Raw genomic sequence first — 288,358 nt, 5'->3', positions numbered from 1 at the left:
CGAAAAATCGCAAGCAAAATCATTAAGATACAGTAAATCCCACTGGGACTATGCACTTGCCATCTCAGAGTTCTCCAGAAAGAGTAGGCAGAACCTGACAGTGGATCCGAATTTACACATTCGAAACACTCCTCACAGTCTTTTCTTAAAGTGGCTGAAGGTGGTGTTTCTATTTCTTCTGAAGAACTGATTTCACAAATGAAATAGAAGAACAGAAGGACTATGTTAAAACACATACATATAAATGCACCTGAACAAGAGAACTCTTTAAATATAGTTTTACATAAAACTCTTAGCAGTAGCATAACCTTAATTTTTTAATTCTGCAAGATTCTCAATGCAGCATTGCTTTTGTCTTGAAGGAGTGCAATTATACTGTGTTCAGTGGAGAGAGGATGATTTTTTCTGACCTCACAGGAACATGGTGGGTCAAAAGTCAGGCGATAATTGCACCTCAGAAAGCCAAGTGCCAGGCTGTTTCTGGACCTCAGCAGCAGGCAGCAGACTATGTTTTAGACTTGGGAGAGGAGAGTGGTGAACCAATTTCTTGCACTATGCATTGGCCTATTCACAGTTCATGTTGAAGAAACAGAGTCTCAGCTGCTGAAGTTAGGATGAGGTCACAGAGATTCTGGGGTGAGCGGAGGAAACAAGGAGGCAGAGTAAGGTGCTACTGCCTGCTGGACTTTGGTGCTGAATGGTCTTCCAAAACTGCATTCCCCCTACGTTTTGACCTCTAAGGTCTTCACTGAGGAAGAATCCATTACTTTCTTCACTAGCTGTTAGGACAGAGTAAAATATTGCTTTCTCAAAGTCAAGGTTGAAAACCAAAGAATCTAGATCATCTATTTTGCCTGTTTTTTATTGATTTTTATTTAGCTACATTTTTCTCTGCGCCCCCCGCCTCTCCCATCCCCTTTTCAACCCTCCCCCAAGATCCCCATGCTCCCAATTTACTCAGGAGATCTTGACTTTTTCAACTTCCTATGTAGATTAGATCTATATAAGTCTCTCTTAAGGTCCTCATTATTGTTTAAGTTCTCTGGGATTGTGGTTTGTAGGCTGGTTTTCTTTAGGTTTAAAAACCACCTATGAGTGAGTACATGTGATAATTGTCTTTCTGTGTCTGGGATACCTCACTCAAAATAATGTTTTCTAGCTCCATCCATTTTCCTGCAATACTCAAGATGTCATTTTTTCTGCTGTGTAGTACTCCATTGTGTAAATATACCACATTTTCCTTATCCATTCTTTGGTTGAGGGGCATTTAGGTTGTTTCCAGGTTCTCGCTAAGACCAAACAATGCTGCTATGAACATAGTTAAGTACATGTCCTTGTGGCACGATTGAGCGTCCTTTGGATATGCGGGGCCAGGCATGAGAATCTAGATCATCTTAAGAGTCTGATCCAGATGGTGAGTAGGTGTGAGTTGCTCACAGTTTTACATTTCTAAGGATAACACAAGGATTCCTTTCAGTTCAAGTGAGCATTGCATATCAGAACATCAAATTGGCCCACCATAGATTTTAGAGGAGGGTGAATTGTGAATTGCACAGACTGAGATCATGTGTCCCTCCTCCCTTAACTGCTCTTCAGGCTGCCTTGTTGATTAGGCTTTTTCCTCTTTCTTCTCTTTTATGTTGCTGGTGGAGAGGGAGCTCTTGGTGCTTTTGGAAAACAGGGTGGATGCGTGGAAGAATCCAGAAAACTAAAATATGAACTATTCGTCCCAGGTTTTCTCCCAAGTAAGAGGAAAGGGAGCAGCTGTATTGTGCAACGGGGATGCCTTGGGTTGGCTATGCAGATGATGCAGCTCTCTGTGTGCATTGTCTGCATCCAACCCTTGAGAAGCTCAGGAGCATAGCAACAACTAAAGTGGAGGCGGGGTCATGGACTGAGCTCCTAGGACAACTTGGGAGGCACAACCTTAAAAGCAGGGTATTAACCAATGCTGAATTTTAACTATTTGAATCATAGCTGGTTCAAAGTTAAAGTTTTTAAATCATAAGAAGCTAATGTACAATTTTGAAATGTCTGCCAATATTGAGAAGTCACCTTTCTCTATTTTTTTTTTTAGAAAAGGTGTCACTGCAATGCAATGGATAAAGGGATTTATGAAGGCTTTATTTCTGGAGCTATAAAGATGCTACCAGATCTTCGATAAAAGAATGACTATTTAGCAATAGCCAACCATTGATTGTTTGCTGCTAGTTCTAATTTTCATTCATTACTGGCTTAGGAGTGTGGGAAACAATTATGTTTGTAATTAAGCTGGTATCTGCAAAATGCTTGTTTTGAGAACAAAGTGTGCTTGAATATGACCAATATCTGCATATTTGAAAAATTACTGTATAGGAAGTCATTGTCAATACTAAAGATTTCCCCAAAAATATTTCATGTCAAAATTTAAATTATAAAGTCTTCATGGAACACCAGCTCTGAGCAAAATATTATAATCAAAATATATTGGTTTTATTAAAATTGGTTTTATTAACATTAAAAATATAGCAAAAACTGAGTATGTCTTGTATGTCTTATGATAACAATATAAATGTGTGCATATATAGCTATATATGTGTGTATGCATTTATACACACATACATACACACATGACTATAGCGCTATATATATATGAATCATTTCAATATTCCAAGATGATCTATAATAAAGAACAAAGGTTTTTTTTTGGGGGGGGAATACCTTTGAATGCCAAGAGGGCCCATTTCATCTTGATCTGAACATAATTACAACCACTTTATTCTAGGAGCCTAACCTACCTATATTTATAATGATGGGACAGTTTTCTTTGCTTCCCTTTACGACCATTAATTTACTTAAACACGTATTTCCTAATTAGACAATTGAGAGCCCTGTGGGAGATTTTGTTGACTACATGGGCACATGTCCTGACACCACCCGGCATCTATAAATATTTGTGAAGTAGACTGACCTAATGATCTGTTTTCCATAAGACCTTGCAGCAGAACCCATTGCTCCTCTCCAATGCTCTCACAGCATTTTACTTCCACTAAATCATTATCACATCATTATCGCTCTTTCTTCTTTAAATCATAGAACTGTGACAAACAAGGTCAAGATTCCCTTTGTATTTTTCTCCTTTCACTATCTCCATGCATAGTGTGCAACAGATCCTGGTGTCATATATTATCTTAATTAATTGACTATATGTATTAGCCTAATTAGCTATAAGTAATATTGTGGGAGGCATTTTATTTACTTTTCTTAATTCACATTTCAGTGCTTCCAAGATTTCAGACACTAAATTTGATGTAGTGGTAATGTCAAGGACTAAGGATAATTTTAGAGATAATCTAGTGATGTGGGAGTGTCAAATATCAATCTGTTGATTTCATTGGTTAAGCAATAAAGAAACTGCTTGGCCCTCATAGGTTAAAACATAGGTGGGAGGAGTAAACAGAACAGAATGCTGGGAGAAAGAAGCTGAGTCAGTGAGTCGCCATGATCCTCCCACTCCAGGCAGATGCAGGTTAAGATCATTCCTGGTAAGCCAGCTTGTAGGCTACACAGATGATAAGAAATGGGCTAGTCCAGGTGCAAGAGTTAGCCGAGAAAAGGGTAGATATAATGGGCGAAGCGGTGTTTAAAAGAATACAGTTTCCGAGTAATTATTTCGGGGCATAAGGTAAAGCTAGCCGTGTGGGCGGCAGGGTGCTGGGGACGCCTATTTCAACAATCTAGGTTAAAAAAATACATCAATAGTAATAATAAAATATTTAAAATCAAATAACAAAATAAAAATATTTAATTGATGGTCAAAGATATCATATAGCCAAATGATTTTCCCCCCTCGGATGGGATCCATTGAGACTCTTGTTTTCTAGAATTTTCTCCCATGAACATGATTCCAGGTGGTCTTCTCTTGAGCCCAGCACCCTATCACCTGCACACTAGTCCTTCCTGCTATAGGCTAGACCACAGTATTGACTTCGCAAATGTCTGGCCACTAGCAATGATGGCAGGCTCAGAGTCATCCTGTTGTGGAGATCTGTCCTCTAAGCATGAAGAGGCTGCGGCCATCTTGAAGTCAGTGAAACCCTCACAAGATGAGGCTCACTGGCATTCCTTGTGGAAGGAGGCATGGCTCAGGAAGTAAGGCCACTCATGAGAGACTCACTGTGCTGTTCCCAGTGAGAACCCAAAGAGCACAGGACCCTGTCCTTCCAGATGATATATACATTAGTAATTGCTGAGGTAGGGATACTTTTCTTGGGTGGTATAGCTGCCTATAAGTCTGTCATGCTCTTGCAAGTAGCCTTCAACTACACTTCTGCAAATAACCCTAATTAAATACATTTGTTCACCAAGTTAGACTTGAGTGGGATAATTTCTTTAGTCTGTTGCTACTATGCTATCTGGGGTAAAACACATCTACTTTGTGTTCTGTTGGTGGGAATGAATTTGTTGAACCATATGGAAATAAGCAGACAGATTCCATAAGAATATTACAAGAAACATACCATTTGGTTCATCAGGCCCTCTGTGGGATGTATGCAATGAGCAGAAGCTAGCACAGCACATACAGAATCCTATAAAGACATCTGCACTGTCAGATTAACAGCCAAAACAAATAACCTGCTGTTTGTTAGCAAAAGAAATTCTATTAATATTTGAAACACAAGCAGGCACACTTCAAAAAAAAAAAGGAGCGCTTGAATTTTGGCATTTTGTGGCACTCTGGATGAACTTGGAGGAAATTCTCAGTGAAATAAACCAGGTTCATAAAGAAACGTTTTATGTGATTTCATTTACATGTGGAAAGTCAGCAAAGAAAGATATGTCCTGAATGCACATACGGGAACAATACTAAATGGACCCAGTAGGTTATACATATATCATGGATCTTAGAGATAGTCGTGGGGAATGGGGGAGTTGGGGGCATGATAGAAGTGATTTAAATATAGTGCCTAAAATTATTTTAAATGTTAAACACATAGAAACTAAAAATAGACAGCAGTTATCAGGGGTGGAGTGTAGGGAGGAAATAGAGACTAGTAAATGAAAGGGCACAATTGCAGATTACAGGGTAAATAAGTATGGAGAGTCAATGTGCAAGACAAGGGCTATAGTTAGATTTTACTGTGTACCAGAGATTATGATAGAAGATTTTAAGCGATACACTACACACATACACTCAAACACATACACGGCTTGCAATGCATTTCTACAGACATAACTAATCATTTCACAAATATTTCAAGACATATTTATTTTTATAAAAGTTATGATATGTTAAGTGTAAAAGTCAGCAATGTAGTGGCTTTACTTTGAGACTTTTAAAGTGTGTGTGTGTGTGTGTGTGTGTGTGTGTGTGTGTGTGTGTAGTGTGTCACATTGTGTATAGGTGTTTCATGTGTATGTGCACATGTGAAGCTAAAACTCCACATTAGGCATTCCTTAATTTATTTCTATCTTTTATTTTTTGAGGCGAGGTCTCTCAGACCTGGATCTCATCATTTCAGCTAGACTGGCTGACTGGCAAATCACGTCTTCTTCTGCCTGCTCACAGTGCTGGGCTTACAAATGTTCACCACCATACCAGTCTTTCTGTGCACGCTGGGGATACAAACTCAGGTCTCTGCGTAAGCATTTCCCTCCTGAAACCACTACCCAAGCCTTCACAGTTTCACTTTTGTCTATGTATGTTCTAAACAACATTTAAAACAGCAATTCTAAACTAACAGTTGTATATCATAGCTCGTTGTTTTCCATCTACCACCCAAAGGATTGATGCATGCTCATAGAGAGATACCTGTGTCTAAATTCTAGACTCTTTTATAAAAAATAAAACACTTAAATTATAATTATGTATGTATTTATTTATTGTGTTTCTACATGCATGTGTGCCACAACTCAAGTGTGATTGTCAAGCAACAATGTGTGAGGACCGATTATTTCCTTCTTTGCTGTGTATCTTGGAGATAGAAGTTGGGTCATCAGGCTTGGCAGCAAGCAGCCTTATTCACCCAGCTACCTCGGCGGTCCCCAGCCTTGGCTCTCTAAACCAGTGATTTTCAATTATTTTCAATGATCAAACAGTTGCAAAGAATCTCCAGAATTTTCTTTTGGAATCAGAATTGATAATGAATGTGGTAAGACGGATCTGTTGCTGTTTATTTTAGTGTGTGGTTTATCCCCTTATCCAATAGTGGAGCAGAGACTTGGGCACAAGACCTACAGCTTGCTTTTACTAGCTCACAAGTTACGCAATACTGGAGCCCAAATTATGATTCTGCGACAAACAGTGATCTTCGAAGTTTGCCTTCTTCCTGTTTGGGAATATCCAGGCTCAACTAGTGGCAAGGCAATGGCTACACTGTGCTCTTTGGGATTCTAGTTGGAGCTTCTGTGCTGTGATTAAGTGAGAGGAAACATCCACTATTCATCTAGTTCTTGGTGTGGAGAGTAAATACCATTAAGCCATTTCCGAATCCTGCTTGAGCAGCAATGCAGTAGGCCAGAAAGGTTGTTACAATTTGTTAGTCATTCATCATCGTCCACATCAGAAGTGCCACATAAAGCGGATATCCTAAGTGCAGCTTGAAGTCCACACCCTGCTGGCAGTGCTCATCAAGTCATGTGCATGTGCTCTGTGTTCTGAGCAAGTCTTGCTGCAACAAAGAACATTAAACTGACCACAGGCGTGGGACTTCAAACACCCCGAAATTTATTGTGGTATTTCTCTCTCCAATTCACTTTTGTGCCCCAACTACACAAGATAAATTATACAGCTAGGGATACTTGTCTGAGAAGATTATGAGGGGTTGAAAAATGGAGGTTAGCTTTTTCCCTTGGACTCAGTTACTGGCGCGGCTCTGTTGCCCTTTTTTAAATTAGATTTTAACATATGTTGCATGTTACGGAACTGTGGAGAGCCTAGGCAGCAATCAGCTCGGCCCTGGCTTGTGCATGGTTCTGTTCTGAATCTGTCAAGTAAGGGTTTGGGCCACAAATGTAAGTAAACAACAGGTTGTGGGTGAATCCTAAGCTTAATTTCTACAACATATTCTATTTTAATTGGAAGTCAACAACATATTTCAGACAGTTACCAGGGCATTAGGAATCAGAGCAAAGAAAAACCACCTAGAAAGTTGTTACAACACAGAACCACACAAACTTTATAGTCCACCATATATCAATTCTCCATACCCTTATGTGTGTGATATGAAAGCAAAAAGAAAAAAAAAGAAAAGAAGGGAAGGAAAGGGAGGAAGGGAGGGAGGGAAGAAGGGAGGGAGGGAGGGAAAAAGGGAGGGAGAGAGGGAAGAAGGGAGGGAGGGAGGGAGGGAGGGAAGAAGGAAGGGAGGGAGAGGTTTGGCTCATGCTATGAGATCACTCTCTATCATCGTGAGTTACCTGGACAGTACAACTGTGTTTAATGCTGCAAACCTTGAGCTGAAATACTGCAAAGTTTATTTCTCTACCAAAAAATAATAAAGTTTTCAAATAAGAAAGGAAGTCTTCAGGCTATAAAAAAGAAGATCAGAAGGATGTGGGATACCACAAGTCCAGGAGTGTTTATGTCCTAGAAATGGTGTTTGATGCCCATGGCCAAACCTACACCCTAAGTCTGATCTTGAGACAGACATACCCTTGGACAGAAGAGGGAGTTTCTGTTTCCCACATCCTCCAATCAGGACTGTTATTAGAAACTCCATCAAAGAAAACTGGCACAGGAAATATTGATAACTGTAAAGCTTCCATTACTTGCTACTTAATGATGGAAGATGTTTTAAGCTATGTTGTTGGTCAGTTTCATCATTATGTAAACATCACAGAATGCAGTTACGCAAACCTGCATAGAATAGGTCAAGTGACTGGCATGGTGTTTTGAAGTCAGGAGACCTGATGAATGTGAGATGCTGAGGCTTCTGGGAGTGTACTAATGAAATGTAGCAAGTAAGTAAGAGAAATACACTTGAAAGGAATGATTAAAAGTATAGTAGAGTATTGATATAAACCTAAAACTATTTGTACTATCTTTCATAGTCATAGATGTTGACCAACAGGCTATTGAATGGTGAATGGATCATTCAATAAGAGATAAGAGGGATGTTTAAAAATTCCTAGAATTGTATGAAAGTGAAAACACAACATATATGTATCAAAGGCACAAAGCTATATTCAGTAAAATCTTAGAAGGAAAATTTCGAAATCTAGGGAAAGAGATGCCTATTCAGGTATAAGAGGCCTAGGTAACCCCACATCAATAGGTCAGAGAATACATTCCACACATGATTTAATGGTCTGAAGGAGTCGATAAAAATACATGCACACGCACACACGCACATACACACACAGAGGGGAAGAGAGGGGAGAGGAGAGGAGACGGGAGGAGAGAGGGAGAGAGAGAATATGTCTGGCCCAGTTTGAACTTCAAGTAAGTCTAGCACACTATATTTAGGATATGTATGCCCTCAATACTTAATGAACCAGAACCTCGTGTTTTACCCGGCAATTCTACTCTAGAGACTGGCGATAGTTTTGAATTTTACAAAATAAAATGAATTTATTTTTTGTATAGTCTTGGTTATGAGGAAAACAAGATCACTTGTCTATTTCCTGGTGTCTGAACCTTCTAGCATACTGATTTCTGCAGCTGAGATATTTAGCCCAAAAAGCAGAGGTATTTTTTTCTTTAACTAGAGCAGCTCCTACATTTAGAGTTTTGGACACATCTGTCTTATTGTTGAAGATGACTATGCACATTAGAAGAAAACCCAGCACTGCATTCTTTTAAAGTTAATATATGAATCTCTGATTTCATAAAGTCTCTATGTTTCAGGCACTGAATATGCAGTTTAATAAAAGTTAAATAAACAAAGAGAAAAATTAATCTGGTGAACATTTCCCATCCTCTTATCTTTATTTATTTTATAGATCCTTTAATATAACATTTTCTTTGTTTTTGTGAAATAAATTTGCTTTCTGGTTTTGTTTAGAAGAACGTGTAATTGATTCTCTCTTTGGCCTCTGCTGAACTCACTAGCTGTCTGGGTTACTGATGACAGCCCATTGTGGGACTCATTTAGCAAACAAGCTTGTCCTAATTGTTACTACCTTCCACACAAGTCATAGGGAAGTTTACAGGAATCTTGATTCTCTCTAATGCCAGAGATCACCGACTACAGCAAATAATTTTCGAAGATTTGGTCATTATAGTGTAGATGGATGACTTTAGCAGTTATAGAGCAGGTAATGAGGCAACCAGAGAAAGAATGGGCATGCTCGTAAGGAACAGGCTCATCAGCAACTTCATGATAAAAACAAAACCTAGACTCCATGGTTACAAGAGAGAAACATAACTCTACAAATAACCCAGCAATTATTTCCCAGGAAGTACAAACTCGAGGTAGCAGTGTCTGTAACAAAGATTTATTTTCCTAGTTTATGATATGTATATTATATCAGCATCATTCAGTGAATACTAAATACTATTTGGTGTCCTGGAACATCTTTAATTTCTGAAAGTACAAAAATGCCTGACAATTCCTTTTCTTGGAGGTCAAGGAATATGTGCATGATTACCCAAAAGCAGAGGTTCTCAACCTTCCTAATGCAGCTACCCCAAACCATAAAATTATTTTCTCGATACTTCATAACTGTAATTTTCCCACTGATGTGAATCATAATGCGAATACCCGATATTGTCACTGAAATGAGACCCGCAAAGGGGTCATGACCCACAGGTTGAGAACCACTTTCTAGAGGAACAAATTCACACAAATTCTTCATCTAAGTTATTTGGGGAAGGGGACAAAAGTTGAGGATGAGAAACTCAGGTGGAATTAGCTAACCCATGCCTGAGTTATGGGGAAAGAACAGTGAGTACTTTATGAGTGGACAATATGATCAGATCAGGAAACACAACACTGTTATCAGGGATACAGCACCATGAAAAGGGTTTGGCTACATAGGGGACAAATCTATACCCTGTTCGTGGCATCTCGGAATATTTGGGGAATGCAGTAATCCACCCACACCCACATCAACTTCGTAAAGAAAAGGAGCAGCAGTAAGGGCCATAGAACTATTCTCTATTGCTGCCCTCAGGACTCCACGGGCAGTATGAACCTTCATTTTCAACATTGCTTACTTGTCTCATTATCCCAAAAATGCTGGAAGGGATATCCCTGTGAGGTTTACAAATACAACACCTCCCCGCTCCCGGCTTCTTGTTCTTGTTGTTGTTGTTCTTCTTCTTCTTCCTCCTCCTCCTCCTCTTCTTCCTTTTCCTCCTTTTTTCTCCTCTTCCTCTTCTTCTTTTTGAAAAGTTACATCAAAATGTGTGTCTTCACATAGGGGAAAAAGAGAACAAACTCCCATAAGTTGTCCTCTGATCACACCACGGATTCTGAGGATTGTGTGCAAGAGTGTGCTCAATAATGCACGCATGTGTGCGCGCTCGCGCGCGCGCGCACACACACACACACACACATTAAACAGAGATTAACAGTAATGAAAACTCACATATTCTCTAATATACCTATGTCTTTGACTTTGGACCATCTGTTGAGCAAATTAAAACAGGACTACAGAATATAATCACCCTGAAACGTAAGAGCTGTCGCTACAGTGGAATCAAACAGGGGAACTAAAAACATGAGTGTTAGCATTTGTTGTGCCTTTTTGACCTAGAGTTTAGGGAAATACACTGGCCCGAGTTTTCCTGGTCTAATCCTCCATATTCGTGGGAAAGAATATTGGGCTTTCCCCAGGCTCCGGTACCACTAACTTTGCTGACAATGAGGGGTCTGCTGACAGACACTCTGTTCTGAAATGGTTCCCTTGGCGCTGTCCCGATATTCGCCATGCCTCTATCGCTCGATAATTCTAAAGCAGCTAGTGAAAGTAGTTCTAGTTTCTCAGTAAATTGAAATACAAAACACAGGTGCAGGCTGTAATTTATATGCCAGGCACCATTCTTTATGTCTAATATTCCTATCAACAAAACAAGCTAGAAATTATTAAGGGCACAGGAAAGATGGTGAAGCTTAGTCTCCAAGGAAGCTGGGTAATTTGCACAGAAGTAGCACAGTTAGAAATTACACTCAGAAACTTCTAACATTGTGATTCAAATGAGATTGGTCCATGCAATCATCTTTGCACTGTAACCAGGGCTATGTTTTGTGTCCTCATTGATAACAGTGATAATTTTGGGTTGCTTCAATTTCATGCTAGGATATTTATGTACACAATATTGTCTAGCAATGCTCTCTCTGAACTCTCTGACTGCTAACCCGGATGGGAGCAATCTAAGGGTTCTGTCAAAACCACTCTGTTCTTTGAAAAAGCAAGAGTTAGACTCTCTAATCAAAGTCCTGTGTTTCGGCCTCACAGCTGCAGACTCATGGGTGTTTCTAGAATATTTAACCTTACGTCCTCATTGGAAAGGGACATGGAGCAATTCTGATTAGGGATACAGAAGAGGAATGAAGTTGCTTCCAGCCTGGGACCAGTTTCCCACCTTGTTGAGGCTACTGAGTCCTTGAGAATGTTTCCAGCTCTTTTTCCTCTAAGTAGGAACTTTTGAGTTGAAAAGTGTAATCCACAGACTCTGCCTATTTCCTTCCTCTTTCTTTCTGTGTTAAAAGAAGAAGGCCTTCCCTTTCGCATTCATAGTGAACTGGTGTTACTCTGTGGAGAGCCTCAGATGCAGGCTGGCAGGCATTTGAATGAGCCATATTAATAATAGCCTCCAAGGAGTTCACTGACTGACTTGCTAGGAATCTCTTTGCCCTTTGCTCTTATCTGATTTGGGTAAGTCAGTCTGTGAAATCATTCCTGCTCATCCTCCCTGCATAGCTTGTGTTCAGGGGGTTTTAGTGCTTTATAGCAAACTGCCGGTGGTGTTTCTCCATATCAGAGTTACGCAGTCAGCGCTTTAACCTGGAGTGAATTGTTTTCATTCCTGGAGCAATATTCTATTCTTTCACGCTGCTGCTTTTCTTTCATTAATAAATTGTAGCTAATTATTGGCCGTGAGAACATGAGACTGCATGAAGCCTCCCTAATGGCAGCAGAGGTTAAAGCCTTGAGAGGGAGGATGCATTCTGTGTGCAGATCACTAGCGGGGGACAAAAGTCTGTTGGAAAATCACGTCCTTTCCAAGCAATGTGCCCTTATAATAGATCCCCATCCTTGGAGATTAAAAAGCTCCAGGGCTGTACAAATAACAATAATCAGATCAGAAACTGTTAAAAGCGTAAGGTAGATAAACCCAACGAGAAGTCTTTGGAGGGAGGCAGATAAGCAACGTGCCTAAGTTAAAATGTCAGGGAAGCTATTTCACTCTGTGGGCGATGGGCTTTTTATTTTTATTTTTTTCCTTTGGAAGGAAGTGAAAGCAATGACTAGAAAGAGAAAAGCTGTGTGTGCATTTTAAACAGAATGATCATCCTCATCCCAGGGCTATCTGACTGGGGAGTTCGGGCTTCCTTGGTGTGCAATCCTGCACCATCACAAAACAGTTTGTCTTCCTTAAAGTTAGACCCCCCCAAAATCTATCTGTTAGGTATAAAAGTAAATGTTAAACACACAAGTAAATGTGTGTTAAAATGAGGGTGGTATGAAGGTTTAAATGCACTCTATTTCATTCAAGTTGGACAGTCAGACAGCGGCAGATAAAACATTGATTTATTTCTTGCACGTTGCTTCCTCCAGGTCAAAGAGGGTAGGGTGCCTCCCATGAAAAGAAAGCAGTGGCAGCATTCTGCTCAGGAAGCTGCCTGTTGTAGCCCCATCGGGGCTCATGCTTTGTTTTCAGTTCACCTCCTCAGAGTCTTGGCTGCTTAGAAAAAATATGAAATGATGCCCTGATGTAGATAAATGTTGTTTTTCTACCTTGACACCAGCACTTGCTTTTAATAATTCTTAGAGTAACTAAGTCATATTTTAAACATCTTTATGGAGGTATAATTTACATATGCGATTCACCCAATTCAACTGGACAATTCAAAGGTAATAGAGTCATACAATCATCACCATATTTCCTTTCATCCTCGACTCTCAGCAGCTTAAATACACACGTGTCTTCATGTGTCTTATTTGCTATTAATCCTACTTGGTGTTCTCTAGCTGCCTGTAATTGCTGTTGCCTGTCTGCCATTAATTTGGGAAATTGCTCTTCATGACGATACTATGTATTTCCTCCTCTGACACTCTAGTTGCTTCCGTATTAACAGCACTGCTTTTGCAATTGCTCCATAGTTTTGAGCTTCCTGCTCTGGCACTTTTCTTCTTCTATTTTTTTCTTCTTCAAGTGTTAAGTTTAGAGAGTTTCCACTGGTGTGTCTTCTCTTTATTATAAAAGATACACATTCACTCTTTATGCAGAATGAAGATGTGTAACTCAAATGTCACATTTCTTCACTCTCTTCCCTTTGTGTTGTAAATGTCACACCTACATGTATCATATGTACATGGATTAATTTGTATGTATATTGAGATTTTTGAGGCAAAGGGTTATTTTCAATGTTAATTTGAAGTTTATGAACATCATTTGTTTTCAGAATGGTTCTACATTAAATTAAATTTGGCTTAGCTGATACTAGAAAACATAAAATTTTGCATATTAATGACATCGTGGAATTTTGATATATGCATACATTGTGTTTTGTTTAGGTTGAATAAACTGTCTATCTCCTTAGCGTTTAGCATTTTTTGAGTGGTAAAAGCATTCACAGTCCTTTCTTCTATCTGTTTAAAGTCTACACTACATAATTGAGGTCCATGGACATCCTGCTGTACACTAGCACTCCAGAATCTTCCAGCCCTCGCTATCATTTGGTAGTCTTAAGCATCGATTAGTGACACGTTCCCCTAGACTCTGGTTATCTACTCTTGACTTCAATGATATCATCTACATACTTTTAAAAAAGCCTACCTCTCACTACATATTTTGATTTCAACACTGAATACAATTGGAAGAGCCCGGGGGGCTAGCCTGTTGAATCTACCCAGCTACTTATTATTTTTAAAGTTCTTTGTTCCTGATGTTCCACTTTCTGCATGAAAAATTCTTTCAGACAGGCAAAATAATAATTATCTTAATTTTTCTTTGTCTAAAATGTCTTTATTTAGCACTAATTTCTAAGAGATATTTGGACTGGAAAAATTGTAAGATGAACATTCTATTTTCTTCAGAATTTACAAACTGCTTTGCTACCTTCTCTGAGAACTGCTGTAAAATGATTAGGGATCCCAGTTGTTCCCTAAATCATGGATATATTTCTCTGTTTGTAGCCTCTTGAGGCTTGATTGATTTATTATGCTGGGGTGCGGCATTTTCAATCAGAGGTTATGCCTTTTGCCAAGTTTCAGAAAAGGACGACTACCGCTTCAAAGAGCTTCTTCTGACTCCACAATTCTTTTGTTCCGTGCTTCTCCTTATTCCCTAAAATATCACATTATTTCCTCTCCTTTGCCAATTAGATAATTTCTATTCTTCTGTCTCAAGATGGCTGAGTCTTTCCCTTATCAGTTCTATTTTTAGAAAACTGGTAATTCTTTATTTTCCACTTAAGAAATTGACTGTTTTTTGTTTTGAAATTTTCTGTTGCTTATTTTTCACGTTTTTAATTTTGTCAAAGTTTTCTGTGACCTTTGTTTTAGGGATGGTCAACATTACTCCTTGCAGTGGCGTTAAGTAGCTACTTTTAAATTTTGCCACATGATGGCGATATTTGTGTTAACGCATAATTTGTAGTCCTATGATGGCCTTTTCTGATAAAAGTCACAATTTTATAATTCTTTGTATTTTAGACTGCATCTTGGACAATATCAATAGTTTAAGCCACACATAAAGTGTTGAAATTTTTTTTAGTTGGTGTTTGACCCCATTGGGTTCAGTCTACAGGTTATAACCACTCTTATGCACTGTTTTTGGTTTTCCAAGCATTGGCAGTGGTATTTAGAGCCATCCCACCAGAGTGTCATATTAGGCCATGGTTGGCGAGTTTCTTTGGACTTCTCTAAGATTTTTTTCTGAAATTCATGAAATTCCATTAGCATGAAATAGAAAGCATTTGAATGTTAAAATAAATCCAGCTTTTCATAAATAGACTTCCTGTATCTGACTTTTCAATCTCAAGCATCATGTTGATACTTAGTGACCCTTTGTAGCTTATGGCCCTTTCGCCATAAACCTGAAATTCCATCCCTTCCCTGTTGCAGTGGGAAGCCAGAGAGAAGGAAACCATAGTGTTCGGACCCTTTGAGCCAGCAGCTCCAGTAGGAGGAAGCTGCTGCTCACTAGGTGTGGGTCCTTCTGATCTCCACTCACTGGCGCTTTTCACTGCTGCCTTTGGAGGACTATGGGGTCTGAGGACTGGAGCAAAAGGGGAACAAAAATGACAGGACTGCAGCCACTTTTTGTTCCTTAGATCAGAACTAGAAAGGCTTTTGGCCCAGTGTCTCTGCAGCAGTGCTAACTTCCTAGTTCGGCTTCTGAAAGCAGAAAGAGTAAAGGCAAAGGAGAAAATTACCACTAGGATTCAATTCTAAGTAAGTAGAAATTTACAAATGCCAAGACATAAGGCATGTATGCATGCACATATACTAACAGAGTACTATACACAGAGATTCAAAAACAAAACTTTCAGAAAGAATTTAAATTTTTAAACAAAACTGAAGCATAGTGGACAGCAAACTCTAAGACCTTGCTCTAGTGATCAGCATCAAAAGTTGCAATAGTGATGGACGTCAGTGTTAAAATTAATAGAATCAAGAGTCATTGTGATGGCAGGCACATGAACTGGCTTCTTACCAAATAGATTAACCCACCTGTGGCCATGATCTCCTTTCCCTTGGCCTTCATGTCTAATTCCTTCTGCTCCTTTTTTCCTTTCTACTTGGAAGCTTCCTCTTCCATCTCCTTGGTCACTTTGGTCACCTTCTTCTTCTTCTTCTTCTTCTTCTTCTTCTTCTTCTTCTTCTTCTTCTTCTTCTTCTTCTTCTTCTTCTTCTTCTTCCTTCTCCTCCTCCTCTTGTCAAAAAGAGTTATCTATATACTTCATTGCATTGGTGTTTTACCTGTATGTATGCCTATGTGAATAGAACTGGGGTTCCACTGAACCCAGGTCCTCTGGAAAAACAGCCAGTGCTCTTAACTGCTGAGCAATCTCTCAAGTCTTCCCTCTTTGTTCTTGCTGCCTTCATAGCCCCTTCTCCAGATTCTTGTTATAGTTTTTTTTTTACTTCCTAGAAGGTGCCAGGCAGTGGTGGTGCATGCCTTTAATCCCAGCACTAAATTTCTAGGAGCAGCAAATAGGCCAAATGTTAGCAAGGGTATAGAAGTTTTGGGAAGTATAGCTTACAACTGATCATATGTTTTTATAGACAGCAATGAACCAAGCAACAGAAAAGCATGCGCCTCCTTAAGAATCATGTAAAATATTTAGAAAATTAAACATATGATAGATAATAAATCAATTATTAGTTACTTCCAAGAATGAACAAGCTGATAACTCAATAATTCATAAGAGAGGATCTATTACTTGCTTAGAGCTCTGTCCTCAATGAACAAAGTAAATACTTTTCAAACTATAGTAAATATAGTGGTCAGAAAATTCTGTCTCACTAAACATTTAGAAGCACTTAAAATAGAGCTACTAGCTACAATGGTTCCTTTGGAAAGGAATTTGGCAAAGTCTAATGAAATTTAACTTGTTTATATCAATGGTCCTACAGGGCCACTTGAACATAAATACTCTACAGTATTTGTGCAATAAAAGATGCAATCAAGAAGGTTTGGTGCAATGGGAGAAATTATTTTAAATACAAAAACAAAAAATAACAAAAACAGGAGTTGAAATATCCATCAACAGTAGAAAATGTGATAAATAATATATATGATAATACATAAGTCATCTCTGTCCATGCAAAATAAAACAAATAATCAAAGGCAGCACCATCCTAAGGTCACATAGACAATTAAATCAGCAGGGACAGCCACAATCCAGTAAGAAAAAGACTAGTGACTCATCATCTCTACTAGACACTGAAAACACATTTCCAGGGCTCTATCAATAAAGTAATACAGTCTTCTTGCATCCCAAGGTAGACAGACCAGTCAAACAAAACACAAAAACATAGAAAGCCTCAAGTATATTCAAGGTATATTGAATATTTGATTAGAACAACATTTCAAATCACTAAGATGAAGATTGGCTTCATAATAAAGAGTAGGGAAATAAGCCCTTAGTCACAGAAAAATACAAAGGTAGGGCTTGGTGAGCAGAGTGCTTGCTGAACACACATGAAAGCCCAAATTCAAATAGTGGAACTCACATAAAAGCTGCACGTTATAGCGCACATCTGTCACCCAGTGCTCCTATGATAAGGTGGGAGGCAGAGTCAGGAACCGTGGGAAGCTCTAGATCCAACTAGCCTAGAATACGCAACAAACAAGAAGAGTCCTTATCTCAGACAAGGTGTAAGGTATGCACTGATACCTCAGGCTGCTCTCGGACCTCCACATATGTGCCATGGCAAGAACATGTTCATGTTTTCATTCTTACATACGTACATACAACGATATGCTTCAAAACACAAAAACTGATCTACATTTCACACTGTGTCACCAAATAAATTGCACTGATTCAGGAAACTCCACATAAAATAAATCATGTAAATCATGGGTTAATTCATTTATAATTGATTGTAGCTATGTAATTATTCAAAATCCAGATGCAGTAAAAAAAAGCTACTAAGTGTATACACATACATTTTATAGCACAAAATAGGAGTTAAAGCAGGGAAACCCAGTTGGCAATCAGAGGTAGACAACACTCTGTGCTGTCCCTAGGTCAGTGATGGTGACAATATGCAGAGCCTCACACTCACTCAGTGGGACAGAAATTTCCTCAGCCAGGGCGGATAGAGTGACGTAGTCTCAATGCATCCTATAAACAAAAGACTAAATGCTAGTAATGGAAGAAATCCTAAAGTTGAGGGACAAGGAAGCAAAGTTCTAATATAACCCTGAAAAAGACCAAAATGATTCACACATGGAATAATATTAAAAGCTCCTGAAGCTAAAGGAAAGAAATTAAATACAATTATAATAAGATTCATGAATTAAAGCAGCTCAAGTATTTTACTTACCAAACTATCTAAAACTGTAAGTACCAAAAAGCATTCTGCTTACCAGCTGTGGGTAGGGAGCACTCTCGCTTTCATAGGATGTGAAAACACATACTGCCACAGGCCTTCTAGAGGATTTGGCAAGTTGCATATCTACCTGTTTTTGACCCAAGGAAAGATCTTGAAAGCTACACTGAAGTTTCCAGCCACACAACACATATGCACAAGTTTATGAACTGCATTGTTTGAAATGACCTAATTGTACACATTTGTGAGTATACTTGAACATACCATATCCACTTAAAAGAATGATACATCGTTAATAACAGAGAAGAGCAGTCATCAGTTGATAGGGAGTGACTTTCGGAATGTTTTTCTGAGAAAAATATTCGAGTATTAAAGAGTTCTCATATCGTGCTGTCATTAGTATTTAAGAGAGGACAATATGAGAAAGCATATGTGTTTTCTCGTTCTTGTAAAAAAAACTGCTTGCAGGAAATGAATAATAAAGTTGTTTTTTAAAAGAAGTAGTAGCCTGGACACTGAAATAAACATAGAAGGAAAAGAACATTGTTTTCTTATGAAAATCACAATTAATTTTATTTGTGTGAATGCGTGTGTGTGCTCCCATGTGTGGTGATGCACATGTGTGAGGTTATGGGACAACTGTTGACAGTTTTCTGTTCCATGAAAGTACTGGGGATTGAACTCAGGTCCTTGAGTTTGGCGGATAGTACCATTCACCATAGAGCCATCCTGCAAGCTCGAGAACGTGGTTCAGCAATCCTGCTTTGTGTAGCTTTGTATTTAAAAATCATGAATGTTTCTTGTGCTGCTATAACAAACAATGGAAATCATACAAGATGTAGGGTACTTGAATGGCATGTGAAAAACTTCAAACACACATGCTTATCCTCACACTGAAGTGGGAAAGGAAGAAGAAAACCTACTTCAAGAAAATTATAGACTATATATACTGTTTGGTTTAGTTTAACACCGAACAGGGTTGTACACAAATATTTCTCATGTGTTAATATTTTCTCATGGAGATGGAGATTAGCAATCTGGAAATTATATTCAGATAATAACTGAACAAATAACAAACATACTTTAAATATACAAGAGCCAGGGTATTCACTTATTAGAGCACTGAACTATGAATACAGATGGGGACCAACCAAAATAAATCCTATGATGTTAAGTTGAATCAGATGTATTGATATGATGTATGGGTGTGTGCATGTACACATTTTGGCATATGTTTTTCCTAGCTTTTCTGTGGAACAGCCAGAAAGAATATCAGTCAAAGCATTAAAAAAATGATATATGGATTTAAGCTTCTAAATGTCATTCTTAAATAACATGGGACCATAGCTTCTTGAAAAAAAAAAAATCTAGTTCTTTCCAGGAATTGGTAGAAACAAGTAATAAAGAATCGGTAGTAGCTTTTGATGCCAGAGTGTAAATAAATCTCTAGAATGCCCTAGGAACACATTGAAGAACACAAAAGCCATCCCCATTAAAGTTGTGAAGGCAACAGGGAGGAATAGGATGAATATTGCATTGTAATACTTACAGTGCAATAAATACACAATGCTCAGAGGTGGAAAGAACTCCTGAGTATTGTCGAAAAGTTAAACAAAGAATCCCAAGGAACCATCACAGAGTGTAGGATGGATAGGGATACAAAAATGAATGTTTATAATACATTCATATCTCTTCATTGGAACTTAGAATAGGAAAAAACCACCAAGTATTAGCAGCAAATAAACGGTAAAATCTGAAACGTGTTATACTTCAGCTACTGGAACTTTTCCAGTGTTAGCCTCCTGGCTTTGATAATTGAATTACGTACACTGCTGACTTTTTCAGAAGTTGGGTTAAGAACATTCTGTATAGATGCATTCTGAAGTCATTCTATAGCATTTTAGTAAGTCTAAAACCATTTATTAATAAAAATGTTTGACGAAAAGATATATTTCAAGTCACAGCATTTTCAGTTACACTATTAAAAAAATCCTAAAAGAATCATAAGTAGAAGGGTCTTCTAGAAGAGACATTTGATGGCGACAGCATGAGAAATGGGCCAGGGGGGACACTGGGGTTGTGTAAAGGTAACTGTAATGCTTTTGAAATGAGAGCGAAAACATGAACATTTATTGTAAAGTGATTGCTTTGCACCTCACTATAAGAAGATGCTTGAATCCTGCAGTATATTAGTCAATCTAAATGAGTGAGATTCCAGCCAAAATGGAAACAGTCTCCATGAGCAGCACATATCTTTGTAACAGTTTGGGCACCTACCAATGAATGAAATCATGCAAAGGCTTTGGAACCATGCCAAATGCTGGCTGCTGGGCTCAGTGTGGAAGTCCCCCCTACGAACAGGCTTTTCTTTGAGACAAAACAATCTGGGCAATAGCATAGCCTGGCTCTGGTTGAGGAATCTGTGGAGAGGGGGGTAGAGGAGCAATCGCCTGTGGATACAACATGAAGAAGAGCAACCCGAAGAGAGTTCTTATTGGCACATACCAGGAGGAGAAGCAAGGATGGAAAATCCTGCATTACTCTCAAGTCATACAATCAAGAGAAAATTAAATCATGTAAATATTGATTGAGTTAAATTTGTCAGAGGTAGATTTTATTACCTGTCGAAGTATTTTGGTGTCAAATAAAAAAGAATTGCAGAAAAGTCAAAAAGAAGATTGTTGAAATAGGAACGGTGGGGCTGCGTCCCCAGCACCCCCCTGCCTGCACAGCTAGCTTTAGCTTATGCCCTGAAATAATTACACGGAAACTGTATTCTTTTAAACACTGCTTGGTCCCCTTATATCTAGCCTTTTCTCGGCTAACTCTCGCACCTGGACTAGCCCATTTCTTATAATCTGTGTAGCCTACGAGCTGGTTTACCAGGAATGATCTTAACCTGCATCTGCCTGGAGTGGGAGAATCATGGCGACTCCCTGACTCAGTTTCTTTCTCCCAGCATTTTGTTCTGTTTACTCCTCCACCTATGTTTTAACCTATGAGGACCAAGCAGTTTCTTTATTGCTTAACCAATGAAATCAACAGATTGATATATGACACTCCCACATCAGAAGATTTTTCAATCAGATGAATAGTAATAAATCAGAAAGCATACTTTGCTATTGCTTACATTAGTCATTAAATTGCAGTTATTATTATTATTATTATTGATGCTAAAATATAAGACTCCTTTCCAAGTGTCTGAAACTATCATGGACAATGTTTCACCCTTAAGAAGTTAATTTTTTTTTTAAACGTGATGCACATGGTTTCAGTTTGCTCAAAACTCTGTGTGTAAATCAGACCACAGACTGCCCATGTGGGTTCTGAGATTCCCGAGAGAGGGACTATTTGTGATTTCCTGGATCTGGTGATAGTTAGCACTATTATCACTGTAGAAAGTACAGAGGGCAGTTATATCCCAACTGATGTGGAAAAATAAATTTAATCCTACAGGAGCATGCATCTGATTCTTTTTAGTAAGATTTTTTCTTTCCTTTAAGGGACATAATTTTAAGAAACGAACTTCTTTTTGGAAAAAGTTACATCAAAACAGTGATAAAAATTTCATTCACAGGAAAGAGACAAGTAGTCACCAGCTTCCTTGATTCTGTCTTTATTGCTCAGGTCACAGTTTCACGGAGTTTGTTATAAACAGCGTCCCTGTAAATCAGCTGGCCTCTGTCAAATTTCCCAACTCCTGCCTGTGGGCGGGTGCGGACCACATCAAAGCAGCCACCAGTGGAAAGTGCATTCCCACCAAAACTGACCCTTGATGGAAAAAACATCCAAGTTTCTCTTCTGGAATTGTTCTTGCAGCTAGCCACACATTCAGAAAAATAATTCCGAGAGGGAAATCTCACTGCAGTCATAACGAATTTGATTTCTGAAGACAGTTATACCAGTGCAGTCCAGGGAATGAAGTGGGTGAGGAATCTGGTTAACACAGTTCGGGGCCACAGCACTTTTGCCCCTTGCTGCCTTTGCTGTCCCGCAGGCCTTAGGGAAAGTCTTACACACTCTCTCGCTGACTACTTACTGAGTAGTCAGCTCTGCCACAGGGGGACGCTGTGCAGAGTCACCTTCCTCGCCTGACAGCAGTCACCCTTCCCCCAAGGCATGCTCCACCCTCATCCTTCCCTCTGCAGTTTAGCTTGACCTGGCTGAAATGTCTAGTCTCCTGAGGTGACTCTCTCCCCCTCCACTCCAAGAACACACACAGGGTCAGTTTATCTCCTCTAGCACAAATTCCTTCTCCGTGTCCCCTTAGCTATGACAGCAAAGTTAGGGCACAAAATTGGAATGCCAGCCTCACTCCAGAACAGGCCAATGATCAGTTTCACAGAAGTGTGACAAGTGTGGTAAGGACAGAATGAATGTGTGCGCATAAAGCATCCAGCTGGATGCTTTTCTCAAAACAGGCCCTGGGGGAACTCGACGGCCATTGTGAATGCTGCCATTTTCCTATGCTCAGAAAACAGTCTCTCTGTGATGCCCTTGCATAGCTGTTCACAGTCCATCCTTCAAGGCTTCCTACTTCCTGCCTGCTCTTAGTCTGGGGGAGGAGGAGTGAGAGTGAATGCTGCCACCTTCCACAACTTCGATTTCAATCTGGAACAGGCTTATCTCTTTCATGGTGGGGATTTTCCCCCAGGCTCTTTTGTTCCCCACTGCCTAGCCTATTTTGCCTCCCTTTTGTGTTGCATTTGCTTCTATAGGGGGGTAGAGTTGCCCTATTTACAAGAGTAGCTGTCACCATGGCAACTTGGTATTTTGATACAGGCACGAAACAATTCTCAGAGAAAAATAGGTCCTTTATTTTTCAACTTTGGCATGTAGATGTATGGGAATCCAAATACATGTCTGACATTATATAACTGGTTCAAATGTCAAAGCAAAGAAGCAAGTTTTGTTGATATTTTAAATAAGTATTGAGCAGCCACAGCACGCTATCAATTGAGCAGAACATTCTCACAATTAATTTCTGCTTCCAAGACGCTCATGCCTGAAGGCAGCGTGGCATACGCTTCAGTGAACTGGTTCTGTGAATGAAAAAGTGCGTGCTCTTGGGTGGACAAAGATGGGTTGTAACACTCACAGTGCTGAGAGCACTGAACAATGCCACTTAGAGTTTCCACAAATTCTTGAGGGTTTCTTGAGAGGGAACAAGTCGGCAAATTGGGAAATGGTCCTGCTGGTGATCAGAAGGATGTGGTTAGTGTATGCAACCTTTACACACTTTCTATGTAAGAAAAAGCCACTAGTTTTGAATACTGAATGCCTACTGTGTGCCACATCCCTTACTTGAGGTGCTAAAACAGATGAATGGGCCTTCACTCCCATCTTTGGTGCTTTCTTTTGGTAATAAAGAAAATAACCAGTAAAATATGATATAGCTCCTTAGATTCTAAGGTGGTTCTCAACCTTCCTAATGCTGCGACCCTTTAATACAGTTGCTCATGTTGTGGTGACCTCCAACCATAAAATTATTTTTAATTCTACTTTATGTCTGTAATTTTGCTTCTGTTATGAATCGTGTAGAAATCTGATATTCAGGATGTCTGATATTAGACCCCTTTGAGAGGGCTTTGTGACCGGTCCCAAAGGGGTCAGCCCCATAGATTGAGAACTGCCTTAGCGATTAGCTACAGAAAAAAACACAGGAGAGTAGTGTGCTGGGGTGAGAGGGTTGCCTCTTTGGACCCTGTAGAGAGCACTGTGCAGAATTTCCCACAACAAGAACTCTATGGCTTTGCTAATCAAGGGCAAACCTTGTGTGGGCTTTGGATAGCCCAACAGTCCACCAGGTTCTGGGACTGGAGTTCCTATGTGAGACAGCGGTTCCTCTGTTAGAGATGCCTGCTTCCTAATGTTCTCTGGTCTGATTCCTTCCTATTACTCAAAACTTCAGTTCCTATTGACCTACATGCATGCTTCCATTCAATAACTTTAGGTCCTATAGGTCTTGTTCTTGATGCTTCAGTGGGTTGACCTTTGATGACTCCCAGAAAGTAATCTAGTGCACCCATTTGCTCAGTAGTACCTTCCTCATGGCCATTCTTCCGTCCTGACTCATTCTGTCGCAGCTTTCACTAGTAAGCAATGGGTGTTATTTGATTTTGTATCCTCGAGGCTTCCCTTGATGTGAATTAGATATTTCAGTGACCAAAGGGAACATGGTGTATTATACCTGTCCAGCAATGAAGAGACTCTATAGTGTAGAGTGTTTTCTTACATGTTAGAGATGAATGAACTAGAGAGGAGGTAAAAATTCCATTTTACTCAATTTGTGGGATGTCTTTGAATTTTACATATTTTTGGGCTTGCAGAAAAGTTGTATGATTTTAGAAGACAGCATAAAGGACTGAACCAGACTTTTAATTTATCTTTTATCACAATTGCTTATAATCCTCTTTGTTTTTTTTCTTAATGAACAATGAGGATTTTCCTGCATGTATGTCTGGAACTGGAGTTAAAGACAGTTGTGAACTGCCATGTGGGTCTTGGGAATTGAACCTAGGTCCTTTGGAAGAGTGGTCAAAGTAACCAGTGCTCTTAACTGCAGAGCCTTTTCTCATCCCTGCTTATGGGTCTCTTACCATACCTCTCTGAGCGCGCGTGCGCGCGAGCACACACACACACACACACACACACACACACACACACACACACACACACACACAATTTGGCACCATTATGGATACTATGATGGTAAGCACTAATTCCCATGTTGGCAGGCCTAGGAGGTAGGCACTAGATGTTTCTGACTTGCCTTTGCCTTTAAAGTATGTCAACAACATGACAAAAGTTAGGTCTTTCTGTGTTAACAAAGATTCACTACCCACCATTGTGACATCTGTCTATTCTTCATGTATTTTAATTTTAACTCATCTTTCTCTTGTATCCCTTTCAAGTTAATCAAATAATTTTCAGTGTTTGGGTATCTTAGGGTTTTCATTGCTGTGAAGAGACACCAACTCTTATTTTTTCTCTTCTTTTGGATTTATTTTATTCTTTATTTTAGTTATCATACAAAGAAATGGATTTAATTGCAATATATTTTTTATTTATTCTGTGTATTTTACATCATGTTTCTTGATCCCATTCATTTCCCATCCCTTCACATCCGTCCACTGCCCCTGCAGATACTCACAAATTAAACAAAATTTAAGAGATAAAAGGAAAAGAATTTTAAAAAGGAAAAAAATTTAAAATCTTGTCATGGAAGCTTCAGTGTGACACACAGAGTCATGTCATAAACCCCTTTGTCCATATATCTTAACTTGCAAGTGTTCATTGCAAAGAATCACTGGTCTGGTTCAAAGTCACTGAGTTATACTATACTATCAATGCTGGACACTCATCAGAACTCTGCCTATTGCTACCCTGTGTTATGGAGATCCTGTAGTTTTGAATTTACAAGTCAGGTCCCTTCACCTGCTCCAAAAGATGAAAGATGGACTGGATGTTGGGAGTGGGCCAAGTCATAACCCTAGATCTGGTCCTGTGCAGCTGTAGGATTGGTCCGGCCAGGCAGGTCTCCCCTGTCCTTACCACCAGTGAGCACTCTTCAGGACTGAACTAGCTCTTTTACCTCTTGCGCCAATGAGCAAGGGGCAGGAAAACTCTCCTGCTTTCACACCCTCAGGGTGGACTCTAGCATCAAATGTGGTTGGCTGCTAAACCCCGCAGAAGCAAATGATCCACACATACCTTAGGAGAGTCAGACCAGCAGCTTGAGTCAGTCAGAAATGTTGAGACGTCAGCATGGCTAAAAGGCGAGTGTAGCATCCTCTGCCAATGCCACCCGAAGAGAGAGACTTCTGGAAGGGGTAGAGTTTGGAGACCTTTGTGTGTTAGAAAATGGAATAGGCGCTGAAAAGAAAAGAGAAAGCAACAATGTGTGTCCCGAAGGTTAACCTTTTCTATTCATGTATAAGAAGTTCAGCTGCAGCCAGAGCAAACAGGCAAGGTGCCCATCTTTGGACAGTATGCTCTAATTTTTTTTTGATAATTACCTAATGAGCACAAAGAAAAGTTCCAGTTGGTGACCTAAAACCCCCAGGGTATATTCCACTTTTGCTATAACCTGGAAAGAGAAGGGTCAAGTTAAGTCCAGAAGATAAAGGACTGGGGCCTGAAGGAGGGCCAGAAGCTGACAAAATGGCTTGGTAATGGGTGCAAGACAGGATTCATGTGAAGGGCAAAGAGCTGCCTCATATAGAGGCGAGTGAGAAGAGGGAAAAAAGAAATCCAAGAGCATAAGAAGCTGGCCATCCCCTTGAAGGATAGAATTTCTGCCCTGGTGGTGGGGACTATGGGTGACTGAATGGTTTTCTGTCTAGGGAGATGGTCTTGTGAGTTGGACTGCTAGCGAATCCCAGATAAGTAACCTGAGAGGTAGACAGATGGACTTTAGTGAGTGAGACCATATGTCCCTGGCTGTACAGAAAGTTTAATAAGATAGAGGGGTCAGCCTGGCTAATTGCAGTGGACTAAAAAGAAGAGCAGCTATGCATTTTGTAAGCTTGAATTTAGAATAGACACAAAGAACAAGTCAGAAGTCTGAGCCTGTCCTAACAGGTGTAGGATATGACAGAATCCCTGGGGTAAGACAGTCCAGGAGTGTTGGCTGGACAGATGAGTATCCATGGCAGTCCAAGGCAAATGTATTTTATGACTGGGGATAGAAAGGTATGGAACAGAAGGCATCCTTCAGGTCTAGAGAAGAGAAATGGGAGGTATCTGATGGGATAGTGGAAAGGGGGTAGAGGAGTTGGGTACTATGGAGAGGAGAAGTTATTAGGAGGGGAAAAGCCATGAGGGTGACAGCCTCTGCTCGGATGAGAATCAGCAGGGAACTGAGCAGAAGACAAGGTTTCTGTAGAGGTTCTTTCGGGAGGAGACTTTTCAGGGTGCAGCTTTTCAGGATGGGAATTGGTGGAATTTCAAGTCCAAAGCATAGGCTGTTTACTCTGTCTGGCAGGGGTTGGGTTCAGCTGTTAGGGCAGGTAGAGTGCTCTATGGGTGGAACCTGGCAGTTGGAGGTCCTCAGAGGAGGGGTCTCATGTACCTTGAAGGGCTTACGTTCTGTAGTTGAGATCTGGTGATGAAGGATATTGCCATTTTTATTAATCTTGTACACAAGCTTCCAATTTTAATGACATTTTAGCTAGACATTGAATTCTGGGCTGCTACCAGAGAGTTGAGGTAGGGGGCATTCCTGAGTATTATGGCCAATATGAACCAGCAAGTAATCTTCCGCCCACACTCAGAACAATGCTGAAAATCTCTGTGACCATTAATATTGTTTTCGGTTCTTCAGTTGGGGAAATCAAGATTAGGCCGAAAGTATTTTACGATCTGTGCTTACTTACACATACAGGGTTCAAGTGTAACTTCTCCCCTGGTATTTAGTTTGGGTCATTTTCTTTCACTGACTCCTTATTTAGTCAATACCCTGTGCTTTCATTTCACAGAACACTAGCTGAAGAGCTACCCAAATTCTTTGTAGTTCTCTTTGCATAAAGAAATCACGTACATACAAACAGCAAAACAGACTCAACAGACCTTATGTTTATACACTTGTGCATCACATGTGTTTGTACATGTGCAACAATAATAATTAAAGTAAAACAGCTATCAGTTTGAAAGTGCGAGGACAAGGGAAGGTTTGGGTGGAAACCCCTGGGAGTAAGCTGGGATGAAGGGAAAGAAAGGGGGAACGTTTTATAATTCTATTTTTATTTAAAATGTTTAAAAATATATTTAAAATATAAAAGCCAAGGGAATGTTTTTCGACCTTGGCCAATATCACGTTATCCATACAACTGTAGTAACCTTCCATTTAGTTCTTTGATCTGTTATGTCTACCTGTGGCTAATCCAAATTTTGATTCAAAGACATAATCTCCTGTCACTTGAAGCTCCTAAATCTTTTATGTTCACAACTCACAGTGAAATCCATGGGGACTTTCACAGGCCTCCCCCATGTTGGGATTTTTGGTGACGGTGTACTGATACAACTTGGTATCTAGGAGTACTGGTTAAACACCACCCATCTCAGGTCTTCTAGGCCTGGAGGTCTCAAGACCTTTCAGAGGAGGGTGACAGACCCTTCTTTTCTGGTTTCAGGTAACAAAATTTAGAGTTAACATTTTATGAAAGATAGTATAACACCTTCATAGCCTTCCAGGATATTCTTTACCATTGCCAAGGTCATGCAAAAGAAATAATTCCCAGTAAGTTTATCAACATATCACCCCTGGCATCCTCCTGTTCTAGTGTAATTAGTAACAGTTAATCATAAGTGGATCACTGTTTGGCCTGTATATATACATTTAGATTAGTAGCAATTCAGTTATATCGAATCCAATACTTGAATTTCCATTTGTAAGAGCTTCTTCTCACTCAGAGCTCGCCTTCTATGAGATACCTGCATGAGGACACGCTGAACCATAAGGGGAGTCACTTGTTCCCATTGAGAGGGCAGCATGCCCACAGACACTCTTGAAGGAACACATCCAACTTGCCTGTTTCTGAAGTTCTCATTTACGTGTGTGTGCCTCATTCACCTTGTAATGATATCAGTCCCTTTGCTCCTTCCATGATTATCACAGCAGTAACCATCACAGGTTGTTTACCAAAAAAAAAAAAAAATCAATGAATTAGGCACAAAAGTGTAGTTCTGTGAAGCAAAGATACTGAGATGTAAGATTAATATGTTGGCTCCATCAATCATGGTTAAAACCAAGCACAGAGGGTCAAGATTTAACAATGTTACTCTTCACCTCTGTCCTGCATCCAGCCCACCTTCTGCACCTCGTCCACCCAACCCTCTCAAGTTCCCAGCCCTTCATCTCCACTCCTCTGGCCCCAGTTTACCCAGGAGATCTCTTCTATTTCCCCTTCCCAGGGAAATCCATGCCATTTGGGGTTTAAGGGGAAACCTGGTACCAAGAATATCCCTAGGAATCCACAAGGGTTACCACAGCTATGACACATAGCAATAGTGGAGAGGGTGCCTTAACGGGCCTTCTCCTATATTCACGTAGGTGATTACCCTAATTGTCATCAGAAATACTCTATCCGGTAACTGATGGAAGAAGATGCAGAGATCCATAGCTAGCACTAGACTGAGCCCTGGGAGTCTTGCTGAAGAAAGGGAGTAGGGGTTGTATGAGGCAGGGGATTAATGACAGGGAACCCACTACAGCTGACCTGAGCTTGTGGTAGTTCATGGAATCAGGGTGAACAGTTACGGAGTTTCCATGGTACTAACCTAGGCTCTATGCATCGGTGTGACAGCTGAGTAGCTTGGTCTCTTTATAAGGCCCTAGTAGTGAGATAAGGAGCTGTGCCTGGGGCTTGGCTGGCTTTTGGGAACCTGTATTACCTTGGCTAGCCTTGTCATAACAAGAGGAGCTCAGTCCTGTCTTAACTTGATTTGCCATGCTTTGCTGAAGCTGATGGGAGGCCTGTCCCTTTCTGAATGGAGACAGAGGAGGAGTGGACAGAGCAAATGGAAAGCTTTTGGAGGGGGCACCAGGAGAAGAGGAGGGAGGGGCAAACTTTGATTGGTATGTAAAACAAATTTTAAAATGTTATTTAAATAAAATAAAAAATAGAAAAAATAAAATAATATTCTGCAGCATAACAAAAGATTAAGTCACATCTTGCTTTTTCTGCAGCTGGGTCACAACTGAAGACTAAAACTTCCCTCTTCCCAGAATTCTCGTTGCTCCACCTCTACTTCCTGCCTGGCCACCCACCTATATTTCCTGCGTGACTACTGGCCAATCAGTGTTTTATTAAAAGCAATACAAGTGACAGGATAAAAGACCATTGTCCCACAGCACTTACCCCCTTTTTAAAAAAAAAAAATATAAGAACTCTGAATCTAATATTCTTTGTTTAGCTTTTCTCCTGACCATTATCCATAACAACTTGTAACCAACACTCTAAACAGAGGAAAAGATCTACAGTCCATTTTTTTGGGAATGTGGGCATAGTTTTCCAGGCCATTTCTTTCTGACTGAAGCATTGATAATCATATGGGGACCTAAAGAAAATTTATAATTATGATCAAGCCCTGACTGGAATATTCTGTGAGGCTTGGTCTCTCAGTCAGCAGTCTTGCTGCTGTTCTGAATGTAACAAGCCACATGGCTAACACAGACAAGTATTATGGGCTAATATAAGTAATAAGAGTTAATAAGAAGCCTGAGATAATAATCCAATCAGTTTATGATTAAGAAAAAAATGTTAAGTTTGGACTAGGACATTGTATTTCTTTGCAACTTTTAGCTACGTAGCATTTGACTCAATTGTGTTCACTCACTGCATCTCATGAAGTTACTTTAATACAGACATTAATAATCAGTCTCTGGTCTTCATATCAAAAACCAAAATACTCCTTGCATAGTCATTACTCTTTCTTATAATTTCTTATATATATAATACTCTTTCAAATTTCTTATAGAAAGAAAAATGAAAAAAGAACTACCAAATCCTGTAGGTGCCAGAAAGTAATATCTCATGAAAATAGTTGGTTTTGGGGATTTTGAATATATTTTTTGCTTCAAAATTCTATGCAGAGAAGTTTTGGAAAACAAGTAGATAAGTAAGAATTTATGTAATCTTATTTAAGGAGGTAATGATAAAAATGCAAATATGAAATTGCCTCTAGCCTCTCTTAGCTAACAGAATAAATCTTAGCTAAATCATTTATCCTCACTCATACATATTCATATTCTTACTGTAGCCTGCAAACTCAGAGGTAAAGAAAAGACCTTTAGAGCTAGCAACTGGTAAGCAGATTAAAATCATATATTTGGCGACATGCCTGGTCCGAATCCCCTCTTCCTGCCTGTGTTTGTCTCCATATGGTGCCTTTGTCTCAGGCTAGACACTATTTTGTCTTCTTCAAATGAACCAGAATCAAATTCATATTTCCTTTTAATCTCTTTATGCTAAGAAATTAATGCCACCTGCCCTATAAAGAGCAGGATATGCCTTTGTTTGGGCAAATTTGTTAACATGATGTCTGGCTTTTTCTCATCAAGGGACATAGATACTACTTGGCCTTACTGTCTAAGAGAAAGCAAGTGGTGGAAAAATTTACTGCAACCTTTTTATGATAATTAATATTATGAACATAACTAAGGTATTTTGATGAAATTTATTTTCCTTTGGTAAGAAACTTTTTGTTTTGTTTCTGTTTTTAAAAGCTTTTAGGTATTTGAGATGGTTTAGTAGGTGAGAACATTTGCCACCAATCCTAATGATGTGAGTTCAATTCTGGGGCCCACATGATAGCTGGTGAAACCAGCATCCTCCCTTTGATCACAGACACACGTACCTAAATTAGAGGTAACAAATTAGAGGTACTGTAACACACACACACACACACACACACACACACATACACACACAGTTTTTATTGAAATAGAATTACACTACTCTCCCTCCATTTCATTCCTCCAGGCTTTCCAGTTCCCCTTCCTTGAAACACTCCCATGTCTCCCACTCTCAAGTTGATAGCCTCCTTCATTTCTTTGACTATATTTGCTGCAAACATATGTATGTGTACACACACGCTTGCTGAATCAATATTTTTGCCGTTTGTGTGTGAGTTCCAAGACTGGCTGATCTGTATTGGGCAGCTAAGAAGGGTTTCCGCCTCTCCTTCTAACAGTCTGTAATTGCTGTAGTTCTTTGCCTAGGAGTGAGAACCCCAGTTTTCCCCTTCCATGTTAAGAGGTCCATTGATATTGCCATTCTTCCAGTCTTGATGATGCAGCCATTTCTAGGAGCGACTTTCACAGCAGACTCTCTGGTGTTCTCCCTCTTATAGCTTTTCCACCCCTCTTCTGCCAATGTTTCCTGAGCCATAGCTGCAGGAGTTGTCGTGTTGATGTGGCTGGTGAGGTCATACATCTTGGAATAAAGAACATACTAAAGACACTCTGCCAAGCCAGCACAACACCGTACTGCATTTGAAAGCTTATCCTTATACTCACAGACATGTTAGTTAACTGCCCTAATCAAAGAAGATCACAACTGGATGCAATGTAGCGATCTGTGGATCCTGGAGAGCTCAACTTCATCACAGCTTCTGTAAGAAATCTGTAAGCTGGGATCTAGGATGATGAAGAAATTAACCTTTCTCTTTGAGACTACCTGATTCTCAACCCTAGTTTTTAGAACTGCCTTTGTATTGAGTTAAATTAAATCTTATCAAAATTACTTCATGTGTCAAATTTAGTAGACCAGCATGAAGTAACAGAGTTGGCACTAGACAATTCTGAGGAAGGGGCCTCTGCACGGCTTGCTTTTACTATCCTGCTATCTGCTCTTGTTTCTGTGTCTCTGGGTTAGAAATGAGCTGGCCTAGTATCAGAGCAGTCTCTGTGTTCAACCACACATGGCTGTTTAATAAGTCTATGTTTACATCTGTCTCACTGAGAACAGAAAAGGGGGAATCGCAGGTCTGTTTCTACAATAACTGCTTTTTAGAGACAAACTAGAATTATCCCTGCCTCTTCCTGCATTATGGGTGAATCTGAGCAAATAACATAAAGCTGCTCTTATTTTAGAAGATGTAATATGAGTCACCCCAGTGGAAAGCATGGGGACTGGGGTCTTCCACATGCTTGGCAAGAGCTCTGCCATTAAAATGTGCACACGGTGAACGAACACCCTGAAGGAGAGATCCCAGGTGGCTAAGTTTACTCTCAAACTACTCAGATGAAGCTTCAGCTTGTCAAGAGATTCACAAGGGGAAGACAGACAACATTGATTCTTTCCAGGAACCTATTGTCAGAATTGGTCAGTGACCAATCAAGAATCATTAGAAACATCTAGGGAAAATTGGAATGGGCTCTGGTATGAAAGCAGGCCTGTGAAACCCTTCTTTTTACTCTAGCAAGTTTTGCCCATTTGGAATCATACCTGGCAATGAACCTCTCAAAACATTTGCTTCTTTTCATATTTTAGAAATAAATAATACTCTACTGCAATCTTACTGAAAATGTAAGTGCATAGATTCATATGTCATTATAATCTAGAATATTAATTTGCTGACCCTGGCACTTTTCTCTGATGTACTATGGTTCACACCCATTAAGTCAAAAGGCAGGAATGACAAATGCATTGCTGAACTCAGGATACTGATGCATGGAAGGTCATGGGGAAGCTCTGTGTAGTCCAGAAGTCTGAGATAAACAGGAAGCCAGAGTTCTAAACTCCGTCTGTACTTACTAGTGCATACCAGCAAACATGGACCAAGTTTTCTGATAATCATGTTATGTTATATAAACTAAATCTTTACCTGAGAAATATATTTAAATTTATAAAATACATATTTATAAACTTTTTCTAAGATATTTTATATAAAAAATTATAAATATGTCTGGTAGTGGTGCCTTTAATCCTTGCACTTGGAAGACAGAGGCAGGTGGATCTCGGTGAATTTAAAATCAGCTTGGTGTACAGAGTGAGTTCCAGAACTGCTAGGACTATACAGAGATACCCTGTCTAGGAAAATCATAAGTGTATAAGTATAAATAGTATTTTCTAAATCAAAAGAATGTCTTGATTTACAAGAAAATTCAGATGGTATGTTGGAATATTCCTATAATTTCAGTGCTGAAGAAACGGAGACAGGAGGATTATGAGTTTGTAGGTAGGATGAATTACATAAAGAGCTCCCTAACAACTGGCTACATAGTAAGAGTCTGTCTTGAAAATAAATACGTGAGTCAAATAAAATAAGGAGGAGAGATAACTTAGAAAGCCCACTCACTCTGACTTTAATACAGGTAGATTCTTGCTACACTCACCCTTCCCGTTATAAAATGAACAGCTATGTGCCAAATTGTTTCTGAAATAAATCACAATGTACATCATTTCTGAGCCCTGGCAGCTTGTCCACATCATGATTTTTGTTGCAATAAGGTAGATGTTATGGGAGGTTGTGGGACCTTTTTGCAGGTGGGATTTTTCAAGAGGAACTTTGAGAGGTGGGTCCAGTTTCCAATCTGCCTTCAGACGCATCCGCTCCTCCAATCCCCAGCACTTGTTTATCCAGTCATAGAGATGTAAGACATCCCAGTCCTATGGTCCTGCCACCATGAACTCCGTCATACCTTCTCCACCACGGCAGACTGTACCGTTACGCCATGAGCCGAAGTTAAACCTCGCCTTCAGTTGTCTGGGTCTCACTGGCACTGCAATGAGAAGAAGTTAAGTGACACAAGGCTTAACACAGTGTTGTTTAAGCAACATCCTGTATCTCGATGACCACAGTGTTCCATGCTTGTGAAGGTAGCGACTCATAAGCTGGGCTGAGAGAGTCGCTGGAGCCCAGGAAACACGGTGAGAGCTCCAAAACAACACAATAAACAAATGAGCAGCTAATAGCAGACAGCTCCATCCATTCCGCACTGGAGGTCACAAAGTCTGTACAGTAACGGATGAGTCAATGAATACTTCGGGGGAAAACAAGCTAGACGTGCTTCAGGTTGGATGGCAAGCAGGACAGTTCAAGGTAAATTTTCTGGAAGATTGGAAACTATTGGCCATCCAACAAACTATTCTCTACTAAGGTCGGTCTGCTTCCTATTGTTGTAACAAATATCCAAGATAACTTGCAAAGAGAAAAGGTTTCAGCTGGCTCCCCGTTTTCGCGTCTTCAGTTCACCATCCATCTGCCCCTTTGATTTGGGCCTGTGATAGCATATTGTCACATGGTGTATGCAGAAGAAAACCACACACCTCATAGTCAGAAACTGAAGAAGCCTCTTTAAAAGGCGCTTGGGCACCATTATCCCCTGCAAAAACACAACTCCAGTGACCTGAAGACTTCTCACTAGGCCCCAAATCTTTTTATAAATTTTTTTAAAGATTTATTTATTTATTATGTATAGTGTTCTGTCTGTATGTATGCTTTCTGGACAGAAGAGGGCACCATATTTCATTACAGATGGCTATGAGCCACCATGTGGTTGCTGGGAATCGAACCCAAATCTTAAAGTTGCTACTACAAACTAGGGTCAAGGTTTCAGTCACACCTACCTGGTAGCATGAGGCTTTCCAAACCCAGCGAGAAGTGACTATAATTTCTGAGTTTGATATAATGGTATAATAGCAAGTGGACATAATTTGCTTGATATCCTTAATATTTTGGAGATCCACAGAACAGTCTCCCTGAGATAATGTAAACCGCTTTGGGTGGGTTACTTAGTCTAGGGGTTGTAACCCACCCTGCAGTCAGTTATTCCAGGGTCGCGGAGAGGCACTATCTGGAAGATAATGGGCTAAGAGAGAAGAAGAAGGCCATGCTAGGTTTGTCAGAGCCTCCGTTTATTAGAGACAGGTTACAGCTTATATAGGATAAGGAGTTGGGGGTGGGCACAGGGGCCTGGGCTCTTGCCCCGTGGTTCATGTTGGTCACGTGGTTCACGTTGGTCATGTAGGCCAGGAGGTTATCTTCGGTCAGGTCATGTAGGCCAGGAGGTCACAACTAGGAGTTGACACACCTAGTTCTCTAGATAGTTTGGAATGTGAGGCGGGTTCCGCTAACAGATAGCTCTCCATTAACAGCCAATTTGGGTGTGGGGTAGGCTCTGTCAATAGGATGGTTTCTTAACACAATTTGGGGTGTGGGGTTCTCTGCAGACTCCCCAGGGTGATGGTTCCTGTAATGATTTTAGGAGGAAACGGCTCCTGACAAGATAATGTGAAAGAGAAGATACAAGTGAATTAACACTATAATTAGCATACAACTGTGAAAAGCTGACCTGCCATTGAGTAAATGGATTAAACAGTGTACAACAGAGAAGAGTGGATCAACAGTGCTGGGTACGCGTACACACACACATACACACACACACACACACACAGAGAGAGAGAGAGAGAGAGAGAGAGAGAGAGAGAGAGAGAGAGAGAGAGAGAGAGAAATTCTCTTGTCACATGCAGTTCCCATCCCTTCTATCTACTTCCATTTTGGTCTGGTTTGTTCTGCTGTCTGCACAGATGTCTATCAGCCAAGCCAGTAGGTTTTCAGTTAACTCCACATTGCCTCCTGACATGATTCTGAGAGCAGGCTGAGTGCCATTTGTGCTTTGATGTGCGGGTTTCCTTTCAAGCCAGCGAAGGTCTGTTCCATTACTGCAACTAGAAAGAAGAGATTTCTTTTTCCACAGGAATCAGAGTGGCCTATTGTCCCTTTGATACTGCTGGAGTTTTCTTTCAGGGACCTTTCTGATTTTAGCACCATGCTCCTTTCCTGCCCCAAAGATCAGATATTTTTTAAGCTGGTATCTTCCTTAAAAAATAGGCTACAAATCTAACACATTAAATGAAACGCAATCACATTAAGTGCTGAACCACACTATTAAATGAGGACGCAATGGTCAGTCATGTAACCATGGTCTCCATGGAGAGTCACACCCTGCAGCTTATTTAAACCATGAGCGTTATCTGATGCAAGACTCTGTAATGGAACTGGAAGCAGGCTCTTATTTGTGGACCTCATTCTAGTCCTGGGACCTCCTCACTGTCAACTTGATTGCTATCCTCCAATATCCACACATCGGCTGATTACAATATTGATACAGTGTGCAGGATTTTATTGTTCTCTAACTAGCCATAATGATTCTAACATTCTTCTAGTTTGTGTGCTCTGTCTGTTTCTGCATCCTTCTCTCTCATCAGAAAGAGACTGTTGTGTGACAAATATTTTCCTGGGGAGGTATACTACAAATATTCACTTACCCTGATAAGAAGCCCTCTAAGACCAAAATAGGGATACCACCAAAGTCCAACTTGGTGAAGCAATGAGTTTTATGGCAGTTACTCATAGGAGTGCAGGTGAGGGGTTACTTACAGGAGCAGAAGTGACTCAGAGACAGCCTCATCTGCAAAACCTACCCCAGCATGGATAATTGCTCACAAAAGCTGGGAACCTAAAGCACTCTGCCTAGCCTATCTGCTCAATAGCTTGAAGAGTGTCCCTTTTCAGTGACAAGTTTGTGGAAATCTCTTCCAAGCAACTTGGCTGGTTTCTCCTTCTTGCAGGCAGCTGGTCTGATCTCAGAATCCTCTCTGTAGCTTGACTCCTCCACATCTTGGCTTGTTTCTTTTGGGGAAGAAGAGGACTAGAGAATCTGGTCAGTTTCGGGGACTTCCTGAAGCTGTTTTGAGTTGTTTACTTTCCTGCCTAAGGAGGGGCTCTGAAGAATGGAAAGTTTCAGTTACCTAGGAAATTGTTCCACAACAGCCACCCATTCAGTATGACTGTGCTGGGTTTTCAATCTAGTCCCTTGACCTTATGTTACCTTGAAATACATGTACATATGTTGGCTCTATTACTTAACTTCATAGCAACTATTCCTTGAATTGCCAATCTGAAAACCCAGCAAATGTGATAAATCCAGGGCTATGTGATCTCGTCAACCACGACTAGCTCTCATTTTGGAATGATTTTCTATTTATCCTAATGATAGTTCTATTAATTCTACTTGACTCATGTATTCATTTATTCAAAATATATCTGAGAAGCACCCAAATCTCTCTTTTCACCTAAGGAATAACCCCCACGGTCCAGGAGTCCTTGATAATGTCATCTCACCTTCCTCCTTCAGTGGACTCCCTTTATCAGCCAGCATCTCAACTCATTGCCACTCATTCTTTCTAGGCTACTCAGGCGTTGGCACAGTTGAAGGTAGGGCATATCTGATTGATTTGTAGGCAGCATTTCACTACAGCACAGAAATGATCAGTATGAGAAACATTGGAACATGGCTTCAGCAGCATAATTTTCTCAGTGCCTTCAGCCTCTGAAGATTTTAGGTGAGCATTAGAGAAGCCTAAGTGTTAAGTGTGAATAGTGAAGAAAATTAATCTTCTATCTTTACCTCATTCTATATTCTTTCTCACCTCTCTGCAACAAAGGGCATGATATGAACCTTTCATGAGCGGCAGAGGCCCTCATTCCTTGCTTCTCTGCCATAGGTTCCTGGCTAACAGCTTGACCGTTTCTAAAATGTGTCTGAGTCAGTGAGAAAAGGCAGATACTGCTCTTATAGAGGACTGGGGTTCAGATCCCAGTACCCACATGGCAACTTATACTTACCTATGACTCTAGCTCCAGGGGATCCAATGTCCTTTTCTGAACTTTTCAGGAGCCTGCGTTCATATGCACAGACCCACATATAGACGTGCACATAGGCAGATAAATAAGAATAATAAAAATAAATCTTAAATAAAATGAACTTGGAAATCACAACTTGGTTGTGTTTGTTTTAAATCAACCTTGGAACAGCCTTTTTCTGCTCATGGTTGGGAAAATGCACCCTTTCTCATTCATGTAGTCAGACGATGCTGTATATGAAGTATTGCTATGAGAAGGACAAATATCCAAAGAAATCCCATATTCATGTTGTAAAAGTGTCAGCAGAACTAGGAGCACTTCTGCCAGGGCACTTACTACTCTTTAGCTGGTCATGTGACTCATCTCCATATTGGGCCAGAAAGTCCTTGAAGACAGATGACAAATCTTATTTATCTTCAAGGCGTCAAGGCTGGCATGGTGCTTGGCAGGAAAGAAAGGTTCAATCAGTGTCTATTGTCAGTGACTACCTGTCTTTCCAGGCTGACATAAAAAATGAGAAGCATTTCTTCTATTCACAAAAAAAAATGTCTCTTAAGCAGTCAAAGATTCTTTTCCCCAATTCACATTTAAAATACTAAAAAATCAAAATCCTTTTAAGAAGGCTTGCTAGAACCTGAACTGAATTCATGTGAATGACTCCATTATTCTGAAGTACTATAAACATACCAATAGTATTTGGCAGACAATTAATCATTGAGAGCAACCTAGATATTTTCAATTTTATACTTTTAGTGTTACTTCTTCTTGACTGTGAAAAACTAAATGGAAGTTATAAATTTACTTTGCCAGCTTGTCCATAATGATCAACTGCTGTGATAATCACCAGTAAAGGTTAGAAAATCAAAATTAATATTTCTGTATATTTTGCAAAGGTATTTCCCATGTATTTAAGGTATCTTAGAATATTTTTAAGGTAGTTATGCAGAGGTCTTTACCAGGCTGTGGTGAAGACGGGAGTGAATGTTGATAGTGATTTCCTACTCACATATGCTCTGTTCATTACCAATCAGTATTACTGGGCTATGAACTAAGGGCTCCTGGCTCCCTCTGCTTTGCATTCCAACCCAGTGTACTCATTCTTGCTCGCTCCAGTCCTGCTTAAATATGCGGAACAATACGTTTCTCGTTCATCTGCTCTAGTTTCCTTCTGTTGCTGTGATACAACACTCTAATCAAGACCAAACTGGGGGAGAGAGTTTATTTTATTTAATACTCCAGATTGAAGAAAGATGTGTTAGTTACTATTACTAGCATGTAATATCATGACCAAAATGAACGTATGGGAGAAAGCTTATTTTGGTTTTTGGTTCCAGAGAAAGGGCCCTTAATTGTGGAGAAGCATGGCGGCAGGAGCAGAAAGCTGATAGATGACGTCTCAACAGCGCAAGGGAAGCAGATGGAGGGAACCAGATGTGACATGAGGTTAGAAACTTTCAAAATCCACCTCCAGCCCAGTGATGTATTTCCTCCAGCAAGGCTCCACCTCCCAAATATTCCATAATCTTCCCAACAAAGCTACCAAGTAGGAACCACACGCTCAAACATGTGAACCTATGGTGACATTTCTCCTTCAAACCACGGCATAAAGCAAGGTATTAACTCAAGGCAGGAAGCTGAAGGCAGGAACCTTGAGGGAACGCTGATTTCAGTCTTACAATCAGGCTGATGCTAATGTATCTTTTTATATAACCCAAGGTCACTCACCTGGGGTAGAATGTCCCACAGTAGTCTGGCCTCTCCTTCATCAAGTAGCAATCATTACTTTCTAAAAATAATATATGCAAAATAAAAGTTCCTCATCACTATTATGACATTCAGCTGATTTGATTTATCTGGTTTCTCGGTGTCTTTTCTTTCTGCATCTCTCTCTCTCTCTCTCTCTCTCTCTCTCTCTCTCTCTCTCTCTCTCTCTCTCTCTCTCTCTCTCTCTCTTTAATAGGATCTCCCTGTGAAGTCCAGACTGGCTTCAAACGTGTGGTCTTCCTGCCTCAGCCTCACAAATTCTAAGATTATAGGCATAAACTACCACACCTAATGTTGTATATATTTTTTAACCATCTTAGTCGTCACTGATCTGTACTGCCAGAAAAACGATGGCTCAGTGGTTAAGAGCCTGCTCTTCCAAAGTTCCTGAGTTCAATTCCCAGCAACCACATGGTGGCTCACAACCATTTGTAATGAGATCTGGTGCCCCCTTCTGGAAGAAACCTCATAATGAGTCAGTCATCCTCATTAACTTAGACCATGAGATCCAATATGGACAAGATCAGCAAAACCACCATATACAGGCTGCCCATGCCTGCTTCAGCATTGCCAGGGCATAAATTTCATTTTTCTTTAAAAAGTATATGCTAAGCCTTCTCAACTAACATGCTCTCAGAATTCTATTCTCTGCTTATGTGACACAACACAGTGGTAGGCTAGATAAAGAGGCAGAAGTCAAATTTTTAGTTTTTTTTTACATTAATTGAACTAGAGACCATTATTTTAGCAAATAAAGGAAATTCTTTTTATTTGTTCTAGGAAGATTTTATGTATATCCAAACAGTCAGGAATTCAAAGGCCATAAATGGTGGGTTTGCATTTAATTTTGAGGACATCAATAAATATTTAATTTTCTTTAGACACAGAGATGTTCATTTAGTATAAATAAGTTTCCCTTCTTAAATCTTGTATTTCTCACCTCTTTCACGTCTTGGAGGTCTTCGCTTCCCAATGCTTTTCCTAGTGAACCTCCATGTTTGCCTTCTTCAGCCAGCAGAGCACACACAGCTCCCCCATGTATGAACTGATTGCTGCCAGAGCTAAGAGTCCTAACAAAAACTTCCACTGCGGACACCTCCTGATATTCTTCAGAGATGTATTACTCCTGTGTCAGTCTGGACCCCTCACCATAATGTTTACAATGATTCCAACAACAACATAAGAAATGGCAAAAAAAAAAAAAAGAAAGAAAATCTGCTTCTTCCCTAGCCTTCTCCATTTTGCCTCTCTGATGGAAATGTACAGGAAATTCATTTGTAACCCTACAAAATGTTAGAGTGTTTCATGCCTCCCCATGTGGTGTTTTCTAAACTATTTAAGTGTTTATCTGTTTTTATTTGCACCTGACTCTCTTCTTCAAAATCTTAAAAGTTGCCCTGTGATGCCATGTATTTCTGTGAAGACTTATTCCAGAGGAATGATCTTCTGAAAGAAACATTTCTTCTATAAAAGAGAAATTCTTATCGATGGCTTAAATTTGTGTTACTACTCCTCATGATAAAACGGCTAAGATACTAATGCTAAAAACAAACGAATAGGTATTCATTGTGTAGTGACACTCAGAACCTTCTGGAGAACTGAAAAAACTTTTACTTGTCTATTTTTGAAACTGTTGCTGGCAGACAGCCCTCGGTGGTCAGCTTTCTTCCAGGCTTGCCTCGAAAGGTCAAAAACAATCCTAGAAACTATGTGTCCAGAGGTTGGTGAACACAAAGCTATCAGGCAGTGCCTTCTTGGCCTCCATTTGACATAAAGCTAACGGCTACGGTAGCTTTGTGTAGCTTTATAGCTACCTGATATGTCAACTTGAGAGCACTTTGTACAGTCAATGGCAAGACTTCATCTACTGAGGGCCAATCCAGCTCCTTTCTTCGATAAACTTTCTGCATGCTTGTCTACATCTCTACGTGTTTCCTTTGGAACCCACCCTCGGTAGTTTCTTAATTAAGGTCCTTCCAGACAGTAACCAGAAGACTCAGACAAGAACCTCTCAACACTTTTAGGCAAATTCCAATCACTTCTTTATAGTGGTTTTTGTTGTTGTTGTTGTTAACTCTTTTACTCTTTGGGGGTCCACCACCCAGTTCCCAATCAAACAAATATAGATACTTATTCTCGTTTACGAATGCCCAGTCTTGGCTTGACTTATTTCTAGCCAGCTTTTCTTAATTTAAGTTATCCCATCTACCTTTTGAATCTGTGCTTTTACCTTTTTCTATTTCTGTATATCTTCTCCTTTCTTCTTATTCTGTGTCTGGCTGTTTGACTGGATGGCTGGCCCCGAGCATCCTCCTCCTTTTCTCAGTCCCCTCTCTTTATCTTTTTTCTCCATCTATTTATTCTTTCTGCCGGGAAATCCTGCCTATCCTTCTCCGGCCTAGCTATTGGAGCTCTTTATTAGACCAATCAGGTAATTTAGATGGGCAAAGTATCACAGCTCAGAGAGTTAAACAAATGAAACACAAAAGAATGCAACACATCTTTAATATTCTAAAACATTTCTTCTTGTTAGGATCTGAGAATTACTGAAGACCCCAGAATGTAATAGTATGTAAACACAAGGAATGTTTATTCTTCAGAAATAACATTCAAAGGTTGATTATCAACAGAAAATGGCAGTGATGACCTGGGACAAAGAAGCTCTGTGCTTTTTAAAAGGGAACTTGGGTAATTTTAGTGAGATGAGCTAATCTGTGTTCTAACTGGGCAGACAAGGAGAAGTTATATGGGATGCATGTTGATTAGACAGGGCCAGCAACAGTCCCATTGTGGGCCTTTGTCTTACATTGCCAACAGCAGCCATAGCCTATAACTTTGGGTCTCCCAGCCTTGTAAAGCCAGGTTTTTTAAATGGTTTGACAGATTGGTAAAACTTGGCTGGGGAATTCCTGGACACAGGCTCAGGCCATTATCCACAAGGGAATTGTTCCTTCTCTAAAATGGGGTCATATTCTGGCCCCTTCATTTTCTTGAGAAATTTTGCTTTGCAGGTTTAGTTGCTCAGACAGTGGTCTTAGCATGGAAGCCAGGTGTCAGTATTTTCAAAATATCTGCAGAAGTTCTAATTCACTTATGTTTGAGGAACTAGTGATCAACTAACTTGACCTTCTTCATTGTGTCCTTCTACCCTCCTTGGTGCCTTTGTCTATGAAGGACCTTTGCTACCTCCCTGGAGTTCATTCTTATCCTCTACTGCTTATCACAGGAGCCACGCTTTCCCACTTTCAGTCGTTAACTGACTTCAGATCTCTTGAATGTGGTTACTATTTGTCATCATTGAGGCTGCTGTGCTTTGAATTTCTCACAAATGGCATGTTTCCTGAAGGTCTAGTTAAATTAGCATGTGGAACAGTGATAGAAGAATCAACCTAGCAAACAGAAAGAGCAAAACATGGCATCCTGCAAAGGGCACAAAGATCAGCTGACCACACTGTTCAATAATTCTATCCCTTGACTAAAAAGTTACAATTACAACAAATTACTCATTTATTTTATCTTATTTATTATTATTATTTGTATGGAGCATTGATGTGTGACAATTCTGTATTCTGTCAATTATGTTTTAAATAAATACTGATTGGCCAGTAGCCAGGCAGGAAGTATAGGTGGGACAACCAGACAGGAAGTAGAGGTGGGGCAATGAGAACAGGAGAATTCTGGGAAGAGGAAGCTCTTCCTGTCCAGACACCAAAGAAGGAATGTGTGACCTGCCCCACTGAAAAAGGTACTGATCTATGTAGCTAACACAGATAAGAATAATGGGCTAATATAAATTATAAAAGCTAATATGAAGCCTGAGTTAATTGGCCAATCAGTTTATAATTTATGTAGAGCTGTGTGATTTTCTTTGGGATTTACAGGCTATGGGAACCAGGCAGGACAGAAACCCCAACAAACAGGCCCACCATGTTAAAGAGCATGTGGGTAGCATGCACATGCCATGGCACGCATGTGAAGGTCAGAAAACAACCTTGGGAATGGACTCTCTTTTTCCATCATGGGTCCTAGGTATCAGAGGTGTACAGTGGATACTTTCATCCCCTGAGTCAGCTTAACAGACTTAAAATATATTATTTGAGGAATAAAGTGAACAAGCAAAGACAAATAGAAAAACAGCTCCATCCCTGTCCTCTCTTGAGGCTGTGGCAATTTTGTTCTCTGATATAGCTAAATAAGAGCATCCAGGACATGAGACACATGGCTGAGGCTTCAATTTGTAAGGCACCGTTTTAAGGAAACACATACTGAATTTTTCTGAGTCAGTAATACTTAAACCCTAACATTTACTTAGTACTTCTGGGTTTATAAAGTATATTCATATCAATTTTTTTTCATTGTGTTACTTGTGCTGAATGACTCACTAAAGTGGGAGGTACTGTTATTATAACACAATTAACAAAGATTTTTGACGTATTTGCTCTATGGTCAGTATATCAAATCATTAAACTTTAATGCTACATGATGACCCTTTTTTTTTTAAAAAAAGATTCCTACACACACAGTCAAAGGGCTTAAGAAGAATGGTGGTATTAAAAATGTGTAGTAGTAGGAGCGGCGGGCTGAGTCCCCGCACCCGGCCGCCTGAATGGCTAGCTTTTCCCGAAATAATTACACGGAAACTGTATTCTTTTAAACACTGCCTGACCCATTAGTTTCAGTTTCTTATTGGCTAGCTTTTACATATTGATCTAACCCATTTCTATTAATCTGTGTAGCCCACAAGCTGGCTTACCAGGAATGATCTTAACCTGCGTCTGTCTGGAGTGGGAGAACCATGGCGACTTCTTGACTCAGCTTCTTTCTCCCAGCATTCCATTCTGTTTACTCCGCCTACCTAAGGGTTGGCCTATCAAATGGGTCTAGGCAGTTTCTTTATTAATAAGAAATCATTCCCACATCATTTCCCCTTTTTCTGTTTAAACAAAAAAGAAAGGCTTTAACTTTAACATAGTAAAATTACATATAGCAAAAACAGTTACTAAGCAAGAATCACAGTTACAATATTTATATCTATTTTATCTTTTATCATAACAATGGAAAACTGTAACTACCTATCCATTCTTCAACTCCATCAAAGACTCCAGAAGGATATAATATTACCTAAGTAAATAAGAACTAAGAAACTTCAAACTCTAGAAATAACAAAGACATCTTGCTGCCTGGACAGTCACCCAAAGTTCTTTTGTACTGTTGGGGCATCCATCTTCAGCCTTCAGGCCCATAGTATCCAGCAGACATTTCCATGAAGCAGGCAATTTCAAAGACAGTTCAGTCACTATCTGCTGTGTCCTGCAGAATGTCTCGCAGACTCTTTCATGAGTCATGAACCCCAAAAGACCGTCTCACCTTTAGGCAAGTTCAGCAGTCCTCTCTCTGCGGGTTCTCTGTGTCCATTTTATGCAACAGTCCAGGCAAGAGCAGTTTCTTGCCCAAATGGCTATCAAACTCCATAAGGATCCTCTTCGATGCCCATCTTCCTCTCGAAGTAGATTGGTGCCGCCAGGAGCAGACATGTCTCATTGTCATGAAAAGTCCTAAGTTATTAAAATATTTTAAATGCCATATTCTGTAGCCTTTGAGAGATATGAAGAATGCCTATCTGAAATATATCTCTATATATCTAGAAAATCTAAGTAACATGACTACAAACTTGACTATTATTTATGATTATCCATCAACAACCTATATTTCCTAATTATACATTACATTTTAAAAATGAACTACACAATCACACCATATTCAAGATCAAAAATACATATACATATAACAAAATTGACCTTAAAATCCATACCAATGCAAATTATTCATACCTATATCATATCCCCCTTTAAATGTAAAAGAACATTTATAAACAATTTTTGGGAATATGGGCGCAGTTATTTCTCTCCAAACTGCTTCCTGCTGAATAGGGGCGTCGTTAATTAGGTCTTTCATGGTATAACCTGTGTGCCAGGGTCATCTCAGTTGGCAGTTGAGCAAAGCAATTTTCTGAAGATGTTCACAGCAACCCTTCAGGAGGACGTGGTCCATCATACCAAATTGTAATAGAAGAAATCCACAGGGTCTGGTCCTCTGTGAAAACAAAAGAAGACCCTCTCCAAAGCATCATATTCTTAGACCCAAATTTTGAAATCGTAATACCCTTATATCCATTCTGGTTTAGCTTGGCAGCCCATGTAATGAAATGTCTCTCTGTACTTAGCTCCTTTAGAGTCAAAAATTTTAAAGAAAGCACAATGTACATAATCCAGACTCTCTGTGAATTTTCCATTTTTACGTGGCTTAGTTTTCTTTATTTCTTTTAATCTCTTAACTATCTGTACTCTGTCTCTTTAAAGACTTTACCTTTTTTTTTTAAACCATTAACTTTATTCTCTATATTCTTTTTCTTCTCTCTCTCAAGCCTACGTACATTCATCCAACAGTATGGTCTTTTATGTCTGAATCTGTTTTATTGTGAATCTGTAACATTTTTTTACTATCCAGGAGCATTTCTTAAAATGTTAAGCAGTTTTTAAAAACTTAAGTTGCACCATGTACAAGTAATACGGTAATAAGGTACAGCCTGTTTCCTGCCCAGTCTAAACCTTAACTGCGCTGTTTTTATGGTAATTACGGTAGTTTCTACCTGAGACCAGCACAGTTCAGCATGGCGGAGCTGAGCAGCTCCTGCCTCAGAGCCATTTGGTGCCTCTGAGCCACACACAGTTCCAGGCACACAGCAGTCCACATTGCCATCAACCAAGCCGTAGAGCTTTACTCCAAATGCTCCATTCAAAAGCTCTGTCTCCCACAGGGGCCAGACAGAGATTGCAATGGCGGCACAGCCCAGAAAGCCGGCATTTTAAAACAGCCAGTTTTTTCCTGCTGCTGAGTCAGGACAATTTCTTTGCGGCGCGCAACCCACAAACAGCAAAAAGCTGTCGTAAATTCTCTCTCTCTCTGTGTCTCTCTCTCTCTCTCTCTCTCCTTTTTAAGCCCTCTCAGGTTTTATGTGGAGTTCATTAGCACGTTGGGTGCCACTCTGTAGTAGTAGGAGCGGCGGGCTGAGTCCCCGCACCCGGCCGCCTGAATGGCTAGCTTTTCCCGAAATAATTACACGGAAACTGTATTCTTTTAAACACTGCCTGACCCATTAGTTTCAGTTTCTTATTGGCTAGCTTTTACATATTGATCTAACCCATTTCTATTAATCTGTGTAGCCCACAAGCTGGCTTACCAGGAATGATCTTAACCTGCGTCTGTCTGGAGTGGGAGAACCATGGCGACTTCTTGACTCAGCTTCTTTCTCCCAGCATTCCATTCTGTTTACTCCGCCTACCTAAGGGTTGGCCTATCAAATGGGTCTAGGCAGTTTCTTTATTAATAAGAAATCATTCCCACATCAAAAATGGAAATATTAGAAAGCGGATATAGAATCAGGTGAGCCAGGCTAAAATGGATGATTTTAACAGAGTTATTAAATCTGCATTTTGAACGTGCAAGCCCATATAGAAAATCTTAAAAGTAATGAAGTTCGATTTCTTTAGGATCTATCATTTCCTGGCAATTTAATCAATCTTTAACATTTTATGCTTCCAGGTTTCCTGTATATTCTTGGACTTTCTTCCAAAGCTGGCAATTAAGGGAGTGAAGATGATAAGTGTGGAAGCTTTCTGGCCACTGGGGCCTGGAATCATGCATAGAATTTCTCTAATTAACCTCACTCTGGATGCCAAATTCTTTAGAATACATTAATGCTGTTTTTAATAATGGCATATGTTTGAAAATCTTTTCCCTTGAAATTTTTATTTTAAAGACTTATTTCTCTTTGTGTGTCTGTGTGTGAATATATATCTGTGATAGTGTGCACATCTCTGTGTGTGTGTGTGTGAATAAATATGCATGTTAGTGTGTGCTTCTGTGTATGTGTCTCTGTGTGAATGTATTTGTACATTAGTGTGCAAATCTGTCTGTGTGAATGTATATGCATGCTAGTGTGTACATGTGTCTGTGTGAATGTACATACATGTTAGTGTGTACATCTTTGTGAGTGTGAATTATATCCATGTTAGTGTGCACATCTGCGTGTGCATGTGCCCAGAGTCCTGCTCTACCCCTCTCTGCCTGTTCCTTTGAGTCATGGTCTCATCCTGAACTTGGGGTATACATTTTCTCAGCTAAGCTGCTAGCTAGAAATCTACCTATTTCTCCCTAGAGAGTTCATAACAAGTCTGGAACCCCTGGCTTTTATGCAGTTTCTAGGACTTAAACCTACAATTCTAAGGATTGTGTAGCAAGCACTTTTACCAACTGGGCCATCCTTCAGAGGGTCTTCATGTTGAGGAGTGTTTCATATAGCGTGGGCTGGCCTCAAACATGCCTCTACAGTTAAGGCTGCTTTTTTCCCGTATTCTCTTTTCTCTATTTCCCAGTGTTGGAAGCACAAGAGTGTGCCACCACACCTAGATTCAGAAATTTGTGTTACAGTATTAATGGCTGCCTATTTGAATAATGAAACCACCGCTTTGCTAACTTAAAAAAATATGATTTTAAGAAAAGGGTTAAGGAGTAGTCAGTGGTAACCATACCTCTAATTTCAAAATTTGGGAGGCTGAGAATTCCTTCAGTGGCTAAGACAAGATCTTCTGAGTCTAGGGAACTTGAGCTACATAATGAAACATTGTGTGAGCAGAGGTCATGGTGGCACATGCCTTTAACCCCAGCACTCAGGAGTCAGGGGCAGGTGGACCTCTGCGTTTGAGGCCAATCTGGTCTACAGAGGAAGTTCCGGGACAGTCAGGGCTACTCAGAGAAACCATGTTTCAGAAACCTAAATAAATAAATATTAAAATAACTTATGAAACAAGAAAATACTATGAGTTTCAGCAAGCACTAAATATAGAAAGCATTTAACATGAAAATAAGTTAGACTTGGGGATATTGCTTCCTTCTTGACCCTGAATATCAGTTAACACTATAAATACCTTGAGCATACAGAATCAAAAACCTCACAAGAAACTCTATAAACTTCAAGTTTGCTCTATACAAACTGTTTCCACAAAGTCTGAAAGAATAAAGTCTCACTGATGACTTCATCAACATACAAGACAAAAGCTAGAAATCTTAGATGAGAAAATTTGTATGCAAAATCAGTTACTTGTGGAGAAGATCAAAAGCAAGGCAACTGATTGTTAAAGCTTGTATCATTTAGTACTTCAATTTCACATGCATTTCCCAACCCAGAAATACTCTAAAGTCTTAATCCTGAGATCAACATGCTCAGATTTTCCAAAGAGAAATAAATGAATCGATTACACTAAATATATGTTGATATAGAACACAGAGTGTCTTAGACTGCATCCATCACACTTCTGATTTAATACCAGCATCTCCAGTCCAGAGAATGTGACTCATCACTGGCATCAGTTGTAACAGCAGTTAAGGGAATTATAATTATTTTTAATCTGTGCATAGTTTGTCAAAAACCTTTTCTGCATATTCCTTCATGTTGTTCTCCACTCAGTTGATTTTTCTAAAAGATTTATTTACTTTGAATTTTCTTTTTAAGAGGGAGGATTTGTTGACTTCCGTGTTTGTTGTAGACATTATAACAAAAATCTAGATTTGGTTCTCTAGATTTGCATTTTGTCAAAGCCGTCTCCTATTAGTCAAAAAGTGGCAGCTCAGGACACCATATGACTCTCTTAGGACTGCCAATGTTCCTTCTAATATTTCCTTTAAATATGAAAATGACACTGTGGCCCCAAGTGTGCAGAGCGACAGCAGCAAATTCCACACGGAGCCCTGAGAGGTAAGGCTCCGGAGAGGCGGAGAGGATGGGGCCTGGTACTGTCAGTGCCTCTGAGTTTTGCAGTATTGAGGTCAGTTCACCTGCTGATGTCCTGGAGACATTATGGGCAAAATCAGCACACATTCTAAGCACAAGATTGGGGGTGCCTGACTTCCGGATTGCCAAGCCTGGTGCTGTTGCCAATTTGCTATGGCACTGCCTGTTGGGAAATGACATTTGAGTAGCTTTGCCTTGTTTACAAAGACGTGTTGTTGACACAGGGTCTTGCCGTGTAGCCCTGGGACTCACGCAGACCACAGTGACTTTACACTTTCAGCATTCCCTCTCCTTTGCTATACCACAATGCACCAGCCGCTCTGCCCACTGAAGAGCCAGACTAAAATCAATTATGCCTTCAGTAAAAACAAAATAACAACAAATGGAACAATCAGAGAAAGAAAACAGATGTGCATATGCTGATATCAAATAAAATGAAATTCAAAGTTAAAAGCCCTAAATGTCATCCAGAAATGCACTTTCCATAGGTAAAATGATAGTGCAATGGTTTTAAGCATATTTTTTCCCTGCCTGGAAATATACAGATCTAAAGCAGTGTGGAGGTCACACACACACACAAAAAACAAACCCAAAACCCTAGGAACTAATAAAAAAAATTAAGTAAAACACTAGTTATTGTAAAACAAATTACTGGGCTGACACAGGTCATACAAAATATTCAAATGAGCGTATCTTCACACTGCATTTGTTGATGGTGATGGTTGTTTTAGAGACAGGGTCTCACTCTGTAATCCATGCTAGCTGGGATCACACTCTGTAATCAGGCTAACAACAAACTCCTGGTAGCCCTGTTGTTATGGTACCCAAATGCTGGGACCATGATCAGCCTAGTAAGAATACATCTGGACTACTAACTGAAACAAAAGCAAAGGGCTTCTGGGGAGAGGGATGAGAAAAATTCCTCAAGGAATGAAGCAGACTATTGAAGATACAGAATGCACTACCTGGCCATAAGTTTTTCTAAAGTTAGGTAAAACAGGTAAGTTCAAAAACTATATAAGCTATTAAAAGTGATCAGAAAAAATATAGCAACTGAATTCCTGAGAAATAATTCAGGTACTTACTTACCCAACAGGGGTAAAAGTATAGATTAGCAAAATTTTTAATGAACAGATAGATATGATTTATATAAAATATTGTGGGGAATGGGGGAAAAAGCCAATCTTCTGAATAGTTTATTTTAGGTTAGCATAAATCTGGGACTAAAACGTAGCAAGAACCAGAGTAGCATAGAAAAGTGTATGTTTTAAGGTTCTCAAGAAAAATAACAGCAAACACATTAGCCCATTTAGGGAAAGAGATTATGACCCACTGAGTTCATGCCAGGACACACTAGATTTAATACTAGACCATCTAAGAGAAATAACATAATCTACCAAATTAATGTATTAATGATCATCTACGTAACAAAGGTTGCTTAAAAATTCAACATGTACATTTATGTTACTGTTTATAGTAAATGTTATGTATAATGTGAAAGATAGTTTCCAACTACAGACAAGAAAAATAAAAATAATTCTTATTACCATACCAGTGCAGGAGAAATTCCAATTATTAGACTTAAGAGACAGGAAAAAAAACTGTCATTATTACTTTTTAGGAATATTGAAGAGAAATCACCAGAAAAGGATTGGAAACTAGTGGAAGGGTAAACTAAGGCAGAAATAGGAGAGATCAGTCAACTTGCAAGCAACCAGTAAGAGAATTGGTAGAGAAACAGCAGTGTGAAAAATTCTTTTTCCAAGAATAATGAAAAGAACTAAATAGAACACAAAAATGAGATGCTTAGTAAAGCTCCATGGTATGAAAGGGTATATAGAATTTGATGGGAATAAGTGACATTGTTATTTTTCTACAACTTAGTAAAATCTGAGATATAATTTGTTGTAGTCCTTGACAAAATATTTCTGAAATTCATGTACAAGAAAAATTCAGAAAAAATACAGAACAGTTTTATTAACAAGAACAGCAAGGGAATGATTTATCAAAATAACACGTTAGAATCATCCAGCACTGTGCAGACAATCTGTGAACCAATGGAACAGACTCAAAGACCAAGAAGGAGATGTATAGGATAAAGGTTCTATGTCACATGACTGGGACAAGGTTCAAATTTTTAACAAATGATGTCTGAATATCAGCCTTTACATTTAGACATGTTGTTCAGAAGCTGACTCCTATAATCATGATGCTGGGTGAATGAAGGCGCTAAATGTCACTGGGGAAAAATAATCTCAGAAATCTCACTTTGAAATATAACAAACTCTTTAAAAAATCATGAAAAATTTGTGCTATAAAAACACTGTAGTGACCTCAAAAGATTAGCAAAATACTAGGAAAGCAAGCATGTCAAGAGCTCTTGCCAGTTGGGGAGTGGGAAAGCAACAAATGGGACAGACTTGAAGGAACACAGATGACTTGCCCATGCAGAGAAAGAACAGAGAACCCCCCGCCAGGCTTCAGGGGGATCTCCTGATGACCATGGGAATGGTCATTGTGTGTGTGTGTGTGTGTGTGTGTGTGTGTGTGTGTGTGTGTACACTATACATGTAGAGGTCACAGGATGACATGTGTGTACGTGCATGTATGCGGTACATGTAGAGGTCACAGGATGACTCTATGGAGCTAGTTCTCTCCTTCCATGAAAGAGTTCTGGAGATTTGACTCTGGGTGCTCTGTCAGCAAAGGCTGCTTGCTGCTGAGCCATCTCACTGGTCCCCTCATGCCAACCTTTAAGGGGCATATCATCCAGATGGCTGTGTGAGAGAAGTCATTCATGTAATCCACTGTGATTCTATGAATTACTGTTGTCTTTAACTAGACAATCTGTTGCTCTTGGTGATATTTAGAGCACACATAATTTTATCTCAGAAAATGACCATTACCAGGAGGATCCCTCTACATAAGGGGGCTCACTGCTCACATTTCAGCCAGACCCAAGTTCCCAAGGATGGCCAAGATAAGTTTGCTTCTGGATCAGGTCTGAACATCACACTCATAAACAGAATTTTTAAGGCTTTATTATATTACATTTTAAGGCCATTTTACAGATCACTGGAAGCTATGACCAGGACTTGACTCCATGACTAATTTCCACAGAAAAGAGAGTAAGGCCTTAGTTAGATCATCTTGAATTCTGCTGCTGGCTTTTAAAAGCTGCTTCTTTTAGCTAAAAGGCTCATTGAAGTAACACTAAACATTTATAATTTTAGCCATGTTTAATTAACTTCCCTCTGGTTTCTTGAATCATGTAATTCCATCCCCAAGCTTCTAATTTGGAAAAATACTCCCACATGCAGAGGCTTGCACAGGCGTGTTTACTGTGGAATCATTTTTAATCATGAAAAAGGGAAACAAATTAAGAAACGATTCAATAAAACTATTAAGGCCATATTATGGAATTCTATGTAGCAGTTAAAAAGGATGAAGTGGAAACACATATATAGTAATATGAAAAAAGTACAAGATAAAGTGTTAGCAAAATAAGAAAATAACAGAAAAATATGTAGTATGTAACCTCATTTTCATGAATATAAATTAAAATAAAATATATATGCAAATGTGTATAGAGTCGTTTGGATAACAAGAACCATGCATCACTACTAATTGAATAGAAAAATCGATTTGTAGCAAAATGAGCCCATCTACTACTCTTCACCAGTTGTCGGGAGCTTGGTTTAGAAATGTTTGTATAAAGGACCATGTCTGTGGAGGGCATCTGGGAAAAGGGGAGTTTTGAGAACTATTAATCACACAACACACACACACAAAATGTGTGTGTGTGTTGTTTGATTTATCTATTTATGCTTTGAGTCATGGTCTTGCTACTCAGGTCTGGCTGGCTTGGGCCTCTAATTTGTGACCGTATTCTTGTCTTTGCTGGAACTGCAAGTGTGCGCCACTACAGCCAAGTTGTGAGAAAATTACCTACCTGTCAGAAACTGTACACATCTGAATTTGAAAGTCAGTTCAGTTTTCATCTGGATGTACAAAATGAGGGCACTGTCTATGAATTCATTTTAGACAAAGACTATCCAATTTAGTATGTTCTCATTATGGAAATTCTCAGAGCCTAGCATCTAAGGATCTGAGAAGCAACCAAGAGCCCATTTTACTGTGTGCATACAATAACTTTCAGGTTAAGAAATGCAGAGCAGTTATGTAGAGGAGGTGTGTTGTATGTGTTTTCTGAAGTCTACAGTGTAAGAATTACGTGGTGCTATGACCATGAAGGTAGACAGGAAAATAGCGAGAATTCTTTCAATTCTCACACAACCCACTTATGAACCATAGTTAAGAGATATGAACAGTTTTATAAAACTTAGCATGGCTGTTTCCTTCTCTGTCCCTCACTGTAGTACACACAACATACACAACTAAAGAAGAGATTGAATTAAAGTCAGGAGCCAATCCTGAGCATCCTTCCCTAAGAACAAAGAACAATGGCTCTAGGGAGGGGTGTGAGACTCAGCAGGTGTCCACTGCTGTTCCCAAGGCCACGCCCTCCACCCACTTCAGTGTAACCAACAGCTTGGGTGGCAACAAAAGGTGAGCTAGCAATTTCACATGTTCAATGAAATTCATGTAGTTGTGTGTATGCCATGGCCACTAGGTTCCTTTTCCCGTCAATCAGTGTCTTTCTTCTACGCAGACACTCCAGGCATTTCCGGAGAAAAGAACTGAGAAGGAGCACATCATTTTGCACTGCTGCTCCCACTCCAGGGACCCCCTGACTCTTGGGGTTTCTGCCACACTCAAAGCAGCTCTGGGAGAAAGAAAAGGTTCAAACCAGTCACCAGATCCAAAGTCAGCATTTTATTCAGAACGCTGGGGTCAGAGGTGTATTGTTTATAATCTGGTACACAACACAGACGCAAAGCCGTCGTCAGGGTCTTTCCAGTTTAAAAGCTTTTTTTTTCTTTTTTCTCTTTTTATTCATTTTTTGTTTGTTTTGTTTTGTTTTTTAAAAACACACACTTGCTAGTGCTGCCAGTACCAGGCCACCCCTTTTAACTTTTCCTTCCATTTTTGTGTGTAATTTTTTTGGTACAAATTATGTAAAACATTTGTGCTAAGAACTTTTATCCCTCCCCTGAACAAAACAAAACAAAAAAAAGAGAAAATAATAAAAATTAAAAAAAATTAAAAATTGAGTATTCTAACTACAGCTCAACAGTTGAATCAAATGTCACTTTGTTTTGTAAATACTTTATCCATAACGAAAGATATTAACATGCAAAAAACCTGAATCCAAAGTCCAAATAATACATACACATGTTCTGAGTTCTCTGCACTCCTCCATAGTCTATGCTGATAAAACATTATGTACACACACCATTTTTACAGCGAGGTGGAAAAAATACAGGAAATAAAAAGGTGTACATGGATTAAGACCAAAATGTGTCTAACATTCTAGTTTATGAAAAAATTCAATTTTGCTACAAATCGGTGATATGAAAACTCCCTTTATCTGCAACCAGCTGCGTAAGTTTTAAGATTTTAGTGAAAAAAAAATCTAAAGTCTAAAACTAGAAGTAATGTACATTTTTCCTATCTCATGGTCTTCCCCCCCACCCCAGGTAACAAAATCACTCCATGAGTTAATTTTTTTAATCTGTTTGTTTCATTCTGCATCTTAACAAAAGCAAACGCATTGTAACAAAAGTGTGTTGAAGCATGTCACATTTACCTTTCTGCTCCCGCCTCAAAATATTTTGTCTTTTCCTTATTGTTTCAGAAATCAGTACCATTAAAGCCTTAAACAGAAAACTAATTCCAATCTGAAAAAGGTACAAAAAGGCACATAAAATCCCAGTGCTTCTGTACTGTAAAATTCAAGTGTAGCTGAGCTCGGTGTTTTCCAGACAGTATCGGATCACTGATATTCCCTGGGAGCCCAAACTGGTTCGCAGCCTACGCCAAAGCCTCCAGCAAGCACGGTGCTAGTGGACTAGAGTTAAAGCCTAGCTTCTTTATGCTTTTTGGGAATATCAGGTGAAACTGTTTATACTTGTCCAAAAGCCAAGTCCGTCCTGCCGTTCAGTCGTCGCCGCCGCCGTACATGTCGGCCAGCTTCTTGAAGCGGGGTCCCCAGTCATTCAGGTAGTCATAGTCCTGGTCCCCACCGCTACTGGAGGAGTTGAGGGAGCTCAAGGAGCCGGCTGTGGAGCCGCTGCCCTCATAGTCGAAGACCAAGAGGGAGTCATATGGCGGAGCTGTGGGGTCGTTGTCAGCAGCTTTAAGGCCCTAGGTTAGGGGAGAGAGAGGAAGGAATTACAAGAGGATACCGGCTGACAGAGAACAAGGTCACCCAAGAGACCTTTGGGGATCACAGCTTGCTCAAAGGTTTCCATTGGCAAGATCACAGCAATTTGAGCACACAGAAGAAAAAAAAAAGGTCCTATAAGTCAGACAATTCTCTTTTTCAAGGAAAACAATCCTAAGGGTAGCCATGACAAAGAAGGAGATGGCAACTGGTTGGGGAATATATTTGACAAATGGAAAAAAGGGGTCATTTGTGTGTAGCTCTTAAGAGAGGATGATATATGGAGACCAATGGCTAGGCCAAAAGAAAGTATTTACCAAACTGCAACCTAAATTTTAACAGGGTAATTACTATGAAAACAACAAAATCATCGAATCACTGAACATGAACAATACTTTCCTTGGGATAAGATGTAATAAATGTGACTGAAAATCCACGGGATAAGAGCTTTTTGGAAAGAATAATTTAACTTACTAGTAGATCAGGGACTATGAAACAAACACAAAGGTCCTTGTGATACAAGTACTCGGAGAGGGATTTTTGCCAGTTAACTTGAATACAGCTGGGCTACAGTGGCGCACACCTTTAATCTCAGCAATCAGGAAGCAGAGGCCAGAAGATCTCAGTGAATTTAAGATCAGCTTGGTCTACACAGCTAGTTTGAAGACAGACAGTGCTACACAGAAAAACACTGTCTCCAAAAACAGAGAGAGAGAGAGAGAGAAAGAGACAGAGAGAGACAGAGAGACAGAGAAAGGATATTGAATACAAACTATATGTGCATCAAAGAAGACATATATAGGAGAACCAAATGGTCCTTGGCCCACTATCTGCTTACAATGTATTTTCTAAGGCATGAATATACCAGAAAGCTCATGACAAATATCAGAACTATGGAATCTAGGCAAATGTCAGGAAATTGAAAAAAAGAAATGAAAACTGAGATTACCACAAAGACTGAATTCACCAAGGAAGTGACATTGACCTAATTTTGGAAGGCTATTGACGGATAAGTGAAGGAAGGCCAGATGCGTTACTACACTACACAGAGAGTCATATTACAGCACTTTTTAAATAGGAACAAAAAATGTGGAGTTAATTGATATAGTGTGAAAAGATAGGGCAGATTCTAAGTATGCTGTTTCTAGCACAGTAGATCTGCCTGGCAATAATCACAGAAAATAAGGCAGTCTCAGAAAGACAAATGAGTATTTTCTGTAATTTGTGGTTTTTAGACTTCGTGCATGTATATAAAACTGTGCGGTGTGTGTGTGTGTGTGTGTGTGTTTACACACAAACACATTCATGGTATGAAGGTAGAAGTGAGTCAGTGTAGAAGGACAAAGACCAATGGGCAAGGAGAGAGTGAAAAAGGGTGTGAGTGAGGGGTATGGAAGCAGTATGGCCAATGCATAACATGTATGACTTGTATGAATTGTCTTATGTAAGGCACTCCTACATACAATGATTACATATAAAGAAAATTAGGATATTTTTTCAATAAAAAGTAGGGTGACTTCTAGATTTCATAGGCCATAGAAAGGCCATGAGCTGATACTTCTACATAATATAAATATTAGGGAGGGGAAGAAATTTTGTCAATCTAAAACTATATATATGTGTGTGTGTTAAAAATAAAGAACAAAAAAAAATAAGGAAGTAATTAGTATTCACATTCTTAACTCTTGGAATCAGGTGCTTTTAAGTATGCAGTTAAAGTATCTACAGCTAATTTTTAATTATGCATCACAAAACATTAAAAAGAGAAACCAGCCTTAGGCGATCTGGATTTCTCAGTTCCGTTTTGATGCTCACAACACGGCAAGAATGGTTGTTTTCAAGCAATTACTGTTTGCCTACAGCTTTGGCTCAGCAGAAGCTGGTAGGCACCTAAGATGTGGAGACTTGTCATAGACTTTCTTCCTAGAGAGATCAATCTTTAAATATTTCCATGTTTTCTGAGCACATATTAACTTGTGAATGTGTGATCGGGAGTTAGCAGTCAACTCACAGACCAGAAGATGATGATCCTCTGGGCATGTGGGGAAATGATCTGGTTACAGTAACTGAGGTGGAGGACATGTCTGCTGTGGGCAGCACCATTCCCTCACAGGAATCCTGGACTGTATAAATAGAGAGGGAGGGACCTGAGGAGCGCGCTTGGTCCTTTCTCTGCTGACTGACTGACTGTGGTGGAACACCCTGTGTTCCCTTTCTTTCCACGGTGACGGCCTTCAACTGTGAGCCTGAAGAGGTCCTTTCTTCCTTGAAATGCTTCTGTCAGGCTATTTTGCCACAACAACCAGAAATGAAACTTTGAAAAAAAAAAAAACACCTTTTTTTTTTTTTTTTAAATAAGCATGTTCAGTTGTTACAAATTAACCAAAAAGGAACAAAGAAGAATCAGGAAAGTTAAGATCAGAGTCAGTATGCTGTAGTGTTTCTGAGATCAGACCAGAGCCAACACCTCAGCTTTCACCAGCATTCTCCTTGAGCCCCCACTACAGACTCATGTGAGACTGTAAGAAGGTGAAGAGCAAAAGACACATTGGGTTCAAGTGTTCACCAGTGTTGGTCACAGAAAACTCAATGAGTACCAGTCAATATTTTAATGGTTAGTTTTAAAGAAAAGAGAAAATCCTGCATTGACATTTGAAGCAAAAGTTAAGAGAAGTTATTTTAAGAAATAAAACAGCAGCTGCTAGACTCCCATCAAAAAAAACCAGAGCCAGAGCCTCCCAACTCTCCCACAGCCAAGAATTTCTTACCAACAACCCTAACCATTTATAATTAGGCCCAACTTTTCCCCATATCATGTTATACTACTTCTACCCCAGAAAGGGCTGTTAAAGAAAATTTTAAAAGTCTTCAGCAAACCACTTCAATATGTAAAACAAAACTAATTCTGGACGAGACTTTACCTCTCTTATTTTTAGAAAAAGCTACAGTGCAGTTCTAAGACTGAGAACAACAACCCACACTTTCTCAGGATCCCTGTCTCCTTTCTGTAGCAGAGAGGGTTGCTGTCCTCAGTGATCCCCAGGGGAGAACACACCCAAGATGCCACAGGGGCCTCTTTAGAGGTCATCCAGCTGTCGGCCTTGGTTGTGGCCAGTGCTGTGAGGAGCAGGAAGAAGAGAGGCCACTTGAAGGGTTCTGAGGTGCTGCTGACAGTCCTTTCTCTGGTCAGTCAGGAAGGCAGTCTGTTACATGTGCAGGCTTACTTTCCCCAGAGCTTGCAATGAAAACTATGCGTGACTAAGGAAAGAAAGCCACCATTGGGCTTGGAACTTGCGCAAGAATTGCAGCCATCACTGCCACAAGCTAGTAATAGCTATTAGTTACTGCAGCCCCAGCTCTTGAAAAGCCAAAGAATTCACCTTCATTCACTTTGTGTCGTCAATGCAAGACACACGGTTTGGGTTTCTGTGACTCTAATGCTTTGGGGACCTGGATGTGAACAAGCTAGATTCAGTGACTGCCCTCTTGGGACTCACAGTCACTTACTATCGCCTCGTATCTCCCCTTTTCCTACAAAATCTACCGACTACAATCACAGTTACTAAATGAATCTTTTAGTTCAGCACCATCTAGTTTTGGTCTACACATGAAATAGACCCTGGAAGGAAAAATCAACAAGCTTCATGGAAATTCCTAGTACAAAGGACTTCCTAAAAACAAGTACTAAGATTCTTTTCTGAAGAGATGAGTTGGGGATGCCACACAGTTGGTAGCGTGTTGCCCAGCGTGGAAGAAGCACTGTGTTTGTTCCCCAAGACTGCCTTAACTAGGCGTTGGGGTGCCCACTTGTAATCACAGCACCCCACAGAAAGAGGTAGTACGATGGGATGTTTAAGGTTATTCTTGGAATGGCTGCAAAACTAGTTCAAAGAGTTCAAGGCCACTCTGTGATATATAATACCCCATCTTAAAAGAGTCAATGACAGGGTGGCAGAGCTTCAAGGACATCTGGATTGTGGGGTTCAAAAATGATGACAAAGACCTCTGTGTCCAAGTGACTCATGCTGCAACTCTCTGGTCCGCACTGGTATGTCAGAAGACTCTGAGAATCTTCAGCAAATGCCTTAACACATTTTATTCAGTACTCCTTAAGATCAGTGTAATGCTTGAAGTAATCTATCCCATATCTGGTGCTAAGAATCTTAAAAATATCCTTTTCATCTTGAGAAATACACATTTCAGCTCCTGTGTTGGTTTTCTGACCACTGAGATAGTTTGAATTTGCTTTGCTTGCTTTTACAGAGGAGTTAAGGCCATGGCATGCTTAGTGAGTCTGCTGTGCATAGTAGGACATAGTGTCATGAAGGGTGACATCACTGACCTGGAGGAATTCTTGGGGAAGCTCTTTCCAGGTAGGGGTCAGGAACTTTGAGCCTGTGTTACATGCATAGGATTGGTTTGCACTTCAGAACAGAGTGGACCACTTCAGAATGAGGTACTTCCTCAAAGGATCATAAGCAAGCTGAGAAACTGGCAATTATAGCCCTGCGGTCAAAGACTGCAGAATAAATCTGGGGGAGCAGTCTCCTGGATTCCTTATGGATTCCTTTATTCTTGGATATGGACCCTTGTCACTTGACATATGAAGGACTGTTACTAAATTTACAAACCAACCACGTGTTTCTCCAGGCCTGACTCAATGCAGAAAAGTATGCTTGGCTCCTTGGTTCTCCTCTCATGGATCAGATCTCTAGATAAATTAATCTGGGTGCTGTATCAGTTTTCTTCAGTCGCAGGTCCTTTGCAGAGTATAGGCTGTGGCTACTTCTTGCTGAGCTTGTATTTATAGACTTTGGACCCTAAGCTCTTGGGGTGGAGACTGACTTTGATGGGAACTATAAAGGCACTCTGCAGAGAGGAACACAAGAGGGATGGAAGGAGAAAGAGCCACTGATCTCCTGACATCGGCTTCTGTCGTCTTTGTGTCGTAGCTTTGCCTCGGCTCCCCATGTCCTGCCTGCAGCAGAGCGACAGGGACATCTCGCTGTTCTTCTCATCTCAGAACTCCAGCTCCTTTCCTGGGATGACTGTGGGTTTCTCACAAATGTGGTATCACTCCCTGTAGGCAAAGCCTTCAACATGCTTTTTAAGGCCTGCATACCCAAGGGACAGGTTCACCCGGGGTGTGAAAGACAGTCTTCAACAGAGGTGCAGAGGCACCTACTGGAAATAAAAGCAATTGCCTTTATTTAAGAAAATTAAACTTAAAACTGATTAACAGTTTAAGTAAATAATAGAAGAGAGAAGCTGAGATAGAAGAATAAGATGGTGCTTTGCCAAGCCTGACTGACGGCTGGGTACAAAGCTCTATATAGGAACCCTGTATGATCCCGGTTTTCCCTAACCTCAACCTGAGCACCCACAACTGAATTAAGCACCAGTTCTCCAAACCCTTGCGCACAGCTTCTATTTGCATATTCATTTCTTTCTAGCTGCAATGTGATTGTAATGTTTCTCAAAATATTTTTATGATTAATATACCAACCATCTATCCACTCATCCATCCATCTACCGCTCCATCCACCCACTCACTGAGGCATTAGCCCACTGCAAATGCTGCTTTTGCTGTTGAGCTTCCCCGCCCCCCTCCAGCTATGGGAGTCACACCTGTGGTTGCTCCAGTCACCTCTTGTCTCACCTTGTTTGAATCACCTCAGAGTGTGAGGCCCCTTCCTGCCAAGGCTATTTTGCAATCACATCCTGCTGGTCAGGACAATGTCTGAGTTCCGGATTCCCTTCTACAAGAGATTGTTTCCCTAATGCTCCAGACTTATATAGGTTGACATACTAGTATACCATTTTATATTATTTATCAAAGCTAACATTAGTATCCTATTTGGTTATAAGGAGTTTAAGATGCTATTATTTTTATAAAAAGAGAATTTAATTTTTCATTTCAATTAAAAGACCATTGAGAATCTTTTATTGATAACAATTGTCTGAAATAATCGTTATTGCATTTCCAACACTACAGAGACATATACTATGCCAAGCATTTTACACGTGCTGTCTATTTGTTGTTGCTGTTGCTTCATTTTTTGAGACAGGGTTTCTCGGTGTAGCTCTGGTTGTCCTGGAACTTGTTCTGTAGACCAGGCTGGCCTCAAACTCAGAGATCTGCCTGTGTCTGCCTCCTGAGTGCTGAGATTAAAGGTGTGCGCCATCACATCTGCCTGTGTCTGCCTCCCGAGTGCTGAGATTAAAGGCGTGCGCCATCACATCTGCCTGTGTCTGTCTCCCGAGTGCTGAGATTAAAGGTGTGCACCATCACATCTGCCTGTGTCTGCCTCCCGAGTGATGAGATTAAAGGTGTGCACCATCACATCTGCCTGTGTCTGCCTCCTGAGTGATGAGATTAAAGGTGTGCACCATCACATCTGCCTGTGTCTGCCTCCTGAGTGATGAGATTAAAGGTGTGCGCCATCACATCTGCCTGTGTCTGCCTCCTGAGTGCTGAGATTAAAGGTGTGTGCCATCACATCTGCCTGTGTCTGCCTCCTGAGTGCTGAGATTAAAGGTGTGCACCATCACATCTGCCTGTGTCTGCCTCCCGAGTGCTGAGATTAAAGGTGTGCACCATCACATCTGCCTGTGTCTGTCTCCCGAGTGCTGAGATTAAAGGTGTGCGCCATCACATCTGCCTGTGTCTGCCTCCTGAGTGCTGAGATTAAAGGTGTGCGCCATCACATCTGCCTGTGTCTGCCTCCTGAGTGCTGAGATTAAAGGTGTGCGCCATCACATCTGCCTGTGTCTGCCTCCCGAGTGCTGAGATTAAAGGTGTGCACCATCACATCTGCCTGTGTCTGCCTCCTGAGTGATGATATTAAAGGTGTGCACCATCACATCTGCCTGTGTCTGCCTCCCGAGTGCTGAGATTAAAGGTGTGCACCATCACATCTGCCTGTGTCTGCCTCCTGAGTGATGATATTAAAGGTGTGCACCATCACATCTGCCTGTGTCTGCCTCCCGAGTGCTGAGATTAAAGGTGTGCACCATCACATCTGCCTGTGTCTGTCTCCCGAGTGCTGAGATTAAAGGTGTGCACCATCACATCTGCCTGTGTCTGCCTCCCGAGTGCTGAGATTAAAGGTGTGTGCCATCACACCGCATCCACACACGCCACCTTATTAAGATTCCACTACAACCTCAAAAGAAGGTTCAATTTTATTTCCGGCTTACAAAAATGACACTTGGAAACCCAGAGATGAACGTCAAGGGCCTCAAACTTGCACAAAGTCCCAGTACTGAGAGGTGAGCTGGATTTGAACTCAGACAAGCCCCGCAGTCCTCTTGGAGTGAAAGGATGAAGCGCTTTAAAGCTGACAAAGTAAATGCAATTAACAAGAGAAAGAAGCAGTCTAAGCTTTAGTAGTTCCAACCAATTCTCCTATAAAGCCCTTCCGGATGTTGTAAGCAATGTTAAGGCAGAAGTCAGTCCTCTCACAGAAGGGCACACATGATTTTAATTCCTCTCAGATAAGGGCATGTGAGATTAATGCAGTTATTGGAGATATGCTAATATCTACTAAGGAGCTGAGATTAAATGAATTTATTTCACTATTCTCACCTTCTGAAGGTCATGCTTAAAAACGCAAACAGAATGAAATTCTAACTAAAATCCAAAAACAGGTGTCTTCCTCTACTCTACCTGCTTGACTAGAAATGAGTTCACTTGTGAGATTCACGGCGACGCTCATTCATTATTTAAATAAACAAGCTGGAGAATGTTCTCGGGAGCATCCCTATTCCTTATATCTATAAAAGCGCTCCAATTATAATCACTGCTATATTATTCTTCCCTTGGAACATTTGGTCCTCTGCTAAATCAAATAAGACCTGGAGATAAATAAATTTGTATGTATTTGCAATGTTTTCACAAAGTGTACTGGAGTTCTTTCCAGGTGCCTTCCAATGTTTCAAAATACATGTATTTATTTTTGTTTGCCAAGTTAATGAAAGATATTGAGCAAGTCTTAATGGTTCCCTGGGATGGAAGAATCTGCCTGGTGCTTCTGAGGATTGTGTAACTTCTAGAGAGTATTAATCCCTTTTCTTTTGCCCACAGAATCAACTATCATATCCTGCTACTCTCTTTTGTTGTTTTTGAGATGCCTTAATCTGCTTGGACTTTCTCCTGCCTCTAATTGTAGGACTGTTTTGTTGTCATTGTTTTGTTTTTTTAAAGACAAGGTGTCCTTTAGCTAACTAAGGCTGACGTGGAAACCATTATGTACCCAAGAATGACCTTGAACTGATGCTCCCACCTCTGCTGAGGGCTGGGACTGTAGGTGTACGCCTCCACAGACAGTTCACAAGACGCTGGGGATTGAAACCAGGGCTTTGCGCAAGCTACAGCTACACTCACTTCCCTGGCCCTCAGACACGTCAAGGCTTGTTTGTGGTCTCCTTTCTAATTCCTGTATTTTGAGATAATGCTCAGCTTCATGGATTTGCTGCTATTTTGAAGATGACTAGAAGTGTCATTGTTCTTTTTATTCATTCACTAAGCAAAGTATCTGCTCGACCCCATCCAGCCACACCCAGGAATAAGGACCCATTTCCTTGGCCACAGAAGACCTCAGAGGGAGGATGAATGGAACCACACATGGTTTTAGGTAGGGTTGGGTGACATTGGACAGCACCTGTCTCTGCTCTATGTCCTGATCTTCTCTGGCATGGCAAGCAAAAGCGAGTTTGAGTCTGGAAGAACAGAATCCAATTACAAGCCAGGGGTACAAGGCACAGATAAAGCCACCGTTCAATGCTCTGCAATATGCAGGCTGGCGAGGGACCGGGGATGAGACTGGAACAAGTATAACCCTGGCATGAGGGGCTGTCTGTGCATCATGCGCATAACTTCACTATTGAACAGAGGCTCCTCGACTAAGGATGGATGGAGTCATGTCCCCACCAACACATTGACAAGACTGTAAATGAAAACACACCTAATACACCTAAAGTACTGGATGCCGCAGAGCAGCCACACAGAACAAGAAATAGCCCTTGCTCTAGAGAACCCATATACTCAGGTGAGAGACGAAAATATTGACAGTTGCATCCTCAAATGGAAGAGAGGATATCGACATTCACACTCTCCAATGGCAGAAAGAATATTTACAGTCACAGTCCAGGCGGCTGGGGAGGATTGTGTCAGGAGAAGCATCACTTAATGTCCAGACATCTCAAGGACAGTTTCAGAGACGAGATGTTTGCACTGGATCCTTATGGCTACAGAAAACTTGCAGATCGAGAAAGCGTGAGTTTTTCCTGTTCAAAAGGGCCTTTGGGGACTGCAAGTACCTTAGGATTGCAGTTTAAGAAGAACTCGGGGAATGAAGGAAATTGCAGGAATCAGGCCATGATTAGCCTTATAACTGCACTTAGGGCTTGATTTTCATTTCTAACAGAAGAATATTAGGGATGGAACTGAGTCCCACAGTGAACTGCACCACAGGGCCCTGCAGAAGCTCCTAAGGTTTGAATTACACTCATCAAAACTCTTAATTGCAAGAAAATATAGTTCTCAGACCTGTAATTCTAAAATTCATTATATCTTAAAACTCAATAACCATAAGGATAATTCAATGTTTTTTCAGAACAATATACAACAAATACAGACACAAGTCCATTGGGCACTCTTACATAAATAGAAATCTCTAATGTTATCCATAAGCTGCTGCAACTGTCTCTAAGCAAATCTGCGTAAGAACAGGGCAAGTCGGAACACAGATTACAGAAAAAAAGGAGATAGTAGCTTTCCTCTCTTCCCTTCTATATGGTCGTAATGGACATCTGCCACAAATTAACCTGTTACTTTCTCAACAGAAGTCACATGTTTGGAAAGCAGCCTCTTTTCATTAGGAACAGACAGCAATGGAAAGTCACAGATGCTGAGAAATACTCCAACTCTGTTTTAAAACTTTGTTAAATAAATAATTATCCTTACATGTTATTTAGTTTGTGTGTGTGTGCGCGCGTGCGCATGCACATGGGTGCTCACGTGCATGCCACTGTGTCTATGTGGACGCGAGAGCACACTTGTGAATCACATGGATCACCGGGATCAAATGCAGATCATCAGATGGTGGGATGTGCCTTTACCCGCTCATCAAAATTGCCAGCCCCTATTTCTAAACTTACTATATATAAAACTTACAGTAGACTGCTAACGTTTATATATTGTACAGCAATGTCGATAAAGCCCATGAAACAAGAGGTTCATGTTGTGGAATATTACCTTAACTAGGTGAAGATGTGCTACATCTGTTTAGTCTACATTCGTTTAATTATGTAAAAATGTGTTGTTTGCCTGCCTAAGATACCAAACTGGGTGAAATAAAAAGCTGGATAGTCAGGGGCTAGGCAGAGGAGGGATAGGTAGGGATGATGAGCAGAGAGAATAAGGAGGAGAAGGAATCTAGGCCCAAAAGAGAGAGAAAGAGAAAGAACTAGGGAGACACGGGGGGCCAGCAAGTCAGTCAGGCAGCCAGCCAGACAAGAAGTAGGAGATATAGAATGAAAGAAAGGTAAAAATGCTCAAGGCAAAATATAGATGAAAAGAAACAGGTTAGTTTAAGTTATAAGAGCTAGTTGAACAAGCACATGATAAGGCCGAACATTCTTAACTAATATTGTCTCCATTTCATGATTTGGGAGCTGGTTCGCAGCCAACAGAAAGCTTGCTAGTGACTCGTCAAGTCAGCTTCATGATCAAAGACACATGCAATGGCCACCTTGCATGCTGTGATGTATAGAGACCAATGTTGACTTTGGAGTGGCCAGCATCTGAGCAGAGACCACAGCTTCTGCTATATATTCAGCCAGTATCGTTAACTATCACCATCTTATATGAACAATAAAAATCCTGGGAGAAAATCTGAGTAAAAGCATGGCTAGTATCTAAACAGAAGAAGCACAAGTCATACTCTGTCAAAACTTTAGTATCAGCCATAGCAGGACTCTTGGGAGCAATGAATAAAAGAATGAAGGAGAATTCTCACAGTGAAATTGTATCCGCTGCATCCAGCAACGAATTAGCTCCCTCACACAGAGGCTTTTAAGTCTCCTCTACAAGGCCAGTGTTCAAGTCACATGGTATTTAATTTAGCCACTCTTCCAACTGTCATTTGATGAGTTGAAGAGGAGGTAGTGAATTCTCATGAGTATAGAAAAAGGCAAAGAGAACTCCTGTTTGTTTCTTAAGGCTAATACAGGAAGTTAGAACACAGGGCAGTACTGGTCTGTTTGTTGTCTGTAGGCTGTGCCTAACGTATGACATGTCATTTTACAGTACAGGATGTTGGCCGATGCCTCCCTTTTGGGCTGACTGAAACCATTGAGGGTGCTGGGAGGACAGCTCAGTCTATAATGCGCATCCTCTGCAAGCTTTAGGACCTGTTTGATCCTCAGTATCCATGTGAACAAAAGTCCATCTGTGTGCCTAGTGTTTATTAGCCCAGCACTGGGGAGGTGGAAACAGGTGGATGTCCTTGAAGCTTGACGGTCAGCCAGTCTAGTCTACATGGTGAGTTCCAGGCTCATGAGAGATTCTGTCTCAGAAAATCAAGTTTGATAGTGCCTATGGAATGTTCCCCAGGCTGTCCTCTAGTCTCCAAAAACACATGAATGTAGGTTCCCATGTGCACCTGCACATACATGTACATCTGCACGTACATTTAAAAAGCTTGTTCTCTGTCACCGAAGTGATATTTCTTTTCATATAAACATAAAATCAAAACGATATTTTAATGAATTAATATTCAATAGCTGTGTCCCAAATGTGCATCCCACAGAGACCTAATCTTAAGAATGCAATAATAAAATGTCCTACAAGAAAGTGAATAATTTTCTTCAATAGTATAGTTACTGGGCAGTTGCTAATGCTCCTACATATAACCCCTAATTCACATCCATGCACCTAACCCTAATTAAACACTTGGGGTCAAAAGAAAGACATGAAAGTAGAAGGAGGACTAGTTGGGAAGAGGAGGGGAATCAGTGGGAGTGTGAGGGGGTCAAGAGATGTAATGGGATAAACAAGTAATACACATTATACATGTGCATAAATTACCATAAAGAACCTGAGTTCTGTATAGCTAATATATGTTAATGTGTTAATGAAATAAAATTTTACAAAGAAAGTGAGTCTCTGCACCTCATTAATGAAGTCCCCAATGTCCCCAGGGTGTGGGGCTGCAGAGCGAACTGGATACTGTGGCTCGGCATGGATGGGCCTCTCGTCTAGCCGTCTGATCCCCACGGGCTTGATGGCATCAGGCTCTACAGTGTCTGGCTGCTGGAGCTGGCTCAGGTCGTAGTCCTGCAAGGGAGGGAACCAGAAAGCATGGGAGATGAACACCAAGAAGGAAGATTACAACCTTGTTTTTAAACACATCCTCGGAACGCATGGAAATGAGTGCAATTTAACATAATGGAAAAGTTGCCACTAGGAGTTTTTCATGTTATGATTAAATATTTCTTTCACACAGCTCTTTCTTCTGTGTTTTCCATTTCTGCAGTCTGTGCTCCATCTGTTTTCGAGCGCTCCTCATCAGCTCCCAATGGGAAACAGCAGTGACGAGGTCTCACTACAACATGACTAAGAATCCGACTGCAGCCTGCCCTGGGGCAGCGAAGCGTCCATGTCTCCAACATCACACGCAAGTACTGGGCTGTATGTCTCTGCTCTCTGAGGAAGGCACTGGTGCATCGAGGTTGAAACCCAATCTTCCATCCCTCCCTTCCTTCTAGAGTCTTGAATTTCTTAGCCATAAATTATGGTCTGTGGACCAGTCTGAATTGTGCTCTAGTTTTAGTTAAAAATGGCCTTCAAATTTTCAAAGAGTTACTTAAAATATCAAACAAGAAAAATAAGCCCTGGTGACTCCCTGTAGCCCACAGAACCAAAGTATTTTCCTGTCTTCCCTTTAGATAAACAGTTTGATCTAGGCCCGCTGGGTCAGGATGAGCCTGGATTTCTCTCCATGTAGTCCTGTGGAATGTTCTGGAAAAACAGCCTGTGCTTTTGCAGAGAGGCAGAATGATGGTGTGAAAAGGGTTCTTTGGGCATAGCCTGGGCTCTCCCAACGACTTACAGTTAGCGCACCAGCCACATGGACAGGAGTGCGCAAGGAAAACACCTATACATTGAAACCAAATCCAATTCCAGTTTGGGCAAACACTGTATTTTTCAAACCTCTACTTCAGTGGTTCATGAGCCTTTGGGAGTCATATACCAGGTATCCTGCATATCAGATATTTACATTACAAGTCATAACAGTGGCAAAATTACAGTCACGGAGTAGTAACAAAGTAGTACTTTTATGGTTGGGGGTCACCACATCAGGAAGAGCTGTGTTAATGGGTCACAGCATTAGGAAGGGTGAGAACCACTGGTCTACATTCTGGTGCTACAAAACGGCAAGTCCTGAGCGTCCCCAAAGTGCGTAACCATTCAACTTTGACATTCTCAGAAAATACCAACTCCTAGCATTCCTCTCGGTTCAGCCTGCATTGCTCTGTCTAAACTCAGCTTAAATGCTTTCGAGGTTTCTCCACCGTGGGTCTGATTTATTCAGAACTCAAACAGTGACTATGTCTGGCAGTGTGCCAGGTGCTGTACATATGTCTGCTCATTTAATCTTTTTAACACATTTTATCATCTCCCTTTAAGATAGGAAGATGTGGAGTGGCAATGAACCCAAGTCACCCACCCATGGTCCTGGAGATACTAGCACACAAAACAGGCTTGGACTGTGGATGTGTTAGACGCCACAGCCTGGCTCCTTTCACAGCCTACAGCAGTGAGTCAAGCCCAAGCTACAAGAATGGTTTTGAAGAGAGATGAGCCACATAAATGGTCTGGAAAGAAAGGAAAGCAGGGGGACAACTCAAGTATTCAGGGACACTAAAGGAAGTCGAGAAAACCTCATATCCACAGTGTGCCTACCACTCTGCCAGTTTAGTTTTTCGAGACAGGGTTTCTCTGTAGCTTTGGAGTCTGTCCTGGAACTAGCTCTTGTAGACTAGGCTGGCCTCGAACTCACAGATATCTGCCTGCCTCTGCCTCCCGAGTGCTGGGATTGAAGATGTGCGCCACCATCATCCAGCTCACCTCTCTAATTCTTAACCAGCCTGTGAAGAATTCTTCATTGCTTCTTTTCTAGATCATGGTTGACTGAGAGGCTCTAAGAAGGCTGAGTAGCTTGTTCAAAGCCGCGTGGTTAGTAGGTCAGCATGGGAATTAAAACCATGGCGCCTGTCTTTAATGTGTCGGGTTTGATTATAACACTAGGCTGGTGGAGAAGCACTTGTTACTCCCTCTGAGTAATTATTTACCTAGTTTGATGCAGCCTGGTGTGTAATGGCCCTAGGGTAGGTGGATGGAAAAGCCACCTGGACCAGGATGTGCCATGTGGTCTACAGAGAAGGGCAAGTCAGCCAGGAAGGGCACAAACTCTGAATACCACGAGTGCTGAAAAGCCCCCATTGGACAACTGGCTTTAGGTTTGAACCTGGATCTACATGTGGGCCAGAGAGACATCGCTGAGGAAGGAGAACCAGCAGCTTGGACAGGGCCACGGGAAGAAGAGTTAGGTCATTTGTAAACAACTGAGGAGAGTAGCTGGAACAGTCACGTGCTCCAGTTTCAACCTTAGAGGCTTTAGAAGCTATAGAGTGTCTTAGAGGCCTAAAGTGACATAACTTGAGAAAAATCTTTAAAGCGGCATAAAGAGGGATTTATTTCAAAAAATTTTAAATACTTTCATAGAAAGTGATCACAGGAGAGACCGGTGAGGAGAAGGACTCCTCTAATGAAATTTGGCCTGGAAAGGGAAGCCAAGTGGGAAGGGGATTGCTAGCTAACAAATGCTTCTATCCTCAGCGTGAAATCACTCTATTAGGAAGTCTTAATTACAGAAAACAGGGTAATCTTATGTTTAAAGTCTGTCTTTATCAGATGAAACACTCCTTGATACTCTTGGATGTACCTTGTGAAACTTCAATGTCACAGCAGTGAGAATGCAGAGGGTGTGACAGTTTGATTAAGAATGGCCCCCATAGGCTCACAGATTTGGGGAGTGGCATTGAAAGGTGTGACCTCATTGGAGGGTGCAGTGTCTCACTCTTTCTGGTGCCTGCAGGTCTGAATTTAGAAGTCTGGGCTCCTCCTACACCATGTCTGCCTGCATAGCCACAATGAACCATGCCATGCTCCTCACCATGGACTAAACCTCTAAAACTGTAAGCAAGCTCCCAATGAAATGTTTTCTTTTCTAAAGTTGCTGTGCTCGTGATGTCTCTTCACGGGCAAGGGAACACTGATGAAGCTTGAAGGGTTTCTTTTCTATACCAAACTAAGTAAGCCTGACGGTTTAATAAGCCTGATATTCTCCCACTGGACAGAACCCGTTATCCTGACATCCCGACAATGTCCACTGTATCTTCAGGTCGCGAATACAAGCACATTTCAACTGGCTAGCACCATTTAAAAAACATTCGATGTCCTGCCAACATTTAGACACACTTCTGACAAGAACACTGAAAGCGCTATACAGGAGGGGAAAGTTCCCATCCTTACAGGGTGACACATTGCAGGTGACAGCAGCTACTCCCTTAGCAGCACTGTATCCTGGCCATCATCACCCACCAAAGCACAGCTACATACACATACAGCACGTTATTAGTCTGCAGAGGTTTTTGAAGCTCTGGCCTGCTTCTGCAAAAATCAGAGAGCCGAGTTGAGGAGATGGCTCAGTGGGTGAGAACATTTACTGTGCAAGCATGAGGACCCGAGTTCAGATAACCAGCACCCAAACAAATGACTGTACGAAGCTGTCACCTAAGGGCTGGTGTAGGTGCAGGCAGAGACAGGAGGATTGCTGGGACTGGTTGGTTTCCTGTTGAGCTTCACATTCAGTGAAAAACAAAACTGTCTCAAAGGGATAAGAGCAGGACTTGCAAGGTCATCTGCTTATCTCAGCATGTGCACAGGCACACACATATGCTCCCATAACACACACACAGACACACACACACAAACACACACACGCAGTTTTGTCCAGGTCTAAACCAAGTGTTGGCTGGAAGCGAGTGTTGAATATAATTGCAGCGATGATGTTCATGCCAGCTATCAAAAGAACAGGTGATTCAAGAGATGCGCTTTGGATCACATTACCATTTTTGGCAGTAATTCACATCAGTGAAGGAGAGACAGGACCCCAGGCCCATCCCTGAGAACAGTGCCAGGGTGATTTATCTCCCCATGATGATAGAAACCTGGTAAGTTGCTCAGTTATAATGGGATCAAAGAGAATCAGAAAGCCATTGATTTACAGCAAGCTAGAGGCTGGGCTAAAGGGAGACTTAAGAGTGTCTTTGTGTTGGCTTCCTCTGCTCTACGGAGAAAGCAAACTATCAGTATCTGGTGGCAGGAAGCACGTGGCAGGGTCTGCGGGGGGAGATCAAGGGACAGGCTTTGCTCTTGATGTTGTTCTGTGTCGTATGGCAAAAGTCCTGCCCTGAGGGTTCAATTTTAGACATTTCGATAAAAGCTCACTCTATATGAATTCCCTAAATTATATATCTTTACAGTCTCATCATGCTTTCTTTAAACACAAAAATCACATGTAGGATAAGAATTAAAGTGAGAATTAGAGAGACCCCGAATTCTCTGCAGGTCTTTGGGGTCCGTGGTTTAAGCCATGCGGACTGTAAAGAGCAAGCGATTTTATCTAGATCCCGGAACTCTGGAGGCTGAATTGCTCTGACACTTGCCTTATGGCTGTCAGGTCTTACCATGTGAACTTCTCAAAGAAATTTGATTTTCAAATAGAAGTCAAACAAAACTGTATTTCAACTCATCTTTGGGATGCATGTTAATTGACAAGAATCATTAAAAGTAGGCATGGAGTAGGGGCTTTTGTACTATTTGTGAAATATTAATACTTGCATTAAAGAACTAAACATCCTTTCTTTCTTAAGATTTAGAACGCTTTAAGGGGGATTTAATTTTGGGAGAGCTAGTGGGAGGTTAACAGTCGAGGCTATGGTTCTGGCTTTTGTTGTTAAAATTCCACTGACTTGTAACGATTTACAGTTGATTCAAATGATACCAGCACAAATATACCTTGAGGAATTTGGTTGTGCTAATAAAATAAAACAAAACAAAACACAACAACAGAATACATAAAATTTCAGACTTTCAGACAAATATTTTAGGGAAGGAAATTCCAAAAGAATGTATAGAATTTAGCCTCCTTGAGGAGGTGATGGAAACATTCATCTGGCATATTCCACAGAGACGCAGGAGCACCTACTGACTGCCAAATGCTGTTTTTAGCTCTAAGAAGATGAAAGAAGGAAGTCACCCTTCATCCCGTGATCTGTGAGAAATCATACTAGGTTGTTCCCATATGGCATCTCATATAAGCGAACAGAAACTTTTGAGTGGTGCTTTTGCTCGGATCCCATTGATTACTGAAGCTCAGCAGGCTCTTGTTGGACGAAGGTCACAGTCCTCTCTGACCGATGGCAAGAATAAAGCTCTGAGGCAGGGGAACACCCGGTAAGTACAGTGTTGCCAAGCAAGCAGACGGACAGAGTTTCCCTCCCCAGAACTGCATAAAATGTTGGGCAGAGAAATGCTGCCTGGAATCCCAGTGCTGAGAGGTGGAGACAGGAGGATGCCTGAGACTTAGTGGCCAATGAGTCTAGTGGAATTAGTGAATTCTTGATTTACTGAGCATCCTCATCTCAAAACTCATGAAAAGAGATCTAGTAAGACACGGGATGCTAATATCTGACCTCCACACACACTTAAAAATATACTTACATAGAAAAATGTTCATGCACATATCCCATCCCTAACACAGAGATAAAACTCTTAGTTCCCACAAGTGTATGCATATAGAGAAGTTGGAAATTTTCCAAGATCAGGCCACTTGCTCAGTGAAGAATTTCGCCCTATTCTAGGCCAGGCCTCTTACCAAAGAAAATATGTTTTTGCTTGTTTGTTTTGCTTTGTTTTGTTTTTAATTAGAGCAAAGTAGTTTCAAGATGGTAGGACAAAGTAGGTTCAGGATGGCCAGACAAACCGGCTTTAGGAGGGTAGGACAGACAGACAAGGTACCTTCAAATGACAGACAAAGTAAACAGTTTGCTTCAGCATCAAGAGACTATGAAAAATAAAGCAAACGTCAAGGTAAAAAACTGAAATTCCCAAACTGAAGAGAAGTTGACCATAGCATGGCTGAAGAAATCTTCAGACCAATGTGGAAAGGAAAGGGAGAGTAAATAAACCTTGATCCTTCTACCCCTCGCAGTACCCAGTATTAAAAGAATTGAAACAGTCCGAAGGTGTTAACGGATCACCATGCAGTATCTGACTCCTGTGCAGTCCTTATGTAGAGGATATAAGAGCTGATCTTTCCTAGCAAAGCAGTTAGGATGGATACCATCTACTGAAGAGAGCCCATTGCTTCTTAGGTCTCCCCACACCAAAGCTTTGCGAAAGCCTTTTGCTGAGTTGAGCTGCAAACCTACTAGAGAGAGATAAATAACTCAGCAAACTGAGAAGGCAGTCTCTCCTGTTCACTCCCATCTCGCTGGAGCCAGCCCGGCATTTCTCACGGGGAGCAACTAAGGCCCCACTTTAAGGGAATCCATTCACTACTCCCTCTTCCTTATCTTGTTGCACACACTATCCTGGCAGCTTGTGAGGTATTGTGTGTTTCCAGAATTTTTTTTTTTTTTTTGGTTTTTCGAGACAAAGTTTCTCTGTGGCTTTGGAGCCTGTCCTGGAACTAGCTCTGTAGACCAGGCTGGTCTCGAACTCACAGAGATCTGCCTGCCTCTGCCTCCCGAGTGCTGGGATTAAAGGCATGCGCCACCATCGCCCGGCTGTTTCCAGAATTTTTAATGAGATGATGCTTCTTTCTTTAAAGCACCAATCATGGTTTTGTGGCAGAAATGGCTTTGGTGAAATTTTGTCACAAACTGTCTCTAATAGGGAAATCTGGCATATTTTGGGGGAGAGAGGAGTGAAGCAAATGTACAACTTATGTCAACTGAACTCAGAACACACTTTCTCTTGAATCACAAGTGTGGATATTGACTTCATAGATCGTGTGTGTGTGTGCGTGTATATGTACGCATGCATGTGTATATGCATGAGACTGGGTTTCAGGTAGACCTTCACTGGTCTTAAACTAATTTAATTTCTATTTGACACTGGCTTTGAACTCATAACCCTTACCCTCCACCTCTCAAGTGTTAGCATGATAGGCCTGCTACTTGGCTCTCATCTATCATCTAGTTTAATGCTCTTTATAAAGATATTTCTTAAATTTGAAAAATGAATTTTCTACAAATGCATGTAATTTCCCATTCTTCTTTAATTTGGTCACAGACTTACAGGAATAAATCACTTCTTACCCTCTACGTCTTATCTCTCTAGAGGAGTAAGTGTTGTCATTAAAACTGTCTTCTCCTCTATCTCTTCACCCCAACCTACAACTTCTTACAAAATAAAATAAAAAATGCCATCACTAAGATAAAGGTCAAAGTAACCTAGCCTCAGCCTTGGAGAAACATAAAAACAGTTAAAGAAAGAGCAGTATTGGATGGCCATGTGGGGAGACAGACTTGAAATCATTCCCTCCTTTCCATGTACGATCTTGGAATATCTTAAGAAAGACTATATTTCAAGATGAATTTACACATAAAGTCATTTCAACATATCAACCCTATTATCAGTGCTTTTGTTTAGATGCTGGCTCTGTTACAGCTTAAATATGTTACTAGAGTAGATGACAAGCATTTAATTCCTGGAAGGAACTTAATACTAAGAATTCAAACTTTGTAGGGGGAGAGAGGGAGGGAGGAAGGGAGGGAAGAAGGGAGGAAAGAAAGGAGAGAGGGGAGAGAGAGAGATTGAGAGGTTAACCACAAGTCTACAGTAAGTTTTATTAGTCATTGAAATATCCATAAAAGGCCAGACAGTAAGCATTTCAGGATGGCTGGGCACACACTCTCCTCTAACACCTCTGCTCTGCTGCTGTTGTAGTGGGTATATGATAGAAACAGAGGAACTTAGCTCTTGGCTGTGCTCCAAAAAGTCTTTATGAATCAGAACCAGCAGTGGGTGGAGCTGCATGCTGGCCACACTCTGATCTAGAAATTTTAGCAACATATGGTATTAGTCCTTTGTCCTCCTCTTCTGCTCTCCCCTTCCTCTCCTCCTTTCTTTTCAGACAAATACTGACATTTATCTGACATTCAAATTATTATTTTCTATTACTAAAATACTGATACATTTCCTTTCCCCAAGTCTAAAATAATATACTTATGATTAGCCAGAAAAGATATATTAAACTGATTACACAAGACCCTGTTCATTAACATGAAATGACAGGAACAAAAAGGGAAGAAGCATGCAAAGTACATATATATATATTAAAGATATTAAATGAACAGAAGTATATGGATGCGCACTGTCCAGTCCTGTCCCTAGCCCAGGAATGTGGAACTGGCCATGGGCATGTTGTGAACAGCAGGGCAAAAGGGACTAACAATGTTCTGATGAAACTCTCCTCCTGTGAATTCAGTTCTGCTTTTAAAATAACTAACATGTGCTAGCACTTGCAGGTGGGTATCCACGGATGGATGACTTGGAGCCTTGTTAGGAGGGAGCTTAGCCAACCATAAAGATGCAGAAAGTGGTCCTCACAGTCATGTCCAGATCCTGCCATCTGGTAGTTTGCTTAGGATACAGAAAGATTTTGTAAGATAATGACTTCAAGGGACCAAATACACCATGGCTAAATAACACACTAGTTCAGCTAGATGGTCAGGCCTGGTTGCCCACAGAGAACCCTGGCACAGCTGCTAGAGGGCCTAGATGGGTTCCAAGGGGTTTTTTTTGTATCTGTGCCCCATTTTTCTGTCTAGGCAACATGCCTGGATTCCAGATTTTAGTTCTTATCCAAATTGTTTATTCAGACCTCATGTTTTTAATAATTTGGTTGATGAGATTGAGTTGCTGGTTTTTAACTTTGTGTATGTACTCAATTTTGCAAGTCATACTTAAACATTTGATTGGATCTTTCCTTGGCTTTCTCTAAAAACTAACAGTGGCTACCAAGTATGTCACAGCTAAGTCAAGAGTCTTGCCGATCATACACAGGCACGCTCACACGAACATTAGTGGACTGGATCTCCAGAACAGTGATTAAGAGCAAGTGTCACAGGCCCGGGTCTAAAACCGGACGCAGCTGCACTGCCTACTTCATAGGCAGGCAAGCAATGCCCAGGGACAGACACGAAACAGGCAAGTAGCAACAGCAATTTATACAAGCAGGTATCGGGATCTCATGTGATGAAAGAAAAATTACTAGGGTGTTCAACATGTCTTCCTGGTACAATTTCACACTAGGCTGGCCACTGAGTAAGGAGGAAAACTACATTCTGTGAGTGCCGCCAGGGGCCAAATGTCAAGATGATGGGAATAAACAATAACTATGAGAAGTCTCTGCTCTTACAGAGCCAGGTTCACTGTTAGGACTGGGGGCAGAAGCTCTGCGTAGAGGAAGACCTGAAGGCTGGCAGGGCACAGCGCACAGACACACAAATCAGCCTGGATTTCCAAGAGCCTTGAGATGCTTGCTGAGGGGTAAAGTTAGACAGGTTGGTCACATGGCACACCAAGAAGCAGAAGGCCAGCTGCAAAAAAACTGCTGTCAGTTATCCTGTAGTTCAAAGTGCAACATGGCGGGGTGAGGAGAGGAGAAATGAAGCTCTTGGAGTCATCGGTTCTCTTGTTATTGGGACAAAACAGCTAGCGAAAGCAACATAAGGAAAAGTTTATTTCAGCTCAAAGCTGAATGTGCCCTTATGGGCAGGTGAATGCAACAGTTGGCCACACTGCGTCCACAGTCAGGGAGCAGAGAGCAAAGAAAGTTGGCACTTTCTTCTTTTCATTCAGTTTGAGACCCCTATCCCATGAGATGGCGGACCGTCCCTCCTCAACGCAATCTAGAAACAACTTAATGGATATGGCAGAAATCTTTAAATATGTTTCCATAGTAATTCTAGATGTCATCTAGTTAAGAATCATAACAGGATTAACAATTAACATGCTCCTTCCTAAAAGTCAGATCCAAGATCATGGCCATGAAGTCTGCTGAATGAATTTCTGCTGTTGTGGACGGTGGGAATCTACTCAGTACTAACTCAGCGGATTGAATAATTACTTCTGGATCTTGAGACATGAGTTACTAAAGGAAGTTCGTCACGACTCCCTGCATGTATCCTGAAATTACACACGATTCTTAATAAGACTGGGTCTGACGAAGAGGACCAATGCTTTCTCTCAAAAGGAAAGCTGGCCTCCAGCTTCATGGTGCACTTCGTGTATGATGCTCATCTCATTTGCATGAGCAGCAGTATCTGCTTCGTCTCCTCTATGTCCAGGGATGCCTATCCCCACACCATGTCTGATAGGCCAGATCGTGCAAACTGTCATGGGTGGTGTCAAAATGAACCACAGATGATACGTCAAAGGTTTTCCACATACAAGTACCTAACCTGCTTTGGTGAAAGCCCACAGCTTTCTCTAAACTCATTTCCCAGGTATGTGGAGAAAGAATCCTCCCAGGGATTTGTGAAAATAAGTGAAGAGTCACCACTTGTAAGCCTAAACTTTAATGCATACAAATCATCCTTCAATATGGATGCCATCATTGACGGCAAATGTGTGGTTAGGCTAATGCTGGCTGGCTCATGAAAAAATGACAGTCCTATGAGCATATGGGGTCCATGAGGAGTGAGACACTCTTCCCTAATCCTTACACACTCACAGCCATGCTCAGTTACTGTTAAGGAAACAAGAACACATGTTATCAAGGCTTCACTAGTCAGTAAAGTCATCGTGTCTATGACAGAAGCAAACATTTTCAGTAATAAAGCTGTGGGAATATATTGGTGGGCTTGCTTTCTTCTAATATCGGCAGTAGAGAAAGCTATCCTATGCATTTGGAACATAATACAGCCTTCTCATAGAAATCTGTTTTTTTTAATCCAAAGCCCAGTAATTAATATATAATGTAATGTAATCAGGGTCTGCAGAAATAACCATCCACATAGTACAGGCTAATGATATACACCAATAAAGCTATTACAGTACAAATGAGAAAACAGAAAACTTACTAGAGCACGCTCATCTTGCTTAGAGAAAAACATCTGGCTTCCAGGGGTTGGTCCTGTTAGAGTGTGGACATTTCTTGATTGTCTAATTTTCATAAAAGATCAAGAAACAAGAATTTCATGTGACTTCCTCCTCCATGGTTTTGGATCCTCAAGCTCAGTAAAACGTGGCCATGAGTGCATGGCATAAATTGATGCCTTACTTGGTAGAGAAACCACCTTTCAGTGGTGTTCCTCAAGCCATCAGAGTTGGTTGGAATTAGATGCTTTCTGAGAAAAAACTCACTGTGTTTAGCCACAAACAGGATGTCTATATCACAACACAACACACACACACACACACACACACACACACACACACACACACACACACACCTAGCAACCATTGTAGAGGAGGTAGAAAGACTGTTACAAGCCAAAGGTAGGGAAGAACAGGAGCAAACAGTATCTTCTGGACATGTCTCACAGCATGGACTCACAGCAGCTTTGGTCAAGATCAACCCAGTCAACGTGAGTATGGAACTAGAAGGAATTGGAAGGGATTAACTGAGGAGCTATGGACACTCAAAGGGTTCTTGGGAAGGGATGAATTTTTTTCTCAAAGATATGGTCTCTGATAGACTGACCAATTCATTAGGTTATTTAAGAAAAAACAAACAAACAAACAAAACTCTGTAGGGCATAGAATTAGGAGGGGACAGTGTGAGGGCCAAAGTTATATTTTAAATCTTAATTACTGCCAGGCAGTGGTGGCGCATTTAATCCCAGCACTCAGGAGGCAGAGGCAGGCGGATCTTTGTGAGTTCGAGGACTGCCTAGGCTACAAGAGCTAGTTCCAAAACAGACTCCAAAGCTACAGAGAAACCTTGTCTCAAAAACCAAATAAATAAATAAATATAAATTAAATCTTAATTACTGTGCCTAAGAGATTCATGAAACAAAATGCCTCTAACCTGTAATTCCTTACCCTAAAACAGATATTTTCTAAAATGCTGAGGGTATTTGGGTTATGGGAGATAACAAGTTACATGTTTTCATTCCCCTAAACAAGTAGGTTTGGTCCAACTATACAGGATGCACTTGATCACATGTGGGCAGGAGGTATACAAGCAGGAAATTCACCTGGATGTATATATGCTTGCTTCTGATTGGACAAGACGGCAAATATGGTGAAATGTGAGTTTGCCTTTCTAAGTCATTGCAAAACGTGACTCATGGCCATTTTCTAAAAACCCAGAGGTATTCCTGGTCAGAGTCCATCTTCCTGGCCACTATTTAAACAAAGCTTGCTTCAAATTTGGCTTTAAATTGTGGTAGTGGTGTCATTCTTGAGCAATGAGATTAACAATAGGGAGGAAGGGGGTACATCTGGTACTTCTTACCAGAGCCACATCCTGCTGTGACCTGAGCTAGCTAACTCTGCCATGCTCATTGGGGCGACCCCTTGGGGTCTGGTGGGTTCTGGTGACCAGCGGTCATTAGTGTTCTTCATCATCAACAGCATCGCCTTTTCTCACAGACTGAGAACGCCTGCAGCAATTGTGGTCCCGAGTGAGATGACAACCCTTCCCGATGAAAACTGAGAGAAGAGGACTCCGAAGGCTTCTGAAGCCCAAAGCAAGGATAGGGCAGCCCTCAGAAAAATTCCGCCACAGGATGTAAGGCAATGCGTCAGTAGCCTGGATGAACAGAAGCTGTGTAGAGGATGGTACAAGGGATGAAACGTTTCCTCTCCCTGTACTCAAATGGACATTTAATCCCACTTTGCTACTTTCCAAGACTGAATGTCTACTCTGCCTTATGTTCTGAGGAACTAATGAGAACATAGTCACAAACCACCCAGGTTCATTTCTAACACTCATCATAACAGCAGCTTAAACACTATATTGATACCCATGTGGCAGCTTTTCCTTAGGTAAAGAATAAAGCTGCTACCTGATAACAGTGACTTGGGTAAGGGAGCTTTGAAGAGGACATCAAAGATGCTGCCAACATAAACCACACTCAGTAAACATTGGTTTTAATGGAGGAATTACCATAAAAAGAGTTTAAGCCTTAAAGAGTAGTGTGTTACTACCCCAGGGTTCAAAGGGGAAGGACCCAGGGGGCGTGAGAAATGCCCTGTATTGTACATTCTTCCCGATTTTATTAGAGATGCTGACACAGAAGAACTACACACAGAGATCACAGAAAGTGATACCAGGATCTGCAAGGAGCTTTGCTGACCAAAAGGGCAACGAAGGACATTTACTAATGAGCGTAATTAAACAAGCCTTGATAACCAGCAAAACCCGGCTGGTGATAGCAGTGAGCCAGATAAAGGAGTCTCATCCTAGGAAAAGAGACCAGACACTGTACTAAAAGGGTCTGTCCACCAGTCAATAATCCCAGGCAGAAAGAGATAACAGGCCTGCCAAAACACAGGGAAGGCTTCTTGCAAATGCAGTTTCAAATGTGTCCCACTCTGGCCTTGACCATGACATGACAGTCCACAGTGGGACAGAGTACCTACAACCCCCTTCCTATTTCTCAGATAAGGAAAAAGGCAAAGAGTTTCCTGTCCCCCATTTCTTCTTTTAGGCCTCTCTTATTTGTTAAAGAAATCAGCAGTCCTGGCAGAGAACCTCAACAGATAGAGATGGTAATCTCAGTAGATAAGACATGCCCTTGGGAAAGGCTACTTTGCTTTGATTTCTTCCTAATCAGCCAGCTGCCAGGAGGAAGGCTGCATTGTTTTGAAAAGCAGAGCTAAATTCTGGGCAATTCAGCCACAGGCTGAATTTAAGACAAACCTACCCTCTAGAAGTCAGCCTGTGTCTCTTGGCTGCCACCCTTACCTGAAAGGACCTCTCAAGACCTCTAGAAGTGGACAAGTAAAAAAAATATTGTCATGTTGCTAAGATAACACAGTTAAAGCTGTTATTTTGTTGACCTTCCCTGTCACCTGGGTACCTTGTACCCTGTACAAGTTCCACCCACTCCCAAACCCCCCTTACTTCAAGACAAGCAGCTCTCACCACCCCCTCCTCTCCAGCCTCTATCTCTTCTGTACCCTCTTCTGAAGAGGTAACTACTGTCCTTCTCTCCCTCCCTCTTCCCTTTTCCCTCCCTCCCCCATAACCCACTAAATAAACTCTATATCCAAACTCTGTCTGTCTCTCACTGGCCATGATCTCCCACTCACCAAGGGGACTCGCTGCTGCCCCTCATGGGACTGCTCCCCCACCACCATGTGTTTATAAACAATAACAAAAGTAGCCTTTGTGACAAGTTGTATTCACTTCTGGAGGTACAGATCCCATTTACACTTCTAGCAGTATACATGCTCCTTAAAATGCCAATTACCGAGGTATAAAAAAATTAACAAACAAAAGCAACTAACTCTTGTCTCAGATGTATAAAGGCCCTGGCTCTATTTCCAAGGCATGTCTTGGGTCAAGATCTATCTTCCAGTAACTAAAAGTCCTGATCCCCACTCCACGGCCCATTCTACACTCTAAAGAACAGAATTCCCAACAAGGACCGTGGGAGAGTTACAGACCAGAGAAAATGCTTTATTTCAACAAAGCCAGAATTCTTATGAACTGAACACAGCTTTCATATTTGAAATATGAGCATCTGGTTGGAAAAGTATTTGCATTAAACACACTGTGATAGGAAGGTCATTAAGTATTTCTGGTTTCCTTAGAGACAGAGTCAAAGAGTAAAAGAATCCTTCAAAAATATTTTGAATGAGGTTTAGCAGGATGGCTCAGTGGGTAAACCTCATGACCTGAATTTGATCCTAGAGCCCTAAATGGTGGGGAGAAGCGGCTCCTGCATGTTGTCCGAACACCTCCACATAACATGTAGGCTATGGCATGTGCAAGACTCCTTTACTTCTGATGAATACATGTAAAAAATGTTTTGGAAGACAATAGTTGTGGGATTTATTTTACCAGATAGCAAGACATTAGAAAGCAACAGTAATTTAAGCAACATGGTAAAGGAACAAAGACAAACAGAATAAATCGTGCAAAATAGTGGGGCACCAAACCGCGGAACTACACATACGTAAGCATCTGCTATGAACCATGATTTTCATTCATGTTAATAGAGGATGGAAACAGAAGAAGGCCCTTCTCCACATCTTATACCCAATAGACAATCTAGCACAGATAGATTGTAAGCGTGACTGACAAAATCATAAGTACCCTTCACAATTATGACAGGTAAAATGAGAGCCCATCTATAAAGCCATACGATGTTGTATTTGTGGGTGTAGGGCTCGTTATAGTGACAGATATAAAGATCCTAAATAGAACGCCATACTTTAGCACAACAAGAGCAATGACAGATTGGCTTCCATTAAAACTAAAATTCTGCCCATCATAAGACATCAGTAGGAGAATCTAACGAGCAGATTACAGAATGGGATGAGATCTGCAAGGAACTTATCTGAAAAAAAGCTATGTCTGTCACGTATGGTTCCATCAGATCAATAAGGAAAAGGCAGTGCTATAGAAAGAAAAAAAGGCAAGTTGAATTAACGCTTCATGAAAGAAGATACAACTGGTCAGTAAGCCAGCAAGGATATCCCAACTAAACCATAATGAGACCCACTGCACCAGGAGGACTAAAGTTTAAGATCGGAGAAGTCAGAGTGCTAAGGAGATTGAGTATGCTGGGCAACCAGCATCCGTACTGCGGAGATGGGAGCTATAAACTGTAAAGTCACTTCCAGAAGAGGAATGGGCGATGCTCACAGCCAGCAAACACCTAGCACATGCATAGGAACAGTTACTGGAGGTTTACTCATAATACTCACCTGAGGACACGTTTGAAAGGGCATACCTTTAATGACGGCACTCAGAACTGGTGACACTAGCCTGACCTACATAGAGAATTCCAGGCCAGCCAGTGCTACGTAGTGAGACCCTGTGCCTAAGTAAATAAATAAAACTGGAAACATTTAAATTTTCAAGTACAGCAGAAGGATAAGTGCATGCAGATGTTTCTTACAACTAAACAGAATTCATCAATGGCAAAATGAACCCCTTTTACACTACATGGGTGGAGCTTACAGGTCTACCAATGAGCAGCAGATAACACACACAGAAAGTATCTAATGTATGTTATTTGTTTACATTAAAGTAAAAATAAATATTGCAAATCTATCATGACTGAAATTTAAAGAAAATCTGCTTTTTTGTGACCATCATCTGCCTTGGTAGAGTCTGAAAGGGGGTTTCTAAAATGCTGGAAGCATCAATACGGGGGGTAGGTGCACTCTTAAATCTGTAGGGAGCCTCCTTTTTTGACAGGCTACTCACACTTTTAAGGCTAGTATTCACCTTCTCATGTCAAGAATAAGTCAGAGAAGGGAACAGGTCACAGCTTCAGAAAAGCCTTTGCTGAGAACAAAGGGAAGCCTAGCTCCCCATAGGCAGGAACAGGCACACCTGTCTTATGAAAGACCACCCATAGCTGCTTTTTATCTTCCCACTTCCCAAGCAAGAGGATGCTAAAAAGAAACAGCCATTGAAAGGACAAATCACCTGACCTTTGAAGACCAGAGTAGTGGCCAGGAGAGGATCTGTAAGCTGAGGGACTTTGCTCCACCTCCTTCCATGGGCCCATACTTTAGGATACACGGGTGTTCATTAAACAAGGTGCACTGTACTTTTGAACTGCGAGTAAGGGAGCAGTTTGGATTTAAAACTTGTCAAAGTGTGCGTAGAAGTATTCAAGGACAAGATGCCTGTTAGGAAGCTCCTGCAAGACAAAGGTAGCAACGCGGGCCCCAATGCGAGAATACTGCCTTGAAACCTCCGATTTGATGAAACTACTTTAAGTTACGGCTACTGTTTTTCTACTGAAGCTTTGCTGAGGTGGTTTTAGCTTTACACTTCCAAAGTGATAAACGGGCTGGAGTGATGGCTCAGTTGATAACAGCACTTGCCATGTATGTATAAGAAGCTGTGTTCAAATCTCCAGCACCCATCATAAAAAAGCCAGCATATACCTTCAGCATCAGGGGTCAGAGACAAGTTAGTCCTGGAAGCTCACCGACTTGGCAGCCTATCTGAAACTGGGCTTCTGCCTCAATGTGAGACCCTGTCTCAAAGCAGAATGGAAGATAACTGCGGAGTTAGACACTCACTTTCACATCCTCCTCTGGTCTCTTTCTTTTGCATGTATAAGGGTATGCACTTTTGCACACTTGCATGCATCACACACACACACACACAGGATGGGGGAGAAGAATGATAAGCCTTGACATGAGAAATCTAATAATGAAAGTGGATTTATGAGAGGATGTCATCAGTAAGTGCAGCAAAGGTAGGTTAATTAAGAACTAAGTCACATGTGAAGTTTTAAAAGCTAAATAGATTTATATAAGTGAGAAACCCTGGGGTCTATTTACAGAGCCTCTTTAATTAGTCAGTATTCAAAACAGCATTGCACACTTGAGTCAAGTTTTCCAGACATTTTAAACAAGTCGGAGAGTTCAGACTTGGCAAATCGCAAAGAGAACCTGCAGTTACTGGCGCAGCGGAACTGACACGGCTTTGCAAATGTGGAAGAGGAAAGTCAAAGATGGAGACCAGGTATGAATGTGGTGTGAACGCCAAAGAAAAGGCATGCACCGACTCTTAAAAGGAGCTAGGAAGTGACAGATCCAACTCTGGTCCTGAGAGCAAAGCTGCGCTTACATAGATGAACACACACCCCAAACACGCTCAAGGCAGAAAATAATTTATCGATGATATGAACCCCAAGAGCGCCAGGTTCTTTTCAGACAACTATTTCTGACATTTGTTTCAGAAAGTAGAAACGGCGCAACTATACTATCAAATTTATTGATGAAATACCTGCTGTCGTTCTTGGGAAGTACTTTGTAGTATTCCTGATCATAACCATTTCAAGATGAAATATGTGTATGGTGTAGGCTGTGACACAAGAGAGACCTAAATTCAAATCCTGCTCCTGTGACCCACCTCTTACAAAACTATCTAGAATCCAACTGGAGTTAATTTTTCAGTCATCCAAAGTAGAGATGTTCTCAGGAGAATTGCAAGTTACAGATTTGAGAGAGAGATTTAATGTGTGTGGCCTAATGCCTAGCATGTAGTATGAAACTCCTAAATTGCTCTTACAATGTCCAGAGGGTTGGTTCTAAGAAAAGCAGGGCCCATGTTTTTCATGTCCTACTTGCTCATTTGCACTGTTGGTGTGGTAGCTCTGTGTACAGCTGTGTGCAGCTGTGTACAGCCCTGTGTGCGGCTCTGTGTGAAGCCCTGTATGTGCATGGCATACAGAAGTGAATACTGTTTAATAACCAGAAGAGCATTTTCTCATCTATGAAGCAACTAGTATAAGCCATAAGCCAGGCACCAAGACAGACACTGTAGATATATAAATGTGGCTCAGAGGTGAAAATTTGCTGGTTCTGCCCCCTTTTATGTCACCAGGAATTAAGGAATGCCTGGAATATTGAATTTGCCTGGTTAAGTATTTACAAAATAAGCAAACAATGCTTTTTATACCAACCCTGTACATCTACAGTCCAACATAGAAATTACTTTTGCTTATGTTTTAAATATCCAGTAAGACAAAAGATCAATACAAATTTAAGTGAAATTGGTTTCAAGCTGCATGCTTCCTAAATCAATGATATTCGTATAATATACTGGTATTCTGTAAACAGCTGAGAAATGTGTGACTTTAGGGTTAGAATACATCAAATGATTGAAAATGATTTTCTTAATACAAACACCCTGAGGACTTAAAACATTGCTCACCTGGTCTTCTTCTCCTCCACCTTCTTCATCATACTTCAAAATATTATCTCTTACATCATCTTCTGGGTCAATCAGAAGCTGCTTGGCCTGGCGCTCTTTATCCCGGCGTTTCATCCATACCACAAACATGAGAACAAGGACTGGACAGGAGGAAAGTAAAATGCACACTCTGTCATTCTGAAAGCCAGACGTACAGAACGTCAGCCTTCCACATTAACGACGTAAGGACCATGGTCCACAGTTCACTCTGGGACTGCTCGTGGTCCTTCCCCCGGGCCACTCAGAGTAGTCCTCTGCCAGAGCAGAGTGAAGACCTGGGCTCGAGTCTGCAATGTGTCACGAGCCTGTCGTGTGAGGCATGATCTCCAGAAGGACTGGTTTCTGTCTTTATCTTGGCTTCTTAGCAGATCAATATCCTAATAAGAATGCTTCGTAAACCCCAAAGACACAAGACAGCAGCGAGGTAATTGAGACACTGGTCAGTCATCACTATACTCTCAAATTCTCAGGGAAAGGTGTTTGCTTGGATGACTAGGGTAGGAAATGAGAGTTGGATGTGTAATTGGATTCTGGGTTGTTTTCTGACTCGCAGAGGCGGCCGTTTCTCTGTCATGCTATTCTGCATTTTCTTTCCTACCTTGCTGTAGCTATGAAGGCATGGGGATTAGTTTGAGCACTGAAATAATATTAGGCTTTCATCCTTCACACTCAATGCCAGGTCTGAAACCATAAATTCTCCCAAGTTGATGTTAAAATCAGTGCCAATTCATTTTCCTTCAAAATGCTAGTGTCACTTTGTCATGGCTGAATCCATCATCCCCAAGTCTGTCTCGATAAGCTTGGCATGTATGGCACATTTTGGTTGAAAGGGAAATGCATCCCCGAACACACATCTAGGAATAAATTCTGTCTAAATCTCAGGATATCAGTTTACATCCTGAAACAAAAAGATTTAATGACTCCTATTTGAGCACGTTTTTTATTATTGGCCATAAAAGTAAATATCCTCCTTTTAAAGCCAGATACATGATCTCATTTGCCATTGTTCAGGGCCAGATCTAGCAAGCGGATTATTAGTATTAGCACGCAGGTTTCAAATTATAGCCGAAGCAGTCTCCACACAGGAAGTAAAAAATGCTCAGGCTTCTATAGTAATTGCTTAGAATAAAGGGACAGAATTCTAAATTACCAGAACCCTTGTAAATGGAGAAAACATAAAAGAAATGGCCAGCATTTTCAAGGAAGTGATCGGTGCATAGTGTGATCACACAATAAACCGAGTCCTGCTGCTACTCCACATAAAACACTGGGCCCAGGCAATTTATTCTTTTAACCTGAATGCTTAGAAGTGGTTTCTAAAGTACTTTCCAGTGGTTAATTTCTTGCATTCCACTGAACCAAAGATTGCAAAGTATCTTAAAAAGGAGAAATTCCTTAATCTGCCCTTATGCTAAAGACAGACAATTTGAGCCGTGTAATCATTTCTACTATGGAATGCACTGTACGCGAAGGGCAATCTCACAGCTCTGCTCAGCCCTTCAGAAACACACACCTCGATCCTCGCATGACTGGAGCGGGTTGCTGACTCCACTTTATATGCAGGGAAACGAAGGAAAGCAATACACCTATTTTCCTAAATCATCAGCTATGTGCCATAAATTCATACTCGAGTCAAGAGAAGTGCTCAAACGCACGACTGTTTAACATTTCTCTGTGGAAAGGGCTTCCTGTGGCCTCAAGCAATCAGCACCAGAAAGTGGGGGAGATGGCATGGGAACACAACCCTGGAGCTTGCTGAAAACACGTCAGCACTCTAACTGATGCTCATTGTTGTGTGTATGCTAAGCCGACCCTGACTGCCTGCATATGATTGACAGCATGGTGCTCAGAGGCCCAACAGACTCGCTCAGCTAATCTGAGGCGGTCCCTTGCTGAGCGCCCTAGAAGTAGAAGGGATCACAGTTTCCAGGACACAGTACTCACTCAGCAGGATGATGATACAAAGCAGAATCGCGATGATGGCGCCCGTGCCAAGCCCTGCACCCACGATCCTGTCCACATCTGTGCAGTCTCCGTTGGAGTCACACTGGCAAACTTTGACGCGCAGGATGGAAATATTGGACTTGGGAGGATTCCCCGAATCTGTGATGATGATGGGAACTTCATAGATACCAGCTTCCAAAAATTTTATCTTTAAATTGAGTTGAGCAAAATCACCTACATAGAAGAGAGAAAAAGAAAACAAGTTTGACAGTCAATACCTAAAAAGATTTAAGGAAAAAAAACCCACTACTTTCCAGACTGTATTTCCCATCTAACTGTAACCCACTGAAGAAATCAAAACTATGCTGTATGGTGAAAAGTTGGTGGGGGTTTCAACGGCTTTTAATATCTCTTTTAAACTCTTAAATAGCATTTAAAATATATTTAATGAGAAGATTATGAAGTATGTAAAATTAATTTCCCATACCCAGAGTCCCAAAATATTCAACTACACATTCGTTCAAATAATTAACCTGTTCTTACCATTAAGCCGGGTGATGGTCCAGTTTCTTTTAATAGTCACTGGAGATAAAGGAAGATCAAAAGCAAATGGCCCCGCATTTGGATCGATGTCATAATCAAGTGCTGTGATGTTAATTGAATTGGGCTCTGGAGTTTCACAGGTCTCGGCCTCTTGAGGCAACACCTGAGGGGCGTTGTCATTGATATCAAGTAAATAGATTTGTAGTGTTCCCGTGCCACTCATAGGAGGAATTCCTAAAACGAGAGAAAAGTCAGTTGAGCAACAGTTTCTCAGCGGAGCCTCAGTTGTGGTATTTTCAACTCTCTTGTCCCTACCATTGTATCATATGGGAAAATGTTCACTGTCACAGTAGCTGAATGGACAGGTTGTAGAACAGGTTCATTTCTTACATCCCTCCTAGGATTGCTCTGAGCTGCTGGTGCGATCCTATAGGAGCTGGGCATAGATCTAATGCCTTTCCTGCTCTAGCCGTCCAGCACTCAGTGCTGATGAGATTATGGACCCCAGCCTCTGATGGAGAACCAGGACATGGGCATGTTTGGAGGGGAGTTCTGAAAGTTCAAATCCCAGTGTAATCATTGCTAATAATTTCAGGCAACTGATACAAGACCATAGGCTTTGTCTTGGGAACACGTACTCTGGAGGAGAAAAATGGGTTTTATTTATCAGCCAACCATACACACGAGAAAGGATTGGGGCTGCTCTTTCTACACTAGTTCACAGTATTACTGTGCAGGAGGTTTAAATGGATGAGGACTTCAGTCTCTAAGAACTGCTCATGGCCATGGGCCTTTCTGCATACAGTAGAGTAGACAAAACTGTATACACTGTTCTGCCTAAACTCAAACCTCTTCTCATTGATCCTGAAATGTTATCTCTCCCAGATCATAGGATCCTTTAGTCTGGCTCCTGCTGTATTATAATATCCACATATATCTAAGAAGTTTTATGCGCGTGAATTTATATTTATACATATCATTTATATTTTTATGTGTTTTATAAGCAGTTTCACATACTGAATCCTAGAAAGTTAAGTGACATGGCTGAAGGGTCATGAAACTAGATAGGTGTACAAGGAAGTGAGCAAGAATACAAGGAACACCTGGGTCAGAGGGCAGGAGCATTGGCGGGAATTGTGTTTTACTCTTACGATATCATTAACACCACTTGTTTAATATCTTGAGCAATGTTTATGTGTACTATTGCTTTAATATTATTTGTCTAATGCATAACAACTTTACAAAACAGGCAACAGAGAAGCCTTTTATAACAAGGAAACTAAGGACAGAGACTAAGAGCTTGCCCATCCAAGTACTCTCTTCAGCCTTGTGATTAGGAAAGTCCACCTGTGAGGCTTCACAGCTCCAAACGGCTCACTTCTCTCATTGAAAATATTCCTCCAACTAGAAGCAGTGCACCTTGGTAAGAGAGAAGCCTGGCTGTGCCTCAAAACCAATATGTATCCACGTTACTTATGACTCTTTAAGACTCTCCGTGAGAGAGCTTTCAGCTCCAGTGCAGAGAAAGGGCTGTTTGCAACAGGCACGACCTGATGCATCACTACCCCTATGGCAGAGGCTGGTCCTGCAGAAGTCCAACACTAAGTGACTAAACAGAGTTCCTATATTAGAACGGATACAAAACACTGCCTTGGTCTATTGCTAAGCACATTTTTTGAAAGTCATTCATTCAGATGAGTCTCATGACCACAATGTTGTAAAACCACACATCTTGACCACCAATTTGAAGCTTGTATTTTTTTTATTAAACAAACACATCCACAGTCTAGCACTAAAGTATTTTTAAAAATATGGTTGTGATTTCATTTTGAAACTATTCACAATGACAGAAATATTTTTGTGAATATTAGTTTGTGCCAAGTACTGCTTTAAAAGCTTCATTTGAACAATTATATCTAACTCAAAACAGTACAAACTAGCTATTAATACCACTATAGCTTTATTTCACAGAAATAATAAAGAAATAGGGTTGAAACTGTATTACTAAGTACACAGAAAGAAGAGGCTGGGGACATGTGACAGATAACAAAGCTACCACTGACCAACTCTGACCCAGTAGAGACCCATATGGGGAAAAATGTCAAAGTCTAATTTAAAACCAACACCTTCATAAGTCTCCTATAATCACTTTTTGTATATGCACAAAATTAAGTTTCCTAGCACATTACAGGAAAAAGAACAATCTCAGAAAAGGGAATGACTAAAAGAAGCACAACAAGAATAAATAAACCGCAGATTCTGCGAACAATGATGACAGACTTCACCTATAGTTCATAGGGCATCTGTGCATGTCAGGGCAGGAGAACAGACCTGGAGAGCCATGATCACAACGCCAGCCACTGTGTACACAGACAGCAGAAAAGTACTTTATAGCAAACTGGGGGAAAGGGGAAGGAAAAGTCAGGACTTCAAAATAAAACAAAACTTTGGAGCCTTAAAAGAATAAAGATCTGTGAGGCACTGGTGGTGCACTCCTTTAACCCCAGCACTCAGCAGAGGCAGGCAGATCTCTGGGAGTTTGAGACCAGCCTGGTGTACAGAATGGCTTCCAGGACAGCCAGGACAACTCAGAGAAACCCTGTATGAAAATCGAGAGAGAGAGAGAGAGAGAGAGAGAGAGAGAGAGAGAGAGAGAGAGAGAGAAATCTGCCCTCTGCTTTTTATATAATTTAGTGCTGGTGAAAACCTCAACTCCTACATAAGCACGAGAGGTTCTACTCTGTTTAACACACAAGAACGATGCAGAAAACATACTCAATTACATACCATTGTCAGAAGCAAGGAAGGTAGCATTATATATGTTGTTTTTTACATTTGGTGACTCTCTATCCAAAACAGCAATAGTGGTGATCTGCCCATTCACGGGGTCTATTTTCAGCCAATTGGCAGGATCAGATAATTTTGTGTATCTATGAAATGAAAGTACAGTGGCTTAAATATTTTAGATAAGAAATTAGCAAAATGTAAGTTTTTACAGGTTTAATTACAAAAAGGCAAAACATTATTAATTTGCATGACTGTAGATGATGGTCAGAAATAGAATTCTAACGTGCAGAAGTACTTCGCGGCAGAGATTTTGGGAGGTATGTAAAGGCCATGTTCCATCTTATTCTTGGAAATTCTGCAAAGGTTTAGAGGAAAGACAAAATGCACAGTCTCCCTGTGGTCGATTTAACGGATCTCAGTTTAGGCTCTTGCCTACTTCAATACATAAAATAGGTGCTGAAAATAGGGTTCAAATATACTTTCTAAATCGGAGCTCTATCATACAGAACCTGGGGGAATCAGAAGGTATATTTTACATCACAAACCACTCCTAAAGGCCTCACCACCTTATGACGGTGGAGACAAAGCCTCACCAGAGATCCCATAAAAACCCATTCCTACCAGGAGCCTCCAGATGGGGCCGAGCCTCTGATCTGTAGCCTCCAAAGAGCCCCCCACAGGCTTTCATCTGTATTAGCAGATTCATCTGTTCCAAGTCCTTTTTAAATGTGAGGTGGGCTGAAGTTTTTAAACTCAGATAACGAACACACAGTTTGAAGACACTATGGCATATTGTGAGAGGTAAAGTCTACAGGATTTTCATGCACCTATTAATTAACCATTTACCTATCCTGGAATCCATGTATGGAGAATCGGGGAATCAAAGCAGTTATGTCTTATTAGCAATTTTGAAAGCACTTGAATAAATTATTAATTTTAAAATTATCTTCAGCTGCTCCAGAGAATGGTTGCATGGGGTATGCCCTGCCAGCCACCCACTCCTGCCTCAGGGTGAATTAGGTTTTGCTGAAGGTTTTTACAAATACACCTTCTGGGTGCATTGCACAGGTGCTGGGTGCATCCTTAGCTGTCCATTTTGGTCTGGCGTTAGTGCTTTCTTCTCTGGACATTTGGAGAAACAAGAGTTTATAATTTCCTGTCCACTCACTTTGTTGCTTTTCAATGTGTTTGTTAATAAAAGCACAGGGTAAATAATTAATACTTTCAATTAAAAAGACCGAGTGGAAGAAAGTTTTATCTTCTACTAACACATGAATAGACTCATTCTTAGCATTTTTAAGCTAATAAAGTCATGGATGTCCTGAGGAGAAAATACACCGGAGAATTTAAAATTATATTGGAAAACATACATGACTCCATGTGATCTTATCTGGGTGGTGAGGAACTAAAGAAGCCCATTTTGTAGAACAATAATGTTTTAATCTCAGGAAATATGGAGTATTTTCTGTAACACATGGCAATGTTAGAATTGAATCATCAGTTTTCTTTAGGAATGCAGCCCCAGAGAAGTTGTTCCCGTTCCACGGATGAGCCTACACCCATGCGTATACAGGTAGAGCAGATGGACTCGGTGGCCATAAAACAAGAGCACATTCAGTTGGGAGGTGAATGTGGTGGAGGAATCGGGAAGGAGGTGGAGGGGAGAGGCTATGGGTGAATCTGAATACATACATGAAATTACTAACGAGTAAATAAACATTGTATTCAAAATTAAGAAACAAGAAAGTCATCTTATCTTCTAATCATCACTTTTGGTTGGAATGTGCATTTCTTACAGGGTGAAGTTAATAACTTTCACACAGGGCACAAAAGACAATCTAATTTCAACATCACTGTGGCATTTCCTACCTGATACTCTGTTGCATATATCGATCGGGGTCCTGAGCTGTGAGCGTGGTAAGCATGGTACCTGCATGGAGGCCTTCTTCTTGGCGAATGATTTTAGGATTTGGGGCAAAATAAGGGTTTTCATTGACATCGATAACTGTCACAGACACAGTTGCTGTCGACTGGGGTGGGTATTGAATACCCTTGGCTAATGGCACTTGGTTTTCTGCAGCAACAGTAAGGACAAACATCCTATTCGTTTCAAAGTCAATTGGCTGAAAAAGAAAAAAAAAACGGAAACCATATTTTTGCAGAAGTCAGAACATTCGCACGCTGCCAATCATCTGTCTTTGAGTCCTGTTTCCAAAGCATTAGCTTTACCCCTCAGTCTGGCATGACGTTCTTCCCCAGTTTCTAAAAAAACATGCAGGAATGTCTCATTGACATATATCCCAACAGAGAGATTTACGTTTCTCCATAATTGTACGTGATTGTTGCATGGATCCATTTATTTAGATGGCTGCAGATTTGATTATTTTCAGTAAATCAGCACACAAAACAAAAACTACTAGACAATTCGAGGTTAGGTGTGAGCACAGGATTTAGTCTCTCAAACATTAGGGAAAAGATAGCTCTCATGCAGGAAAACCTTTACCAGTTAATGGAGAATTGAAAACAAAATCTAAAATCAATACTACATAATTGATTAAATGCAACATCATTTTTAAAAATGATGCTAAAAACTTATTCAATTTAAAAGTGTCTTCCAGGGCTGGGAAGATGGTTCAGTAGGTAAGGATGCTTGCCACCCAGCCTGACTGACCTACATTTGATACCAAGAAACCATGATGGAAACAGAGCTGATTCTCACAAGTTTTCCTCTGATGTGCCTACACATGTGCACTCAACCCCCCCCCCCCAACGCTTCCTGATGCAATCAGTCAATCATTCCATGGAAATGAAAAGTATCTTTCATAAATTAGAATGCAGACTGAGGAGTGAAGTGCATATCCACACTCCTCTTAAAATAAGTGTTCTATAGGTAGATTTATGCTTTTTCTCCTTACTGAGCAAACTGGAAATCTGGCTGTCTTCCAGAATGATTCTGACTATTTTGCAGGTTTTAAAACTCCCACATGAGAACACTCTAGATGATTAATGCAATGCACAAATAACCCTTCATGTACACATTAACTGCGAGAGTCTCCCTGAATCCTGCTGCCACTAGAATGCTGTAGGGACCTCAGTCTGCATTTCCCTCGGTGACTTTGTCATGAAAAGAGTACTTGGCAGTAACAGGGAAGGTCAGAGGGCACCTCGTGTTGAGAATGACCAAGAGCTGAGGCTCCCAAGACATCTGTGATTAGTACAGACACAGCAGCATCCTATCCTAGGCATCTTCAGATCAAGTTCAATGCAGTATTCAATTCAGCAAAACAGGAAGGAGGGCAGTAAGGCTGTAATAAGCTGAACGAGTGAAAGGCTCCCAATGCAGATGTACATATGCTAGCGATCTATGTGCAGCCTGAGTCCTTTCCTGTGTTTCAATGCCATTCGTTCCTCACAAATGTGCAAGTACTAGGAGCTGTACTCAAGCCCCACCTTCGGCAGGAGGAACCCGAGGTTCACCAAGGTGGTGATGGCCACACAGCTGTGCCCAGGCAGAGCTGAGATGCAAACACAGAAAACTCAGATCTGGGGCTAGGTTCTCTGCTGACTATTCCCCATGGAGGTGGGAGATTTCCGGGCCCATCTCTTTTTCCTCATGTGGACACAGATCATAATTCCCAGCAAGAAGCGCTGAGATTGATCATTCTGTCAGGCAGACACGTGAGTTCACTTAATCAAGTGTCTCGGTGGTTAAAGGGATGGGCTTTTATGTTTGTTTGTTAGCTGTGTTTGTTACCCTCTTAAGAGCTTTTCCTTTGTGCTTGCCCCCATATTGCTCTGTTGCTCTTTTGGCCATTAAATATCATAAAACTAGTTTTGCTTTTTGTTTGTTTGTTTGTTTTTGATTTTTGAGAAAACGTTTCTCTGTGTAGCCCTGGCTGTCTTGGAACTTGCTCTGTAGACCAGGTTGGCATCAAACAGACTGATCTGCCTCTGCCACCTGAGTGCTGGAATTAAATATGTATCTCCATGCCTGGCTAGGCTAGAAAACTAGTTTCTTAAAGTCATGAAAATAGAATTTTAAAATAGCCATGTGAACGCAATTTATTTATAAAGTTCAGGCTCTCCTGCCTACATATTCCATTTTACTTTGGTTATTTTTCTTTTGTCTTTTTGATTCATTTACTAGCTGATCAAACTCCATGAGGTTAGTAGGCTTTCTTCCCTCCCTTCTTCTCTCACCCTCTCACTATCTGTCCAAACCCCATGAAAATAATAAGCATAGACTCCTCCTCCCCTCTTACTCTTCCCACCTTCCTGATGGGGACTGAACTGAGAACCTTGGGTAGGCTAAGCAAGCATTCCAGCTACGTCAACCAAAGGTCTAACCTCGGGATGGGAAGGGCCATTAATAGAGCAGTTATATGCATTTCACTTTGCTGAGGACTCCCATGTCTTCGGACTGGTAAATCTATCCAAAATGATTTTAATTGTAGTGATAATGGGAGAGAATTTATGTTATCCGTAATTTCAACATAAATTAGACTGTATAGTCTACTAAGTAGTAAAGAATTCCAGATGTGAAGGTATTTAAACTAAAACAGTCCCAAGATTCTACAGGAGGGCAACGGGAGAGGACACAGGCCGGTGCCTGCTGAGTAGCTGTCTGGGTCTGTGGTCCAAGGGACACTTACTTTTACCACAGTGACTAGCCCGTCATTGCTGTTGGGGTCTGTCTGGATGGCAAACCTCCCCGTAGGGTCTCCACCGCTGATTCTGTACACCGCATTCCAAGCTGGCGTGTGGGGTTGATCTTTGTCAGTGACAGTTAAGTTGGCTACGATGACATCCACCCTGTTCTCAGGGACTTCGCCGTAGAACTGCAAGAAAGACAAACTCCAGTCTGAGGTGAATTTGTGGTCCACTGAAGAACAAGCCGCCTGATGACCATACCACCCTAATTTTACTGTCCCATTAATTTTTTATGGTCCACAATAAACAAGGAGATAGGTATATGCTGGTAATTACTTCTATGTCTCACTGAAAAGCAAAACAAAACTAAAGAACCGCTGAAACATTTTTCAGCAATCCGCTGGCTTTCTTTTTCCTTTTTTTTTTTTTACATTTATGTGTCAGCTTCATTAGTATTAAAATTAACACCCATTTGTGAGTATCAGTGTGATTAATGTGGGGTCCATAGAGAGGGCTTATACATAGGAAATAAGTTCACTTGGGATCTAGGCAACTACACGTTGGAAAAGTAGCACCAATCGAGCATGTATTCGGGTGTCTGAAACACTGGAAAAACTGTTACCTTTGCACCAAGCTATTTGCTGCAGCCAGGGCATTTTAACTTTTTTAACAATAACTGGAGGGTGATGAGAAAGTAAGTTCTCCAATGCCTGTTTTAGAGTCCACGTGATGTAAACATCAGAGTCAATGGCCACTTCATTCTCAGAGCAAGCTCCATTTCCATCTAACAGATTTATTATTTATAACAAAACTTCTTCCAAATGGCCCTCGGTGCTGAAGTACTTTGAGTGACAAGTTGTACTTACTGTCATGGCAGTAAACTCTGGGGGATTGTCATTGACATCTGTCACCGTGATGACCGCCGTGGCTGTGTTTGAAAGGCCATAAGTGGGATTGCCTTCCATGTCTGTGGCCTGAATTATTAACGTATACTGTTGCACTTTCTAAAAAAGACATCAAGATTACAAGTTAAATGACGCTAATTCCTCAAGAAGACATAAGAGTTGTCCTGCAAAGGGCTCTTTATTACCCACGGAGAGCACAGCGTCCTTCATTCTGACTAACATGACTTGCAATTTCCCACGTGGAGTTTACTTTAACTCAGGAAACACAGGTCTGCTTCTTGTCTGGGGAGATTTAACTGTGTATATTCACTTTGACTCCCAAGAAGGAATGCGTTAAACACACTGCAGATGTGTGAAATTCATGGCTGAACTGAAGCCTCCATCTGGTATCAACCTTTCTCTTTTGATACAAGGTTGCTAGTAAGTATTCGAGCCTTTTGGTGTATCTTATATATTAATTTCCATGTTTAGGACAGTAAAGAAAACGAGGAAGTCAAGAAAAGCATATGTAATTCACAAAGCTTGTCGGTCTTCCCTTAATATTATATACATATTTTTCTACTATATTATATATTATACTATATATTGTGATATAACTAGTTGATAACATTTTCCTCACTCCTCATTAGTACTAACTGTTCAAAATTATGTAAGAAGTATATAGTCTTCAAAAAAGATCAAAATTTGGAGCTGAAGACATGGTTTAGTGGTTAAGAGCACTTGCTGCATCTGCAGAGGATTGGGGTTTGGTTCCCAATGCTCACAGGTTGGTCCACAAACATCTCTAACTCCAGTTCAAGGGAACTGGATGTCCTCTTCTGGCTTTTGTGGGCACTAGGCATTCACGCAGTACACACAGTATGCATAGCATCACACAGACAAAACATTTATACACATGAAATAAAATAAATCAATCTAAAAGTATTTTAAACAAAATTAATTAAGGGGTATATGCTATAGGAATTCCTAACTCCAGTAGTCTTAAAGTTACCCCCTCCACTCAGGCGTGGCCTCTTATACTACGTATGCCGATGTAAAGTACGCACCCAGCCTCTTTCCTAGCTGCGGGATACAGTTGCTGTTCCCTATTCCAGCAAAGGATTGTAATCTGTGAGTCCACCCCCAAATAAACAACCCTCTATTATACTCAATTCTGAGCTACTGTGGGATTTCTTTTAAGCATCCTTCTTACTGTAGGTATACATTTAAACCATTAGTCCTGGAACAGAATAGGTGCTTAATTGAATAGATAAATAATGAATGGACCAGCACTAAGATACCATGTACAGTGTCTATTGTTTTGAGCACCACCTATCAGGGATACAGATACGGACACAGCTACATTCAGGTGACTTTTATCAGGCTAGCACCCATTACTTGAAAAGTACAGATTAACTCTTGTAACAAGGAGCCAAATGAAGCTGTAATGCATGTTCAGTGGAAATCCTGAGATTATCCTAGAAATCTATACTGCCAGCCGATAGCATTTTATTTGAGGAAACACATAACCAAGAGCACTATCTGAAGTCATTTGGAATCTCCGTGAAATTTGGCACAGAATAAAAAGGATCATATTCCTAAATGCTAAACCATTGTGAGCAACAAAACTCTCTCTTCTTCAAACTAAACAAAACAAGTGTCATTGCAAAGTGCAGTTGCCTCTGGTTCTAAATATAGCTGACATTATAAACGGCTATTCTTAAGGGATTCCTGCAGCTTGGAGGAAAGAGGCACAAATTGTGGCTTTTGATGCAGTCATTAGAGGGAAGGGCAAGGAACAGAAAGACGTGGGCTGGTAAGCCAGCCTCACCCGTGAGCTTTAAACACTGTTCGGCTGATTGAGTGTCACTCTCTAGCAGATACTTTAGTTCCCTTATTTCTTCCTAAAAGAGAATATACCATACTTTTAATTAGAAAACCTTCAATATGTAGTGCAGGATGAACCATTTTAAGATTCTGTAACCCACAGCACTTTATTATAACCCAGAATGGGCTGGGTGTTTCCTTAATGGCTTTTCTTCTCAAGACTATTCCTTTGGGGAAAATCTCATGGGTTCTGATCTCTGACAATGAACTGCAGACAACTAGTATCTGCTAGTGAGAGAGAACCAGTCTCTCCAAGGGATGAGTTCCCTAACTGGTTACAAAGTCAACCCTGAATCATACACACAGGTAACACTAATGGACTCAGCAGGTTGTATTTGTGTGTGTGTGTGTGTGTGTGTGTGTGTGTGTGTGTGTGTGTGTGTATGCCAATTAAAGAAAGATGCCATCAATTTGAGGAGTGAGGTGGGAAGAAGTGAGGAATTGGAGAGAGGAAAGGGAAAGGAGAAACGCTACAACTATGTTTTAATTAAAAGATAAATCTTTGTAGATGTTCATTGAGTTTCATCCTTTCGTGGTTACTGAGAAAACCCAGTGCGGGGACATTCAGTCAGCTTCCCAACTGAAAACTATGAAAATAAAAATGTCCTATGACTGAGGCTGAGAGACAGCTAAGCAGCCAAGGTGACTGGCTGACAACTCTTCTAAAGGAGCTGGGTTCAAATCTGCACACCCACATGGCAGCTCACAACTGTCTGTAACGCTAATCCTCAGGGACCTGCCACCCTCTTCTGCTCTCTGAAGGTGCCAGGCGTGCATGTGGTGCACAGATATGCATGCAGGCAAAACACTCATGCACAGAAAATTAAGTAACATTTCAAAAATGCATGATGACTTATGAAATGCCATTTGTATAGCTATTATAGTTCTATTAACAATGAAACATTCAGGCTTTCTTTTTAATAATGTTATAAAACATATTAGGGACATAGAGTGTTTCCTAATGTCTATTCTATAAAAAATTACTTAAAATTATACAAGCACAGTACATACAATTTTGGATGGAGCTGAGATGTTTGGATCAATTGCTAATCTTTTAAATTTTCTACTGCTTCAAGCTAGTACTGAAATCTTTGAGCTTTAAAGAACATTGTGTGGGTGTAGTGGTGTGCACCTGTCATCTCTGAACTTGGAAGCTTGAGTTTGTGTTAGTTCCAGACTAAGCTGGGCTCCGAGATGAAATCAAGGCCAGCCTGGGCTATAGAGCGAGACCCTGTTTCAATAACTACAAAAAATCAAAACTCTAAACCATGAAATGGTTATTTCTTAAACACAATGCCCGTTAAAATCAAAATTGCCCACTTGATAAATAACCTAGTCTCTGTGTATGTTCAAATGCCATGGTGGTAAACTGATCTTGCATTTGGTAAGGAAGTTGTGCTAACTGATGATTTTAGCAACTGAACTGTCCAGAGCGCCTTGCGTGATCTAGTCAGGCTTGACTGACATGATTGGTGACATTTCAAATCTCTGAGAGGAGTACGGTTTACCACCCTCGCAGTGCTACACGGGATGCAGGAACCCTGACTTACTTCCCGTTGTAGATGATATAATGGCTTTCCCCCTTTGCTTATTTCCGCCCCACCATACGCCTGCTTGGTGATGTGTCCATCATGGCCTGTTCCATCCATATGTCAGTTCCTCTGCCTATATCAGCAAATCTCCACCACGGTGACTATGCCCAATGAAAAGATCTTCATCAGTGTTACAACTTGGGATGTATCACTGACCTATAATGGGCACTGGCTAAGGATTCCATGGAACATGTACGACAGTCCCTACATCAAGAACTAGTTCAGGATGTTGGTAGTGCATAGTTGAGAAACCTTCTCCTTGAATAGTAATCTTTCTTTGTTCCGGACCTCATAAGTGAATGGTTTGAGGCACAACTGTTTTGGGTCTTCAGCAAAGTGCCCACAACACATTTCTTTTTTTTTTTTTTTAAATATTTTTTTATGGTTTATTTAACTTTATTTTATGTGCATTGGTGTGTAGGTGTCAGATCCCCTGCAACTGGATCTTCAGACAGTTGTGAGCTGCCATGTGGGTGCTGGGAATTGAACCCGGGTCCTCTGGAAGAACAGTCAGTGCTCTTAACCACTGAGCCATTTCTCCAGCCCCCCACAACACATTTCTATCACTGTTTCTAACTTTTTTATCTATTCATACTTCAATCTGTGTATTTCCCCCACCCCCAACACACATGCACACACAGGGAAAGCATCTAAAATTATTTCTACAAAGAACTGCATGTGATTGGATAAGTAATAGGCATCACTATTCCAGCGTGAGAAGCAAGGAATTCTGATAGCTTTAGGCCAAGGAGATAATGCAGCCAAAGTCTTAAGGGTCTGAGATGCCAAAGTAAAGAGCTTTGCCTTCATTCACCATTGAGGAGACTCAGCAGTTTGTATAGGTTATGAGGAGGCTGCACAGATGTGAGAACCGAAGTCGGTAACAACTGGAGACCACTCATGACCAAAGGAGTCCAGTGCACAAGTATAAGAAGTGTTTGGCCTAAGAAACAGCAAACATTGTTCTTTCTTTGCCAGGGAGATAAAATGCTGTAGGAAAACGTAATGGATGCTGCTCAGTCAGTAAAAGGGGCCGCCAGTCATGCCAATGTGTGTGTGTGTGGGGGGGTAGCTGCAAGGACTTACTGGGCACCAGGTTCCTGAAAGCTTCATGAGTGCGACATGATCTTTCCAACCCTTTTGTGGCATCCCTGTTACAGATGTGGGGACCGGAGGCCTAGCAGCACACATCAACAAGAACCTCGGATTCAAACCTGGTAGAGAATCTGCGAGACGTGTTGTAGTTTTAATGTTAAGTGCCTCCTACAGGCTCATGTGTTCGAATAACTGGTCCCCAGCTGGTGGCACTGTTTGGGGGAGATCGTGGGACATTTAGGATGTACACCCTTGTTGGAGACAGTAGCTCACTTGAGGTGAGACCTAAGGCTTTAGAAGCTGGACTAACTTCCTGTTTCTTCTTTGCTTCCTGACTGTGGATGTTAAGTGACCAGATGTCTCCTGCCACCATGCTTTCTTCGCCATGATAGGCTGGAGCACCACATTGAACTATGAGCCAAAACAAACCCTTCCTGCCTTAGGTTGCTTCCTGTGGGGTAGTTTGACATAGAAGTAAGAGAAGTGACTGCTACAGGTAATCCAGAGAGGGGAGTAGTTAGGCATGGAGAAAAAAGGCTGGAGAAGGTAAAAAGTCAGGAATAGCCACCAGCAGCTAATGCAGTAAGGAGACAGAAGTCAGAGGTACATAAAAAAAATGACACTGGGGGAGGGGCAAAGGCTTGAGATTTTGAGACCTTAAAGAATAGACTTTTTTAAAACTGCAGATTAAGGAAAAATTAAAAAGTGACTCTGATAAGCGTGTCAACGGTTAGAGGCTCCGTCTCTGAAAGGTGTCATACATCCTGAGAGAATGATAGTGAAAATTACTTTCTACAAAAAGGAAACTGTGAATTTTAATAGAAATAAAGGAATTCAAGCCTGCATAAAAAGTCAGAGTAATTTATGCCCGGCCTCAGGCAGAATTACCATAAACCATCCAAGATAGATGTATTTTTTTTCTTAGAGAAATGACTTTCAGAAAAAGGAAGGCTTTCCATAATTTCCTCTGGTAAGTCATTGTTGATTTTTAATAATTCCACTGTCAAGAAGCGATTCCTCATATCGTATCCAACCCATGATCCCACAGTGTCCATCCAGTTCTGCATTAGTGTTATCAAGGGTGCTGGATGGCTTTCCGTGTGAACTGTGGATGTGCTTAGCTACAATTACACCCCACTTCGAGCTTTATCCTAGAAGCTAAATACAGTCTCTCTGATTTTTTTAAACATGGTTGGTCTGCATAAGGAAAACTGCCTTTAATTCCTTATGGCTCTTTCTCGTCATGCAATGGCCAGGGTAAATACGAGAGAACTCTCAGGGAGAAGCTGACTGAAGTCCAGACTTCTGTAGCTCATGAGGATGTGTGAGTGGAAGGAGAAATATTACATCTGCAACCTGCACTAGGTCTTCTTGATATGATGGACCTTACCCTGGGGAGGAAATACTGAAACATACTTGGTAATCTCATACAACGTATGGCATTCATATTGAGTTCATGGGTGTGTAGGAATAGCACACACTGGGAGAGTGGAAATACTCTGACTGTGACTTAGCCATCTTTTCCTATTTTTCTCTTTGGAGTATGTGAGGTGTAAACATGTGTGTCTGCACACAGCCCTGTAGAGACTAGAGGAGGACGCCAAGTGTCCACTCCACTCCACCTAGACCAGAGGAGGACACCAAGTGTCCACTCCACTCCACCTAGACCAGAGGAGGATGCCAAGTGTCCACTCCACTCCACCTAGACCAGAGGAGGATGCCAAGTGTCCACTCCACTCCACCTAGACCAGAGGAGGACACCAAGTGTCCACTCCACTGCACCTAGACCAGAGGAGGACACCATGTGTCCACTCCACTCCATCTAGACCAGAGGAGGACACCATGTGTCCACTCCACTCCATCTAGACCAGAGGAGGACGCCATGTGTCCACTCCACTGCACTCCACCTCACTCTTTGGAACAGGGTCTGTACAGAACCTGGAGCTAGGCTGGCAGTCAGCAAGTCCCATGATTCCCCAGTCGCTGTGCCCACATTGTCCTGAGTTTACAGGAACCGTGCAATGACTGGCCTTTCATGTAGATCTGGGGATCCGAACTCGAGTCCTCATGCCAGCACAGTAAGCACATATACCCACTGGGCCATTTCTCCAGTGCCCTGAACTTTGAAAGCACCACAAGAACTAAATTCACCTTTGGATTACTGAGCATTTTCAGAGGCCAAGCACCTTTAGAGAAAGAAATACCAACAGTGGAAGCCAATGGATAAAATGTCACAGGTCATACTTTAAGTAGACTTCACAGACATAAATGAATTCATCTTGATTGGTTCTGTTAATTGATTATAGTGTTTATGTAACTAGCAGCCACGTTGCCTTCTCTTCAATTCATGTGAACACTACTGGAGCAGAGAAAGTACCAAACCCAACTTCCCCATTCTTTCTCAAGGATATACATCATGATGGACATGATGCTTCTCTTTGACATAATCTGAGATACGATTGCAGCAAAAGCTGACTCAGCATGGAAATTGAAACCCACAGTTCTCCAGGTGTTGGTACTTGGAGAATTCACTTGAACAACGATTCTGCATGGTCAATGACCTTGCCAAGCTGTAAGACAACTGCCAGGACACAGACTAGAGAAAGGGTGTGAAGGTTTCCTGAGGAGAGAGCTTTAGCAGAAGGCACAAGGAGGCTGGAGGATGAAAGTGTTCAATGTCTAGAAAAACAGGCTCAAAAGGCCCTTTCAGATGGGACATCATGAGCAAAACGCAGTGCTCAGGACTACGCATCCACCTGACACTTTACCAGAATATGCATATTCTCTCACATTGAGTCACAGTGGTGTTCAATGTGGTCAATGTTGGTGTTTCAGGAACATACATTCCACAAGTGTGATTCTCGACATCACCAGCTTTAAATGCTCGACAGTAGAATTAACACAGTTACCAGTGTTCAGACTTGAAAAGTAATTTCTCTTAGAGGTCAGAAGCAAGTGCCAGAAAGATGATAACTGCCTTGCAACATGGCCACCAGGCAATTCCCAGAACCCCAGACACACAACCACAGGCACATTATTCGTAGTCTCTGAAAATGAATTCAGAGACATATTCCTTGACTATGATGTCTAGCTTGGTTCCCCACGAAAACCTTTGACTATGAACAAAAATAGGAGGAATCTTTTTTAAAAAAAAAAAAAACCTCCAAAATTGGAAAAAAGAGAGTATTGGCCTAACTTAGTGATGTATCACTGAAGCTGACATTAACTTATACCGTATACACAGCATTTACGACATGAAGTTCTGTGAGAACTCCCACTTCTGACCAAGAGTGGAACTGAGCATGGGAGTGAGAGTTTGCATCCACCCCGGCTGCCTCTAAGACATGCACACATTCAGGACAGTTTGGGGTCAACTTACCTCTCGATCCAGACCAGCTGCCACAGTGATGATATCCCCAGTCTCATTGTTGATTGTAAACATGTTGGGTGACGGGGTGCTGGGAGCCTGCGACAGGATCCTGTACCTCAGCATCCCATTCAGGGCATTGGGGTCGTCTGCATCAATAGCAGTGACTGTCATCACGTAAGTCCCTAGAGGTGAACAGAGCAGGTCATCCTTCACTCCAGGGAGCCTCAAATCAGGCATCCTTACTATGTTGCCTGTCTCGTTCCCACTTTTTCACATGCAACAAAAATGTTTAAATCCTTCAAAAAAAACTATTTTTTAAAATAATCAAACATGGCAGTGCAGAAGTCAGTCGGTAGAATGTCTGTCATGGAAGCATAAGGACAAGGGTTCTAGGAGGTGTGTGCTTGTAATTCCAGTGCTATGGAGACGGACACGGGCAATTCCTGGGACTCACTACACATCCAAGCCAGCCTAGTCTAACTGGTGCCAATGAGAGACCCTGACCGAGAAAAAGGTAAAATGGGCTGTTCTTGAAGAGTGACACCCACTGGCCTGGCATGCATGTGCATCCCCAAGCCCATACATGTCATCATAACAAACATAAACTAGATGCAAAAAGGAATTAAGAAATACACATGTCTGTCTCGAAAAACCAAAAAAAAAAAAACCCCAATAAAACAAACAAACAAAAAAAAAGAAATACACATGTTTATAGACTCAATTCTTCCCATACCTAGAAAACAAATCTAGTCTATGATCCCCAAAGGGCTCATGGCCAACTTTAATTTACATAGATGCAACGAACAAGAAATACAGATACTATTTGCAAAACTGTTTTATGGCCACCCATTCCTCTCTCTGGTTCCACCGAGCTTGCTGGGGGTAGTTCTTCCCAGTGCCCAGGTCATTTTCTGAGGGGAAGCTATGTGACAGGAAGAGCCCATTCCACTGTCCCGGGCAGAAGGAAGCACGCTAGGCAGTACCGCTCTGCTACACTGGGCAGACACTCAGCATTGCGCACCGTTATGTTTCTTAAGATTCGAGGAAGACTGTAACTGGCCTGGGGACTTTAACCCACTGAATATTGTAAAAGCTAAATATGTAAATCAGATTACCCAAGCAGGCACTAAGAGAACCCAGTCACTTTTAGACTAGTTTGTTTTGTGAGAACTATTTAGAACAGAATGAGAAAATGTTCTCTCTCTGTCTTCTATAGGAAACAGAGAGTCAGGGCTTACTTTAGGAATGTAGGGAATTCACCCCAGAATTGGTCATGGCTTAGCTGTATTATTCAAATATCTTTTCAAAACTTGTTCTTTCCAACAAGATATTCTGTCTGATTAAGCAGCATGTCCACACTTTCCTTAGTTTAGAAACTTTATTTCATAGATTTCAATTGACTGGCTTTCCCTTTCTTTCCCCCCGCTAGACTAAAGCTCCTGCAGGGCAAGGGAGCTTCCAACCACAGGAAGTATACCCCGGAAATTCAAGACTGCCTGCAAGGGAGCTTCTAACCACAGGAAGTGCACCCCGAGTTGTTTTTCCTTATAGTGATCACTCAGAGACTTCCATTCATGGGATGTTTAACTAGAAACTCATGATTGGATGTGAATAGATATAGCTTGAATGGCTTATTTCATATAACAAGACTTGTAAAGGAGTAGATTAGCTAAAGTCTGAAATAACCAAACAGGAAAATGATACTTAAAAATAAAACTTCTGTAGTCAAAATGTCCAAAGCTTATTTATATTGTAGGATATTTCCATGAGGTACATTTTATTTACTTACTTATATGTTTATCTGTGTGTGTGTGTGCACATATGTGCGCGTGTTTGTGTGTGTGTGTGTGTGTGTGCGCACGCGCACCACAACATGCATGTAGAGCTCGGAGGACAACTTTCAGGAGTCTGTTCTCTCTTCCCACCAAGTGAGTCCTAAGGATTGAACTGAAGCCCTCAGGCTTAGCTCGTGCCTTCAATGACTGAGCCATCTCGCCAGCTGCACAAGACCCATTTTAGTAAGGCTCGGTCTGATTTTTAGGCCTTCATTATACTGTCGTTTAAAATGTGTGAGACTGGAGGATACCTTGTCTGAAAATGAGTCTGAAGGAGCCACAGAGGGCAGAGTCCCCTCTATGCCTCTCTCTGCCCTCCAGCTGCTCCCCACACATACTTCTCTTTATCTTGGAGGATATAGATAACACTTGGACCTACAGTCTAAGGCAGAGTTGTTTCTTCCCACAAATTAGCTGATGCCTTAGGAACCTGCAGACATTGGTGGGAAGGCCAAGGTACAAGTGCATATGTATCTTTAAATGGTGATATTTTATAAAACAGAATAATTAAATCTCTCAAAACACCAAATCTGCCCACAAAGGCTGGTAAAACATTTATTTTTTTTTTCATTCCTTTACAGACTGAGTGCTTGGGTCTGCTAGGCTTTCAGACTAAATAGGCCTCTCTGGCCTGGCTAATTTGTGATTGAAGTCCTTAGTTTTCAGTACAAGACTCTGAAATGTCAACCACTTCACAATGGCAAGAGGCTTTCGGCAAGGGCTGCCTCAAGGCCAGGCCACTTTCCTTACGATAGCTGAAAAAGGGTTGTGGAGGATATGGGGCAGGGCACTCTGGAAGTAAATACCCAGTGTGTCAAGCTGTCACCAGCCCTGCCTTGCTTGTGGTTTCACTGCCTGGTTACAGGCACCAAGTAGCTTTTTCTGATCCTCTGTCCCCTCTGAGGAAATCTGTACTCTGTACATTGAAAGTCTCTCTCAAGTGACTCTCGCTATGCCAACTACAAAGCAAAGAAAGGCTACTATAGATTCTGTAGGTTCTTGTTTTCAAACAAGGTAGAAACCACAAGGGATGAAGAGATGTTTAGCTGTTTTCCCTCTTCAGTTTTCCCCTTAGTTGCTTCCATTTGCTTCAAAAGCACCATGAATGACAGATAATATTAAAAGATAGATACATTCTTTTTCTTACTGCTATCACAGATTCAGTTACAAATATTTTTCTCTCTGAGGAAATATTTGGTAGATCAGTTTAGCCTTGAGCTCAACATATAGCTGAGGATAACCCTGAATTCATGCTCCTGCTGTTTCCACCTCTCAACTGCATGGATTGTCGGTGTCATCCACCATGCCAAGGCCCAGTTCTTATTCAGTGATAAGAGATCCAACCCAGGTCTTTGTGCTTGCTCAGCAAGTATTTTACCAGCTGGGCTATCATCCTACACTTCTTTAACTCATAATCTATTACTGTCCTAACTTACCTGGCTTTGATCCTTCTGGAACAGACCCATTCCAAACTTGGTGTAGGAATTCAGGTCTGTTATCATTCATGTCAATGACATTGATGACAATGTCAATGGGGTTCTCCACTTGGTTGCCATTGATGTCCACTGCATGTGCCCTCAACTGCAAAAGCAACCAGAGGACAGAGCCACTTAAAGATCTGTCTGGGAGATGACCCAACATGTGGTCACCATGCTTCCACAGCAGCAAGAACATCCTGAGGACAGACACGCATGGTTCCCCTCTGTCCCCGCTCTGATATGAGCAGAGTCCAGTAGCAGAAAGCCACCCATCCTCTAGGTGAGGACTCGTGCTGAGTATGCAGCTTTTAGTTGATTCCCAGAGAGAGAGCTAGAAGACCAAAAACCAGAGCATGGTGACTGCCCCATGGCTCTCGGTGGACAGAGCCCAGGTCCAAAGCCAGCTGTGTCCAGATCGAAAATATCTATTTGTTAAGTACAGTACTGTTGTTAAATGACACCTTTTTAAAAAAATAAATTGTAAGGTTATTGAGAGTACGTGTGTATAAGACATTCCTCACCACAGTCCTAGAGGATAGTATCAGTGTTTCTCTGAGAAATCTTGTTGTTCTTCACCATAAACAAATACAATTACTCTGCTACTCTGGCATGAATATCTTCTTAATCTTCTAGAAAACAGTGGTTGCATCTTTTTCAAAGGCTATCCACTGTACTATTTCTTTCTAAGTGGGATGTTTTCACTCTTTCCTTATGACCTCCAATGCTGCAGGCTACTTTAGGGTATGTCCTTATCCAGTTAAAGCAGTATCAAGACATCCTTTTGATTTCTAGATTACTAAAGACATAACACAATGTAAATTTTATTACTGTTTTTCAATCCTTTTGAAGATATTTTCTTCTTGATTTATTTAACACAATATATTCCATTAACAGATTCTTAATACTGAAATTTAATTACAGTTATGTAAAATAATGAATCCCAATTACTCTAAATACTTGCAATTCTGTAATTAATTCTATTTTGCTGGTGTTGCTTTGAATGCATACATAGAAAGCATTTGAGAAACAATTTGCTTGGGTCTCGGCTGAATATATTTATTTGCTGAATTTTCACCACAGGATCTTAGATGATGAGAAAAGTCAAGCAGGAAAACACTGGAGTGTTTGCTCCTGTGTTGATCATCACCAATAGAGACTACCCTAACTAGAGTATTAAGTCCTACCTCAATCCAGCTATGCAGTCTTTGTCAAAGACTTCCAAGTATTATTTCCATTTTTGTATGTCAGAACAAAATAAAAAATTATTATCTGTTGTTCCTTCATGAATTTTAAAACAATAAGATTGTAAATAATCAAGGTAATGATTGAGTTCTGAGTCACAGAACTCAAAATGTATTCAACTTTCCCTAGGCTTGTCTCTTTAGTTCAAGGAGAATCTAGTGTAACTGTAAGACACCAGCAATTTTAAAGTTTTCTTCCGGTGCAGGAATTTAAATGTTATTGGTGAGAAAATTCAGAATCGAGTAGCATCATGCATGGGGGAAGGCTTAATGACCACTGGAGATGGCAATGCAAAAATGGTGTTGGTTAATAGGCTGGGCAAAGCCAAACTGTGTCAAGATCCTAACTCTCTCTGTTAAAATCATTCCGTGGAGGCTAAACATTTGAAATACAAGAAGCAAAGGAGATAGACAAAACCTGAGATGATGAGGAGCTCAGGTTCAGGAGGGCCCTGATCAACATCCCTGGAAAGCTACAATTCACGTCATACATGTACTTAAATGAACTTCATGATGCAAATATGAAGTAACTGATGCCTATGAAGAAATAATAAAAGAAAGAAAATATAGGAAGACTAGGCATGGACACCCTATTGAAAAAAGCTCTTCATAAGAGAAAAAAATAATAAGAGGCAGTCTGAAAGGAGATTCACCATGAATTACAAACAGGCTTGCTGTGATTAGAGCACTAGACACCTAAAAATCTGTGGTCTGAATGTTTCCATACTGCTGCTCTGATTCTGTCCATCCAAACCTGTTCGAGTGGGTTCTCTCAGCCATTTATTTATACGAAGGCAAGTACTGGCATGTCAAAAGTGATGGTGTCTCAGGCCATTTCCCTGTGTTTGATGTTATTTTGGTATGACTTGTTTCATAGCATACATCGATTTCATAAACATGCTTATTAAAGGAAGCAGAAAGCCTGCAGATCCATTTCTGGTGTTAAACCTCAGTGTTGAAACCATGGGAGTGTCCCGAGGCAATGGAAAACCACACATACACACATTCTGAAGAGCAGCCACAGACTCAGTAGCTGGCTGGAAGCTTACGTGAAACCGGGCTATCAGCTCGCGATCCAGAGGCTTGGTGACTGACAGCTGCCCTGAGATGGGGTTGATAATGAAGATGCCCGTAGGAGGCTGGTCAGCTCCTGGCCCAGTGACACTGTACCTCAGGGACAGGTTTTTATCTCTATCAGACCTGATCTGCGGATCAAGAAAACGATCACGTAAGCAGAAAACAATAGCACGTTTGTTACTGGGACACACCACTCTTCAGATCCTTGCTTCACCCCCACCCCCACCCACACCCATGTATCAGTGACCTCTCCCTTCCTCTGCTTTCTTTTCTTTTTCCCTTCCTCTCACCCCCCCTCCACTTCTCTCTGTGTGTTGTATGTGTCATGCATACATACATGTGGGCCTTTTCTGGATTTGACTTCCACTTTGTTCTTTGAGGCAGGGTCTCTCTGTGAATCTGGAGTTCACTGATTTGTGTGGACAGCCTAGCCAGCAAGCCTTAAGGGCTCTTGCTTCTGATTCCCCAGCCCTGAAGTTACAGGTTGGATCTGAACTTATGTCCTTGTGCTGTATGGAAAGCACTCTACAACTGTGTCGTCTTCCAATTCTATTCTTTGTTTCTTGGTGGTAGGCTTAAGAAGAGATATTACCTATCCCCAGAAAGACTTGGGGTAACCCTTTCATCTAAATAAGCATTAGCTGGGAGTTGTAAAAAATGCCAAAACTTAGCAGTGTCGACTTTTAGACAAAATTGCCATGATAAAATATTTACAACACAGCAATAAGTGTCTAATTTAATAAAAATCATATTGTCTTTACATATTAGAGATGTAAGAAATAATAATTGTTTAGTCACAGCTTGAAAGAACCTTATGTGGGACTCTGTTACTGGGGACATCAGATTTCTTTGCTTCCATTGCACTAACTCAGTGCAAGAAAAGCTTCTTATGTTGTTTTCAGGTGGTACTGAAGGCTGCAATTCTCTTTTCTAAGAAAACATCTCGGGGATGTTCTTTGGGTATATTTGATACTCCTAATAAAAGGACATCCTGTCAGAGCAGAGCAGGTTAGAGAAATGGAAAACGAAAGAGAAGTAGAGACTGAGAAAGGGCAGGGTGAGCAATAATAAATGTGGATCTTTATGTATTAGGGAAGGGAAATTAATCCAGCCATTTGATCTAGAGATATTTCTTAACTTAGGGCATAACTCTGTTCTTCAGTAATATTTTATGAGTGTTGATAAAAAGCATTTCTATTTGGGGTTATGCTCATTGCTAAATTGAACTATATAATAGACATTAGGATAGGATATACAACACAAATAAGTGACTTATTTAAAAAGCTCACAGCTTCTTATGTATGTGTTGGAGTACTAAAATAATCATAGAAACATTTGCATTTTAATAAATGGGAATATGATGATTCAATATTATTGTACTTTCAAGTAAATAATACCCTGTTGACTTTACTTATTTTTCTCATGTCTGACGGTATGCCGTGGAAGTAACTGCAGAACTCTTGCAGAACTCTCCTTCTCAGATTTGAAAGGCTCGAGTTTTGCACCACCCCAGGGATTCTGTTAATGGTACCAGAGATCATTTTTCCCTTAAAAAAAACCCTGCAAGTGCACTTGGTGCTGACAGTTTTAGCAATGATTGCCCTTTATTTCTTTTCTCCTCTGTCCCAAACTATCTTCGGAGGGCAGAGATCAACATGAAATGTCCTGGATAAGACTATGTTTTCAATAGTGAGAGCTGGAAGGGGAGGGATGGGGTGGTGTTGGGGTTCACGGGTTCACAAAAGCCCTATCATTCAGTGCCCAGGACCTAGGAGAGTTGTGTGTATAAATAATCCAAGAGATAACAAAGGAAAGCGAAGGAGGCTTCTTACGAATTCCACTTCCACTCAGATTCAACTGTATTTCTACATGCCACAAACCATCTCTAATGTCTCCTAGCCACAAAATAATTAAAATGACAGCTCCTCACTCCTTACCCTGACAAGCTCTTGAGGAAACGGTCCTCTGGAGTTTTCTGGTAAATTGATTGGCGGGATGACCCAGTCTCTCTTCTGCCTTTGTAGGGAACCACTGTGCTTGGCGAGTTGTCTGGGGAATATTATTTCTTCAATTTCATGTGGGTCCTTTGCATTAAACGGCAAGAAAACATTCCTGAGGACTAGGAAGATCATTCATTCTCTACGATCAAATCAACATTACTGGATACCTATGTGCGGAGGAACCACAGTGATTTATGCAAAAAAGTAATCTCAGGAGGCTCTTTCCTCGCTCCTGTTCAGTAACTGCAAATGCCGTGGTGCATATGGGCTGCACCAGTCACTGTGAACTGAATTAGAAACAATTTATTAGATAGTCCAGTTGAGTAAACTACTTGCCGTTTCCATAAACCTTCTTTGAGAGTAGTTAATATTAAACAAAGTTTAATAGCGCCCTTTTATATATTTCTCATTAGTTTAGACCACAGTTCAGGTAACGCTCCCACTGTACATTAAACTCACATCTCGAGGTGCAGAGATATAATTTGAATTCCAAGAGAAGTTTAATATATACCGCTAAAGAATGTCTCAAATATTTATGACCCTATTAAATCCCACAGAATTAATGCTGTAATTATTCTAAACCTATGTCAGCTGTGATGGATGCAGTAAATGACCCACTTTGCACACTAGGCATTAATCTCTGCTAGGTGTCAACATTTTCTTCTGTTTCTCGTGACGTCTGTGGACATTTTAGCCATTAGCCCTTCCTGTCTCTGTGCAAACATCCAAGACAGGTTGCTGGAGCACAGAGCGCCAACAACAGACGCATCTTTTCACCCCATTAGGTACCAGCCTCCTACTTTATATATCATTCAAGTGGACTGAGTCCTAGCAACAGTCAATGACTTCATACATTGTATTCTGCATGATCTGAAGCCTTAACTCTAGTATAAGAGAAAAGCAAAATATTTTTCTAGCATATTCATTCTTGTCTGAATGAATGCATTCACAAGTAATATCAGGATGGCCTGTGTTCTTATCTGTGACTGTAGTATACAAAACATAATGCCTAGAGTTCAAAGTCATGGCCTTCAACATATATGGGTGTGCCCCTGAATCTTTGTTTGAATAGACTCAAAGAACCTGGTATTTATAAACGGCATAGGATTTCTGAAAATATTACTCTGTCTCATGTAACATTCTTATGTGGGTATTTGTACAGAGTAAGTGCCCAATAAACGTTTACTGAGCCCAGCAGTTTTCTGTGGAAACCCATTTCCTTTATTCCACCCCGGCTCACAACTGCTTCGGCGAGAGGGAGTATAACGCCCCTCTAAAGCTTTCTAAAGCAGCAGGGTGAATATTTCATGCTCCTCCGATTTGTTCATGAGCTAGAACAATACTCAACCCTGTCTCCAGAAACACTTTCCTGTCCATACCGTACATCCGCACCCCCTACCTCATAAACTGGACGGATGACATCTCCCAGAGATGTCTTTATTTTGTGGTCATACTTAACAGCTTGTAAAGCATCTTAGAAATGTAACAGAACCTACTTCTGATCTGAATTCAATTATAAATCTCAAAATATAAACAAACCTCTCCAAGGCAATTTCTGGTTGCTTGCAAAATACTTAGGTTATCATGTTAGAAACACAACCAAGTACTGATAAAGAGTCTGAGGTTGATAAAAATGGAAATACTGGCCATCCATTTATATGGTAAGAATTAAAGCGATAGTCTGTCAGAATGATGAATCTAGTTGCTAAGCATCAGCCGCAAAGCTGTGTCTGTGACCATACCTTCGCAGGCTCTTCAGTTAGGGTTGGCTCCAGGCTGAGGTTTACGGCTACCTGCCACTTCTCCTGGGTCTCTTGGTCTTGGGCATATATCAGGAACTTCGCCTGCTCTGCAGTGAGAGGAAAGCTTCTCACAGCATACACCGTGCCATCCTCATCGACCTTGAAATCCGCTGGCTCGCTGCTTTCATACTGAACTTTCCTTTTCTGATTGCAGTTGCTGAATTTCACTGGAAAAGAGTACACATGCTGGGTTACTCCACCAAGGCGAGCACAGCTAAGGCCAGAACATGTATTGGGTTTGGTTAAATGACAATGCAGCCGTTTGAAAACACAGAGGCCGTTTGCATACAGTGTGTGTGCACGAGTTCCCATGCATCTGCGTGTGACTTACCCAATACGCATAGATACAAAGACCTGAGCTCAAGTTCCAATGCCATTCTCCAGGAGACAGCTTGGAATTTGAGGTATCATCTCTTATTTGCCAATTTGGCTAGGCTGGAAGGCCAGTGAGCCCCAGGCATCTCCTGCCACTGCCTCCTAGGGCCTAGAATGATGAACATAATCATCACTCTCAGCATTTGTACATGCCTTCTGGAGATTGTGCTTGGGTGATTATGGTTTCACAGAATGCACATCATTAGCTGAGCCATCTCCAAAACATTAGGAAGTTTATCTTCGTACCACAGACCAAGGTTAGTTCTCTCTAACTCCAGGTTATGCATATGAGAATTATGCCAATTCAACCAACAGCAGGGAGAATAGAGTCCCAAAAGAAAACAGCCACATTCACACTGAGGTCCTCAATGTGTACAGACTTTCATCCTATGTCTTTTGCAAGCACGAGAGTGCAACTACGGACAGAGCAAGCATGTTTGGGCAAGAATTTACAATCTAGAGATTATGTAAAACATGCAGGAGGGTATGCTTAGGCTTCATGAAAAGAAGGTAATAGGCCACTTACATGTCAGAGACTTGAGCATCCTTGGAGTTTGGTACCCTGAACCAAACCTCCCCTCAGAGAAGGAGGCATAGCTGAACCACATATGGTGAGCTGTTGCCCTGCATCTCCTTGTTTAACCTTCCCTTCCACCTCACCATTCTTAGACACTGGGCCATCAGGTACATCTGCTTTCAACCTTGACCCCCTTGTGCTAACGTTGCTTCCTGCCTTCTAATGAGCTCCCATCATCCCTCATTGCCAGCTGTGAATGGTTTTTATCTTCATATACCAACCAGAATTCTATCACCAGCTGCCCAGATGAACTGTACACTCAACTAGAAATGCATCTCACACCTGGGAGCCTCAGCTGCCAGTTACACTGCTCACTTCCGGGTCTGGGACCTTAGTGTGGTATTACTCTTAGACAAATACTCGAAGGAAGGAAATTCTGGGCATCTTCATCGATACCCATAATGTGTTGTAGAATCCCAGGAACTCATACTAGTGAAAGGTGAAAACTGATAATTCCTATTCCTCAGGGAGATTATGTACTTTTGTTTTCTAACTATAAATTTTTACCAAATGGGAACAAACATGCATCTTGAAAATGTTTAAGTAAGAAAAATCAATGTCTTAGGATGGGCATGATCAAAACAATTTCAGGATGCCATCCATGCCAGACATAACTGGGTCGTATCCATGCCAGACATAAGTGGGTTGTATCCATGCCAGACATAACTGGGTTGTATCCATGTCAGTCACAACTGGGCTGGCTCAAACATTAGGCAAAGTCAGCACTTCGTACATGCAGTGCCAACAAGCCTGCATCTCAACAGATAAGGAAAGTTAGAGTACATTTCCAAAGAGAACTGGGCGTGTTCAAGCCACACTGGAACAATCTCTGAGGAAGCCCACTTCCTTTGCAGCCCACCTTCCTTCGTTCTGAAGAAACATTCCATAGGGATGACAAGTGAAGTCATGGCATAAAAAACAGCTTCCATTTCCCATATAATTGATGCTGCTGTCTGGTTGTGATGATATACGATACCGTGTTGGCAAGTGATAAATACGTCCAAAGTACAGGGTGCACGTACAGTCAACGTTCATGTTTCTCAAGGATACAAGTGAAAGCTTTTTTATTTGTTATCCATATTATGTTCTTAGAGACAGGGTCTCCCACAGCTCAGGCTATCCTCAACTGAATTACATAGGCTACAGCGACCCTAAGTTCTTGATTTTCTGGCCTCTGCCTCCTGAGTGCTGGGATTCCAGAGTTGCATGACCCCAATTTACGAAGTCCTTTGTCTCACACAGGAACGGATACCTGTTCTTTCAGTTCCATTCACATCGATTCACTGAGACAAGCAAAGACTACAGCCAAGTTCCATACCTGCTCATTTTCCCTACTAACCACTAAATATGCGATAGAAGCAATCAAATATTTGAACTACAGGAGATAAAACCTTTCATATAATGCCGTGTAAACCGCCCTTCAAATTTCAGCCACTGAAAGTGAAAATAAAAGTTGTAGCTGCAACAAGTAAATATATCTCTAAAAATACCTAGCTACCTCAGTCTTTCATTTAACTTAAAATATTTTCTGGAGAATAACGGCATTTACCTTCTTTGTAAATTAAAACCAACCACAGAAACACTAAAAAATATTTTTGGAACTTTGCTGAGAAGTCAAAATGACAGACTTACTCTATCTTTTATTAACAGAAGTTACTTTTTGATGCATAAAAAGGAATCCATGATACTCAGCTGGCCCAGAGATGTTATCTAGTTTTCTCTGCATTTTGTCGTATGTCAGCATTGCTGCATGCACCCTCCCAGGCCACATCTGGATGCGTGCACCTGTGCCCTGTGTGGTCTTCTCCCAGCGGCAGCTCACCCAACACTAAGAAAGGGCTAACTTTACTATGTCTTCACACGTGACCTGTGACACTAGTCATACAGTGTTTACCACTTCTTTATAGATAATTTGGGGCACTAGTCAAACACACATCATGCCTTCACCGGTAGCCTGGGACACTAGTCATGCATGTGTTTATCATGCCTTCACATGTAACCTGTGACACTAGTAATTCATGCATCTATCACACCGATTTTAACTCTCCTAACTTCTTTTTTAATATTTGTTTTTAGTTTTTAAGAGGTATGTGTCTGTGAGTGTCCACACTGAATTCTTAATGCAAATTTTAGACAAAAGTTGTATTAACCCTGTGCCCATTATAGCAATCATTTTAATAAGTACTCTTTATTTCTTATGTGACTATGCATTTTCCTCTTAAGAAGACACTATCGTTTTAGTTCCTTGGTTTTTGATTTTCTGTGACACCTAGCAGTGATGATGAAAGTACAAATAAGTGTCCATAAATATCTATCAATATCTATGTATATTGATATATATGTGTGTATATATATATATATATACCATAATATATCTATCAATACCCTACCACTTAAGAAAAGTAGAAGAAGAAAAGAAAGAAAGAGTACTGGAAATGTAGAGAATTTCTAAAGTATACACAGCTGGCTATATCACAAACCCACAACACAATCAATGATCTATGCCAAACCCAAGCCCTTCAAAGGAGCTGCAGTAAGTGTTCATATTTAAGTTTCTGGCAGGGATAATTTGAACTAATTATTTGTTGATGGTGAAGAACTGTGAGGTAGAGTTAAAGGGGGAGCTGGATCAAGGGTTTATTATGTCAGCATAAGGACGTGGGCTTGGGTTTGGGGCACTAACATAACGTACTGAGCACAGAGCTACATGCCTGTAATCCTTGTGCCATGGAGTAGAGAGAGGAGAATCCCTGGAGCTCACTGGCCAGCGGCCAATCCAGCTGCAAGTCTGAGCTCCAGCCTCAGTGGCAGATATGCCTTAAAATAAAGGGTGGAAAGTGACCGAGGGAGAAATCTGACCCTTGGCCTTCACTTGCCTGTGGGGGTACAAACCCCAAACCACATGAAGATGGACACTCATACACGACATATACATGAACAGTGAACTTCTATGCGAGACTCATTATTTCTGCTCTGCAGATGAAGAAGGGAGTCCCAGCTTTGCCATGTACCTAGGACTCCAGCCATTTCCCAGCAAAGGTGTAAAGGAACCAGACTAGTTAACTCACTGAAACCTAAAGAATCAGTCAACAACACAATAAATACCGAAGAAAAACATAATGCCAAATTTACAGCTCCGAGAGTGTCATGGCAAACAGTGTTTTAAAAAGTAATTCTTAACTCAGAGTATTGCCCCCAGGGTCCTAGAGAGACAAGATTTGGAGGGGAAAGAGCCTTGGCAGATGGGGAAGAATGTGGGCAGTCAAGGAAGAAAACAGTGGTGCTTTTTTTCCCCCTTCAAAGTGTCAATGAATATTCTAAGAGTAAGAAGAAGTTGTTCTCCGAGAATCTGATACTGGAAAGAATGATTTAGAGGGCTTAAAGGACAATAATTTAAGGAAAGCCAGTTAGTTTTTCCAGTCCCTGCCTCTAATTTATAATTCTTGTGAATTGACTTAATAGACATTATTAGCTTTTTTTCTTTTTGAGTTTTAAAACAAATACTGATTTTTATTCAATCAAATATTAAATAAGGACAACTTCTGGTTATCATTTAGGTTTGTTGATCTACTTCTTTGTACTGGGAACTGAACCCAGGGCTCAGGCACTGTTAAGCACGTACTGTATCATGGAGCTGCATTTCCACCCCCATTCAGATATAAAGGGATTCTATCTCTGTGGGGCTGGGTAGATGATTTAGTGCATGTCACACAAGCATGAGACTCTGACTGTGATACCCAGCTAGTGCTTGTAACCCAGTGCTTAGGGGATGGAGACAGCAGGATCCCTGACTCACTCACTGACTGGTCAGCCAGTCTAACCCCATTGTCAAGATTCAGATCAATGAAGAAGCCCTGTCCCAAAAAAGTAAAGGTGGGGGAGGGAAGGGGGAGGAGAGAGAGAGAGAGAGAGAGAGAGAGAGAGAGAGAGAGAGAGAGAGAGAGAGAGAGAGAGGAGATCTGATGTTGAATTGTTGAATTCTGGTATATTTATACACATGAGTTTGTCAAATACGCACACATAAAAACACATGAATAAACCAATACCAACAGCTCTATATACCACATATAAAATGTTTCATACAAATTGTTTAAAACATGCATTGTGCCACATAATTTTGTGAATTAAATCAGTACAAAAAATTATCACTTTAATAAAAAATAATGAGCAAGTGTTTCAATGGAAAAAATTCCTCTCCAGTAAATGTCAGTTCAGCCTCTGGCTCACTATGTTTAGCAGTGTTAGCTACCTTGTATTATCTTAAATCTTACAAATTAAAATATCTCCTCATTTCTGGGGAAATGTGTGATTTTCATTTGTTGCCACCTAGTCAGTGTTCCCTGCCTGCTGTCATCTTTGCCTTGGGCCTGGATGCAGCCAGGGAGATTTCCTCCAGCTTGACAATGTGCTAGGACCACAAAGTAAAATTTAAACAAGATGACTGTATTTATACAAAAACTTTATCATTAAAATTAGAAAAGTTCCAGGCTTGATGGCATATGTCTTTAATCTCAGCACTCAGACGGCAGAGGCAGGCAGATCTTTCTTTACTTTCTGTGAGGCAGAGCCAAGCCTGGTTTACATAGTAAGCTCTCAGAAAGTTAGAGTTACATAGAGACAGCTTGTCAAAGAACAAAACAAAACAAAGTAGAAACGTAAGAACTATGGTACTTATGTGTATAAATATAGATAATACACTCTTTGGGGGGCTAAAACAAAGATAAGAACCAGAGAAAATCATTTCAAAGGAGATAATAGCCTAGAGATATGGTTTAATTATTAAAGTTAGTATTAAAATTTAGCTTTGAGGATGAAGGGAATAAGGCAAATGTTATACACCTTGACTTGTGCAAAACATAGATGTATATACATGTACACAAACACACACACACACACACACACACACACACACACACACACACACACACACACACACACACTCTTAGTCCTCTGGAGCCACCTTGCTCTTTTTGTAAAACATTATTCTTATGAATAGTAGATAGAAAAAATAATGAACAAATATTTTAACTTACGTTTTCAAAACATGAAGCAGTTTTACCATATTTCATTATGCCAACTTTCAGAAAATGTGATGCAAAATTTATCTTATTCTTTAGGAATGAAAGATTCTTACATATTTGGGGCAGGTGAAAAACATTATGTTTTTATCAAAACCTACTGAACTTACAATGAACCCTACTGTAAACTAACGTGGCACTGTTCGCTTGCCAGTGATAAGAAGGTGTGACCCTGACACGGGTGTTACTAGTGGGAACACTGTGGGTGACCCTGACACGGGTGTTACTAGTGGGGGACACTGTGTGTGACCCTGACACGGGTGTTACTAGTGGGGACACTGTGTGTGACCCTGACATGGGTGTTACTAGTGGGAACACTGTGTGTGACCCTGACATGGGTGTTACTAGTGGGGGACACTGTGGGTGACCCTGACACGGGTGTTACTAGTGGGAACACTGTGTGTGACCCTGACATGGGTGTTACTAGTGGGGACACTGTGGGTGACCCTGACACGGGTGTTACTAGTGGGGGACACTGTGGGCGACCCTGACACGGGTGTTACTAGTGGGAACACTGTGTGTGACCCTGACATGGGTGTTACTAGTGGGGGACACTGTGGGTGACCCTGACACGGGTGTTACTAGTGGGGGACACTGTGGGTGACCCTGACACAGGTGTTACTAGTGGGGGACACTGTGGGTGACCCTGACACAGGTGTTACTAGTGGGGACACTGTGGGCGACCCTGACACGGGTGTTACTAGTGGGGACACTGTGGGCGACCCTGACACGGGTGTTACTAGTGGGGGACACTGTGGGCGACCCTGACACGGGTGTTACTAGTGGGAACACTGTGTGTGACCCTGACACGGGTGTTACTAGTGGGGGACACTGTGGGTGACCCTGACATGGGTGTTACTAGTGGGGGACACTGTGTGTGACCCTGACATGGGTGTTACTAGTGGGGGACACTGTGTGTGACCCTGACACGGGTGTTACTAGTGGGAACACTGTGTGTGACCCTGACACGGGTGTTACTAGTGGGGACACTGTGGGTGACCCTGACACGGGTGTTACTAGTGGGGGACACTGTGGGCGACCCTGACACGGGTGTTACTAGTGGGAACACTGTGTGTGACCCTGACACGGGTGTTACTAGTGGGAACACTGTGGGCGACCCTGACACGGGTGTTACTAGTGGGGACACTGTGGGTGACCCTGACACGGGTGTTACTAGTGGGGGACACTGTGTGTGACCCTGACACGGGTGTTACTAGTGGGGACACTGTGGGCGACCCTGACACAGGTGTTACTAGTGGGAACACTGTGTGTGACCCTGACACGGGTGTTACTAGTGGGGGACACTGTGGGTGACCCTGACACAGGTGTTACTAGTGGGGGACACTGTGGGTGACCCTGACACAGGTGTTACTAGTGGGAACACTGTGGGCGACCCTGACACGGGTGTTACTAGTGGGGGACACTGTGGGCGACCCTGACACGGGTGTTACTAGTGGGGACACTGTGTGTGACCCTGACATGGGTGTTACTAGTGGGGGACACTGTGTGTGACCCTGACACAGGTGTTACTAGTGGGGGACACTGTGGGTGACCCTGACATGAATGTTACTAGTGGGGGACACTGTGGGCGACCCTGACACAGGTGTTACTAGTGGGGGACACTGTGGGTGACCCTGACATGAATGTTACTAGTGGGGGACACTGTGGGCGACCCTGACATGGGTGTTACTAGTGGGGGACACTTGGGGAAAACCAGATATGTATGTACCTCTATAAATCCTGCTTTATGTCAGCATGAAACTGGTAGGAAAGTTTTATTTTTATTATTTTTAATTACATGCATGCATTGCTATGGGGGCGGGGGATATATGCACTGGTGGGGGGTAACCATGGAGGTTAGAGGCATCAATATCCCCAGTAGTGTAGTTACAGGTGGTTGTAAGCAAAGCAGTGTGGGTTCTGTGATCTGAATGAGGTCTGCCAGAACAGGAAGCTCTTGTCACTGCCGAGCTATCTCGCTAGCCTCCCAGTTTACTTATTTTTATCAAAACCTATCTTATAGACGATGGCCTAACCTTCCACATTGTAAGATACGTGCCAGGCAAGGACAGTTGTGAAAGTCCCCAGAACCTTCTCAGCACTGCAGTGAAGTGTGTCGGTCTGGCATCACTAAGAGTAGACAATATGACTGATCAGTAAATTTTATAATACCAAGTTACTGTTTGATGAAAGCCACAGCAATTTATCAGACAAATGGAATAAAATTAATTCTATTCTTTATTACTAATCAGGGGATTTGACTTGAAAACTTTTTTCTGATCACTCTGCCACCCATATATTAAAATATTAATCTTACTTAATTGCTCAGACAAAACTCGAAACTGTGGGGTTGAAGCATGAGGAAAGTAAGTGTGTCAGTGCATTTGTTTAGGGAAATGAACGTGTGAGTTCGGGACCAAGGATTAGGCAAACTTAAAAGCCTGCACACTGTTGGCTGCGTGTGGCTGTACACATTCTAACACTATGCAGGAATATGTACTTAGAGTGCGGTGCAGTTTTCATACATAACAGGGAGTTACTGCGTTCTAGCCTACATAAAACTTTGTAAACATGATTAATAGAAAATTAAACACTGGGGAAATAATTATTTTAAAGTATGTTTTTTTTTCTCCTCAAGCCATACCTCTTGTTAATGGTAACCATAAAGCCATAATATCCGTATAAAGCATGAACAGGAAACCACAGATTGTATGTATTAAATGTATTAGCAGTTAATCGTCTCACATAAACGCAAATAGAAATGCCTGAATACTCACATGCGGTTTACAGTTTCTGGACCAGAAAAACATCACATCAAATTTAGAAGCAATTATAAGAAAATATTCTAACATATTTTCATGCTTAAATATGCTTGTTGCATTTTTACTAGTTTTTTATTTTTTAATTTAATTGCCACTTTTGAAGGCCTGTTAGGAAAGCAAGGCATTGACTCCAGGTGAAGGCTATAACAGTTCCTCAAACAAGGGCAATAACATTCAAATTCCATTATTTTATGAATAGTTAAGGATTTGACTTGAAAGCTTTTCCTGACATCTCCACCGCCTCGATCTCAAAGTGTTAGTTAATTTCACTGAGGTGCTCAGACAAAGCCAGCTGTGCTGCGTGAGCCCTGCACGGGTGGAGAACACTATCTATTAATGGACTACGTGGCTGTGCCTGGAGACCTGAGACTGAGGAAGAGTGGGGGCAGGCATTACAGCTCTGCTTGCAGTGTTTGAACGCACAGCTGGCAAGGCAGACGGCTACCCAAAGCACAGGTCTCCTCGTAAATCCCAAACGCTTGTCACAAACTCTTCTTACCGCCCTGGGGCTTTCCAAAAGGTTAATTTGAGATTTTTTTTTCTTTACAGTACAGGAGCACTCCTAGAATCTATCAGTCCTCTGCACAGATGCATCCAGGATGAGGTAAATGGGAGATGCTTTAGGAATGACCATGAATAGTCTGCTGGAAAGGCTCGTCACATTTTCCTTAAACATAAAACTATGTAAAGAAAAGTAAGACATGGAATTTAGACAATACATTAATTAATGCACATGAATCGTCCAATGAAATCCCCCCCCTCAAGATAGGGTTTCTCCATGTACAAAATATTGGATGTCCTAGCCTTAAACTCACAGACATCTACCTGTCTCTGACTCTTGAGTGCTGTGACTAAAGGCATGTGCCTGGACAGGAAATAGTTTATATAAAGAAAATCCTTAAACGATACTGGGAATTTGGACCCATGGAAATACCCTATTAATAATAACAAGCCTCATGACTGAAATATCAAGTCATTCATTGCCAGCAAGGAAATCAGCAAAGAAGCTGGTGCTGACAGAAGACAGTACAGTGGTTGATTTTTTTCTCCCACTGTCCAGAAGCCCTGTCCTGTCACAGGCCACAAAATACGAGTTTATTCAACTCCACATTTCCTCTTTTCTCACCCTGGCAAAGGCAACACCAGTGTTCCTTACGGTTTTTGAAGAATTTTCCCAGAGGATTGCAGAACACCGAGAGAAGCATTACCTCAGGCGCTCACGGCTATCGTTCCTTCTCTTGGGTTTAATAATTTCTCCCTGGGCCGGGCGATGGTGGCGCACGCCTTTAATCCCAGCACTCGGGAGGCAGAGGCAGGCGGATCTCTGTGAGTTCGAGACCAGTCTGGTCTACAGAGCTTAGTTCCAGGACAGGCTCCAAAGCCACAGAGAAACCCTGTCTCGAAAAACCAAAAAAAAAAAAAAAAAAAAAAAAAAAAAAAAAAAAAAAAAATAATTTCTCCCTGGGATTTAAAGTATAACGCCACCTAAGAACCACAAGTCAACTTGATCCTCTTCTGAAAGCTGGATTTCGGCTTCAGAACTATGTGTTCTCCGTATGTAATGTGTTTTACAGGCCTTAGCAGTTTTCAATTAAGTTCATTCGGGTGCTCCGAATGCTGGGCAACTTAGCTACATTTTCAAGTGAATGACTCTCCTTCCACAAATCTCCAGAGAATAGCATTTAAACACACCGTTAGCGGTGGTGGTGGTAGAGGCGAGGTGGGGGTGATCTTCTAGGGAAACTTGTTCATTTTGCTGTATATCAGTTTTAGGGTACACCCAAGTCTCTCTCTGCATAAAGTGCAACCACATAGTTTCCCATTTTCTTATAAATTGATATGGAAATAAAATTAATGTGCAAACTTTTATGCACAAGAGATTTTAATGAGACTAATTGCCAGTCTTAAAATACAGTAAGCAGGAAGGCAGGAAACCGAATTGACTGAGGGAGAAACGGAAAGGATAAGGAATTGAAATGAAACAAACAAAAGATTCTGAAAGCTGAAACAATCATGAGACGATGAAACTCATGGGGATCTTGTTTTAGAACTGAGGGGACTATATGAACACAAAGTAATTTAAGTTGAAATAGTAACAGAAGCACATCGATCCTAAAGAAATAGTCAGGATAACTTGAAGGATTTGTGGGGAAAGTAAGAACGCTTGTTTCCCCCTCCATCAGCTACTTTTGTAGTTGGAGGGTAGGAGATGTTAGAGGCATGCACTGCAATTGGCCCATACAGGCCCCTCCTTAAAACACAGCTGAGTGCCTGGATAGAGAGCCCCACCAGGAAAGGCTGCCTCTGCAAGCAAGACAGTCTGAATTTGAATCCCTAAAAACCACCTAAAGGTCAGCTGTGGCAGTGGGAGCCTAGTGCTAGGCTCTCCAAACCCCAGAGCTCAGTGGCCAGTGCATGTGATCAATAGAGATCTTCAGCATTTAAAAGAACCTGACATTAAAAATAGGGTAGGAAGAAATACAGGAAGACACCTGACATGGACCTCTGACCCCCAAGCACATCTACATAAATGTACATATGGACCCACATAATAAAAATGTAAGTTTTCGGCGGTCCCCACAGCCAGCAAGCCTCCAGACTGCACCTCCGCCCACCACCCACTTGGTTCTGCCCCACCAAGATTCACTCTGCTGCCCAATATCACACACCTGAATATCCTCCCTTTGGCCAGTCCTTCCCTACAACCAGAGAAGACCAAAGAACACCAGTTGGAAAAACAGGCGAGTGACTTGCATTCCACTTGGACAACCCTAAAGTCCAGACTCTAACTATACCCAGGTCTCATCCTGTGTTCCTTTCCATTCCATCTGAGCACCAGAAAGGCAGTCTGGCATTGCCCCCACCTCTGGTGGCACTCCACTGCTTTGGTGCAGTCCCCATCAGACAGTAAACAGACACCCGAACACCTATAAGGCCAGATATCCCTGCAACTCCAGTAGACTACACAGACACAGGTGCAAAGCACACCGCTTGGAAGAACAGGCCACACAAGTTGGAAAGAACACTTGAGTAAATGATAGTGTAAGGATACATTCAACAACCAAAAGAACAATATGGCACCACCAGAACCCAGTGGTCCTATAACAGCAAGACATGAACATTCAAATGCAGCTGAAACACAAGAAAATAAACAACAAAAGTTATACAGATGATAGAAGCTCTTAAAGATGAAATGAAAAATTCCCTTAAAGGAATGAAGGAAAACACAAACAAAAAATTGGAAGAAATCAATAAATTCCTTAAAGAAAGCCAAGAAAAAAAATCAAACAGGAGACAGAAACGGTTCAAGACTTAAAAATTGAAATAAAACAATAAAAAAAAACAAGGAAATTCGAGAAATGGAAAATCTGGGGAAGTGAACAGGAACTAGTGATGTAAGCATCACCAGCAGAATACAAGAGATGGAAGAGAGAATCCCAAGCATTGAAGATACGATATAGGATATAGATCATCAGTCAAAGAAAATGTTAAGTCCTATAAATTCCTAATATGAAAAAATCAGGAAATCTGGGACACCATGAAAAGACCAAACCTAAAAATAATAAAAATATGAAAAAATAGAATTCTAGCTCAAAGACACAGAAAACATATTCAACACAATCATAGAAGAAAACTTTCCCAACCTAAAGAAGGACATACCTATAAAGGAACAAAAAGTTTAAAGAACACCAAATAGGCTGGACCCCCCCCACAAAAAGAAGTCCCCTTGCCATGTAATAATCAAAACACTAACCATACAGACTAAAGAAAGAATTTTAAGAGCTGCAAAGGAAGAAGGCCAAGTAACATGGGGGCAGATCTATTAGAATTACATCTGATGTCTCAATAAAGACTTTGAAAGCAAGAAAGTCCTGGGCAGACATTTTACAGACACTAAAGGACCAGAAATGCAAGCACAGATACTATACCCAGCAAAATGTTCAATCACCATTGAAGGAGAAAAGAAGATATTTTATGAGAAAATCAGATTTAAACAATACCTATCCACAAATTCAGAGCTACACAAAGTACTAGAAGGAAAACTCCAACTCAAGGAACTCAGCTACACTCATGAAAACACAGCCAATAGATAATCTCACAAAAGCAAAATGCAAAGAAGGGAAACACATCACCATTACCAAACTCAAAAGTGAAAATTAATGGGAAATAGCAGTCATTGGTTATAAATATCTCTTAATATCAAAGAACTCAATTTGCCAATAAAAGACACAAGCTAACAGAATGGATAAGAAAACAGGATCCTTCTGTTGCATACAAGAAACACACCTCAACTTCAAAGACAGACACTGCCTCAGAGTAAAGAATTGGGAAAAGATTTTCCAATCAAACGGATCTAAGAAACAAGCTGGTGTAGCTAACTTAATATCTAACAAAATATACTTCAAAATAAAATTAATCAAAAGAGATGTAGGACATTTCATATTCAAAGGAAAAATCCAGCAAGAGAAACAAAGGAACTAACAGATGGACTTAATAGGCACCTACAAAACAGTATGGCAGTTTCTCGGAAAATTGGGAATCAATCTACATCAAAACCCAGAGATACCACTCTTGGTCATATACCCAAAGGATGCTCAATCATACCACAAGTACACTTTCTCAGCTATGTTCATAGTAGCATTATTTGTAATAGCTAGATCCTGGAAATAACCTAGATGCCCCTCAGCCAAAGAATGGATAAAGAAAATGTGGTAAATCTACACAGTAGAGTATTAATAAGTTAAAAATAAATAAAACCCCAATAATATCATGAAACTTGCAGGCAAATGGATGGAACTAGAAAAAAAAATCATCCTGAGTGAGGTAACCCAAACCCAGAAAGACAAACATGGTATGTACTCATTCATAATTGGATATTAGATGTAGAGAAAAGGATAACCAGGCTACAATCCACAGTCCCAGAGCTAGGTAACAAGGAGAGACACACATAGAGCTCCCTGGGAAGAGGAACAGATGAGATCTCCTGGTTAAACTGGTGCAGGGTAGTAGAGGGGAGGGAGAATCGCAGCACACACAATCAACTGTGCAGGGATGAGGGAGCTGACCGGATGACAGAGCTCAGAAACCTGTAAGAATATTGTTGTAGACCATGCCAGCCCAACATACGACTAGAGTGAAACAAACCAGATCAACCCTATGGCAGGCAGAACTCAAAGAATTAAAATATTTAAAAGTTTCTAAGCATCTTACCATTTCTCCACCAAAAGAAAATGTTATATCATGTCCTAAAATGTTACAAAATCTGTTAGGAAAGGCTTTATTTTTTCTTTTCTCAGCTAAGGTGAGTTGTGTAAAATTAAACGATGTCTGTATATAAGTCAACAAGTGTTAAAAAAAAGAGAGAGAGAGAGAGAAACGCCCCCATGTTATTCTGAGGAAGGAAACTAAAAAGAAACCTAAACTCCAGTATGGATGCTACAGAAATACTTATGAGATCAAAATATGAGATTTAGGCTTCTGGTGGTTTAATGGGGTTATGTATGCACTGTTACATGGCAAGCAATTATAAAGGCAGCAGGACTCCTGCTTTCTCCCTTCTATGCGTCTTAGTGACTCAAGACACGCTAAACATAACTCTTAGCTTTACTGGTGTGCTTTCCTTGTGCCGCCAAATTGTATGAAATCCTTTTGTGACAAATAGAGCTTCAAGTATAGACCCTTTTCATTGTTCAGCTCTCTCTCTCTCTAGTCTCTCCCCTACCCTCCTCAATATGCCCTAGGTTCCTCCAGTCTCTCCCCACCCTTCTCCACATGCTCTAGGTTCCCCCAGTCTCTTCTCTGTCCCTGCCCTACTTCCTCACCCCTCCCTCAACATGCCCACTAAGAAAGTACATTAAGATATCGCTTCCTGTAATTAAGTCACATGGAAAGAACATGGATCTTCACCTCAGAAACTTGATGCACTTCAGCTACTTCCATCTCGCAGAATTCTGAGGTTGACAAACAATTTAATTTTTAAAAATTGATCTTTATCAAAACTGAAAGAAAAAAAGAGTACCCAGTTCAGCACAAGAAGATAACACACAGACTAAACCTAAATCTCAATCAGTTTCAGCAATGTGGTCTCAACATGTGGAATAGAAACAGTTAAGAGTAAATGTGTCCCCAGAGTGTAGGACTCACAGGTACAGCAAGGAACAGACATTGTTATGTTTTTCATGAAACTTGGATAAAATGAAAAGACACAAAGAACAAACTGCTCACTAGGAAACTTTAAAAAGAACATCATATCAACCGACAGCAAAAAAAAAAAAACACTAAAAAATATCATTAAATCTCAGACAGTGAAGTTAGGAAACAAATGTTTATTCCTTTACTTGGCTGTAGGAGAAAGAAAGTATGAGCATGTATGAAGAACAGTCAATTCTTCAGGAGAAAATTTGTCAGTATATAAAACTCATTTTAAAAGCCAAATTCCCAATATCTACTGCTAATCTACCAAAAAGTCATAGGGACTCAATAGGCGCTAGAAGGACCTTGGTAAGTTGGATTATTCATAGAAAAGCAATTGTAAAGACTTAACAAAGTAATACCAGAGTCATTGCACTGAAAGCTAGTTACCTCTGCTTTCTGAACATTATCAAAATTATATATATATATATTTCACTTAATAAAAAAATTCCACAACAAATTCAGAAATACTACTCTTTACTTCTTCAAGGCAATGAGGTCACTGAAGGCAATTACCACTAACACAACAAGTAGTGAAAGAAATGTACAAGCTTAAATGAAACATCAAAACCTGAATATAAATTTGTAATGCATTAATAATAATTGTTAGCAAAGAAATATCAAATAACTGAAACATACAGCCTCGCAGTACATTTTTATGACTGTTTGTATTTGCCTCATTCTATCTTTCTATAGAATTATTGCCTAGGTTCTAGGAAGTCTCTGTGATACCAGAATGAATTGTTCCAGCACCTAACGGGACAATATTGCTCATAGCTAGCTTAAGTCATTCCAGTTTAACATAGACACAAGGAAAACAAGGGCTTGTCATCTATAGTACATAATAAAACTGGCATAAAATGTTTAAATATTACTGTCATCATCATAAAAGCTTATTTAAAACTGAGTTATTATTATATACAAGTACAAATGCTTAAGTTGAGTCGTGTTCCTTTTAATGTCAATCAACTATATTTAGAAATTATAAGATGTTTATTAAATTTATAATATGGTATCCTATAACAGCATTTATGTCATTGCTAGGAGAGAGAGAGAGAGAGAGACAGACAGACAGACAGAGAGAGACAGAGAGACAGACAGACAGACAGACAGAGGGAGCACACGAAAGAATCAGTATGTCTCCTACTTTTTTGCTACGCAAAATAGACACATACATCTTCAAAGACACCAACTCAGCAATTTCAAAAGCTGTTACTTCAAAAGTCTGGTGCTTCTATTGGTGCTGACATGTCCTCTCTTCATTGCTGGGGTGACAATTCCTCTTGGAGTCATGACCGCACCATTCTCATTAATGTGAGCGGGATTATGTGTCCCACCCTTTAGCATTGTGGCCATCTCCAGGCCTCCCCCTCTGCACGCTGCACTGAATCATGCTGTCTTAGGGTAGTCTGCTCCTAGAGTAGTCCCTCTCTACCCCACACACTGCTGTGCCACTGAGCCTGGCTTTTAGGTGTATGAGTCAAGTAGTCAAGCACCTTTAGGTACTACAGTGATAAGGATTTTCCACATTAATAACCCCACTTAAACACGCAAGCATGCATTGCTTTACCCAAGATGATGTCAAGGCTAGCAACCCACACACAGGTAATCAGCTTCTAATGTAGCATCTCCCACACTGCATGGATCAGCTGCTTTTACCTGCTAAGCCACCGTTATTACTCCAAATCTTTGTTTTCAAGCCAGCATTGGATTATTAATTTCTAGAAGCATGTAATAAAGGGAGGCATATATGTGAAAAAGTGAGTCCAAAAACCCAATGAAAAACAATAGAGCAAAAGGTATTTTTTAAAAAATGAAAAAATGAGAAGAGGAGTGAGCAGAGTAGGCGGCTGCAGTGGTTACTCAGACTGAATATATGAGTGTGTGTGTGTGTGTGTGTGTGTGTGTGTGTGTGTGTGTGCGCATCAGAAATAGTGAACCAATATGAATTGTCCCTTGGATAGAAAGTGAACAAGGCTAATGAACATTCATTCTTAAGGGGCATTATAAAGGGAAATTCCGAGGCTTGGGGGTTGAGGTAGAGGCAGGGTAGAGAAGTTAGCATGAAATCTGAATACAAATGGGACTTGGACTGAGCTTGGCTTAATGGAATGACAGAATGAGTGAGGAGATCAAAATTCTCAGCACCATGAGCCCCAAATCACCCATCACAGGACACCCCAAAACCAGACGGCAGCTCACAAATCAACACAGCTTCTAAAGCTCTCCAGGTAAGCCTGACTCCAGGGAGCATTTTGGCGTTTGTCCACATCCTTCTGAGACCTTGCTTCCTCACATCCTCGGCCTAGGCGATTTTAATCAGCTCTCAGAGTTGAAAAGCCACTGCTTCAAAAGCCACTGTTTGAAGTAACAAGATGAATCTTGAACATTTATGACCAGACTTTGGCCCCTCTACTGAGATTTGGACTACTACACATCTGACTCCTTGGCATCTCCTCAAAGGTGTGTAACAGGCAACTGAAATTGAACAAACGCACACAACAACTGTAGGCTGAACCCCACCCACCCTTTCACCCAAATGTGCGGGCCGCATTCTGACTGCAGTGAACTCCTGTCTCATATTGAATGTGTTGGTTCTTTAACTCCTGTCTCATATTGAATGTGTTGGTTCTCTTCCCAAGTCATGTCAGTTTCACTTGCAAAATATATTTCCTTTATGGCTACTTCTCTTTTTGTTCTTTGTTTGTTTTTTGTTCTCTGTGTAGCTTTGGAGCCTGTCCTGGCACTCCCTCTGTAGACCAGGCTGGCCTTGAACTCACAGAGATGTGCCCCTGTGGCCACTTCCTATCACCTCCCAGCTACCATCCTACTATCTCTTGTTATCTGGGATAAGCCACAGTCCAAGCCCATTTCACTCATACAAGCACCTTTAGCTGCCTTTTAAACCTGTAAGGTAGCTTGCGTTCACATGGTTCCCACTTTATCTAGAGCAAACGCCTTAGCAAAGCCTATGGTCCTGTCACCTCATCCTGCCTTCTTCTCGGTCTCTAGTTCTTCTAGTCACTAGGTCTCTCGTCGGTCAGAAAAAGTTCAAGAATTTATTTTTAATTCAAGCTGGTTCCCACCTTGGGTATTTTGTGCATATTTGAAATATGCATAATAATAAGCTTGCAGGGTAAAGAGCAGAAGGTTAAGAAACTGGGGAAGCCAGGGAGCGCGTCTAAGCAGCTGTGTAAAGCTGGAAGAAGGGTCCTTGGTTCATTCTCATCTTCCATAGCAAAATGGTTAAAATTATCTTTCCCCTGCTTCCACCTAGTTCGCTTTTTTCTTTAGTGACAGGTTATTTACTAGAAGATTAAAGTTGAGATTTTAGAACAAGCCGAGGATAAACACAGACTTATGAGCCTGCTTGAACAGAGAGGAGTGGGTACTGCAGCATTAGCCATGATGCTGCGGGTGACTCAGGCTCTGACTGTGTCTTATGCCCCCTCAGGCTACACTGGTTAGCAGAACACTGAAGTATCCCCTCTAGGAGCCCTAACAAAGCCAGCATCAATGGTCTGGTGCTCAGTTGGTGTTCGGTGACGCAAGTGACAAGCTGTTTTAGATAAGCACAGGTGAGCTCTTTGTTTCATCTGTCATTTGTCACCCTGCCTCCTTGGAACATGTATGAGACACAATATGAGACAGAGGGCGAAAGCAGATAATGCCCTTACTGTCCCAGATTAAACAGTGGTTATGAATGTGGTACACTGACTCATCTTTGTATGTGCAACTTCACTTATCCATCTTTGGGCAAAAGTGAAGCATTTAACAAATAAAAGCATCGAATATCAGTCCTGTTAGTCCCATTAGTCCCATAAGGCAGGAATTGAACATTAGAATGTCTGTAATGCAGTGCTCCCTGTGGACATGACCTACCGGCCTTCCCATTCTTTCAGGTATGCGTGTACTTGGTTATTCACATGGTGTTCCTACCATTTCACACAGGCAAACATGAGACACAAACGATACTGAAAGTAGCATGTGTTCAAGGTTTCAGGGGCACCCTGGGAAACACCTACTGCATCTAGGTGCCAAGGTAAACAAGGTAAAAACAACCAAATAAATATTTATCTGCCAATGTTCTCAGTCATCAGGACTTTCAATTTAGGGCTGGAAGATATTTAATAACAAAGTAAAGTTTAACAAAAGTGTGTGCAAAATATTTAAAGAGAGACATCACTGAAGATGGAACGATCGATCAGGTGGCTTTGGATGTGATACAAGAAGGGGACAAGCTAGGGGACCAATCAGCAAGAAAGGCATGGTAAGGAGGCAGAGCCAGTCCACCCATAATGGCCTGAACGAAAGGACAGTGCTGGACCCTCACCCCTGTTCTTCATTTGGTGCTTTTGTGAAGGATGGGAACTGGGAAACTGTTTTTCTCCCTTGGGGAAATTTGTTTAGAATGGTATTTTAAAGATACATTAGCTTTATGGGGAAGGGGTTTTTATGGACTAAAATATCTTACCGAGAAAAGCAACCTCCAGATAGACGGAAATCCATTAGACGGAAAAATGTCAACAAAGTTGGAAAGTATGGCACTGGTTATGGATGTGTGTGTGTGTACATGTGCATGTAAGTGTGCAACACACTCACCTGACAGGAGGATGAGAGATAATGCTCAAATGCTACTGTACCTTGTTCACACGGCTTAGCATTGTGCCTCCCCCATGTCCTAAGGGTCTGAACTGTTAATACGTGGAACATCATTAGAGGTACCTTTTAAGCCCAGGAATTATTCAAAAATACACAATATAATATGCAAGATGTGATTATGAAGACACGAGATTGATTTCATGAGTCACAGAGAAAAATAAGATTCATTATATAACAATCACGCCTTGTATAAATTATAGTCCAGCCAACAGGGACACTAAATATGCACTTTAATTTGGATTACAGTACAAAAGTAACTTCACCGTCTAATGAGATGAATTATTAATCAATGCTAAAAGATACTTTTAAAAAGCCCTGCTTGAATAAAGGCCAACTCTAATCTCATGTATTTTATAAGTAATCTTCAATAAGTCATTATCATTTTATTCTCAATTAAACCACACCCTTATGTAGGACACTTTTTATAAGTTAGAAGTTGTATCTAGGTTGATGGTGCAGGCCTGTAGTCTCAGCTACTTGAGAGACTGAGGCACAAGGATTGCAAGCTCAAGGTCTCCCTCGGACACAGACTGAGTTCAAGGCCAGTCTTGGCAACTTAGTGAGACAATGTCTCAAAAGGTACAAAGAGACCTGGGGTCATAACTTAGCAGTGCTTATGTATCTCCAGGAGGGCCTGGATTCAAGGGAGAAACTAAAGGAACCATTTGCATCAGCAATGAAATTTTTGTCATTTTATTCTTGTTGGGTGGGAAAAAAATTAAAAAGTAATATGCTTTAAGAAACTGAGTTCAGCCTGCAAGATCTTCAGCAGGTAAGAGTGTTCACGCCCAAGCCTGGGGACCTGAGCTTGATTCCTAGGGCCTACACAGTAGGAGAGAACTAACTCCTAAATGTTATCCTCTAACCTCCACACAGAAATATACACAGAAACATACACACACACACACACACACACACACACACACACACACACAAACACACGAGAACAATGATAACAAGGATGACAATAATAAAGAGAAAGTAAGTCTTCCCTTTGGATATCCATGCTTGGCATGTACATCTACTGAGGGAGTTCACGGGATGATGATTCTGCTACTACCATGCAAGCGCTAAACATCTATATACCCACGGTCTGGAAGCCTATGGTTTAACAAGTTCCAAAGCCAACAGCTCCACTGAAATTTGAGTTTAACTTCTGCTTGCTTTATTGCAGTTGATCAGACCTTATGAAATATACAATGACTTCTCTGGGACACAAAGCAATATGGCTGAGGAGAGAGCTGATTCAGTAGTATGCTCGCTATGCAAGCATGAGGACATGGCTTTGATCATGGCACCCATGTAAAAAGCTAGATACAGTATCTAATACCCATAATGTCACTGCTTGGGAAAGGGGAATGCAGAAGGATTTCCAGGAACTCCTTGGCTAGCCAGCACAGTCTTTTTGGTGAGCCCCAGGTACCAATGAGAGAAGCTGTATCAAAAGGCAGGGCAATCGTTACTTGAGGTGACCTCTTGCCTTCACATAAATGCCCAAACTAGAGCATGTACAAGCCCCAGGAACACACCACCTCACACAGACACACTCACACACAAGCATTTAAAAAAAAACATGGAGTAAAGTTATTTTAATCCTATGTTTTTTGATTTAAAGAGACAATAAATCCCCAAAGTTAAATCCAAATATAACATTTCAGGAAATTATAGAAAAAAGGGGGTTACAATAGCTATAGAGATAAAAATGGCAGTTATTCAATTGTCAGTCTTGCTTGCAATTATGCACATGTTAATGAGTTGTAAATCTATAATGTAGGTGATTTTCTTTTCTTAAAATTCATATGTCATCACAGAAGCAAAAGAAATTCATGTTCTGCTTGAAACTGAAATGCTCCTGGAATAGAACAGATCAGTCCCCTGCTGTGAGTGAAACACATTTTGGTCATCTCGGCACCGGAGTGTCATAATGAGTGTCACAAAGATGAGTTTGCATCTTTAACGATCAAATAGCCACACTTACTTCATGGACCAAATTCTGTGTCTCGTGTCTTTTAAAAGCAGGGGTGTTAAATGGAAAAGAAGAAATTCAAACATTTTAGAATATACTTCTTGAGAAAGGTATCTCAGATCTGCTTGGTAAGAAATAGAAAGAAGGGGGGGGAGACACTCAGGGACACAGCTTAGTGTCTGGGAAGTTCTCATGACGGATATGTGCTGTTCGGACATGATAATTTAAAGAGCATGGAAGGTTTGAAGGCACTAGGGAAGCACCATTTAGACGGTATGCTAGGTCTGAGCCACGGCTGAGTAGTTGCAATGTCATTGGTACACAGTATTTTCTCCCATGAGATTCTAATTAGCTCCATGACCTGGCATATGCTCAGAGGGCAAAGCAAAGAAGCACTGTGAGTTTGAAAATAGCTTGGGTTACGTAGTGGGAAGCTTGTCTCAGAAAGTCTAAGGAAGGGAGGGAGAAAAGGAGGAAGGGAGGGAGAAAAATGAGATTCTAATAGTATACGAACTCACTATTTGCTATATTGGAAATGTTCTTTCTATGTTAAAGTTTCTTATAATGAATCTATCTATCATCGACCTATCTATTTATGTCTATGTATCTATATCTATATCATCTATCTATCTATCTATCTATCTATCTATCTATCTATCTATCTGAATTTTATCTACCTACCAACCAATCATATATCCATCTAACTACATATTTTACTACGAGTTATGGTTTTTAATAAGTAGCATTTTTTTCCTTCAGGTTCACAGTCATTTGCTTCAATTGTCTCTTTTATATATACACATTACCTGTTAATAATTCTTTCCTGGTTTATGTTTCGACTCTACAGCAAGCAACTTTGCTGAGCATCTTACTGTTTTTCTAGGCAGTTTCAAGCCCCTTGATTTTTGGCAAACTGTTACAAAAGTAATGAGGTTGACCTTCATTTCTGGACTTTCAAAGTTCCTTTATGCTGCCACAGGCCTCTCTCATTTAAAGATCACTCATTTATACACAAGGGATTTTATGTCTGACTTAGAAAGTGTGGCCAAACTCCAAGAAGACATTTTAAAAGGCATGGAAGGATGTGGCACTTCCTTACCCTAAGCACATTTCCAGGGCAGGTGAATACAGTTTCATCCATTCAGAATAAATCAGATTTAGAAAAGTGAAGGCCTCTGAATTAGAATTTGGAGAGACAGGAGGCTGCCTCTCCTTTTGATAAATTTTCTTTCCCCATATACATGGCAGCAGGCATCTTTCTTGTTTTCATAACTGACACAGTAACACAAATGTGACATCCATTTAACCATCTTGGACTTCCATGTGAATTTCTCCAGTAAATTACACAAGTCAGAGACAAGATCTACTTCACGGCAATTAGAGGATATTAGTCCAAGAAATTAAAAAAGCCAAAGCTGACATTTGCAACATAAAAGTATCACCCCCAATGTTTGAAATTTTCCACAATATTCAGTTTCTGAAGTGTTAGTAGGACATTTTCAGGGAAATGTCTCTCTCAGAGAAAGCAGCAAGTGTGATTAGCTTGCCACAAAGTTATTACCTGCTGGATTTGGATAAAATGGGTGACATAGTCGGAAGCTACAGCTTTGGAGAATTCTGAAGAGAAAAGCCCTTCTCTAGGCTTCCTTTTCTAAGCCACCCCACACACCCAGCCACTGCCTTCAGAGAAGAAATTCCAGGCTGTTCTTTACTGTTTGTGTGGTTATCCTTCAGTTTGATTTTGGAGCAGCAGGAACTGCTTGGCCCGATGGATTTCATGTTTAAAATATAAAGCGTACTCTGTGCAGAAGCCTTCGCATTTTATGCTACTTTGTTTTCCAAGTTCCCCAAATCATCCCATTAAAAAGAATGAGCAAGGTATTTAAAAAAATTACTTAAAAGGAAAGCACAACTCTGCCTGGGTCTTTAATGTCCCTATGAGAATCTACTCTGCTCCTTAATAAAAACATGCCATTGGAATTCCCATTTCTCATACCTCCTCCTGGCCGGAAAGCCAAGTCACAATAGGTATGTCACAATGAAAACAGGGATAAAGTTCCTCGCAGTGGACGGAAATGCCTGCACAGCTCTTTCTAATTGGAATACTGATCATCAGCAAATCAGAGATTTGGTGGCTCAAACAGCCCTTATTACATCTGACTCACTGATCCCTTTCAAAGTCTTGCCCCAATCTTGGGCACAATATACAAAACCTTAGTGAGCACAGCCGGTTCTTTTGTCTATTTGCAAAACAAAGCACAACCCAAAAAGAATAAGCTTTTAGGGGAAGAAATAACATTTACATCAGGACAAATCTCTGCCTTCTGTTTGTCCTAGGTGCATATTCTTTCTACTTTTCTTCACAAGGTCCAGTCACTTGTCATTTAGCAATCTTTTTTCTTCTTCTTTATTTATTTATTTTTATTTTTTATTAAAAATTTCTGCCTCCTCCCCGCCTCCGCCTCCCATTTCCCTCCCCCTCCCCTGCTTCCTTCCCCCTCCCTCTCCAGCCCTAAGAGCAGTCAGGGTTCCCTGCCCTGTGGGAAGTCCAAAATCCTCCCCCCTCCATCCAGGTCTAGGAAGGTGAGCATCCAAACAGCCTAGGCTCCCACAAAGCCAGTACATGCAGTAAGATCAAAACCCAGTGCCCTTGTTCTTGGCTTCTCAGCAGCCCTCATTGTCTGCCATGTTGCAACACAGACATTAAGGGCAACATTGAATAAATGGGACCTCCTGAAACTGAGAAGTTTCTGTAAAGCAAAGGACACTGTCACTAAGACAAAAAGGCAACCCACTGACTGGGAGAAGATCTTCACCAACCCGGCAACAGACAAAGGTTTGATCTCCAAAATATATAAAGAACTCAAGAAACTAGACTTTAAAATGCTAATCAACCCAATTAAAAAATGGGGCACTGAATTGAACAGAGAATTCTCAACAGAAGAAGTTCGAATGTCCAAAAGATACTTAAGGATATGTTCAACTTCTTTAGCTATCAGGGAAATGCAAATCAAAACAACTTTGAGATACCATCTTACACCTGTCAGAATGGCTAAAATCAAAAACACCAATGATACCTTATGCTGGAGAGGATGTGGAGTAAGGAGTCATTTAACAATCTTAGCAAAAGTTATCTGTAGTTATGCAAAATTCAATAAAAATACAGAAAATGTGTCTTGGGTATTCAGTACTGGAAGTACTTAGGAAATAATTGTGGTGTAGTAGAGCCCTTTGTTTTATTCCGGTATGAATTCATTCAGGTATGAGTTCAAGGGTAACATCAGAAGAGTGGATCTGAGTTCCTGTACTAAAGCACAGAAGTTCATACCTAACGACATACACTTAACATTAAAGGAGAGATGCAAACCATGCCAGACATATGACTGCACTAACTGACAGGTCCTGGGGGCGGGGGGGAGGAGGGAGAAGAAGAGGGAGAAGGAGAGGGAGAGCGCACATTGGCACATGCAGGAGCCAAAGGTGGACAATGGATCCCTGAAAACTGAAGTTAACAGACAGTTGTGGGGTGCCTTAGTCGGCGCTGAGAACCAAACTCCAGTCCTCTGGAAGAGCAGCAAGTACTCTTAGCCATGAAGTTTGTAAAGAGTGCTTTTTTTTCCCCCTAAGAAATTACAGATGTTAAACAAAGTGAAAGTCTGAGGTTTTATTTAGCTGGCAGCCCTAAAGGTAAAACATTTTATTGGATTTCTTGTTTTTCATCACTTCATCCTCTCCAACAGTCTGATTTCTAGTTCATACCGTAACTGAATTGTTTTGTATAATGTGATAATACTGCGGGAAGGCGTGTGAGAGCACTGAGAAATATGTGGGGGAATGCTGAAACTTACGGTGTGATCTGAAGAAAGGCAGTTCCTTTAAATGTCAGAAACAGAGCATAAGAAAGGCAGCAATGGTGTGTCCAAGAAAACGCAAAGCCAGCATGCTTGTGGTTCAGAATTTACACAGCCAAATAGGGTAAGATACATCCCCAAATTGGGAAGTTTACAAAATATGGGAGGTGGCGACTCAGTGCAAATGGAAGCAGTGTTTTTGGACAATTGACAGCTTAAAACATGCAGGCTGGACTTATGAATGAAAACCCAAGACTCGCCGAGCACTAAAAAGGTTACTGTTTGAAGATGAATGAAGGATCGGAGCCAGAATGATGGGAACAAGAATCCCTAAAGAAGAAATCTATACAAAGGGCTGGTCCAGGAAGAATCTGTGGGAATTAATAAGTAATTGGATAACTGACGAGCTGGGCAGATGGAAGGGAAGTGAAGAATCAAAAAGGATTCTGGATTATTGGTGGAAGGAGACAGCAATTAGGTAGAATTTGAAGCATGGGGCTGTTTCATAAGGAAATGCTTTTCAGAAGAGTTGATTTAATTAAAATATACATGAAATATATATTCTCTGAGCTTGATGTTAGGCTAGGTACAGAGGACTCATAATTTATCAACTAGGCCTCACAAGGCAGGATTATAGCAACCCAAATAGAGAGACCGACAGATATTATTTGTGCAGTTGAAGTGCAAGAAATGAGGTGAATTTCTCAGGGAGAAAGTCTTGTGTAGTCTAACATTTTCCTGCAGAGATTACCTGGTTACTTGTCTTATTACCAGAAAACAACCGATTACCACCTCATATGCAGCTTTCTCTTCAAAACATATTAAAAATATCTCAATGCCAGCCTTCATATTGACTTCCACCTTTACGGAATCTATTTTTCCTCTTGAATACTTAGTTGCTCTTTATTATATTCTAACATTATACCACCTTTTTCTTTGTGAGTATTGCTGTTGGTATAACTTAATGCAATCAACACCAGCACTGAATGTAAAATACATTTCAACCTTCATAACTCCCGTGAGCGCTTAAGCACCTCCGAAGTAGTTACCAGTAACTGTGCAATCCACACTGTCTCTGGAGCTGAACCCGGGATGGAAGCCTCTACATGAGTGACTTAGATTCTGGTTCCATGTTCTTTAGTCTACCAGACAGGGTCTCACACACAGACTGGCATGGGCCCTTCATTTCTTTGCTTTCCACAACCACCCAGAGTCATTTTTATATCATCTCAGAACTGCATTCTGAGCTATGTCACACGGCCCTTTCTGGTTCCTGCGATTCCAGCCAGAACAGGCAGCAACTCTTAGTTCCATTTTACCAAGGAATTCATTAATTCGAAGATTCCTTTGAATCTTGTGCCAGTCCACATGAGGTAGAGCTGGACTGTGTGATGCACGGGATGTGGGATGTCTGGGGTCAGAGTGCTGCGGAACATGCCTTTTTTTGCTCAGCTGCATTCTCGGTGGCGGTCTGCAGGGGCCTGGATGATAGAGCAGCTATTTCACACGGCCCTTTCTGATTCCTGCGATTCCAGCCAGAACAGGCAACAACTCTTAGTTCCACTTGACCAAGGAATTCATTAATTAATGGGGAGAGAGGGGAATTTCTCCAGGTCCTACAACTACCAAACAGTAAACCACCACCATGAGGCACCAAATGAATTTATGATCATTTCTGTTTTCTCGCAGTTCCCTACTGGCTTGTTATATTCACGCACTCTCTGCCCTCCCCCGAATCAGGACCTCATGATATGCATCATGTGCTTTGTTGTCCGCTTGATCTCATCACTAACCTGTACGAAGAATGATTTTCCCGCTTTATGTATTGTCAGGTATGATGATTTGGGCATGAAGTGTGCCTGTTCATCTCAAAGACATGTCTTTAAAGGTTGGCTGCCAGCTAGTGACACTAGTTACGAGACTCTGTAGCTCGGGGGATCTATCTGGAGAGAGTATGCCACTGGAGGAAAGGCCCTGCGGCGGAGCTCCCTGCAGTCCGCTCCTTGTGCCATGCAGTTTCTGTTACATGTTCCCACTGCACTCATGATCCGTGTCATGCCAGACGCAGAAACTCTGAGCGACCACAGCTGAACTCTCTAAAGCTGCCAATCGAGAGAAATCCTTCCTCCTTCAAATAGATTCTATCAGAAATTTTGTCCCAGTGAAGCAAAGAGGTACAGTAGGTAATTCCACAAGAGAGCTCCGCCTGGCTGTGCGACACGCCCTGCCTGTCAGCAGGGGCTATAAATACAAATGACAAAGGAGGTCCATTCGGCAGTCAGGGCTCACAACAAGGAGGACACCGAATGGTCCATGGTCAAGAAATTCTAAACCACATACTGACAAAAGAACGAAAACTGATAAACTAGCAACACTCACACCAGAGGCCAAAGTCTTCCTGGCTAACTGAATACAAATATGATTCCAAGCAGTTGTTATTATGATATTATCTTATCATGGTGTTGGTGAAAAACAAATGATTTTTTTTTTTAAAATCTAGAACCCAATATCTAAGTGAATGGTCAGAGTAACTGACCAAAGGACCTGAGGTGAAGGGTTCAACGACTGATCCTCAGCAGTTTCAGTGCTTTAGAGTCTACTCTGTAGTAAAGAAAGCTGCCCTGGCTTTCCTCTAGTCAAGAGAGGGAGGAAACAGTACCTGTATCTGAAGCTACATAGCATTTTAACAGTTAAAAATTGTCTGCACTTAAGCAGAGGGAGAATTAGGAACCTTGCCATGGCAATACGCCAAAACTGAAACTCCCTGGAGCCAGGTCCACAGCACCAGAAAAATAATTAACTCACTTCCAAACAGAGCACACTCCACTATGAAGAGACCGCATTACTTTTCTCAGGTCAGTGTGCTGAGAAAAGTCATGTTCTTATGATACGCATTCAACACAAAACCCCCTAGCAACTTCTGTTAATGGAAATATTGAGAAAGCCACCTTCAGTAGTAAAAGTGGAAACAGCATGTTAAGTATCAAATACAAAGAGCAGAGAAAATAACATGAAGTAGAAATAAACCAACCACACTTTGATGTAGAATTCTACAAAGCACCATCCCCTAGTAAGTATTTGTTTAGTGCTTGTGATGCATAATAAATAAAGAATATAAGATGCGGAGCTCCAGGATTAGCCCTCTAGAGAGTCTCCATGTACCTTCAAGGATTTGAGTTCATTATTCTCGTAAGAAAGATCATTGGTCTCAGGCTCATTGGCTATGTCAGATACAGTCAGTACTCTTCAATAGAAGACTAGAACTACAACTATGGTAGACGATGATAGAGATGAAACATACGTAAGTCGTGGGGAGATGACTATCTGGACCAAGGGGACACAGCTGTAGGACTTATATTTGCATAATGCTGGGTGATTTTCAAAATCTAGGTTGCATTTTAGTTACTGGGGGAGAAATAAAGAAATGAGACATGAGCCATTACCTAGTAATCAAAGCACTTTTTCTGGGACCGGAGAGATGGCTAAGGGGGTGAGGGGTAAATGCTTGCCATACAAGCATTAGGACCTGGATTCAGATCCCTGGCATCCTGTAAAAGTAAGGTGTGGTCATGAACATCTGGAAACCTACATATTGTGGGGATGGTAGGTAGAGACAGGTCGATCCCGGTAGCTTTCTAGCCAGCCAGTCTAGCCAACTGGTGAACTAAGTTCAGTAAAAGACCTTGTCTCAAAAGATAAGGTGGGAAACAATTAAGAAAGGCTTTTAATTAAAGCCATGGCCTCCAAATGTATGGGCACACATAAAGGAGGGCACACATAAACACCTGCACATGCATATATATTCTACACATGCACACACGTTCACTATACACAACCAATATTTTCCTTAGAATTGCACTGGATTACAAGTTTAGAAAATAATGAGATTTAGTTGATATAATTTTTAAACAATCTCTTCTAATTAACAAGTGTATAAAAGTGATTTTCCAAAGTAAAAAGCTGGCTGATTCAAAATAAAGCATCCGTAGGCACTCGGGCTACAGAAACATATTAGTCATTTAGTTCCTTACCGGAACCAGACAGCAAGCTTTCTATGAGTCAAGGAGAATGGGTTTCTCCTGAATACTTTGTACTTTAATCAAAGAGTGAGCTCAGACTCAAGTCCCAGCAGGCAGCATGCAAGGATGGATTCTGGGCAAGCATCTGTGTGCTTTCAATGGGTGAGTGTCCATGACAACAGCAGAGAGCGCCACAACAGTGTGAGTAACTCTGTTAGCAGACGTGGAGATTAGGGATAGAATTAGCCGGGCCATCAATCTCCACGTTGTCTGTTTTTCTTATAGGCGAATCCTCACGAGCGGAAGGGAGAACCATCACAGGACGCATGAATCTGCCCTACGTGGTATTTCAATCCTGCTCCTGCGCTGAGGGAGGACTTGTCTCTAAATGCTACCAGATGGAACAATACGACCCTTAATCTGCCCTCCTAAACTTGAGAAACACCTTCTCAAGTTCCCAATAATTGCTATAGGTACATGAATATATAAATAAAGAAACACATTCATTTTCTAAAAATAAACATGTAGAAGGGTGCCATTCTGGGGGCAAGTTTCCAATTACCTGAAGAACTTTCCTTTGATATCACTTAAATGTAATTTCCTTATACAAGAAATAAGTTAACACCGGGGAACAATTTTCTCTCCAAATAGCTGTCCTAATTGCTATTATGTCATCTGTACTTACAAGTGAGTAACTGATGAAATCTAGAAGGGCAGTTGCCACTGTAAAAACAACAAATAATGTAGCTGTAATTGAAATATTTAAAATACCAAACTGCTAATAGGCACTTTTCATTAAGTGTATGAATTTTGCATTTTATTACATGTCACTTTTAAAGTTCTTATGACAATATGAATAGAGAAAACAAAGCCGAAGTCTGCTCTGAACAATTTATTGTTTTCTGTTTATTCATAGGTAAGCTTTTCTGCTGTTATGGTACCCCAATAACACAGCATAAGAATTACCGGAATAATCCTTCATTGTTTTACTTTAAAAGCACTCTAGGTTACAGGGTCCCTGGTAATTCCATGATTAACCTGCAGCAGATGACACGTAAGATGCTGTTTGATGCTCATATCCACTCTTGATGGATGCTTTCGCAACTGGTCCACCTATATTTGTGGTCTGGCATTCTGCTCTGAGAATACTTAAGAGATCTTAAATGTTGATAAATATTGTTCATTTTCATGTTGAAAATAAGGACATTACATGTCACATTAACACATCTTACAGTAATCATTGATTCATTCTACAACTGCACGCTAGAGACTCACTATTTACCCGGCATTATGAACTGCACGGATACAGGAGTATACAACAACAACAATAACATCAACAACAAAATACAAACACAAACAGATGATAAAGAAAATTTAGGGCAGTATTAGGCAGTTACAGAGTACGTTTTCAAGAATCAAAGATTTAAATTCTCAGGTATAGAAAGGCTGAAATAGTCAGCTTGAGAAAAGAAACATGCTATTTATAAACTGACAATAAGGCCCCACCGCTGAAGACAGCACTGACATACCTCACCAAACACAGAGGAGCTGAACTGGTGCCTATCTAGAGTTCATGGTACTGGCGGGAACTCTGCGTGCTATCACAGGAGAAAGGTAATCATCAAAATAGCTAAAAAACATAAACCTTACAACGGTGACCTGTCTGCATGAAACACTGTTCTAATAGTGGCACAAGTGTATGAGTAACCAACCACTCTGACTGGACTTAAGGACCACTCCACAATATGGAACTCATGCCTCACACTGCTAGGGTGGCCAACAGACTGCATAGGTCACAGGCCTTGGGGAAAACCAGATACTATTGCTCTGCTAATAGGCCACTAATCTCAGCCTTCTTTCTCAGCCTCTTGGGTTCTGAAGAGAGACAGATAGATGGGGACCAGCAGTCAGCTCTCTTCTAGGGGTGAAATTTGACACACTACTCCAAATCTTCACTGGTGGTCCCAAGAGTTTCACATAGGGACACATGTCACATAGGGACACATGTGTGTTTGTGTGTGAGTCTGTGAGTCCATGAGTGTTTACAGACATATAAACACAATCTCATAACACATAACAGATAAATGTATAACATATAACAGTAAGGTTTGGCATAAGAGAAAGTTTTTAGTAAAGGAGTCATGATAATTTAATTATGACATAAACCATAACTATATTCCAGAACTCCAAAGAACTGAGTCGCTTTCTCTAAGTGCCCCCATTTAGAGATGAGTTCTTCATGTAGACAGGCCTCAGATTTCAAGCTAAAACAGGGCAATCAACATCCAGGTTTTCTCTCCTTTACTGTGAATAGTAATACCACCCTAGGCGCCAGGCACTCACTCCAATTACGTTCATTTTAGAGTCCTTCTGTGTCCATCACTTCTCCAGGTCTGTGGCCTTATTGCCATCTCTTGGCTACATTCCCCACCTCCACTCACACTTCTTCCTTGTCTATGGATCCTCTCAACTCTCACCAGGCTTCTAACTGACACGGTTTCGCTGTTGCATAGTTCCCAATTTCACCCTCTCAACAACCTCTGCATAAACCTGTGCTATAGCTCCAAAGCTGATCAAGTCTGATTCTAAGAGTAGCTCTCTATCGACCAGAGAGTAAATCTGTTCTGCTGACTGTTCCACATGCCCTTCAGCGCCATGGCCGTGGCCTAGGTGAGTTTTCTCATCATGCCTTGTTAGTAAGCCCCATCCTGATCATACACTATTGCTATCACATCTGGCTGTCTCAGGTTTCTGTGGTCCTATTCGTGCTGATCCATCTGAGTCACTGAAGACCCAAATTTAAAACACCTCGGCAAGTGGCTACTAATCATTCGAAGGTTACCTCTTTAATGAAGCCAGGACAGACACAAGTCTCACTAATTGTGTTCCCAGCGGATGCCTTCGATACGTCTACCACATCAAAACCTGGGCTTTATGTACGTGCTTGCTGATCTCCTCAAACGGAAAGATAATACTGTGCTGTATTTCCTTACAGGCTCTGGGAGTCAGCACAAGGATGACACAAAATGACCCTGAATATCTGCTGAGTCTGAGGTCAGACAGGAACACAGGAGTAACGTAGGCATGTGGGAAGGAGCAGGAGCACCTCACAGCGGAGTCTGGTGGAAGCCTCTTCCCAGCTGAGAAGTCAGAATCCAGCACAATTAACCATTCAAGGCCCTTCTCCCTCCTAGCTGAAAACCTACAGTTCTCTAGCGAGCTGACCCTGAACCACTCCGGTGTTCCAGGTGTATTACTTCATCAGATTGTGATTCCATCCCAGGCAGCGCAGCAGCCGCCCTACGGTCTCACTTATGAAGAGAGAAAAACAGAAGACACTTTTCCTCAGCGACCTTTTGAGGGGTAACCTGAGAGTCACCAAAAATGCCACACCGTGAAGCTAAGAAGCTTCATTCTGACTCTCCCATGAAGAGAGCCCCATATCCACACCCGGGGATGCCTTACTGCTTCCTGTGCTTAGACTCTGTGTTAAAATGTCCTTCAACGAACGGTGACACTTCTTTGAGAAGCACACACACTCTTGTATGTACTTTTGTTTCCTTGAGTACTTTTCTTCATCCAGGTAGGTGAAGGTCCATAGAAACAGAAAGGCGACTTCTCGGGCTGCTGAGTGACAGTGCAGAGCCTCTGGCCCCTCACCAGTAAGAAATACACATAGGTAGGTAAACGAGAATCAATCCCGTAATTGAAGCAAAGATGAAAGTGTGTTATAGAGTCTATTAGAGAGCCTACAATAATAACAGATGTAATCCTTCATCATTATCATGCCCACCTATCACCAAACACCAGAATTCTATGGGGATGTCTTATTTCGGGTAAGCAAAAATTTGATGAAGCCTACACAGAGCTCCTCCCAAGGGAGACGAGACAAGCTTTTCTTTTTATAAAGCGGCTGTCGCCTTTTAAATGACAACCGCAGAGATGGCGTCAATAGGAGACTATGCTAATAAAGTGTTCTGTGCATTTAGGAGACACATGCTAGGTAATAAATATGATATTCTGCAACGAGCCTGCGGAACCTACACAGCTTTACCAAAACTCAGGCCAACGAGTAAAATACCTAAGGGAAGGAGCAAGCACTCTGATTCTCACAGACGTGTTCTTTAAACTATGTTCTTTTGCTCTCTCTCTTCAAAAACGGGCAGACATTCCAACCAACTTCACTCAGTAAAACTGTAACTGTGCATTTGAAATTACACCGCTGTTGAACCAGAGGACTGGGTAGAAGTGACAGAAGACATGAGTTACTACACACGCACATCTTAGCTTTGTGGAGTCTAGTGGAGAACAGACTATGAATTTCAAGAATCACGGATTTCCGGAAGGTGTTGGAAGCCAAATGATTGCATTTTCCATGATTCCCAGGGGCTCCTTTTCTACCTCACATCATCTGTGGCCTTCTGCTCTGTCGAGCTCCAGGCAGTTCCTAAACAAATTACTATCACTTCCACAGGAACTGAGTTCTTAGCTGTGGAGAATCTACGGTTACCAAGGAGGGCAAAGAGATTTAAATACCTGCAAGCTTGCTAGAAGCCAAGAAGAATTGAGATGATGATAAAAGTCTGATATCTATCATAGGAAATTCTGGCCATCTAAACTCATGTCTGAGCAAGACAGCTTATCAAAAACTTCATTTTCTATCCTAAGATGCTTCAAGACCAGAGGGTAATATTGATCTTCTTAGCTAAAATATTGCTATGTTTAAAATTTTACCTTCATAAAATAAAGGAAATGATTTGTCTTCTAAAGATGACCTAGAGTTTATTTGGTTCCCTTCCTATCCGAAAATGTTATTTTCAGCTGATTATTAAGATTTCGGTTTCTTTTTAAATCACTGAATGTATGGTTTTGCGTTTATGTGTGTGTGTGTACACAGGTTTGCATGCCAGAGAACACACATGGAGGCCAGGGAGGACAACCTCAAGTGTGTGACTGTGTCTTCCATCTTGTTGAGAAGGGTATCCTGTGTTCCTGCTTGCTGTGTCCCATATGGCCCGCAGGCTTCCAGACATTCTTCAGCACCTTACCCATGAAGACAGTTTACTAGCCCTCAAGTTTAGATCTTATAAAAAATAAGACTCAGGCACACAAAACACTTCCATGTGGAGAATGTGGGCTATTAAAGTTTGATTTTGACACATTAAAAACAAAAACCTCTATTTACTGTTTGCAGTAAAAATAACTAAATTAATAATAAGTAAATGGGAGAGAGACCAAGGTAAACTTTTCTAGGACACTTTTGTTTGTCACCTTCTTGCTTTACACTGAAAATTATGGCATAGATTTTATTACATTAGGAGTTTTTCTAATGCCTGGGGACTGGGCTCAGTTAACAAAGTGCTTGCTGCTCTACCATAAGGACCTCGGTTTGGATCACAAAGAACCCACATGAAGAACTAGGCATGGCGGTGGTGCGCTAATGATCCTGGTGCTAGGGAAACAGAGAAGGTGGCTGTGTGGGGCTCATGGGCCAGTCAGCCCAGCCTTCTTGCTAAGACCTTGGCCAAGAGATGCTGTCTCACAAAACATTGTTCATGTCTCCTAAAGAGGGATATGGGAGGACTTCATCTGACCTAGTGCAAGGACACACATACACACACACACACACACACACACGGACACACCCATACACACGGACACACACACACACACACGGACACGGACACATACACACACGCACAGGCACACACATATGCGCACCTAAAAAAAACACTCCAGAAATATACTTCAAAGGAGTGGTAAAAAATTAGATGGCTTCATACAGAATCACTGCATTTGATATGTAATGTGGGTCAAATGTTGCCAAAGCACAGAAAGCGGGTATGAGGAAAGCAGCGTTCAAGTTTGTTGACATTTTTTTAGGGTCTCAATGATAACACAGTCTTGCTTCCCAGCCTATGTGAAGGTGTTTCCATTTAAAAAACTGGAAGCATCCTAGCCGCGAGATGAACGTGAATGGGAGGGGAGACTGCTGAGCCCATAACTCCATGCAGCCGCCTCTCTACTGTGCAACAGGCAAACTCTGCCAGCAAAAACAAGCAACTAAATTTCTGTTGAAACAAAAACGGCAGAGTGTAAAATAGCAGCCTGCCATCAGACATTGGGAGTTTGATTCTCATCAATGGCAGCTGAAACAGCCCTTGCCTCCCACTTCACTGTGGGAAAAATGTAGCATGAAGCAGACAATGCCATCTGCAAGCTTATTGGTCTGCTCCACTACCCTCCAGTCCCAAATCCACAGCTCCCGGATGCCTGTGTGGGATCTTCGTAATTCTGGGAACATACCTGCTGCTCCTAGCAACTGCACGTTCAGGGAAATACACAGAGAGTTTTTAGGAGAAGACTCTACAGTGTGGCGTCATGTTGGAAAACTTCAACCTAAAGGTTTCTGACTGGTCTGTTTGGGTTCACAAGGAAGGAAAAGGGACATTTTGGGACAATGAAGATATGAAGCCAACAAAGTGTCTCGGCACAAAAGGCACTGTGGACGTGGAGCCTGCCCACGCAAAGAGCCATCACAGGGGGCTACACAACTATTTCTAGTTCACCTACAGCAGATGCTAAGCACAAGCCTGAAAGTCTCTACCTCAAAAAAGAGGTCACGGTCTCACAGAGAGATGGAATCAACAGCACCAATATACACTGTGATAGCACCGAGGAGAAACAGAGACCTGATGAAGCACCTTGATTAAACAGATTGAAAACACCATGAGCTGACTGGATTATTAACAACTCCAAAACCACCCATGTGTTTGAAAGCTGCTGGGGGAGCTGCACGGAGTCAGGGCAGTAAATCTGCGATGGCAGCACCACAGAGACTGTCTTCTTGGAAGGCGCTGTCACCAGGAAAGGCACATGTTTTTCTGACCTGCTGAATGAAGAAAGGGGAAGTCCTGAGAAGTGGGTCTAGGCAGCCTGCAGACTACACAGCTGGAGTCTGTGGAGCGCTACCCCACCCACATGATCAGGAGCAAGGGCAGTGACTGCTGCTTACAGTTTGGGGGTGGTACAGTAGTATCACCATGGCAACACATGAGATAACAACAGTTATAAACTTTATCTTCATGACTTATGCCTATGTGTCAAATCCAGTAACACTGAAATAGACATTTGAGTATTCACAGCATGTGTGGTTTATCATCTTTTAAATACCCCTTGCTACCACTAAACTATGTCAATTTTATCCTGCTGGACCTTTCTACCACCATATAATCCATTGCTTCTATTTATTTACTATTGTCTCAGGCATGAAAGCAATCTCTAGTCACCTGACTCTTAAACCAGTTCTCATACGATAGCTGCCAGAGCCCTGTCCACAACCATTCATCTGGGAACCCAGAGCTCAGAGAGCAGCCTCAGGTTTCAGAAGGAGTTTCCTTAATACTTTCCATATTTCAGGACATTTTTTTTCTATTTAAAAATGTTTAAAGAGGGAACAAGCAGGCTCCACAGAAACGCTATCATGTCTGTTTTACTTTTGTTGTTCTGCAGGGACTCATCCAACACTGAAATGGCCCTCCATTGCCAGCCCCAGATGGTCCACTTGATAAGGAGAGGCCTCTGGGGAGCCTGAACGCAGAGGAGAAGTATCATCTAAAATTCCTAGGACAGCCGTAAGTCTTGGCTCGGGAGATCCTTTTCTTGATGTTGCTTTAAGATTGTCACTTTTCATGCATCATCCCCACACTGATTCAGTCCCACAAAGGACGACACAGGAGAAAAGTCCCCCTAATTCCCACTGTATCCAAAACTGACAGACTTAATTGTCTAAAATAACTTCCTATCCCAATTCTGATCTATATGTACATTATTAAAATAGGTAACTCTGAACTCTGAGCACTTGAGGTCATGTAGCTTATGAAAGACACAGATGGAGGCATTATCTCCAAATACTCCATTAAATGATCATCAATATTTCTGTAGCTCACATTAGCTATTATCAGAGGCAGTTCCCAATATTTTAGGGTAGCTAAGATAGTAGACTTATCTTAGTTTTGTTTGTCTTTTTTGTTTTTGTTATTTTTTCAAGGGAATATAAAAGAGCTTAAATTACACTAGGCAAAAATCAAGACATTGAGATGTGGCAAGATCACAAACTAGACACAATGATTAGAAATAACAATGACCTTGGGAAAATAACAAAGGCACTCACTAGGAACGTCTGCATAATTAATAAGATGAAATTATCATTGCAGTGAGTACTGTGAAACATGCAACCACAACAACAGCCCGAAAAATACAGTGTACAGTGCACGAAGGAAGCACGAGGGGCCCCATGTCCCTCGCATTCCTTCTCCCTTGTCAAGAGCATGTGCAGCTTGAAACTAAGGTATTGAGAGCTGATCAATTTAATTAAAGATAAAATAACTGAATCATTTACCCTATGTACTACAGTAAAATAAATAAATAAATAACCCCTTGCCAAGTCTAGCGCGGCCCTGCCCTGGATAGCAAGACTTGCTGATGAATGACTTTCCTAGCATCTCTACTGTGGAGGATGGTTAGAGATATCTCAATTGGAAAATTAAACTACCCAAAGTCTTTAAACATTTCATATTATATTGCATCCCATAAATAACCCTATGCAATACTAATAATTTTGTCTGCACTCATGCTAACAGTGATTAGAAAATATACAGGAAAAGGTACCTAATAGCAGTCATTCACTGGACAATCACCAGAGGGTTGCCATTAAATTTTTTTTCTTATCTCTTTGTTTTACTTGCTTAAGTATTTTTACATAATACATGGCATTCATTTATTAAGTCTACATACATGTACGTACATGCATTCATGTGCCACCACATGTGTGGAGGCCAGACATCAACTTTCAGCAATCCTTTCTCTCTTACTTTGACCATGTCAGTTCTGGGAGCTTAATTCAGGCATTTAGGCTTAGCAGCAAGTGCCTTTACCTGCTGAGCCATGGCCCTACTCCATGCTTAAGATTTTTAAGGCCAATCCGATCTCCCATTGGTATATGTCTCCAACTCTACAAACACTTTCTGAGAAGCATCGCCGTCAGAGGACAAACTCAGCTACTGAGGACGATGTGGTGTGTTGTGTGTGGTGCCTTGGGATAAGCACAGTAAGTTTCTCTCATCATAATATATTGAACAAAGAAAATTATTTGTATTTCCCAGCTCTGCAATACTCTTCCAAAAGGAAAAAATAAAGAAATAAAAAATAATTAGAAGAGTTATGATTTTCATTTTCATTTCATTGCACATGGGAGGTAATTTGTGTAAGGGAGGTGGAGATGAATGAAGGCTGGGGAGTAGCACTATATCAAATTTATAATTAAGCAGATGAAGAGAGAAATAATTACTTGAATTTTAGCTTACAAACCCCAGTAAAAGCAAATGAAAACTGACTTGGAAGTTTTCCATCTGCTTGGTGATTTAGAAAGTCTGCAGACTTGTGCAGAAGAAGAACCTCTTACCCTATTAAACCAGAAGCCACAGGTGTGGCTGCCTGTCTCCAGGGTCTTGCTCCTGTTTGGGAATGTAGAGAGGTGTCAAAGACTGCAGAAGTGCTTCAAGGTCACTGAAAGATTCTAGCTTAGTGAGGCAACTTCATCAAAAGTATCACTGTTTGGGGAAAGAGAGGAAAAGCATCCTATTGGGGTGGGGGTAGAGAGCCAGAAACTGCTTCAGGGTAGAAGATGAAAATGTACATCCGGACAAAGTGGCCAGGAGGACTCTGGGTGCAAACTGATCTCCCAGCATCAAGAAGACCTTTTAGGACACTCGTTGACTTCTTTTTTTTTTTTTTTTTTTTTTTGGTTTTTTCGAGACAGGGTTTCTCTGTGGCTTTGGAGCCTGTCCTGGAACTAGCTCTTGTAGACCAGGCTGGTCTCGAACTCACAGAGATCTGCCTGCCTCTGCCTCCCGAGTGCTGGGATTAAAGGCGTGCACCACCACCGCCCGGCTGACTTCATTTCAGTGATAAAAAAAAATTAAAAAAATTTGCCTTTTCAACTTAAATTATATTCCATGTATTACGGGGTGAACAGTGAACCACTAAAATTTACACACTGAAGCCCTAACACACAGCACTTCAGAATGCAATGTTATGTGGACCTAATGGCTTTAAAGAGATAATTAAGGTACCAGGATGAAATGAACCAGTGTGCACTAATTACCTTAATGTGGGAAGAAAATGTGGACATAGGCATACATGGTCACAGAGGGGAAACCATGCAATGTCACAGCTGGAAGGAGGCCACAGAGCACAGCCTCACAAGAAACTAACCTAGGTGAGCCTGGAACTGATTTCCAACCTCTAGAACTATGATACATTTCTGTCATCCAAGCATATAGCCTGAGATACAATCAAGGCAAGCTAAGCCCACTAGGGTGAATGAGATGCTGAAACTTTCCCAAATCTTACAAATTAACTACCAATTTGACTTACAGCCACGCCAGTTATTATAACCGCAATAACTTTAAGTATCAAATGTTGTATGAGACTGTTTCTTTATTCCCGGTTGCTCATTCCTGAAATAATAACTCAGAAACCACATTATTTGCAATACTGTTTGTCCAATAGCTTAAGCATATTTCTGGCTAACTCCTATATCTTAAACTAACCCATCTCCATTAATCTGTGTATCACCATGTGACTGTGGCTTACTGGCAATGTTCCGGCATGTCTGTCTCTGGCAGGGACTTCATGGCTTCCCCTACTCTGTCTTCTTTCTCCCAGCATTCAGTTTAGTTTTCCCCACCTAGCTCTGTTTTGCCCTGTTATAGGTCCAAAGCATTATTCATTAATGGTAATCACAATATACAGAGGGGAATCCTACATCACCCAAATATTTTTAAAATGATGACTAAAAAAAAGTCACTATAATTCATTAAAACAAATATTCAGCTGGGAATTCCTCTCTCTCTCTCAACACACACACACACACACACACACACACACACACACACACACACACACACACACGTATATGCATGTTTAAATGTTCATACAAAGATTATATGTGTGTATATATGTTCTAAATACTAAACTATATTCTAATACTTGATCAGGGAGATTGGTTGACAAGTCTCTGTCACTATTTTTATTTTGATCATAAAAATGTCCCCCAAAGACACATGTATTAAGTGTTTGTTTCCATAGGGAACTTTTGGGAGACAGTGTAAAAGGTTTTTGTTTTTTTTAATTGAATTTATTAGCGATGGGGTCCTCACTCTGTAGCCCTGGCTGGCCTGGAACTCACTCTGTGACCAAGCTGACCTTGGACTCAGAGATCCTCCTGCCTCTGCCATTCAACTTCAGGCACTCATGGTAAATGATACAAGGCCCAGACACAGGCATGGATTTTTAGTGGTGAGGCCTCGTGAGAAAATCTTAGGTTCTAAGGATAACCCTGTTGAAGGGATTCTAGAATACACTCTGTCTTTCTCTAGTTTGCCTTCTGACCCCAAACTGAGCAGTTCTTTTCTGCAGGCTGCCCCCACTGTGACAGACTGGGAACAGAGGCCCCAAACATGGCCAATGATCATGAAAGAGTGTCAACCACCCAAACTGTGAGCTAAGACGTTGTTTCTCTTTATATCATCATCATCTGGGCCTCTGTTAACCTGGTGGGTAATCACCGAGTCCTTTCTCTAAGTCATGAGTTTCCCTTCACTGTCTTCTCATTGTTTCTGTTGTTGAAGAAACCAGAACAGTTGTTCTACAGCATTTGCTCACACCCGGGCTTTTCTGTCTGTGATTCTATGCCATATAGCATAGTTTTTCTATTTCTTTTGCATAAGGAAACCTAAAAACGTGTCCATATTCTTTTCATTTCTGAAAGGTGTATCATGTGTGTGTGTGTGTGTGTGTGTGTGTGTGTGTGTGTGTGTGTAGTTTATGTATGTGTGAGTGCAGGTACCCACAGAGGCCAGGGAGGGTAGTGGATGCCCTGGAGCTAAACTTCCAGTGCATGAGCTACCTGACATAGGTCCTTGGACCTCAACTGGGGACATCAGAGAGTATGTGTTCTAAACTATCATCCATCTTTCCAAATTCTTTTCCACCTAGGAAACAGACAAGTTTACATTGCTGCTGTCCAGTTTTATCACAAGGGCTTAGCAGAAATTATTCTCTTCATTCATTCATTCATTCATTCATTAATTCATCTCACACCCTAGATCCACTACTGCAACAAGAGACACAATGCGGTGATGATTTCTGTAACTCCTCCATGCATTATTTAAACTTTTTATAAAGAAAAGCCTGCTTGTTTTTATCTAGGTATTATCCAGAAATATTGTGACTATTAAAAATAAAACAAGTACTAAACTCTTTTTCTTTTTAAATAATTCTCAAACTAGTGACCTTTTATCCTTCACTGCAGTTACTGACCATGTGAAATTGCTGGCCCTGGATGCTCTGCCCCGGCTTTCCAACGCCTGACTAGGCTGGCAATCGCTGACTGTCCCTTTTTCTGTCCGGACAAGATGACCTCATATAAGTCTGACCCTATTCACAACGTCAGCCATTTCTTAGAGTCCCATCACCTTCTGGGAAGCTCAGAACACACTGTGAGGGTACTCCTACCTGGACATTGCTATCAGGAATGTTTTATAAAGATGAATGGATTTACATGGTCAGTAATTTTAAAATAAGTTCATCTTGAAGCTTTGCGTTCAAATGAAGAATTCCGAAAAGTTTATTTCATCTCACTGATCTGATACTTCTTTCCAATCAAAAATTTCATTTGACTTTTATAAGAGAATGTACATGTGCATATGTGTGTGCACACACACATCAACACACACACAGACACACACACATAGACATACACAGACATACACCGACACACTTTCAAAGCTAGTGCCAGCAGTAGCCACGACCGTGAGGAGCACTAACATATTACCCTTTATTTAAAACACCATAGAGTATATTTCACTAAAGATACAGAGTCAAATTTCTGAATATTAGTAGCATTAAAATATTTTCTATGGAACTGGGAGTAACAGCAGCCTGATGTTCAGTAAGATTTCATTTTTTGTATGGGACTGATTTTTAACTGGTATAAATATATGCACAATTCCAAAGCTAAATCTTCTAAAGACCCATTGTATGGATTTGAGGAGAAATGTCCGGATAAGCTCAGGATTTTAATACTTCGCTTCCAGTTTGTGGTTCTGGATCAAGGTTGAGAGTTTACAGCCTCGCCGCACTTCCGGTTAACTCTCTCCATTTCCTGTTTGCAGCTTAAGATGTGATCATTTATCCTCCTGGCTGCCAAACTATCATAACCATTATGGATTCAAACCTCAGGGATTGGAAGTCAAAATAAAGCTTTTCTATTGCTGCCTTGGACACAGTGTTTGATAGCAGCAACAGACGAGTAACTAACACCCCACCCCTCCACAAAGTAGTAGGAGCTTATTAAACACATTCCTCTGCTGGGCCATTTTTAGTTGAGTGCTTTACCTTAGCCCAGCCACAGAGAGCTGTCGCTCATCCTTGTGATGGCGGCATTATGTCTCCTCAGAAGAAAGCAGCACGGTTCACTCAACCAGCCAGGTACAACCACTGGGTTTGCCTCAGTCATCACATTTTACTGAGAGCCACGATGAAAAGCCTTGTATTTTTGCAGTAATTTTGTAACACATTTAACACTTTCCCATCCATTCATATCTTCTCATGAAAAATGAAAAAGCAGCTAGAGTTATTTCACAAGAAAAGGACATAATTCAATAATATTCAGCTATTTGTTCACTAAATGAGAAGCTCTTTCAACTTTTAAAACTGAAAATATGACTTATTTAACTAATTAGACACTATGTGTAATCTAATACATTCAACTTGAATTAATCAATAAAAGATCAGTTTGCCAACTCCATTATTTTCATAGCACACTATAAAAACACTTATTCCTAGGCCTTTTTTTTGCAGTCCATAATATTATAATTCACGTAATTCACATTGTGCAAAGATACTTATGATAGGAGTATTAACCACATTCATGTAAAGTAGGAGCTACTTCCTAAGTGAAAACTCAACCAATTCCTACAGACACAACATTAAGAGGAATAGAACAAAAAACAACATGAGTTGAGAAAATCACATGTCACAAAAGTTTAACAGTTTCTTGGATTTGTTTTTAAAGTATTTTATAATTGTTATTCTTTTGGTCCCGCCCCTTTCCACGCTCACTCCCAGAGACCTCTGACCACTTCCCCATCTGAAAACTCTCTCTCTTCCTGTTCTCTCTTTTGGGTGTGCACACATATCTTTGCCCCCCCCCTTTTCTCTTCTCCTTCTCTCTTTCTCTCTCTCTCTCTCCCTCCCTCTCCTTTAATAAATGTTTATGGCTATTTTCTGTGTCTATGTGTCTGTTTACTTGTGCTTGCCTACTATTGGGAACTACCCGCTGCTTGGCTGCCTGCTGTTGGGAACTCTCAGCCACGGCCGCATAGCCCACCATTGCCATCACCTCTTGGGCCACCGCTCTGGGACCAGCAGCTGCCAGCGCCTTGGGACTGGCTGTTCGGGACCAGCGAGTCTCTGCGTGGCTCCAGCCCGCCCAGGACACAGCAGCCCCAAGCACTGTGCACAACCAGTTTCATTCTGCCAGTGAGACGGGCTCCGGCACAGGAAAAGGGAATATAACATTTATTACTTGCTTGAAAGGAGATAACAACCAAAACATGTTAAAACATATGCTGTCTCTCATTTATTTCTCCAGTCACATCTGATGAGAAACATCTGGAAATCTCTAAGAACTATGAATTCGTCAAAGGAGACTGAGTTGGGCATGAGAGGTTTCATTTCCCCTATCTCAAGAAGAAAGCCCATCTCCTAATACAACTTTTAGGCAGAAACAATCTCTGCCAATTAGACCAGTGCTTTTATCCCCTTTCTGTCTCCAGGATCAGAAAGTTATATTTTCTCCCTAAAATTTAGCAAACAGAGCATGTGGAGATATACATAGTGATGACAAAGGACCTGGGATGAAAACATAAGGAGGAAGGAAGGAAGAAGAAATTTGCTGCTAAGGCAGAAGATAAGACTGATTCATAGGCCTGTGATCACAGCTACTCAAGAAGCTGAGGCAGGAGCATTGCCTACCTGGGCTACAGAGTAAATTCAACAGTGTACAGTAAGACCTTGCCACAAATGAAAAAATCCAAAGAGGGAGATATTAGGCTTAGTGGTGGGGTACTGACCTAGACTAGGATGCGCAAAGCTGTGGGCCTTGTGCTCAAATCTCAGACACAGACACACACACAGAAGGGGGGGGGCAGAGAGGAAATAAGGAGAAGGAGAAGAAAAGAGGGAAAAAGAAAGACTAAAACTAGCTATGCTCACCTCCACCCAGGAAATGGTTTAAGAAAAGGCTTGGAGAAAACAAAAAACAAATTATTCAGAAATCTAAAATACATTTCAAAATAGTCCAGAATATAAAATCAGCTAAGTATTCTCATAAAATGAGGAGACATCATAGCTACTAGGGACTTGAGATATTTAAGTTCCATTGTTTTAGGTATCAGGTGATTTTAGGTGTCCTAGGCCTCTAAGAATTCACTAAAACAACTCCAGCAAACTCATTATTCTGGACTGAAAGTGAGGGTCCCTCCACCTGAACTCCCAGCTCTGTGATAAACCTGCCTGTCTGCTATCCCACCTTGGCCAATTCTCTGAAGAACTAAGAGTTCCCCACCACCTTCCAGTGTCCATGCGCCATGATAAGATCTCTCACACCTCAAATTCAGGTCTCATGCTTGTTGGTTACTAAACACTATAAATTCTCAGTGCTGCAACTCAGCTGACTACTCCTTTGAACACTCTTGTGTCCCAGTTACTAAAGGTAACCCTTGGGAGCTTTGCCAGAGTTCAGTCACCAAGGGTTTTTGCCTCCTGCTGACACTTCATTGTTCAGCAGATTGACAGGATCTAAGGCAGGGTCCCAACTCCATAGGGCTCCACAGCTGGTAGTGCCCAGTTATCAAGGCTTAGGGGTAGGTGGAGTAACAAGAATGTGAATTCAAAACAGAATTCAATTACAATTAAAAAAAAAAAAAGAAAGACCTGAACTATCTTATCTCACTGTAAGAACACTGTAGGGCAATGGAATAAAACAACTTTTCAGTCAGGCAGTGGTAGCTCACACCTTTAATCCCAGCACTCGGGAGGCAGAGGCAGGTGGATCTTTCTGAGTTTGAGGTCATTCTGGTCTACAGAGCTAGTTCTAGGACGGGCTCCAAAGCTATACAGAGAAACTCTGCCTCGAAAAACCAAAAAACAAAAAAAGAAAAAAACCAAACAAAAAAACAAAAAAACCTCTTTCTTGAACTCTGAAATATATATGTGTGTGTGTGGTGTGGTGTGTGTGTGTGTCCCAACATATCTCCTAATATGGAACAGGAAATTGCCTTTCTTACATTTTCCAGATGCTATCTCAAAGACCAAGAATTTGGGGCCCACAGATGTGCCAGTCATTGTCCACCTCTAAGGATGCCCAGGGTCACCAGCTATAGAATGGGCTTCTTGTTTGCCCCGAGTACTGACATTATCAGACACCCTACATCGTCTACTCCTGACTGCCCTACTCCCAGCACAAGATTCTGCGGAAGATCATGACTGAGGATGTCTTGGAGGTCTAGAAAGCCCAGTCATTTCCAGTTCTCAAGTGAGCAGTGACTCAAAGGTCCAAGACAATCACCAGCTTTCATTATTAATGAGCAAAATCAGCCTTAAGTACTGGGGGTTCAGAGTAGCCCCTTAGATGAGATACCACTCATTATTATCCCTAGCGATAAGCATCAGCTTTGGAGAAGAAAGCACCCTGGGGCTTTCTGATTATGACAGCCTTCTTTCTGTTCCCAGGACAGCTAGAGCTTGCTTTGTTTTAAGATTTGCATGTCAATTTACATACAGTGCTCTTCCACTGACACTATTTGAAAAACACTAGGTTTAAAAAAGTTGTCCATCTTTTAAAATTTATGTAGGCTTACATAAGGTCATTTGAATGTAAGGAATTCATGTAATTAGCACATATTTCCCCCATTTTCCCCTGCACTGCCCTTTTCTTCTCCACTCCCAACAGCCCCTTCTTCCCCAGGCAGTTTTTACTTTTATCTTATGCAGTCCTATACTATTAAAGGCATGTGTGTAGTATATGGATATATATGAATGCATGAATGCATATCTTCCATATATCACCTAGTCCTAACGATTATATGCATGTGTTTAGAAAACATAGGTATATATGGGAATGTTCCACATATGAAGTCCGACACCAGTATATGTAAGTTTAATATATATGCATATATGTTCCTCATATCATCTTGTCCTACATGATTGTATATTCATGTATTTAGTAAATCTAGATCGATATGCAAATGCTACACGATTATACAAGTGTGTTTAGTAACTGTAGATGTAGGTCTATGTTCCACATATCATCTAGTATTGCATAATTTATATGCGTGTTTAGTGTATGTATGCATGTGTATAAATATATAATATATATTATATAAATACTCCACAGAGTCACATTTCTAATTATAAGATTGGCTTAATTAGCATAATATAATTGAATATAGTTCCACATGCAAAAATTTGTTCTTAAAATTTTTAACTGTGTTTCTGAAAAACTACAACTCAACTCGTCTGAGCTGGAGTGTGTACTCCTTGTACCCAAGTGACAGAGAAAAGCCAAGCATAACAGTATACTCAATATAAAATTTAATTACAGGTAAGAGTCAACATACGGGCATTTCATGAAGGGAAAACAACCGACTTAATCTTATTAAAATACTAGGAACCAGTTTCTAAGAGGAGTATTTTAAGATTTTTTTGTAAGTTGACAACCTTCAATGCAATAGTTGTATCTAACAAAGGCTTTCCTGTCTCATGCATCAAGAATTTGCAAATAATTCTCGATAGGAATGCAGGGAATTGTAGTGACAGCCCCTCCTCCAAATAGACCCTTTTACACTTTTCAAAGGCAAAACTCTCCTTTTCTCACTGCCTGTCAGACAGACAAGCATGTAATTAAATCCATTTTCCTAATTCTCTTCTGAGTTTAGATGCCACCGAGCACTTCACTGCTTGAATAATGATTTCTATTCTAGTCAAGCTGAATCCAAATTACAGGAGAGGGGTTCTACCAGTGAATTGGACAAAAGTTATGAAAAATGTTTTATTTTCAGAATTTCAAATCCACAATCTGAGCACATTTAATACGGCCTTATGTCATTGAAGTGGCTATCTCCTTCTCCAATGTGGACTGGGAACACAAAACTCATGCAATTCCCAAACCCAGCACAATTGTAAGTAAAACTCAGAATAAAAACCTTAAAATAAGCGCATGATAATTTTTTTCTTCGTGGATTGTTCCTCTCATAAACAGTGAGTCTGTGAAAATAAAAGTCACAGAACGGAGAGAAACAAACTGTAGAAAAGTATAACAAACAGATTGCAGGGGCTCAAGTCCCCCAGACAACACTGATAGTTAGCCATAAAAACCCTTACAGACCAAAAACAGAAGTCTGCACACCCTTGATCAGGATAGCATATGTACTTTTGAGATTCTGGGTTTTTGTTGGCTCTCTACAACCACTATAAAATTTTAATAGTTTTGTGCAGACATAGTTCACATGATAAAATTCATTCATTTCTATGGTACAGTTCAGCCAGTGGCAGCACTCCCGTCTACCACCGAATATAACCTCAGAGTCTCTCCTTTACCCAAGCTCTACACTGTTTGCTCTCCCCCTGCTCCCTATGCCCCTCCACCACCCGCATCTCTCTGCCCCGCATGCCAACTAGTCCTAGGCAACCACTCAACAATTTCTAGAGGTTTTCACAGAAATGAGCAAAGTCTGAAAAGTCTAAAGTCCTAACAGGTTTAAAAAAAAAAACCCAAAGTACAAAATGAGAAAAAATAATTTTAGATTATTTAAAAGATATTTATGAGAATCTTAAAGTGGCCTTATTTGAGAAGCATAAGAGCTCAATATGATGCCTCTTAGTTCACTTTACAACATAAATGGGCACAAATGAATGACTGGCAGGCACTGCTACAAGCATAAACCCGGGAGTGCTAATGACATACGGGCAGAGACATTGTCCAGAAAAGGAAATGGGTGACACAGTTAACTGTATGAATGTGTATCAGTGGGTTTGGGAACATTCCCATTCAGATTTGCAACTGCAGTCACATCAAATGTCTCTTTGGACGGGCTCAGAAACCAAAGCCCAAGATGGTACCAGTACACACGATGAGGCCACAGGGCTTGCTATCTGACACAAATTCAGCAGTCCCAAAGGGCCACTGCTTTATTAATAGTGATATTTTACATATATGCATGATGTTTACACACTGTTGTGACAGTGCACACTTGAAATCAAAGTTGTATCTGCAAAAAAATACACTAATAAACTGGACTCTAAGAGTTTTTAGATGATTTACATTCCCAGTACTGCACAAGATACCAAATGAAATAAATGATGCAGTAAATTATAAAAAAGGTTGATATTTAAATAGTTAAAAATAAAAAGAAATTAAAAGGAAAATTTGACTTATGATGAGTGTGTTATAGTGATTATGAAGAGGGGCCAACTTTCAGAATGATAAACTATATTTTGCAAGTCTAATACTGAGATAAATAGTTGGTTTTCATTTATATTTTTCTTTATTCAGACTATCTTTGAAATCCTTCTGTTTTGATGCATAGCCCCATGAAAGCTCATCAGATTCCCAGTCTTCTGATCTAAGCTTCTATGTCACCTTGGGTATGGGGCACCTGCTCTGCACACACCTGCATCTGGACCACAAACGTGGACAGAACAGCGCTGACTGCAGCACCGTGCACCCCTCTCCTCGAAACACAAGCCACTGACTGCGGAACTACTGTACACCCCTCTCCTCGAAACACAAGCCACTGACTGCGGAACTACTGGACACCCCTCTCCTCGGGACACAAGCCACTGAATGCAGCACCGTGCACCCCTCTCCTCGGGACACAAGCCACTGACTGCACCCACTTTCCTCGAGACACAAGCCACTGACTGCAGCACCGTGCACCCCCTCCTCGGGACAGAGGCCACTGACTTCCTCAGGCAAGTAAAACCGATTCCTTCAACTCCTAAAGTTCCATCAGGAATGGAAAGAATGACAAAGCAGACAAATGTCACAAATTTAAATTCAGGTTTTGTTTGTTCTAGAATTTGTCTATCCTTTTTATGTGGCTTTTCCCATCCTACCTCAACCCCTTAGGAATTTTGATGTTCAGCACTGAAGTTTCAACATCTATGAATTCAGCATTTGGGGATCACAAGTTTTTAGATTTAGATGTTAGAAATTTCAGTCTAAATATGGGGGATTTGAGCCTTAGAGAGTTTTTATTTATTTTTATTATGGCATTGATGATTGTGATCACCAGTGATGAATTTCACAGTATGGATAAATAATATTCTGCTCAACGGACACACCACACGTTAATACCCATTCATTATTTGATGGCCACTTGCATTATTTCCAACTAACCCATTTAAATAAATGCGATTTCTTACCTATTTTTAACATTCTTTGATATCTAAAGTCATTTAAAACTGTCTCCACGGTAAAATAATTCATTTTCTGCTTCATGATTATGGTCAAAAGTTTCAAATACTCCTGAAAGTCCAATCTCAACATTCACTACTAACATCTGTCATCCTACGTGACACTCAGTTTGCTTCTTTACAAAATTACTGTTGTCTATTTATGCTGAGATAGGATTACTTGAGTTTATGGTTTTAAACATGTAGAATCTGATGCTCAAAATTAAGAGAAAAAATATTATCTAAATAAAGCTGAGTAGAGCCACAGATGTAGCATAGTAACATTTAAGTCGCCACACTCCCACCCCCACAAAGAAAACATGGAGAAAGCACAGCATTCCTCTGCCCCCACTTGGACCTCTGCCAAAATTCCAACCAGACCTCTATGACAGAGAATTCAAGAGAGAGTCTATACAGACCTTCCCTCTGGGAAGCATCTGTGACCCTCAACTCGACCAAACAGCACTTCAAACGTGGAATGCTGAGAGTCAAAGAGAAGACAAAAACTATCAGAGCTGCATATCTCTATGCTATTAGCATAAGGTTAATTACAAATACAAAGAATGTTTGAGACTGCATGAACAGTCAGGCAGTAGGCATTTCTGAAGCTCAACGCAGACTAAATCAGCAAACACAGACACATAGAGAGATGTGGATGAATACACCTGTATGTACACACACAAACACACATACACATGCATTTTATTCACAATATGCTGTCCAAACAACTTCGAACATTGAGATGAAATGCAGAACTAGTACACAAGTTAATAACAGGTTAAACTCAATTAAGTCGAGTCTCCTCACACAGGAGGTATGCCTCTGCTCCAGTGTAAGAAGTGGACCTGTAAGCAGAGGACCAAAACAGCTTCACTGAGATTCGTGTCATCCCAAGACCAAGGTTCATACACAAAGACAAAAACAGTAGCTCATATCATCAGTACCAGTAGAGCAAGCGTGTTCCTTCAGAAGGCTGATGAGGAATGCCCTCTAGCTATAGAGCTAGAGATTCTGCTACTAACACATCTTGGTGAACTCAATTCTGTGCTATTTCATTAACTAGTAACTCACTTGACACAACTTGATAGGTACCTGGCCAGGAAAACTATGGTATTTCATCTCCGATCTACTTAGTGACTAGGAAACCATCATATTAAATACATAGAGGACAAGCAATTTCCTACCATATAGTATACCATTTAATATTTTTTCATTATTAATAGAGAACAGGAAAACATATCCTGGAATTCTACCCTAATTCAAGTTCAGGGTCCTGACACTGGCTTAACACATTTCTATTTAGCACATAAAGTGGAACCATCATCAGAACTAACCCATTTCAACTACTTTTAAGTGTAATAATCTTGATACAGTTTTTATTTTCAAACTTCTGTATAGAGTTTTTATACCCTCCTTCATATTTCAGCATTTTTAATTCTGGAAATCTAACTGCACTGCAGCACTAGCCTTTCCCTGACTTGTTCTGAAGACTCTAGCATGTATCTCCAAAACATCTCTGAGGCAGCCCTCTGAAAATCCTAGCATTATTCTTTCAGTAGAAAGATTGTATGGTTTTTAAATTGAGCTCCATTCTCATCACTACATAAAAAAAACATTTCCTTTTTTAAGAGTAACTACACTCTTCATTTTGATTCTTTAAAAATAGAAACTCTATGTTTTAAACTTCAAGTTTCAAGTATCCCAAAGCAACAGACTTAGTTAAAACCAACTCATCTCCACATTGCCTCCTGGGGTGTCTCAACATTGACTCCTCCACTCTGGAATCCTGAGGAACTGAAGAGACCATTTCATATGTCATCCACAGGCTTCCTGGAGGTGGCCTGTGGTTCCTTCAGGCTTATATACTTGTATGATCAGCACACACAATTAGCTGACCCATTTGGCTGTCAGGAAGACATCAGATGTATTGCATGTGGCAGACGTAGCCACAGTGGATGACTGTGAGCTGCAGTTATAGCAGGGACTCCGAACTGTCTGGTTTTATCTTAGAAACTTATTGTTTAACTCCTCAGTTACCTTGAATGGTCAAGGGCACCATCTTTCTGAGGACTCTAGACACAATAAGACACAAGAAGTTCTCTCAAAGTGCCGAAGTCCACTTTTAAGTCCTAACATGTCAGTGTCCATATGACTCTCTCCCACCAGGAGGACAGAAATGCATCAAGCCAGATAGTTCATTCATCTTCATAGAATCAGGGTTAGGTCAGCAACTGAGATACGGTGTGATAATCTACCTTTAGAGACTGATGAAACTGCAGGCCAAGCTGACTTGCACTAACTGACACCCACCCCTCTCTACACAAGACCCCTTGCTAAGAACAGAAGCTACAGAGAATGTGTCTTTTCTGTCATTGTTCTGCCTATTTATTAGCCTGACGAACTGTTGCGATTTATAAAATGCTTCTTTGCAGTTAACCCATCTGAGCCATTTTAAGCCTTATGAAGTCGATTGAGTAATCCTTATTTTAACTGTTGGGGCTCGGAAAGGCCAATGGAATTTGCTAAGGAGTCAGGCAGGATTTGCACACTAATTGCTCGTGGAAGCCTCTGGAAAAGTTGGGCACTATGAAGACAAGTGGCCTAGACCAAGCCCTCACAGAGCTCCTGGCCTCACAAGAAGGGGCTTGAGTTGTAGCTCAGTTAGAGGAATGCTTGCCTGGCATTTGTGAAGCCATGGGTTTCATTCTCAGCTCTGAGTATTAAAATCTCATGAAACACACTTGTAATTCTAACACTTGGGAGACAGGAGGATCAGAAGTTCAAGATCCCTCAACTGCATAGTAAGTCTGCCCTGGGCTACATGAGACTTTATCTCAGATCACAAGGAGAGACAAGCATGGTTGTGTGAAGATGTAAGATAGGAGAGTGTACCAGGGAACAGGAGAATGCACACTGGCAGCCTCACCTGGCAGTTAGGGAATTTGGGTCAAATTATAATGTTCCTTTCTTGATTTATTATTCAGGAGACATTCTGTCTTTCAGGGGTGTGTGTGTGTGTGTGTGTGTGTGTGTGTGTGTGTGTGTGTGTGTGAATATATATACTGCCTTCACATTGGCCCACTCATTTTTAAGCCCCGAGCATTAATTTGATTTCTTGCCAATAATATGGAGATAATGATTTGTGTTTCGGTTGGGCCTGCATGGATCTTCCTCTGATAATTGCAGAGAAGATGATGTGTCTCTCCTGTTTTCCCAAAGTGGCCCTGGGGATTCTATGCACTGTGGAGGCAGGGCCTGAGCTCTTCTGACAGATTTAGGAACCGGGAGGCCAGGAATCTGGAACTGAAGAAGTCTGTGGAACTCATTCTCAGGGTTTCTGCCAAATTGCATTTTTCCTCCACTTGCTCCCCCATCCCTGCCTTTTTTGTAAAAAAGGAGAAGGAATGAAAATATGTGTGTTCTTGTTCCCAAAGAGACGGGGGGGGGGGGGGGGGGGAGCGCCACTAAGCAAAACTTCAGGTGCACATTCATCTGGAGGTCACTCTGTTCCTTGGAGATGAAGCAGGAAGTCAAGAAGGAAGGAAGTGCATGAGGGAGTGAAAGGAGGAAGAACAGAGAAGGTAGGTGGGAGGGACAATCTGTCTATCACTGTCACCATCCTTAGAGTGAGGACAGGCAGCAGACACCCTCCTTCCTGGGGCTGCCTGACTCTGGCAACCCCCCAGCAGGTCTTGTTTTCCCATTAGCCAGAAAGCAGGGAAAATAAAACATTTCTTGTGAATGGTTAACAAATCACTGGCATTCTGACATGTTGGTATGCATTCTTAACCAGCAGCCTAGGTGATTTTATCTTTCAAGCCACTAAAGACAAACCTTGTCACTTAAATACTGTAGACTACTACCCCATTTCTTTCAAATTGCCTCAGCAACGATTTCCGCGCCTTTGCTCTTGCATTTAACTTCGTGCAGCTTCTTTTACACTGGGGGATTACACTATCAGCACTGAAGGTAGAAAGAACACGCCCCCTCTCTTCTTTCTTTGGTACAGCTGTGTTCTAAGCTATCTGGTTGAATCTTGTTCATTTAACACAAAGAGCTGTTTTCCTTGTACCTTCCAGGGACAAGGGTGGTGTGACTTCTGCTTTACATGGGCTTTGTCCTCTTCAAAACCCATCTCCACTCGAACAGGGTTTCTTACTCTTGAAATGCAACTGGTTCCTTTCCATCCTCTCCTTGACGTTTTCTTCCGTGGTTCACTGTCTCAGAGCTCCATTAGGTCAGAAACTCTGTTCTCGTTTACTATTGTTTTACACTAAAATCTATCAAGCAAACAACGATGAGTCCAAACAAGAAAACTGTCTAGAACATCACACTTAAATGAGAGAAACCAAAAACAAAATAAAGCAAGTAACAATATGCCATGAAATGTTCATAAAGGAGAAACAGGAAGATTGACAAGTTCCATAATCTATTTACAAGTATGATCTATACTTCCAAAGATAACAATTAATAAAAACTATCTTAAATAGCTGCTTATACGCAAGAAAATAATTTCTACTTCATTCCATGTAGTATCTAAAGATGAGTGATATCATGTATCCAAAATAATATCAATGACTATCCAAAAGCACATGAACCCTAGTTGGGATTGTAGAAACCACTTGAATGCATATGGAAGCTGACCTTGTATGTAAGTGGAAGTTGAGCTTGTATGTGATCCCAAATCCAGACCTTTTTGAACACTGATGTAATAGATCCTTAATGAATTTTGCTTATTTATTTGTTTTATTGTTTTCTTTTCTGAGACAGGGTTTCCTGGTGCAGCTCTAGCTGTCCCAGAACTCATTCTGTAGACCAGGCTGGCCTCAAAATCAGTGATCTACTTTCCTCTGCCTCCTGAGTGCTGGGATTAGATGTGTGTTATCATCATCTGGCTGTGAATCATTATTATTATTTTGGAACATTTTTGATTAGATTCTTCAGATTAGTGCTGCTTAGACAGCCAAGCACATGTAAACACTGAAAAAACTCTAAACTTTGAAACATTTTTGTTCCCATGGACTTTGGATAGAGGGTGCCCAACTGTAAACCTATAGGTCACAGAAATATACACTGACAAACGCTTGCTGGTTGGTCCGTGCCAGCAAGTAGACCTCACTGGTGTTCTGGCTGTCTGAATAAATAGTTAATAAAGTCATATCAATTATTTAGATGGTGACATAGAATAATCCAAAGCAAGCAAGCAAACAAACAAACAAACAAAACCCCTCATGATTTTAGAGATGTGTATGAACCAAAGATACTGTAAGAATATCAACAGGCTTCATCATGCTTCTAATTTGGATTATATTTCTTTCAGATCTCTAGTGTAAACAAGTCTTCTCCCAAATAGCCCTATTAGTAAATGAAATATTTACTACATCAATAAAATTGCACAGAATTGCTGACCAAAACTGTTTTTAATGTAGAAATGCTCATTTTGTAGGCATTGACTTCATAGCCTTTGTCAGGGTTCACGGAGCATGGAGGCCTTTAAGAGGCCCCGTTTTCTAATGACATGTTTTAGAGTTTCTATTTATAAAAGGTAAGATGTAAATACAAGATCTCTTAGTGAAAACTGGAAATCACGCTGTGGGAAAGATACATTTTACATCTCACTTCCCCATTTTTTCACAGGGGGAGCAAGGGTCACTTTGATCGTTCTTTCTGGAGGTGACAGCATCTCCTTTGCTGAGATTGTTGAAAAATCACTATACATAAGAAGTATTGTGTCTGTTATACACATGGGCGGCACATTATACTGGGAATAAAAGCTACTTGGGGAATTTGGGGCCTATCACAGACCCTGGTGTGAGAGGACCTCGGATCAAAATAAGCTTGGTTTTCTACCAGCCAGAGTCCTAGGGAGCCATTTATTTAATATGCCCTAGGCTCAGTGCTCTTATCTGCAGAAGAGGCCTTACAAACAGGACAGCTCACTCTTGGAATTGATGCTTAGACTCAATGAGATAACGCTTAGTGAGCTTTGCACCCTGGCTGTCATTCACTTTCTGCTTGTTTCCATTGGGTCAACTTCATTAGGATGTGGGGCTGTGCACAGGATGCAGGGAGGAATGTGCAAGGAATTCTGGGAGACTTTAAATTCTCTACTGGAATCTGTAAAATTGTCTTTCTGAATTTATCCATATGCTGATTTTAACACAATAATAATATTTAATGGACACAAGTTCACAGGTACAAAATATATGCATATATGAGAATGTTATAATATTAGCTTAGCTTACAGTGCAAATCATTCATAGCATTATACTAATTCTCTAATTCCAGATATACTGTCTCTTTTCTGAAATGTGTGATTAATACTACTTTGCTTTTACAATTATATAAGGCAAACATTGTAAGAGGTTTTACTAGCTTTATAACTTGCAAGCTAATATCTATAATTTAAATCCTAACTGAAAAAAAGGCCCTTTCATGGCTCAACTTTAAGAAACATTTCCTTTAGGAAATGTGCTGATGAACTAACTGATCACAGCTCTTTCATTAAACTGTACCCTAATAACGCTCCCATTCTCTGACTTAGAGTGAGTTATCCCAGACACAAAAAGATGAACATGGGATGTACTCACTCATAATTGGTTTCTAGCCATAAATAGGGGTCACGGAGTCTACAGTAGGCGAACCTAAAGAAGCTGAGTAAGAAGGTGAACCCAAGGAAAAACATATAGTTATCCTCTTGGATAAGGGAAGTAGACAAAATTGCCGGGGAGAAAAGTGGGATCTTGGGGGTGGGGTGGGATGGGGGTAAGGGGAGATGGGGAGAGAAAAGTTAGAAGGGAAGGAGGGGGGACTTGGGGAAACAGGAGGATCGGGATAAAGGAAGGTTGGATAGGGGAGCACGGAACCACAATTCTTAGTTAAGGGACCCACTTTAGGGTGGGCAGGAGAATTGACATTAGAGGGGCTCCCAGGTGCCCAAGCTGAGGTCCCCAGTTAGTTCCTTGGGCAGCTGAGGATAGGGAACCTGAAATGACCCTATCCTAGAGCAATACTGATGAATATCTGACTTAGAAAAAGTAAAAATCTAGAAACTTAAAGAACACAATATGAAGCAAGTTCTTTATGGACTGTCTGTCATATCCCATTATCATCATCTCATATTCAGTTATCTCCATTGATACAAGAAAAGGTGCACAAGTGCCATAATTTGCAGTAAATGAAAAACTGGAAATAAATGTTAGCTTTATCTTTCTGGTTTGTTTTGTATATTGGTTGCTCTTTTTAAACCGAAGAAGCTGCTAAGAACCAAACAGTGAGTAAGAGCATAAAATATTTATAACCTTTGGAGTAATGAATGAGTATATTACATCAGAAAATTATAGACCCTCCAAAATGGAAATGCTGAAAATTCACACAGGAAGATTATCGTATCAGAAACTAAAACAATACTTAAAGAAAACTTTAACAGTAGAAATCACCACTAGCAGAATAACCTAACATTCTTGCTTACATCAGACCAGTAACAGAAGAAAAATATGGAAATATCATCATTTTAAAACTCTAGATGCCTTCCAAAACTACACAAGAAGTTTATACTCATCCAAATGAAAGGGAACAGTGTGTACCCATAACATTTATTTTCCTTCCATATAGTGAAAACTTTGCAAAATTCTAGACACCAAAACAAATCTGTGGCTACTTCAAGCAAAGCAATGTTTGGTCAAGTTCAAGACTTCTGCTGGAGTGCACAGAGTAGAGCACAGGCTGTAACAGGAGACCAAGTATAAGTTCTGATATCATGCAAAATTCTCTCATCTCAACATTCTGTTTGCTTTTGCAGAAGACAAAAGAGTTCAAAATTAAAATCATACAGTGCGCTTGTTTAAGACGAGTCTGTGATTCAGAACTTTCTAGACTGAGAAGATTTCCTAGAGCCCAGAGAACTAACTTTCCAGATCAGTTAGTTTAGCAGCCAGTCTGACTTAAGCACTGTACAAACACTAACTTCATGTACAGAGAGTTATAACAAAGAGAATGAGAATGGGGACCTTTCCATCTCCTTATTGTGAGCCTAAGAGGAGACTTTAGCATGGAAGAGGCGGGGTAGAAGCTCCTGAGACAGGGGTAGAAGCAGAGATCTTGAAGACTTACTGGGATTATTCTGGGTGGAGGAAATGAAAGAAGCCAACTGGCTTCAGGACAAGGATCAGCTGGGTCACACAGCAGGGAGTCCCTTCCTCCTGCTACCTGCCTGCCTGCCTTTGACTCCTCCCTGTCTCACTGGGTAGTCTGTCCACCCTAAATTTTCTCATCTCATACATTGTTTTGTCAAGCACCTGAGCACTAACACTTTCAATTGTCTACCTGAAAAGCCTCTTTCAAGCTGCAGGAGACAGACTTCCTCTGTCAAGACCCTAGGAAAATGCGTGCACAGTTGGAAAGCTTGCTCCACCCCTCAGCCAAAGCAGTTTAATCCCAGGCTTGTCTGCATCCAAGGCAAGCCCCTCACTCTCAACTGTGAGCAGCTTATTTCACAATGAGTTTAACCACTGTATTCCTGGTATTAGAGTAAGAGGTTTTTCTCTGGGTGTTAATGACATCATTCCTAAACAAGACATCCTATCTTGAACTATGATTGCATGTTTACCTTGTTGCTTAGAAATACATTCAGTTTGGCAAGCCTGCAGAAATTTTTGTAACTTATCTCTGCATCTAGCAAATCTGTAAATGCTCAACAACTACTTCACAAACATAATAGTAAAGCAGTCTATCTGGTATTTATTGTCTGAAATGTCTGTAATTTCTTCTATGTTTATCTTAGCTTTTCAAAATGAAACTATCTATTTGCATCAATACGTAGGGATGAGTGGTCAGGACTTCTCGCCCTGCTTCCTGTTACACAAACCCTTTCTGTCTGGCCATTTCTCCCTCCTCCTCACTTTAATTTCCTCACTAATCCTTAAAGGAATGGCACTACTGGAAAAAGGCAGTAATTCACAAAATGGGTTTCAATAAGCTTTTTACGATTTCATCTTAGGTCTATTCTGTCTTTGATGTGGGATTCCCCTCTATATTCTATGAATATCATTGGTTAATAAAGAAACTGTCTTGGACCTGCACAGGGAATAGAGGCAGGTGTGGAAAACTAAACTGAATGCTGGGAGAAAGGAGGCAATGTTGAAGGGAGGCCGTGTGTCCCCGGCTGCTCAGCCCCTAAATAATCACACAGACACTGTATTATTTAAATCACTGCTTGGCCCATTAAGTCCAGCTTCTTATTGGCTAACTCTTAAATCTTAATTTAACACATTTCTAGTATTCTGTGTATTGCCACATGATTGTGGCTTACTGGGTAAAGTTGCGGCATCTGTCTCTGGAGGGGTTACATGGCTTCTCTAAAGCCTGCCTTCCTTCTCCCAGCATTCAGTTTAGTTTTACCTGCCTACCTCTAGTCCCTGCAGCACAGGCCCAAGACAGTTTCTTTATTAACCAATGGCATTCACAGCATAGAGAGTGGAATCCCACATAAAGGCAGAGTCAGGGAGAAGACATGGAGCCACAGCCGGAGACAGACATGTTGAAACTTTGCTGGTAGGACACAACCTCGTGGTGATGCACTGTTTGATGGAGACGGGTTAAACTAAGATGTAAGAGTTAGCAAATAAGAGCTAGAGCTAATGGGCCAAACAGTGATTTAAATAATATGGTTTCGGTGTGACTATTTCGGGGCTGAGCAGTCAGGAACCAACAAGGGGCCTCCTTACAACACGTCTTCCATTATAATGCATATATGAATGTATGTGAGTGTCTCCAATTATTGTTTTCTGTAGTTGTCTGTTTTCCTTTGATGTAAAATAGTTATTTAAGAGATTATGGTCAAATTTCATAATCTCATTAAGTACTTTTCTTTCCTATGTGAGATAATTTTTTTAAAATAAAACAAAGTAAAAGGAAAGAATGGGCATTATGTGGTCAAGAGTCAAACATGGTGAAGATTCCCCAACCCCAATCCCACTTTTAAAGCTGCTTTCACAATGAAAGCAAGAAGAGGCATCCTCCAGGAGCAGCAAGCAGGTCAGTGAGACGGTTCTGGCAGCTCAGAACTGCCCTGTCCCAGGGTGGTCCATGAGAAAAGCTCTTTAGCACAGCACTCTGTGCTGGTCAGCCTTCTGTTGCCTCAGCAGACACTGGAGAGGACAACCTAAGGGAAGAAAGCTGTAGGGTGGCTCCTGGATCAAGGGGCTGCCTCGCTGCTGCATGCCTGAGATGAGGAAGTATCATGGTGGGTGGGCTCAGGACAGCACTGTGAGGCAGAGAGAGGAGAAAGGAGAGCAGCAGGGGCAAAGCACACCGAGGCATGTCTCTAGTGACCCATCTCCAGTTGGTGCCCAGGGCCTAAAGATTCTACCAACTCCTGACTACCATCCAGAGACTAAGCAAGAAAAATGGGGCTGTGTGGAATACTTTCAATCTTCTGGCCACAGAAACTTAATTGATTCTTTAAAAATGGTCCTTGCTTGGATAAGCAATAACAATAATAAACAAGAAGCATTAAAATCAAATTTTAGGGAGGGAAACAAGAGGCCAGAAAAACATCATCTTGTATCTAATGCATACATTATAATTCCCTAAAATGACTTTAGCAGAATATGATTTGGGGACCTGAAAGCTTTCAGTGGCTTCTCAAGAAGACAGAGGCTGCCAGGCAGAGTAAAGCTCATGTCAGCAATCTATGTACTTGCAGGAGAGACAAGACCCTGAGGAGACAGAAGGCCCCCCAACACTGACACCTAGACAAAAGGAAAACTATCAATGCCTGGTGTCAGTTCCTACCTAAAACCCCCGTATAAGCCGTGAGGCTCCACAGGGACAGCCCTAAAAATAGAGAAAGAGAGACACTAGCACATGGAAATCTGTGTTTTAATTTCTTATTTAGTAAAGTACTCAAAATATTCCTTATCCTTCTTTAAAAAGTTAAAATTCCACAGGAATTAGACTAAAGCACACTTTCAGTTCTATTGTTTGCTGTAAACATGCCTCACCATCTAAATTCTGAAGATGCTATATGGTAACTCCTATTTAATAGCTGGGCTTTTCCAATTTTCTCCTGTGGTGTAGTCAGTGATAAAGTGTTCACACTCTAATAAATAACCCTTTACTTACACTCAATGGGGCAAAGAGTATCAAAATATATTAAAGATATATATGAAAATATCACAATAAAACCCATTATTATAATAAAACTAATATAGGCTGAAAATGTAAACATATAATGAAGCACAAGGCAAAAAAAAATGAAAACTGCCAACACTTAAAAAGAATGTAACATTTTTGATTATTAAAAGAGTGCTGGAAAAGTATATGTGGTTGTCTCAAAGTGTACGCCACTTTGTTTCATGCTTACACAGCTTATTCGTAAAATTGTGCTCATGTTAAAATCTAACTAATGGAGCTGAGCATGGTGGCACACACTTTTAATTCCAGTACTTGGGACACAGAGGCAGGCAGACCTCTGTGAGTTCAAGGCCAGCCTGGTCTACAGAGTGAGTTCTAGGACAGCCAAAAGATACACAGGGAAACCCTGTCCTAAAAAACAAAACAAATAAACAAACAAAAAATGTAACGAAGGCGCCAATCTAATCTAAGTATCATCACATAAGAACCTGGCAAAGTGCAGTCGGTTTCACTCACTCAGCCAATGTTTCCAAACATCTGTGATAATGCAAACCTGGCAGAACATGGTCCAAGGATGCAGTCCTGTGAGGAGAATTCTGAGTGCTTATGAGAGAACCCTCAGAAACCAAGACAAGGGTCTTGTGACCTCTATTCATTTAAGAATACGGATTCTTACTGTACTATACACATACACAGAGGAAATGGTGTTGTAAATTCTAGCCCAGAGGGCCTAGCATTATCCTGGTACACCATGGAGATCAGTTACACAGGATGAATTCATTATTTAAAATCCAGCCCAAGATGACAGGTAAGCCAGGCATTGTGGCTCACATCTTTAATCCTGGCCCAGGCCTATCTCTGTATATTCCAGGCCAGCCTGGTATACACAGTGAGTTCTAGGCCAGTCAGGGCTACACAATGAGACCCGGCCTCAATGAGCAACAGAAGCAACCACAAAGAATATGAGGCAAACATCAAGGATGGGGTAAGCGCTCCTTTCCTGATTTCCTACACTGCTTAGTAATTAATTTTCAGTTTTTGGCTTATGATATTCTCCTTAGCACGATTTCATATCTGTGGGATGTATAACAGGTTCCATTTTATTTATTCAAAATACTTGTCAAAGTAATTATCCACTGTCTCATTGACTGTTGAAGGTCTACAAAATGGCCTGTTATTTTTGTAACTTTTAATATGCCTTTGTATGTGTGTATGTGTGTGCACACACACGTGTGTTTTTGTGTTCATGTGTGTGCGTGTATAAAAGGAGATCCAAAGATTACAATTTTCTTCCTTGATGAGTCTCCACTTTACTTACCAAGGCAGAGTCTTATGATGAACCAGGGCTCTATAATTTGGTTGGCCCTGCTAGCCTGTTTATTTCAGTGATCCCATTGCTGTATTTTTTGTTCTGAGATTACCGGGGGCTGCCACACTTGCCTGGATTTCACACACTTGTAGGCCAAGCACTTAATCCACTGACCCCTCTCGCCCACCCCAACAGCTTTGAAAGAATCTTCGTCTCAATAACAACCTTTACAGATGTTTTGTAATGACAAGGAATCCTCTACAAATGGGTTATTTTGACTTTTCCCACAGACCAGCTAATGTTTAGTTATTTGGCTAAGTCTGTGAGTTTGTGGATCTGCTGCAGAAGTATATTCCATCCATTACATGCACAAAGCACCATAGTAACTGCATTATATATCTTATGATGTACAGGGATGCTTCCTGGAGAAAGCCCTCCTGGCCTCACAGAGCTCTTAAGACTGCTGAGCAAGGATTACTCCACATTCATAAGATTTATCATTTGCTAAGCTACAAAGATTACCACTGGTTGACAACGGCCATGTGGCTGCTGACCTCATCTATAACTTAGCATGAAGGTAATGAAATAAGACTAAATAATGCTTGCAAAAGGTGAAATATTTTTCAACACCATATTTGCTTAAAATACATATCACAGGGGCTGGGGAGATGACTCAGTAGGTAAAACAAAACAAAACAAACCATTTGCTTGAGAAGTATAAGGACCTGAATTCAAACCCCCAACATTCATGTAAAAGTTACATAAAAACAACAGTTGTGTTAGTACCTAGAATCTCTGTATGGAGAAAGGGGAGGAGACCCTGAAGAGCCTGCTGGATAGTGAGTCTCTCTGACAAGGCAAGTTGTCAGTTCAGAAGTGACCCTTCTCAAGGTAATAAAATGGGGAACAGTAGAGGAAGACACCTCAGGTCCTGCTCTCGACTCCACATTCATGCATGGTATACACACTCACACACATGCACATACCACAGAACACATACGCGTGTGTGCGATTGTGCATTCACACACACACCCACCCCACACAGCACAAGCAGATGAGGAAACTAGAGTCTGTTATTTCCCTCCTTTTCTCTCCTCTTCAACACTGCTATTTTTCAAAATCAGCTCATAAAGTCTGATGATGTTCACAGCTGTGTTCTGTTGTTAATACTTGACCTATCCAAACATCTTCTACTTACTGTGAGGACCAAAACCAAGGAGGGGATCCAGGTCCTAAGAGGGCAACAACAATTAGAGACACTGTGCTGTCTTCAATTGAGACATCTTTAAAAAGCATGACCTGGGCTGAAAGACTTGTCAACTTAAGTATCTTTGTCACACCAGAGATTTTAATAAGCACCGCCCCTGAAAATTTACTTAGAATTTTTTTCTTTTGCAAAAATTGATCAGAGATTCACATAACGATTCTCATCATCTCATTAAGCCCCTGTTATATTAGCTGGTAAAACGGAGCATTGTGCGCATTGCTCTCAGACCACACAGCTGTGCTTTAAGTGGTTATTGTTTTCATTGTACTCCGAAAGCCTTGTTTTCTTGCATGTACTCAAAAACACCTTTCTATCTTTTGGGGGGTTGAGGGATCGAAATGTTTATAGCTCAGTGGTAGAGTGTGGGCCAAGCTTAGGCAAAGCCCTGGGCCCAGTCCCCAGCACCAAACAAAGGATTAGTTAAGCTACAAAGAAGAAAAGCAGTAAATGATTATTAATATCCAGAGCTAAGAGTTCATCCCACTTCTTATGGGGAATACTTCAGAAACCATGTCAGTCTGGACTGGATCAACTAAAAGTCTTCCCCCATCTCTAGTTTATGACCACAGGGCTAGGATTAGTTGATTCTCACAGTAAACTAATCTAATGGCAACTAAAAATAGCTGTGTGCAGTCTAGAAGCAAAAAGGAATTCGTGCCGATTGAGCAGAAAAGAACGCTGATATTAAATTTTCTGCCCGTGGACTTCCTAGGGGAGACCTGGTGAACATGTGTGTCGCTGTTGACCTGTTTGCAGAGCTAGTCGTCAATTAGCTGCTGGAGTCCTGGATAGCATAATTAAGTAACTAAAGATAACACCTCCCAAGAAAGTCATTTCCGACATCAGGGCCAAGGTGGCTGCAGTATAGTGTCTGAACTTCACACTTTATTGTCCCAGCCTACCCCATGCTAGAGGTACTAATGAAAAGACAAATAAAGTCACCAGGTAAATAAAAGACCAGGCAAACAAGAAGCCCTTTGATGCAGTGGGCTGTGATGATCTACAGCAGGATCACAGCACTGTGATGGGGGAAAAGAGGTGGAGGCCACACAGCTGAATAGATACAGCAAGAAAGACTAGGGTGACTCAAGGCACCATGTGAAAAGACAGGGCTCAGCAAAGGCTGGGAAGGGCCTTCCTGGTCATTTTACAGCTCAGGAAACTCAGACCTTGAAAGACACTTCCCAAGGTCACAATGCTGAACATAGAATGACAAGCACTCAGATATTTCTCATTGAAAGGTGATGCGAAGTTCCCACCCTTTGCTGGTTTCATTTGAATATGGCGTGTTGCTACAGAAGGAGTGGTAAACACTAAAGGTGTCTGCAAACAGAAACACACACTGTAGTCAAATGAGCTAAAGCAGGTTTGAGCAGGAATATGGAAACAGGCAGTGTGCCTGAAGTCGGGATTGGTGACAGCCCTGCATTCCGTCCTGGAAAAGGACTGTCCTGTGGTGCTGGACAGGCTGTTACCTGCACATGCTTCCATGGGACTGATGGTGTAGGATGCATGTTGGCTCCTTGAGTTCTGCCTCTGCCTCGCTGAGTTCAGCACAGAGCAGTTTGGCCGAGGACCGAAAGCCTTGCTCAGCTTCCCTCACACTCCGAAGCCTGTCCGGGTCACTAGTGAGCCAATCGGCCATGATGACTTTTGTTTAACAAATTTGAATAATCAAATACCAACAAAATAGGACCTAACTAGCAGCTAGCACCCATGAATTCTATGGACTTAATTCTCTGTGTATCTTTTAGTTTCTGAAGTTGTGCAAGCATCACTCAAAGGGAGTACCCACCATTCTTAAGTCGTCTAAGAACTAGCGTGCCATACTGGAGACAAGATTAAGAAGGAGCGAGTCTAGAAATCATCAAGGTCTAGCACAGTGAGGGGATAATACAGGGGGGCAGGATGCAATGCTCTTCTATTATCCTTTTGATATTCTGTTTTTATGAGAAGACCCAGAATGATAAGATAATAGAAATATAACTGTCAACACTGGGAGACCAGCTCTGTTTGTCGGCATCTCTGGCCAACAACCATCTGAGAGGCGGACATGGAACCCGTTTCTTTGCACATTTTCTCCAGGCCCTAAGGCATGGGAGGGAATCCAGTGCTGACACTGTTTCATAAAGTGGTAGAGAAGGAAGCAGCTTGGCCCTAAAACATAGGAAGACATGGGTGCGCGTGCGCATGCACACGCACACGCGCGCACAAACACACACCTCTGGAAGTTGAACAACTTAAAGTATTATTCACCGACCCACTCTTACTAGTGCACTGGCCAGCTAAAGCACTGTTTTCATTCGGGCTATTCCTTTACCCTGTCCGTGCAGATGGACTCCCAAGCTAAGGTCAGAATAGCAAAGGACCATCTCTCAGTGAGATGCAGGAAGCTGTAGCTTCTGGGAACAAAAGCTTGACTCTCAGCACTTCTCTAGCTGTGTCCCCAGAACTCAGGAAATTGTCCTTGTTCTTTTCACCCGTCTCCCCAATGGGGCTGCTCCAATTCTGGCCTGATCCACAAGAGAATTCATTTCTTATTCTCCAGGGAAGACAAAGACTACCCATCAAGGTCAAGATTCAGTCCCTGGGATTTCTAATAAGGGAATCCACAAGCAGTAACTGCCAACACCAGCACTATGATGGGAAAGACCTTACTGTTGCAGACCAACAGTCTTCCTAGAAGTGTCCTCCTACCAGCTGCATCGAGAGACCTGTGCCCCTGATTCTTCTTCCTAAATTCCCCATTACAGTACTCAGCTCCTCTGTTCCACCTGACAGTCCGCCCTCTTGTCTTGGTCTCTGCCTCTACTTTTTGTCTTTATCTGAACTGATATCCTGCTATCCCCATCTCCTTTACACCTTGAGACTTCTAATCTCCCACGTGCTCCTCCAATACTTTTTAATTTCTTCTTTTCTTTATTTTGTTTCCAGATTTTAAGTACACTAGTTCTCCTTCCCCCCCTCCAAGCCTTCCCATGCACTCATCTTTTCTCTGTTATCAATTCATGGCCTCTATTTTTAATTAGTTATTGTTACATAGACACGTGTATATACACATATATTCCTAAGTATGTGCATACACCCCGCTTAGTTTGTATAATGTTACTTGTATGAATATTTTTAGAGCTCAACATTGGCCTTGGATAACCGATTGGTGTGCTGTTCTTTGGGGAGCCTCTTTCTCTGAGTTTTAGCATTCCTTAGCTACCCATAGTTCTTTGTGCAAGGCTGAGATCTCATGGGCTCTCTTCCGTCCCTTTAGCATGTCTATTGTTGCTGTCCTTGCTCAGCTCATGTGTAGGCAGTCAGGTTGATGAGCTTTTGTGACGTCACTAAGACACAATGGTACAGCCTGATCCTCTGGCTCTTGGAATTTTTCTGCCATCTCTTCAGTAATGTTCCCTGAGTCTTAGGAGTGGGGAGGAGTGGCATTTTGTAGATGCATTCATTAGGATCCAAAACTCTGTGATAAACTGCATTTGGTTGTGTTTTCCTGTAATGGTCTCTGTTGTAAATGAAAGCTTCCTCCATGAGGGGTAAAGACTTCACTTACCTGTTGTTACTTGGATATTATTCCTGTGTCAGGGATCTTGTTACTTATCTGCATGATTTCACTCAGAACTACACAGTATGTTCAAACAGTTCCTTGTTGACTTCTACACCTGTGCCTTCCTGCCTAGAAGATTATGTTCAAGTTATCTGCTCGTTGCTGATGATATTCTTAGATTTGTGGACATCTTAAAGTTGAGCTTAGATGGAAATCCTTAACTTTCTTCCAAATCCTGTGCTGTACTATCAAATCTACTCATCTCATAGTATCTAACCTACACAGTTGGTAGAGAACACACATACCTAAGATGCATGAGGCGGGTCCTGGATTTGATCACTAACTGGACACAGTGGTGCTCGTTGGAATCTTAGTCCTAGTGGGAGATGGATGCAGGAGGATCAGAACTTCAAGTCATCCTCAGGTTTGTAATGAGTTTTAGGCTATCCTGGGATGTATAAGACCTTGTCTCAAAAACAGTGTCAATCCCTTTTTCTACCATCGAAGTCACCGGAATCGTTGAATTCTGAAAGCAAAGCAATATCTAAGGGTTCTAAGAACCTCACATGATAAATGTGTTAACTGGTTAACTGTAACACCATAACTGTAACATCTCATAAAATGAACTCTTGGAGCCTACAGAGTCATAGTATGATGTTTAATGAGTTAGGGAGCAAGTAATATACTCCGAGGATATTCAGCACCTTGAAAAATGATTTAAATATCACTCATACTCACCACTGAATTAGAAGTGTTTTAAAAACCAGTGACATTTTATAGGAGACTTTTGAGGCCGCAGTAATGTCTGCCTTATACAAAGGGAAACTTGAGTTTTAGCTAATAAAAAGGGCGTGCAACATTTACTCTAGAAAATCTTAGCTTTTGACTGAGAAGTTGGCACCATTAAGAAAATGTGTGCATGCAATTTCAGAGGAGATGTTAACTATTTTCTTGTGCTTGTGAGACAGTTTTTCATTTCCAGAGACACCACACATCACCCCAGGCCAGTGTTAAGATTCTATAAGAGCCTCACATTGAGGAGGTTCCACTATATCTCACTATATCTGATCATTGTCAAACTTTTCTGATTTCCTTTAATTATAAAAGCTTCATTGACTTTACAAAGAAAGCCCACTCATTCATCCTTCAGTTGTGTCAGAGGGCCTTGCAGGTCTCATGAAGGAAGAATATATATGTAACAAAATTCTTCAGTGTAATTGGGGTGAAAAAATGAGATATTTCCCAGGATATCTTCACATTCTGTCAAAATGAGGTCCCTCTGATATCTGGAGACATTGATTGTGGCTCGAAATAGCATAGGAAGCTAGACAGCAAATGTATGGTTTTGCCTTTTGCTCACGGCCAGGCCAGGCCAGCGAGGCCTCCCGCCTTGAATGGCTTCTTGTATTTGCTCCCTTTCCCAGCCTATGTTCTCATCTCATTAGAATTTCTGGATCCTCTGGTCTCGCAGAGTTCCCTTCACCTTCTTTTGTATCAGACAAAAGACAGTAATTTACTTCTAATTAACGGAACTGAGTCATAATGAGTTCTTTTCTCTTAGACAGCATTTGAATGTCCAAAATAACCAGAGAGATTGGGCTTTTCAGCCTTGTTCCAGCCTAAGGTTTTAGAACACAATGCTCTCATTCAGGCCCCCTGCTTTGCATACAGTCAGAGGGCTGGAGGTTATCCACATTGTGAAATTCTTTGGCCAGTTATGCGGATTTAACGGCAAGCGGGCAGTTTGATATTTTCAGCTAAGAACAAGTCCTAGAATAGTCAGGTCTGCCTTCTATGTATCCAACTTGAAGTGTTGATGAATCTGATCTCATTTTTTTCTGAGACCAATTTTCTTGTAAATGATGGAAGAGACAGAAAGAGGAGTTTGGTGCAAACACATGCAGAAGGCTGTATATTCTGCACAAAGAAAATGGTGAAGATGAGAGCAGAGATGCCCGCTAGTGTCGGGGCATGGAGATAAAAGAGTGCCAAATCACCAGGCCAGCAGAAAAAAAGGTCAAGGCACAAGTTCACACCATTACTGGGTGACTAAAGGCATCTTCTGGCTCTCTCACATGCCACAGTGTTCTAAAATGACTTCTAGACTCGTCACATGCCAACACAAACAGACCACCATGTCTGGGCTCCCTGGCATTGTGCCCTGCTGCAAACACTCGGGAGCCACATGGGTTTCCTCTTGGGATAGTTTTTATCCAAGCTCTTCATTACACTGGGTTAGAAGGAAAAACAAATCTTCCTCTTTACATGTCAAAAGCCTCTGAAAACCAAATGTGCTTCTTTGACGGAAAACTGCTATAAAAAAATAATAATAATAAAATGTGGTAAGCCCTAGCAATGGATATCACATTTTACTATAGGTTACAGTCGCCCAAGTCTAATCTCCATAGATTCACCCCACTCAAAACAAAAGCAAACAAAATACAATACCAAAAAACCAAGGCTGTCCAAACTTCTACCATGGGAGCCTGGGCAGAAAAATTATAGCCATGTTTTGCAGAAGGATGAGCAGATATAACAAGGCACTCGGAATTTTTGTTTGTCTTGTGGTTTGTATTTTGAACCTCCTCCACTGAGAGCATAGAATGCAAAACTGAAAAACACAAGCACTCGGCAGATACACTTGATTTATCAAATGGAAAGATGACCCTTCACCAGCTAGGCTGCTTGATGGACGTATTAAATCAGACAGTAAGTCAGAGAAAATTAAATATTACCTTGATTAATTAGACTTAATGGATGAGAAGCAACTCATTTATTATATTAAATTGACAAAAATAGGTTAAAGTAACAGGTGATTACCTGATGTTTCACATCAGAATGAAGCGTAACTTCTGTTATGGTGGGGGATAGAAAGGAAGAATATATTAATATGCATAATCAGCCAACTGCATTATGAGTACATTAACTAAAGTTATTATGAGCACTTTGAAGCAACTGTTTTTGCTTTGACAGACTGATAATCTAATGTAAGAAAGAAAATACGCATCAACTCCAAGCATGCAAATGCATTTAATTCAAAAACAATTCTTTACACTCAAGCTGAACTGGAAGTCAGGTGGACTTGTCCATGATACTTCTGATAGCTTTTCCAAACTGGAACACAGAGAATGCTTAGCTCTTTGTCCTTACAATCCTGCCTCCCAGCCTCATGTCCCTGAAGCCAGTCAGATTCTCAGCATGATGGGGGAACGAGACCTGGGCTGTAAATCTGTTCCCGGGCAGGCCTAGAGAACTGTGTATCTTCCAAAGAGGTGGATGGGAAGTAAGGCTGTTTAGCTTCTGCAGCTCCTACAGGGTGTGAAAAGGCTCCTCCAGGGGTGGGACACTTTTTGTGGTTGCCACATTCAGAGCAAGTCAAGTGTTTCTAACTGGAGCCCATCTGTGCACAGCAAAAGATAGCCATGAGCGGAAACAGTGCAAGTGCAGAGTAAGTGGAAGCAGATCCTGCCGTGTAAAAACTACAGTGCAATTCAGACAGAAGTCAGAAGACTGACAAGGTCAACATCAAGGCTAATACTCAGGTGTAATCACTAAATAACCCCTATAAAAGAGCTATGAAAATAAATCTATACTTGAGAGAGCTACTTTTGTTCAATTGTTCTTATTAATAATATAAAAGAGTCTGGCATAGTAATATAGATGGATGATCCCATCCATCAAAGGGCTAAGGCACGAGGATCATTGCAAGTTCTAGAATATCCTGGGCTACATATTGAATACCAGGTCAATCAAAGCTAGAGAAGACAACCTTATCTTAATTCCACCCAACCCTCAAAAGTAAAGAGAAAAGAAAAGGAAAGAAATGAAAAAAGAGAAGAAAAGAGAAAGGCAAAGATCACAAGACAAGTGAAGCAACTCCCTTTCTCTGCACCTCCAAACTCCACGCTACAGAAGGAACATTAACACAAAGCACACCCCCGGCTGCCTTGACTAGAAAGTAGATTAGGAAACCATCCATTGACATCTTTAGGGGAAAAGACTTTAGGACGCCTAAATAAAAGGGAGACACAAAGAAGTTCCTTCCAGATGATAACTGCAGTCACCACTTAAAAAGGACAATCAGATACACACATTTCTTCATATATAAATGTGTAATTTTACATCCTTCAAGGTTCAGGGAGCCTAGCAGAAGAGAGGCCCGAAGGCATGCTGAGAGCTGGAGGATGGGGAAGAGTGCTGAGAGATACCCTGTCAGCGCAGAGAGCCTCTGCATCTCCTCTGAATTCTGGGTAGTGCCGCTCAGACACCTCAGCCATGGCATCAATCCAAGTGCAGCCTGATCTACTCACAAGCACGATCTGGCAGTTCCTGGCAATATACACACAGTGCTGATTCTACAGAGAAGCAGAATTCAAGGGCTGTGTAGACATGGTTGCTTCCACCTAGATTTCATAGGATATTTTAGGCATCGTGGCCCTTGTAAGGGTGGGTCACAGAAGTAGGATCACTCCAGAGAACGCCCACTAGGATGGTGTCTACTAGAGCTGTCAGGCTAGGTGACCCCTGAGAACCCAGAAACATATTGCCAACACATACAACTTGGAAGTGGTCTAGACACATGACTTAACACAAGAGAATTTAAACTCACGGTTTCAGTCCGTCATGGCAGGAAAGGTTTGACCAATCAGAGAAGTGAGCTAGTTCTGTAGGAAAAAGGAACTAAGGCAAGAACACAGTCCCCAAAGACTCTGTGTTCTTGCTGACCCTCTCCCCACAACAAGCCTAACAGTGTTCTACCACATACCGATAGCGTATTCAAACTTTTAATCCATCAAAGATCTGGGACTGTCCTTTTACTGTTTTTAGAAGAGCCCCCCCAAAACATGCCCAGGAATGTCCCTTACTAATCTAAGTATCACTCAACCCAAACAAGTAGACAATCAAGATTAAGTATCATAATTTGTATTTTTCTTCAAGTCTAAGTATCTTTTTGCAAACATGGGTTATTATCCAATTGTTGATCACCTAAGTGGCCATCTCTAACTTGTTTTCTTGAAACTTCTCAACTAAAAATAAAATTAGTTAAATTAATTTCTTCTTCCAAGGTACACAATCAGCATTTATGGTAGCACTCAATACCTTTAACAGTTGCATGAGGAGATCGGGAAGATAGTTGGGGTGAGACAGGACCAGATTCCTGGTGAAGTGATGTGGGATGCCCCTCTGTATGCTGTGAATATGTTTTATAGCCATTGGTTAATAAACATGTTGCTTTGGCCTATGGAATGGCAGGGTAGAGCAAGGTAGGAAAGCGAAAGTGAATGTGGGAGAAAGAAGGCAGAGTCAGGCAGATACCGTGTAGTTGCCAAAGGAGAAAGACGCTGGGACTTTACCTGTAGGCCACAGCCTCATGGTGATACACAGATTAATAGAAATGGGTTAATTTTAGATGTAAGAGCTAGCTAGAAATATGCCTCAGCCATCAGCTAAACAGTGTTGTAATTAATATAGTTTCTGTGCGATTTTTTCAGGTCTGGGTGGCTGGGAAAACAGCACACAGTCTCCATTTACAGTGAAATGAAACTCTCTCCACCTAAGCCAGATAACCTTCAGCGTTTGTCACAAACTGGGCTTTTATAGAATTCTTTGTGTCCTCTTTGCCAAACTTTGAGGTAACCATGTGAGACGTTAAAGAGCAGCAAGTTCTTTGGTTGTCAGGCCCTTGTAGTTCAATGAGTTAGGTTGTTCCTCTCTCACTGATTAAAGCACCCATTTTCACTTTATAAACAAAAAAAATGCACAGAATTTATTAAATTTCCCAAATTTTATTAACATCTCCTGAGATCTATTGACTAAGACAATATGTACAGAAATAACTGCTTTTCCTGTAACGTGCATTACACCACCTTCAATAACAATTATGTTAATTAAAAACAGTGAGACACATAGGGTATCAATAAGCAGGCAGATCTGCTCTTTGAGCGGTGATTCTGAGACCTCTTAGAGGAAGAAGTAAAAAACTTCCCTCCATCTTCATCATGCCACCCTTGAACTATAACCAAAGACTGAATATTCTCCAAGTCAGTGTTCTCAACCTTCCTAATGCTGTGACTTTTTAAAACAGTTCCTCATGTTGTCCTATCCCAACCATTACATTATTTTTGTTGACAATTCATAATTGTGATTTTGCTACTGTTATGAATTATAATGTAAATATTTTGGGAAACAGATTTGCCTAAGGGGTTGCGATACACAGGCTGAGAAACACTGGTCTGGGGGACCACAGAGGACCACAGCTTTCACTGATGTGGCATCCACACACATCTGCATTGGTGCTTCCCACAACCTTCCTCCCCAGGACACTACTCTTCAGCTACAAATCACAACTGGTAGCCACTTTCTCCCAGTGTGCTTTACGCTGCATCCTAATGATCTCTTAGCCATGTTGTTCGTGTGTACATTCCCTTCCAAGCTCATAGAGAAAAGAATCCAGTAAAAGCTAAGACACAACTTCAGAACAAGAGACAAGTTTTCCATTATCATACAGTACAGTACTGCGTCTAGTGAGGCCTAAAAACATACCCAGAAGCCACTATAATATATCAAATATATAACATGCATCTTTCTGATTTGGAAGAGGAATAGAAATTCTTTTTTATTTATCTCACTCTGATAGTAAAGATTAAGCCTTTAATTTCTTTGTTCAAATATGGGTGTATTATAAGGGCACTGAAAAAACATTTATAACCTAATACTCAGTATGTTAGCTATGTGGGTAATTTATGTTGAGTTTATCCTTAATTGCATATGGTAAACTTCACATATTTACAAACCTGTCAAAGTAAAAAAACAAAACAAAAATAAAACCTGATATACTCTGATACACTTTGATGCACTCTGATGCAAAGCCAAGAGAGTGTACTTCAGAGTTCTGGTTTTCATCCCTACATGACTATGAATAGTTTGGTTTGCCTTTTTGGTAGACAACAACAGGGGAATAATGAACTAGATTGGGAGCAGCGGTTTTCCTGACATTCTCTATGTTATTACCCCACCCCACCCCATCCCTGGTCCTCAAGTTCCTTTGAGGGAAAGAAGAAGAAAAGGTAATAACTCCCTGCCCCACCCCTGGAACCTAAGTATTTTTCACCAACTCTGGGACTTACATAGCTTGATTCCCTTTCCCTCAGCTCCTATCAGACTTGGCCCTTTGTTTTGTCTGGAAACATTTCTCAATCCTTTCCATATAACTTTCATACATTGGCAAAAACAAAAGCCTTTGTGCCTTTCACCTGCCATTTACAATAAAGACAATTCTGAAACGAGGACCTGGTTTGAGAGGGTGCCTGGGCCCAGAGATCAGCTGAGGCCACATTTCAGCAAACAGGTTTTCTGAAGCTTCATGGAAAAAAGGAAAAAAAAAAAAAGGTAAAGGATTGAAATACCAATAGGATACCTTCCAATGGGTGATACTAGAAATGTTAAGAAAAGAAATCTGTGGTTTAATATTACATTTTTAAAATAATATTTTACAAAATATCAACATCCAAAGAATAAACAGACACCATTTCATTTAATTTAGCCATCCAAGACTTTGCAACAAGCTCCTGTCCCTCAGCCCACAGTCTTTCTGGTCAGGACATTAGCTTACCCATGTTGCCCTAACAAGGTACCAGCAGCTGGAGGGCTTAACAACAGAAAGGAATCTCTCACACTCATGGAGGCCAAAAGTCTGAGAAGGGGTGTTAACTAGTAGGGTCGGTGGTGTCTTTGATGCTGCTTTGCAATGGTCTCTCTCTGCTTGTTTGTTCGTATGGCTGTAGCTCAGACGACCCTGCTTCCTCCAGTCCCCCCCTAGGGACTCCCTGTCTTCACATACAGTTCACTTCCGTGCTTCCGTGGGTATTTCCGCAACCCAACCCCTCAATGCTGAATGGCTGTGGGTGCAATTTCACAGACTAACATTGACCTGCAGCCTTTTTTTTTCTGTTTTATTTTGTTTTAATCTTTGAGTCCAAGGAAGACAGTAGGTCAGAGAAAAAGCTGACCTGGACACTAAACTAACAAGCCTCTGACAGCACTGGTCTAACCTGAGCTAATTTCCCTGAAAGAGAGATTGCCTTCAATAACTGTGAGGTTCTTTCTTACAAAATGAAACAAATCAGAGAAACAGTACATCCCATAAACTTTTGTCATCACCCCAGAGAAGATCAACGTATTAAATGGCACTCAGTCTAGTGGGTAAAATTCCCTCAGCAAACTTTTCTCTGAAAATTAGAAAATAAAAATATAATTTACAAAAACCACAGAAAAACAACATAAATGCATGAAAAGTATCCAAAATTTAAAAGACTCACAAAAGCTTAGAAGTTGAAAAAATGTAAATACATAGTTATTATTCTGTGAAACACAAAATCTCAAAAGAAATCATGGCAAGAAACGAACTCTAATTGAAGCATGGTTATCAACTGTGTCTTTAGGGTTCGCCTATATTTTACTTACTTTTCACAGAATATCAGAAATCTCTACCTTTGTCCTTTACTTCCAATACAGAGAGGCAAGGTTCGGCAAAGAGAAACGGTTTTCTTACCACCCAGACGGAATAAGCCAACATTCAAGCCTAAGACATCAGCAAGGTAATTCCCAAGACAACTAATGAGTGGGGAAATTTTTGATACTCTGAGGAATCCCAGGTGAGGGTACCACTGAACTGTCACTCTGAAGTCCCCATTAAAAGGAATCATGACTCAAAGAACTGTCATTCCGTAAGTTACCACAACCTACAAAATGGCTTTTCACAAAGTGCAAGCAGTGCTGCTTCTTGAGTTTTGTTCAACTATATGTTTTAAAATACAAGTAATGATGCCGCACACCACCTCTGTGTGAGTGTGTGTGTGAGTGTGTGTTTAGATGCACACGCACCCAGAACATTGGCATTTCAGGATGCTGGGAAGTGGCCCTATACGGTACTATAAAATTAAACCTCCTGACTCACTTTCTCCCTTTTAAGTCAAAGTCAGGAGAAACTAAGTGTTCTCTGGCGCCTTGGCCCTACTTAAATAAAAGTTTTCTCATATAATAAAAAGTTTGAGTGGTAGTCCTTATCCAAGATTTTCAAATTTGGTGAGCTTGGGATTTAGAGCGTCAACATTTCCTTTCTGTCCTTTCTACCACCCGAATTCCGTGCAGTGGCTACACTGTCGGTTTTGTTTGCAGCGATTAAGATAGATATGTCTTCATCTTCTCATATCTGAGCAAAGGAAAGAGAAATCTAAACACTTTTAAGTGTTTCCAAAAACAATAGTAAAAATAACTTGGATACCAGGTTCTGGTGCAACTAGTGAAAACTCCTGCTACTGCCGGCAGGGCTCACGACATGGTTTCCTCCGCCTCCTGCATCTCCCTTGTTTCCGTACAGTATCCACAGGGACAGGCTAAAAGGCAAAGCCTGCTCCAAATGTGAGCATGCTGTCTTCACAAAACGAAGCACAACTCAATCCCAAAAGTAGACTTTAATTTCTCTTTTTGAAAAGCGGAGTCTATAAATCTAAGAAATCTCACATTACCCCATTCCTTGAGGCATTTTTGGAGTTTGGCAGAAGGAAGCACAAGTGAGCCGCCGTTAGTGAGCAGCAGAGTGAACTGGAGCTGGCCCACATATGCAGGAGTCCAAATGGATCCTGATATGATGAAAACCTCTTATATGTAAGGGTGCCGCAACACATAGTATATCCTCTGCTTCTGTGATTCTGAAACACTAAACAGTCCTGTATCAGGTAGAGGAATGGCTCAATTCCCTTAACTGTAAAAGGGAAAAAACTGTCATTGTCTGGAGAAATGGCTGCGTCACTGAAAGCCCCGACTTTGCTTCTTCAGGACCCACGTTCAGTCCCCAGCACCCTCTTTAGACAGCTCAAGACTGTAACTCCTGCTGCAGGTGACATGATGACCTCTTTTGACATCTCTGGGAACCAGCACGATGTTCTCATAAATACTGATACACACACACACACACACACACACACACACACACACACACATACACAATGACCTCTTTTGACATCTCTGAGAACCAGCACAATGTTCTCATAAATACTGATACACACACACACACACACACACACACACACACACACACACACACACAATGACCTCTTTTGACATCTCTGGGAACCAGCACAATGTTCTCATAAATACTGATACACACACACACACACACACACACACACATACATATAAATTACATAAATAAAAATTTTGAAAGGCAAGATGAAGCTAGTGGCCTGCTACAGTTTGTGCCCACTCTAAATAGCACATTACCATGACTTAACATTTGAAGTGAGCGAGAGCTGGCCAGGTTGGTTTAGCTGCGAATCTATAAGGTTTTGGGAAGCAGATTTTAGAGAATTTTATAGCACATGGCATGACATACGGCACATTTTCCAGTACCTTCTGATCATTTCTGCCTTACAGAGAGTCTCAGCTCATATTTCGTGGTGCTTACAGTCCACTCTAAACTCTGAAATCAGATTTCACACTCAGTCAATTATCTAGGGACTCAAGGTTTTCCTGCGAGGTCCCACCTTAGAAACCAGAGCCTTTTCATCTTTATATACTCCAGGCCAGTGAGGCTACGGGGAACTCAGACATCTGTTAAACGCTGTGCTCAACGAGTAGACAACGAAGGTCACAATATACCTCTGTGCATTAAGCATGAGGAATTAAAAAACAAAGGCTCCAGGGTCTGCTTGTCAGGAAGAGTTCAGAGGGAGGACATGTGCAGTCACAAAGAGAGTGAATGACAAGGCACTGTGATGGAGCTCCCAAGGGAGAGTATGTGTGGGGAGTGTGTACTATCAACACCAAGACAGATGAAGGCGTCAGCATGGGAACGACGCTGTTACTGAAAGACATGGCTGCCTTCCAGAATCACAAAATAAACTATGTGAGAACTGTATTTCTTATACTAGCCCCACTTCTTTTATAGGTCATTGTGGGGGTGGTTCATGCATGTTTTCCTTCCAGAAAATGTCTGCTGCCAAGTGAGAGCCCAGTAACATGAACTGATATTCCCTCCACACCACTAGACATATAAAAGCACATATCACAGACTTTAAATTTTACTTGCATGCAAGTATTTAAATTGGAGCAACTCTGTAAAAGAGTGGAATGACCTAAAGTCAGGGAAAAGATGCCTAAGCACAAGTAGTTTCTTGGTAAAAATGCACAGAACAGTTTTGTAACAAAAAAATTTTATAATCCTAATAATAAATACTAGGGAAAAACTCATCTTAGTTACTAAAACTTCAAAAATGTTAAGGCGCAATTTTATAAGAAAGTAGGACTTTAATAAACATAATATTTATAACATACAATGATGTCAGAACACTGTTCATTGTCAAAATATTCTTTTCCATACAATTTTCTATATGGAAAGAAAGATTAAAATATGCAACAAAAGCTATAAGCTAGTCACTTTGCTCTACAGGGATAGTCTTTAAAATATTAAAAAGACCCATTCAACAACAGATAAAATGATATAAGTACTAAATTATTCACTTGGTATTATAATTAAAAAGCAGAGAGGTTGGGGAGACGGCCCTGAGTTCAAATCCCTTGTGTGAATGTGTGAGGGTGCATTCTGAAACCCAGGGAGAGTGTGGGGCAGCTGACGCAGGGGGGTCCCCAGAACTCTCTTGAATGCCAGCTTAGATAATTAGTGAGCTCCAAGTTCAGTGCGAGCTCCTGTCTCAATGAGGAAGATGGAGAGCAATAGAGAAAGACAACCAACATTCATGTCTGGCTTCCACACACACGCTCACAGATGAACTCTCTAACACACGAATATACCCTACACCCAGCCAACAAATGTAGAACAAATGAAAATGATCAAATTAGGGAAGACTAACGAGAATGTATCAGCACGATCAAACATCATATACTCCATGTTTGATGACTACAATATCGCGCAAAGCAAACGGAAACGCTGCTATGAGAATATGTAAAAGCTATGAACTAACACGCATGCTTCATGAGTAAGAATTAAATAGGAAAGATCAACATTTACTTTTAGCAGCACGCACAAAATAATGACAGGCTAGGCATGCTCCCTCCTTAAGAAAACACTCATGATAAATTGCAAATCTGCCAATGGAGTATGCAAACTGCAAGCATCAGATAACCTTCCCAGTGATAATTTTCAAGCCATCTTTCAATGTCTGATGCAGACAGACCACACTGCTCAGGCTCCTCATTCCCAGCCAAGAGGACTATCTTCTCCAGCCTCTGTGCTTCCTGTGCCTGTGGCAATAGTCAGGGGGCCCGCATCAGTAGGTGGGGCGTGCCTGGTCTGATCTGTGGGCTGGTGAGACAGGTATTAATCCTTCACTTCTGCTGCTGTGCCTATAAAGATTTATATTTATTTTTATTTCTTGAGTTTAATTATCCCAAACAGAACTTTTACAAAGACCAAGGAGAACTTTTAAAAAGACCACGGAGCAACCACAAGCAGTCCTGAGTTCCTTTCTTACAAAGGGAATAAGGCTACATAGGTTTGTTTCCTTTTTGAGGGGTGGAGCCAGGTCTGTGAAGCCAAGACTGGACTTAAACTTTCTATGCAGGCAAGACAACACTGATGACCTCATCATGCAACTGGTCAAACCAGGCCAAACCCTTATTTTCCAAAAAGAGGGAACTGGACAAACATCCCCAAAAATGTCTGCAGGAGCACATGTATCTAACCTACAATTCTCTCCACATTTAAAAGACTTAAATAAATACATTAGGACAAATTCACTGTAGAGGCCACTGAAATATGAGATAAAAATAACTTTGATAGTATTTCAGATTCCTCTTAAGTTTTTAAAAGTTGATAAAATAGTTATTTAATGATTTCCTTGTTCTTAATAGAAAACTCACAAAAATTTACAAACAGTTGAAGATAGGACTGGCAAACTCAATGCCCCCCCCCCAATTTCATTGGCAAGAAGTGTGTCCCACAGAAATAAAAAAAAATCATGAGTGTGATGAAGATTAAGCCACAGCATGTTTTTTTCCATAACTTCCCATGATTGTAAAGAGCTGGGGAAAAGGATTAACAAATGATCTATAGAAAGACTTACTAGATATACTAGCACAACTGTAAGCTGTACTGTTATATTAGAAATGTAAAATAAAATGAAAAATTTAGTGACATAGGAAAATATTCCAAATATACCATTAAGAAGAGAATGTAAAAAAGCATGGTGAAATTCAGCTTTAGAAGGAGATCAAAATCAATGGTGTTTTTTGATATTCTGATTTGCCATGATCTAAAAGACAAGGAAACTCACTTGACAAATGGTACAGAGTAAAGCTCCTGGGAGCCTCGGCTCGCTGTATTTGTTCTCTATTTTTAACAAGTGTTTCACATGTATTTCTATTTAAAACACATGGTTTCAATGTGTTGTTGGCCTGTAACACTGAACACACACCAACAGCTCCACGGGCCCTGAAGACACAAAATTTACCTACCACACATCTTTTATAAGTGTGTTTTGAAGTACACTAATGTCCTCCTTCACTTAGGACACTATTTAGTAGTACATCTGAGGGCCATTTTAAACAGAAACAACAACACAACCACAATTCCAACAAAAGGACTAAAATGTAGCTCTATACAAACTAAGAAATGAAGCAACAGGGAGGATTTCACCTTAGCTAGGACAGTTGGGAAAGTGTGTCAAGCAAATCAACTGTGTTCTGAACCAGCACCGACCAGCTAAGGGCCATGAGTGTTATTCCTGTGTTACATATCCTACAGAGGAAGTGAATTCACGAATTTAGCATCCCCAGATATAAAAGCTTCACAGTGGATAGTCCTAAGCCAAGGAATGAATGGCATGGACATGATTCATCCAGGAACTCTAGAGATTATAAGAGCCATATGAATTAAAGAGTATGGAAGTTTGAGAAAATGCACCAAGTGATTCCAACTGAAGAAATAGCATGGAAAAATGTATAATTTTAGAAAAAAAGGCTTGCATCTCTCTTGACTATCTTTGAGTACATTCAAAATTTGATAGAACCTTTAACCTGGTTCACGTGTATAAAAGCATCAAATAACATCATATGTTAAACAAACATCTGTGAAATTTTTTAAATAACTAAGTCAAGGGTATTCATAGATATATAACATGGAAGTTCCTGTTTCTTTAACTTCTGTGCAAACATAAATGAATTTGTTCATCTTTATCTGTCCATCCATACGTCTAAGCCTCCCATTCTCCTGTCTTCCATGTCTCCCTGTCCATCCATCCATCCATCCACCCTTCCATTGATCCCCTTAGTGCCCATTTTAATATTTACTCCACAGCAATGTCTGTAAATCACTGTTCTGGGAGCCAGACAGACACCACATGTATTACAAAATGTGTCATGTTAGCGAGGCCATGCCATGACCATATATTAGTAAAAGGTGAAAAATCTATATGGTCTCCAGAGAGACCAGAATTGCCAGGTATTAAGACAAACTTTATTTTGAGTATGACTGTGAGCATACTTTTATTAAAATAGCGAGACTGAAGAGAGCAGACTGTCTTCCCTAACGTGGGTGACTGCCCTGTATTCGGCTAAAGCACTCTTTAACAAGAGAGAATTCTTTCTACCTTTGAACTGAAGCATATGCTTTTTCTTGTCTTCAGACTTGAACTTATTTTCTTGGAGTTAATGTACAGACTAGGGTTATACACATCTATTCTGTCATGTCCAGTTTGCTCACTCATCCTGCAGGTCTTGAAATCTGCCAGATTCCACGAGCCACTTTCTCTCCAAATATCTCTTCGTTTGAGACAGACCGATATAGAAACACATTAATAAATCAATAATTTGTTCTTCTGGGACACTGAATGGATTACCATGCTAATTATTAGCACATACATGAAGAAGTCAGAGGGTCCCGGACGTCTCACCTGATAGGTGCAATCGCATCAGCAATCTTCAGTCTAGCCTGCTGATTTTTTTCAAACAAGAGGTGATGCATGAGTTCATCACTCCCAAAGTTTTGTGAAACTTCAAATAAAACTTCAAACTTTGGCCTAGTGACCTAGCTCAGTGGGCAAAGGCACTCAAACCTGATGACCTGAGTTCAATCCCCGAGACCGTGCAGAAGGACAGAGTGGCTTCCACAAGTTGTCCTCTCACATTCTCACTCACGCACACGCGTCAGACAGTGAGGACTGCAAACTAAGTAATAGCTATAGGAATCCTCACGGTTCCTGCTGTAGGGCCGAAGAGCTAGATGACAGCACCGTGGAACCCCATATGTACAGTACGCACTCCATTTTCTGTTCCTCAGATGATGCTTTACTATATAAAGGAGGGTTATTTATCTCATAGCTTTAGAAGCTGGGAGCTCAAGGTTAGGCAGTTGCATCTTATCAAACTCTAGGAAGAGTTGCTTTTGCAGGGTCATGTGATGGAAAAGCAGCAAAAGAGCCATCTGCATGCAGAAGGGGTCAAGCACACAGGGTGGCATCACTGCACAGAGATCTGCTCTGGGAAGAGTCATTCTGTGAGAACAGCATTAATCCCTTCCAGGGGCAGGGGCATTGCCAGCAATTACCTTACTTCCCTTACCAAGCTCCACCTCTTAAAAGGCCTGTCACCTTTCAGATTGTCACACCAAAGAACACTGCTCTGGCATGTGTCCTTGGGGATGCACTCACGCCATATTCAAACAGTTCCAATCTGGTGACTGAACCCTTAAATCTTTGTATCCCACTAAGTAAAAAGGCCTGGATGTAAGAGAGTCTAACACTACACATCAGGATTAACAGGAATCTGCACAAACATCCTTTCGCTAATGAAGTTTTTCAAAACAGACATCAGTATCATCTCATTGGGACAATTCATAGTTGCTCTGATACTTTCTCGGACCTTCTAGTAGAGAATGGACCATCAAGTGTAGGGTCATGAAATTTGGGTATAAAATTCAACTTCTAACACAGTTACTGGTAATCACCAAAATTAATGTCAGTGGTTTAAACTATTGAATAGATGTTCTGCACTTAAAATGCTTTAAACTGTTTGCTTCTGAATTAATGTCTTACATATGCAATCTATTATTCAAGGATATTTCAATGTTCCCATGTGACACCTCTTTGCAGGGTGTGCAAGGTCTTAGCTCCTTATGTTGTAAAGGCTGGCCTTGGACTTCCAATCCTCGAGGCATCTGCCTCCTAAATTCTCAGATTACAGGGAGGAACACTCATACCAGGCCCCCAGTTTGAAACTACACCTCTAGGTCTATCTTCCATTTATTGCCAGATGACCCCAGTAGCTATTTCTGTGACTCTCCTGGCTGAACACAGCTCAATTTGCATGTACTGTAATGAAGTTAGTGGTAAATTTCCCTGTCTTTCAAAGCCATCTGCACCTGGATGCATTTCTTTAACAGCACCCTATTTTCTCTAAAAGCCACCTGGAGACTTGACTCTACCCACACCTGGGATTTAGAAACAAACACACCCTAACACACTTGGGGATTTAATCTTACCAAGCTTATTTAATATCCATTTGCAATTTATTCTGAGCAAAATGCTATTTGCCTGAAATAACAGTTCTTAGGGATTCTGGGTTGTTGTTTTTTTTTTTTTAAAGGATGACCTGATTGAAGTACAAAAATAAACTTTGCCACACAGTCCAGTAAACTGAAGTGCATAGCTTGTAGCACACAAGTGTGTTCTGGCCGGGCGGTGGTGGCACATGCCTGTAATCCCAGCACTCGGGAGGGAGATGCAGGTGGATCTCTGTGAGTTCGAGGCCAACCTGGTCTTTGAGGCAAGTTCCAGAACAGGCTCCAAAGCTATAGAGAAACCCTACCTCGGGGGGAAAAAAAAATCAAAAGTGTATCCTGCCTGAGAAATGGCTCCTAATTTAGATGATCACTTGCAGACTTACACTCCATCTTCTTGGAGGTCCTGCTTCAGTCAAGACTCCCGTCAAAGCCAGAACTAGCTACTATGCACCTGGCCCACTTTCTTTGAGACTCCATCTCTTGCTTTGTCTTCCATGTCTCATTGCTCATGAAGGAACTAAGCAGCTGTCTCTAAGGAAATGCCACATTCTTCTTTGCCACTATTCTTCCCAGAGAGTGGGAAATGGAGTTGACTGTGAAGCAGGCCTATGTCCTGGCAGTGTCTTCCAACCAGAAAAGCAGAAGCCCATGGCTGCTCCACCTCTCTCTTCTGGTGATTCTCATGAACCACAGAATCGTAAGTTAATTTCAGTAGGAAAAAGAAACCTTCATAATTGTTCTTAAATGAAGAAATGAAATGCTCAGTGTTTAGAACTCATGGTTTGACAAATGCCTAAAGTCTTACATGAAAATTTAAAACACAGTTGGGGTATCTTGATCAACCCTGGAAGAATTATTTCTTAGTATGTTTTCTTTTTAACTGAAAAATACAGTCCTGCAGGAAGGTTGTGGGAGGGGAATGCAAGACCTAAGACCTGAGACCAGGACTCCACAGTGAGTTCCCAACATAAAGACAACATTCAGCACCTTAAGACTACAATGCAGGCTATTATTTTGTGATAAATATACAAAGAGGAGCAGAAGGAGGGAGAACATGAGCAAGGAAGTCAGGACTGCGAGGGGTGCACCCACCCACTGAGACGGTGGGACTGATCTAATGGGAGCTCACCAAGGCCAGCTGGATTGGGATTGATGGAGCACGTGATCAAACTGGACTCTCTGAATGTGGCTGACAAGGAGGGCTGATTGAGAAGCCAAGGACAATGGCACTGGGTTTTGATTCTACTGCATGTACTGGCTTTGTGGGAGCCTAGTCTGTTTGGATGCTCACCTTACTAGACCTGGATGGAGGGGGGAGGACCTAGGACTTCCCACAGGGCAGGGAACCCTGACTGCTCTTAGGACTGGAGAGGGAGGGGGAGGAGGAGCAGGGGGAGTGAGAGGGAAATAGGAGGAGGGGACGATGTGGAAATTTTTAATAAATAAATTTAAAAAAGAAAGAAAATAAATAACAAATAAATAAATATACAAACTATCCCCTTGCCTTTTGAAGTCAAGTTTAGTGATTGAAAATGAAATATTGAAACTCCTCTTAGAGTTTGGAGAGTTACTGTTACCCATACACCTATTTATTTGTTTTAGCTATGAGCTAAGTATCAAAGGTGAGGAGGTAGAGTAAGCTTACACATCAGACAAAATTAAGTGAAAATAAAAAACATATAAAATGTTAAAAACAGGCTACAGGCCAGAGACAGGGCCCCAGAAGTAAAAGTATTTGTTGCACAAATCTAATGTCTTGAGTTTGCTCCTCAAAACCTACATGAAGGAGTGACGAGGAGAACAGCACAGAATGGGCAGTGTGGTGCACACCTTTAATCCCAGCACTCCAGAGGCAGAGGCACAGGAGCTCTGTGAGTTCAAGGCCAGGCTAGTCTACAGAGTGAGCGCCAGGACTTGTTTCAAAGCTACACAGAAAATCCCTGTCTTTAAAAACCAACCAACCAAACAAACAAACAAAAAAAAAAAAACACAAAATTGTCCTCTGACCTCTACGCACGCCAGCAGCCTACCCACACTCACCGTTTACACATATAATAATGCAGTTTCTAAAACTAAAAATAGTTTAAGAGTGTAGAGTGAGCAATGCTTCATCCTTAGGAATGCTTCACACTGCAATTGAAACTAGTTTTCATAATTTAATAAATGTAGAGCATACACTTGAAAATAATGTAAAATACTTTTGCCATGCCCACGCACATCACAGCTGATTAGACTCACTGAGGCACACGGTCCCCGATGAAGGCTCTGCGTTTGCATTAGTTACTAACTAGAAGTCCCTCAAAGTAGGCAGGTGTCCAAATGAAAGCCAAGGGAGAAATAAATTGAATTAAGAATCGTTATCCTAAACAATCGACTCTTATCATACATTTCTATGTGCAAAGCAAAGCCAACAGGGTTTTAAAACGTTCCTTAGAAAACTGGGGTTCATGAGTGAGATTGGTCTGTAATTCTCTTTCTTAGTAATATCTTTGTGTGGTTTGGGTATCAGGGTAATTGTAGCCTCATGAAAAGAGTTTTGCAATGTTCATTCTGTTTCTATTGTGTGGAACAATTTGAGAAGTATTGGTATTAGTTCTTCTTTGTAAATCTTGTAAAATTTTGCCCTGAAACCATCTGGTTCTGGGCTTTTTTTGGTTGGGAGACTTTTGATGACTGTTTCTATTTCTTTAGCAGTTATAGGTCTATATAAATTGCTTATCTCACCCTGATTTAATTTTGGTGATATTTATCCAGAAAATTGTTCATTTCTTTCAGTTTTCAAATTTTGTAGAGTACAGGTGTTTGAAGAATGACCTGATAATTCTCTGGATTTCCTCCATGTCCCTTTTCATTTCTGATTTTTGTTCATTTGAATATTCTCTCACTACCTTTTAGTAAGTTTGGGTAAACGTCTGTCTATTTTGATGCAAAAATACTCAATCAAATACTGGTGAACTGAAACCAAGAACACATCAGAAAAATCACCCACCATGACCAAGTAGGCTTTATTCCAGAGATGCAGAAATGATTGAACATACAAAAATCTGTCAATGTAATCCACTATATAAACAAACTGAAAGGGGGCTGGAGAAATGGCTCAGCGGTTAAGAGCACTGACTGCTCTTCCAGAGGTCCTGAGTTCAATTCCCAGCAACCATATGGTGGCTCACAACCATCTATAATGAGATCTGGTGCCGTCTTCTGGCCTACAAGCAGGATACTGTATAAATAAATAAATCTTAAAAAAAAATAAAAATAAACAAACTGAAAAAAAAGCCACATGATCATCTCGTTAGATACTGAAAAAGCCTTCAACAAAATACAACATTCCTTCATGACAAGGGTCTTGGAGAGAGCAGGGTTACAAGAAACATACCTAAGTATAATAAAGGTAATATACAGGAAGCCAACAGCCAACATCAAACTAAATGGAGAGAAACTCAAAGAGATCCCACTGAAATCAGGAACAAGACAAGGTTGCCCACTGTCTACATATTTATTCAATATAGGACTTGAGGTTCTAGCTAGAGCAATAAGACAACAAAAGGAGGTCAAGGGAATATAAACCAGAAAAGAACTCATTCTCAACTATTTGTGGATGATATGATAGTTTACATAAGTAAACCCCAAAAATTCTATCAAAGAACTTCTAAAACTCATAAACATCTTCAGTAATGTAGTAGGATACAAGATTAACTTAAAAAAAAAATCAGTAGCCGGGCGGTGGTGGCGCACGCCTTTAATCCCAGCACTTGGGAGGCAGAGGCAGGTGGATCTCTGTGAGTTCGAGACCAGCCTGGTCTACAGAGCTAGTTCCAGGACAGGTTCCAAAGCCACAGAGAAACCCTGTCTCGAGAAACCAAAAAAAAAAAAAAAAAAAAAAATCAGTATACACATGATAAATAGGCTGAGAAAAAAAATCAGAGAAACATCAACCTTCACAATAAGCACAAATAACATAAAATATCTTGGAGTAACTCTAACCAAACAAGCGGAAGACCTGTATGACAAGAACTTTAAATATTTGAAACAAATTGAAGAAGACACCAAAAAATGGAGAGATTCCCCCATGCTCTTGGGTAGGTAGAATAAACAGAGTAAAAATGGCAATCTTACCCAAAGCAATGCAATTCCCATTAAAATCCCAGCAAAATTCTTCAAGACCTTGAAAGAACAATACTCAACTTTATATGGAAAAACAAAAAACCCAGGATAGTCAAAACAATCTTGTACAATAAAGGAACTTCTGGAGGCATCACAATCCCTGGCTTCAAACTCTACTACAGAGCTACAGTACTGAAAACAGCCTGGTATTGGCATAAAAACAGAAAGGAGGACCAACGGAACCGAATCAAAGACCCGGGTATTAATCCACACACCGTTGAACACCTGATTTTTGACAAAGAAGCAAAAAATATCAAATGGAAAAAAGAAAGCATATGATGCTGGCATAATGGGATATCAGCATGTAGAAGAATGAAAATAGACCCATATCTATCACCATGCACAAAACTCAAGTCCAAATGGATCAAAGACCTCAACATAAAGCCAGCCACACTGAACCTCAGAGAAGAGAAAGTGGGAAGTACACTTGAACGCACTGGCATAGGAGACCACTTCTTAAATATAACCCCAGCAGCATAGACACTGAGAGAATCAATTAATAAGTGGGACCTCCTGAAACTAAGAAGCTTATGTAAAGCAAAGGACATGCTCAAGAAGACAAAATGGCAGCCTACTGCATGGGAAAAGATCTTCACCAACCCCACATTGTACATAGGACTGATCATCAAAATATCGGAGAACTCAAGAAGTTGGTCATCAAAAGAACAAATATCAAATTTAAAAAAATGTGGTACAGACCTAAACAGAGAACTCTAAATAGGTGAATCTAAAATGGGTGAAGACACTTTTTAAAAACGCCATCAGAGAAATGCAAATCAAAACAACTCTAAGATTGCATCTTACAGCTGTAAAATGGCCAAGATCAAAAACACTGAGGACAACTTATGCTGGAGAGGTTGTGGGATAAAGGGAACATTCCTGCATTGCTGGTGGGAGTGCAAACTGGTACAACTTCTCTGGAAATCTGTATGGAGATTTCTCAGAAAACTAGGAAACAACCTACCTCAAAACCTAGCAATACCATTTTTGGGTATAGACCCAAAGAATGCTCAATAACACCACAAGGATATGTGTTCAACTATATTAACAGCAGCAATATTTGTCATGACCATAACCTGGAAAAAACCTAAATGCCATCGACAGAAGTCTGGATAAAAAAGATGTGGTACATTTACACAATGGAGTACTACACAGCAAAAAATAAATTTGTCCGCAAATGGATGAATGTTGAAAACATCATATTGAGTGAGGTAACCCAGATCCAGAAAGACAAATACAATATGAACTGACTCATAACTGGCTTTTAGGCATAAAGCAAAGAAAAACCAGCCTAAACATTCCAGAGAACCTAAACAACAAATAGGACCTTAAGATAGACATACATGGATCTAATGTACATGGGAAGTATAAAAAGATAAGACCTCCTGAATAAATTGGGAGTGTGGGAATCATGGGAGAGGGTAGAAGGGAAGGGGAGTGGAGAAAAAATATATAGCTCATTAGAAACAATTTAAAAAAATCTGGGGTTCAATGGTCACACTGATGACCCAGGAAAAGTTAGATGCACCCCTGGCAAACTCTGTTTCTGTGGCCAGTGGCAAGGGTTCTTGCATCCCTTCCTCATAGTGACTGGCCCTGTCTGTCTCCTGTTTGCCTCTCTAAGACAATAATCACTATTAATTCCAGTTGGTATCATTTGGTTTTTAAATACTACAAACAACATATGTCCAAAGATACTGTTGGTTTTCTTTGAAGTACGGTGACTTTGAAAATAGTGACCTTCTCTTCTCAAGAAAAGGTCACTGAAGCCTTTGCTGAAAAAATGAAACCAATTTAGTTGGTTAGAGTTAAGATAAAATGCACAGATGCTTATCCTCTATTAAAAAATGTATTATATGAAAATAAAAATATATTCTATAACAATATTTCATTTTTACCTTTCTTAAAAATCTTTCTATTTTTAAAGATGAAATAGGGGCTAGTGAGATGGCTCATTGATGAAAAGCACTTGGCACTGAGTCTAATGACTTATTCAGTCTCCAAAACCCACATGATAGAACAGAACCAACTTCTGAATGCTGTGCTCTGACTTCTACATGTATACTGTGGTTTATGAGCATACTCACACACACACACACACACACACACACACACACACACACACCCCACAAGCATACTAAATAAGTAAATTAATGGAGCGATAAAAATTCTTCATAAAAACATGAGACAAATAATGTAGACTTTAAGTCTACATTACACTAATTTTACATTAATTTCTGGTTCCTGTTCTTATGTAATAGGTGTTACTACAGAGCAGCAGTCCTGAGCATAAGGAAAATTATTCCTAGGCATACATAGTATTTTCAGCCCCATCATTAATTCACAAACAGAATCATCACATTGCAGCGGGCATGAAGATGAAAGCTTCTGATTCTGGAGACGCGGGCATGAGAAGATGTGTATGCGATGTGCGTGTGTAGTCACCATTGATAAGTACATGGAAAGCAGCCCTGTAGCCTTCACAGTATGATTTCCTAGAAATGCCGTACCCATTGAAGTGCACTCCCCAGGGTAAAGCTTGGCCTGGAGGAGCCTGGCGACAGCTCCTCCTGCCCTAGCTTGTATCTTGGGATGTGTCATTTGATCTTTCAGGAGCTCACTTCCTTTATCTGCAAGTTGAGAAGCCTGTGGTTGCAAAGCTCTGAAGTTCCATCCTGTTCTAATAACCTATGAGTCTGAGAGAGTTCATAAATATTCCATAATCCCCCTTTTACCAAAATGTTACTTCCAAATATAGATAACCTCTCATGACACAGAGCAAATGTTATGACAAGGTACCTTTCAATTAATGCAAATTTTAAAGTTACTATTTAAAACAATTCAAAAAATAGAGCAGACTCTATCAAGATGTTGTGATTTCAGGGATTTCAGAACACAACATAGGGATCGCATGCCAATCAAAATAAGTCTGAATGAAGCAAATTACTAAAAAAATGAATGTTAGCAAGTTCTGGAACATCGCCAAGTTCCCGCTCTCATTTCAAAATAATCTTACAGTGAGAATCAAAATCTCAACTAAACAGACCCACTCCTATATGAAAATTTAAAAATCATTTTTTGCTAAGGTCTTCAAAGACGAGTTCACTGTGATGACAGAACGAACCTTTCACTAGCTCGGCAAACTCTTTTTCCTCTCTCTTCTCACTTCTAGGTGATGTCCTGCATCATAAAACTCCAAAATAAAAACTGAAACTCAGAAAAATATTCACCAGTATCCATGAATGGTCCTGAATCAAAAACCAATTCCATTCATCATCACAATAGCTGCCATGTTCCAACATGTGGCATAAAGATACTTAAAACTAAGGCCTGGAGCTAAAATGCATTTCGGGTTAACCCCTAACATGACTCAACCAGCGCACCAGAAGCCACACTACAGTGAGGCCGGGTTAACTGAGGACCCAGTGTAAAGTCATGCAGAGAAGGAATTGACAGGAAAGGAGCAGAGCCTTCCCTCAGCAATATCCTCACCCAGATGATTCACGGGTCCTCTCACGGGGAATGTGAGAGTCTTGGAAAATTTTAATTTCCTGCCAGAAGTCAGCCTCCATTAGCAAATGTGGGACCGGTAAGTGTTAGATCTACGGGCATCAACTTACCAGGTGCTTCTCTTTTCCTCCCAAATGAATGGTTTGAGCTTACATTTTCATCAGGGAAGAAAACAATTACCAGGCTACCAACGGCAGTTATGAAATCCTAGAAGTGATTTAAGTATCTCACACAGCATGTAACTGCGTAGCACGAGGAAACCCAAAAGAAAAGTGACATTTTTGTTTCTGAGTTTAAGATCATCTGTTCCATTTAATATACCTTTGTTCCCTTGTTAAAAACTATGCTAGAATCTCTTACAATGGCAAATACCTGGAAACATTTGAAAAGCTTAAAAATCAAATCATCAAGTCTTTAAAATGATTTATAAGCTTGGATTAATAATTTTAATTTTCTTATGTATATCACAAATAACATAAAATATTTGAGGTTGATTTGGTTATTCAATTGTTTAGTTAATATTACCTGGGCTGGGGAGATGGCCCAGTGGTTAAGAGCACTGGCTGCTTTTCTAAAGAACATGGATTCGAATCCTGCACCAGTATGTCCGCTCATACCTACCTTTTTACTCCAGTTTTAGGAGATCCAACACCCTCTTCTGGCATCCTCAACCCAGGTACTTATGTGGCGTACAGAAAAATATGAAGGCCAAGGGCCCATATGTGTAAATTAAAATAAAATTTTAATTACTTGGGATGCCAACAATAATGAAATTATATATAGACTCTCATCTCACGTTGGCATTGGTTCAACACAAGAAGCATACACAATGAGGATCTTACCACCAACTCCATAGCAGACTCTGTGTGAGAAGACGACAAACTTGCAAAGAATAAACCTACAAACCCCTACGAAACAGACAATTCGATTCACAATAGGCTGATTGATGTGTGGGACTACAGTATATTTGTGGAGTAACATAAGAAAGATCTAGCACCCATTTAAGACTACAAATCAAAGTCTATTATTTCCTGGACCAAATGTGTTACCTTACTTACACAAGAATATTCATACAGTATCTGAAGTTGTGAATTAAAAAGAGGTTTGTATCAGCAACATCACTGCCCAATACCTGCTGGCAGTGTCTGGACCAGTATAGTAAAGAGTAAGAGGATTCTCATCACAAAACTACAATATATGGCAAGAGAGGGCCTGGATACACATACAGATCCAAGACTCAAGAGGCACCCTTACCTAAAAGAAGCAACTTCACAATGGCTCAAGTCTAAAATCACCTGACCAGTGGTGACAGCACTTGCTGGGTGGTAAACATTCCCGGGAGTCCTGCATTTGCAACTCAAACTTGTCTGATGCTTGAGGAGTCACAAGTAAGTTTATCAGAGTTCCTCTTCGTTGGTAAAGTTAAAAAATAACAAAGGTATCTGGGAAGGATTTAAGGTTCTGATAAGTCGGATGTCCAAAGGAGTTCACTTCCTTCCAAGGAGGAAAAAAACAAAAGGTTTTTTTGCATCTTAATTAGCCCACAAGAGGGGAAAGAATCATGAAGCTAGCAAAGAGGACTCATTATCACCTTCGAGCCCCCACTAATAACCTGTATTAGAGCAAAAAAAAGGCTAAATAAGTTAAATGGTAAGAAAGATAAGCATCCTCCATTCCAGGCTTCCTCTACCATCTTTCCAACACCTATTGACAAGATCTATCTTCAAAGGACTTTCTTGTTTACAATGTAAACCTTTCCCTCTGTTACAAATTAAACCCAATTATCTGGCCAAACAGCTTCCATAATAAAACCTGGAAGACAGAGGAAGCAGTTACCTTTAGGTCCTCCCACCTTCCTTTTGAGAGCCTGCAGGTTTCAAGAAGTAAAAACCACTCTTATTTATCCCATTAACACTGAGATGTTGAGAGGGTAAGAAGACCCCTGGAAAGATAAATGGCCTCATTTTGTTTGGATAGGGCTTTGGAGACAACTTCCAAAGAGCTGAAAAAGTGCTGAAAACTCTGGGTTGCTTATTTGATCCATAAATTTAAAACCTTGGACAAGAGACATAAAATTCTACTGAAAGGCATCATTAACTCTTTCAGGTTGGTGGATTTTTCAGTCATTGGTAGATTTGATCATGCTTGTAGGACAGACTATAGTCCCTTAGAGAAACAGATCTGTTGAGATGCCAAGGAGGCCAAATATAACCTAGAAGACTAGGAATCAGCATTGTCCCTGTGACAGCCAAATACAGCACCCATCAAATGAGGGTCAAACATAGCACCCAGTTGGTGAGGAATTAAATATGGCACCCATCCAATGAACTGTCAGAGCACCCACTCAACGAGGAACTTCAGAGAGCCAAGATTATCCCAAGTCTCCAACACATATGGGTGCATGCCCCAAATACACATTTCAATGACGATGTACAACTTCTTGCTCATTCTATGAGACTGTTGCAATTCGACACACACACACACACACACACACACACACACACACACACACAGAGAGAGAGAGAGAGAGAGAGAGAGCGAGAGAGAGAGAGAGAGAGAGAGAGAGAAAGAACACCTTTTAAGAGAGGTTCTTGCATTAGAACACGATTGCATTTCCCGATCTTCTTAGCCTGACCTAGAAGAAGCAGAAGTGTTGTCTAAACAAATAAAAATGCTTTCTTCTCTACCCATCGATGCTTTAGATTTCAACTTACTTATCTGGCCAGTCAACAATGGCAGAAGAATGAAACCGTCTCTAGTTGTCCCCCAATGGGCTTGGCTTGTATTGAACATTAAATACCACTTTGACAACAGCACTTTCTTCAATATTAAAATAAATATGATTGATATCATTAAGACAGCATGGGATTCATGGCCACCATGTCATGGAAAATACTCAGACTGCTCATAACGTACGACTGTGCCTACTGAGTCCTCTGCTATGTGCTGATACAGAACAAAATAGAAAACTCTTTCAATGTCCTGTGCACATTAAGAACACAACAATTATTATTGTCTTTTCAAAGAAGTATATTTTTGGTAAGACAGCCTGTGCTAATAAATAATATGTTCTTCTGTTTAAAAAAATGTAGCACTGTGGTGGTAGAAATTGTGTGTGTGTGTCTGTCTGTCTCTGTGTGTGTGTGTGTGTGTGTGTAAAAAAAAACTTGACAAAAATGAATGTCATCCAATTTTAGGTTGTTGAATCCCTGTACCTTGGCATATTTAGAATTAATGAATAATGGTTTCCTCCTGCACCAGGGGTTTAAAGGTGAAGACTCAGAGCACACAGTGAAAACTGAAAATTTAAAGCTGCATTCTTTGGTTACACTGTCTTTCTGTATTTCACCCTTCCCTTACTTCTCACAGAAGTGTTGACACAGTCATGTGTGCATAGACTCATGTGCATATATGTACAGTTATGGCAAGCGGAAAACAATTTGTTTGAGTCGGTTCTCTCGACCACACGGATCTCAAAGATGGAGCTCGGGTCCCCAGGCATGATGCCTTTATCTGCTAAGCTACCTTTGCTCACAAATTTCCTTTTACTTGTGCTAAAAATAAGTATAAACAGACAATATGCGGAACCTGATGTGGAAAAGTAATACACACAAGATTACTGGGACTGTTAGTATCTAGAAATGGAAAATTATTATTACTAAGTGTTGATATCATCCAAGACCGCTTCAAGATGATTTTACAAATAACTGGTGTCAAAAATCCCTTTGATGCTTTTCCCTTGTACTTAAGGATATGACATGTTAAAGATACACAGCTTTCCTGTCCAGATAATCTGAAGATCAAGAAGAAAACTTTCATGCAGCTTATAAAAGTATGTATCCTTGTTAAAACGAAAGGCACGCCAACACACACAGGGGGTTGCTACTCCTTGCCCCCTACGCCCAAACTGCAGTTTTAAAATGCATACTTGTCAATAAATGCTAGCCCCTCATTTTTTGGAATGAATAGTCAAGCATTTACATAGCCTACTCCTGGAAAAATCACTCATGACAGGAAGAATTGTCATGGCAAGAGCACACAAACACGGCACCATATGGTGCCCTTTTATGAGATAGCAGGCAATAGCTTGACACGCTCAGGAGTGTATTCTGTTCTGAATTAAGAACTTGGTGTTATCCATGTTAACACAGGAAATGGAAACATGTTTTCCGTGTTCTAATTACACAGGAGGGGCTTTGCTGTTATCTCTGCTGCGAGGCATTGTCCTACCTTAATTCTGCTGTTTTATTTACAGCCACAGTCTGACACAACAAAGCAGTGTTTCCCTACATGGGATCCTCTGTCAGCCACATTCTTCACTGCATAAATTAGTTCTTGAGAATGAACCTGGACCCAGTGTGAGGTTCAGAGTGAGGTCCTGAAAAGTGAGAGTCCTGTGTAGCCACTTCAGGGGCGAAGCCAAACAGACGCAAATGCAGGAAAAGGAGGAATGAGAAGAGAAGCAAGGGAAGGCTACTGACCACAGCCAAAGGCTCAGAGCCAAGAAGATCACAGGGTGCTTTTACATTCCAAAACCTTGGCCTTTGTCCCCCTGGAGCCTGAAATGTCCAATTTATACTGGAAGTTAGTGTGGCCATTCACCTTCACAAGAGTTAGGATGTGGATCATGAATGTGGACACTCTACTGAATACAATAAGGCAGGTGTCGCTGGCAAGCAAGAAACAGAGGTGTCCCATAAGCGCTGAAGTGGCTTTATTATCCACTACAACAAAAACTGCAAGGACAGCAGAGCTCATGATCACATGCTACAACTGAGGCCAGGCAAGGAGGCAGGTCATGTCCAACAGTATCCACCCGGCTGCAGTGAAGCCGGCGCCAGATCACAGAGTAGCTTAGATTGCCATTCTCTACATGGCAGGGTGTTCTTTCTCAAATCGCGGTCTCTCTGCGGTACACTTCACAGACCCAGCATGAGTTGGGGTAAATCAAGCTGAACGAGGTTAATAAACAAGAGAAATGAAAGCCGATGAAAAGAAAGCACAGGCCCATCCAGAAACTGGAGCATGCAGAGTCCCAGAATGTGGGCCCGCCCTGCTTAGTGCCACAGGGAGAAGGGCTCTTATCAACTCCCAAGGCTGACCTGCAGAGGCTCCCTGGCCTACTTACAGGCAGGCCAAGGACAGAGCAGGACTTTTATTATCGAACTCAAAGCCTTGACAACTGGGACCCAGTCTCACCTCTCTCTCGGGGCCCTTCTGCTGGCTTCCATGGAGACAGCACAGAGATTATGGGAAGTGGCACACAGGGTTGAGTCTACCCACTCAAGGCCCCAACTCAAGCTGTAGAATTTTATCTGGATTTTAAACAACCCTTAGCATAATGTGGAAATAGAAGTAACTTTTCAAAATGGTTGAAAACATATGTATTTGAAGTAATAATACTGTCCATGTCTTAAAATGAAAAGGAACGAGCTCTATTCTGTATGCTGTTTGGTGTCGGCAGAAAATAGGAGACATCGAGGAAAACTTGTCTCATAAAGGAAGTAACAGGGTCAGGGAGGCAGGTGATGTCTCCCTTCCTGAAATTAAAAGCAGAATGTTCAGAAACCTTGAAGTGTTTTTTAATGGATAGTTAAACACTGACAGAAATAGCATTAAATCAAGAGTTAGAGAGTCAAGTACTAGGTTAACCCGTGCGATCAGCTTGCTAGCTCGGTGTCTTTAAATGAACATGACCTGCGTTGACATGGCACTTGAAATGGATCGTTTCTCAGTGATTCTGTCTCTTTTCTCAGAATTAAAATTCAATGACTTCAATGACTCTGCTCTAAACTGAAGCAAACAGGAACAGAGCACAAACGTGCACGAGCTGCTAAAATGTTTACCTGCTTGCCCAAGTGCGAACTTCGTGTTTTCATAGACTTCCGCTCACTTTGTCCAAACTCTTCATAGTTTCAAAACCAGAAGGGCAGTTTGACCTTAGCCTTAAAGGGGCAGCAGACAATGAAGCTAACAGACAATTAGCTGCGAACGCTAGATATGTTTAGCTATCAGTCCACTGAAGTATTTGGAAAGTTTAGCCATCAGGAGATAGGGAATGAATCATGCTCCTGTCACCAGCAAGCCCCTTATCTAATCACTCGCGGTAGAAATGTGAGCACCGTGACTGCAGCTCTGGTTTGTTTCATGTTTCAGCTCCATGGTCACAGACAACTTCACTGAACCAAAATAAAACCTTCTGACTCTCCCATTCACTACCCCAAAATGGTCTGGTGATGTCTCAGCCTGAGGAATTCCGCACAGTAATCTTAATAGGCAGAAAGGGATCCCAGGCGGTCCCAGCAGAGAGCAGACCAAATGGCTGGTCAAGAGGCCAGGCGCAAATTCCTTTGAAGGAGGCAAGGAGGTGATGAATTCAGCAGAAGGCTGTGAAGCCTAAGAGAAATTTCACTTAAGAGTGCAAACTATTAAAATAAAGAAAAAAAAATAAAAAGAAAAGCAATTTCTTAAAATTACCTTTAAGTGTCTATTGATAATCTCATAACAACAGACTTTACTCCCATAGAGTACAGAATGTGGACTTTCATAGAGAGCTCAGAATTGGCAAAGCTTATTTTAGAAGAAAATAAAGCAAGATTTATTGAGCAAACCTCCTGACCACGATTTACAAAGCCAAGCCCATAGATTCAAACACAAACTCAAATGTCCCTCACTCCACAGACTGATGAACATACAAGGCCCTGGGCCTTTGGAAGAGCATGTGCTAATTCTCTCACACAGGAAAACTCAACCAGAGACAAGCAGGGACTCAAAGAGATCAAATTTGTGAACTGAAAATAATAATAATAATAATTTTAAAAACAGATTTTTTTTTTGCTAAACCTTAAGAATTCAAAGAAGTAAGATACATATATATTACTCAAAGACTCAATGGAGTATTCTCTGCTGCTTGAAAAGTTTAGGTGAAATACAGTAGGCATGAAGGAAGTAAGTGTGAGTTAGACTTAAGCTTTGAGTAGAATTTCAAAACTGATAAGACCAAGACATTTTTACTATAGGGAAGGGTACAGAATCCTCTGGAATACTTTATACACACAGTCTTAACAATATTGCAAATTTACAGAGAATCACCCTTCAAAAAAAAAGACAGAAAATGAAAAATGATTGCTAGATACTCTCATAAATCTTAATGACAACCCCCAACATATATGATGCTAGCCTACAAAGACTGAGGGATTTTTACATAAACACAATGAAGATATACACTCTACACCTCAAGTTCAGTAGAGAATCATGAGAGAGAGGAAAACAGCAGAAACAATACTACAGAAGGAAATCAACACCAGAGTCCAGCACTAGTATCGTCTAAGTGAGGGGTTCAGGAAACTATACCCTACTCTGCTCCCTTTTCTTTCATGCTCATATGCACAGTACAAATCATGTGTCTATCAGTCTTTATACCATTGAGAAAGAAACAAATATTAAGTCTGAAAAATGTTGTAATTAAACATATTTTACATATGGGGTCCTTAGTTGACCTAATACTTGATAAAAATAAAATGGGTTTCAGTAATTATTAAAACTATGTGCTTATCCTTCAAAGTATATGTCATGAGGCTGTGAAATACAGTTTTTAAAATACTGGCTCACCTACCGAGAGATAGCTCTAGCTCCATGCTGGTATCATGTAGCCCTGGTGTCAGTAAAATACCAAGGCTACCATGTCATGAGAGATTTCAGTTGTCATGCCTACAGATTTTGAAGATGTTGCTATGTTATTAACATACATATTGAAACCCTTGGTTCAATCTGCTCATCCTTCAAAAAAAAAATAACAAAAATAGAGGCTGTATAAACGGCTCAGCAATTAAGGGCATACCGGATGCTCTTAAAGAGAGGACTCAATTCCCAGCAAATGTCTGCATCTCCAGTCCTTGGGGATCTGATGCTCTAATCTGGCCTCTGTAGGCACTGGACATTCAATGTCATAATGCATACACATGCATGCAGGTAAAACACCATACACAAAGAATTTTTAAAAAATGAACAGTGTGTTACTGTATCTCATAACAATGAAAATGAAACAAAGAGCATTGCTCTTCATCTATGTGGTAGATTTCCCACAGGATGGAAAGCTTGCATGTGGAAACTACCATAAATGGTGGGATGGTGTATCTCTCATCTTTCAAAAATGTGTGGCCACTGAGTAATGGTGGTCAATCTTTTCCCTGGCCAATATACCAAGGGAGTAAAACAAATCCCTTAAACTAACAAAGACTTGGGGGTGAGTTTCAGTGACCTCCTTGGAGGATAAGAACATATCTTGGAGTACTGAAATTCCTACAGCATGGAACTCTGTAGACGATCTGAAACATTACAGTCGCAGCTCAGTAGCAGAATGCATGCTGTGCACGTATAAGGCTCTCAGTTCCATTTCTTTGTTTTAGATTAATTTATTTTTTAATTTCATTTTACACTGCAACAGAAGTTCTCCCTCTGACTCTACGTCCTGGCCCCCCTGTCTCTCCCTCTCTCAACCCATGCCCAATTCACTTCTCCCAACAGGTAAGGGCTCCCAAGGGGAGTTGACACAGTCTGGGACATTAAGTTGGGACAAGACCAATCCCCTCCCCTCTGTGTTCTATCTGAGCATGGCATTCCCTCAAAGAGAATGAGTTCTAATAAGCAGTGCCATTTCTAATGAGACAGAGAGACACAGAGAGAGAGAGAGAGAGAGAGAGAGAGAGAGAGAGAGAGAGAGAGAACTGTTATTTTGGGGTGTTTCATTTGATTCCAGGGACCGAAAGTATCATTCTGTGAAGACCAAGGTTAGTCAGAACCTGTCTCCTGGAATGGACACCCGATGGCTGAGGAATGTTCTGAAACAGACTGCTGATAAAAACTCCCTTTCCCAGAGGGTACCACAGAAATGCCATGTGGGTGGAGACATGAGTCATATCCTTTTAATCCCTGCCATGCTCTTGAGACCCACCAAACAGAGGCACAGGAAAGTCCCCAGCAGAAGCAACAAGTTCTTCTGGGGCTTTACTGCTTCAGCACCCACCAGAGACTTAGAAGAAATACAGAAAGGCTCTCAGACACAGGCTCGGCAGCTGCTCACTCCTGGTTGGTGACGAAGCTTTCACCGATCCCTGGCATCTTTCTCAGAGAAATCCCTGATAGCAGCCCTGCAGCAGCCCAGAACTGAGGCTAACCAGAAATGCCTGCAGCCTGCGTGGGACACACACTAGAGCCACCACAGAAAACTAGTCATAGGCCTGTTTGGAGAAGCGACCAGAACATTCTCAAGCCCATGAACTGGTGCTAAAATGACTGCTCCCACTATACAAGCATGCTTAACGTAAAGTGGAATCTTTTTAAGTTTTTACATTGCCAGAACAAGTGAGACAACTGAACTGGCCTTCACTTTGCATTATCTGCCCTAGATCTATCAGCATGTACCAAGAAAAGTAGAGTCAATAATTCACATGAAACTTTGAAATTGCATTTTCTTAGGTCAGTCTAAGTCACCTTGGTTTTAAACAGTGATCCGAAGTGTTTCTTCCTGTGTTTAGTGCGCTACTCTCCACCAGGCATGACTCTGCCCTCCAGGTGACACAGGACACGCTCTGGAGTTATCTGTGGCTGTCACAAATAGACCATCTGAAGGACGTGGGTCTGGAATGTTTTTAAATATCCTAGCATGCAAGGGAGAGCGCATGAGGCAAACAATTATCTGGTTCAAAATGTCAGTAGTGCCAGAATTAAGAAAGTTTGAGTAAATGATGCCTTCAATGGGAACATTTTGTGTACGTATGAAATTTCACCTCTTTTTTTAAATTGGTGGTTGACACTTATTGTGAGGCTAAAAAGGATAGTTTATGAGGGAAGGCAACCACAGACGATAAACTGTTTAATTATCAAGAAGGTTTTGGAAGAACTAACTGAAGTATCTATAATAATAAACAAAATTTGAATCATGTTTTGAACTTTGCTAAAATTCTTACTTTCATCTTCTTGGTATTAATTTGAAGGACTTTTGATGAGCCACACTGTGTTCAGCTATGTGGAATTTAGCTTAACACAAAGTTTTTCAATGAAACAAGTCAATAGAGAGACCACAGTTTATCACTGTGAGATTTTTAAGTGCAGAAAGAATAGCTGGCTACGTGTTTATTTTTAAAACAAATCCCAAAAGGTGAGAGTAAGCCAGAGGACGACAAAGGTCATTGACATTCAAGTTTTTTTTACATGAACCCAATCAATACCTGCCATTCTCTGCCTTGTCTTTGATTCTGAGCACGGAGTCAGTGTGAGACAATGTTTGAACGCACAGTGTCCAAGTAAAAACTCCTGACCAAGTAAACTGAACCAAGTCTTCTATGAGTAATTGAGTCATCCGAACAAATTAACAGCTATCTATTCTACATTCTACGCCAAAGCTGTTTGTTCCAGTAATAAGAGCTCGTCTAGGGATGAAGAGCGAAGAATTGTTAGTTCATCTTTCCAAACCTACATTACCCAAACTTCATCGTAGGCGGGCGAGGACTCATTAAGGAGCCTCATCTCCCACAAATGTCCCCGCAATCTGGCTTTGTCCTCTATCTCCCTCACAAATCACAATGTATCTGAAATAAATCTGTGAACTTTTGAAAGCCGAAAAGTGGCTTGCTCATCACAGTCAGCTTTTAGACTGGTATTTAATATGTCATTCAAGAGAAAATTGACCGCAACTACCAAGAAAGCAGGCAATGGCCTATGGGGCAAGATCCTTTTGCCTACTTCTAAATACCATGACCGTCTACGTAGTACTAATTGAGACTGAAATCACCAAGCTCAAATTAAATAAACTAACCCATATGGACAGAAGTCAATCACGGGGCTGGGACAAAAGTCCACAGGCAATAGGACATTGCTGTCCTTCTGAGGTCCTGCACCCCTCAAAGACACTTGTCACTCAGGAGGGTTGCTCGCCCACAGCTCTGCTTATCAACAGCTTCAGAGGTCTTATTTAGGTGTCCCTAGTATCAAAAAGAAAAAGCCTCCGGGCTGTAATTTAGGGTTCCAAGACATACACAACTAGGTTAAAAAATGTAGTCACAGTTTTAACTACCTGGAAAAGCATGGACCCTCAGGTAACATGAATTACCCAGATGTACATACAAATCCTCCCGTGGAGAACACGGTTTAAGAACTGCTGATCTTTTTTTGTTTGATCTTATGTTGCTTTTAAGATGAAAGTGGCCAGAAAATGACCACGGCAGACCTGAAAGGAATCTTGGCAGCCACACAGTGCAAACTGTGCACTTTCCAGTGGGGGAAAGGGCATCCTGAGAAGCTCCACACCATGCTAAAGTTACCCTGACTTCAGGAGCTGAACCCAGCCTAAAGTCCAAGTGCAAGGCTGGGTCCTTAGCTCTGGCTGCTGTCTTGCTTAGCATACTTTACTTGTTAGTAGACTCAAAGCCAGCTCTACATAAGCCAGAAGTGGTGGTTCACACCTGGGATCCCAGCACTCTGTGGTGGAGGCAGGAGGCTCACAAGTTCAAAGCCATGCTTGCTGTCAGAGTTTAAGGCCAGCCTGTGCTGCAGGAAACTGTTTCGAAAGCAAACACCAAAGCAACAACCAAATGAAAAATAAGCTTCCTAAATCTAGACTGTTAATTTTATTTGTATATTAAAGATTTAGAGTAAGAAATGAAGAGACAGATAAGCAATAGGAAAAATTAAATTAAGAACAAGTGCTGATTTTGCCACAAATACACACAAATATACCCTATTTAGAGCCAGGCAAAGTGCTCAATCTATTATTTATGAAGCTTAGTGGCATCAATATTGACCTTCATTGTTCTATAGCAATAGGATGATCAAAGAAAATAATCAACTCTTTTGCAAAAAAAAAAAAAAAATACTTTTTTAGTGCCAATTCCAAAGTTTTTAAGAGGACCATACACTTTAAAGGCAAGCTGAATTGAGTAGAGAGCTCCTGGTTACCGTTCTTGTATAATAAATCCATTTACATAAATGGTTTAATTAGTTTGTATTTTTTTGTTTTTAGCAGAGAGAGCGGGAGCACAAACGGGAACTGAGTGACCCCACAAGCATGCACTTATTTCAGGAACACTCTGGTGCTCTGAAGTTTTGTTGTGCTGGAGGTTTAAGAAGACCCAACAATGCACCTAAGGAAGGCTAAGCCAGCATACTTTAATATTTATAGATGTACTCCATAAGTTTTCTATAAAAACCAGTCTTTTACTCAGTAAGAGTGCTCATTCTATGAAAACCAGATGTCATAGTCTGATCCAATGGGAAAGTCAACTTTGAACTTCTTAAAGAAAGAGAAAATATGTATATAATCACCATCTATTTTATTTGTTATGCTAAAAATTCTTGTAAATCTTGAAAAGCACCTAAATGAAGTTATTTTCTACTCTATTAGAAAATTAAAAAACCAGAAAGGAATGCAGAGAACACAAAAAACTTGAATTTTTCAAAAAATATTCTGCAAAATAATGATCAGGACCAAGCTCGATGTGTTCACGTGACGTGAACCAAATCTGATTTCGCCTGAGGGAGGAAGAATGGGCTGGGCAGAGGTGCCTGTGATTTTGAGTAGGTTTGCTACTGTCATCAGGTCTGCCTATCAGCCTTGATGCGAACTAAGGCCTGTGTCTCCTTTATGCTATTGTGAGCCTGGGAGGGCTGAAATCAGTGAGGGGTGACAAGATCTGGGAACTCAGCTGAGACTAACCCCAACCTGGTAGAACACAAATGAATCTCCAACAGTAACTAAATTCCACTTACTGCACAGATTCCATGGATCTGTAAGTTCTAGAACATGAGACTGGCAGGATTAAGAACTAAAAAAACTGCTAATCTTTTCAAAAATAAAATTATATTTTCAAAATAAAGTTATCTTGGGAATACTGGGTAAAGCATAGTGTCTTAATACTGGATCATATTAAATGGGCATTGAATAGGTGAACAATAATAATGTGGATAATGAGATGTCTGCTCTTCATCTGCACCAGCTCTACTGCAACCAGGCTTACTACTGCAATCCAGTTTCCACTCTCATCTTCTTCCATAGGCAAAGATGGAAAGTGCATTCCCTTGCCTCTATCAGGTTATTTATTCTTGTATGAAACCTCCAGCCAATGGGATACAAGTGTAAGCGATTAACTCTCAGATACTGATTTTGAAAAGGGAAGTTTCTGCCTCAAGCAATGACCTTGACCGTTGGCTATCTCAGGCTGTGCAAATGACACTGGATGCTAGATGAAGGCAAACCTACAAGGAAGTCTTGGCGGTGGGATAACATCATGGAGTAAATAAATCCATCCATCTCCTTTGTGACGATGGCCTCCTCGTTGTTGCCTTCTTTACTGCTTATTCGACTAGTCATTCCTTATGCCTGTTTTATACACTTTAATCTATATCTTACTTAATCTACAAACTGAACAATACTTACTCTTTTTAAATTATTTCTAAATACTTTGGCAAAAATACATCACAAACACATTAAAGTGCCTTGATTGGAAGTATACATTTTTAAGTTATGTGTGTTATATGTGTCTGTCATATATGTGATAGATATGTATATAGGGTCTTGGTCATTTAAATGATGGGCTACATAGACATACCAAAGATTTCTTAAATTCCTATTCCCTTCTATGTCATCCTAGAATGGATGCTGGAAAATATGGTTATTTGAAATTCTGCACAAAAATATTGCATAGAATCATCAACAACAGGAAATAGTATATTGTCAAACAAAAGAATATAATATATAGATAGGTAAATTATATATATATATATATATATAATAGAAATAGCTTTGTATAAAACTGTTACTCTTGTTCATAGAAATAAAAATTAATGCCTATCTATGGTAGAGATTATTTTAAACAATAGTACCTGTATAGAAAATCTGTTTTTATTTAGAAGAAGCAACATGACCATAATAAAGAAAACATATGAGCCACAATACAGAAGAGACTGGTATAAATGGAAGCTGTATTTATGCCAAAGTCAGGCAGACACTCCACTGATTCCCTTATCCAGTAATAAATTGTGAACCTGAGTGAATATATAGTGTTAAAGTAATAGAAATCCCCCCACACACACACTGCATAGCTGTTTCCATACTATCAAGAATATGCTGGCTTGATCTCTCAATTTGTAAACTAAACTTGGTGTGGATTTCCCCACTTCTGCTGACAGAGTTCCTGGGGCTCAGGTGTCACAATTTTCTTATGGAAACTGACTTTACTCACAGGAACTGTTGATAGCTTATAGTTCATAGGCTTATTCTAGGACAAACACAGCCAAAAAAAGTCCATGGGAACCACTTGGAAATGCTAAGGTTTATCTGTGTAGTTTAATATAATTATCCAACACTTAAAATATGTTTTACTATATGTTGCTTTCAATCAACTAACACAACCACAAGAAACTCCCAGCCTTCCCGTTACCCAGGGGTGAAGGGTCAATGGAGACCACCTAAATAAACCAAAATGTCAAACATATCATTACAAATGACATGTGAAAACATGTGGGTGTTTTCATAAAGAAGCCCAGATCTTCATCTTAACCACTCTCTCTAAACTGTCCTCGAGGGACCCCAAAGCCCTCCCACTCAGCACTGGGGAGCTTGTCATTATGCCTCATTTTTCTTGGCTTTCTCCCAGTTTCCCAAGTCCTTGGCAATTGCTTAATACTTGAAATTTTCTTTGTACCAATTCATAATTATTGATTTCTCCACTGCTTCCTTCAACCCCCCTCTGGGTCCCACACGTCAGTCCTCAGGAGTTTTCTCTGTTCCCTATAATCTGCCTTAACATAACCAATTGCATGTATTCAATTCCCAAACTCTTTCCCCAATTCTACACCCAAATTCCAGCTGTTGGATGGTTCTGTCCTATTTAGCTCTCCAACAGATGCTAATCTTTACCCTCATTCACTCAACAAAAAAGGAAAAAAAAAAGAATATTGATAAATAGCAGGGAGATGGTTACCAAGAAGACCAAATCACCCTAGTTATGTAAGAAAACCATCCTCGGACTAAATGTGCTTTTAAACAAAAGAAGTGTCTGAGGAACAAGGCTGAGTGTGTGAGTAGCTACGGTGTGTAAACTCTGAGGCATGAATAGCAATAGAAAGATTTTCTTTCTCAAGAGTTCCATCAAGTACTGGAGTTATCTGATACAATGCAGACTGTATCCTAAGCGGTCTCTGAATGACTATGGTTTGTGTGGAAGAGTGGGGGAAGATAATCAGAAAAAGGTTTTGAGCAAAGTCTTCTGGAGAAGAAAGGAAGAGAAAGGAGCCTAGGAATGCCACGGTGTCAAGTACAGCAAATGAAGAGAAGAGGGTTGCAGCACCAGGTGTGCCGCAGAAGTGTCCAGACAAGGCATGGATGGTCAAGAACAGGACTGTGCTTCCTAGCACCTCCAGTCCGAGCTGCAAAAAAGGCAGGATCTGAAGTTCCTAATTGCTCGGCCCTCTCACCCCGACCTCGAGTCACTGGCTTTCATGGGATGTCTCAACAACCCCATTTTAATTAATTTTTGAGACTTGCATAGATTGAATTTTGGACCTATTCATCCAACTCCTCCCCAAACATCTCCCATATCCACTATACCTCATTACCCACCGCCCTTTTACCCTATTTTTTTTCTAAGACCCCATCCATTCCAATTGAGCTCCACTGGAGCATCGTCCATCTAACAGGAGCCACAGCTGTAAAGAAAACAGGCTCTCTCCCCAGATGTTATCAATAGTCTATAGCTCCTGAGTTTGGGGTGGTTGTTATGAGTCCTCTCTCTACTTATTTCTAGAACATAGACTGGATTGATCTTGTACAGGTCTTATGTATACAGCCACAGCTCCTATGCATTCCTGAGTGCAGGGGTCCTGCTACATAAGGTTTATTTTTTATTAATTTTATTTTTTAACTACTGGATTCCATGGTACAAGGGCTATGTAATACCAACAATTCCTTTTAAGTATAGAATTCCACTAGCTTTCAATGCCATAAAACACATTAACTAAAGAAAAAGTTAGTACTAATATTTCTAATTATAAAACTGAAATGAACTCTTAGACTAAAACTTAGAAGGCAATTCATCCAAACTTTTTAAACACAACATTTTTTTAGAAGGCTAGATATGCTTTATTCTTAATGCCCAAGAGTATAAACATTTAATTCATATAAATATAAGCATCTTTTCCTACTTAGTGAAACAGAGTGGAGAACATAAAATTTGTCAAGGAGACTTGCTATGAATTATTCAGTAGTTTCATATGTAAGCCAAATAATTTTTAATAACTAGAACTGTTATGAAGATAGATTTTTTTCCCAAGAAAAAATGTGAGACTTTTTCAGAAGAAAATAGAAATATGTATGTAGGGTTAAGCCCAGCCTCAGGGGGGCGTGTTCACCTGGGGCTAATGTTTACCTATAAATCTGCCGGACATGAGCCCAGCCGCCCCTTCAGCTTTCCTGGTCTCCACGGGAACGGTGGTTCTTTAAGTCTATTTCCCCATTAAAGCTGTATGTATTTTTACAATCTGTCTGCATTCATTTACGCCTTTACATATGTAAAAATGTATTACACGTTACAGGGATTAGCAAGGTGGCCTCTTATTCTAATATTTTTCATATAAGGGGGGAATCAATCTCTAGGCCTCTATTCTGTCCGGATGCAAGAGTTTAGAGAGAGAAAGAAAGAGAAAAATATCCCTTATTCCTTTCTAGCCTGGAGTATACCTTAGTGGTAGGGTGATTACAAAGCATTCATGGGGCTCTGGGTTTGATTATCAACACCAGGTGAACAACAACAAAAATTTTGTGTATGTATGCACCCACACACATGTGCATGTGAGGGGAAAATTTATATCCCAAATACTCTCTTAAATACATAAATATTTTAAAGGTTAGAATGAAAACTGGTGAAAAGTCACATGAGAGAAAATCCTGATCAAAACAGTGGAACCAGAAGCAAAGTATAATACACTGCAGACTGTTTTATTCTTGCTGCATACACCTGTATCTATATTAAAACTCCACTGGACAGATCACCATGTGGAGGTCCCACCATCAAGGATGCTGTTAGCCCGTGAGAGTTTCTAGAATCCACAGAGTAGCAGTTATCTCATAGTGTGAGTTAGCATGTGGATATCATCCATCACAGCTTTCGCTAACCTTCCAATTTTCTTGTTTGAGTTATACTTCTCTTTGTTATTCTTCATTATAGATTGCTAAGCTTGTTTGGAGGGGGCTCAGAAGTGTTTCTCTGTCTTAAGAAATCAAGTGTGTAGCTTGGTCTTTTTGTGGGGCCCCTGGCATTGAGATCAGGATTTGTCCCTGGCACATGGACTGGCTTTTTGGAGTCTATTCCCTATGGAGGGATACCATGCTCAGCCTTGATACTAGGGGGAGGGGCCAGGCTTTGTTGACTCCCTAAGGAACTCATTACCCTCTCTGAGGAGTAACTGGGAAGGGGAAGGGGGAAGCAGGAGGAGAGGAGAAATGGGAATGAACTAAATTTTTTTTTAAATTAAAAAAAAAGCCACAATTTTGATTTTTGTTTTGGAACAGAAAAACAGACACCTTCCTACCTTCACAGTGATCCCTGAAGGGGGACTGGAACACAGACTTCATTAGACTTTATTGATCTCACTAAATAAAGGGTTTTGCATGGATTGATCAGCTCAGAGTAAACCCAGAACTGTTTGCAAACCCGTGCTTGGTGTGCAGCTCAGATCACGGACAGAGGAAGAACAGAAGGCGCTTGTTCTCCGGCAGCCACAGATACAGCAAGCAGTACATTAACACGATTAAGATAATAGACAGCATTCAGTCAGCGCGCAGGGAGGGGAACAAAACCCTAGTTAGACGCAAAGCTCTCCCACTTTTAAAAGTGATACAGTAATAAGTTCAAGGGAAAATGACTTTGAAAAGAAGAATATTTTCTCTGCACATTTCAAAACAAAATGACAATTTTATCTCCTCCAAGTTGCTCCTTTGAACCCCAAAATATATCTGTATAGACATTTAAAAGCCTTCCCTGCGGCAGATCCTTCCCACTCTCCTGTCAGCTGATGCTGCCAGGAAGGGGTAAACAGAAGATTAATTTGAAGGTTCCTTTTCTACATCTGTTCACTTTCATTTCCATTGGAAATGGCATGGTTTTCTTCAGTCAAACTGAATGTTCTTTCAAAAGAAACCTCTGGATGCTGTGAATCGAGTGATTATCACACGCATGCACATAGATGCACACATATAGAAAAACGAAAAAGCAAAAAAAAAAGAAAGAAAGAAAAAAATTATGTCAAAGCTTACAGGTACTTAACATCTACCGCAAATTGAGAGGCACACCCATTGTCTGAGTTTTCAGAATGCAGACCAACCATGTTTTCCAAATTTTGTGAGTGTTCATCTTACACTATCAAAGAATTTTAAATATAAAACAAACTAGAAAGATTACATGTCTCTCTAAATATTAGTCAAGGGAGCATTTCCCAAAAGCCTTCCATCTCGGCTTCCACACTCAGGGGTTTAGTCCTCTGGTCTACTGTACTCTGCCTTTATAGTATTGGGATTTTTAAAAGAGAAGGCAATCATTTCACATTAAATCACCACATTAATCTCTCTAATATTTCTTAATTCTTTACAATCTGAAAAATAAATAAATAAATAAAGGATTTGTTTCCAATTTAGAAGAGAAAACCTGGAGTGCAGGGAATATCTTCCAACTTGAGTAGGATCCACAAACTAGCTGGGCCACTAACAAACTGAAAAATACAGCATCCTCAGTAAGCATGGTATGTTTCAGCTTCCTTATCGCAAGGACATGATTCTCCTTCGCCTGGTCAGTTCATTTGAATAATGAAATGTGATTCAAAATCTACACTGAGCAAAAATCTGGGGGCTGGGGAGAGGGTTTACTGAGTAAGGAGTTGAGATCCTCAGTACCAACAGAGAAGCCAAGGGTGGGGGAGGGTTAGAGGCTCTCTTTTAATCCTAGCACTCAGGTGGCAGAGACAGGGGGATTCTCAAGGGCAAGTGCTAGACTGGTTGAATGGAGAATAATAGACCAAGAAACCCTTTAAGAAGGGGAAACAATCTCTGGCTACCACACACATTTGCACAAACACAAACACAAGAGTGTGTGTACACATGTGAACATATACACAAATATAAAATACACATACACACTCACAAATGAATCATTTATGAAATTTTCTAGGATTTCAACTCTAATGTTTTTACAACCACTTTATTAGAACAAAGTATCATTCATATGCTAAGGATTTGTCTTCTAAGGTGGGAAAGGGAAAATCTCACTACCAATTTATCTGGCAACCTACAATGTCTGGATGTCTGAGAGAACTCTGAGTGTCTTCTCTGAAGTTCACAGAACCAGAAACCTAGTATGTTACTGCACAATCGCTGATGACTTAGCCAAAATTTCCAAAGTGAGCAGGATAAACAGAGCAGACAGAGCTGACCAATAGGACACTGAGTGTAAGAACTAATGTGAGCCTACTGTGACTGCAGAGAAGATGGAGGAAGGAAAGAAGGGAACATCCAAAAGATACCTTTGAAGGTCCACTTCTGAAACAGGGGCCAGAATTCAAAGGACATAAATATATAAGTAAAAAAAAATAAATCTGAAATTTCATTTTACAGAAATGGGTTCATCTACCTTGTCTTCCAAATAGTCATATAAACACGCAAATATGCAAGAAGTCTAAGTAAACTTTGGGAAATGTCTTATGTTTAACAATTATGGAAGGAAAACATGGAAGTCATCATAACGAGATGTTTTTTTAATCATTTACTATGGACTAAGTTTGTTCGAAGTGCTTCATACAGGTTCACTGATGTGATCACCTGAACAAGCACATAAGATCTATCTCAAGTGTTAAGATCAGTGGAAAAGATTAGCTCTCAATTACTATGCATGACCCACTGACTGTAGCTCATGCCTTATTTAAAAAATGTATATTATGCTGTTTACCTTCAAAGGAGTAGTTTGGGGTCTAGAAAACATGCCAAGTTTATCTTTCATTTTCCATAATTTTTGTATTGAAAATACTACAAAAGTTTAAAAAAATTCATAAGAATTTTTCTCAATGATAGTATTTATAGAAAAAATAGGAGGGTATTATCTAGTGTTTGACCTGCTCTGCCTGACTGGACAGTGGTTCACATTTAAAGAAAAACAGGCAAGTATTTAGTAAAATAAGACTGTTAGACGGTCATAAATGCTTAGTCTATACCATATATTAACACATATGTGCTTTAAAACTTTTCAAATATATTTTAAAAATTGATATCATCCTGAGAAAAGCATGTACATGAAATGACATTTAAGTATACTAATGGGCAATGTTAATACATCTAAAAAAATGATTATTTTAAGCATATCATATATACCCTACACTAAGGAAAATGATTCACAATCTTGGAAAACATGGGAACTCCCATTGACTAGCTGGGTGTTTGTATAAGCCCTGGCTTTTCTTGTTTTGCTTAGTGAATCCTTTAAAACACACATCACACCAATACAATGATACCGACTGGCTGTGTTCATGTATGTTGGATTTTATGGCTGTACTAGGTGACAGTGTGGCATGTGTCTAGGTATTTGCCTGACTTATATAGTTAATAGATCTCTAAACTCTTATCAACCATCTTTGCAAGCTTCATAATTTGGGGCAAATCACTCTCGTTTTCTAATGTCTTAAGCATGGAGAGTCAATGAGTAGTGCGTACTATTTGCTAAAAACACTTGTTGAGAGAGCTGTACAAGGCTCAGAAAACAGAAACACAAGCAAGATTTCTAGAATGATAGGGGAAGGCAACTTCCTAGAAATGATAGACAGAAGAGATAGCAACTGAGCTCAAGACAGAGGGCAGTGGAGGGACCCTAATATATGTATGAGTCCTTCTAGCCAATCTGGTCACATGCACCCCATCAGTGAGGATCCCATGTGATGAGCCTACACTATCCTTGGATGTCCGTATCCAAATATGTGTAAGTCTGCTTAGGGTGGCCAGGCTTTCATTGAGGCCACATAAGTGGGGTCCTGAAGTAAGAGAAAGACTTCAAATCTGCTTCGTGAGAAGAATTTAAACAGTAGGATGGAGGGTAGCTTGAAGAATTTACACACACAAACATACTTTTTAAGATAAGCATTGTAGCAATAATAAAAATCTTCTTTTGTAACAGACAGGGAAAATAAGTCATGTCATACTCACTAATGTGATGTAGAAAAACCAACCCTAAGATCTACAGAGCTTTCCTCCTAAGCTCCCAAAGGAACAGCTGTGCTTTTCATCAGTGGAGCCGACCTACAAGTGCCTCAGAAATTTACACTCCTATAATAAGAGCCTACTCCAAACTTACAAGATTCCCGCTAACTAATAACAGCCAACTCCAGTCTGGGAGCCATACTGACAGGATGTTCTTCTCTCATCTGAGGTAGCATCTTGATGCCCTGAGGCGAAGGGAAAGGACTTTATAGTGAGAGAGGGTCAAACCCAATTACCTACTTAAAGTCATCTTGAAGAATTTGTTTAACAATATTAAAATAACAAAGATGAACCTCTAGTTCCTAAACACCAAAGCTGATGGTGACTTGAGCCATGTTTAAAAAAAAAAAGTAAACATATGACTAGCAGCTAGATCTAGAAATGGTAGATGCATTGTGTTGGAAGGCAGAGATGCCTTGACATATACACAAGTCCTCTGAGACTCCTTCAGTACAATAAAATTCGAAAACTCCTTTATCGAGGAACATAAATGTGTGCCGTTTCTCTTTCCACTGGCTATAAACAACCACGATCCTACAAATCTACAAAGTGCGTTATTAGCCCATTGTGAAGCCATTTACACACAGGCATCAGGGGATTAGCTAATGCCAGAGCCAAGGCCAATGTTCCACAAATACTTTGCCAAACTAAGCTATCAAATATTAACTTGCCATCATCAAAGAATGCTGAAGGACAGAGATTTGAGGTAACAGATAAAAGGATAAAGGAATAATCAATGACAGACTGGCTGCCATCCTAGGATACCACCAACTTGCTCAGGCCGGAGGCCCAGAAAAATCAGCAAAGTGAATACTATTCAAGGTCAGCACACCACAACACTTTAAGTGTCATCGATGGCAGTTCAACTGACATATATATATATGTATATATATATATATTGCAATTTTTTAATATATTTATATATTTTATGCTACTCTGTAAAAGACTTATCATGACAGTTTTACATATTTTTAAATTATGATATTCTGACAATCTCTAAACTTTTAACTATTAATTTGAAGTTATATGATTCCAATCATACATTTGATTTTCCTACAATTAAATGCGGAAGAAAAGCAAATACAGATCACACCAGGATATGTCATTAGGATGTGAAAAACTTATAACCAAATTTTGTGGGTTTTTTGTCCCCTGTGGCAGAGTTTCTCTGTGTAACAGCCCTAGCTGTTCTGGAACTATCTCTTGTAGACCAGGCTGGACTTGAACTCACATAGCTCTGCCTGCCTCTGCCTCTGCCTCCCAAGTGCTGGGATTAAAGGCGTGTGCCACCACTGTCTATCCCCAAGTCTTGTATTTTTATCACTTATATAAATTGTTAGTGTGCATCAACAACTATGTGGGAAATATAATGTACCTGGAGTGCCCAGTGTTTATTTCTCACAGTGTGAAATGCATGCCTACCCCCAAAAGAAGCTTAGCTGTTTGGCTATAATGTTGAAAGTTTTACTCAACGTCAAAGAATTAGAAAGCTCAGTGAAGTCCACATTTGGAATTAGCCGCAGAATCAGTCTGGCAGAAGAACAGGAAACACATCATGGTGAACTCGGCTGTGCTTTCAACAAGCACATGGTTTATTCCACTCTGACTGTGGTGCAGTACAGAAGCCAATTTGAATATGAGTTTTGTTTAGATTCAAAAATCAACTTGGAAAATTATTTTAGATGCAAACAATGGCAAGCTACACCCCTAATATCCAATGACATTAGACCTTCATCTACAGTTTTATATCCATATAAATCTGGACTACTCAAAAAGAGTCAAGCACCTTTGTTTAGGTAACCCTTGTCCTGTACTCTGCAAACAGACTCAAGAATGACCTCTACAACGCTGCTGGTTAGTAGCAGCCCGGGTGAAAATCATTATTTGCATTCCACAACAGCACTGAGATAAAAATAAAAGCCCACGTTCTGCCAAAGCTGAGTTACTTTTCTCTACAACATTTTAATACCATCAGCTTAACATTCGTAAGTCATAGCTGTAATATTTTCAAGCTTGTAAATAAAACACAAAACTTGTATATAAAAGTCTTCCTACTGCAAACAATTATATTTTAATTGTCATAACTCTCCAAAAATATTTAAAGGAAGTCTGGCTTGGTATACAGTTAGTACATGGAATAAAACTAATATTAAAATTGTGTTTTACTTAAGGAAACTCCAGCTTAAGTTATTTTCGAGTTTGTGAGTTGGAAAATAGAAATTAATATTATAAGACCTGAGCTGTATGTACCTTAGCCATCATAAGTGAGTCATTTTAGGGGATCCAGAGCAACCCCAAAGTTCTGCTAAACAACAAATCAGATTTGCTAAATTAATGGGCCGTTAAGTTCAGCTACCTCACAGGTCTTTTGGCTTTAGTTTTCTTTAATAAAACAGTCGGTCGCAGTGTGCCTACCTCTCAGGTGATGTAAGGCAGTAGGGTACCAGTTCGCGGTGTGTCTACCTCTCAGGTGATGTAAGGCACCCGGGGGCCAGTCTACACAAAACATCCCGGTATCCAGTCAACAACCGCGCTACTTCATAAGGGGTAGAGAAATCTATATCCTGCCAGGACTTCAAAAGCAGAGCGGACACTGAAAGGGTCGCTGCCCCTCCTGTCTACAAGAGAAAAACACCCCACGCCATAAGCATTAACGTGTGTGTAGGATCTTCAGCCATTCACATTACACACGAAGACCCCAAGCCACAAACAATCCCACATTCTGATGAGTTAGCTGCTTTTAAAAGATTGAGTTAATTAAAAATCTGTAATCAGACACGTAGAAATTTGTGTTCACACACTCCTCTGCTCACCCGAGTCCTGACTTTTAGAGACAGTTCTTCATATCATTTCCCCAGCCGGCCAGATGTGCAAAGGATACTGAGAAAGCAGATGCTATTCAAGGCCGAAAAATGCCTTATAACTTGGTGACCAAATAAACTCTTCTCAAAGCCCAAATGAGTATTCTATGCTAAAACCTTTAAGAGAGGCAAGTTTTTCTGGCGATTTTTTTTTTAACTTAAGGAGAAATAATATCTTCTCCTAGGAAAAGGGATATTTTTCCTGGGCAGTGAGTTTGCTGTCAGGCCTCAGGAGTGATGCCCCCCCATCGGCACACTGTTGTTGTTTAAGGACAGTTGCCTCTGGACCACCTGAGCCAGCACCAGGGACCCTTGATAGCATCCTCCACATGGCACTTCCCTCACTGCCGTGTAGAGCTTATATTGAGATGTGACCTAGAAAAAGACCTGGAATTTTATTCTTTATACTCAATCTTATAATACATTTTACAGCAAAACCAACATATTTTGGAAGATACATGGGGTAAAAAAAAACTCTTTGAAAAGGGTAAAAAAAAAAGGTCCTGGCAGGCAAGAAACCATTCCTAAGGCATCTTTATGATCTAAAGAGTCTCGACAGCTCCATTCAAATCCCCTTTTCTTATAGCCCTTCTTCCCACTTATAAACTAGCACCCTGCTTCTCTCTTCTCTTTCTAAATTTCTAAGTTCTTCATATTAAAAAATACTTAACACTAGTGTCTAGGCCACTTTATGACCTAAAAAAGAGTCTCTACAGCTCCATTCAAATCCCCTTTACCCATAGCCCTTCTTCCCACTTACAAACTAGCAGCCTGCTTCTCTCTTCTGTCTTTCTAAATTGCTAAGTTCTTCATATTAAAAAATACTTAACACTAGTGTCTAGAATAACTAACTGTTTGATGTAATTGTCAGCTTCTCAGTAAATCCCCTCATATATTTATACTTGCTTATTCAATAACACCAAGATGCCAAGGTTGTCTGGTCATTGTGATAGACGTGGAAGTACTGACCAAGAGAGTGGCAGTCTCTACCTGAGACAGCTGGCCCTGAGCAGTAGAGAACAGCGATTTAGTCTCCTGACCACAGCAACTTTATATATTCCTACCATAAGACTTTCCTTTTCCAGCTGCATCTCATGCAAGCCTCCAATTCCCCTGAAGGCTCAACGCCTGTGCTCACAACCTCCTTGAGACCTTCTGGGGGACCTGCATCAGTTAGAATGCAACTCGCTACATGCGACAGAAAGCTCATCTCACGCTGCCTTACACAATCAATGGAGCTTATCAGCTAACACGACTCGAGGCCCGGGGGTAGAAAGAGCTCCTGGATCATATTAATGCAGCAGTTCAGTAATTTCGCTTAGGGACAGATTTCTTTCCACTCTGCTAGGAATTGTATGGCTGATGAGGACTCCTGAGATCAGAGACTCTGATGCCCAAGCAGAGATGGACTTAGCTCCTTTTTAAGGACCAGAACATAGCTTCTCAAACACTTGCTCAAGGAAAAACTCTCTAAGGTGCACTGTCCTCTCCAAAAACCCACAGAGGACTCCAACCTCCGCCCAAGGCAACTCCTTCCTTACTCAGTTATTCAAGTATTTTCAGGACTTGGTCTATGTTTTGGGAAAGTCTTTCACAACAATGACAACCAAACGCAACTTGTGGGGAAGAGCTGTAGCGATGGCTGTCTTGTGCTCTAGAGAGGACCTGAGCTCTGCTCCCAGAACTCACACAGGACAGTTCATCACCACCTGTAATTCCAGTTCTCTTCTGGCCTCTGGGAACACCTTTACACACATGGCACATACGTGCATAGACATAAGTGTCAAAAGTAAACAAAGAAAACAGTCTGAACTCACAGATACACTATTTATCTTCTGAAACTGCTCTTCTTCAGAGGTCACCTCCAGTCTTCTCTTAAACATTTATTTTATCCTACGGGACCCTTCACTTGTTCAAGGATCTTCATAGGCACAGTACATCAGTAGGAGTATAGGCACTAGAGATCTGGGCTCAAATTCCGACACCTTGATTCCTGAACACTCACTCTGTCTGAATGTCCTTATTACATTAGCACTTTTTGCAGAGGCACATTAAAAGTTAAAGAGCAAGAAATCATGGGAATTTGGACCTTGTAAATTACTGATGAATAAGATATTATTATATTATATTATATGTGAAATCTCTTGCTTGATAGCCTTGCATACTTTGTTGCTTTCTACTGCTCTCTTAGGCTATAACTTCAATATGTTGTGGCAAACACGTGATTTTTGTCTGTATCTATGACGAGTTCCCTGTTGTCCCCTATGTACTGAACAGTGAGGGCCACATGTATCTTTCTTTACCCTCCATAAAAATGAACTTAAGCTCCTTAAGTAAAGATGGGGAGATGGCCGGTGATGTGAGTTACGTGGCCTTTTCCATGACCTTAACGCTAAGAAGAAACAGGACTAAATAAAATAAAATAAAACCCGCCAGTGAGTTGCAGCCATCAGTGACAACCCCACAGAACCATGACGGCCCTCAGCACCGTCTCTAGGAAACCACAGAAATCTCTCTGATCACCGGGCAACGGCATAGGTAAGGGACTTTGCCCCTTACTTACCAAAAATTAATTTGAAAAATTAAGGGAGTGTGTACTGGGTGAGAAACAAGCAAGGACAACTTTCCCAAAATGCCCTCTCGGAAGCACTCTGGAGACTCAGCATTGTATGGAAGCACACGCAGCCTGGTCTGCCAGACTTGCGGAGCTCAGGAACTAAAGCATGAAACATGACATCGTTCCGGATATGTGAGGTGCTGTGAAGGTGGAACACATGTACATGAAGTGTTCTGAATGTCAAAGGCAAGGTGGTCCCTACAAACTTTTACAAAGAATTGCAGACATGTCCACATGTGACCACAGAAGCCAATCTACCAACAAGGACCCCCTTTGAAGCTGTTTCCTTATGTGATTGCTTGGAAAATACTGCTATAATATTATTAAGATTAGGCAGTATTTAGGATGTTTAAATAGAAAACGACTATAATCGAGAGACTGGGGTACTACAGTTAGTTGAGAAATCATGGCACCTATCAAGTAGTAAATGATTATGAAGACCAAGCTGGGACTTTTTCAGTTGAGTAGCAATTATCTCACGAAGGACCATTTCCCTACAACGTAAATGCAGCAAGATTGCTTCAGTGAATTTATTATCTCTTACACTGAATGAATGGAAAGTCAACAAAAGATGCCAGGGCAGGTGTAAGTGACTGAACTGATGGAATAATTACGTACATAAATAATTTGGAAATCGGGAGGATTTAATTTTACAAAGGAATTAAGATGACAAATACTAGGCTCTGTAGAGACCTAGATATTTCATTAAGGCACCCCATTATTTTGACCTTTAATATCATATAGAAAAGCATTTAATGTAAATGGTCATCAAAATTATTAGTGCTTTCCTTGCTAACATAATGCATCAGTCTTGTCTGGGCAATTGTCATTTTCCAAGCAATTTCTTCATACAAAAAAAAAAATTGTTGAACGAATCTACTTAGCAGAAATCTTTCCTAGGCCCTGAGAAAGCCACTTCATCTGCATCCCTTTCTTAAATACATAATTCATGCTAAATTTGAAACTGATTCATTTTGAGGTTGGTTTTGAAATTAGAGACAAAACAATAAGCAATAGATCCTGGTGTGTAGGCTCTGAGAATATAATGTGGCAGGGTGATAAAGCCAAATGCTGAGGAGAGAGAACCTCAGGAAGACCAGCTGGTGGCCAGCTAGGGGTTAAAGGCAGAGTGGTCAGCTAGGTGCTGCCTCCCTGCCAGGAGTGCCCTTGTTCAGACTACATCTGCAGGTAAGCAAAGCAGCCGGCATAGAGGGAGGTTCAGTGGGGCTGGAGAGATGGCTCTGGGGTTAAGAGTACTCGCCCTTTCACAGGACCTGAATTGGTACCCAGAACCTCCATCAGGAGACTCACAGTTACCCAACTCCAGCTCCAGGGAATCCCACACACTCAAGAGAGGGCAGGGGAGGGGCCACGCAGGGACTATAAACATACATTTCGAAAGTGGCTCCACACTCAACTTCACTCTCAATTCAACACAGAGCGTGGATGCTCAATTAATGGTAATCTAATTTTGGAAGCTACCTAAAATTCACCCCTCCATACATACACACAATAACACAGTCCAGCATTCATAAAATGAACCTTGTGACCTAAAAAAGGAACCACAACACAGAACGCCATGAATGACTTTTTTCTTCCAAGTGAGGAACTGTTACCAGTGTTACCTGTAAAGACTTTTCTTTCTCTCTATTTTTTTTTTGAAAAGAAAGCTTCAGGACCAGAGAGAAGACTTTGTCATTAAAAGACTAGGGTCCCAGAATAAGAGACAAAGAGTGTAAGAGGGCCTAGCATGAACACACATATCAAATTGGCTTGGTGGGGAGAATCTGGAAGTAGTTGGAGAAGAAAAAAATTGTCAAAATATATTATATATGAAAAAGTTCAGAGGCTGGAGAGGTAGCTGAGAGTAAAATCGCTGGCTGAACATCAAAAGGCCCAGGGTTCAATTCCCAGAACCCACAAAGAGCTTATAACTGCCTGTAATTTCAGATGGAGGAGATCTGATGCCCTCTTCTGCTACACATGATCCTGCATGCATGAGGGCATGGAAGCTCGTACAACCAAACACAAATGCACATAAAAATGAATAATTCATTAAAAGCTGGGAAACCTTCAAAAAACTTAGTAATAAAAAGTTAATAAAAAACTTAGTTAAAAAAAAGTAAATAAATGAGCATTTCCACTGATGGTACAGAGAAGACAAATTCCAAAAGGCCATGGGGTGATGGAGGAAGTTCATTGGTTAAATAAAGAAACTGCCCTGGCCCTGATAGGTTAAAATTTAGATAGGCGGAGTAAACAGAACAGAATGCTGGGAAGAAGAGGAAGCGAGCTCAGACGCCATGCAGCTCTCTCCAGGGCAGACACGATGGAGCCAGCCACCAGGTCAGACATGCTGAATCTTCCCAGTAAGCACACCGTGGGGTGCTAAACACATTAATAGAAATGGGTTAATCAAGATGTGAACTAATGGGCCAGGCAGTGTTTAAAAGAATACAGTTTACGTGTAATTATTTCAGGTAAAGCTAGCCGTGCGAGCGGCCAGGAAGAGGCCCGCAGCTCCCACAACAATGGGGGAAAAGAAGTAAAAAATAAAGGTCAGATTCCTGTAAGCATCAGGTACTGATGATTTTAAAGAAAAGAAATGTGGGGCTGGAGAGATGGCTCAGAGGTTAAGAGAACTGACTGCTGTTCTGGAGGTCCTGAGTTCAATTCCCAGCAACCACATGATGGCTCACACCCATCTATAATGAGATCTGGTGCCCAGAACCCTATATACATAATAAAAATAAAATTTAAAAAAAAAAGAAAAGAAATGTGTATATATCAGCAAGCCCAATCAGGAATCCATCTTTGTTTCATATTCTGTCATTTCTGGGGACAAACATCTATTATAATACCAATGCATGTGCTTTTTAAAAAGTCGCATTACGAATATTCATTGGTATTGTGTTTTTATCCAAGTACACATTGTGTGTTGAACATATTCCCCTCTTGCCCCTGCTCCTGTTGGTCCCCTTTGCTCCTTCAGACAGTTTGGTTTTTGATTAGAATTCCTTATCATATATGCATACAAGACTTTATGTATCTACAAAAAATCCTAAAGCCACAATTGTTTTGATAACATGTGTGATTCTTGAAAATGGTTCATTTTCTGTGTGTCAAAAAAAGTAAGAACAAAAAGAAAAATAAAAAAGAATTTGACATGGAGACCTGAAACAGTATGAACTGAGACACCTTGACTGTGCTGCTCCTGCCTGCATACTTTACTGTAGGTACACACTTTCTCTATTGCCTGACATTAAGAAATTCTATTTCAGGGAAGTCATGGGCCAACAATTGAAATATAGTCTTAGCAAGTGGCTTGCAGTTGCTGTAGGCTGAAATCCATTACCCTCTTCATGATCATTTCCTGATTTAGAGAGGAAGAGAGAACAGGAAAGCGTCATTTCTTCAAGTTGATTAATGTCACCTAAAACATCTTTATTTTATTGTTTGCTCCTCTATTCAAATGGTCTTTTAGAAAATAATTGCAGGCATCTTTTCCTATGGCCACTGAGCATCTGGCATGTCATGTGAATCTCCAGATATTGGTGAAGCTAGGATCTTTATTTAAAACAGTCCAACTTACAAGCATAACACTTGGATAAAATATAAATTTTACCAGTCAAGATGGAAAGCATCATGTTTGACAGTCACTGAGGGACTTAACTTAATTGCACCTCTGGCCAGATCCGAAACGATAATGCCACCATAAATAATTCCATTCCCATCTGGGGTTGCCCAGAAGAGGCGAACATGCACCAAGAACAGGAGGAATGCCTTTGTCATATGTATAACGGCACATGTTACTGCTTCAGTTAAGGGAAAAGACATCAGTTTCCCCTTCTAAAGAAGTGAGTGATCTAAACAACTGAAACAGCAGTGAGGAAACTGTTTGATATTCAGCCAGGACCTGGGAGACTGAAGGAGCCCAGGTAACCATGCACTGGATGCTGAGAAGCTGGAATCCAGGTTGCTCTAACAAGAATTTGGGGCCTTTTCTCAAGAACCTCTGGGTTCTTGAAAAGGAACTATTGTGCGTCAAATGTTCAAGAACACTCTTCTGAATGAAAAAAAAAAATGATAAAAAGCAATGACCTCAGAGCATAAGGGACCACACTAGCTCAATGGTGGGGGGGGGGGCGGTGTAAAAATTTCAGAATATGATTCTATTAAACTTATGAGAAATCATTTTTTGAAAGCAGGTTCCAAAGATGGAGCAGCCATCATTGGAATGATCTCCTCCCCACCTCAGAGGAGAGAGAGGTGGCAGTACTCTGGTACCATCCGTTAAGGATACTGGAATCCTGAAAATACTGCTCGCATCATGGAACACCACCAAGGTTTTATTTTTATCCTCTCTGCCATTTCTGTAGAGGAAACCTTCCAGATAAATCAGATGGCTGGAATGAGGACTTGCAACTGTCTGAGGCTCGGTAGGAAAAGGCCTTGCAGTGGGTTTAAAACACCTCCAGGGGTGGTGGCTATACAGACTTATGCGTTCCACCTCATCTCATTTCCCAAGCCAGGTCTATGCTGTCTGCGCGGCTGACTACGACCGTCTATTGTACTGTGATGTTTTCCTTCCCACTGGACTCGTTTTCTCATTTTAAAAACATGTAAGGACCTATTTAATAATTATCCCCCATACATAGCTACTTCCCCCTCTGTCTTCAACTCAAATTCTCCTTTCTTCTCATGGGAATTTAGTCTTTCCTACCTGACTGTAGAACACAGAAGCAAGTAAAGCTTTTGATAGCTGTCTCTGAGAGTGTGCTTCAAAGATATGAGCACCTCTACATCACGTATCGTAACGGGGGCGCCTCAGCCCTCCTTTCAGCAGACAAGCAGACATATACTGTACACGAACACTCTGTCACTTTGAAACACTCTCTCATTCGCCCTGGGAGTCATGGCTCCCTCCCAGTGCTTTTCCTTCCTCACTGGCCTCCTTGCTAGTGGACTCTTCAACTGTTTCTTTTCTTTGGTCTTCCCTTCCTCCATCAACTCCTTCATGGCTCGATCTGTGCCATGGCTTTCTGTGGGGCTTTCCCTGTGACAAGAGTAGGGAACACTTTTCATTCTGCAGCCTTGGTTTCTCCACTGAGCCTCAGGATTCCATGTGAATGTCTCCCTGGCTTCTCAGATCAAGCCAACGTCTTGATCCTCCAACACAGTGAGTACTGACCTACCCAGAGCTCAGACCTTAAAGCCTCCCTCGACTCTTTTATCTATGATGGTAATGTGCTCAACCCATCACATCCCGCTAGCCCTATAAGAAAATACACTCAGAAAAATGGCACAATAAAAAAAATAATAAAACAGAGGTTTGGTTGCATATTAAAGGTCTTTATACCACAAAACTATTAGATACACGGTGGCAAATCTTCCTTGTCTTTGATTCTGCATGGAATTCTTAGATACAGCACCAAAAAGTATAAAGAACAAAAAGAAAGGAAGAGTAGGTATGCTGATTTACATGAAATCTGAAAATACAATCAGGTGAGTAGATATACCTATAGTCAAGAGCACAAGCATTGTCAGTTCCAGGCTGGGCTAGCTTTTATGTAAGAAACAAGTATACTTATCCCTATATAACAAGATCCCGTGTCTAAAACCCAAGGAAGGGCTAGAGATGTAAGTCAGCGGCAAAACACTTAACATCTATGCACTAAAGGACATGTTCCAGAAAGTGAGAAGACCACTACTATGGTCTCAATGTTTGTGTCCCTCCACCCACCTCAAAATCCACATGCTGAAATCCTCACAGCCAATATGATGGCATCAGAAGCAGGCTCTGGAAATGTGATGAGGTCACAAGGACTCTGCATTATGATGTTGGACAGTGCTTTTATAAAAAGTCCTTGTGATAATTATTCTTGGTTATCAATTTTACCACATCTGGAATTAAAGACTAGGCATACCAGTGAAGGATTTTTTCTTTAATTAAATCACTTAAAATGGGAAGAGCCACTTTTATCTAGATCTCTGCAGTGGGAAGATCCACCTTTAGCCAGGCCACACTTTCTGCTGGCAGCCTATTATCAAGGACATGTAGGAAGGAAGCTTGCTTTCTTTGCCTGCTTGCTCTCATTCTCGATAGCCACTCCATTCCTTCACTGGCATTAGAGCCTACTTCTTCAGGATACTGGGGTGTATACTGAAGACCAACTGAGACATCCAGCCTCTTGGACTAAACAACTACTGAATTCTTGAACTTTCAGTTGGTAGACAGCCATTGTTCCCCTGGCTGAACCATAGCCTTCAAGCAAGCCATTTTAATAAATTCTCTCCCTCTCCCTCTCTCTCTCCCTCTCTCTCTCTCTCTCTCTCTCTCTCTCTCTCTCTCTCTCTCTCTCTCTCTGTGTGTGTGTGTGTGTGTGTGTGTGTGCGCGCGCGCGCGCTTCATCCTATGAGTTCTAGTTCTCTAGAGAGCCCTGACATATACTGCCATAGAGAGCTCCGTGGCTGCTTCTGCCCCAGGGGACCACAGCAGTACACATAAGGTCTCACATGAGAATGCAAACCATCTCCTGAAAACACATCTGCACAAACTCTGAACATGGATGTTTCAGCCTTCAGAGAAATGAGAAAGAAATTTCTGTTGTTAACAACAACTATCCAGTCTATAAGATTTTATTATAGTATCATGACATCAAAAAGACTAAGGCAGTATGATACAAGAGATGTCTACAGACCACATATCTATCAAAGGCTTGCCTCTCTCTCTCTCTCTCTCTCTCTCTCTCTCTCTCTCTCTCTCTCTCTCTCTCTCCCTTTCCCTCTCCCTCTCCCTCTCCCTCTTCTCCTCCCCCCTCTCTGTATATTCCCATAACTCAAAAACAAAGACAAAGAGCTAAATTTCTAAAAGTGAACCAAGGACTTGAATAGGTATTTATTCAAAATTAAATAAAAATGAAACATTCAAAAGTATGTCAAACAGCATTAATCATCATAAAAACGCAAATCAAAACTCTAATGAGGTGCATCTTCATACCCACCAGGATAGTTACAATAAAAAAATAAATGTAAAATACCAAGTGTTGGTCTGGGAGAACACGGCTTCTGTAGAAAGCATTTCATAGGTCTGCAAGTGGTGTGGGAAGTCCTTCTGTATATGTGCCGCTTGTATTGGTTAATAAATAAAGATGCTTTGGCCTATGACAGGGCAGAATAGGGTAAGGCGGGAATTCCAAGCAGACAGAGAAAAAAAGGCAGAATCAAAGAGATGCCATGTAGCTGCCGAAGGAGTAACATGCTGGCACTGGTAAGCTACAGTCTAGTGGTGATGCATAGATTAACAAAAAATGGATTAATTCAAGATATAAGAGCTAGCTAGAAATACATTAGAATCATTGTAATTACAGTATTGTAATTAATATAGTTTCTGTGTGATTATTCAGATCTGGGAGGCCAGGAAATGAACAAGCAGCCTCCACCACCAAGAAAGGATGTAAACATAGAAAGAGCATACAGCCTCTTCATTTCACTCTCAGGCATACATATGAAAAAACAAAAAAAAATCAGGTTCTCAAAAAGAATGTATGCATTGCCTATGCATGTTCATACCAGCAGTATTCTCAGTGGCCCATGAGTGAAAATCTCTATTTTGTGTCTCAATGGGTGAGTCATTAACGGAATAGAAGAATGGATTTTGGTGTATGTGTGTATATAACTTGTGTGCCTCTGGATGGGTGAATGGGCCCTTACAGTGAATCCCATTCACCTACCCAAGGAATGCGGTTCTGATGGCACAAACTGGAGCCTCGAAGGGTTTCCAGATTTTATGCTGTGCAAGAAGTGACACAGAAGTTTGTGTGCGGGATGGTAGCTGAAAGGAGAGAGCATGTTTCTTGTGTAGAAGCCCTTGCTCTGACGTGGTAGAAATGTTTGGAATGGAAAGAGCTGGTGTGCGCCACACTGAAGAGACCTAGAGCTATCACAGCAATCCCTCTAAAAGGGCTAATTTCACGTCATACCACTTTTACTTGCATATGCTTCCTGTAAAAGCCTACGCACTGGTCTCGCCCTCCTTAGCATCACCGCGGTCCCCTCCCCCCTCACTTAGCCTTCCATCTGGCCTCTCCTCCTGCCTTTTCTCAGTGTCACAGCCAGTGTGATCCTGTTTTGAAGTCAGATCATGTCCTCCCTGTGCTGAAAGCCCTCCAAACCTCTTTACCTCTTCTTAGTCAAAGCCAGAGTCCTTACACTGGTCTACAAAGCCTCACACAAAGTGGCCAGCTACTATACTGACCTCATTTCACCTCCGCTCAGTCAGGCACTCTCCTTCGGCCCTAACACCTACTCTTCACTATTTTTAACATTATTTTCCCCCGAGTTGAACCAATACAATACCATTTTTAAAATTAGCTTTTCTCTTGGACTCTGAGCACCCTACCGAAACTACCATAGCACACATCCGCCACTTCCCTTATCGGCTGAATCTGTTTCATGATGCTTATTTCTCCAATACACACAGTCCCTGACAGACGCTGGCCATGAGGACGGACAGAAAAGTTTTCTTTGATCTTATGAGGGAAGATCTGTAAAATACTTGGGACGCTGGCCGTTAGGGTTTGCACATGACAGGCAAACCATGCCTGGCTGTCTTTAACATGTGGCTCCTCTTATACATTGGTGAAGGAGCCAACTTCAACTCCTTCAAATTTCTCAAAACCAGAAATACCTACAAAAGAAGCTAAACAGGAAGTGTATACCTAGACAGATGTGTCTTCCTCTGTGGCACTGTAATAAGAAAGCAAGGACAAAAATGTATCCACGGGGTTTGAAAAACTTCGAAATGAGAAATAATGTCTAAATGAATGTAAACAAGACAAAAGTTACCAGTGTTTTACTTATTACATGGGCCTGTAAACTGGCTCCACAGGTCAAAATAACAACAAGGTAAGCCTGAGGACCTGGAAGCAAGAGAATCAGCCAAAGGTTCAGGAAACAGCTAGTCAGGAGTACCCAGTGTGACAGGTAAGACAGACACTGCCTCCACAGGTTGGAAAGGGAGACTCAACTCCAGCAAGATGTCCTCTGACCTCCAAGCATGATCCCAGGATGTGACACCCTTCCCCAAAGTAAAAATAAATAACTTTAAACAAAGCCAGTGGTTTTAAAACTATCTTTCAAAAAATACCCTGACTTAAAAAAAACCCTACTGCTCATGAGAACATGTTGAAAAATAATCACCCAAGGATAGACCCAGCTGCTTATCAACAGTACAGAGAACAGTTCCTCTGATTTGTGCCATTTCCCATAATCCAGTGAACTGTAAAGGCCTATTTGGCTTTATCAACAAGAAGTTTATAAACCTGCAGTTCAAATATTAAAAAAAACATTTTACATATTAAATATGAACAAAATTTACCAAAATAATCATAACAGATTTTCATGAACAAGTCTCTGTTAAAATTCAGAGAGATGCAACATACAAAGGCACTTCTATTATTGAAAAAATACTCTAGGAATTGCTGGGGGTGATGGCTCAGTCAGCAAGAGTGCTTACTACATAAGCATAGGGACTAACTTTCAATTCCCAGAACTCTTATTAAAAGTTGGGCATAGTTCAGGGGAGTGGTGGTTTGCAACTTTAATTTAAGCACTCAGAGACAAAGGCAGGTGGATCTCTGTGAGCTAGAGGCCAGCCTTGTCTATAGAACGATTTCCAGGACAGTCAGGGCTGAACAGAGAAGCCTTGTCTCCAAAACAAACAAACAAAACAACATCAACTGCAAAAAGAAAGTCGGGCCCTGGAACAAGCAATTGTAATAAGAGCAGGTAGAAACAGGTAGGTTTCTAGGATGCACTGGCCAGCCAGTCTAGCTCCAATCACCAGCCCCAGTTCACTGTGGTGCAAAGACCAACGTGGAAAACAACTGAGGCAAATACCCAGGGATGGCCCCTATACACACGTATACATGCACTCCTCCATACGAACCGCCCCCACAAGAACATGCGAACACACACAAACACACAAACAGCACAGCATTTTAACCCTACTGTCCTTCTAAACTAATAAAAACGACTTCAGCCATCTTGTCTCCAGTTACCATCCCTCAGCCCCCCACGGTAATGCAGAACAGCCTCAATCAGCAAGCACACTAATCTAAATTAAATCCCAGGGAGTTGAACATAATCATCATGGGCTGCCCAGAGGTTGTGCATCAGAATGGATTACTGAAAATATTCATGGTAATTGCCAGTTGCTATTTATGTTAACCAGATCTGAGGAGTTGACTTGGCAAAACAGCATGAGGACAACCAATTCAAAACACACAAGGACATCCCTCTTGCCAACCACGCTGGAAACCCAGGATCCTCTGCAACGTCAGGGGAGTTGCTGAGGCTGTGTCACATACTGGGAGCACAGGACAGAAATGCAGATGGCAATTATTTTATTTTCAAGAAATGCACTGCGTAGAATCATTTCTCCTTCTAGATTAGTGACGGATAAGTTAAACATTAGCTTCCAAAGCCCTGCATTTTTCTGCTTGTAAGTAGGCATGTACAAATGATGAAGAGTGAAAATAAATAAAAGGTGCATATACGTGTGTGTGTGTGTGCCAAGAGACAAAGTGGACCTTCTATAAGCTTTGCATAAGACATCTGGATATGTGGACTAAGACCTCCTCCATCTCTGTGGAGGACTTTCCTTCTTTTTTTGTTTAATTATCAGCATCATCAGAACTGGGTTATGGAAAAAAAATAGCACTGAGTTCTAATTCCAGGTCTGTAGCCGGCTAAGGAGCTATGTAATCACGGGCAAGCCTGTAATCTCCCGGAGCTCTAATTTGCTTGTCTGGAAAATGAGAGAGTTGGTAATAAGTGCTTTGAAACTGGAATAGGAAAATGTAAGGTAAAAATGACTGCCTAAACATGACAGATCTGATCCTAATTCATGAAGGCAAACATATATCTCATAGGATGAAAAACTGCTTTTCACCAGAAAGAACAAATCTAAAAAAAAAAATTACAAAATTACACGGTGATGAAGATCTGAAAATGAAGTAACATATGTATAAGCTTAGAGAGAGAGAGAGAGAGAGAGAGAGAGAGAGAGAGAACTTTTTATCTTACAAAGAACATGTTTTACAGGGCTGAAGACATAGTTCAGTGGGCAAACTGCTTGACACACAAGGGTGAGGCCCTGAGTTAGGATTTCAGCAAAGAGCCACAGCAGCAGAAGGTTTTCTATCCCCAGTGTTTCTGCAGAGAGACAGAAGTAGGAGGAAGAGGAGGAAGGTGAGCAGAGTCCCTGGACACCCTAGCAGGAGACAGCTAGGCCGACTCACGAGCAGTAACAACAGAAACACAAACTCAAGTGGGGTAGAAGCAAGGACCAACACATGAAGTTATCCTCTGGCCTATACACACATAATGGGCAGGCACATACCACACACACACACACTGAAAAAAAGAAAATTTCTATCAAACGCAAATCAGCAACAAACATCCACCTGTCAAACTCTATTTTTCCTTTGACCTAGAAATTCTGCTTTTGAACAAATTCCAGAAGACGTCCCTAAAGAAACAGCAACTTTCTCACGAATTTCCATAGCAGCACTATACACTAGAGAAGAAAATTGGAAACAACCTGTATGTTCAAAAATAGACACACGACTATGAAAAATCTGGTTTTGCTAACAAAACAGAATTGAGGCCCATATAACCATTTTAGAAATAATGGACTCTCTTCAGTGAGTCAGAGTATTCACATAATATAACGTGAGAGGTTATATGTCCAAACCCTGCACATAAGTACCTCACTCTTAATGATTTTACAAAAATAAGACCACGAAATCTGCAAGAGATACTAGAGGGCCTAACTAGTTCTTAGGGTGTGTCATCTCATGAAATTCGTGATAAATGGAGAAAAATGAAAGGGAAGTTGGAGATAGGCTGTTCTCTAAGGACTGTCCAGACCACATGCGATGCTCCTCTATGACTTTCTAATGTCATCTTACATCTTTAATAAGAACTTAATATTTTCTACGTATCTTCATGAAGATTCCTACTCAACTGTCAAAAAGTGATTAGCAACCATGGTAATAAACACCAAAAATTTCAACTCTTTCACAAGGCTTGGTATGCCATGCATCAGGCAAGTCATTGTCCTAGTTAAAAATGTTATCAATAGGAAATTAAAGGAAATAGCAAGATTTGTATTTTACCTTTAAAATAGAGTGAAATACCGAATTAAAATGATTGGCTAAGATACGAAAACAGATTATAACTGTTGCAGGATTGAGAAAGGAATGTTTTGCAACAGAGGAGAAAACAGCAAAAATGAGAAAACATGATGAACTTCAGTGGTGGTAAATCGAACATTAACCTTCATATGGTAGGACACTCCAAGCAGTCAATGGCTTGGGAAAGAGCCAAAGACTGATATGTACAATTATTTCCTTAAACCCTACAGGCCACTAGCATATACCAGAAAAAAACCCCTCAATGGCTTAGCAATGCAGTTTGTATAAGGTGAAATGAACGACCGACCGCATATCCAAACTCATCCATAATTATGGCATGGCATTTTGCTTCCATGAATGGCATGGCTTCGAATTATTATTTTACTAGAGACTCCAGAGATATATAAAATATATATAAAAGATAAAAACTTGCGATCATTAAAAGTCGGGCTTCTGACAGGAACATTATCTGGCGACACTGAGACTAATGCTCCTCAGAAGTTTGAGTGAATTTTCTTCTTTTCCAAAGTTACTTATTCCTCTAGGGGGCGTTTTAAACAGCATGTCTTGAGCTTTCATGTGCTGGTTTGTCCTTTAGCACAGTCTCAGAAGGATAAAGAAAACCGGTAATAGTATGTCATGTGCAAAACTACATGCTATCATTTATTCTTCTCCCAAGATGGATGGCTGGAGAGCAAAGCCAAAAATATTTTAAATCTTTCACAATTACAACTTCAAGAGAAATCACAATAGGCTATATTAAAAAGATACGAGCAAAAAGCTAAGCCCCATTTCTTTTTTTACCAACATTGCTGAAAACTAGAAAATAAGCTATCATTTTTAAAACTATTCAAAATGTCCAAGTAACTCATCTTAAGTCAATGGTTTCTGGTGACAGACTATATGCTTATTTGTAATCAACAAATTAAATCAGAAAAAGGTATTAGTTATTTTAAAAAGTGAATCACAAAAATACAATAAAGATGCAAGCAATTACTGTAAGGTTTTTCTGCCTGGCTGAAATATTTCTTAGAATTATGTCAGTGTGTTTTCACACACTTACCGAATACTTCCGCACTCTGCAGGCTCTAGGTTACTATACAGTAATTTACAGATACAAAGACTATGGAAAGTTTGCAGGTCTTCCAGATCCTCTCTGAGATAGAGTTGATGCACTGTGATTTGAACTAAGCCATCATCAAGCCAGCCATTACCCACCAGAGAAGATAATGATTCCGTGTTGAGATAGACTAACTCTGACAAACACTCATTAAAAGAGCGCGCGCATAATGAGGCAGGGGCAGGAGGATGCTTGAAACTGGAAATCAGCTTCAGAAAGACCACATAGGTGGAAGCACATCATAATTTCAATAGAAATGAAAATAAAATGCAAGTTGTACCAAAGAGCTTCCCTAGCTAAGAGGTCATTTACATTTCAAAGTCCTCTGCCTCCAGTATTCTTAGGTGTCGGAGCACTAGGGTTTGTCGGTGCTATGGAGACACTTCAATTAAGGCTATGTGGTAGAGCGTGGTGCAAACTAATTAGTGGAGGTGAACAGATTTTCTAAATGCAGCTCTCTCACACAGCCTCAGAGATGTGCAAGATTTGCAGGGAATTGAAATTTAAATATGACTGACTGATCAATTCTTGCTTTCATATTCCAATAACATACTGCATAATGATAAATGTGTTCATGACGATACTACAAGGCTACCAATCAAAATTTTGTTTCCCACTGGAATTAAAGGAAGGGGTTTTAAATTTTGCTTTAGATAGGTTATATTCTGATTTTGATCTAGCTTTGTTGGCATATGGAAAATGAGTCTATACTTCATATTCACATATGTTCCACATAGACAAGCTTCAAATAATTTCTATAAGCAGTATCATAACAAAAACACAGATTCCATGATCCCACCCGAGAGTCTACGTGTTAAATTTGTTTACTATAATTTTACCAGCTATTAAAATTGAGCATGTTTTAGTCTGAGTTAATATTAATGAGTCCTTTTCTGAAATTCAAGAAAATAATTTTTGACCCTTAGAATCACATGTCTGATGAGTTTCATTCTTCAGACTAAGTAAAATATATGCAGGAAAAACAGTTGTGTGAAGTTCCTTAGTACAAATTGAACAAGGAAGAAACTTGAGCATTTCACAAGGCCAAGAGCCTTCCAACAATGCACATAGGAAATCCATGCAGTAAAGTCTCTATAGTTTCACTATGGAGACTGAAACAGCCGCACTTGTTAAGCCCGGATGTGAGTCTGAGGGCTTCTGAAGAGCACACTGGACACTGGACAGACAAGAACTTTAAATACACTACCATTGAGAAGAGGCTGTCCTTCATGCACATCCTTCGGTAAGACTGCACTGTACACATCTTCAGGAAATCCAGTCTTGCATAATGCGATTTCACCAGAAGCCTCCACAGACGCCTGGAACACAAGAGAAAAATGCAGGCCATGATTGCTGCCTCCTTCAGCGGAGAAACAGTCCACTTGGCATCCAGCCCCGTTTTTCCCAACTCTCTTGTACAAACAACCTCTGTTTCTGAAGGGTTACGATCAGAATGTAGAGGGCAAAGGGTTAATCCTTTTGATAATTGGAGTTGAAGAAACAAATCCCACTTGTCTAGTCCTGAAAAAATCTGCATAATACACATTCCAGGTTTTTCTAAGGACTGGCCATTTCCATTAAAATGGTCATTGTGAATGAAAAGCACCGAGCAGGCATGGGAGAAGGAGTCAGCCAAATAGTCCCGGGGGCCACACATCACCCATAGTAACGAGGAGACTCATGGAAAAAGTATACATTCAAGTGTATACATAGTTTTATATTATATTCTCATCTAGTTCTTCATGAAGTTTATTTCAACAAGCTTTGTTGATGGAAAAGTTATAATAAACTTACTGCAGAATAAACAGTACATGCTAAGTCAAACCAATCATATATATATATATATATATATGTATATATACACATATATATCTTTTAATTCAAAGGACATGGTTTTATTTTAAAAAACTATTTTAAAAGATAGATTCAATTAAGTAGCTAGGAGTCTTTCTGTATCTTCCTCTCTATCAATATATTCAGTTACTCACAGGATGCTTAAAACTCAGTCACACCAAGGGCTGCTGAATTAACCATCAGCATTTGCACTGCACTTCTGGCTTCACTGGTCCAATCTCAGGATGTTTATGCCTTAAAGTATTTTCTATTAACTACAGGAAGCTCTGACCTACACTAAGGAAAGTTCAAGCACAAAGGGAGAAAGGATACATAAAGTACACGAAAGGGAGGATTTTCAGTAGCCAGAATGTTAGGAACAGGCTTCCATGACAGAACAAATCAGAAAGAAATGGTCATTGCCCCCGCTCATCCCTACACCTAAAGTGACAGAACCCAGAACAGGTGGGGTCTGGATGAAGCAACAAAATTCTGCTTTTTAATGAAAGGAATCCCTGAATTACACATATAAAGTTTAGAAATAATGACATTACAAACAGCCACTTATCTAATAGCTAATCTGCTCTTTTCATGTCTAAGGAAGTAAAAAAAACACCAAACTTAAAGAGTATCAAATGTTGTGCAGTATTTAATCTCAAAATATTATCAGGAAGCACAAGAGAGATTGTAGTTTAGCCTTAAGGGGGTAGATTATGAGTGTCATCCTGACAGAAATGTAGCGTAAGCTAAGGGACGGCTGCAGCACCCTTTGGGGTGAATCTGTGAGGACATTTAAAGAGGATCAGCTGAGTGGGCAGAACCATGCTGAGTGTAGGCTGTACCATGGAAATGAGCTAGGCTCCCTCCAAAAGTAAAGGGGAGGAGCAGATAGGCCTTCCCCTCTCTCTGCTTCCTTTCAGCTGTGAAGTCCAGCTTCAGCCACAGATGACGCTCACATTACACCATGCCCCAGGCTTTGGAAAGCAGGAACCTACATGCTACTGCTTCCACCTAGCTGTTTCTGTTATGTATTTTAGTGATACAGACCAAAGTGAACCAATTCATGACAGGTTTCAAGTCGATTATACATGAGAAAAGAATGTATGCAACCAGGGACACAAAGGAACCAAAATCTTTACCCGAGATGAGTATACAAACGGGCCTACAATTTGGCAAAGTCTGCTGAGGATAAGTATGGCTACCTCCTACACTGTAATCCGTTCCCAGAGATGCTTGCTCCTGGGCGCCCTAGTAAATGTATGGAGAGATGCTCATGGAAGCATGGCTCATGTCTCGGAATCTATGTAGCCCTTTCATGTCCACCAACAGGGAAATGGAACAATGTGTTTTCCAAGATCGAAAAAGAGAAATATCCAGCAACATTAAAACTGAGGAACTGGTCTACGCGTAGTCCCATAGGCATCTTGTCAAGCACATGCAAAAATAGTTAGGACCTTAAAGTAATATACAATGTGGCAAGAGAATTTTAATTACAATTCAAGTTCAGGATGAGCGTTAATTTGAGTAAGTATAAAAACACATTTATGTGGTATTCCAGATAAAAACTGAAGACTAAGCACCTGGGAGTATGAGTGACTCTTTAAATAAACAAACAAACAAACAAAAGATGTGGTTACTGTTCCATTTTTACAAAAGTTAATCACAATGTCAGTGCTACAAAAGTCAATGCTATGGACATATACAAGTAAATAGAAGAAGGATTTTGAAAGGAACAAGGCTGTGATAGCAGCCACCCCCAGGGAGGGCATGCATCAGGGATGTATTTTTTTCCAGGTGGCTTCATATATTCATATATATATGTGTGTAATATATATGGATATATATGTATAGATCCATAGTAACTCATCTCTTTTGTAAAGCAGGTGAATCAGCAAAGTAACATGTGAAGACAGGTAAAGACATGTGGGTATACACTGAATTATTTCCAATATGTCCACCTGCTACCAATTTCATAATAAAAGATACATAATTCTGAACCAATTAAGGAGCAAGAAGAGAGATCTCCCATAGATGTGGAGTATGAGACACAGGAAGGTATTACAATGCCAGCTTCCTGGAGATCCAAGTTACAAGCACCCTAATACGGGAAGGCACTTGGTGAAAACAAGGCTTTAACTTTTAGCTTATCAAAACGAAGAAAGGGAACTCCCCAGTCTGACAGATGTGCTAGTAACCTGTGTCCCACGGCCAGGTTAGGGACTGACTTCTTCACCCCCAGCACAAGCTTTCAAACATGGTGGAGCTGTCAGGACCGAGCTGGGAGGATGCAGACAGAAACAAACTGTGGAAAGCAGAGAGGAAAGAGCAGTCTTCTTCAGTCTGGACACTGGGAGGGTCAGTGCACAGCTGCACCGAGAGGCTCTCCACGATCGGTGATATCTACAGACTACGAACAAATGGGTGACTTGCTTCAGCTCCAAGATTAATGTGTCTAACTAAGCAGAAGAACTGGCACCAATAATGCCTTGATCGAAACTTATAGGGAGGAGAGCCCAAAGATACTTCAAGACCATCATGAATAAGTGGATGTTGCCTTCGGATGGTTAGTCTCCTTTCCATCAAAACAAGAATTTCACTCTGATACACTTTACCTAGTCTCTCTCTGTACACCTTCCTCGGCTATGAAGGGTGCCTGACTGTCTAGAATAAAGGGCATCTTGCAAAAACCCTGGCTGCTCATAATAAACACCTGTGGGAGCCCTGCATTACTGAGTTTTTTATGTCCACTTCAAGCAACTAATTAATTATTCTTCCCTAAGATAAAACTGGAGCCAAGAAAAGCATGATGCTACTAATACAAGTTAATATTCCTATTAATATATGTCAAATTGGACATGGTGGTACATGACAATAATTTCAGAACTTGGGGGGCAGAGGCAGGAAGATGAACAGTTAAAGATCTTCTCAACTTCATAGCAAGTTCAAGGTCAGCATGGGCTATATAAATTCCTGTTTCAAAAATTATAAACAATATATAACTATATATATATAAATAAGTGTTCGTGTTCTATAATTCTTTACCTATTCAAACTATCAAAATTAACATGTTAAACAAGCAGGCAAAATTCAAGTAAATATAATCTCCTAGAGAAATTTTGCCTTTTATTATTTCAAGTTCTGAGTTAGTAAATCCCATTTAACTACATTCTCTTAGGCTCAGGCTGGGTCAAGTTCTAGGTTAGTAAATTTCCTGTTTAACTGCATTCTCCCAAGCTCAGACTGGGCCAAGTTCTATGTTAGTAAATCCCCAGTTTAACTATATACTCTCAGACTCGGGCTGGCTGTTATCAGCTTTGAGACTTGTTGGGACTAACTTGTTGGCACGCAGGAACTGCCCTGGCAAGGCGAATCTACTTCTGAAGTCTCTTGCATTACCAATGGGAGCACGTGGGAGGTTCTCTGATATAACCCATGACCCACATTTAAAGATGGAATGTCTGACATTCGTGTTTGTATCTCATTGAACATTCAATAACATCTCATCACATATTTTTGGTTGTCACAGTTTAGAGGGGATGCTGGTTTCTGGAGGGGGAAAGACTAAGGACGCTGCCAAACACAGTGTCACAACCAAGACAGGATTCATAATGGAGTATTTAATCAAATACCACACAAACGAAAATATACAACCCACCAGAGTTTTATGTTACATGGTAAACCACGAGAACGGAGTGTCTCCCTACCCTTCACATTGCCATGCGTGAAGCCCATGGTCTCATAAACATCCCTAAGTGACCACTCTACCAGGTCCAAGATGAAATGCTGGAAATTAGATGCAGGGAAAGGAATTCTCACTCCAGCTTTTTGTGCATGCCTGACAGGGGCTGTGAACTGCACACATTCTTGTGAACTGCACATGCATGAGCGGTGTCTGCACGAGCAGGCTTTTCTCTATACAGGTCGAACAGCAGGCATTTAGGCTCTGCAGGATCTGCTGCAAGTCCTCCACTTTGCTGCTCAGACTCAAAAGCAGCTAGACATTTGGCAAATGAATAAACGACATGACATTAATTCCAATGAAACCTATCTGTGGACACAAGACGTCGATTTTCGGCATAAGCACATGGAGAATTATTCTTGACCATAAAAAAACACAGAACTATCAGCTACAGATCCTTGGGGTACTGTTAAGTTTTAGAAGGCCTTGGTATCTCACTTGACTCTCCATAAGCCTCTCTGGGGCAGGAAGAATATCAACGTTTTACAGATGAGCAAATGACTTCTCACAGGAAGTGGAATACCCAAGCCCACACTTCCACACACCGGAAGAGGCAGAATTCTAACTCTGCTGCTCTTCCAATTACAAAAAAATCAATTAGACCCTTTGGAAAGCTTGTTCTGAGTGTTCAGTTGATACTGGAAACAGAATGAGATGCAGGCTTGGGAGCACAAAGCTTCAAGGAGGAAGTGAAGAATGCTGGGCCCCGGGGAATAGGAGGCTCCTAGGGCCCTGCGGTCTCCCCAAAAGAGACCTGTAGTAGTAAAGCAGCGGGGCCTGGCAGGGAGGCTACAGCAGGAGCTCACTGTCTGAGCTGAAATGAGACAGCAAGGAACTGCACATGCCTAGGGAATGCCAATGAGCTCCCTGTCCTGCGGCCCATGCAGCGGGGCAGGAAGTCAAGAGTTGAAGCTGCAGAGTTACACAGGCTCAAAACATAGACGGCTGGGAGCCTGGGGTTATCCTACCAGCTGGGCCAAGGAAGGGGGTGTTGGGAACCAGGAGTCCACCAGCAAACTATTTGATAGAGAATTTTCCAAATTGCTTTCTGGGAAATGGGGATATGTAGGGAAACACCTTAGCAAACAGACTTAAATTAGGCCTGGGCATCGAGAATGGGCAAATTTTATAAACATGCAGTGAATTAAAATCAACAGGGCTTAGTGAGAGCAGGGCCCTCAGGGGAGGGAGAGATGACTTTACTCCTGTTTCCAACTGATTGCCTTTGAACATGGCACCACAAACTGGTAAGACAATCACAAAATTATAATGTCAGGGAGAAAGGGCTAAAGACTCAGACAAAATGGGATGATAAATCTACCCATGGAAGCCGAAAAGGACTCCATAGCTCAAGTGACATTTAGGCCTTGACTTGAAAAATGATTAAAAATTTGCCAGGAGGAAGTGGAAAAGAACAGCCCCAGGAAAAGATACAGGAGAACAAAACCCCCAGTGATTTGTGCTGAGCTTGTAGCCCACCACACCAACATAAGCCCTGCTTCTCTTCCTAGTATCTCTGAGGCTGATTCTGGACCACAAGGAGCAGTTTGTTTTTCCATTTAACACTCCAGATTTAGATCTCAAGGAATTAATCATTCCAGCTGGTTTCTACACACCCCCAGGTTTATACATCAAGAAATGATCAGGAGAATCTCCAACATCTCGATGAAGATGCTACTTAGGTGCTGGAGACAGACCATGCCAGATGTCCAGGTACCATTCTGCCTTGCTGACTCATGTATGCATGAACACTGAATGTTTGAAGCATGGAATTTCAGTACACCAGACTCCCTGACTTCGTGACCCCCACCAATTGCTAGAGCATGCAAACCCCCAAAACATCCTAGTTCCCCACATGAAGAACGAGAGTCCTAAAGACAGTACCCACTCACAGGGCAGGGGTGAGGATTAGCTGTTAGTCAGAGCAGAGCCTCTGACTCATGCTTTATCCCTTACACGGCCCAGCAGTTCCCAAGCTGGTTCAGCTTGGCACACCATCTGGCACCTTTGTCTAAGTAAGTACAAATTCTTGTAACCCAAGACTCCGTACCACAGAACCTCAAAGAATGTGAGTGGGCATTGAACAAGTGGCTGGTTCCAGAATCATCTGGCAACTCACTATCTTTTGGTTCTGGTCTTCAGGATTAATAACTTAGCAACAAGAAAAGGGAATAAAGAAACAATTATTTTATGTTCTTATTTATATTTCTTTTAAAATTGTGTGTGTGTGTGTGTGCACTTGTATATGCATGTACTATGCCAATGCTTCTGAAAGACACAGAAAGACACTGAGTGTCTTGTACTATATCACTCTCTTTACTTGTTTGAAACATGATCTCTCAATGAACCTGGATCGGGGCTGGCGGCCAAGAAGTCCCATTCATCCTCCTGTTTCTGGACCCAGCGGTTTTAGGGTTATACACACGAGGGCAGCCATACCAGATTTTTCACATGGGCGCTGGGAATTTGAACTCAGGTCCTCATATTTTTAAAGCAAAATGTTTTATTCATTTAACTCTTCCTCCAGTCCTCTGCTCATAGTAATTTATTCCCAGCACCGTTCTGTTGCTGTGCAGAGACATCATGATAAACAAAAGCATGTAACTGGGACTGGCTTACAGTTTCAGAGATTTAGTCCATTATCATCATGGTGGGTAGCATGGCAGCAGACTTGATGTTGGAGAAGTAGCTGAGAGCTACTCCTGATCCACAGGCAGAGAGAGAGAGAGAGAGAGAGAGAGAGAGAGAGAGAGAGAGAGAGAGAGAGAGAGAGAGAGAGAAGAGAGAGGGAAAATGGCTGGGCCTGGAATGGGCTTTGGAAACTTCAAAGCTAACCCCAATGACACACTTTCACCACACCTCCTAATCCTTATAATCCTTGCACAGTTCCATTCTCTGGTGGCCAAATATTCAAATATATGAGCTTATTAGTGACACATTTTATTCAAATAACCAGAAGCCTCATTTCTCTTCCTTAAAACATAATTGTAAAGAGCAATCTTTGTTTTGAGACAGGTTCTCACTATATAACCACAACTGGCCTTGAACTTACTATTAGACCAGGTTGGCCTATCACTCACTGACTGACACTGCCTCCCAAATTCTGGGACTAAAGACATATATCACAATGCCTGGCCTAAAAAATCTTCTGCAATGCCTGGCCTATAATTACGAATTCCCCCTTAAGGTACAAACAGCCTTGATTGACTGCAACACCAAATTAAGAGTCAATTATTCCAGGGACAGTGTCCATAGATACTATTGCCGCCCTTCTAAGAACAGACTAAGTTTTATAGAACACTATTGCTTCACCTGATTCTCCTCAGGTGTCCTCTGAGGGGGGCAAAATACCAGCGTCTCTATCATTTGGTTGGAAAATGGCACCTACTTGATTCTGCTGTTTTTCTATTAATGGAGACATCATTTCGTCCCCGCCCTGTAGACTCTCTTCTGCACCAGTGCTCAAAAATGACAAGCAGCTGCCCAGTCCTCTCATGCCACCAGGGCAAAATCCACGCTGGTCGGAGGATCTGAACTCATTGAGTGCCGCTCTGCGCTCTTGCACAATCAGCTCACCTATCTAGAGTTTCAATTTCCTCTTACAAGTCTTAGCTCTGCTCTTCCTGGGCTGAGGAGCGACCTCCTCGTCTGTAATGGCAGGAGTGTAAGAGGACTGGAGGACATCGGCTGGCCTGCAACCATCAGTCTCTCTCGTCTGATTCGGAACTCACAGCACAGTGGCTTTTCGACCTTGTTAAATTTCTCCACTGTCTCCATACCATGAGCTTTAAAGCGCGAATATGCTTCCAGTTTCTATTCTGATCAGTTTTTACTCTCCGCTGGGTCACTGGATCTGCTTTCTAATTTTGCTCACGTCACTCTTGAGTCTAAGCTTTTAACTATTCTGTGCAGACACGGTGAACTGACTCTCCAGTCACCTCATCTCTGTCTTATTCTCAATCATTTATCACGACTGCCTAAAAGTTTCACACCCGAACGCAAGCCAATACCTTGAAGATTCTCTGCATTTTCTCTCCAACTAAGAAGACAGCTAGTGTGTGTTATCATAAGTCCTTATCAACTGGATACTTGGCTACGACTTTCCTTTTCAGGTTGCTGTGATTCTAATCCATTCGGAAGACCGTGCAGGTCACCACATGAGGGTGCGCTGACACTTCCTGAAAACACACGTGTCCCCTTGCTCTGTGTTGACTGAAGGGCTGTATCAAACCTGCAAAGGCTGAAATTCAGCCCTACCCTCTAATTTCCCACTGTTGTTCAGCTATATAGGCTCATCTATGATTCTGCTTCCTCCTCTGCAATAGAAATAATAATAGTTAAACTTTTGTCCTTTATAAGAATGTAGTAGAAAACAACAAACAGATTAAAGATAATTGCATATTACAAAGCCAAGGTTAACTAATGTTATGTTGTTACTATTTTTTGTGTTGTGAAGACTTGGTCTCTTTGTTCTATGAAATATGTTCTATAAAATGTCTATAAATTGTGAAATATTTTACTTTTTCCTTTGCTTGAAAATAGATTCTTTACACAAACAATATATCCTGATTATAGTTTACCCTCCCTCTACACATCCCAGCTCCTCCCTACCTCCGCTCGGGATCTACCTCCTTCCTGTCTCATTACAAAAGAAAGGGATTCTACGAGGTAACAACCAAACATGATGAAATAAAATATAATATGTAGAGCAAAAACTATCATATCAAAGTCAGGCACAGCAACTCAAGAGGATGAAAGGACTCCCAGGAGTAGATACAAGTCTGGGGCCCACTTGTTCTCGCGGTCAGGAGCCACATATAAATATTAAGCTAACAGCTGTCGTACACACACGGAGGACCTGGCGTAGACTCACAGAGACCCTCACTTGCTGCTTTCGTCTCCAGTGACCTCATATGCTACTCGCTTAGTTGATTCTACTCGTGTACTCTATTCCTCCGGCTTTTACAATAGTTCTGCCTCCTCTTCCTCAGGATTCCCCCAGCTCTGAGGGGAAAGATTTGATGGAGGCCTCCCATTTTAACTTTCTCTCTCTCTTCATAGCTGGCTGTGGGTCTCTGTATCTGTTCCCATCTGCTACCAAGGAAGCCTCTCTGCTGATGACTGGTGTCTTAGGGTTCCTATTGCTGTGAAGAGACACCATGACCATAGCAACTCATATAAAAGAAAATATTTAATGGGGTGGCTTACAGTTGCAGAGGTTTGGTCCATTATCTTCACTGTGTTGGAGGAGGACTGGGAGTTGTACATCTTGAATTACAGGCAGCAGAAACAACTGTATAACACACTGGGCATAGCTTTAGAATATGAATGACACCTCAAAGGCCACCCTAACAGGGACACTCTTCCTCCAACAAGGCCACACCTCCTAATAGTGCCATTCCCAATGGGCCAAGTCATAGATATGAGTCTATGGGGCCATTCCTATTCAAACCACTACAACTGCATTAGGCACTATCTACGAGTGTGGCAAAATATCATTAGGGATAAAGTTATTGATTTATTTTTTTAGACCACTAGTGTGGCTTTACCCTAGGTCTCTGGGCTATCTAGTCTCTTTTTCAGTTACTTAAGCAGTGTTGGGTATGGGTTCCCTCTGGTGGAGTGGGCCTTAAATCAACTTGGACATTGGTCAGCTACTCCCACAAGCTCTGTGCCATCGTTGTCCCAGAACATCGTGCAGAAAGGACAGATTACAGGTCAAAGGTTTTGTGGCTGGGTTAGTGCTCGTGTTTCTCTTTTAGTAGCCTGCAGAGTAACTTCCTGCACTGAAAAGACTAGAATGTAGGGGTGAAGGATACACGTAGGCAGCAGCTTGACTTCTCCATTTTCAGTGAATCGTGTGGATACAGTCATCATCAATGGTGCCCCGTGGTTGCTTTTCGGAGAGCAACCCTTGTCTTAGTAACAGCCTTAGAGATTTGTTTAGGGATTTCCATGAGACCCCATTAGACAATTCAACTGAAAGCAACCCAGTCCCTCCATTAGAATCCTTGTGGGCAAACAGAGGTGGTCAATCGAGACTTTGAGACAGTTTAAAAGTAAACTACAGGGTCTGGGGTAGGTTCTGTAGGTACAGCACTGGTTTGATATGCACAATGCTGAGGGTTCCACCCTAGCGACAAAACAAAATAAAAAAGTAGACAGAAAGACTGTAGAGAAATCAAAGGGACTAAAACCAAGATTTATCACAAAAAGGACAAAGGAAACATATTTTGCAGTGTGTTGTTTGTGGGTTAAAAGGTGGGGAGAGGTACTGGAGAGTGGGGACAGGACTATGATAATACTTGCATTATGCAGCTTCCAAATTATGCAAGCAAATATAAGCAATGAAGACTGCGTTAAGGTGATTCCATAGATGCATAATAGAATAATGGAACTGTTAAAAGACAAATTCTGGACGACTGAGTTTTTGTTATTTGTTAATCCAATTTATGTGAATACAAATGCATTTGCCAAATTCCTTATATTTCATGGATTTCATCCATGGTGTTGGGAGCTTTGTAAAGACGATTATTCAAAAGCAAGGGTAATTGATGTTCTTTATACTCCCGTGTCAGCAATGCCACTGATGCCGCTTCGGATTTCCTATCTCTACAACCAGGTTTAAAATGTACGGCTGAACAACGTCAGTGCTTTTGCTTTGTCCTGTTCTATTTTTGAGGAAGCGTCCAGCATTTTGCATAGGTTCCCTTTGTGTGTGTTACACAAGTTCTTGTGTGTGCTGATGCATTTGTGTGTAAGGTCAGAGGTCAACCAACCTCAAGTGCTGTTCTTAGCACATTGTCTATAGTTGAATTTTTCTTTGGGCCACTAGCTCACAAATAATGACATGGAGACTTCTTGTTAATTATGAAAGCTTGGCCTATAGTTTAGGCTTGTACCTAACAAGCTCTTATAACTAAAATTAACTAATTTATGTTAATTTATGTTCTATCATGTGGCCCTACCTCTCTTCAGTCTTGCACCTCCTGTTTCCTCTCCATGATTCCTGGCATCTCTTGCAAACCTCAGTTTTCTCCCTCCCTCCCTCCCTCCCTCCCTCCCTCCCTCCCTCCCTCCCTCCCTCCCTCCCTCAATCTCTCTCTCTCCCTCAATCTTCCTCTCTCTCTCCCTCAATCTCTCTCTCTCCCTCAATCTCTCTCTCTCTCTCTCTCTCTCTCTCTCTCTCTCTCTCTCTCTCTCTCTCTCTCTCTCTCTCTGCCTGGAAGTCCCACCTATACCTCCTGCCTAGATATTGGTCATTCAGCTCTTTATTAAACCAATCAGAAGGCACACTGTCAAAGACACATCTTTTCTATGTAAACAAACATTCCATAACAATTGTCCAACTTGCTTTTTGAGATAGTCTCTTCTATGGGACCAGGGCTTGCATAGTAGGTTATGCTGGCTGGCCGGCAAGCTCAGGGATCCTCCTGTCTCTACCTCCCAGCACCGGGAAGACAAGTGTGTAACAAGTGTGTACCACCATGCTGAGGCTTTCATGTGGGTTCCAGAGATCAGACTCGTGTCCTCGTGTTTGTATACCAAAACCTTAGGGACTAAGTTATCTCGCTAGGAATCTTGTGATTATTTATTCTTTCTTTTCCTTCATGGTGCTCTCCAGCAGCTCAGGTGCAGGGAACATCTGTCCATGGCCTCCTGTGCCCATCTCCTCACTTCTCCCTACATTGCTACAGTTTATTATTAAGACACATCTTTGAAAACCTCTACTACTGCTGCCTGTCTTCTCCTGATGTCTTTCTTTTAATCACAAAAGAACAATGTAGAACCAAACAGCAACTTTGGCATTGGCACGGGAAGCTGCAAGCCCTACAGAAAATGAGCTATCAACCAGTAGTCAGCATTACCCTCTAATAGCTTAATCCAGGAAAGTCTGGGTTCACTGTACCAAAATGTGCTTTTACAATGTCACCATGCCAAGAGCTGAGCTTTTCGTGGCTTGGGACAAGATGCAGATATGATACCTCAGATATTACTCTAGTGGATCTGTGCAGTCCCAGAAAAAGGCTCCACAGGCCTCCAGGCTGGAGCTTAGCATTAAGCATACGGCACGGCTAATAGAATGGGTAACAACAATGCACCTATAGATTTAGCCGGCTTCTGTAAAAGTTCAACGTATCATCAGATGATGGCACAGGCTGCTGTTGAATTAAGCTGCCATTAAGAGTTTCAGAGGTGCCTAAGGCAATTCCAGAAAAGATGGTCAATCCCAGCTTAGATTGATTCTGCCCTATCAACTCATTACACTCACCAGAGACAGCAACATGCTTATATATAATGTTTAAAATGTCAAACAGCATAGTACTTGGCATTGGATTGAATTTATAATCAACTTGGGAATTCATCCAACTAAATACACTGAATATCAATGAAGGCCAATATCCACTCAGTGCTTACCATGGGGCAGGAAGTGGGCTATTATGTCTTACAAGCCTGAGACCTTAACTATGGCCACAAAACAATGCAGTGGGCTAGGTACTGGTAGTAGTATTTTTCAGCAAGGAAACTGAGAGGAAGCTTCCTCTGCAACTTAATCAGTTAGCATAGGGATGCTAATCACAGCAACACCAAAGAGTTTGGGGATCGCTTTTCACCATTTCCCAACCCCCAAAGCATCCACTAAGTAATGGTGACACATGCTGAAACACGAATTTAACTGGCTGGGGCAGAAAACAGCTCAGCAGTTAGGAGCATTTAGTGCTCTTCACGAAGAACTGGGTTTGATTCCCAGAACACACATGACCTTTCACAACTATCTGTAACTCTAGTTTCAAGGGAACCTATGCCATCTTCTGACATGCAGAGGTAGGCCAAACATTTATATCCTTAAAATAAAATTAATAAGTCCTTAAATAAAACCCTTTAAAACCCTTATCAACTTAGACCAAGAACTACGCCTACTCCCATAACAGTTCCTAAAATATGGCCCTCACTTATGATATGTGATTCATTATGGGGCATTGATAATAAGGTATGTTGTTCATGTAGGATATGTGAAATAACAGGACATGCGATAAAAGATGCAATGCTCACATAGTTTGTATATGATACACAACAAGAAAACTGCTTCCAGGGCTGGAGAGATGGCTCAGAGGTTAAGAGCATTGCCTGCTCTTCCAAAGGTCCTGAGTTCAATTCCCAGCAACCACATGGTGGCTCACAACCATCCGTAATGGGATCTGGTGCCCTCTTCTGGCCTGCAGCATACACACAGACAGAATATTGTATACATAATAAATAAATAAATATTTTTTTAAAAAAAAGAAAACTGCTTCCATGCTTCTATTCACCATGAAACAAAAGGAGAAAAAGATTACCCCAAACCTTAAAAAAAAATCGTCTTTCAAAATCAAAGCTCTACTTACTTCCAAACATTTGTGGGGAATAAAAGGCACACACAGAAAATTATTAGCGCAGTCCTGCCATGGCTTCTGTGATCTCCAGTGGTGATGCCCATGAGAAGGAAGTGACAGTCTCTACTAATCCCTGCTCTTTCTGCCCTCCAGGGTCCCTTCTCCTCCTGCACAATCCACAAAACCTGCACCACAGTGGCACTTTTTAGGATGGTCACACATATTTACAATCCCCCTAGCTCTTATTTAATTTGAATAGCTGACAATAGTGTTGATTTACCTAATTCTATATCTTGATAAGATAAACACTTTACTATAACATTATTCTTATATGAAAATAACTTTCAATGCACGGCTTCCAGGGAAATGTAGCAGCTGAAAAGGGGGACCATCAGCAACCACAGAGTGCAAAGCCTTTTCTTATCTGCTCTGGAAACAGCTTCCTGCCTAGAGTTCTACACTATCACACTGGAAATGGGAGACTGCCAGGGTCTGCAGGTGGAAATGTCGCCCAGCTAAGCTGCCCAGCTCCACTTTCAACTCAAGAATCCAGTGTGAGATTCCACCCACGGGTGTCAGAAAGGATGAGAGCCTGGTATTTGGTGGTTTCAGTGCAAAGAGTCTAGAGATGGAATGCTGTTTTTCTAGAAACTCTTGGAACTCAGCCATCAGCTCTGCCCACTCCACAGGTCAGTTTGACCTGTGTGACAATATCAAAGTGTGGTCCTGGACTAGTGATTGGAGACACTGAGGACCCTCTGAGATCCTTTCCGGGATCACAGGAGCCTAAGGGTTTTGTGATGTTACAACTTCACTGGTCATTATCACTCCCAGCTTCTCCTAAGAGTCGATGGCTTTCCTCAGAGGCTGCATGACAGCACAAATGCAGGTGTACACAAACAGACGAGGCACAGCCATCTCATCACTGAGCCAGGCGTTAAAGTGATAGGGGAAAAAAAACCCATAGAGGTATGAGGGTATTTTTTTTTCTTTTTTCTAATTTGGAAAATGGAGGAACCTTTTCATATTATTATTACTTATGCTACATAGACAAATAGTTTGAACATTTTTAATGGATTAATAAATAGCATCCAATTTTCTGGGGTTAATTTCTCAAAAGCAAACACTGGTATGCACTACCCGCATGATAAAAGCTCACAGGAGTACACAGTGATTCCGAAGTGTCTCAGAATCCTGAAAAGAAACACTGTGTATACTGATGCTGCAGGGGAGAGAGGGACAAACTGAGGTCGCCTGAAGGCTGCATATGCACGAACAATCTGAGCAGCTGGTGCCCTGCTACCCCTCCCGCCTGGGAGTCACCAGCTCTCAGAAAACAAGCAGAGTGATCTCATTTTCCATGCTGGGAGCTCAGAGATCCCCTGCAGGACATAGGGGAGGAGTGTGTCTGCAGTTGTGGGATTGTGGGAGTCAGTTCTAGCAGGAAGATATGCCCAGGGGTCAGGGTCTCGCCCTCTGACTCCACACTTATGGCCCCCCGCTGCTTTTCCTCAGGCTTCCATTTAACACGGTTCAAGATCCAGCAGCGAGAAGAGGTCCTATTTATTGGGCAACTTCAAAGACTTCAAGCATTTGGTAAACTACACTGGGACACTGACCCCTCCAAAAAAAGTCAATGTTAGGGAATAAAACACCCACGAGGAGCCTGGCCTTCTGTAAAAGGTCCGTTTTTCCAGCCCTGCACACATTTAAATGTGGTGGTCTTCAGGTTGTATTATGCCGTGCCTGGTTGTGTACTTGGGCAGGTGGCTTTCAGCACAGGAAGCTTTAATTCATAAACCACACGATGTGATCTTGATATGTGACCACAACATGGTCCATCAAAGTGGCTGTGAGAGACGGAGGGCTTACAGAAGAAATAACAGCTGACCTCAGGAGATGGCACCAGGCCAAGGGACTCAGAAAGGAACCAGAATGCGCGGTGACCTTAACCAGCACTTCACACTTAGGGGAAAGACTGTTACCATTTGGCTTTGGCAATGATAGGAGACAGTGTGGGGTTTCCAGAGGTTCCCATGAGCCTCAGCCTGAGCAAGGAGGAGCCACAGAGGGACCAAAGATTGGATCATTTCAATATCTTCTGCCTGAAGTCTAACAAGCAGTACAATATTCGCTATTTTTAAACGACAATGACCTCAAGAGTCCTAGCAAGGATCTCACTTTAAATGTTTCATGACAGCCCAAGGAACGCTACAAAGAATTGGCCGCCTTTGCCTCAAATTCTTCTCCACATTCAGGGAAACAGAGGGCACACCCTGGATTCTAAAGGTTTGACCAAAGGCTCAAGGGTCAAAGCCAACCACATGATCTGAATGACCTTTTCAAATGAAAGGGAAATGTACTCTTGCAGGTGGCCTGTTGTGGCCAAAGCAATACCATGAGTGGCATAGTGTGGCAGGTGACTTTGTGACAGAAAGCTGTGAGCCCCTGATCCCTGGGTAACTTGTTCACCACCAGACTGAGCCCGGACTGGTGCCAGCACTAGCTGTCACAATCCAGGAATTCAAAGGGAAAGGACCTTTGGTTATACTAGTTATAAAGTGAAACTCCCCTGGGAGCCATTTCCTCTGGGAGGTTAAGATTAGCAACTGGGCCATGGAGGGGGGAGGGGACTTATTCATGCATACTGGGTTTTCCTTCAGAACACTGGCATTTGATATCTGGCCGCCTTCACCGAAGGTTCTGAATTGTCCAGCAGCCCCAATTTACACTAGTTTTTCCTTCTCATCTAGTATGTTCGATACCATGGAGTCTGCATCTCCACCTATGCACTGTTTGGTTCAAGGGTTGTGGAGTACAGATCAGAGGCTCAGCTCAGAGAGACTCACATCCATAAAGAAAACTCAAACCTGAACCTTCTCCTCAGCCCACTTCCATGCATCACAAATTCACTGCTGTGGCCTTTGAAATACAGAGCCCAGCTCTGGGGAACAGTTCTGCCTGGCATAACTCTTCCAAGATCGGGGCCTCCTTTGCTTTCTACCACTGTAGGCTGCTAAGATCATTGTATTAATCATCTTACATGCCCCACTTGGGACTCTAAAAAGTGAAACTATAGACCTGCTGAGACATAATAGAGCTGGGAGCAAGAGCCGACTGACTGATGTCCACTTGCCCCAGGGGCTCACCATGCTTCTGCACGAACACACCCTGGATAGCTACGGACACGGGCTCAATGATCAATACATACTCAGAAACCATTTTCATAGAACATGTATTCTCTTGGATGGAGTGAAGTTTTGCCTGTAATAACATTTATGGGTTCTCGCTACTTCTCTGGCAAGTTTGGATTAATCAACTGGGCACACGAATCCCAGCTTCTAGTCCCTTCGTCAGCACTTCTCTGTGAGAAACAGACTGTAATTGGTCAGGGCCAGTACCATTATCCTGCTAACTTACAGGGCGGATCACCCAGTGTGCAGGTCAACTTCATTCTATGTTGTCAAAGGTGGGAGGAGATGGATGACAGTTAATTTGAAACGTTTAACTCACCTTCCCCAAACTAGTGTTTATCAGTAACAAAAGTTGTATCTTTTTTCTTCAGCTACTGATTCCATTGTCTTACTTGGTTTTTAGATAGATGAAAAGTATTTTTTTATGTCTAAGGACAACAGAATTGCCTATAATCTTGACAAATGCTCAAAGATCAAGGGTAGCCATCTAAAGGTTATTTTTGGTTGAGGATGTAACTCAGTGTACAGGGAGCATGGTTCAAGCCCAGCACTGTAAAGTGGCAGTGGGCTTGCATAAAATCACTGTATCATCATCAAGATCACATCCACACTCTCAGGAGGTGGTGTGAAGCTGAAGACTTGAGAGAAGGCAGTTATTGGGGCAATCAAGTACTAGGAGCAGAAAGCTACAATGCACCCAGGTTACTGTGTGAGTTCAGTTTGAGGCTAAGCCAGGAGAATGTCAGAAGAAAAGAAAAACCAACAATTTACAGAAAGGACAGCCAGCCCCTCATCCAATACTAACATCTATTTAAGATACGACCAAGAGCAGCTTGGCTAGTGACAAATATCTCTTTCAAAAGTCACCTAACCTGTGTCTGTCTCAGTCTTTTAGATCTTCCCATATAAAAGGCCAAAATTTGCTCCTTGAAAACAAAATCCCTTAAATCCTCACTCTAAAGTTCAAATCCCCCTCCAGGTGGTAAGTCTCCAAAGTCCACAAGAGACTTACCTTGATCCCACTATGTCTACTGCATTGCCTAAGTCCTTGGCGCTCCTGAAGTGGCTACCAAGCAGTCACAGCTCCATTCAAGCCCCACCCACCACCTCATAGCAGTAAGGTCTTGGGTCCACAGGTTAAACCAAGGATCTGTTTGAAGTTTGTAAGACAGATGATAACAGTGCGTACTGGTTGTGGGAGAATTGATACAAGGATAACAAGAATCAGCACAGGTGAAGTATTTCACCTGACACACAGTAAGTACTCTACAAACATTAGATTTAATCACATGACTTCACTTTCAATAAAGTCTCAAGTACATTTTCTTACAAGCCCTAGGTGACAAGTAACAAGGCCAAGCAAATGAGAGGGACATTTTGAACTTCCTCCATTGTTGAACAGTCTGAAACTCAACCATAACCAGAAACACTCAAATTTAAACCAAAAGGAGTTACCAATACCCAAGTAATCAGATCTTAAAATGTTAACATTGACCTAAAACAAAGGATGGGGAAAATGTGTGTAGATGGCTTGTTGGAGCCATCGGGGAAAACACTCTCGAGGCAGCTGGTAGAATGAGAATGCATGCCACTTGCATCCCAGCAACCCTACTCCAAGATGCAAATTCCAGAGCAGAACATCAGCCTAGCACCCAAGAGCTTCCGAGGCATACAAATCCTCAGGGTCTGCTCAGGACTTGCAGAATCAGAAGGGTGGGGTTCCTTGTAGCAAACTTTCCAATGATTCTTACGTAAGTTAAAGTTGGGGAAACACAGTCTTAGGGAATCTCTGGTATTCATGCCCAGGTGGTGGCATAAATAAGAGTGCTGACAGCGGTTAAAAAGAAATCAGAAACTATACTCTGGCCCATCAGCCACAAACCAAATAAGTAAATTGTACCGTCTTCATAGCATGTAATGTAATGATCTACATTAGTGAAAATGAACAAATTATAGCTACAAAACTCAACTGAATGAATCTTGCTGACATAATAAGCAGAAAACCAAATCACAGAAAACTACATCATATATAGTGCATAACGCATCTATATATCTGCTGAATGATGTATATAAATATATAGACACTACATAGCATAATCAACAAATGAATATATAGAGGATAAACTTATAAAAAAGCAATATATAAATATTAGAAAAATCAAGATGGGTTTTATATTTTGGAAAAAAGAAGGGAATGGGAACATAATTCTAAGAAATAATGAAGCTATTCTCCTTTAGCCTGGCTAGTAGTTATACTGAAATATTTATAAACTTTATTTCTAAAAGTAAGACTCGCAAAATGGCTCCGCAGAAAAAGGCACTTGCTATCCATCAAGTCTAAGGACTTCAGTTTAATCACATGAACCCACATCGTGGAAGGAGAGAAAATACTCTCCCAAGTTGTCCTCTGGCTTCTCACACGCATGTCGTAAAAGCTGGCACCCCTACACCCCCACAACCCCACAAAAATAAAATATAAAGTACATATGGAGTAGTTATATATTCCTATTTGCCATACCATACTTGCTAGCAAAACAATCTTTAAAAAGAGATGATCATCAAATACTTTTTTTAAAAAAAGGGATAGGTGTCAATGTCATTTAATTTTCCATGTATTAGTGTTCTAATATAGAATTTGTGACTTTTCTGACAATTCAATGAATTAATATAGTTAATATATTTCCTCTGATTAGTGTCTAGGTGGGACATAACAATTATTGAAAAATATCAAGCTACAATTATGACATGATTCCCTCTGATTAGTGCCTAGGTAGGACATGGTAATTATTGAAAAATAACAAGATACAGTTATGACATGATAGCACTAAGGTTTAAAGCAAGCTGCCTTGCATCTAACTGTCAATAAACCATGGGCAGATAATGAAAACAACCCACCTTACTCTTCGCAGGAACGGTGGTGACATCAAACAGCATTATAATGTGGTGTTCAAGCATCTCTATTGGGTTCTCACGTTAAAAGTACTCAAAAGATGAGTATGTCCTGTGCCAGGCTAGCTGGATAGAAACATGCACGTGCATATACGTGCATGTTTTATTGCATGGGCCCATTCAAAGAAAGCAAAGAAAAAAAAACATGGTCTGAGACCCCAGAATGACTCCTGCCTGATCGCCTTCGGGTCCAATCACAAAATCATCCTCTCTCTATTCGCGTGCCTTCTAATTATAATGGTGGTGGAAGTCTGTCAGCCTAGTCAACATCTGCTAAAATTTAAAGATGATTAAGAGATATGCCTTGATTCTGATTTCCAAGTGCAGTCTTAGGCGTGCTGTGGGAGGCTGTCCACGTACAGCCATAAATTAACTAGCTATCATACTATAGATCATAGACATGCACAAATTAAATGTTTAGACTTACTCAAACAATTACATTTCTCTTGACTAATTTTGCTTACGTAACATAATAATAACTAGGATGCAAAATCTTCAGTCAAGAATCTAAAATCTCCATGAAGGCACTTAACTTCATTCACACATATGCTCTTCATAGTAAGCTTATAATGAATAGCATTTATTACCCTCTTCCCCCTCCGCTTTAGATATGGACATATTGACAAATAGAAATCTCCTGTAAGCTACCCACATCCACTCTCTCGACCAAGGGTCAGAGCCAGGGCGCAGATATGGACTGACCAGCTGCAGTGTTATACACGTTTATGATCCATTTTATTCATTTCCACCTCCCAGTACTTAATGTCACCCCTTCTTTCCTATTGTAGTTTTTCTTCTTTTCAAAGGTCTCCCTCTTACTTTCATGTTCTCTCTCTCTCTCTTTCTTGTTCTCTCTTACTCTCCCCCTCTCTGTCTCTCTCTGTCTCTCTCTCTTTTGGTTTTTCGAGACAGTGTTTCTCTGTAGCTTTGGAGCCTGTCCTCGAACTAGCTCTTGTAGACCAGGCTGGCCTCGAACTCCCAGAGATTTGCCTGCCTCTGCCTCCTGAGTGCTGGGATTAAAGGCATGCGCCACCACCGCCCGGCTTGTCTTTCTCTTTCTCTGTGTGTGAGAAAAAGAGTGTATGTGTGTTCATGTGTGTGTGTGCATGTGTGTGCATGTGTGTGCGTGTGTGTGCATGTGTGTGTGTGCATGTGTGTGTGTGTGTTTGTGTGTGTGTGTCTGACTAAGTTTAATAACGGTTGTCTGTTTTCTCTCATGTAGATTACCGCCTCAAGTCTTTAGACTTTGATGTTTAACTTGTTATACCTGTAGAAGGCAGGAAACTAGAGAAGAGCTGTGGAGAGGGGAGATGGATTTTAGGAGGGAGAGTGGGGTAGAACACAAATAGGAGGGTAGAAAAGAGTGGGAGGAAAGGGTGGCTGGGGAAGGGAGTGGAAAGGAAAGGCAGCGAAGGGAGTGGAGGTGGTAACGCCGAGCACATGGAGGAGGAGCCATAGGAAAACCTAGACTCTTATTTGAAAATACAAACAACAATAGTAAAGAGCTTGAACATAAGTACTCAACATGGAGAGACAATGCACTTCTCTTCCTGGATGCCACAGATTGCTAAAGAACAATCCCAGTAGCAGGCAAGAGATGTGGCTGTGCAAGCTGCTGGTCAGAGATGCCCTGGAATTTTCCACAGTGTGGTCCACTGTAACTGCTCTCTATTGTCTGGCTAAATTGAATAATAAGTTTCACCCTACTGCTGAAGACGCAGCTTACTGTGATTCCAGAACATGGAGGAATCAAGCTAGAAATGACTAGAGGATTTCTCTTTGCTGGTTGGCTTTCACAGGACTGCAAGGCACCATGCAGGCTACTGGAGGAAGAAGAGCACAAGTCATGCAGCCTAGTTTCTGAGCAGTATATGAGTGTCTCCTCTAATGGGTCTCCAAATGAGTTAAAGCCCACAGGGACAGTCTTACTCAGCAAGAACCAGGGGACTTCAGGACAGTGTAGAACACTGCTGGACCCATGTGGCTGGCATGCTCTCTTCGCTCTCATAATATTAATGCATCTACGATAGTTTTATGTCATTTTGTCAATCATGCATGGGACAGATGTGATCATTCCTGGAAACCCCATTTTTTCTCGAATATTTTCCCCTAAAATTCTTTGGGAGTGATGTTTCTCAGGTTCCTTGCCTGAGGATGCCAAGTATCACTTCAGACCCCGGGAGCTGTTCTAAGTCAGCGCTGACAGGATCAGAGGCAGTTCATTCCTAGCTCTGTAAGTATGTTTTGAATAGCATTGTTGTTCTTGAAAATGTGTGCCCATGTTTATCACCGTTAGTTTTGTAAAGACAGGCTGTACCTGGCTTGGTATTTGGCCAAGCTGGCAAAATGAAAAGTGTTGGTTTGGGATTAAAGCTGTTTTGATATAAAAGTTGGGGAAAGCATATTTGATATATTTTGGGTTTTCCAGAGGTTAACGTTGGAGGATGGGAAAAACTTGTTTGTTATTATGGTTAACATGCTTGGTTTTGATGTATAAATAATACGGCTGAAGCTATTTGGGGCTGGCCTCTTGTGTGAAATTCTTCTGGCGGTAGGAAAATTCATTTCTTCTTGTCGACGCCCCTTTCCTGTCTCAGGACCTGAACCTAGGCTGTGGCCGAACTGAGGTACACCAGCAGTCTTATCCAAGTGCAGACCATTTCAGCTAAAATGGCAATCAGCTTGGCACGGTGTGACAACTGCTCACACAACAGTAGTTGGGGGGGACCTCCAGCTTTCTTAACGGACTTCAGCTTGATTTGTAGAAGGGAACTCACACCTAATACTGTGAACCTATCCGTAAACCCTCAGCCAGGAAGATCTCCCTGGGCAGATGCTTCTACTAGAGTTTTGCTAAATGGGCATGATAGCAAACTTCCTTCCAAGATAAGTATACCTATCTTTACCCTCAGAGTAGTTCAGTCCTCAGCCCCCATCAGAGAAGCTTCTTTTTGTCATGGATGATACTTAATTAAGACTCAACACTAGCCAAAATTCAGAAAACAAGTGGCTGACATACTAGACCTTACAGATGACTTCTCACTTAGGGGACTTAGAGAAGGGGCAGGGCAAAGAGCCAGAGGTTGATGGAGAACGCTGACCAAGTGTCTTCTGAAGGGCACGTTATCTACACACTCACATGCTCTCTCTCACCGCAGTTCACCGGAGGACTAGTGTTTCCAACATCCCTTCATGAAAGGGGGAAGGGCTCAAGAGGGCCCGCCCCACCTTGATGACATAAAGACAGAGTCCCTGGAGTTGGAGCCATCGCTCCCTTCAGAGGAGTAGCCATAGGAAATAGCCCCTGTTTCAGTTGCATATGGAGAGCATGCTTAACCAGTATTCCACAATGCCACTCAAGGCTACTAGCTCAGTGTACCTTAGCAAAAGATGAAAGCAGGCCAAAAATCTGTAGAAAGGCTATATTATCAAACAAAGCATTTCAACCTAGAGGGTTCGACAAATGAAAAAATGTATTAGCATGTGCATGCATGTTTCAGACAGACACAGAGAGACAGATAATCTAGGGGAAATAACACACACTACTTCACACTGCAATTGAATATAAACTCTAGAGTGGTATGAATGATATTGAGAAAGTTGTCAGTCTATATCTTGGCTCAGCAAACAAAGAGATACACATCATTTATACGTGTATATGTTTTAATTACGAATCACCAAGACATGGGGAGATAAGAAATTGAAATCTTGCAACTATTCATTATGAATGCAAATGATTCACTAAAGATAAATTCACAATTTTCCAAAACGCTGTTAGTTGCCACCCTAAAATGTTACAAGCAATCTCTCTTTTCGAGACAGGATTTCTCTGTGAAACCCTGGCTGTCCTGGAACTCACTTTGTAGACCATGCTGGCCTCGAACTCACTGAGATATGCCTGCCTTTGCATCCTGAGTGCTAAGATTAAAGGTGTGTGCCACCACCACTCAGCAACAAGCAATCTCTCGAGTGATCCACTGTACTTACATTTAAGTATGGCACTGTCTTCCTTTAAAATACAGATCCACCAAGAAGGCTTCTAAACAATAAAATCCATAAACTCAATCATAGCTTCATATACAGGAGATTAATTTTAAATTGGTATATAAATTAAATCAATTGTTATGGCACCCTTTCCCTAAAGTTCCTACTTACCTGTCAAAGAAGACAGAACTATAAATAAAATTTAAGATTAAAAACACAAACACTGCATGAATAATTATTTTTATGGCTAAAAATGCGTAGAAGCAACGAAAAGCTGAGGAAAAATTAAATCAATGAGCTAAGGTGGCACAAAGAGCACAATCCTTTCAACACACGGAAACGAATTCCAGAGCTGCTTAGATTTCTCAATCAGTCAAGGCTTCGCTGAGTAAGCACGGGGCTGCGTTTGAACCCAGAACTTATGTACAAAAGCTGGACATTAGAAACACCTTCGTATCCACTGCGGAGATGAGACAGGCAGATCCCGGGAGTGCACTGGCCAGCCTCTGAGCACTTCAGGAGTTGAAGGCCAAAGAAAGAACCTGCCTAAAATAACGAGGTAGACTGCCTGAGTAGTGACATCTGATGTTGTCTTCTGGCTTGCACACCTAGGCATATCTGCACACACACATTCAACATTCATGTATCCACCTCTAAGAGCAAAAATAGAGTTTTCCTAACCAAAATAGAATTAAAACAAAAAACCTGATTGTGCAGTCACCTATAGAACTTGGTCTCAGGGAGTGGAGACTTGAAACTAAAAGACTGTACAGACATCATGAACTGAGAGAGAAAGGGAGAGAGAGAGACAGAGAGACAGAGACAGAGAGAGAGACAGAGAGAGAGACAGAGAGAGAGAGACAGAGACAGACAGAGAGAGAGACAGAGACAGAGAGAGAAAGACAGACAGAGAGAGACAGAGAGAGAGAGAGAGAGAGAGAGAGAGAGAGAGAGAACTACAGTTCTCACGCTCAAGTCAACTGGTAAAACAGTTCCATAAACACAGGAGTGCAAATCTACCTGAACACACACTGGACCATTGGACAGCTGAAAACGAAGGTGTAGAGAACGAGAAAGCACTCTATGTCAGCCTCTTTCCAAATGAAAAATGAACATGAGAACTGGGCAGAGGACCTTGTTGAAAAGTAGGTCACTGGTGAGCTCAGAGAACGTGTGAAGAACCATTGCTACAAGGATTAGAATCTATTTCTGCAGAAAATTTATGCTCAGAAAGAGTATCCTTTGGTTCTATGTTCATTTTTAAAGGGGACTAGGAGAGAGACAAGAAGTACAGTACACAAGCGTTTCTCCTGCCCCGCTGCAGCAACAGCGCCTAAGCCAGGACCTCCCAGGTGCTCCAAAGGGGAAGAAGCACAAAAGGTGTTCAGTGACAGACACCACAACGGTTCACACAGCCTTTAGCTGCCATGGAACAATCTGGTTCCCATTCTCCATTCTCACTGTCCTCACGCTATGTCCACAGCCATTTCTGTGAGTCTGCCATATTTCTGTGATTATAAATGCAGATAACACAAATACATGGATGGCTTCTACAGACTGAGTCCAGGACAACAGACCCGAAAAGGAACACATCTGCTTATCTAAAAAGATACAAGAAAAGCAAAAGGCATCTATGTTCTTACCCATCGAGCAAATGGTTACCCCTGGGGACAATTAGATTTGGAGGGGCTGATACTAGGGTGCTGAGACTGTGTCTTCACCCAGTATTCTCTAACCAGTACCACCAGCTAGGAAGACTTAACAGCAATTACTCAGACACACACTTACTGCTTCCCTACACTAAATGTTCATGAATGTAGGTGTGTGTAAGAAAGCAAACTGAATTTCAAACTCCCTACCACAAAAGGAAGCAAGCCATCAAAGGGTAATCTTGGAAGTGCTGGTATCAAGTACCCTCTCCCAGAGTACAGCCACAGGGACAGCCATAGGCCAGGAGCAGTGTTATGGGGACTACCACAGACCACCATTCTGCTGCACAAAATGCACTTTTCTTTATTTCCTGGGCCAGAAAACAACCAAGAATGAGCGTAAGACTTTTGTATTATCCACTTAAGCCAACACAAAACAAAAGTAATCAACTAAGAAACTACCCAAGTAAATAAATAAATCAAGTGGCCATACTCTAATATGAGTGGGTAGTTTCTTTCTAGTACTTAATAAAATCAATGGCCTGGTAGTCATTTATCTCAGGTCTCCATTAATAGATTTCCCACTAAGAAATCCAATTTATTTGTTTTTTTTTCAAAATTACAAACAAGTCAGCTGTATCCGCTCATCCACAAAGAGTCACGTTACAGGTAAAATATTTATAGGCCCTCTCAATAGCCAGTAACATATTCCACACAAAATGTTCCCACGAACTTGTTTGAGTCGCACTGTCGAGATTCCTGCACATATACTTTACAAGTTTCCAAATAACTTCATCTGTGAGAGGAAAAAGTATTTAAAATATTCAAATATGGAAAGAAAGCCATTAGAAATTAAAATATTCTCAATTTTAGGTGATGGGACCTTTGGCATTTACGGTCACAATGAGGAAATGTGGAGGAAAAGCAGTTTCCAAGAAAGGTATATTTATAGGCTTTTCGAAACTATGTTGAGTTCCAAGGTTGGCTCAAAACGATGTTTTGTGTATTTGTTGACATCTTATTTGTTGAAGAGCAACAGTCTGAAAAACTTCTTATAACTGATGAGACACTTGGCTAGGATTTCTTCTTACTACAAGAAACAGTATATAAAAAGAATGAAAATCTTAATTAAGCATCACATTTTGGCTTCAAATGCCAAAGAAGAGCAAAATATTTAAGGCTAAGATTAAATAGAGGGTGTAATATGGGAGTTAACTAGAGATGGGGGATGACTCAGTCAATAAGTGCTTGCCATTCAAACACGGAGAGCTGGGCTGGATTCCCCAGAACCCACAGAAGAAGGCCATGTGCTGTATCCCTGTAATCCTAGAGCTGTAGAGGGAGCCAGGGTGACCTTGGGCCTTACTACACAGGCAGACAAGCCAAATCAGCAAGCTCTAAAATTAATGACAGTCCTTATCTCAAAAAAATAAGGTGGAAATCACTGAAGAAGATAGCTAGTACAGTCCTCTAGGTACCATGCCTGCCTGCAGGCTTTAACACAAATGTGCACAAGTGGTTATAAGTAGGTTCTCTCTCTCTCTCTCTCTCTCTCTCTCTCTCTCTCTCTCTCTCTCACTCACTCTCTCTCTCTCACACACACAGGTTAATTACAGGAAAAATATCAATCCCATATATTAGAATTGAAATACTCTGATGTGATATTCAATCTCTACTACTATGTAAAAAGGGGTCCAGCCTGAGTCAAGTTCAACTTTCTATGATAGACAGGATTCTAATTTGGGTTCTGAAAAATACTCAGCTTGTCTGAGTTTACCCCTAAAATGAGAATAATATCACTTATCCTGCACAGTTGCATAAATATTTCACACAGTTGTCCCAGACTCTAATATAAAAGTATCTCACTTTTCAGATTTTTAAATATACCATTAGATATTATGTTTACAAAGAAAAATAAAGATCTTTGTAAGTGGCTGCAAACATCTAAGTGACACTGATTTTCTATGGAATATGAGCTCCTATGACTTATTAGAGTGACTTATTGTCCATTCTAAGGCCTAAAACACACTAAAAAAAAAACCCTAGAAACTCTAAGTGTGGGAGAAAACTAAATAGCAACCAATAATGACTCCCACCACAAATAGAAAAAGCAAAAAATGTACAAAACTCAGCATAATAGAAGGAAGTTTGTAAAAAAAACAAAATTTAGGTTCAATGTTAAAAAAAAATCATTGGCTGGCCATTCCAATGGAGTTCCAAATTTTCAGGTATAGTAAATATTTCAAACAATAAAATTTTCAATTTACTAATTCTTAGAAACAATTCTTTACTTCACCAAAGCACTAAAAAATTTTTCAGGAGAGGACATGGGAGTAGGAGGAATATCAGAAAGGGGCACACACCTAGGAATGCATGCTTTAAATTTCAATAGGCTCGTAATTATTTTAAAAATTTACAGGAAAAGCCTGGTAGTGGTGGCGTATACCTTTAATCCCTGCACTTGGGAGGCAGAGTCAGGCCAGTCATTGAGTTCTGGGCCAGCCTGGTCTATAGATGGAATGCCAGGATGATATAGACTACAGAAAGAAACCCTCTCTTAAAAACAACAAAAAACAAAAATAAAAATTTCACACAAGACCTTTTTGAAATTATTGTTACAGTAGACAGTAGCAGGGAGCTAATACATGGCCTCTTCCTTTCCCATGCCATTCCTCCGACCTCCCTTCGTTTCTTATTTAGTAGCACACATAGGCATACTTGATTGAGTGGGGCATAGGAGAGCTGGAGAGATGGCTTGGTAGGCTTGGTAGTTCCTAGCCAGCACTGCTCTCCCAGAGGATCTTGGTTTGACCCCCAGCACAGACAGCATGGTTCACAATGGTCTGTAATTTTAGTTCTAAGATGGGATGCCCCCTTCTGGCCTCCTCAAACCCCAGACATACACATTCTACACAGGAATGCACACAGACAGACAGACACACACACACGCACACACACACACACACATACACGCAGGAGCACACAATTAAAAACAGACAAAAACCCTTAGGAGGAGAGCATTGGGAATCTGAGTTAGTCTGTCCCAGCATCTGATATTTACGATAGTGCCTTCTTTTAAGTAGGTCAAGATGTTTTACAAACATCACATAACAAACTTTCCCACCTGGACTTGCAAAAACCCAAAAAGTGAATCACTTCTCTAACTGAAGCATCCAGGTTTCCAGACTTACAACTCATTTTAGACTACACCTCCACCAACAGAACGGACGAATACTTCAACACTCAAGCAGTGAGGAGAATGTGAGAAATATCACAGTGGTCACTGCAAGCATAACCTCTTAGGCCCGGACAACTCGACACAATTTGGTCCTATCATGAGGTCAACATGGATGGTTAACTTTGTTTTAAGCTCTGAATCAGTTTCTCCCTGCTGCTCCAATAAAACACTGACCAAAGCCAACCTGGGGAGGAATGGGTTGATTTGGCTTACAAATCAGGGTAGGATTTCAGGGCAGGAATGTGGAAGCAGGAACTGAAGCAGAGGCTGTGGAGAAATGCTCTTGGGCCTGCTCCTCCTAGCTTGCTCAGTTTGTTCCCTTCGGACAGGGGACCACCTGGCCAGAGATGGCACTGCGCAGACAGAGGACATGGGTTCTCCCAAGTCAATCATTAACAGAGAAATGCCCCTACAGACATACTCCAGGCCAGTCTGACGGAGGCAGTTGCATGACTGAGGTGCTCTGTTTCCAGGATTTGTGACAAACTGGCAAACCTAACCATGACAAGCTCTTCATTGTCCTCATCGTATCATTTTGTCCTGTTTAATTCTCTAGCATTAGCTTAGGTCAACTTCAATTTACCTACTCTGCTTAGTTCTCTAGCCTTCTATTTCACCTGATTACCTACTTGATCCTCAGAAGACTCTTACCTGACTGATTATTCTGACAATATCGTCTGTAGTTATTCTAGGTTCATGGACTACTTTAACAATTCCAAAGACGTAAAACTAAAATATTTTGTTCCACTATAGCAGGAATTCTCAAAGCTTCCCTATATTATAACCACAAATTATTAAAACATCACTTACTGGGGACTATTCTATTGAGAGACTAAACTATAATCCAACAATTTCTAACAAGCAATGTTTAAATAACTATCTTCAAGCATCATACACAGGATGAATAGGTCGTAGATACAGGAATAACCTGCAGAAAAATAACTTGAGGGCTTTCTGGTCAAAGGGCTGCATTTTTAATGGCAGAGTTATCACTCAATTCAATGGTTTTCATGGACACTGTGTTCCCTCAAGCAAATGGGGACATAAAAGTAATCTCCGCAACATTAGTCATATTTTTTCTTTAAATTTAATTTCGTCTCATAAATGGTCCATGTCTACTGGCTGTAGTGCCACAGTCAGTATAAGGTATTCAAGTGCTCAAGGCAGGGGTAGAAACATGAGTGCCTGCTACGCTATTGTTGGTCGTTAGTCCTCAAAACTGCATTTGCCTCTCGGAGTCTCTAAAAAGTTTTACATTTTAGGTGTAAATTAAAGCTATTCCAAAAAAATTAAAAATAAAGCATGGTTGTATTAGTTTTTTAAGTAATCCCAAAAATCACAGAACTGGCAAAGTCCTTAGCAATCAATTAACCCAACATGAACGAGAACAGCAATGCTGAGGTAAACAGTATCGCCGAGACTACAGAGAACAGACTCCAGCTGGAGCGGATTAGATCCCCAGACTTCCTGACCCCCACAGGAGCTCTTGCCTGTGACACTACACAAGAGTAGCTCATGTGTACACAGGATGATTATTCTCACGATGCTTCAAGTCAGTTCTTACAGGAAGTAAGGAATCAACTACTGATTGTCACTTGATGTCAAACTGTATTGAATGCAGAAGGGAATACCTTTCAAGATATCAGATCTGTACATGTGTTATACATGTGTACACATATAGATATATGCTACGCGTCTGTATCTCTATGTGTATATGTGCACATGCACAGCAAGGACTTAGAATGCTGCAAGTACATCTTAAAGCTGACACGAGAAAATATTCTTAGTAATAAGGAATGACTAGCAATAAATAAGGAACTGAGAGGGACTTGTGTCTAATCGAAATTCTTCCTTTAAAAACCCCATTACAATATAATTCATAATGTTTAAACCCATATCTTTCAAAAGATCTCATTTAGCTTTCAAATGTGCTCTTTTCTGCCTGCTTTAAAGTGATCACTTTTATGTTCTAAGATAGAGCTCCCTTTAGAATATAAACCTATGCATACCTCTTCCCCAGTACAGTCAAATGCACAATACTATTTAGTTGAATATTAAGCCCAGCTTTTGTGTAAATTAACTGATATAATTTTCCAAAAACTTAAAACAAATTAAAATGCTAGTAGGAAAAACAGAGAGCTACAAGGCGCAGATAATAAGTTGGTTCAGATTATACTTCAACTCATAGTTCTTTACCCAACATGGAAAGTGCTTCGGTTCTAGATGTTCTGATGGCAGAAAGAAAATACTTATTCAAACAAAATCCAAATTCCAAATCTATCATATTTTTAAATGGTTGATAAAATTCACTGCCAAGTCTGAGAAGTTCTTAAACTTGATTACTTTTTGTATTTGAGCCAAAAGAACAAATTTGAATAATGTTAACTTGGGCAAAATTGTGAAGTGTATACATAAACACTCCACTTCTTAAATAACAGCCCTGATTTCCCCCTGAAAACCACTTAGCACTTGAGAAGCTCCCCCTTGAAATCGGGGTGGGGTCTGAGCCACTGAGGGTTAGAAAACAGCAGCAGTATCAGCAGCATTTGAAAATGAGATTAAATGTTTCTTTAGGTCTCAACATTCCCCAGTTACTAACCCCAAACCTTAACGAGGCAATACAGATTTGTTGATTGCAATTTTTGTAATGAAAAAAAAAAATTCACGGAACTTTAGTGTAATATGCTGTCACCCATATAACCTGCTCCAGGAAAGCTCTGGTCTCTGCTTGCAAAGAAAGAAAAGTAATGAAAGAACATTTCCTCTCAAAGATTCCTAGAGCAGACTTCTATAAAGACACGGGAGTCAAACATCGTACTCTCTAAACACAATTGGAACTTGAAACGGGAGCCTAAATGTGTGAATGTGTCTTCTTAAAATTACAACCATAAACGTTTTCAGAGAGAGAAATGGTCATTCTTGGACATTGTTAATGGAACACCTCTCGGCAAGACTCCGATGCCCCCCCACTAGCAAAAGAGACAAAGTCCTGCTCAGTATTGAAGCCTGATGTGGAAGCCAACTAGGCAGAGTGCTACTTTCACAGAACGCAGCCGACAAGGGCACAAAAAACCAAACACTGAGAAGAAATGCTGTTTGCACATAAAATGGTCATAGAACCCTAGTTTCCTGCAAAGCTCAGGTGTTGTGTGTTTTAAGTGTTGAATATTAACCTTGGCAAAATCAATGCCTACTAGGCGGATGAGAAATGTCCACAGTGTGGGCATTTTCTTCAAAATCCTCACCCAGGGCTGAAACCATGTGGGATCAAAGTAAGATTCTACATTTTTCTCCCAACATTAAGGTACTGGCCCTGATTCTACATAATGCAATCAAGTGTATTTAAATTAGAACAACAGGCTGTGCAATTAAATTGTGAGCTAGAAAAACAAAACAGGTTTCTAATCTATTAATTACCAGGTTGGCAATAACAGTAAAATTGATTTTTTTCCCCTTAACAATAAGTCTATGTAATGGTTTGAAAGCTACATAAATACTTTACAAAGGATGTTAATCATAACTTTGTGGCTTAATGCTTTACCCCTCAGTCACGCAAGTTGCATGTTCAAATTCGTTTCATGGAAAAGACAATGCTGACATCTTCAACTGTAATGAAGGAGAAAAGAAAACCCTGGAAAGTGACTATCTTGTTATGTAAAATTAATCAGAATTACATAAATCTAGGTAGAAGCATAATTAAGTAAAACCCAAGCAGGCAAAGCAAGGCACATGGACTATTCTGTTAGGAATTAAAGGTATAGCGTGCTCTACACAGTCATGGCTATGTAACTGGTCTGAAGAGATAAGGTTGCTCAAATTCACACTAATAGTCTGTCCACTCTCTTCTCCAAAACCCTTGCTGCTTAGTCTGCACTGGTAGAAAAAAAAAACACGCAGCAACTAGAGACTTAACAGCAGATGACTGCAGAGGAGCCACGCTCACCTTGCAGACAGATCTTTGTTGCTCTGGAGTGCAGAGCAGACCTTTAGCTCAAAGTCATTGCTAATCTCAGTTGTGCAATCCACATGGTGCAGTTAACCCTAAAACCCATGAGGTAAAGCTGGAATGTCTGCTCCCAGTGGCCTTGCACAATCCCTCAGTGAGACTGCACTCACGGATGGCTGCTCCATATTCGATGGCAAAGTTATAACATCCCCTTTCATGACGGTTCATCGCAGTCAGCATTAGCACAGACACAAGGAGAAAGCATGCACAGGGCAAAATAAACTTATATCTAATGTCTATAAACAGTATTTTTAATGCTTAAAGAAAAAAGGACTTCCAAACTTCGAATTCACACCGGACTTCAAGAGAGATGGGCAAAAGAGAAAAAGAGATTCTCCATGAGGGAATGACCAACACATGTCCTAACTTCAGTGATCAATATATTCGATTAAAAATTACATCCTATTAAAAAGTTACTAATAAAATAATCATCTATAGCTGGTAATGAAGCAAGAGCAATAAGTGAAATGTAAAAACACTGCTTTGAAAAGTGAGCTCTTTTGATTTATGGTGTCTCCTTTGTTATTAAAGAGAAAGAAAACAAAATGTACCCAGGGTTTCTTAAGTTTGTCTTGTCTTTCCCTTAACTTCAAACACTGCAAGCAGAAAACTCTTTTCTTTCTCCCCCTGCGGTCAACCTCTTTCAAAAAAAAAAAACCGTTTTAAAAAGAAGAAACAATAAATGAAGTGACAGGAGGTGATGGAATGAGGAGAGCGCAGGGAGAATAAAGGGCGGTTTTATAACAGGAGGGGTTTTGTTAGCAAGTGACTGGCAGGTCTCCTCCAAGTTAGAAAGAATTCCATCCACTCTCCAAAACTGCAGAGGCCAAAAATGTCTAGTCTAATAGTTCTGAAATCCCAGAGTCAGGAAATCTTTGGGGGAGGGTGGAGAACCAGTGAGTGGGGGAAGGGGAAAAGAAAGACCAGCAGGAGAAGAAAGAACAAAAGGAGAAATCCAAGACAGGGGAAGGGAACCAGAGGACCCCAGAGGCCTAGGAGTGTGCGCTGGGGAGAGCAGGACCCCAGGAGCAAGGGAGCAAACAGGGCAGGGCCACACTCTGCAGCGCGGCGCACCATGGACAGGGCTCGGCGCGGGCGCGGCCCACACCCCTCTAGAGGACGGAGGAAGAAAAGAGCGAGTGGCCTGCGCTGGCTCTGTCCCGCTTCGGTGACCGCAGCACTCTCCAGCCCGGCTGCCCGAGTGAGCTAGGCCCTGACACAGGAAGGGAGCGAACAGCAATCTGTGCCCATTTTTCGCCCCCAACGCCTGCGGAGTGGCACTTCCGAGTCTTGCCCGCACTTAGGGCTACCATCGTGCTACCCACCCTCTCCTCCGGATGGGGGTTGCAAGGGGCTCCGGGGTGAGTGCCCGTGCCACGCAGAGAGAGTGGACACACCTCCCTCCCGCTACCTCTATAGGACCCCACCGCACATGGGCACAGACTTGGGACCCCCACTTAGACCCCGCCCAGCGCGAGGGCCATATCCAAGGGTACATGGCGTGGCTAGTGGGACCTGCTAGAGATCGGGACTGGGGTAGGGGTATTCTAGGGAGGGATGCCCCGTGAAAGTTGGGCTGGGGGCCTGTGTAGCGGAGAACTCGGGAACTGCCTGGAGCAGGTGCTTCCAGCTGCCGCCAAGTCTCAAAGTAGAGTCAATGAAAAGGCTCGCTGGCGCTCTCCCCGAGAGTGGGAAAAGTGAGGGTAGCTTCAGGCAACTGGGTGCCCAAGACCCCCGCAGGGCAGAGGCAACAGTACGAAGAAAGGAATGCACATTTAAAAATTGGCCAAGTAATGGGGACTTCTCGCCTGGTCTGGTACCAAGGATGCGGGGCCAGAAGCGTGCTTGAAGCGCCTGCCGGCAAACACTCAGTGTGGCAGGGGACCAGATTCGCTTTCCAAGTGGGGCCGACAAAGAATATTGCCAGGTCAAGAGAATCCAAAGGCCAGAAGGCAACTCTGAGCTGGGATGAAGACAATAGGACATAGGAGCCCTTGCGCACCAGGAGGCGCGCGGGTGCTGGAGCGGGGTGGGGTGGAGGCAAGTCCTGTAACTAAGACACCAGAGTGAGAATTCCTAGTGCAAACTCGCGACCCCTCCCCGAAGAAATAAACAAAACAAACAAAAAATAAAATTAAAGTACAAAGCAAGGGGACAAAAAGCATAGAAAACTACAAAACCTAGGAGTTATCCTGCCTCACCCTTCTTCTGCCTGGGGACATCCTCGAGCTCGCCTTGGCCCAAAAGCCAAGGAGACCCTGTGACCAAGGCTCGCGGAAGAAGGGGCGGTAGACCAGCTGGTCAAGGAGCCTGGCCCGGAGTCCGGCCGGGGATTCATGCGTGTTCAGTTTCTTGGCCTCACGGTGTGGCACCTCCCTTCCTGGGTGCTCAGCCCGGCCCCGCAGCAGCGCGGGGAACAAAGGGACCCGGCGCCGCACGCCCCACCCCGCTTGCAGCCCGACCCACCCGGGACCTCTGCGTACCTGAAGCAGGGCCGCCAGCAGCGGCAGCAGGGTCCGCGGCGCTCCCGCTATCCGGCACATGGAGGCGGAGAGGGGCCGAGCGAGGAGCCTGAGGCGGCGGTGGCGGCAGCAGCAGCAGCAGCGGAGCACCAACAGCGGCGCGGAGACGGCTCCGGGCAGTGGCCACCCCTTCCCTTCCCCTCCCCTCCCCACCCCCTTCTCCGTTGCTCTGCGCTCCCCGCCAATGAGAGCGAGCTGGTAACAAATAGCGGGCCTCGGAGTCCGCCGGACTCGCACCAGGAGTAATAAAACAGACGGGAGATCAAGGAGCTGGGGAGGGGGCGGGGAGAAGGGCGGGCATGCGTGCGCGCCGAGCAGTGTGTGTGCGTGTGTGTGTGTGTGCACGCGTGTGCGTGTGTGCGGGCCGCTGCGCAGGCAGCTGGGCTACGGCCGGAGTGCGGCGGCAGCCCCAGAGATGCGGCGGCACGGGGACCGCGGCTGATGCAGGATACGGAGGTGGAAGCCGAGCGGGTGGCGCTCTCAGGAGCTCCTCCACGCGAGCTTTCGAACCCCGGCTTTTCCCTTCTCTGGGCGTCCTCTCCGGGGCCAAGCGGTGCGACAAAGCTTCCGGGGGTAGAGCGCCTCGGGGGAAGGGCGCTCTCGGCCGTGCGCGTTGCGCCCACAAAGGGCGACGGTCCCGCCGGCCAGGCCTCCGCGGCGTCGCCTTTCCTGCTCCCTGGCCACTTAGAGACTCTGTTCTCCCGCTGCGGCCGCGTTGGGGGGGGGGTCACAGAGTGGGGGGATGCTCGGCCGCTGTCGCGATGGCCGTGCCCCTCGCCGCTCGCGCGCGTCGGCACCGGCCACCTAGTCCTCGCCACTGGCGCGCACCGCGAAGGGTCTCCGTTGGCGCGACCCGGGCGAGCTGCAGCCGCTCTCCCGCCTGGCCGCACGCGCCGCCCGGGCCTCCCGGTCCCCTCCCGCCGCCGCCGCCCTCGCCCCCGCCTCCCTCCTCCCGAGCCTCCCGCCCGCGTCGCGGCCAATGGGAGGCCACCGAGCTGCGGCGGTAGCGGGCCGGATCCACGGCAGCCGCCCGCCCCCGCCCTGCCCAGCGCTCGGTTTTCCTTCTGCTGCAGCCCGTGGGGGTCGCCCGAGGGGTGGCTGGGGTACGCCGAGCGCCGCCCAGCAGGTGGAGGGCTGCGGGAAATAAAACTACTTGCGCAGGAACTTGCTAAGCGGCGGCCCTGTGTTAGGTCCGCCGAGGGGAATCGGTGGCGACTGAGAATCGGAGGGAGGAAGGGAAGGCTATCTCCTTGGTAGCCTAAAGCATGCGTTTTGTTTTGTCATTCTTTCGCGATAGATTATTTTTCCTGGCACTGCCAGACACAGCAAAGTAGCAACACAAGCAGAGCCCATCCTAGCCATTGTTGTCTGAGCATCCTGCCGGCAGGGGAGCCCAGGCCAGGCTCCTCTTTGGTGTTCGCACCTCTCCAGCCCCCCATCATTGCGGATGTACTGGAATGACTCAAGTTTCTGTGTTCTTGTTTTATTTTCTCCCCCTCCTTCCCCCGCACTCTGAGAATTTGAGAGTGCGTGCAATTTTATTCGATATACCTGCTTTTATATTTTTACCGGATCCTGACCATAGTCACATTTCTAGGCAAACATTTACAAGGACTTTGATACTCTTTCCTGCAGCACTCCGCAGCAATTAAAAATAAAATAAACAGAGGGAAGCATAGTGAAAATAGGATCGGAAAGATAAAATGACCGCTGCAGAATTCACACCAGATTAGGATTTTTGTTTCCTTTGAGACAGGAGCTTGAAAGTGTGAAACTTTACAAGTTTGGGTCACATTTTGTAAAATGGTGGGGCAGGGAGTGGAGCGCTTGATTCCTGCAAGGTAATAAAACAGCTTTTTTTGTCCTCCCCCCCCCCACACACACCTTGGTTCTGTGGAGATATGGGAGGGGGGTGTTTGCTTTAGATTTGAATAAACCAATCTGTTTTATATAAGCATTGCAACACCTTTGAGGTCAATTAGCTTATTTTCAGTAAATGAATATATTCTGCCTCCAATGCACTCTCTTCAGCTTTGAGTAACTAAAATATTAACATTTGAATCTGATTTTCAAGACACTGATCATTTGAGAATTTGACGATGAACCTGGGCAAATCAAATACTAATTTCTTTGACATAACTGATGCAGCGTTTAATAATGTACGGTTGCTAGTTAGACTTTTAAATTTTTAATATTAATTGGAAGACTTATTCAATTTTAATTAAAACATAATATTGCAAGCCATGTTTTATGACACTAGATTTTTTTCATGCCTTTCTCTTTTTCTCAAAAAATGAGAAAGGTCATGTCAATTAAATTTCAAAGATGAGATGAACGGCTTGGACTAATATAGTAATCAGACTGGCTTGTCCTTTTCTTCCTTCTTCTAAATGTTATTGCCACATGACTGCTAATAGCAGTAGCGGTATCTTCACAACAGCATGTTTATAAATCCCGTTTTCAGGGAGTCTCTCGTGACAGAAGCCATCAGTCTGGGAGCATAACTCCCATCTCTACACCTAAGGATCAAGCTGGATAGTGGCCATGGTGGCTTTGCTGCACTGTCTCCTCAGCAGTGCCTCTTGGTGTCCATTGCCATGATTAAAGTTACAATAGACTTTGGCTTGAATAATTTTTGCTTGGTATTATCATTTGAATAAAACTTTAAACATCACAGGCCCCATAAATTAAGCTTTTTTAAGACTCCCAAACTTACTTTTGAGTAGCAGTCGTGTTGGGCTCTTTCTTTGGGCACAACTGCTTTGTTTTATTTCATTGTTTTAATCATTTGAGTAAGCACTAAGCACTCTGAAATCTAATTTGCACGCTTGTCACTTCTCAGTAGTTGTGAATTGGATTGGATTCTTGCCTGACTTTAATTTGATCACCTGATCAACTAAACCATTTTAATCCATCTCTTATTGCAAGCAGGACTAGCCTGGTCTAATACTGTGTTTTTGAAGATTGCATTCATCCTTATGATGCTAATAAAGTCATTCTAGTGTTGACTGTTATATCCACAGCATTTCCTCCCTCACACTGTACTCAGGTTCATCCCAACAGGTGTATTTCTTTCTCCATACCAGTGATGGCCCCACCCCAGACAGCCTTGCCCTGCTCAGAATATTACATGTCTAAAAGGCTGGCTTTCCTTTCTTTGTTTTATTGAAATTCAGGGGCTCAAGGGGCTTGCCAGTGACCTAGAGAAACAACTGAAAAGTATGAATTTTACTGTTCATAGATAGAGGAAGATTAGAAAAAATGTGTAAATGAAGACTAGGGCTTGTAGATCAAATCTGTCTTAGCTTGACCTAACGGTCTATCGCTTACTTAATACAAGAGGATGTCAAATGTGTATGTATGCTTAGCATTGTTGATGGACCGAACCAGTGACTACTCAGTCTGCAGAGGATGTAGATATCCGCATGATTCATTCGCAAACACAATTTCAAAGCACAGTAACGACAAAATTTGCTTTGTGTTTTCTCAGACAGTAGACACTAAATGTACAAATGCCTGCTTTTTTTTTAAAAGGTTCTTGCTTTGAAAACAAATGTCAAATAGTAGTAGTCTAGTCTGTAGCTTCCTGTCCTTCATACATCCTCTGCAGACATGCCTTTAGGGCAGTCAGTGCTGCCCAGCTGAGTTCTTCCCGAATGTTGAATAGAATCTTTTCCTGTCCTCCCTGGCCCCAAGGGAAAGTAGGTTAGCCCTTTTCCCTCACAAAGTGGCCTCAGACTGTACTTTTCTCCCCAGTTAATGTCCGTCTGCTGTAAAGCTGGACTTCCTTGGGCTATATTTCTTTTGTGAAGTCACAGAATGTTATGTGTGGAACTTTAGACCTGGTTTGGGCAGCCCCTCCTTTTGTAGAGGAGCAGCATGGTGTAGGAGACTACCTCATAAAGACTGAGCATCCAGAATGGCAGCCATATCCCCTCAGTACCATTTGAAACCTCTGATATTTCTTATTCTGGGAATCCCCTTTAGAAAGTCCCACTGTATAGGACAATCATTTTGTTTTCAAATTATGTGTGAAATTAGGACTGGATCTCTGTGTCTTGTCCCCTGCTCCCATCTCAGCTCTCTGGCATGATTGCCTTGCCTGATTTAGTGTGATTTTAGCAATCTGTTTGATAGAACCTGCCTCCCAAGCACATACCAGAGGTTCAGACATAGCAGCTGTGATCTGTTCTGATACCAGAATGGAAACATGACTTAAAAAAATAACAAACGTTCCTGTTAAAGTTTATTATTTATTCCCCTTCGGTGTTTGCAAATACAAACCAGTTATCCACATGGAAATTATAACAAAGGAATTTGAAGAATGTATGGTCAAGTGAGTTGTGAAAATTTGATGAGCAGTTGAGCAGAGCAGAGTAACTTGCAAGCAGCCCCTGAATGACAGTGAAGTGCCTTATAAGAAGTGGAAGGTGAAACACAGAGACTTTCCATCAAGAGCATGCTGACTTTGAGTGTGCCTTCTAACAGCGCAAGGGCTTTTTATTTCCTTATTTCGAACTTGAAAAGAATTCCAGTATTGCTTGTGGAATATATGAGTACAGAGAATATATGCATATAATATATGTATATATTTGATAAATGTATATTAAATATGATGGCTTCCATGGAGGATCCTGAGGGTAGTTACTCAGGCTCTCTTCCCATGTCCCCAACTCTGTCTCCAGTGCTTTTCTCTTCTGTGTTTTTTTTTTTAAGATTTAAAAAGAAAACTAAAGCTGGAGACATGGCTCAGCTGGTAAAGCCTGTGCCTCCA

The 288,358-nt window shown here is 41.2% G+C and overlaps 1 protein-coding gene across 1 annotated transcript; it reads right to left on the bottom strand.

Annotated features, from left to right (window-relative positions):
- Positions 1-54,734: 54,734 nt before the first annotated feature.
- Positions 54,735-284,476, bottom strand: Cdh2 (cadherin 2). Its single transcript, XM_075969253.1, has 16 exons — positions 283,546-284,476; positions 248,304-248,415; positions 115,376-115,602; positions 113,571-113,717; positions 111,606-111,761; positions 109,274-109,418; positions 106,012-106,184; positions 98,041-98,178; positions 97,177-97,362; positions 94,394-94,647; positions 92,525-92,667; positions 89,738-89,971; positions 89,195-89,428; positions 87,212-87,351; positions 68,380-68,544; positions 54,735-56,185 (listed from the first exon to the last, which is right to left on the bottom strand). The coding sequence occupies exons 1-16, from the start codon at positions 283,603-283,605 to the stop codon at positions 55,979-55,981; spliced, it is 2,721 nt and encodes a 906-aa protein (XP_075825368.1). The 5' UTR covers positions 283,606-284,476; the 3' UTR covers positions 54,735-55,978.
- Between the last annotated feature and the right edge of the window lie 3,882 nt (positions 284,477-288,358).

This window comes from Microtus pennsylvanicus, chromosome 4, assembly GCF_037038515.1.
Source record: "Microtus pennsylvanicus isolate mMicPen1 chromosome 4, mMicPen1.hap1, whole genome shotgun sequence".
In the NCBI taxonomy this organism is placed as follows: domain Eukaryota; kingdom Metazoa; phylum Chordata; class Mammalia; order Rodentia; family Cricetidae; genus Microtus; species Microtus pennsylvanicus.
Note: the sequence above shows the minus strand (reverse complement) of the source record. Positions and strands in the feature narration are given on the sequence as shown.

Coding starts and splice junctions, on each gene's coding strand:
- Cdh2 (XM_075969253.1), bottom strand. CDS start 283,605: ATGTGCCGGATAGCGGGAGCGCCGCGGACCCTGCTGCCGCTGCTGGCG. Junction 111,762..113,570: donor TTCCTCAAGAGCTTGTCAGG/GTAAGGAGTGAG, acceptor CTTGATCCGCAG/ATCAGGTCTGATAGAGATAA. Junction 89,972..92,524: donor CTTCCTTGCTTCTGACAATG/GTATGTAATTGA, acceptor CTCTCGTTTTAG/GAATTCCTCCTATGAGTGGC.